Raw genomic sequence first — 288,358 nt, forward strand, 5'->3', positions numbered from 1 at the left:
TTTCCATTCTTTGCTGTGTAGAATAAGCACCTATTACAACGACCTGCTACGTACCAATTTTTATTCGAGATAATTCTGATTCTTCCCAACTTGTTTTAAGGCGTTAGCATTTTTTGACAGTCTGTAAATAAAAGTTTGACAAAAGTTTTGACAATCTGTAAATAGCAAAGAAAAGAAAAAGAAAGCATGACCTTTACAAAATTGCAACTATGCATCAAAAGCAGACATTGCTGTCATGTAATGTGCATCTGTTAAAGCATATTGAGCGGACAAATTTCTTGTACGAATTTACTATTTAAATAAAATTGCGGCATTGTTCACGAGGGTTTTCAGAAAGGCTTACTCAAATGTTAGTGGTGTATTTCAGACGAGTGTATAACGCATAAATTTTGTCAATTTTAGATGTATATTTAGGTGAAATTTATAGAGGGATCTTATTATTCTTTATTCATTTCATTTCATTCCATTTTATTATACTGTCAGCCTCATCTGGGCTATAACAGGGGTGGACAGGAGCATACATACTCAAAAAAAAGGCAGTCCTTATACAAACAACTATAAACATATAACAATGATTGACAAGGGATAGCCAAAGCTCTTTACCCTGACACACAGGGAACAACGCATAAAATACACTATACATCTTTAAACACTAAATCATTTAGTTTTTTAACGAAAGAAGGCACACATTCAGATGAAACAGTCGAAATTGGCAGCATGTTCCACTCATTCATCGCCCGCGGAAAAAAACTGTACCTAAAGCAATCGCTGTGGTGTCTCGGAGGGGGAATGTACATGTACGGTGTCTTGATGTTTCCCCAGTTTTTATTTCTATGTGCTTTGATCTGTCAAGTTTTACTTGATCTTTAATTATTAGAATTATGGCTGAGTTTGAGAGTTGTAAACTAGATACTTGTGTTAATTGAAATTGTGCGAGTTTCTCGAATTTCTTTAAAAGCTAACTAAGATGTGAATTCGCTTCGTGCAGTTACGCGATTTTTCATTTATTCTCTTAAATGCAGCAAACACGATCAATATTGATGTTTGCTTCCGTCGAAACACGATTTACTTGTCCCGAAATATCTAGATTGAAGCTCCTGAGATAACGCTTCTTGCAGGTCAGACTGGACAACAAAATAACCGCCCAAGCATTCGGCAATGGTTAACCGCAGAGAAGCGGAAACGTGCGGCCCCGGTTTTTATCACCGTATTAGTCACGACGGTTCATTAAAGGACGGCTTGATAGGCTGCCGGATCATCGCTATGCAGTTGCTGCTTGCGCTCGGCGGCACGAGCCTGTTCTTGTGCCCGGGCTGCAGCATCAGCACGGCGTAAACGAGCTCGTTCCCCGTTCTGCTCGCGGAATTGCTGATCGAAAGCTGCCTGCTCCTGCCGAGTACATATGACGCGTGGCCTACTCGTTTCAGAGCTGGTCAAAAGCTGCTGCATGCTCGCTCGGCTGCGACGGATAGACAATCGCGAGCCTAAGTCCTTTTTTTTTCGCTCGTGTTCATGGGGTTGCGCCGGAATTTTTCGGCATACAGGTGAGCGACGAAGGGACGAATCAGTAAGCCATATACAGCTTCGTTGTGAAATGCATAATTTGATCCTAGAGACGTCAAAGAATGCTCTTGTGGCAGTAAACTGAGAGCTCGCTCCGCGAAGCTATCTAACGGTGATGACCTGCCCAATAAGACTTGCTTGAGCTCTTCCACGTGAAACCGTTCCGACACAGGAGTGTTTCTCTATTCTGCAACTACCTTCTCAAAAGAATGTGTGCTAGCTTGTATAGATATCATGTGCAATTCAGATGCACCTTCGAAATAGTAATTCAGGGGCTTTTTCCGTGCACAGACTTACAGAACGGTATACACCAGTAAACAATTGCTGGAGAATAAAATGCTCAGCGCTGCGCCACGATCGCTGCTCTTGTGAAGGAGCTATGATTTTCGAAACCATGCTCCTATCTTGAAAGAGCAGTTGATAAGGATGTGAGCTCGACAGTAGATCTTTGCAGTAGCGTTGCTTAAAGGGACCCTGAAATGTTCTGTACAAATTTTGCAGGCGCTTAAGGTGCAGCTAGAGTAAAACATTTGTTTCTCACAATAGGAGACCTACGGGTGGTTGCAAGTTACCCTACTCCCTAGCCGTGCTTTTCTTCGTTCTCAACTCGTTTGCTGAGCGACCGGGGCTAAGCTCAGGCTGCACTGGCTCTGCCGCCTCTGCGTCCTGATGTGATGTCCTGTCGTTTACCTCCGGTGTCTTGTGGGAAGCGTGCGAACCCCTGCACCCTCTCCGCTAGCAGCCCGGACGTCGATCCAGTCCAAGCAACGTGCATTGCGAGAGGTCTGTCGCAGAGCCCAATCGCTGCACAAGTGCAGTATTGCTGTAGCAATCCTCCGGCATCAAGTGACGGCCGCAAATGCGTAGATCCTGGCGCTTATCGTATGCCGACAACTCCAATGGGCTGCAGCCACTTTGCTCTCCTGTTGCCTTGCAGACGGACACGGTGTTGTAGCTTTTCACATCGCCAATTTCTAGATTTGCAGCCGACAACCAACAACGGTGATTCATGGCGCTTGCGATAAGCACCTTCGAGACCAACACTGGCCGGCCAGTTCGCGGCAACACGGAGAACGTTGTAACAGAAGCAGACACTCTCTGCGTGCCGAACGTGCTTGAGTGTAGTGATAATTATTGTTGTGTGTTCTCTTCCTGTCAGTTTTCGTGATCGAAACAAGTTAACCAATATTCCAACTATTACGAGCAACGTTTTAGAGCGCAGCACTCGGACGCCCGTTCCTCCATGGAGTGTCGGCGGCCCTCCGCGTAACCGAGCGAACGAGCACAGCGAAGGATGAAAAAAATTACCGACGATTACGTTACTTCCTAATGCGAAATTTGAGCGCAGCAAATAAGCTGTTTCACCTTTTGTCAACGCAAACGTTCACAACTGGACCCTTAATGCCATATTGGCCTCCGCCGTGCATCAGTCGTCGCACTTGCATGAATGGGATTCGCGGAGATACGAGTCTTACACTCACCGCATTAAGTTGTGGAAGGTGCGCTGGCCTCGAGGGATATTTGTAACCGTTTGTTGTCGAAAAATGAGGAATGTCACCTTTCCGCACAGATTGCATGCATGAAGAACACAGTCTGAATTGACACAAGTCCGAGTTGGGAAACGCACACCGGAGATTCTCACGGCACGTATCCGGAAGCGGTTTCACGTCATTTTGGAACCAGAGCCGATCACACACTGAACACAAACTTCCAAACGGATTGTCTGTAAACTGTCGCCGGAAAGCATTTGTTGCACCCTGACTGTTTGCGAGCCTTTGTTTGCGTTTGGCCTCGGCCTCGGCCGCGCGAACGGTAGAGTCTTCTCTGCGACGGCGATGAGCTTCTGCTTCAGCCTCGCTTACTGCTGGTTGCTCTCGACGGCGGCGATGAGCCTCCGCTTCGGCGGTGCGAACGGCAGGGTCTTCTCGGCGGCGGCGATGAGCTTCTGCTTCAGCCTCGCTTACTGCTGGTTGCTCTCGACGGCGGCGATGAGCCTCCGCTTCGGCGGCGCGAACTGCAGGGTCTTCTCGGCGGCGGCAATGAGCTTCTGCTTCAGCCTCGCTTACTGCTGGTTGCTCTCGACGGCGGCGATGAGCCTCCGCTTCGGCGGCGCGAACGGCAGGGTCTTCTCGGCGGCGGCGCTTAGCCTCTGCTTCGGCGACGCGTACTCCTGGATCATCTCGACGGCGGCGACGGTAAGCTTCTGCTTCGGCGGCACGCACCTCTGGATTCTGACGGCGACGGCGCTGGGCCTCTGCTCTGGCAGCTCGTTTAGCAGCAGCAGCAGCAGCAGCAGACGGAGGACTTCCATCGGTCGTCTCGCTCATGGCTCAGAAAGAACTGGCAGATAATTTCGCAGTGGCGAACGGCAGCGGCAATTTCGGCTCGGGCGGTGCACATATACAGATCCGCCGCCACCGATCTGGCTCTCTGATTGCCACCGCACAGGACGAACGGCAGCGGCAATTTCGGCTCGGGCGGTGCACATATACAGATCCGCCGCCACCGATCTGGCTCTCTGATTGCCACCGCACAGGGGTTGCATTGGAGGAGGAGCGAAGAAAGGAATTAAGTTCGAGCCGGCGCTTTGACAACCGGAGACTCGCAGGAAGAGGGGGGAGGGGGGCGGCGTGTACACCCAGCGGCAAACGATGGGGGCAGAAGCGCGCGCAGCAAGCGGACAACACGATAAAGGGAGGAGGGAAGAGATAGCAGCGACTGACTGATGCCGCTGACGCCGATAGTGAGTCAACCCCAGCTGCGGAGTTGGTTTCAGGGACAACGCCGCCGATGCCGACACAAACAATATGATACCCTCGCTTCCGCAGCGCTAAGAAGCAGGTCTAGCCGTGGGAAGGTGGTCACGTATTCGTCGACGTGCCGGGGCCTACGTGAAATAACCGGCGCGTCGGCAACTGAAGAGCACCCTATCCGCCACACAAGAACAGGGGGGGGGGGACCCTTTCCTCCTCTTTCTGCATGGCGGCGACGGTGTTCTATGCAGTCACGTTATCTTGACTCTCTAGCGGCGTCAGCGGCATCCAGCGGTATCAGTCGGTCGCTGCTAGCGCTGGGGGGATGAAAGGGGGGCGGAGCTGGTTACGAGGCCGACGACAACGCCGACGACGACGCGAAACCCAGGAACGGACGCCAAAGAGCTGCGCTCTAAAAGGGAAGGCTGAGCACACCGGGGGATGAAAGACTGCGATAGCGAAGTGAGCTCGAGGACGAAAGCGGAGGAGGAGGGCATGGCGAAAGGCATGAGAAGAAAAGCTCAGTGCCACGCAAGACGGGCTCTGCGACGACCACCGCTACGAGGCGGCGCCAGAGTAGCTCTCCGTCGTCTGTTCACCGATGACGCCATCTATAAGGTATGCGGCGAGCGCGTCCACCGATACCATATATGGAAGCAAAGCGCTGTATGAGCGGAGGTCTGTCTACGGCGGCTACTGTGAATCGCGCCCACGCGTCACCCACGCACTGGCTCTCGCGTTCTCCCGATTAGCCAGGCAGTCGCGCCGCACTTCGTTCTTTTTGCAACGTGCCGCATGAGACACATTATCCACGCCATCCAATATATCGCGAAATGAAAACACGTATAGAGCTGCGCTCAAATTTTCAATTCGAGATCTAGCAGCCGCCGTCATCTTCCTCAGCGGGATTGGAAGGAAAAGGAAGAATGAAAAAGCTTCTTCGGCTCCTGCCATCTCAGGTCTTTCACTCGCTGACTCACACATTGTTGTAGTGGACCTAACCTCGGTGGGACCCGGATGTGATCGTAGGGAGAGTACGACGTTATGTACGAGGCCACGAACTAGAGACCGACGACCAGCGCAGGGCGTCTCGCCGATGTGCAGATTCACCTGTTGTCCTTTTGGCCATAAAACTCTGCAGCCTGATTTACTCAGGTGGAGGCTGTCTTGGACATTTGGCAACCTCGTAGTGCGCGAGGTTCCTCCACGCTGTCTCGGCACTATCTACAGAGGTGGTCGAGAGTTCCAAGACGTCGTGTACGCACGCCAAATTCGATGCTTAAATAATTCGGTGCCAGTGCACGACAGTGACGTTCCCTTTGAAGCCGGCATTCAAACATGCCGCAGAGTCACTGATGATGGCCGGTGACTCCTGCCGTACGACAAGCTGCTGGTTCTACGTCACTGACAGGATTGTCGGACAACGACTTGTCGTGAACACAGATGCAGAGGTCAGTGCCGTTCGCGCCACGCGAATAGACCGGCAGCTTGCAAACAAAGCACGCCCCTCCAAGCAGCCAACAGCTCTTCTATCAACACAATATGACCCGCGCTCTCTTGCCATCGACTTGGGTGTCTGACGCACCTTCTCAAGGGTGTTCATTGTTGCAGTCGTACTTGTACGGTCATACTGGGTGCAGATTTTGTGACCTACTTCGCTTTTAGTGTTGACTTTCGCGGTCGTCTCCTCGTGGACATGACTATGATGTCTATGCAAGGCATCCTCGCGCCTATGACATTAACCACTAGAACGGTAGCCCAGATACCATCATCTGCGTCCATCTCAATTTTGTCAGACTTGCCAGCCATCACGAAACCTTCCAATTTTAAGCTGCCAATACGTCACACTGTCATGCGTAACGTTGTCACCACCGGCCCCCGAGAGTTCTGCCGATTTGGATGCCACTCTGGTGACCACCTTGCCATCGCCAGGAGAGAATTCGACCACATGCTGCAACTGAGTACTTCCGTACTTCGTCGAGCAGTTAGTCGTCAGGAGAGGTATTCTGTAAGAGTCCACCTACTGGACAGGTCCATTTCGTCTGCTATTTAAGTTCTGATTGGCTGGGCTGCGCGTCCGCAGCAACCAGGCGCCACGGCCAATCAGCAGTTCAGCAGTAGACGAAAGGGACATGTCCACTAAGTGGACTCTTACAGAATGGCTCCCCAGCTCTCCACGTGGTATCAAAGCGTGACCCAGGGAATTGGCGCCCGTGCGGCGACTTCCGTGCGCTACACGCACGCACCGTCCCTGATCGCCTACCTACTTCCTCATATTCACGATTTCGCAGCCAAACTAGCTGTAACTGTAATATTCAGCAAGATAGATTTGGTGAAGGCCTACCATCAAATCCCTGTCGAGCCAGAGAACATCACCAAGAATGCAACTGCAACACCATTCGGGCTTTTCGAGTAGGTCTGCATGCCGTTCGGGCTGGGAAACGCTGCTCAGACGTTCCAGAGGTTTTATGATCAAGGCAACCCGGGGAATCCTCCCCGTCTTTGCATATCTGGATGATCTCTTGTGGCTAGTATTTCCCGTGAGCGGCATAGCAACCATTTGTGCCTGCTATTTTCTCGGCTCCATGAACAAGGCCTTCTCAACAACCGCGTGAAGTGTGTCTTTCGTGTCCACGAAACTGAGTTCCTGGGGTACCGCGTGACCCCGGAAGGAATCAGACCATTGGGAAAGAAAGTTGGAGGCTTGCGCGATTTCCCTAGTTCAACGTCACTGCGAAACCTCCGTGAGTTCCTTGGGCTGCTCAAATTCCACCTCCGTTTCTGCGAGGTTAGCAGGAAATCGCAGAAGAATAAAGAAATAGCTCCTTCGGCTCCTGCCATCGGTCCGCATGGCTCACATGTCTTTCGGTCGCTGACTCACACATTGTTGTAGTGGACCTAACCTCAGTCAATATAGGGCCTGAGTACCAAGTTGGGTAATCGTCGGCGAACTTTTTCGCCATAAAGTTGGAAAAATTATGACGCAACCTCGGTAGCCAATGAGGTAGCTCGCCCAACTCGTAGGTGCTGCAGCTGGTAGCAATGCACATCTTTAAATTAAAAGCTGACAATGAGTTACACGCTTTACACGGAGCGCCTAAATGGGACACTTAATGATCAGACGGACCTACCCTAACGGCTCAGTACGTTTGTGCAATATCGCCAAAACCGTTTCGGGTCCCTTTGAGGCGCCGGCGGGTCGCATTCATGCGGTAGTTAGGGAGCCTTACACGCAAGTCCTGCATTTGCACTCCCTAGCTAAAGTTAATCAAGGGCCTTAGCTATAAAGTAGGGTCTGTGCTCCACTGGCGGCAGCGGCAGGAATCAAGGGGCGCAATTGAAACGTTGGAAAGTGCAGTTAGTGGGCAGGCAGTGTGCCGCATCTCTCCTGCCTCCAAGCCCGACCGTGCCGCAGCGTATAAATCGTTAGACACCTCAAAAAACTAAGTTGCGACTAAGTTGCACGAAGGCACGCACCCTCAGCGGACAAGGTCGGGCCGCTGACTACTTAAACGAGCCACAGAGCTAGAGTACTTACTTTTAAAGTACGTTTTAGCCACCCACTCCAAAATGTGAATTTACTTAGTCGCCGAACATAGGCCAATACGCCAGCCTTTTAGATAAATATGTCACTCACTAATTTATTTTAAGGCCTCCTTTGTTTCGTAACACACCTACGCAACAACTCGCCACCAATGCTGCTGCTCGCGTCACGCCACCCCGTATTTGGATGCGCGTGCATGCTAAAGTGAGGCGTTTCTCAATCTCTCGCGTGGATCGATCTCTCACCGTGTCTGAGGCACCCTGCTGGTAATCTAGATAGGTGACGCAACGCTGCTCGGCGCTGATGACCTCCTCCAAGGTGACGTTGCCCTTGTTGGTGACGTTGACGCTGCCGTTGGCGGCACGCGCGTAGTTGTGGGTCAGTAGAGTGAAGAAGTGGCGGAACCCCTCTTTGTTCCGATGCGAATATCCACGGAACACAATGGCCTTCGTTAGTCGGGACGGTAAGATGGTCACCTGCGGGCGAGCGGTAATTATTAACAATCAAGGGATCGATTACTTTTCGTCAGTTAAACTTTTCCATAGCGTACCATAGCTGAACTGAACTCAGCACAACACTATCCACGGATCGCTGGCATACAAGTAGACCTGACCTGGTAGCTACTAAAAGGCCGGGCCCACAAAGAATTCGTACTCTGAACACTTTGTAAGGGAAAATTCCAGCCAATTCTGATGTAGGATATGTTATGAGAGAGGACGGCCGGTCATTGGCACAGAGCGCAACGAACCAGAAACTTTGTAAATACGGGTTTCGATCCTTCAAGACGACAGTATGAATACGTTGGAAGGCCTCAGAATAGCTATGAGTAATATATGTCTATGCTTTTCTCTGCGAAGTAGTTTCGGTACCTCCGTGCGTGAGGTGTTCCGTGTGGTTGCGCGGCAACGAGCACTTGCTCATAACACCCGCATAGGCCTGCATATTAGGCGCAAATAAACTTTTATGGATGGCAGTGTTTTCATCTCGTCGTCTCAAAATGTTTCCTTATGCGTTCTAAGCTGCAAAAGCAGCGAGAAAATAGTTTTGTATTACTCTCTATAAGACCAGACAAATCGACGTGGAAATCGTCCTCCACCCTAACTTATTTTATCATGCAACGCGAAAGACAGTGCAACCAAAGGATACGACAACGAAAAGGGAACGTCTATTCTGAACGCTGTAGCAAGGCGGGCCGATCGCCGACTGGGTAGTGCACCGACTTGTCACATAATAACCGAACAAGGCTGCTCTTCATCTTGCTCTATCGAAGGGGCAGTCACTTATCGTCCATTTGTCTTAGAGACAAACCATGCATTCAGGGAATGAATGTTATTTTTTTACATAACAGCTATTAATCCACCCATCTCAGCATTCGCATTTTGTCCAAGGAAGCACTGACGAGTGTGGTGGGCAGCATTCAGCAACGGTAACGTGTATACCCTTTTCACCGGCTACATCTCTTCCTGCAAGCTGGTGTCGGCTGCGCCGCGCCGAGCCTATAGTGTCCATTGGGAAACCGGCTGAGCAACTCCTGTCCCCAATTACCGCCTCCTTCGTGGCGGTTCGATTGCCGATAGCGGCGGGTGCGTTCCGAGAGGAGCGGAACGAAAAGACGATCCTGTGCTTCGCTTTAGATACAGGTTCAAGAACACCAGATGGCCGAAATGAATCCGGAGCAACAAACAGCACAACCGCGTCCCTCATAACCCACTGCTCAGTAAAAGAATACGATCCGTATGTCGTGCGCATGCTCTCTTAAGGAAGGCTGCTTCCTCATTAGTTGATCGGCCACTGTTGGCGTTTTGACATGAATTATGACGTCGACGCGGGCTTCTCGGTAGATTTCGAAGCTTTAACAGTGCGAAAGACGAGGACAATTCAGTACCCGTGCGTGGCCTTGCTGTGGCAATGATACCATTTCTCTTGCATTGACGCTGATTCTCTTTCCATTTTGTAGATTTATACATGGAGTGTGTAGTATCAAATAAACTTTAGTTGAAGGCTAGCGCCTTGTCGTTCGTTTTTCGCGCTTTTAGTGAGAAATACGAACGACAAGAAAGCTTCCGTCAGGGATCTTTGGACTAAAAGCATGCTTTAGCACAAACATTGATATTAGTGCAAAGCAGCACCGCGGTAGTGTTTTATGCAACCTTCATACTTTGTGCGCGGTTTCTAGTCTGCCAGAATGAACCTACTGACTCAACTCTCGAAACTTCTAAAAGCTGATCAACCCGCAGTGTATTGTGTTCACCGTGCAGAAGCCTCGAAAATAGAAGATTCACCCTCGTTAACGGCGTTCCGCTAACTGTGCTTTGCTGTAATTACTGTCCTCCCAGGTTTTCTTTGTAGTTGTTTCTGTGCGGCCCAAACTCGGACTAAAATGCCGAATCGCTGTCTAACTCAAACCAAGACTTTGCTGCGGCAAAACAATTTTGCGATTAATATTTTTTCACCAAAGTCATAGTTTCCTGAAGATTACGATGCCCAGTCAGAACCGCAATTCAGTGACACTAAACCGTTTCGTAGACACTTTTTCTGGATGCCAATATCGTCCAGCCTGATTCACTGAAACTCACAGAGACTCGCAGTAAAGTATGAGAAATCAGCGAGCTTACCGAGCAGTATTTCAACGAATGAGCAGCTTGCACACGTGGCGTAAAAATGTTCGAAGCTCAATATTTCGTCATTAGCCACAACGTAAACGAGTTACGAAGGATATTGCGTCTTTCCTGCAGGCTACTACAAAAGTTCTAAATGGGGATGTTTGAAGTTCGGAGCGCAGCATAGAAAAACCTAGCGCAATTGACACATTCACGAGTGATTACGCTGAAATAAATAATGTAGGGACATCGCAACGAAAAAAAAACAGTTAACTAATAACATGACAACCTGTGCTCAAAAGCCATTGGCAATAAATAAATAAAAAGGTACAGAAATTTTGAGAATTGTCTACTAATGCGCAAGAAATGTTTGGTTCAGCTGCTACTTCGTTTTTTGCTTAGTTTTGCTTACTTGCTTTTCCTAGCTTATGCGCGTCTACCCATGGCTTTTCAGGTGGCAAAGAATGCTTAGGCTTTAGTAGACAATTGTAAGATTTTCTCGCAGCATCCGGCGTCTTCAGTGCTATCGTACTACTTGAGCTGAAACGCCGGGCACCAGCGCGCCTCGACGGAAAAGAGTGGTCGAAAGGGAACAGCAGTGGCCGCATCAGGGCGTGAGGAGTTGCCTGAAGGGAGAGTGCATCGCCGCGATGCCGTATCACCCTCGCTGTCGCTCACGCAAGCCTGCATTATGCGCACGTTCCTTGTCCACACAAGCTCTTGCCTGCATTCTGACTGCGCCTTGCTAAGACCCAATGAAAACGCGCTCGCTTGCCCTCCAGGTTTTCATAACTCGAGGGACACTTAGCAGCGTTCAATTGGACATTGGGCCACCCCAAAATCTCAAGTCCGCCCACACCGAGACTTCAAGTTGGCTTACCCTCAGATTTGATTTTGGCCCGACCACAAATTTCAATTTGGTCCACTGCCAAATTTATTTGGCCCACCCTCAGATTTCACATCGGCCCACCCCCAAATTTAGCTTGACCAACCCCCAGATCTGACGTTGGCCCACCTTCAAATTTCCGTTGGCTCTCGTCCGAATTTCGTGTTGGCCCGACCTCAAGTTTTAGTTGGCCAACTCCCACATTAAGTTGGCCAACTCCCACGTTAAGTTGGGCCACCTTCAAATTTCAGGTTGGGCCACCCTCAAATTTCAAATTGAGCCACCCTCAAATTTCAAGTAGAGTCCACTACAAATTTCAAGTTGGCCAACTTGAAATGTCACATCGGCCCACCCCCAAATTTAAGCTGTCCCACCTGACAGTTAAGGTTGGCCTACCCCCAAATTTCAAGTCGGCCCACACCCAAATTTCAAGTTGGCCCACACCCAGATTTCAATTGGCCCACTCCTGCTATAAGCTCCCCCATGCAGTTTTTAAGGAGCCCTCTCTATGGGCATTCGGGTATTCACTTTTACAGCGCAACTATATATGGCTAGGTCATTTCCGTCGTCCGCGAACCGGTGAACAAAAAATTAAATTATGGGGTTTTACGTGCCAAACCACTTTCTGATTATGAAGCACACGCCGTAGCAGAGGACTCCGGAAATATCGACCACCTGTGCACCTAAATATAAGTACACGGGCGTTTTCGCATTTCGCCCCCACCGAAACGCGGCCGCCATGGCCGGGATTTGATCCCGCGCCCTCGTGCTCAGCAGCCCAACCCCATAGCCACTGAGGAGAACCGGCAAACTAGGTCGTTGGCGCGCCTCGGCACAATCGTGTGAACACGCTCGTTAGTCGTCTACTGCAACAGCTGGCTCCCTTGCCACTCATTGCTTAAGGACACGGAGGAAGCAAAGCATAGGAGAGGCCCTGGCCAGCACGGACGTATTGGAGCAAGTGTGGCGGAAGTCACGTACTGTTCTTCGCAAAGGACTACTGGTACTGGTACCCCAAACATCAGCGTTGGTATAGCAAGCACGTTCCTGAAGTTCTCGCTACTGCTCTAGGCCTCTGCAAAGTGAAGCAGATTTATTCAGGCCGTGCCCTTCTCGCAGCAGATTCTGTTCCCGAGACAACCTTACTTTGGAGCGTGGTGCGTAAACTTGAAAGTTGTGTTTTGGGTCTGTGAGTGCGAGTTGTCAGTCAGCAATACACTCAAGTAATCACGGCGTAGGTCTTCGTCGTCGTCTTCAATGTACCATGCAAAAGCACAAGAGCTTGTCTGCTTCACTAAAGCTGTTAGAAAAGTTTCGTATGTTTTGTTCTGACGGCCGCTGGCAGCACACACTACCGGCGGCTCGTCGCAATGCAAGTTCGAAGCCCCCGCCTATCTGCTCCGGTGAGCTGATTGGAGGCGCAATGGGCGATGGCACACCAACATGGCTGCATTTCCGGCTTCAAAAACGTGACATTAAGGCCTCTCATATTTTGTTTCTTTCCTCCATGCTTAAGGGGATATGAGCCATTCATTGGCAAGAGGAAACTATCGTCATCATCATTACCAACTATCATCATGAGCAGTGGCTTGAGCCTCGTCTCTTATTCCACAGCTGGCTCGTTTTCACCCATCGGCGCAACCGCTCGAATGCGCTCGTGCCTCCCTATGCTCGTGTGTCCGTCGTTTTTTTCCACAGCTGGCTCCGTGGCCGCTCATCACTCCAGCGTAGAGTTTTACAGCGAAGCTTTATATGGCCAAGTTTCCGTGCATTTTTGTTGTGACAAAAACCATCGTCATCAATGGCTCATACCCCCGTAAGCACTAGTAGTCGCGTAGGCAAGCATAAAAGCAATAGCTCATAGCCTCGCAAGGCAGAGGCTACAAGCACTCAGCAAAGTGAAGCGAGCAGGGCTTAAATTCTTTCTAATAACGCATACAACATACAGAACAGCACGTCGAAAACTGTCATCATCAAAGGCTCATACCTCTGTGGGCAATGGCTCACGAGCCCGTAAGCAAGCAAAAAATGCAATGACTCATAGTCGCGTAAGGTTCATGGCTACTCACTTTGCGTGAATTAGCTGCGATGACACTACCCTTGTTGTCGTTGTCGGTACCGAAAAGGCAACGGTTTCCGCATTCCGTGTTGCAGGCATATCCGTCGCAATGCCGACCACAGAGCGGCGTACGTGCATCGATTTGACATTATCAAAGAATGTTGATAATGTCACTCGCAGTTTCGAGTGAAATATTGACCACCGATCAAAACAATAAACGAGTGCGCGTACCTTCCGTTACGATGACCACCCATCAAGACAATGAGTTCGTACTTTGTTCAAAATTATGTGTCACCTCCGTGTCGTGTACTAAACAGCTTCGCTGCTCAACCACCTTCACAGAGTGGAATGGCTCATGTTTTTCTCTTCTGTCGTCGTAATGGGGAGATCACGTAAATTCATTTTATTTACGGTGGCATGAACCATTGCTTAATAGGGTATGAGCCATTCATTGTTTTACGTGACGGAAGCACTTAACCACGCAGGAGGTACGAGAATGTGTGTGCATACCTATCGTCACGATGACCACCGATCAGGGCAATAAGTACGTTCTTACCTTTGTTCAAAATTCGATGTCAGCTCTGTTTCGTGTGCTAAACAACTTCGCTGGTCATCCACCTTCATAGTGGAATGGCTCATGGTTTTCTGTTTTATTTTTTGCTTTAAGTTGTTCCTTTTCGCTTAAAGCAACTGATCATCTACATTTACATTACACTCATAAAAAATTTTCACTCTTTGGTACTTATCTTGTCCCACAATGATAATCATCGTCTGTCTTGCTTGCGTTTCCTTTCTTGAAAATTCAGCGCTCACTAACTTTCCTGTCGAGAATGTCGCGTGCCGCTGAAAACCCGCAAGGGCCATTCATAACTTGGAAATATAGTACTGCCAAAGCCACGGAGGAAGGAAAAAGATAGGAGAGAGCATGCCGCAATGCGTTTGAAGCCAAACCTGATGACCCAACACGTGATCGCGCGTAAAAGTGTGCGGTTAGTTTTAGTGTTCTCGCTCTGCAGGCAGAGCCACGGCAGGGTGGCTTAACAAGCGCGCTCCGAATTAAAACTACTTGCATAGCTACTCGGAACCAAACCCACCAAACGCCTCAGCAAATCTCGATTCTTGCTCCGTGATCCCGACACAAGAGGTCATGTGTTGGGCCACGACTGTGGCTTCACAGAGCGTTCGCTTGCCAAGGCTAGCTGCGTGATGTGGCGCTGCCTCCTATATTTGGCCTTCCACCATGGACAAAGCCCATCTAAATAGGTCGCGAAGCTTGAAACGAAACGCACGCCAAAACCAAAGTTGGTGGAGCACAATTGAAGCGCGTCTAGGTGAGGGGGGGGGGGGGGGCAAACACAAACTAGAACACCTACGTGAAAAAAAGAATGTTCAAAAATTTTAAGAATACTGTCATACCAGTAAATATTCCGTTTCAAATATTTTTGGTGTGTTAAAAGAAGAAATATAAATTTTTTTTTCTATTTCACAATGTATTAGTTCGTCCTTGGTGACCCCTAACAACCAGTGATTCTGGAAGAAGACTTGGCAAGACGGTGCAAATCATGTCTTGCGGAATGACGGGGCTCACTTAAACGCGGCGGTTCCTTCAGGTTTTCTTTTTTATTTCCTTGAGTGCTTGGTCAAAGGGTGGCGCGAGTGTTACCTCAAAATTTGCGTGACCTAACGCACGGCATTCATTGGCGAAAGGTGCGAGCCCAGGTTTTTTTGTCTTCGTGGAAGTTCACGCTGCGTCATCCTACACGCTGCATCTAGCCGTGACGATAAATGCGAAACGCTCCGCAAAGAAACGTCGCGCTGTGTTCGTTCTTTCTCCGTCACACAAGTATTGAGCGTCCGACGGGCAGCAAAATTGGTACGTCAAATGTTTTCTCAATGATAATGTGGTGCAATGTTGTCTGATAACTGTTGGACAGGGATACATGGTGTCGCATGGAATTGCGGATGATTCAGTGAAAAGGTTTCTCATATGTTGCCATACAGTATGACTGTGCGCTGGCCATAGTACTTTTCGTCCACTGAAGCATGTTTTGTTTGGCTGAGGCGAGCTTGCGGCTTGCCTAAGCCTCAAAAGAATAACTGCTGGCCTAGGGGTTGAAATGCCGGACGCTAAATAAATTCAGATGCTCGCGCCAAGCTTCATCAGATATGACCTCACTATCACTGCCGGTTGTAACGTCACTTCTTGTTTTTTTTTTTTATTTTCTTGCGACGGAAATTACATCGACATCCAAACGCATTTCTGCCGGCGGCGTCGGCGTCGCCGCGAGGTTCCGTATAAAGTCCAGGCGCGATAACACCGTCGCCTTACGCCTTACGCTGTATTGTGCCACTGAAAACTTGCGAGGGAAGACGACGATCGCGTCTCAACCTCGCCCTTGTGAAAGGAGCGGAAGTGGAAGTAAGCGTACCGTTTTTTTTTTTGGCGCGCGAGGCACCTAATGTTTCGAGGTACCTAAAGTCTCGACGCACCGGGTGGAGGGGAGGGGGCGGCGTTCTGGTCAGGCTGCGACTGCGCATATGGCTGCTGCGCGCGGTCGCGCGGCTGTATTCCGACAGCGATTTGCGTTGAGGGCCGAGTCTAGGTGCGTCGGTAGCTCGTAGCTTTGTGCGTGTTCTCGGCGCTCACTCTGCGTTGCAGCGATAGACATCACCAAGGTCACTTCGCTCACTGCCGCATTTCCTCACGCCAGCGTTTCGGCAGCGAGTGTGCGCTGTCATCGAGTGTGACTTGTTCATGTTTTCTGTGCGCGCTGACACCGTGCTTGTTAATTTAGTTAGCAAGCGAATAGTTACAAGTTGATACGGCCGATAAGAAGTACTACACTATGGCGGTCTGCTAATTTGTTATAGAAATCGATGCTTCGCCTTTCGGGCGAAACTGTGGCTTTTACATCGAAGCTGCCTATGGCTATCCTCCGAAAAAATCGTGGCGGCGAACAGAAAACGCCTTGCGGCAAAGCGAACTTCGCTAATGCTCTGTGGCTCTCAATCTAATGCAGGTATATTGGAAAAGATCGCATTCAAATTGGCCGCTAAGACGACTCTTTCATTACGCCAAGTTTAATTTACTTGTCATAATTAGTTCCCAGTGAAGTTGTAAATATTGTGAAATTGCCGCCTGCTGTCAATACATGGGCTTCTACGGGAGGGAAACGGACAGCTCCATGTTAGTCGGCTAGAATAAAACTCTAGACCTCTAGGTTTCCGCCGACCAGGTTAAGTACCGCCAACCTACCCTCCTCCTGCACGCTCCTCTCCCACTCACCCCCTTGGCTTCCGGCGTCAAGCGGAACTTCCGTAGCTGCAGCTTCCTGTTCCGAGTGGAAGTGACGCTATGTATTTTTTAGCGTTCTTTACTTTCGCTTCGATGGAGAGGCTTTAATTGCACCAGATGCGGTTTAAACTGTGAATGCGATTCCATCCAAGAACCACCGCCTATTGTAATCAGCGATCTGATCGTGTTCGCGAGAGACAACGTACAGTGGAGTGGAGTGCCTGGGCGCTTGGAGACCACTGCCGATTTTCGTGCATTTGGAAAACAGCGACCGCGAACTACTACTTCACCGCAATGCAACATCTTGTACCCTTTCCATTCTTCTCATGGGTCATGACTGCCACAGCTCTGCTAAGCACGCGCGGGCGTTTCACCATCGGCCGTCAAAGCGGAAATTCCCGCAGCGCAACTCCAGGAAGCGGAAACGCCGGAACCGGAAACTTCGAAACCGGAAATGCCGGAACCAGAAATGCCGGAACCGGATTTGGTGTGAGGCGAAAAGGCGGCGCACAACAAAGGTTGTCGCTACGTAAGAAAGCGGCGGTGGCGCGTGGATGGAGGGGCTTTAGGTATAACGGCCACCCGCGTCTAAACTGTGGTCCATCACAGCTGCGTCGACAAGAGCTGCGTCTTTAGAGCGACGTCGTGAATACCCTTTGGTGGTAGCTCTGTGTATGTATGACATAGTGCGCGATGTAGTGCGCGCCTGATATTTCTTTGTATTTCGCATAAATGACGTATGCATATATAATTATATGTATAGTTACATACCAACAAAACTCTATACCAACATAATCTATACCACCATAGCAGTTTCACTGGTCAACCATCTTCACAGGGTGGAATGGCTCCTCAATTTCTTTTGTTTGCTGTTAGTTGTCCCCCCGATACGTAGTTGGTAACGTTTGCAACGAGCCGCCATTTCCTTCACATGCGGGCTTCTATGGAAGCTTTGCTACCAGTTTACATATGTACATTGGTACTGCTACTAATGCTAAAGGCTGTGCTAGTTGGTCGCTCGTTGGTTGCTATACTGTAACCGTGAAACATGGTTATAGCGCCAAGGAAGAGGAAAACAAACAGGAACTGCGCAAGATGGCTGCTGGTCAGAATTGCACAGGACCAGGGTCTGTCCTGCGCGCTTCTTGTTTATGTCGCCGTCTTCCTCGGCGCTCTAACCATGTTTCACAGTGCCAAAGGCGTGCATACCTGCGAGGCATACGTGGTACCATGCTCGATAGCGTAGTCCAAGAGGCTCGGCCAGCCCAGGTACTCCGAAAAGAGCACCGTGGCTTTCAGCAGCGTGTCAGCGTCGGCGCCTTGCAGAGAGGGCCAGCCGATACCGGCGTCGCCCAGACCGGACCGCACCGTGTCCGTGTTGTCGATGTCTTTATTCTCGACGACATCTAAGCAGGACTTTAAGAAGCGCAGCGTCTTCTGCAGCTCGTTCTGTCCCGTGGCCGTCAGGCTTGTGTTGCGCGCCGCCATCCCTATTTCCTTTCGGAACTGGTACTGGGCTTCCTGAAATTAGTTTCCGCCTTGAGAGAAAGCTTAAGCCTGAAAGTATCTGCTTACATATAAGTATACCTAAAAGACAGCACTGTTTTCCTTGGCAACCAGAGCACAGAATTTGATTAGGTTTGTTGCACTTAACATGAACTGCCAATATCAATTAACTCTAAGAAGCAGTATTTTAGCTATGCCGTCAATTGTTCTAGGAAACTTCTTAAAAAACAGAAAATTGAAAAAAAAAAACGAACGGTGAGCAATACAGGTAAAAGCGGGAGCCAACGTTTCGACAAGTTAACTCCTCATTTTCAAGGCGACATATGCTTTCCGCAGCACAGTATATATTAGCGGCGAGAATTTGGAGTGGCGCCCTCTCGCGAGTGACGTCACGGCCAGGACGCCGCTCGCTCCGGCTCGCTCGGCTGCCGCGCGCGCTCGTTCCCTTCGTGTATGCCTGGCGTATGGGTGGCTCGAGCCGTGCTTTTTGAGCGGTATGTCGGCTTCTTTCTGCTGCTATACCTGAACCGCAGTTTCTTCTTTAAAAGCGCGTGAGTCGAGAAAATTTACGGCTTGGATATCGCGAGCTTCGTAGCGTTGAAGGGGTCTACTGGTTTACAATGCCTATATGCGCCGTGTCTGTCCATAAATTTTGTGTAAGAAGAATGTCTGCAAATTCAACACGCGAATTTGTGCATGATGCTTCGCTAAACACTTAACACTCCCTTAGTATTTAGCTATGTGAGTCATTGCATTTTACGTGGCAGAAAAATCTAGGTAATTGGCGTCAACATGTTATCCGTGTTAGAAAGACACTGCCCAGCGAAGCTGTCATCATGATTCTTATTACTCTGGTGAGTCGTTCTAGTCATGTATGGCCATTTATTAATGCGTAAAAGGAGGAGTTAGGCGCGCATTAAGGCGCGCCTAACTCCTTTTTTTACGCATTAATAAATGGCCATACTTGGCTATTTCTTATGAAAAAGTTTGCTGCTACTTTCACGAACCCTCTCTGAGACAGGCCTCCAAAAAACGAATTGCTCATGGCTGCTAACACGACGGCGCGTAATGTAGAGCATTTACATAGTTAATTCACAAATACCATATTAGCAATCACTTGAGAGAAAAGTTTCGAGGTTAAGATCGAGAACCAATCAACTGCAAGCGATGAAATGTTTCATGGTGGCCCCCAGCAGCCTTTCTCGACAGTATGGCACACCCCTCACACAACGGTAGTTAGTGCCCGACTGTCGGTATGGCGAGGCACCCATTGTTCGCGAAACCCATCAGTTCACTACAACTTCAAATTGAAATCATAAAGCATTTACAGCGCCAATTGGAATGCCTAAAGTATTCTCGAGGTACTACGGCGCAGCTTAGATTGCCTAGAAAATGAAAATTCAAGCACCTTCCGCCTTACCATGTCTCGGTCCAGCGTTGTTTAATTATACAAACGGATAACTATTCACTTCGTTGGTACATAAAAGAAAACCTCGCAAACCTTCATAAAGAAACCACCACAAGCCTTACATATTTCACTTGATTTTTGACCCTCCACCGGGGAATTATATTTTCAGTATGTCCCATACTCTGCATGATTGACGCTTCGACTTCTTTCTGGCTGCAACCATACGGTCCAAAAGGCATATATCACTAAAAAATTTGGACCGAGCAGACTGTGTCAGTTCGCCAAACAGATTCGTCATGTATATTCCTCAAGGAACAAGGACTAGTAAATTTCTCAAGTGATCGAATGCGGTTGTCGATCCGCGCATGAAAAACCCGCAATGGGCTGGTCTGCGCTCCTTCGGCTGGCACTGTAGCGTTGCCTTTGAGAGCTGCATTGTCATCCAAGAAATGAGCTCTTTAAATAAATTATCGCGAATAAAGACGTTGTAAAAATATATTTGAGACGACCGCCATAATTATACAAGCAGAGAGAACGACGGCGAATGAACGAAAACACCGCAGAAAGCGCCCAGACACCGCCCGAACTGTAGCAGACGACAGGCGCGAGTCCTTGCCCTGACGTCACGCGAGCGGCGCTCGCAGCGCCCCTGTAGTTCGTTCTCGGGGCTAATAGGTAGGGTTCTTTTAAAGGGGAGAGGGGGTAAGGTGGGTTGGCGAGGCAACGACCGAGTGTGTGTTAGCGGCGAGGGTGCGGAATTGAAAAGAAAGGTGCGCTAATTAACGTCGGTGGAGGAATGTGAGGTAGTGCCGTGTGTCAGCCGGTTGACGTCAAAACGCAAGCTCCCGCCTGCGTTTTAACTGCGCCTCGGTGAGGCCAAACGAAAATGCGCCAAGCGTCTCAAAGCGATCGCTTGCCCACGAGGAGTTCATAATTCGAAGGTATGCTCAGTGGCATTAACTGGACATTAATGTTTTTTTTATTTTGTACACTCATGAGATGATGCCACCTCCTACCCATTGGCTGCGCGGGCACGTGCACAGTGACGCGCGCACTAGGCACACATTTATACCCCTGTCAAGCGGGCAAGTTAAGTGCACTTACGGGGAGTGCACTTCGGTACCTTGAGTCACACTTTAGGCAACGCGCTTCTTAACGGGAAAAAAGAGTGCACTCGCAGTAAAAACAAAATGGTGACAGAGTAAGAGCGCGTTTTTTAAAGATGTAAATTAACAAAAGAAAGCTGCTAAAAAGCGATTGTTTTAAGAAGAATTATATATAAAAACAAACTTCATCTATTTGTCTCAACAAAAAACGAAGAAGTTTTATTATAAGTGTGTTGCAAGTCAATGCTGGCCAAGACGAATGCCTAGCCAATCCAAAACAACATGGCGGTGTGCGGCAGTTGATCCTGCTCATAATCCTGCTAGAACAGAATATGAGCGAGTATATATGAGCAAAGACGGCAAGTTCGATATTTAGCTATACTGCAAAATGCCACGCACACGGTTCAAAGCACGACCGGCGTGGTCAGCACGCTTTCACACCAAAATAAACACGAACTGAATGAGCATGGCGGTACCGCAATGCCGCATCATTCTGGCGCCGTTAGTTGCGTACATGCTAAATTCGTTTCTTTATTGTGCTGTTTCGCTTCTCGCTAAACACAAATTATATTGTTAAAAGCTGCTCAATAACTGAAATGAACATTTGTGTCCTTTTTCTATGCATTACATTTTGCGTCGTTGAAAGCGTTGGTGGAGAGGCTAGGCACTCCTTCAAACCGTTGGCGGCGAGGCTACGCACTCGGCCAGCAAAGTGCGTTCCGTGAACGTACTCCGACTTGAGTGCTCTCATATGAGAGTACACTCCGCTGCGACGTTAAGATTTGGGAAAGTGCACTTAAAAACCGAGTGCACTCGCCGTAAGTGCACTTAACTTGCCCGCTTGACAGGGGTATTAGTCAAGCGGAGGCGTGGAGCCGCCATAGCGTCGGGGAAGAGTGCTCGTCTTGCACCCCGAGGGCCCGGGTTCGACTCCCACCCAGACGGAAATTTGCCTAACATTCTCCTCAAAAACAATTTACTTTGTGGCGATGGCCCGAATTTATCAGCGATGGCCGCAAGCACTGCAGCGCTGTTAAAACGTTTTTTCAGGTTCGGGCACGTCTTGTCGTGTGATCCGACATGACTTAACGCTGAGAAAACAGGAAAAACACTGGCGCTTGCGCTGCAACGTCCACTATGAAGTCTGACGGGCGCGTTCGATACTGAAATCCGTGGCGAGTCTGTCGTCGCAACGTGCCATTTTGACCTGCCGTCTCACAAAAGCTGCAATTTCAACAACTTCCGCTGTGCGTGGGATCTGCGTATTAAAAAAAAGTCAATGGCTAAGCCATTTGGATGTACGTTGCCGTATTAGTTGTCCACTTGACAATCGCGAACATTATTACAAGGTCTATTACGGGATACGTAAGTCAGCTCTGTTTGCGCAGCGATTACTACGTTTCATAAAAGAACAAGCGTGTAGAGGATTGCAGTCGGACTCTCCATGTTCCGGCAATGACAGAGTGTCGCATCGTTCTTGAAAATATTCTCACAGATGGTGGCAAGAATTAGCGTTACATCATCGTGCGAAGTTCGATGGACCCTGGCGTGAGACGCAAGTGGTGGACCCTGGATTGGTTTGTCGACTATTAACTATAGACTACCGTCAGCCTCAATAGAGAAACGTAGCGCCAAGGAGAAATGCACTAAGACCAGTAAAAAATACAAAAAAGTGATATTTCGAGAAAAACGCACTGTTATGTTTCCACATATAGTACAAGAGCTTAAACGCTCCAATAAAATAAACACAATTTTGTTTGCCCTCTTTGAATTGTCCCGCAGGACTATCAGGAGGATTATTTTCCTTCTTCCCGATTCATTGCTCTCTGTGGAGCTGCAGAACTCTGCTTGGCCAAACCGTTCCTACCAAGGCAAGTGAGAGAAATCTCTCACAAGTCAAAACGGAATCCATTAGATCATTCAAAGCGGACAAATTCGATGTGTCCATTTATATCTTACGTGAATTTTTTACGTTGTGTACAAGGGTTCTGCAAAAGCTGTATTTACATAGTTTCTTTTTTTTTGGATTCATGTGTAACACATAAATTTTGTCCGCTTTAGATGTGCTATTAGATACAATTCACAGAATTGTGATATTTTTCTTTGCTGAGTTAGAGAGTTGTAAACTTGATAGCTTCGTTTTCGGAAGATTTTAGGTATTTGCCAATTTTTTAATAAAAATATTGACAACCTAAATAAAAAATTCGAAACCAACAGTCACTAGATTTAATGTTTGTCTTTTAAATGCAACAAACCTCGTTAAATTTGGTGCAGTGGTTGCCGAGAAAGACGAATTCTCCTTTTAGATGTATGAGCACCCGAGCTAAAGCTTCCTCTTAAAGTACCAGAAAGCGCGGCTTTGGCGCCATATTTAAGTGGCTTGGATTGCTACACCACATTCGCCATTGCACCACCATGTCGCTCGGGTTCTCCGTAATATTCTGACGCTAAAATCTTAACAGAATGTTTATTACTCGGTTTGCTATAACGCGCTCTAATCCTTTCAAGTAAATTCTATGCAAATATACACAATTATGTATGCATTTGCATGTTACTCCTACCTTATGTTTGTTTACGCATTTTGCTTAAATGCTAATAGAAGCTCACAAGGCCTCATGATATGCGATGTGGACGTTGCGATGACTTGCAGGCTAATGCGACGTCTTGCTATTTCTCAAAAAAAATAAATTCTATGGTTTTACGTGCCAGAAGCACGATGTGATTATGCGGCACGTCGTCGTGGGGAACTCATAGTTTTGAACACCTGGGGTTCTTTAACGTGCTTGCGATCCTTGTGGAATTGTGAACGGAGGTGTTACGTGCACCGAAGTGTGGAATAGCGACGCATGCACAACGCTTCGACACTTTTGAGCATTTTGCCAATCATTCCCCGACGCCACGCGACTCACACGATCACGGCGACCTCTTGCTGAGTCAGTTCAGCAAAACGTCTTTTCTCCCTTCTGCACCTCACCTGTGTGAGAGATCTTGCTCGACAAGACGCCGAAGGCAGAACAAGAGGCAGTGAACATGTGTCCACATGATACGCGAGTGAGTGTAATGCGATATATTATCATGATTATTAGGATTCCAGCACCCGCAGGATCGAATCGTGTCACGAACAACATTACGACGAAATAACGTATGAAGTCCGTTCGATCTGCTTTCACCACTGTGCAACAATTCGCAGTGGGGCATGAGTTCAGAAATTGTGCAGCTTTACCTCATTGCTGCCGGCACAACGCGACACTCCGAACGAATGCCGTGATGCAGAGATGGTACAGGGATTATGCATTATCCGCCTAATGCGCGCTCGTCCACGTAGGTTGTGGAATCCCCGAATGCGAAGTGCGAAGTGCGAACCCACCCTTAGGTTGCGTCGACAACGCGGACGGTTTTAGCAGTGCTTCCCTGCGCAGCATCGTCTGCAGCGCTCCTGTTTCTTGCCTGTCTGCAACAATTCGGCACCATCAACACGGGAGGTGCAGAAAAATCTTAAACCAGCCCTGCGCCTTTTTTCACCTTTTGAAACGAATGGCGTGGTTCAGAGAGAGTCATTGCTGCATCACTGAAACGAATGGCAAGGTGCAGCTACTAGTGAACTGGTTGCAAACCGTCGAGGGCTACCGGTCTGACTATCCCTGGCAGAAGGGCACGTCACAGTTACGTGATCCAGTTGTCGGGAACTAAAAGAATTATGGGGTCTTACTTGCCAAAATGACGGTATGATTATGAGGCACGCCGTAGGCGGGACCGTGGAAATTTGGACCACCTGGTGTTGTTTTTTAACGCGCACTTAAATATAAGTACGGGGTTTTCACATTTCGCTCCCCATCGAAATGAGTCCTCTGTGGCCGGTATTCAATCCCGCGATAAGGTATACTGCGATGAGGTATCACAGGGAGAGCACACAAGGACAGGTTCAGTTTACTACGACAAGGTCTCCGGGATCGGCCCAATTTATTATTACACTGCCTCCAGGATCGGCCCAGTTTACTACTGCACTAGGCTTCCTCCATTACGCAGTCCCGAACGGTCCGCAAAACATCCGTGGCTTCCAGTCTGACTAGCCCTGACTGTGGGACACGCCACCGTCACTTGATCCAGCTGTCGGTGACTGTCCAAGGTTTCACTCAAAAGCACCAAACCGGAAGTCACTCTCCTGGCTGCCGTCGTTTGCACCGTCGTCTGCTTGTTGCTGCTCCTATCCCTCTACACAGCGAATTCATAGAGTGGATTCCGAGATGGTACAGCTTCGGAGGCCATGTCGCAGACACAACCATAACGCTTGTACAGTGCAATCGCAGCCTTAGCGCATAAAGCGTGTTCGAAAACCGCAGTTTACGTCACGCTCTTGCTCTTCGTTCCACTTGGCGGCTGTAATTAAGCCAGGTCATTACCTGCGAAGCGGAATTCCCTGCACGAATGTGAGGATATTGCGATCGTACCACGTCGCTATTCACGCAGAATGCGCGCGCCGATAAGCTGTCTACGAAAGGCCTGATAGGCATTTCGGACAGAGCGAATGTGCACTGTCCACTAATCGTGCAAGAAGGAAATGCTCGAACTTGCAAGCAAAATTGGATCAACATATGTGAGGAGCAGTCGGGGAAACTCCGATTGCATGCCACCCCAGCTAACGGCGAAATACTGCCACGTGCAATATTATATGCTATGGCAGACATGAATGTCACTCACCCGAAAGGCAATATCCGCGTGTTTGCTAGAAATATAGAAATGAGCATTGACAGCTTTCGCAAGACACATCAAGAAAAGCAAGCATGCGCAACTGATGTCTCTTAAAATAACGCCAAGACTAAAGCTGCAGAAATTACACGGCTCTTGAAAGGCTCGCATGATGGCGCACGCTCAACACTGATGTAACACACGCAATAGCTGAGTGCACAGTACTTGCCGTCTGGAACGTGCAAAGTACGCAGAACCACACGGAATCTTTCACAACATGGCGGCAAACACCGCGCGCTGCGTAAGGATTCTTTGGCGAGTACCCGAGCCCCTCAGGCAAAGTGTAATGCCATGTATTCGCAGAAAAATGAGTAATTTGCGAAATGACATGTAATCGTTTTAATAGTGTAAATGCGGATGATGGGAACTTATGGATGATACGGAAGAATGGAAACCAACTAAAATATTATCAGAGAGAATGCTCAATGGGATGCAAAGGGCTCCATAGAAATCCACGGGGAAGCATATATATAGTAGGCGTGGGTTAAGTGAAATTTGGGAGTGGGCCAACTAAAATTTGGGTGTGGGCCAGCTTGAAATTTGGGAATGGGCGAACTTAAATGCGGGGGTGGGCCAACTTAAAATTACGAGTGGGCCAACCTAATTTGGGGGTGGGCCGACTTGCAATCTGTGGGTTGCCAACTTAAATTTGGGAGTGGAGCAACTTGACATTGGGCATAGGCGAACTTAAATGTGGGGGTGGGCCAACTTGAAATTTCAGGGTGGGCGTACCTGAATTTGGGAGTAGCCCAACCTAAACTTTGGGGTGGGCCAACTTGAAATTTATGTTTGGCCCAACTGCAGTCTGGAGAGGACCAACTTGAAATTTAAATTTGGCCCAACTGCAAATGGGGGGTGGGCCAACATGAATTTTGGTGTGGTGCAAGCCAAATTTGGGAGTGGGCCAACTGAAATTGCGGGGTGTGCTTATGCATACTTAGACAGCTCCAGTGGAGTTTTTGCATGCTTCTTTAGATAGCCGTCATCTGCTGTTTGTACTGGTCGGACCAGAAATTTGCTGGCAGCTCCAAGACTCCGCGGACAGTCCGCAACTTCACGTCCGTGAAAAAGTCAGCTTAGCCCGTTCGCCCGACAGGCTCAGCGTTCTTTGCTAAAGCAAATTATTAGACAGCTATGCGAAGTAAGGTTAGTCGTTTAATCAGCTACATAAGCTGCTGTAAACATTCGCTTAGCTACTAAATTAACAAGCACGTTGTCACGCGCGCATAGGCAAACCCGAATACATCTCAGTCAATAAGCGCGGACACTCGCTGTCAAAACGCTTGCGTGATGAAGAGCGGCAGCAGCAGCGAGTGAATTTCCCTTCGTGCTGCCTCTCGCTTAAACGCGAACTAGGCGCACGAGGACCAGGTGAACACGAAGCCGTCAGCTATATGTGGCCGGCTAGCTTTCGACCCCAGCGCAAATCGCCTCCAAAGTTGTACGCTCTCGGCGGCTCTCTGCCGCCGCAGCTGGAGTAGAAAAGGACATGCGCACTATCCTGCCTCCGCTCCTCCTTTCTAGCGCGCACATCCCGCCACTCTCCCCTTGCGTGCTTGAGAAAACGGCGCGCACCGTCCCTGCTTTCCTCCCTTGCGAGCGCCAGAAGAAACCGCCGCATCAAGCCACCATAGTTCTCGGCTCACCCTCGCAAGCTTTCGCTCGCACCTCAAGCATACGGCGCGTGGCCGCGATGCTATCGCACTTGCACTTAATATAGAACATCAAGGGCGACGCCGATGCCGATAACGATGACGGAAATTCGCCTTGAGTGTCCGTATAATTGCTATCCCCAAAAACGAACATGATTCCGACATTTCTCGGACTGGTTGGCGGAGCTTCCGAAGTTCTCCGAGGAAATCGAATACGGAGCAGCAATCCCAACCAATCAGGGACTGTCACCAACTGATAGTAGAAGAGGCACATTGGTTCCGGAATCAGCCCAGTTTACGACTACACGGCCTCAAGGATCGGTGTAGTTTACTACGGCACTTCCTCCGGAATTGGCCCAGTTAACTATTACACTGGCTCAAGGATCAGCACAGTTTACTACTACACTTCCTCCGGGATGGGCCCAGCTTACTACTGAACTATTTGTGTGGTGGGCCCAGCTTTGATAACAGCATTTCGCAAACTGCTAAATTACGGCGAGAAATCGACGGACAGAAAAAACTTGGAGGACGCTTAAGCATCGCCTTCAAGAATGGAACGCGATAACGTAATTGCACCCCGTTCGCACCGCCCACTCATTCGCTCGGCATGCTCTTGAGTCACACAAAGACGAAACGTGCGCCTGAGCAAGCGGAACGAACCAAAGAACTCGGTGTCTCGGAGGGAGAAACGATCTACGCGAGCCAAACGTCGTGATCGGCACGGACAGCCGGGCCGCGACGCGCCATATAGGCGGACGCGATCATGGGGCTGACGGCTCGATGGGATCGTCCTCTATCTCGCTTGGGATCACCATGCAGATTCATGGCTCCTCGCAAGCAGCACGGCACGCATTGCAGGGGACGCTTTCCCACCGGACGCATTGCGGCGCAGCGATCACGTCAGAGGCGTCCCGCATCGGACGCTGCACCTAGGAATCGCGCTGTGTGCGGAAAGAGGAGCCGCGTCGCCTAAACACGAGGGTTCGAATGACGCACGCTGGAAGTTGGAAGGGGAGAGATCGAGAAAACTTATTAAACGCAAGGGTATTGGGGCATCCTCGCACCGGTTCCCGCACGGCCCCAATGCGCTCAAACGAGACGAAGCGGAGAAGCGGGCGAGTAGCGCGCCACCTGTCGGGGCAGCGCCGTACATTGCGAGGAGGGGGTCTCCTGTGTTTGCCGCAAGATGGCTCTGCGTGTGCGCCAAACGCACAATAAATGTAGCGGAAACGTACTTCGGTACGCGTTTAACTGCGACTTCTGTAATTTACATGCTCATAATTACCGATATACACCGCAGTATAACTTTCTACGGCACGTTTCTAAGGCAACACCGCATTCACTAGAGGCGCTTTTGTCCCGCCTTGAAGCATCGAACTCATGGCTGAGTAGTAGCGTTCCGGAGACCCTGGTTCGATTCCCACCGAGCCCGTCTTGCAAGTTGTTATTATTTATGAATTGCCTCCCGCCCTTTTTCGCTCACGGCCAATGCCGCCGACGCCGACGACACCGGTTTTCTGCGACACGAGCTCCTTAACGCTGTCGCGTTAAAAGCCACGGAGGGAAGGCAAGAAACCTTCGCTTTAAAAAAATGAGCGGGCTCAACTGCAGTTAACACCTACGCAATGCGAAGCATTAGTGGTTTGGTAGAGAATGGTTCTTATGAATCAGAACTGTTCTGCAGCGAACAGCTAATGCTTTTGCAACGTGTTGCGATCTCATTCGGAGTAGAGAGCATGGTGTTTGTTGCTGGTGTGGCATCCGGTAACTAAAATTAGTGTCGAAGAGGTTATTGAAGAGCGACACACGCCCACGCTCGGAGAGCATGAGAGTGGCGATGTCACGCCTCACGCACTTGGCACCCCTGCCCAGCATCAAGTGCGACCTCAAGACTACAGCAAGGGTGCCCGGCCTTTCATGCGAAATAGCTCGCCTAGAGGCGCATTGATGTCATGCGTAATTATAAACTTCTAGCCGCTTTCTTTCGGGGTACAAGGCGTTTGCCTTAATTTGCACGGAAGTCCATGTGCAATGACTTCTACGATGGTTTCTTTATTGGTCCAGGCTGCTTCGCTTACTGACCGCTTCGCGAAAGAGACCAAAAAGTTGATAAAAGATGAAAACTGAGTTGTTTCGGATAAGAAAGCTTTGGCTTTAAAGGACAGCAGAAGCAATCGGAGCGTGATTGGTAAAGTAAAGCGGGGATGATTGTCAGCTTGTTGTTCCTACCGTGAACCACTTGCCATTTCGTGGAGCGGAGGGCTATCACCTGATTTATGCAGGTCCACTACCACGCTTCGAGTTCTCGCGGATCAAGTCACACACTCGCAAGCCGCTTCATCTTGACACACTCTATAGGAGCGTGTCGTTGACGAGACAGCGAAATTCCTCATTCTGTTCGGAGAGAACTGCCACGCCTTACTTTCAGCTTAGAGGAATGTTGAAACAAACACTTTCTGTCCCAGTTCTTAATGCAATACAATTATTTGGGTAATTCACGCACTTTCCGGAGTATACCTTTGTTTGTATGCATGTTCGTATCAAGCCGTATTCCCGCCTACCTAGGTCACTGGGCTGATCGGGGTCGAATTGGTAGTGCTGAGGTAACGTAGCTTGAAGCCAACCATGGAACCAACTTGGGTCAATGACTATGTGACAATTTGTACACACGTGCCGCTCTTCAACGAACCTCTTTCACGCCGACATGGACCACTGCAGACGCGAGACCGGGTAAGCACAGCTGTCCGAAGAAACCCTTTTGCATAGACTTGGACCAGTATGTATGTGCCATTCGGTTGGTGCTGGTCTCCAACGAAGCTCTTCGACGGCAACTTGGGCGAACTAGGTATGCGCTACTGGGAATGTGCCGGCCGACAATGACGAAAGAGATCTCTTATTCAATTTCTACGATGGTGAGGGGAATCAAGCCCCTCTCACAAGGGTCCCTCAAGCACAGAAACCCGACGCATTTGCAAGCTGCGCCACAAATGCCCTGGGTATGTGTCGCTCTTCAATTAATGCCTTTCACGTCAACGCTATAGCGAGCTGCGCCATGGATACTGGGTATGTGCTGCTCTTCAATGAATGTCTCGCCTACTTGAGTCACTGAGTATGTGTCAATAGCACGCCTCAGGCGAGGGAACAAATCTCAACGTCGGCAGGCAACGGCGAGCCACGCTTCTCCTCGCGGAGGCCATGCGCGGACTTCTCGGTGGCACCGCAAGATGGCGCAGCGTGTCCAGAAAGAAGCGCGAGAGGGAAAGAAGTGCGTCGTGGCACAGTTGTCGCATTAGGCGCTTCTCAGCGTTCCCACCGACGGCGCGCCATGCATTTCGGAGGCCATGTGCGGGCTTCGCCGCTAAGTGGCGCCGAATGTTCTTGGGCAATGGTGGAAGAGGGGTCCCACAGCAGTACACGCCCCGTGCCTAACTCGTTTCTACTGCGGCAATACCTTGCGTTGATCGATTAAATGCTAACGCATTACCGTCGACAGTCATCGTGAGATGGGTTCTGGTGGAAGTTTATTTTTCTGCTTTATGAGATAGCTGCCGAGCCCGTAACTACGGTGTTGGGCCGTAATTATTTAACACGCAAGAAAATTGTCAAGGACACCCTCGTTTAGGGTTACCGTTTCAAAAAGCGCGCCAGATTGAGCGCGGCTGCTTTCTTTTTTTTTCAGAAGTAGTAGTGGTTTTATTTATCTTATGAACATCTTCGCATGGCAGAATTGTGTACCGAAAGAAGTCGTATATTAGAGTACTGAAATAGCACCTCTTGTTAGTACTTAAATAATACTTCATGGCATAGGAGGTGTTTACACATTATCGCAGTACGTCGCGAAAACCGCAGGCGGTGGTCGCAGACCGCTGGCGCACTCACCCGTCAGTCTAAATTTCCAGTGTGACCAAGTTACAAAATGAACTTGTATTGCCGAAAACAGGACGCATTCCACATTAGCTAAAAGGACCGAACCTCATGACAGCGATCTTGTGCGCGACGGCGACGATCCACAGCTTTCAGCGACTAAACAGGTCATCGAGCGAACAATGGCTAGTTCTTGTCGCTCGTTCGCTTGGTTCGGGATATCTAGAATTCGTCGCTCGTAGCCCAGAACTGCTATGAGCGACTAGCCAATGGCGCGAAGCCGCAACTGCACGTACACAGACCAGTCACGCACTACCGATTGTCACACGCAATGAGCAAACGACTAAATTTTGATACTGCTGCAAGGCCTTCAGAAATATTTTACGCTGCTCCTTACAGTGAACCACATCAACCTAAATTAGTAATGCACGCGTCACGCCAGTTTCGACGCGTATTTTCTGCCCTCATACCGGCAACACTGGAGAGACGTCGCTCAATGTCGTCGCTCGCATGGGGTACCCCTTGCAGGCGACGAGCGGACGGGACAGCCATCTCCATGGCGTCGCTTGTCGCTATAGCACGCAAGGCCGCTTGTAGGGGGTTTCTACTTTATTCTTTCCTCTGCGCTTTTTCGCTTTCCAAACGGGATATTCAGTCTAGCCCGGTTATAACGAATTCAGCGGGAATAGAAAATCACTTCGCTATATCCGCTATTTCGTAATATGTGGACTATGAAAGAAAAATGCAAACATGGGCATACCGATTTATTGCCGCTGAAAGAAGTGGTCCAGCGTCCCCTGAACACGTTTCGCGAGTGCGGACTTCAGGATTGCGGCTTCCATACCATACAACTGCGAACCAAAGATCTGGTCGAACTCCGGACTCCCGAGGTACATCCGTAGCGTGTCAACAGCTGCGATGGCCGCTGCGGTGGTGACCGGCTTAGGGGCACAACTAGCATCGTCGCATTCGCTGTCGGAGGCGCTGTCCGCCAAGGTCTCTTCCATGACACTCCCGGCAACTTCTTCAGTCGGGAAGTCCTCGGTGGCAACAAGGTCTTCGTCGGCGAAAACGAAGTCCATGTGGCTTAGACCCGCAGGCACAAGGTTCAAGTCGCTAGCGGAATCCCAAAGCTGCTCCAAGCAGGCCGTCGCGGCGGTAGCATCAGCGGTTGCAGCGACGTCAATCGCGGTAGCTTTGTCCCCAGCAGGCACAGCCTCCGCGCTGCTGCTTCGGGAGAAGCCGGCTTTCTCGAAGCAGTGAGCGATGGTCAGGTGCTTCACATCCCTCCAGGCTTCGCTTGCGAAGAAAATCGCCTTTACCAAAGGCACCTTCATGCCGGCCACGTTGTCGGCAGTGTGAACATCAATCAGGAGGCGCTCGATCACTCGGCGCCGGTAGTGGACCTTAAAGTGGGCAATAACCCCCTGGTCCATGGGCTGCAGCTTGGCGGTAGTGTTTGGGGGCAGGAACAAAACCTCTACAGCGCTCAAGTGTGCGTTGACGTGATGCGTACTGCAGTTTTCAAGCAACGTCAGCACCTTGCGCTTCTTTCGGGCCATCTCCTTGTCGAAGTCGGCGAGCCACTTGCCAAAAATGTCTCGCGTCATGCATGCCTTCTTATTGTTCACATACGTCACTGGCATAGACAGCACCTTGGCGAAACCGCGTGGTTTCTTGGCCTTTCCTATGAACAACAGGTACCGCTTGTCCGAACCATCTATGTTCGCGCAGATTAGCACGGTGACACGGTTTTTGCTGTCTTTTCCTCCCACGCACTTGTCTGTCTTGGCCGCGAGAGTACTCGATGGCAGCAGTTGGAAAAATAGTCCAGTTTCATCTGCATTGTAGATGTCCTTGTCGGAATACGCAAGGATACGATAGCGGTGCTTGGCCATCCACTGCTGGAGCGATCGCTGGTCAACGGACGCGGCCTCCCCGACGATGTTTTTAGATGTGATGTTGTGCCTGTCCTTGAATCTCTGGAGCCACCCAATTCCTGGCTGGAAGTCCTCGTGGCCGAGAGCGAAGCCCAAGTCCTTGGCCTTCGCCAGAATGATGGGTCCACTGAGCGGGATGTTCTTCGATCGCGCGTCCACGAACCACTTGTAAAGCGCGGCTTCTACGTCGCCGTAAGTGGCGCATCGGATCCTCTTTCGGTCCCTGCTGCCAACGTCGGCGTCGAGAACGGCGTCGATCTTGCTACCATTCTTGATTATTGTTGAAAGCGTGGACTGTGCAATGTCAAACTTCCGTGAAATAGCACTCTTCTTGACGTTTCGACGCACGTCGTCCAAAATGGCGCGCTTCGTCTTCAAAGACAGCACCTTTCTCTTCCCCGTCGAAGTGCTGCGGCTCGTGAGGCTCGACTTTGCAGAGAAATGAGGTCAGTTCCGAGAAAGGGGACAGCTAAGTAGGTCCGTTGAGGCGAAGCGGTCACGAAATATAAAAAGAAGCGGAACAAGACAGGAAACCGCGATGGCGTCAATGCGGGCGTCAATGCGGGCAGAAAACAAGTGACAATGGCGGAACGCGCGATCTCAGTATAGCGTTCGCCGTCCTCCCAACCTGGAACAGTGCGACACTGCGCTCAGTTGCCCGTTGACCAGCTAGATCAAGTCGAATAACTCTGTCTTAGTAAACAACATACAACGATCCGCGAAAACGATGAAAATGAGCCGCGCTTCCAACATGCACAATGCTGCCGCGCTTTCTCCCTGCCTTGCGCACCGCGGCACCGACGTAAAACAAAGCGCGCTCTGCCACACCTCCTGCAGACTGCAGTCCAGCCGTGGCGCCGACTGCCCGGGAGAAACAGAACCGCGATTGGCCAAGACGGCCGCTCTCCGCGACGTCATCAAAAAAAAAAAAAAAGATCGTCTTTTTTCTTTTTTTACATTTTCCCCCTGCGCGGCGTGCTCTACCGCTCTACGCCGTGACGCCGTTCAAGGACGGCGCAACACGAGACCGGCGTGCCATGCGATGCAGTGAAGCAACCTTTCGCTCCGCGGGAGAGCACACGACGCCACGCAAGGACGCCGTCAGCCGAATTTTGCTCTTATTTTCGCGGAAAAATTTGCCTCAAGGACGCAAAAATGTATTCATTGACAGATTATTTTTCGGTTGGTATAAAATCTCTTCGTTATATCCGCTGGCGCGCTCTTATTTACTTCGTTAAAACCGGACCCAAAATGTATTGAAAATGCAAAAATGGGAATGGGAAATTGAAATCCCTTCGTTATAACCGCTATTTCGCTATAAGTGGCTTCGTTATAACCGGGCTAGACTAATAACAGTCACTGTGCGGGATAAGCTGTCGCTTGTGTTAGAACGAGCGGCGCCGTTCAACCTTCTCCTCTTCGCTCCCTTTTATTGCGCCGTGAAAAGCTTTTGACAAGGTGAGCACGATGCGAGTTCGACTACATGCACCGACCCACGGATTCGTGGGGTCGGTGCAGCGTGAGCCCGAACTCTCAATTTTTGTGACGTACATAGATGACCTTTACACAAACTCTAGCCATGAAATTTGGCGCGCCTTTTGAATTTGTTGCAATAAAAAGATGTTATAATACACAATATGCTGCATGGTTGAGGAAGAGAGCAAAAAAGAAAGGCGAGACAAAAGGTTTGTCACTTCTTTTCATGAAAATTGGGGCCGAGGGTACGATGGGGCCGTCACGTGATATCACGGATCTGTGGGTGGGAGCTGTGTTGGAAGCCGCATTGCGGCCACCTTGTCGAAGGCTTCAGATGACTGCATCACCGTCATTTATATGCCATCACACTTCGCCATAGTTTCAATTTGAGCCTGGTCTGGAAGCCGCCCGACCGTCCCCTAACGGCTGGGCGCGCTCTATCTCAGCACCTCAGCTCATGTCGCCTTTGCTCCCCCATTGATAATGTCACAGGGCAATGTTTATATGTAGGCACTAGCGGCCAGGTGGTGCTACTAACCAAATGGCGGTATCGCACATGCATTCCTATCTACTAATTCAAAGGCGCGAACGGAACAAAAACGAATCCGTCACCTTTCGACAGCTGTCAGTCAGGCCGAATGTGGTCTTGCAAAGGCTGTCCCTATTTTGGTTCTGCCGTTATATTGGGCCGAATATCCTGCAAACCACGTTCTACTTGATGACGTGTGCTGTAATAGCGTTGTGTCGTAAATATGCTACTACTGTCCTTCCAAGGCATCGTTTCACCTGTTACAACAGCTGTAGCGCCTTCTTGCTTACCAGTTGCCGACATACCTGACGCGGCCTTTCTAAGATTGTTCCTCTACACAAGCACATCATAGAAAAAAAAAATTAAAAAGGAAAAAGGAAACTACCTCTCACGGCTTACGCCATCATAGGCTACAGGTAAACTGTCTTGTTATGGCCGCGTGAAGTCACCAAAGACGAGCTCGCTGTAAAATGCGCGTTGTTTGAGTGTCGGTTGCGTATGGACGAGGTGCGCCGATTCATATTTATGCGCGCCGCATTGTAATAAAATCTTCCTTGCAAGTCTTCTCGCTGATACCTCATCTCACTTTTTTCAGAATGTGACGTGGCTTACTGTGAGTGCGCATTAACTGGCCAGTGTTCAACCTTTCAGCCTCACCAAGCTTGATTTGTATACAATATTTATTTCTTTATAATTTTTATTTCTATACAATTTTTCGTGAGCAAAAAAAAAAATGAAATCGAGGAACCATTGAAACCTACTATAGTCAGGGTCGCTCACGGTCGAATAAAGCAGCCGAAGAAATAAAAGATTCATATTTTAGTCTTTGTGCTACCAGCGACAACTTGCTCGACGTTTGTATTTCACGAATCAGAACGCTTCGAAACGAATTGGGCGCGAGCCCCAAAAAACCGGCCAGAGGCGTCGGTTCGTGCGACGCTGTACCTCCTGGACGCTGTAGTTCCTGGGGTTCCAATACCGGCCGCACACGTATCGGGAGAAGTTGTGGCACGGGTTCGTCGACGTGTCCATGCTTTCGAGCAGGGCTTTGCTGTACCGGAGACACCCTTCGGTCAGGCACGTGTTGTTCTTCCCGCGAGCCACTCTGATGCCCACAAAGACGCCCGTGACGGTCACCAGGAGCAGGACCGTGGCTGCGATGACGGCCGCCACCAGCAGCGTATGGTGGGTGCACTGCACACCTCCCGACTTGGTCCCCTTCCGGGTGGTCGTTGACGCTGCTCGGGAGCCCTTCGACCTGCGCACGTTGAGCGTTGTGGCTGTGTCAAGCGAGCGGGTTTTACGCTAAAGGCACAGGGAAGGGTTCCGCGCACGGCGTTCCGCGGCCCGTCTGGTCCTTCCGTTGCGCCACGTCCATCGCCATGGACAATAGCCATCCTGCTCTTCGGGATTGGATCAGAAGCAGGCGCGTCGCCAGGATGTTTTCTCGGGGGGGGGGGGGGGGGTGCTAAGGTTCTATTATTATGTGTTAAATTTTCCATGGTTTGTGCTTAATAATACACCTATTACATTGAGCAGGCACTTGGTCTGCCCAAAGGCGTGTACCATCCTGTACTTGTCTGGCGCGTCTGCTCGACGTATATGCCCCTTTACTCATAGGCGGCGTGCCAGGCATAAAAGGAGAAGGTGCCGACTTGCAAAAAAAAAAATTCGGGGGAAGGGGGGGGGGGGAGGCTGAAGCTCATACAACGCCCCTCACCCTGACTGCGCCACTGATCAGAAGTGATAACAAAAAGGAAAAAAAAAATCAGCTCCAACTGGAAGGCTCATGCCGTAATTATCCTCTTGTTGCCAACCCCTTTTAAAGAAAATGGATACTATTACGTGTGTGTAAGACCACTGTACCGTCACATACGACGAGAAACGCCTGTGAAGTGCCTTGATATCGCGCTATTATCCAGGACGGAGAGTCAGCACAACGAGCTGCTATACGATCGCTGCTACGTTATTACATAAGCGAAAAATCAATTTCGAGGTGAAGCAACTTCAGAGGTGGGCACATTGTCCAAGTACATAGATATATGTCGGCGTGCGCATTTAGCCGTGTCATTTGATCAAATTGTCTTTTTGGGCTCTAAAGACCGCTTACGCGATGGGGTGGCGCTTTGCGCTGTTAAGTGCGAGATCACGTGTTTGAGAGCGCGCCGCGGCGGCCGCATTTAGACGGGGGCGAAATGCTAAAACGCTCGTGTACCGAGCATTGGGTGCACGTTACCAAACCCCAGGTGGTCAAAATTAGTTGTCCACTAGTTGTGTGCGATGATGTGATTATTTTTTACAAGCATGTGTTTCCCGCTTTCGTTTCACCGATGATGTTCGACCGCCCCATAGGTGTACAAGGGATGTTTCTTACTCCGTGAACGTTCAGGTATGACAATTTTGGACAAATGGCTATCCATGCTGTTGTATGTCATGGTGCGATATATTATTTACATACGCAAGCAAAAAAAAAAAAAACACGCTGTTTATGTGCTCACTATTTCACTTTTGCATCTGCGTCTAGTTCACGCTATGGTTTACAGAAAAAAAGAATATCGTTCAAAGAAAGACATGTTCTCCAGAGACCTCCTACTTTCGTCCAATGGAAGCGGGCAATCAGACGACGCAAATTAACACTTAACTGAGCTCAAGTGGAGGTGATGTTTTCTGTAATTCTAACCGTTAACTGACTCGTGTTACCAGGACTGATAATTTGCCGTTGGACATAGTGGTCATTTCGTAGTCATTGCAACTCATTTCAGTCATTAGTTCGTACTGCTCATTACTAAGCATTTTTAGTAATTTGTAATCAGTTGTAGTCGTTACAAGTTGTCGTTAGACATATTGCTCATTTCGTCGTCATTACTATTCATTACAAGTCATTTCACTCATTATTAGTAATTACTGCTCGCTACTAAGCAGCTTTAGTCAATTATAATCAGTTGTAGCCCTTACAATTTGTCGTTAGACATGTTGGTCATATCATAGTCAATAGTAGTCATTACACGTCATTTCAGTCATTATTAGTCATTACCAAGCATATTTAGTCATTGGTATTAAATTGTAGTCGTTACAAGTTGCCGTTAGACATATTGGTCATTTTGTAGTTATTACTAGTCATTACAAGTCATTTAAGTCATGATTAGTCATTACTGGTCATTACCAAGCATCTTTAGTCATTTGTAATCAATTGTAGTCGTTACAATTTATTGTTAGACATGTTGGTCATATCATAGTCAATAGTAGTCATTCAACGTCATTTCAGTCATTATTAGTCATTAATAGTCATTATTAACCTCTACCAATCTATATTATAACGTTATAATTTACTAACTGTCACTATCAATCATTCTTTCATTGTTTGTCTTAAATCTGTCTGCATATGAAGTGATGACGCTTCGGCGGACACTCCGGCGGACACTCTGGCGGTCAGGCCTGCTGACAAAAACTTCACCATGAGCCTAGAATGGCTTTCGCCTTAATAAAAACACAGAGCGACCTTCAGCAGGGGTGCGACACAAATACTTATATAAACGTCGAAGACTGTAGAGGCACCGAACACGTGTCGGTCACCATGAAAAGGAACAAAAGTTATTTCAGAGAAACTGCAACTGACGGCGAGCTGACGCAATTACCATCCTTAAAACGTCGCATGACCACTGCCTCTATAATCTCTTTCCACATGACCATTTTTCCTGCCGATAATCTGAGTGTTTGATAACAAAGGAGATCAGCCCAAGCAGGTACGACAATGAATAGGCAAATTCGACCCTCCAGCAGCCCCCAGGGAGCGCTCACGCTCACGCAAGCGAATGTTAATGCACCTACCGGTTTGAGGAATCTTATAAATGACACGTGTCGTGCAAGGCGCATTCGAATTTGTATGCTTCATTTCAAAGGAGTTCGAGCCCGTGGTTCCCCTTGCCACCATGCTGCACAACGTCGATAGTTTACAAGGTGCTGAAAAAACATCAGCCCCAAATTTACCACAGATCTTTTTATGAATGTGATAAAGCTTATGTATGCAGGGAAGTACTGTAAAATTCTTTTCACTAGCCCGTTCATTAGGAATTTATGGTTCTTTGTCCTTTTTCCGAAGCTTGACAAGCAATGATTCGGCAACAGAAAGCAAAAGAGCTCGAAAAAGTCGCCTTTTTTTAGACGCCCCAATTGAAGTTGAAAACTAGAAAACTGCTTGTGGTGACATGATTTTGAAAGCGCTGATCTCAAAAACACGAGGGAGACATACCCCGATTTGTACGCTTTGAATGAGATGAATCGAAAGGCAGAAATGTTTTGGAGCTGGGCTCAAAGTCCCAGCAAGCATGGTCAGCAGATGAAAAATATAACTTAAAATTTAAAAATGGGATTGACTCATTATGCAGAAGCTCCTGAGTGAAGTTCAACTGGCTTAAGCTACTGGAAAGGACTCAAAAATCTCAAGAGCCGCTTCTGCAAGGTCGTCGTCTGCTGGAACATTTAGTATGATTAAAAAAATGTCTACGTAGCTAAAGATTCTCAAACCGGAAGGATGAGTCAGCCTAACCATCAGTGCACGGTCAAAAGTAGCAAGGAAAATTTCACAAAGCCTTGGCGCAACACTAGACCCAATCCATATGCCTTACTTCTGTACCTACAATTTATCAGCAAAGGACACAATTGTCGAATTAAGGTAAAAACTCGGCATCTTCTACAAAGGTACCTGAGGACACATCACAAGAGTTCTGGAAATCGACAGCACCTTTCACAGGCCCTGTCAGGAGCGCATTTCGCCTACAACGCCAGCAACAATAAATCGCTGTGCTTCATAGAGAACCCAGAGCCGGGTATCGCAGCATTGTGTAACCTCAGTGTTTTGAGCAAGGTGTTCGTACGTTAATACAAAGCCTTTCTCTCCAGCCCGTACAATGAGTGAGTCTTTAGTGTCGCTACCAGATGTATTCACAAGCAAAGGAGGAAAGAGTACCGAATAAAGTCTTGAAAGCAATTCTTAGGGAACATAAACAACTTGTGAAGGGCTGCACAGGACGCACAGGAAGAGCCAGTTCAGCTCGTCCCACTTACTGAACTTGTGCAATGTTATCAAAGTGGGGAGGAAAGTAAAGTAATCGACTACATTCCACTAATTACTCAGTTACTTTCATGGGGCAGTAATTGGTAACCGCAATCACTTAATTTTTTTTAACGTCATTGTAACTCGTTACTATTTTTCTGTGACGTATAGAAGTCTGAGAAGGTGTTGCGGGTCAAAAACAACCTCCCTGCGTAGCACACAGAGCGATATATTTATGACCGCAGTACTTGCGTAACATCCGTAACATTGTCTGTTATAAGTACGAATGGAATGGAGTACAACTTGCACAGCTTTCTCTCATTCTAGCAAGCTCATTGCACGTGGTCGTTTCTACTACAGGTCGTAAAAATAGTGGCTAACCTTGCGGCAAGTTGCCCAACCGAACGCGTCTAACAAGTTTTCGACAGACTTGTAATGTTTCCAACAGATTCCCTCAACACTTCAACTGGTTCTGAGAGTCGGAGCAGTCATCTTTCGGGTGCATTCGATGTCCTAGTCGTATCGGACGTCTCACGGAATTTCATGGAACCTGATAACGTCTGTCAGAAACTTGCAGGATGCGGTTGTTGGTACTCGACAGAGGGTGCGAAAGATAGCACGCGCAATCGTGCCATGTTGGAATGCTTATAGCGCGTTTCTTCGACACAGTTCGCGACAATTCAAAAATGCCGGAGAGGCTTCTCCCAGGCGCGTCGTTGCTCGTATCGGACGCCGCGTCCGTCGAGGAAGGAAAAGCTTTAGGTGGGAGCGTGACGTGGCACAACTGAAGCCACGTAAAGTCGTCCCAACACGTGATCATGTCCCAGTAAGCTTTACCTCCTCCCACCGCCTCTTTCAGCAGGCTCTGCCGAAAAGAACATCTGCGAAAGCAACGTGCGGCTGGCGTGCACCCGCACATTGCAACGAATAAGTGCGTACGTTACAATAAGCGACCAAAGTAACCGAAAAGGTGCGCGTCAAATAGAACGGCTCCAAATACACTGGGACGAGTACGCCAAGCGCACGGTGACGTGTTGGACCGAGTTTTGCAGAAAAGGGGAGAGTAATGAAGCCGAGGAAGAGGATTCCACACACCGTCAATGACGGACAACGATGCATATATATATATATATGAGTCGAATGCTCATTGGAATAGCAACGAAATAAAATGTTACATTGCGCTCGCCTTGCCTTGCGAAGGCTGACTGCGTGAAGCAATAATGCTCGCACTCTACAATTTGTTTCCTTCCTCCGTCGGCCGCGACGTACCAGAGCCCAATGCGACGCGCTGGTTGCGCTCGCACTCTCCGTACCCTTGTGGTGATATCTTAGACGGCGCCGGTGCGGTGTGTGCGCCTTGCATGTGCCACTGCTCCACCAGCGCTTGGCCCGCGCACATCGCCGAGCTGATCGGCTGCTGCTGCTGCTGCTGCAGCAGCGTCTGCTGCGTCGGCTGCTGCGGCTGCTGCTGTACGGCAGCGGTCTCAGCGGGCAACTCCTGCTTCAGGACGGGCATCTTGGAGGCCCTCCTGTCGCGCAGTGCCTTCGGCCGCTTCTTGGGCTGCTTTCGAGCCTTGGCCTGTGCTTGACGCTTGATATCTTCCGCAAGGCCGGCGTACTCGTGCTGCGTCAGAAACGCGGGCGCGGGCGGAATTTTCGCACGATCATTCTGGGAAGCAGTATGACAAACAACTATGGCTAAAGGGTGTCACTAATGGCGACAGTGATCTCCGTCGTGTAAAGTAGGGGAAACGCCGTATGACGTGGCGTCCGACACTGCGTATCGACAATAGGCGGGCAACTAGCTGTAACTTGGATCTTCTCAATTGATACTTTAAACATGGAATTATGGGGCTTTACGTGACGAAACCACGATTTTATTATGGGGCACGACGTAGTGGGGGACCCCGGAAGTTAATTTTGGCCACCAGGAAATCTTTAACGTGCTCTCTATGCTCGGGGCACTGGCGCTCTTGCATTTCGCCCTCATCGAAATGCGGCCGCCGCGGCCGGGATAACATTAAACGCATTACATGCGAAAATGAATCTCACTGGAAACTTTCACCTTGCATGTAAACGCCTTTACTTGTACAATATGCCCCAACTCCTGCTCAGTTAAATAATGCTCGTTTTTTTAACTATGCGTGCACTTGGTGAGCCCACCTTACCGCCCCCCACTTGTGTACACCTATAAGCTATAATAATTGCCAACCTACACGTAATTTTCTTTACTGGCCCATTTGCTACTGGCATTGACTATCGTATAAGTATTGCTTTTTTTTTAGTTCCTCAAGTAGGGCACAAAGTGATTTCTTCACGTGCGACGTGGCACAAAGATGTGTCTTCCTCCGACGGCTGAAAGCTGATGGAATTGCTGGTGAAATGTGCCAGAGAGTTTGAAATATGGCTGCTTGTTGCGGCAGAAGCGGCCTTGTTGTGACGACAGGCCGTCAGGACACACTACAGAAATTTTGATAACTATGCGACTGAAATTTACCGTGGCAACCACTTTACGTCACCAAATATGACAAATTTCTGCCGATACACGCCTTCTCCGTTGAGTTCAGGGACTGTTCCTATGTATTCAGTTATGGAGCTTTAAAGTCCAGAACTTGCACAATGGGTTATGAAGGATGTCGTAGTGGGAGGCATCTTTAAGCCATATAAGGGCACTTGAAATACCAATTTTCTTCAAAAAAATAACAACAATAACATGGTTAAATTTTTGTCTTTCCAGGCAACACGCATTATTCTACCTATCGAAAAAGGAATCATGGCTTTACGTTGGGCCGTTCAAGAATTAGAGGATAATTAGCAGCGTACATCGTACTTGGAGAAACCGAAAATAGCAGAATTCGATCTTATTTTTTTTGTTAGGTTGTTTTCTTTGAATAATATTATGTAAGTTAAGTATTATTTTTGTTTACATCAATTATAGGACGTGGAAAACGTAATATTTTACAACGTTTTGTTTAACACTTACATAATGGGGGCGTTTAATGGGCTAATTTGTCAATACCAGCCGGAATTGAACTGATCCGGATCAAGTTTAACCACCTGGGGTTCTTTAACGTGAACTAAAAGCATGGTACACAGGAATTCCTTCCATTTTTGTCCCCATCGAAACGCGGTCGCCGTGGCCGGGATTCGGCCCTGCGCCCTCAAGCTTTGCAGCGAAATGCCTAAGTCACTACACGACTACAGAGGGTGGTACCCGTAGGAATCGTCCGAGTTCCAGAAACGCTGGGAATCAAAGCGGTCGGCAGTCGAGATAAGCAAAAGGTGGTTATATTATTGATAAAAAAATTAGTGGAGGGAAGCGATTGATAGAACCGGAGTCGTTACTGGCAGACGTAAATGTACAATATGCCAGTAAAGTTTTTTTTTTTTAGCTGCATCAAATAAAAAAAAAAGAATTCCCTGTAGCAGATAGCACTCTTTTAACCCTTGATCTAAATTACTCGATGAGGCGAGCGTAGTTTCTACGAGAAATCAGAATGCTTAATTGAATTATTACCATTGTTACACTAATTAACGGCTTAATCGTAAAGTAATTAATTACTTTACTGCACATATTCAGATGCGCTAATAGGAACAAGAAAAAAAGAATAAATGCTTCTGAGAAAGCTGATTCCACGGTATTGACAACGCCTGTTTCTGCGTGAAGATTTTTAACAGGTTGCGTGTAAGGCTTGGTAATTCTTGGTCATGTATGCGAAGCTGCGCAGCGCAGTTATTACAAGGCACTCACGAAGAAAGCACAAATATGCACCATCTTGTGGGCGTGATCCTGCTTTAATTCTTCGTGTCGGTTCTGATTCTTAGAGCTATGCAACTTAGCATGCACGCATATTAATTGCAGATTTTCTCAACTGAAGCACTAACTGAAATTTGCTTTGTTTTTCCACAGAACTGGGAATAACAAGATGCTTTTGGCTGTTTACCAATGCGTATAGAAAGACTAAAAAGATGAGAAGGAAGAGTTTAAAGAAGTTGAATTAAATCAAGAGGAGCCGGCTGGTTAGAAATGAAAAAGAACAAATAGGAAATTAAGTCAATCAATAAGCATGCACTAAGGGAATAGATATGAGAGAGAAAAAAAAAACAGAATAAGAAACGCCTGAATAAATATATAGAGCTGCACAATAAATTTTAGCGTTAGTGGATAATAATTCTGTTATTAAATATGAATAAGACGCCTTGGCAGCAAAATAATAATCGAGGCCCGGGGTAGGGTGAATCTTGTAATTTTACAGCAATGTCTCTATCACTATTTGTTCTATTTTGCAACAGCCAAAGGCCTACCTCATGCTCATTCCTGCTTTCTGGAAAAACTGAGCGCACTGTGTTGCCAGCGCCTGCGCCCATGCTAACATTGCTTCCCGATTCGGTGAATTCAACTTATTAAGAGAACGGGCAGGTCACACGCATTTGTTACTGAGGCACCAAACAGTTCTGAGTGAAAAGTTTAGCTGTACAGTGCGGAGTCCAGCCGCTGCTGCCGGCAGTCGGGCTTGACGTTCCGTGTTAAACTACGTCTGCATGCCCAGTTAACAAAGCTCCACGTAATTAATATCGTCTAAACTAACAACATGAGCTTCTCTATTGAATCCTGACAGTGCAAGAGGCGGCGCAAGACATTGCTTTCTGGCTTGCGTCAAGCCACGCCCCCGAAACACATGCCTTGTTGATCACTGCTATTGCGGCGGCAGAGGCAATTTCGCCGACTACGCGCTTTCCCGTACGAGTGGCACTGGGCAACGCCAACTTGATAGCACAAGGCCTTTTCACTCCAATCCATGACGTCATGTTACTTGGCCCGATTGCCATAGAATATAATGGGGATGCTCCCGAGTAGGCAACAGTGATTTTGACGTCACCGCTTCCAACACGCCAGCCTTGTCAATGGAAATTTCGGGCCAGGTATCGTGACGTCATGGATCGGAGTGAACAGGCCTTGTGCTATCTATGTGGCGTGGAACTGGGGCCGAATCTTATAACGGTTCGGAATACGAACCGTTCGCTTCGCCGCTTACGTCACTGAATGTGCCACTCCCAAGCCGATGGTGGAAGAAGGGGAGAACGCGACCAATAGCTGAGAGGGTGCCACCTCTGAAGCGTGCGTCACTATATGACGAGCTAATCGAGGAACTGCTGAATGTTTCTGCTTGCTAAATAGAGATAAAATATAAATTAAATATTATACGGCAAGTTTTGAAGTATAAACGCGTGGTACCGGCCGTTTACGCAATGCAGAAGTAATTTATTAATGCCATTCTTTTTCATTCTCAGCCGACAGGCGGTATCGCAAGAGTAAATGAGTTGGACCAGTGGCGCAGTCACGTCTGCTTAATAAATATAATAGTGTCACGTGGTGGTGACGTTGAAGAACACAGTAGCAATACTGTGACAGACAAAACTAACTTTTGTTGGGCGAACCTGTGCCCACAAGAACAGGCTACACTTATAGCACAACGATAGCGGCGAACACGGTCGGCGATCGTCGAAAATCCGATCAACGGGTCAAGCGCCTCGGCTTTTATACATCAATCGTCGAATGTACCAGACTAATCGCTGGGACCCGCGTGTCTTCCACAAAGTTCTACACTATTCGCGTCGCGCATACATGCTATCAGATTACACAAGGTACGGTGACAGACAGCGGACAGAACCATCGATAACATTCCAGAAACTTCCTATAGATGCAGGTGCGTCCTGCGCGGCGTGATAACATTTAAGCGGTGAAACCTGGTCACCCGAGAAAGATAAACATGTACACGTGTCAATAGTGCTGGTACTGATTTCGAGATACTGGTCCCTGAAATGTTCTCAAAATACTATAGATGTTCCAGTTAAGATCACGCCGAATCGCTGGCGGAACGCTTTTGGGAAACTGTTCACTCGAACGCCAGTGCATTTTGTAGCGCAATCAGGCTTACAGACAGACATCTCGAAACTGGTGATAGGATTTCTGTTTAGCAAATATGATTTCACAAGTGGTTGGTTTTAATTTCGGAATTCTCACACACGTCCTAAAGTTAATAATTAACAATTGTGTATTGAAATTTGACGTGGACATTGCCGTATGTCGCGCGAGTATAATATTGACCTCTTCAGGTAATCAACACAATTTGGCCGAATGGAGCTATCTGCTCTATGAGGTTAAAAAATGAAAAAGTAGAGACTGCGTCCGAAACACAAAGAGTATAGGCAAGTCAAAGCAAAATACCGGGACGAAATTTGCAGTACATACTAGAATACTAGAAAACGATAACAGTGCTTTTACAAAAACATTCTTTTACGCACGTTTCGAGTGAACGCATCGCTGTATACTTTCTTTTGCTGAAGCCAAAATATCTCAACAACGGACGACGCTTTCCAAATCTCGCAAATTGTTCGACAGACTCCTGTGACACCACCCTGCAATACGGCCGTCGTACCATGGACCTTGAACGTAGCAGCGATACGTTGCAATTAACTATTATTAGCTACCGACGAGGCTGCAATGGCTAATCACCTACCTATTTCACGTTCTTCTGATTGTACGATAGCTGTATTTACATGATGCGACGGAAGCGTATAGTACCGACTTTCAAGCGTATATCGCATCTCATGTAAACGAGATAATTCGCTAGGAAGGTTTATGGCCCCAAATGCGCCAAACAGGGGTGTGCTTAATGCAGAATGCGCACTTCAGCGGCGCATCTGAACAGACGCGTATCGTATCAGGAATTATGGGAAAGCATTCGCTGCGGGATGAGAACAGGCCAACCAACCAACCAACCAACCACCGACGGCCGCTGCCACACTGCGGGACATAAAAAACAAAACAAAACAAAAAATTGGCGCGTTACGACGCAAGCTGCACGTAATTTCTTTTCGCTCGTGAATACATTATGCGCGTGACAACAGTGCCTACTTTGACAATAATAAATTCCATTAACATCGGTGAGTTCCTTAATTCGCTGTGCTAACGCTGCCAGGTCCGCTTTGAGGAGAGAAAAAGCCGAAACGGCCACGTTCGATTACCTCTGGACATGGCAACAGTTGCGGACCCACTGAGAAATTTTAATATCCTGATGCAATACGGTAAGTTTCCGCAAAATAAACGTTGCGTAAATTTGTCCACGATGACAAACGAAGGAGAACGTCACAGAATGTAGCCTGCGCCCTGCAAGTAATTTCGGGGCATGTTACAACGAGGCAGCAAAAGGAGCAGGGTGCCATGTTGGGCTAGTTGGCGCATAGCTTAAGAATTACATGTGGCGTAAGGTTAAAATTACCGGATGAAATAGAAGCAAACAGCACGCTCTTTCTGTCTTCTCCTATTTCTTTCGGTAATTTTAACCTTGCGCCACATATCATTTTTAAGCCAGCAAACGCAGTTTTACGGGAAGTGAGAACACTAATTTTCATATATGACACTAGGTGGTGTTAGTTTCCTGTATCGAAAAAGGCTCATTCATTTAAATGGAGTGCTATGGTCATGCGCCATACCATAAGTTAATGCGGTGCGCTTTTACCAGATCTATGTAAACGCGGCTAATGAGCTTCGCCAAGAAATAAGCCTGGGAGTATCTAGGAAGTGATTTTTCACATATCTTAACATTGCGAAACTGTTAAGCTCGACTAAAAATTAGGACGCCAAGACTATTGAGTTCCATCCATCACCATCGCTTACGGCCCATTCAGACATTCTGCCTGCGTGCAGCAGCAATCATTCGTTTTAACCTTGTCTGAGGGCACTCACGTCGCGGCGAGCAGGCGCCTAGTCACGTGACATTTTTATATCCTTCGCACGTTCTCTTTCGTGTTCGGAAGACGTGTCATTACGTAAATAAAGCTTTGGGATGTATGCTCTTCAACTATTGCATTGGATGTATGGAGCCAAGTCGGTAATGAGTTAGCTAATACATGTCTTTAATTAGTAAATTGGGCTTACTGCGAGAAATAGCCTCAGTTGCTCGAGAGGAAAATGAGTAGTACTGAATTGGTTTTGTTGGCCTAGCGCAGAACTGCTCTCTTTAATGCTTGGCGGCACAAGTTAGGTGAAACAATTTATAAACATCCGCTGTAAGTCTAGTTACGCACGTCTGCATTTTAAAGGCCTCTTTTACCAGGTTTGGAGGCTGGAAACCAGGTTTGGCAAGCGGAACCTGCTGGACGCTGTAACAATTGCGTCTTCGCGAAAAAAAAAAAAAAAAAAAAACTGGTGGATGCTTAAGCTTTGCTTTTTAAGGGTAGAACGCGATAGCATTCAAAGATCCCTGACTGCTTCTCACGCTTTCTGCCAACCGCAGCTATGTAACCGTAGCGTTATCCAGGAAACGCTGGCGGCGAGCGCTATGCACGAAAGCAAGCTTTCTGGTAGAAACGTGGCCTGTTGTGTAGGCCGCGAATTCGCGGAAGCAAGCGACATCTGTATGCTGTATCAAGGAACCAGGCGCGCTGCGCTATGAATGGCAGAAACGCTGGAAAACGGGTTTGTGTTTGAGTTTCGATGAAGTCCTCTCAAAATTTCATAAGTGTTCCAGTTAAGATCACCTCGAACTGCTAGCCGAATGCTTTTGGGAAACTGTGCACTCGAACGCCAGAGCGTTTCGTAGAGCAATTAGGCTTACAGACGGATGGTACGGGAGGCTGCAGCGGTTACTCACCTACCTATTGCACGTTGTGCTGATTGTACGATAGCTGTATTTACATTAATGCGATGGAAGCGTTTTCTCGTATATTGAAATTGCAATCCGACGTTATCATGTTTGCAGGTTGTGCGTAAGTTGCACTTGACGATTTTTCCTGACGCATTTTACTTTGAGAAATTCACTTACTTCAGTAATAGCTCTGCGCTACACGGTGGGCCTGCGTGGTTGGGTATGTGTGGTTGGCAATAATTCTTGCGCTCACGAGACGGTGGACGCCGACGCCGGATCTTTTGCGACACGGGGTACTTAACGCTATCACGTAAAAAAATAAAAAAATAAATAAATAAAGACCCATTTGGGCGCCATCGCTCCACCAGGTTCGCGCGTATAGTGGATGCTGGAGCTTGGGGCCAGCAAAATGTACAATGGACGAGCTCAACCCACTGGTGAATTCTCTTTGCCAATAGATGTCTTTAAAATTGGTGGATGAGCCTGGAGTTTCGTGGACCGAAGCTTCGAAACCGCACGCCACCACTAGCCATGTCAGACGACAGCGGTCGGCGAGCTCCATAGGCATGAGCCGTCAACTGCACCGGTGTGTCCCGCCAGCCAGATCCTTCCGCGTTCGGTGTGACCGATAACACCGACGTAGAAGAATGGTTTGCATCCCATGATCGGCCGAGTCTCAACAACTGACGCAAAAATGCACCAAACTAAAGAAATGGATTTCTCGCACGGTTTTTAAGACGTGGCACAAAACCCACACAGCCGACGTTCACACACGGTCTGAATATAAATCTGTGTGAAAACAGCTCAAAATTCAAAACGAAAGCCAGCCCGACACCTCGGGATAGCCATGCTGTGTCCCGCCAGCAGCCGATTTATCTCATCTTTTGACTGTACCGCCTCACAAATCCTGCCTGCACCATACGAACGGCTAACGGCCGCTCGAAATGCTCGGGGTTCCCAGTGAAATGCAGACCACAGCAAAGAGAGAGAGAGGGAGAACAAAGCAGGAGCCGGGGTCGTGACGCGAGCGGTACTGGTATAGGCGAGTAAAGATGAGGAATGTTGTGGACGCTGGTCTGACGCAATGCGAAGGCGTCCCCTCGGCGGCGAAGGATAATAGCTTGCTTCTTCGCACAACCGCTCCGCCGCATTTCAAAACCTCTTTTATGTCTAAACTCTTTCCAAAAATTATTTGGGTACAACGTTCTTTAGACGGTGCTGAACAACTTCCAGCGTACAGCCGCAAAATCATACGGGGTCTCAATCCTTTAATGGACATTCATAGCATAGCTTTCATGTACTTATTAATCAAACCTCAGCGGTCACAGCGCGTGCTACCGCTAAGCTTCGTTAAGTTAAGCTCGTTAATTAGGTGTTTAGTTCGTGCCTAAGAAACAGTTCGCCTCGGAGGAAACTAGGACAATGCATTCACTCAAAGCACCCATGAGAAGCGCTCTTGTAAAGGCACCTTTAGGTATATTCCTGTATTTATGTGTTTACATACGCCGGTCACTCACGTCTGACTTCTTTTTCGACGGCTTTGCTTGCGACATCTCGGTGTCCAAAAGATGTACTTCGCGAGGAATCCCGTCGCGTCCGTTGAGATCGGCGGGCGCTGAAAATGAACGGCGGCACTTAGTGCTACAGGAATACTTCGCGTTAGGCACATACAATTGTGGAAACACGTCTGCTTTAAAAAGGTACTCTTATTTGCACAGCTTGAGGTGTGGGTACAGAAAGGTTGGCGAACCTGGCTGGGCGTCGTGTGCCAATGCTAACAGCACAGCATGAAAGTGTGTACAACGTAGCAGTGGCCAGATCAGGAATGTGCGTGCACTGTTGATTGGTCATATGTAGCTGTGACTATTTCCTGCTTCTATATAGGTACCTATTGGTACAAGAAACAGCCAGTGAACAATGGAAGGAGCCACAGTCAACAATTCGAGAAGGGTATTGGTCTCAACGGTGGCTTAAATTAAAAAAAAAATCCGTGTTGATCACTTCAAGCATCTATCTTCCTGTGAACTCTTCGTTTTGCTCCGATAGGTGCAGTAGTAAGTACCTACCGCATTAGGTCTAACGTTCAGTAGGTACGTACACCAGATGCCAAATACTGAGCGAGTAGTGGTGGTAAACGTTGAACAAGTCTAACTGAAGCAGAAAAATGCAAAGCATAAAATTTACGCACATGGTATATATTATAGCATGAGCTTGTATAGAAAACGTGATGTACTAACAAATACAAGGTCCCAAATAAACACTCAAACTACACGATACATTGTAATGAAACTTTTAAAAATAATGTCCTCATTCAACTTGGCTCTAAACAAACCACGCGGACAATTTAGCTTCCCGCTCCTCAGCAATGCGGCCGGATTCTGCGGCCTGCAACGTAAATAAAATGGCGACCTCGTGCTGCAATGCTTGTCCTGTCGTCTTTCTAGGTTCTTGCCTGTTCGCGCGCTGCTCACAATAGATCACAACGCTGCCGCCACTCGGCAACAACAATTGGTAAGCAAACGATATAATATTCAGCCATAAATGTGTGGAAGACCCAGGCCGTAAACTATGCAGTTCTGTATAACTTGCTTTCCCGAGGTAATCGAGAAGGGCTGACGTTAATAACATTGTTTGTTCTAGTATCCACAGCACAAGTTTCATAGTTTGTACCGCCCAGGAGGTTAACGTACCGAAACGGAATGAAATGACTAATGCTAAGACGAGATATGCTAGGTACTGTGGGAAATACTGTAATCTGGCCATGCTGAGCGACTGTTTCGATCGTGACCAACGCTTATCAGAAAGCAAAGTTTCCTCATACGAAAAAAACTTTGGTCTCCTTTAGAAATGAAACGAGCGACACTGCTATTAGGAGAAGCGGCACACGACATCGTCGAGCACCATTTCAACGACGATCCCGCTTTTTGAGTGAATGGCAGCAAACGGCGCCGTAGAACACGGAGGTCAAGCAATGAAACCGAGACGAACCCAAGACGCATTAAGAGTTGTTAGTGTGCCTTGTGATCGTCGCGGTCTCTACCTCGTCCCTCGTGTTCACTGGATGCAGTTTTATGCCATAATCAACCAAGTAGCCGAAGTATAAGTTTTGACTAGTGTCTGCATGCCTATGAATTTACCATGCGTTTCAGTCATGATGGTTTGCAGTGAAGAAAAAGAAAGATTTCAGTGAAGGTAATCCTTGTTGGCCGTAAATCACTGCACTGAGGAGATCAGAAACTGTGTGAAAATCGCCAATAAGCGCTTCAGTTACTGAATTCGATTGATACTACCATGCAGAACGTTCAGGCAGAAATGACTGTGTGTGAAGTGCTGCAGCGACAACGGCCTCCACCCGCCGTGGTTGCTCAGTGGCTATGGTGTTGGGCTGCTGAGCACGAGGTCGCGGGATCGAATCGCGGCCGCGGCGGCCGCATTTCGATGGGGGCAAAATGCGAAAACACCCGTGTACTTAGATTTATGTGCACGTTAAAGAACCCCAGGTGGTCAAAATTTCCGGAGTCCTCCACGACGGCGTGCCTCATCAGAAAGTGGTTTTGGCATGTAAAACCCCATAATTAAATTTTTTTTTAACAACGGCCTCCAAATGTTAAATTTAAGGGCTTCGGGGCCAAGTGATAATTTTTCTGTAGAATAATTATGCTAGAAGCGGACGTCACAACTCGCGCGATAATCAATAAGAAGCTCAGTAATAGAAAAAATTGCGCGCGTATTATAATCGTGATCATTAAGACCATCAGTGCTGAAGAAATGTCTGCTGAGCGAGAACCATGACGCTAACACCACTTTCGAAATAGCAATCTTTAAACAGTGCTGTTAACTGCATTGAGTTCCTTGTCGCGTTTTCCCTCAAGGACGTTACTTTGGCCGGCTTCACGACTAAACCAGCTGGAACACCAATATATTTCGTCGCTGATTTTAGGCACGAGATATCTAGACTGGAGGAAAACTATCGGAAATTCAATATGTATCGATTCCTTGCAATGATTGACCTGCAATGCACAATTGCAGCATGCGTACTAAAGTAAGTATTCATAAAGATTATTTGTGAATTTTCGGCAAACAGCGAGCTTACTGGCAGTCATCTCACAATTTTCGTTGTCTGTCACTGTCATAAATTTTGGCCAGTGATGGACTGCGGCTGAATTCACAAAGCTTTTGGTTCCTAAGCCAGCTGCTTTCACTAATATATGTGAGATTTTGTGAATACGGGCCAAAATTCACTAAATCTCACACATATTCACAAGTACTATCACATATACACAAAATCTCTCGCATATTAGCGAAGGCATGTTCCGAAGTGAAAATGTGGCTAATCATGTTGCTTGACGTATCGGTAAGCATATTAGCAATGGCCGCCGAAAGATACTAAAGCGCCTTTACTAATGACAATCTTTAATTTCGGCCCCTCGGCTGAAATCACAAAAAAAAAATGATTTTTTGCCAGAATTCTTCACAAGAGGAAATTTCAGCCATTGCTGAGGTTGGAAATATTAGCGGGGATGGCCGGCCAATGGCAAAGATCCCTTACACGAAAGGAGATGCTTGGTGAATACGACCACTGGTATTTACTTCTCGAATTCCTTAGTATTTTTTTTTAAACAGATTGTCCCTGAAACAGACTGTACAGACAAGTTGCCATGCTATTGGCTGAAAAATGTGGCGAGACACTATAGCTCAGTCCATCGTGCTTGAATATTGCCGCAAGTGCACTGAAACCATGAAGAAAAGCGGCATCCTGTACTTACCGGTGCGTTCCGAAGTGGCCGGGCAGCTGGCTTCTGGACGCCTGGCGTCGCAAGGTGCAGCTCAACGTCCGACCTGGGCGAGTTCCCAGGTCGCTGCTCTGACCACCTCGTCAGTGCGCCAACGAGGATGCCGAAAGGCTCGCCCACACCGCCTGGACAACACGGCACGTTGGGCTTGTCTTAACCTCGTCGGGGTAGACTTCTGAGAGAGCGGGAACGCGGAGAACCAACGCCCGTCACGAACGGATCTCTTCTTCTTTGACTTCTCTCGCGTGAGCACGCGGCCACAATGATCATCACGGTTCGGTTAGTGCTCGATAATGATGATGATCCGAGACACTGGCGCCCACTCAAATGGAGGATTGGCCATAAAGCGGGCGCTAGAAGGAAAGGTGGGAGTAAATAGTCGTGTTATCGATAAGATTAATCCGAATAATAATCCTCTAAGAAGCATTAGAAGTGAACTAAGAACAGACTAGAGTAAGAAATAAATGTATCACTGATTGAACTCACTTTTGGAAGGCTTACAGATTCGTTTCAATTAAAAGCTACTCAAAGCGACTCCTGATGCGCTCAGTTGTATCTTATTTCCAAGTTATATGTAATATTATATATAGCTTACCCGCGCCTCAGCTGTGAGGGAGATCTCCCCTTAGTGTCTACTCTATGGCTACTCCTTGGCTACTTCGTTGTGCAGGCCACCCAGCACACCTCTGCACGTCACGTGGCTTACCGGACAGGAGATTGGGGCGTAATAACGTTACGATATTCCAATATGTTTCTGTTCCGCTTCCTTCGTTAGCCCTCCACGATTGGTCAAGTATTTTTGGAGCCATTCCCTGTTCACCTGTTGGTCACAAGACGTCAGGAAAACCGCGAAAACTTCCCTCCTCAAGATAATACGTGGACACTGATTATGCAGGATTAGTCCGAACGAAAGAAAACATTTCTTTCTGATTCTACTCCTTTGTCGCCATTAGTCTTCCACGATAGGCGAAAACGTTTTCGGGCTTCGCCTATATGCCCACTGTGTCACGCGACGTCACAAAGCCGCGAAAACGATCCACGTGAGTGACGTGTACGCACTAAAGATGCATTAATATGACGAAATAAACGGAACAATTTCTATAATAGCCGGAAAATGGAGGGCGGCGAGCGAGTTCTGAAAGTAATAAAAGATGACTGCCCGGCGATCGCCACGGCGCTGCGTACTCGATGCTGAGGGCGAGACTTGATTTATGCGTACGTTAAACATTTTACGTGGCAGTATAGCGTTACGACATTGCTGTGCCAAATCTTGTTCACTGAGAATCCATCTTGGCAGCATTTTAGCGGCAAACTGAGAAACGGAAAGCGGACCCAATGGAGACACCGGCACCACTCTCCTCACCCGGTTATCTACTCTCACTGCGCTAGTTCGACCCCGGCGAAACCCTTTACTCTTATGGGTGCTCCTCATCCCCGTCATTCAATTAGAAAAGGAAAGCATGTTCCTTTAGGCAATGCTATTCGCTTTGAAATCAAGGAAAAGTCGCCTATAAACGAAGAGAGCGTTTTATCGGGCTGTTGAAACAACTTTGCGGGTAACCGCACGTACTTCAAATCAAAATCACTTTATTTCAGGGAATTTGCTGCGGAGACAGGGACTAAAGGCTGAAATAGCCTGACTGGGCCCCTGCCCCCGTTCAGTTCATACAGCATTTACGCGTACAATAACATATACAGTAAGGTGCACATTATATTAAAATTACAGTTCATTCATACAAGTATTTAGGAGTAACACTTTCAAGCGATCTTTCCTGGAATACTCATGTTACTAACCTAATATCATCCGCGAACAGGACGTTAGGATTTCTAAAACGCCATCTGCATCATGCTCCTCAACACGTAAAATTGTTAGCCTACAAATCATTTGTCAGGTCAAAACTAGAATTTGCATCGCCTATTTGGAATCCTCATCAGGCATACCTAATTAATAATCTTGAATCTGTACAAAATCGCGCCGCTCGTTTCATCCACTCGTCATATTCCTTTGACATCAGCGTTTCCTCCTTAAAAACTGCATCCGCATTATCCCCCTTATCGCTCCGTCGTCGCATTGCCAGCCTATCTTTATTTCACAAATTCTTTCATAGCCCTATGCGCATCGCACCTTATATCCTTCCTCCTACACGCATATCTCACCGCACCAGCCATCAGCTACAGGTTGCCCGTCCACGCTCACGCACTGTCACGTTTTTAAATTCTTTTTTTCTTCGCACAGCTGCAGACTGGAACGGCCTTCCTAACGACGTTGCTGTCATTATGTGCCCATCCAAGTTCATCGAAAATGTAAAAAACTTCCTGTTATTGTGACTATGTATTTTTATTCTTGCCACCCCTTATGTAACGCTCCATTTATTGGAGCCTTTAAGGTAATAAAATGAAATGAAATGAAATGAAAAAAAGTGACTTCTAATACATCAGAAAAGAAGTATGAGATGCATACACGTGCACACAGATCACGCAGATTGATATACATATAGAAAAAGTCACACAGGATTCATGTGTTAGATAGCTAGTAGACCGTTTATCATTATACAGATATGTAGAGTACAATTATGTACCAGTACATTGTACTTACAAAACAGAAAATAAAGAAAATCAGGAATGTTATGGGCATAGTAGAAAGTAATGTAAGACAGTCTACAATGCACATGCTGTTCTGACAAGGAACGTTTTGTACATTTTTTTAAGTTTACCATGACTGTCTGTCCAATTTATTATGTCTTTCTGTTTATTTAGAATCTGTATAGCTTGATACGTTACCGATTGTTCCCCGTAATTTGTCCTAATCTTCGGAAGCCTCCTCCTATGCTGCCTAAACCCGTACTTATATTCAACTACCATATCACTGTCTTTGTATATGTTTGTGGTGTGTATATGTTGCACTAAATTATACGGATAAATTTGATTGGCCATAAGCATGTTGTGTTTCAGAAATAACTCCCTGGTACGTAAGTCACGGATATCTCCTGCATAATTTTCAAAAATACGTAGCACGCGCTTTTGTAGTACCGTTAATCTACTATAGTTGCCTTGAGTGGTGGTTCCCCATACTAGCGAACAGTAGGCAATCTTAGAATATACTAGAGTGTAATAAAGAGTTTTTTTTAGCCGAAGAGTTATTAATGTAGAAATCTTTCTAATACATCCTATTGATCGAGCTATATCGACTACCAAATGGTCGACGTGACATGACCATACCAAAGACTCTTGGAACCAAACGCCTAGGAATTTTTGCTCAGGTATTTGCTGAATAATCTCGGTTCCATACGTAATATGCATGTCATGTTGGTCGCGTTTATTTGGAGGAGAAAAAATGATGTATTCAGTTTTAAAGGCATTTAATTGTAGACAATTATCATTTAGCCATTTGGATATGTTTTGTAGATAATGATTAGTCTTTTCTTGAAATTCACGTTTCGTCCGTGAAGTTCACGTTTCGTCCGCAAACATTAGGGTCAAGGGTGTTGTCAATCTGAGTTATGTTATTAATGTATAACAAAAACAGGGTAGGACCCAATACTGATCCTTGGGCTACTCCATTTTTTACATTTAACGATGTCGAGGAAGAATTATTAACATGTGTAAATTGGAAGCGTTTCTCAAAATAGCTGGTTATTAATTTCAATGACATGGCACGTATTCCATAACATTGCAGTTTTAGAAGTAGAATATCATGATTCACCGAATCAAATGCTTTCCGCAAATCTAGAAAGAGATCTAAAGTAAAATCCTTATTTTCAATACCTTGAATAATTTTCTCCTTTGCACGAGGTAGTGCCTGTTCAGTTGACTTGTGTTTTTGAAATCCAAATTGCGAACTAGATATGATATTATACTTCTCTAAGAACTTTGTTATGCGATCATTAATTGCCCACTCAAAGACTTTTGATAAAACAGGTAATACCGATATTGGCCGATAATTTGTAAGGGCGTTCTTGTCTCCGGATTTGTGTATCGGAACAACCCTTGCTATTTTCAGTTGGTCAGGGAAGATACTAGTATCGAACATTAAGTTAATAATATACGTGAGAACGTTCTTTAGTAACTTGGAAACATACTTTACTGGCTCAGCCCTAAATTCGTCATAACCAGCGGCGACATTTTTTTATTCTATTAAGTAACTCTTCAGTCTCTTGCGGGGAGACGTGATACAAAACAAACGAATTTGGTAAAGAACTGATGTGTCTTGCTGGTTGTTGGCTGCCTATAACTGCGCTATCTGACTTCCCCGATTGTATGAAATACTCATTGAAGGTGTTAGCCAAACACTGCCCTGCTATCGCATTTCCATTTATCTCAATCTCTTGTACGCTGGTTATTGCATTGTTTCTGCTTGTCAATCTGCTTACTGTTTCCCATATACTTTTTACATTAGTTTGATGGCGAAGAAACAAACTTTCATAATAATTTTCTTTTGCTTTCTTTAGATTTGAAGTTAGTTTATTTCGAAGCTTCTTGAACTCCTTAAATTAGTTTACATCGCGTGTACTAATAAAAGTGTGATAAATCTTGTTTTTTTCTCTTATTCTTCTGTATAGTGCAGGGTTAATCCAAGGTTTTCTTATTGCTTTCTTATTCTTTCGGCCACATTGTAAAGGAAACGCATCATCATAACTTACTTTTAACTTCTTGTAGAATTCCTCGTAAGCATCATTAGGATCACTGCAGTCATACACGCTAGTCCAATTTATGGCCTCCACTAACGAAAAAAATTTTCAAGCGATTTGTCATTTATCACTCGGTATTTGCTTACTTCAAGATGTCTGCGTGTGAAGTGATCAGTAACACAAAACGCGGGTAGATGATCACTTATGTCGCTAACTATCACTCCACCTATTAGTTCTGATACACTGATATTCGTAACACAGATGTCTATGGTTGTAGCTGTTTTAGGGCGAATGCATGTGGGAACCGAAATCAAATTTTCACATCCGTATGAAATAATCAGGCTCTTGTAATTCATCGCTTACTGGTCATTACTAACTGTATTTATATTTAAATCACCAACAACAAAAAAAGTTAATTTGTTTTTCTGAAAAACCTGCATCAATTGCTCAAGAAAATCTAAGAACTCGCGTTTAGAACCAGCTGGTTGCCTATATATGGCAGCAAGCTGAAATTGAGATGTTTTTATAACTAAGCATTCAACATTTGCATTTGTAATTGTGTATTCCTCAATAATGGTGTAAGCACAGCTATGACTGATATATACCGCCCCACCCCCTCCTCTTTTCCCTACGCGGTCCAAGCGTATGCAGGTGTAATTATTAATGACGGGTGTATCATCGGTAATCGTCAGCCAAGTCTCCGTGAAAAGAATGACTTCAAATCTCAGAACGAGAGACTCCAAGAAAATTTGTAGGCTGTCAAGCTTGTTTTTTATGCTTCTAATGTTGAAATGAATCAAAGAGAAGTTACATTCCTTGGTCCTAAATGCGGTGTTAAATACTTCTGCTGTGTAGACATCACACGTGCTCATATACAGTAGAGAGAAAGCAAGCTTATAATTAGCTGATACAGTCTATAGTTCATTTTGGCAAGGTCATCGGAAGAAGTGATTCGCAGGACAGGACTATCTTCGTGTTTCCTTTCAAGGATCTTGCCACCTGCTGTCCACACAAATTTCCATTTGAGCTCTTTCTTCTTTGCCACTGTTGCTCCAAGCAACTGCTTGTTGTGGCGTGTCAAATGTTCATTGACAAAAATTGCACTGTTAACACCAACCAGGCCAAGGTCTTTTGTGCCAATTGTCATTTTCTTAGCCTTGGCTAATATCGAGTCTCTCTTAGCACGCCTCACAAAACGAACAACAATGTACTTGGTTGTTGAGTTCGCAGTTGGAACTCTATGGCATATATCAATGTCCCTCTCGTCAACTGCCTCTCTGACTATTTCACAGATTTTTCGAACGGCTACTAAAGAGTCGCACTCATCCGGAACACCTTTTATCTCAAGGTTGTTACTTCTTTGATATTGTTCCAACTCTTGTAATTTCAGAGTTAACTGCTTGTTTTCAGTTTTTAGTTTCTGATTCTCAGACACCAAGCTTTTTTAATTCATCTCTTAGTGCCTTTCGATCCCGAGTCCCGTCTTTGACATCGTCACACGTGTCGCTGCAGTGCTGAACAGACTTTCTCAGGTCCCTGAGTTCAGCACGCATTTCCCGCTTAATTCTGCAAACAAGGCTGCTACATCACTTTCCCCCTCTTTCCCTTTCCCCGGCGTCATTGTACGATAGCACAGGTATCAATCAACTCACGTTCATACAAAAAAAAAAAAAGACAACAACAGGCGTGTTCGGCAGCAGCGCAGAGTTGCCAAGACGATTTCAAAGCAAATCGATACTATTTCTCACCTGCAAAGGATGCAGATTTGTCTTTAGCGTGTGCACACTTCAATGCGCTGCCGCCGAACTGGACGCCTGGGCTCAGGAGGACCGTATTTAAGCCGTCGGCCGTCAGGAAGGTACATCGACGCCCCCAGCTATCTTCGTCACGTGGTAGAGCCTTGACGGGCGCAGATCTTGCCTGTAGCGCTGATTATCTGGGCCGCTTCTTGCGCCGGTGGTTACGTAAAGCTGACGTCATGAGAATGGAATGAAGTGCAAATGAAATACGTTTACGTTATCGGCACCATTGGGCACACATTCACAGAATCTATTGCACTAGAGTTGTTCTTTGGAGAAAATGTGAGCCATTCCTAGTGCTGGTTATCCAAGGTGGCCTGCCTATGTAAAAGAGTACTACCATACAACATGCTGTTTTCACAAAGTGTTCTTACTCTTAAGCTGTTTATGAAGCGAGACGCCGACCAATCGTGTGCCTAAGTGCGCTTCGTGCATAATACAGAGTCTACCACATTGATTAAACAATTCCGGAAGTTTTTCGCAACTTGTGGGCTCCCCTAGAAGCTTCTGACTGATAATGGATCATCTTTAGTTTCAATAGAAGTTGAGACAGTTTCCTCAAGAAGAATTATTCCCTCGCTTTCCGCGCATCCAGTGCACGGCAGCGAAGGAACGATTCTGAGCGTTTGGACGCACAGGTGCGTAACGCTCCTCGTCTCGGAGGCCACGCGACGACTTCTCGGCAATCCTACGAGATGACGCAGCGTGTCCCAAAAGAAGCGTGATAGGCGAGCCCAGCTGCCGTATGACCCATTCCTCAGCGTTGACACGCACCGGCGCGCCATACATTTTGGAGGCGACACGCAGGCTTCTCAGCGGTGGCGCTAGATGGCGCCGTGTGTTATTTGGGAATTATCTGCACCTGAAAGGCGTGGACACAAAATGGCAGAAGAGGTCAAGGAAATTGGCAACCAAGCACAGGGTAATTGAAAGTGTAAGAAAGCGACCAAGAGTCAACGAAAAGAAAGTATGAGAAATAGAGACAGCGAATCGAATGCAAAGAATGGGAACAAAAAAGACCATGCAGATATACAAAAACGGGAGTATAGAAATTAGGAGAGAAAATCTGTACGACATCAGAAAGGGCAGTGCCTTGCTATTTGAGGCTCGAGCTGGTTGCCTAAAGACAAAAACATACCGGAGCAAATATTCGCAACAAGACAAGGCCATGTGCCTGCTGCAGCGAAATTTCAGAGACCACTCAGCACATCCCAATGGAATGCGACGGGCATCACCCAGTAACACAAGTAGGTAAAGTACACTTGTAGTGCACGAAATCACAAACCAATCGGCAGTCGACATTCGCAAGAGACCTTTAGACTATTGGAAGAAAAAGCAAAACACGGGAAGAGATTGATACGACTGGTACCGTTACAGGCATAGGTAACGTTAAAAAGTAGATAGAGAAGTTTCGAGGAAGGAGAGAAACTATTAAAGAGATGTATACAAGAATGCTAGTTGAAAAAGTGTTTATAGCATACCTGACGAACTCAAGCAGGCTAGGTGACTACCTGTCACCGCCCTGTTTCAAAGGGGATGCCAATAAATGATGATTATGATCCTCAAAGCGAGGAAGAGGAGTCCCGCTGCAGCACACGCTTACCACATAACTCTTTTCGACGGTGCCAATACGTTGTGTCGTTACATTGATTCATTGCTAGACGCATAACTGCCGACAGTCATCGTGAGATTGGTTGTGCCATATTTTTATGTTAATTTACCTTATGGCATATTTGTTATAAATGATACTTAAACCTGTCCAGCAGAAAAGTCGAATAAAGAACGATGACGTGGATCATGAATCGAGCTGTGCAAGTTCGTCAGTTATTGCACAAGACGCAGACAATGCGAGGCCATCAACTTCAACTCAGCAGACCGACAACGGATGCTTCTCTGGATCAATGTCGGAAAACAACCAGGATGTAGAAATGGACCTCCTGACTCTTAAACGCACAAGATCACCTAACGATAACTCATCGATCTCTGTCCCGCACTCAAAAACCAAAAAGTTTGTGAAAGATAGTCTTTGCAAGTCAGATTCTAATCCTAACTCTTCCAGCTCCGACCCTCAATCAAAACCAACAAAGTTCGGTAAAGACAGTATTTCGAAGAAAGATTTCTTAAAAGACAGTATTTCAGAGCAAGCGGTTTCTAAAGTAGGCATTAATTCATCATAGGTTATTTAAAGGTATTACAGTGGAACTACCGTTCCATTATTTCTGCAGCTGCCGATTTAACAGATTTTTGCTCACAACTTTCTCCCGACATTATTTATTTGCAGGAAACTTGGCTCTCAAATGGCCAAGATTTTCATATAAAAAATTATCGTTTATTTTGATTGGACCATCCATCGAGAGACGGAGGACTTGTTTTCTTGATAACAACTAAAATACGCCGCAAAGTAAAAATTTCCTACCAGTATATGTCTGCCGAGTGTGAGATACTAGCAATAGCTGTAACTATTCCTGGTTGTTCCCCATTTTCCTTAGTTAATACATATTTTCCCACAGGCGTGCATGATACTCGTTTCCTCGATACCATTGTCAAATCTTGTAGGAAAGAAATTGTGATAGCCGGAGACATTAATTCGCATCATGTGTCTTGGAGTTCCAAAACGGACTCATGTGGAAAGCAATTGTCGGACTGGGCAATTAATCAAAATTTTTGCTGCTTAAACACGAAGTCAGCTACCTTCATTCAGGGTCTTTCTGAATCGGCATTGGATTTAACATTAGCCAGTTCAGGAATTACCGTAACTTTCTGGTCTACTGTCGACTCAGTCTCAAATAGTGACCATCTACCTGTTAGGTTTGATATTGTATGCCCTGTTATTCCCCTAGAGTCTCCGACGCGTACTTTTTTCAATTATCAGAAATTTCAGAATATCTTGAAAACTGTCCTCAATTCCCAGAAAACGGTACCCAATGACATCAAAGCCATGAGGCTTTGCGCTGTAGTAAAAAGTTCCTTTAAAAAGTCCCAATTTAATGTTAACATAAACAAAAGTACTACTTCTCCTTGGTGGAATTCGGACTGCACGCGGGATTATAGGAGAAGAAAAGCCGCGTGGAAGAAATTACTTTACAATGAGTGTCCGAGTAACTGGAGTGATTATAAATTCGCAACTGCTGCGTTCAAGAGAACAGTATCAAATGCCAAACACGAGTATGACGAAAAACATCATGAATTCCTCTCTAAGCCCAGCAACAAAAAAGCTCTGTTCAGATTCCTTCGCTATAGAAAATTCATACCAACACCAGCGAATACTGAATCGATAATACTTTCACCACGCGAGTTATCTGCTTCTTTAGAATTCATAGGAAAGGGCTTAGCGCAGCGCTTAACATCACGTTTGCCGAATGGGCCACTAAGGCCTCCCATCGCCGATGACTTTGTGGAAGTCACAGTGCCAGAGCTCTCTAATGTCCTTAGATCTCTGCCTGCCTCAACACCAGGTCCTGACGGCATTTCCAATGCCATGCTAAAAATGTTGTTTGAAATGTCTTCTGATGACATTTTGAACACGGTGAATTATTCTCTAAAAAATGCTTGGATTCCACCAGAATGGAGATCAGCCAAAATTATTCCGCTGCTTAAAAAACAAGGAGCGGGCTACAACCTTGACAACATTAGGCCTATCTCCCTTACGTCAAATATGGTAAAACTAATTGAAAGAGTTTTATATGATCTATGATGGATCATATATCGGAAAATTCGTTACTGAGCCCAAGTCAAATAGGTTTCCGGCCCGGTCTCTCCATTTGGTGTGCGCATGTAGATTTGGAAAGCCGCATCCAACTTGCTCAGCATAGAAAAGAAGTTAGCGCTTTAGTGACACTTCACATAGCAAAAGCTTATGACAGTGTTGAGTACTCTCTACTGCTGGACAGATTACAGTACTACAATTTTCCGAGATATATAACGGCGTGGATTTTTGAATTTCTAAGAAACAGAAAATTTCCTTGTTTTCAAGACGGCCTTTCTTCAAGAATGTTCGATCAGACAAAAGGGGTGCCTCAGGGGGCTGTTCTGTCTCCTATACTATTTAACCTGTTGATGAGTTCAGTACCACTGCACCAGGATGTAAATCTGTATATCTATGCAGATGATATTGCATTTTTCGCGATAGCTACAGACATCAATTCCCTTCACCTGTCTTTGCAAACGTACCTCTCTACTCTACAGACGCGGCTTCACAACCTGCACCTGTCGCTAAACGTGCAGTCCTTGTTTTTCCGCTCTCCGGGCCGTTACAGTTATCATTAGTATATTAACAAAGAACCATTCCTCAGGCCATTCATCATTCATTCATCATTATCAGCCTAGTTACGCCCACTGCAGGGCAAAGGCCTCTCCCATACTCCTCCAACTACCCCGGTCATGTACTAATTGTGGCCATGTTGTCCCTGCAAACGTCTTAATGTCATCCGCCCACCTAACTTTCTGCCGCCCCCTACTACGCTTCCCTTCCCTTGGAATCCAGTCCGTAACCCTTAATGACCATCGGTTATCTTCCATCCTCATTACATGTCCGGCCCATGCCCATTTCTTTTTCTTGATTTCAACTAAGATGTCATTTACCCGCGTTTGTTCCCTCACCCAATCTGCTCTTTTCTTATACCTTAACGTTACACCTATCATTCTTCTTTTCATAGATCGTTGCGTCGTCCTCAATTTCAGCAGAACCCTTTTCGTAAGACTCCAGGTTTCTGCCCCGTAGGTTAGTACTGGTAAGACACAGCTGTTATACACTTTCCTCTTGAGGGATAGTGGCAACCTGCAGTTCATGAATTGAGAATGCCTGCCAAACGCACCCCAGCCCATTCTTATTCTTCTGGTTATTTCAGTCTCATGTTCCGGATCCGTGGTCACTACCTGCCCTAAGTAGATGTATTCCCTTACCACTTCAAGTGCCTCGCTACCTATCGTAAACTGCTGTTCTCTTCCGAGACTGTTAAACATTACTTTAGTTTTCTGTAGATTAATTTTCAGACCCACCCTTCTGCTTTGCCTCTCCAGGTCAGTGAGCATGCATTGCAATTGGTCTCCTGAGTTACTAAGCAAGGCAATATCATCAGCGAATCGCAAGTTCCTAAGGTATTCTCCATCATCTTTTATCCCCAATTCTTCCCACTCCAGGTCTCTGAATACCTCCTGTAAACATGCTGTGAATAGCATTGGAGATATCGTATCTCCCTGTCTGACGCCTTTCTTTATTGGAATTTTGTTGCTTTCTTTGTGGAGGATTACGGTGGCTGTGGAACCGCTATAGATATCTTCCAGTATCTTTACATATGGCTCATCTACACCCTGATTCCGTAGTGCCTTCATGACTGCTGAGGTTTCGACTGAATCAAATGCTTTTTCGTAATCAATGAAGGCTATATATAAGGGTTGGTTATATTCCGCACATTTCTCTATCACCTGATTGATAGTGTGAATATGGTCTATTGTTGAGTAGCCTTTACGGAATCCTGCCTTGTCCTTTGGTTGACAGAAGTGTAAGGTATTCCTGATTCTATTTGCGATTACCTTAGTAAATACTTTGTAGGCAATGGACAGTAAGCTGATCGGTCTATAATTTTTCAAGTCTTTGGCGTCCCCTTTCTTATGGATTAGGATTATGTTAGCGTTCTTCCAAGATTCCGGTACGTTCGAGGTCATGAGGCATTGTGTATATAGGGCGGCCAATCTTTCTAGGACAGTGTTCCCACCATCCTTCAACAAATATGCTGTTACCGTATCCTCCCCAGCTGCCTTCCCCCTTTGCATAGCTCCCAAGGCGTTCTTTACCTCTTCCAGTGTTACTTGTGGGATTTCAAGTTCCTCTAGACTATTCTCTCTCACCTTATCGTCGTGGGTGTTACTGGTACTGTATAAATCTCTATAAAACTCTTCAGCCACTTGAACTATCTCATCCATATTAGTAACGATATTGCCGGCTTTGTCTTTTAACGCACACATCTGATTCTTGCCTATTCCTAGTTTCTTCTTCACTGCTTTTAGGCTTCCTCCGTTCCTGAGAGCCTGTTCAATTCTATCCATATTAAAGTTCCTTATGTCCGCTATCTTACGCTTGTTGATTAACTTAGAAAGTTCTGCCAGTTCTATTCTAGCTGTAGGGTCAGATCTTTCGTCTCCTGCGATAGGTACAAAATGAAGGTTGTACAGGTCTACGCCCCTACATCTAGTCATGATGACCAGGAAGTCGAAAGCTTCTATGAAGACATGCAATCGGCGATGGGTAAAGTCAAAACAAGATACAGTATACTGATGGGCGATTTCAATGCCAGGGTAGGCAAGAAGCAGGCCGGAGACAAGTCAGTGGGGGAATATGGCATAGGCTCTAGGAATAACAGAGGAGAGTTATTAGTAGAGTTTGCAGAGCAGAATAATATGCCGATAGTGAATACCTTTTTCCGCAAGCGGGTTAGCCGAAAGTGGACGTGGAGGAGCCCGAATGGTGAGACTAGAAATGAAATCGACTTCATACTCTGAGCGAACCCTGGCATCATACAAGATGTACACGTGCTCGGCAAGGTGCGCTGCAGTGACCATAGGATGGTAAGAACTCGAATTAGCCTCGACTTGAGGAGGGAACGGAAGAAACTGGTACATAAGAAGCCAATCAATGAGTTAGCGCTAAGAGGGAAACTAGAGGAATTCCGGATTAAGCTACAGAACAGGTATTCGGCTTTAACCCAGGAAGAGGACCATAGTGTTGAAGCAATCAACGACAATCTTATGGGCATCATTAAGGAGTGCGCAATAGAAGTCGGTGGTAACGCCGTTAAACAGGAAACCAGTAAGCTATTCCTCAGGTAGAGTCGCTTAAATACTTGGGTATCGTATATGACGGAAAACTTAACTGGCGTTCTCACATAGAAAATATTGGAACGAAGGGGACACGAGCCGTAGGTTTACTACGTAGAATCAGTAACTGACGTTCTGGTATGCGAAGTGACACATTAATTATGATTTATCGTATGTATGTACGACTGATTCGAGAATTTGGTTGTGTTTTGTTCTCCGGAAGTGCAAAATATAAATTAAGACCCCTTGTTCTGTTAGAAAGAGAAGCTCTTCGAATATGTTTAGGTTTTCCTAAATTCGTTGCTAATAATGTGTTATACCAGGAAGCGCGCCTACCTACTCTGCAAACACGATTTCGCATGCTTACGGTTCAAACCTACTTAAGAGCTTATGATTCTTCGCTACGACGTGGACAATATGCATTTATTAGTGAACCAAGTCCATTTTTTGAGACCACGTGGTCACGGTTCCATACCCCACAAGTTGTATTTGTGTAAGCACAATTAGCACCTTTATATGCTCGCCTTAGAGAAATAATTCCGCTTCATGGGTCTGCGGGGTCGCTGAAAATAGAATTTGCAGACATTTTTCCACACAACGCGAAATTTCTGCCCACAACATATTTGAATGACCGTTTAGAATATTGTTTGGCCCGTTTCAAAATCAACGTTATAGCGACGGATGCTTCTTCGTGTGAAGAGAAGGCAGGTGTGGGTATCTACTCACCATCCCTCGATTGGTCTTTTTCACTTCGCCTACCAGATTACACACCAGTCTTTCATGCCGAACTTCTGGCAATAGTTCTTGCCTTGCGGAAATTACCCATTCATATTACAAGAGTTATTATAGTCACAGATTCTCTATCTGCATGCAGCGCACTTACTGCGTCTACAAAGTCGACAACAGGAAACACGTTTTATTCATTATCTCCGCGTCACTTAAGTTTAGTGCATATGGTATGGGTCCCTGGCCACCGAGACATTCATATTAATGAAATAGCCGATTCCTTAGCACAAGCTTCTTTAGCAGGTCCTGTGCTATGTCTGCTGCCGGCAACTGCACACGTTACTGCTGCCAGATATAGGCAATTTTCTTTGAGCGAGGACAAAAAAGCTCTGTAATTAGCAAAATTAGCAATTTTTTACACCTAAATTATTTTTGGAACGGGCAATGGTGTCCTAACCGGAAATTCGAAGTTTCATTTACTAGGCTGCGTTGCCGTTTTCCAACACTTAATCTTTATTTCAGGGGGTATCCCCTCTATGCTACCTCTGCAATGAACCGGAAACTATAGATCATTTTCTATTATCATGTCGGCGGTTTTCTACGCATCCCAAACTATGTCTAGAAATTCCACTTCAAAATTTAGGATTACCTTTAAGCAGTACTGTTATACTCTCCCTTGGAGCAACAGTTTTGGGATATAGCCACAGGAACGTTTGCCTAGCCATTTATAATTTTCTATGTGGCACAAAAAGAATGCCTTGTTAATAGTTTTTAGTTTCAAGAATTGATTTATTTTTACTTCAGTTTAGAAAATTCAAAAGTAAAAACACAAATTCACAGTTTAGATCTTACTATTATTATTCATAATTTACCTTACTTTTTTTTTCTTGCTTTTTTTTCTTTTCTTTTTAACAATCCTATCAACGCAAGGCTCACTATATTATTGATGAATACTTTATCTCATGTATTCACACTTTATTTTGCATTTGGGTTATTTGTTTTCCTTTTTTTCGTGTGTTATTTATTTACTAACAAATTTATTTTATTTTACTTATTGAATCATATTACCACCCGATTCGTGGCCTATCCCGCACAGTGGGTTTGTGCCATCAACTGAGGCTTCATCATCATCATCATCAAGTTTGGCATACATTTTGTTACATTTACTAGAGGAACTGTAGCACTAGAGAGTTCGGGAGCTGCAAGCAGGGCGGTTCAGCCTAGAGCACTGCATGGGTACGGCCGGGCCAGTGGGCCAGGCCGGATCGTCCGAAACGTTTTTCGGGGGACCCGGGCTGGGCTGGGGCATGAGGCTGGGCATCCGTTGGGCACTCGGCCTCCATATATATATATATATATATATATATATATATATATATATATATATATATATATATATATATATATATATATGTGACGGGGCTTTCTGCAGCTCGAAATGAATCGAAAGCGGCTGAAATAAGCTGTGTAAGAGCTAGGCTATCTTTGCTTCTTGTAGCATAAGAGAGAAACTGATAAGTTAAACATAGGAGGTAAAACATTTTCAGAGACAGTTGGCCACTGTTTCCAGCACGAAAATATGGCATTTCCCTACAGAATAATGATTCTACATTGAATCTCCCCGTTTCCTGCTGACCGGCAGAAGTTTTCAGGGGCAAGAGAGAGAGAGAGAGAGGACCAAATAGTATGATCAAGGTAAATGCACGCTCACCAGCGGAAATATAAGAGCACAGGCAATGGGCCACATCACTGACGTTCTTATAAAAGAAACGAGGATTTCGGTCTTTCATTGCTTATGCACTAGCTGATGAGACCCCTAAAAGGTGAGGCTGACTCATGCGGTGAATACAATCTGTAAGTAGCAAGCGCAATTTCATTGCAGCTGAGTACGTGCGCCAAAACAGGAAGACCTGCTTGAAGCCGGAGAGCCTGGACATACCGCTGTTCTGCACGTGAACATGTAGATTTTTACCTTGCGCCGGCTTTCGCACATACTATTCTCGTGGCATCGTTTTCTGGTGCAGTCTTTTTGTATCACTGCGTGATATTTTCAGCATATTTCCTATCATATGTAAAGGAGGACGCTTCTATCTGCGATAGCGTGAAGTATAGTTTGTGACAGCTTCATTATATAACTTATATCGTACATCGTTATCATGTTTCGTGTAGAAGTCAGAATATGAACGATTAGCATCCCATCTGATTTTCCTCGCTGTTCACCATATGTAACTTTAAGCTTTTTTTCTCTTCTCAAAAAAAAAATAATTAATCAAGAGCGTCTTTTAGTAATTTGTTCTCATTATTGTTTTCTTGGGTTTGCATCTATGCAATTTTTCTATGGTAGTTGTACACATTGTTTTAAGAATCCTTTTACTATGTTTTATTGTCGCTATACTATTATTGTAATGAATTTTCCTATACCGCATCAGCAACATTTCATTTAAATTCTGGCGCATAACGTGCCAAAAGCACGCTATGATTGCGACGCACGCAGTATTGAGGAGCGGATTAATTTCGAACACCTGGAGTTCTTTAACGTGCACCTAAAGCGAAGTACCCTGGTGTTATCGCATTTCGCCTCCATCGAAATGCGGCCGCCGTGGCTGGGAATGGAACCCACAGAGCTTAGCTTAACCTCTAAGCTTGCACTACTAGTAAAGCAATATTTCAATGCAGGTACACACCAGATAGTCCGTCTGATCCCCGCTGCAAAGCCCAAGGCACCAATAATAATAATCATCAACGAATTTCCTCCAACGCCCCCGGGCCGGGCCTAGTCATGCGCACGCGGGCCCAGGCTGAGCTTAGAAATGGACAACCGAGTCGGGGCCAGGCACGGGCTGCGCTCGGGCTTAATAAAGCGGGTCCGGGCCGGGCCCGTGCTGAAGAAAAGACGTCTCTATGAATGATTAAGTATACTATATTGAAATTGGATTCGAACAGAGGACGTCTTGCAAAGAAGCCCGATATTTAAACCGTTACTCCACAGAAGCATGGGCAAGCGGAACGGCTGCTAATATGCCTTACACGCTTTACATGCGTTCTGCGTTAAATAAAGTACAGATTGCTTTGAAGTTGATGCCAATAAAGGAAAACAAAGCGTAATAAACGAAACACAATAACGTCGAAGTGAAATGCATGAAGGTCAGACAAATCCGTGCACTAACGATCATTCCCATGGTGGCGGAATGATCGCATCGCCAGAGTTCCCTCCAGTAATATTGTAGGAAAGTCTATGAAGCCTGGTGATCTCACGGCGCAGATGATGTTTACGAACTGTCTGCTGCCCCAACACATCCATCGAAAGTGGTACAGAACAGTTGCGTTCCGAAGTCTCGCGCGGCCATTTCAACCACGCTCCACAAAAGGAGAGTTGTTCGACCTATCTCAGGTCCCTGTCATGCTTACAGATTTCAAATCGATGCTTCAGCAACAATATTTGAGGTTGCCCTTCAACCAGTGTTGTCAGGAGTCGGTGGTATTACTTAATGAACAGGGAGGAGTTTATTTAAATTAAATTTTAGTGCTTTCCATGTTGGTGCTTGCGTCAATGAAACGTTTGCTTCAAGCTGAGGCTTTTCTTGTTCGAGCACATTGTATCAGATTGCGGCCACGTTTCCTTTACCCGTTTGTCTTAATATTATGCTTCTTGAACACTTTTGCTTGCCTCTAGATGTTCTTCATCATTTAGGCAGTTAGCACCCTTTGCAAACTTCACCAAGTTTGCGGCATGTCTGTCTGTCCATATCTGACACTTTTCACACAAACTTGAGTCACTGGGTTGTCCATGCTCTAATTGATAGAGCATCAGTCAGGCTGCTGTTCTGAGAGAACCAGGTCGCCATCGGACCAACTTGGGTGATTGGGTATGTGAAACCGGCCGGGTTAGTGCCCCTCTTCAATGAACCTCTTTCAGGCCAGCTTGGGTGACTGAGTATGGACCGCTTTGTATGCGCCATAGAGTTTCGCACTATATTACCTAGAGGGAAACCTGTCGCTGCTGCGCTGTGGTATGCATGGAAATGTCGGTATATTGTGACTTCGGATTGGCATCGTTCTCGAAGAGCCAGGCAAGCACCGTTCCCGCTGTCACAATGACTAATTTTCTACTAAAACTGCACTTAAAAAGCTGTTTTAGCTTTATTATTACACAAAGACATGTTTTGTTGAACTATGATAACTTGTTGCATGTACAATTATATGAAACGTAAAAAGTATCAGCGGGCCGCTAATGTTGGAGGGCAGACGACAAGATTCGCGATCGCTTTGAAACAGTTGGTCGTCTGTTCTTGCTTTCCTTCCCTACGTCATGCATTGTAGGTGAGTAAAGATGTAATTTGCGTGAATGGAAACATTTTATGAAGATTTTACTTTAAGAACGCGTTATTCGTGTAGCCATATTCACGTTGTAAACGAAGGCTCTTACAACACCAGCCAACAAAAGCCTCGCAGACACATATACTGTCATTCCCAGGACGGCACGGCGCCCCTTAAGAAACTCCCATAGACGGGGATGCCAGATTTCCCTCTAGGTGTTGTAGTGAGAAACTCTATGGCATGCGCCGATCTTCAATGAACATTTTTTACGCCAGCTTTGGTTACAAGGTCTGTGCCAATGAATAAGTGTCCTTCTTCAATAAATGTCTTTGACGCCAACATAGCCACTTGGTATGGCCCACTTCGTATGTGTCCCTCTTCAATGAACCTCTTCGATGCCAATTTGGGTCACTGTGCACGTGCCATTGTTCAATGACAAAAAAAAATTTCTAGTGGGTGTTGCTGAGCTCTCTGCAGCTCGAAATAAATCGACAGCAGCCGAAATAAGCTGTGTAAGAGCTAGCTGTCTTTTCATCTTGTAGCATAAGTGATATGGTAAATGTAGGGGGAAAACCTTTTAAGAGACTTTGTTGCCCTCTGTTTCCAGCACCAAAACAGGGTATTTCCGGACAAAATAATGACTCTACATTCAATTTCCCTGTTTCCTGCTGACCGACAGAAGCTTTCAGGGGCAAGAGAGAGAGAGACAGTCTAGAAGCTGACACATACACCCATAAACTTACTTTATTGGGCACACAAGACATTCAAGACAACGCGAAAATATTTGTGAATGATGCTGTGTTTTGCGGTAGTTGACAAACGACGCACCTATGCTTAGAATATGTTTTTAACTGCTCTCGTATCAACGGTAGCTCTCAGTCAATCTCAGCCCTCATATGCAACAGCCGAAAAGAAAATGTGTTTAGGCGCAAGTTAGGTATATTTTTTTTCATACATGCGTTGGTGCCCACAGACAGCAGGGCATGCAGGAGTTCTACCAAAAGTTTTTTTCGCGTGCATTTCATTGTCGTCATTCATCAGCTCCAACTTTGACTTCATCGCAACTTTATACGTCACGCTGAAACAGTGTTGGGTGGCTTGTTTGATTTTAAATATATCCTCTGGCGTGGCGCACATGACGCACCAAGGAATGAAGCGTCATGTGCAACACTTGCGCATACCCTTCTTGCCGCTTACCCTTCAGCGTTTTACAGCTGTTTTTGCTATAGTTACTGCTACTGATAAGCTCAGAGATGAATAGTGCCTCAATTTCAATGGATTGATTCAGTAATTGTATTGCCGTTGGGCTCACAGCCTGATGAATTTTTTTTCAGCATGAGACGGCGCCATTTCGCTTTTGTGGTCCTGCTATCTAGCTTCACCAATAACTTACTTGAACGTAGATGCAACGTTACCCTGGGCTGCACATACGATACATCGGTAATATCAATAGCGTGGAAAAGTTGAACCATTGAACAGTGTCGAGCAGTCTCAGTTGCTACATAGGCAATCTCTCAATGTATTCGGGCTCTTTTCAATGAAGCGACGTTGTCGGTCATTTTTGTCTTCATGTACAAGTTTTCGACAATTTAAAGCTGAAGGCAGGATATTTTCAAAACAGCCTGAAGAAACCAGAGAGCTCGTGATTGCGGAAGACTACAGAGAAGCAGGCTCTTTGTTATAACTCTTAAAAACATTTTTTTACTTTATTGCACCTCTACAACTGTACAGATCTGTTGAAAAAGAATGCGAGGCATAGCCCGCCAAGGTAAAGTGGCATACAACTGGTCTGTACAAGGCAGGGTTTAATCACATGGTAAAATATTATATAGGGCCGGTATAATGCAGGGATTTTTTTCGCTCTGCGGTATTCCTTTACTATCATACCCCGTTCACGAACATACGATTGCAGTGATAACGCTGGCATAGCATCACACAGTCCATTGACGAAGCGAGAAAAGGAATAGCCGTTGGAATAGAATCGCAACATTATTCCGGCCTAACACTCTCAATGCGACAAAAGACATCACAGGTTAAATCATACGCAAAAGCTCAAAAATGAAAGTGTATATCGTCCCACGCCATGGCCAGGACTCTGCTGACGTAAAGCTCAGGGTCAAAGTGCATGACGTGGTGGTGCTGAGGGTGAAAGTGATGATGGTGCTGCGTCATGGCCAGATGCGTGACGGGCTCCTTGGTCGGCCTAGCATCCGGGTCGCACAGCCGGATCACCCACGTCACCACGGTGAATATGGCGGCATTGGTGGGGAATGCTCGCAGGAGGGTGGAGTTGAGGCCGCGGGTAAAGACGGCCAGACCTTCCTGGCGGTAGCTTTGAACGGCGCAGTCCAAGAGACCTTTGTACCTGTAGCGCGGAAAAAGAACAGCGCAGCGTTAACATTTTCCGTCAACAGAAAGGGAAAGAAAGATATGTTGAAAACAAGAAGAAAAAGCGCGAAACAATACAAACGCATGCAGGACACATGATGCCCGGCCTAACATCTTCTGTCTTTTGTAGTCCCTGTATATGTTTCTTTTTTGCACTACGATCTAAATGTGTTCCTGCAACGAGAAGCAGTTATTGCAGTTTAAATAAATGAACAAATACTGGGTCTCCGAAAAGTACCTGTGCAGGGAGAAAATGAACAAAAACATGGCAATTGTGAACGTCGTCGCAGTTTCACTCGATATAATGGAGCAAAACTTGCACGTCGTCTGATAACTTCCACGCGGTGCACTCAAAGGATAGGCGTACGAGACCAATCCTCACACACTGCAGGAGCTACAGATAGGCATTGACTGGGACGTTGCACAGATAACTCCTGCAACCATGCACTGATTGTGTAAGCATATGCAACGTCGTGTGCAGATATGTCTTCAAGCCGGTGGTGGACGTTTTCAGTATCTCCTGCAGTGATCACTGCACTGCCATAACTAAATCTACAATCATTGTTCACTCCACAGTTACATTTCACAACCCAGTAAATAAATAAATAAGCTACGTATATTGTTCTATGGCAACGAACGTTTTTGACTGTTCCCAAATGGCCGCTTCCTCCTAAATGAATGATTTGAGTATACTTCCAAGGATGCTTCAAGACCTTTTCAGCATACATGGCTCTAATATGAGCTTTTAACTCACTTTACTCTCGCCAAGTGATTCCAAGCCTACTAGCGGTCGGTTGCGTTCTAGCGCAAGGTGAGAAAGCAACAGCGGAGGTCCAAAGCGCTACAAAGTCGCAGTTGGTTTCTCCTTACATCTTTTAAATACAATACCGTCAAGAATTGAGACGATACTTCTGTTTACTCTATTTCTGCACTTGACAAGCTACGCGTATAGCCAGGCAAGACGTACGCTTCGCTTCTACTGACCATATGACAGCTAACATTCCTGACCAGGGCAAGGAAGCGGTAACACGAGCTAGCTTACATTCGTTGTGGTCGTATGTGAAGAAAACTGCAGCTTGAGATGAGAAATAGCAAGGAATTTCAGCGAGATAGTGAAGTCAGCTTGATCTAGTGAACTCTCGTTTGCTATACTGTGCAACGGGGAAGGGCGAAGGGGAAAATACATAGTGTTATGCCCATAGACTATGACAGAGAAGGTACAAGTGCGAATATATGCGCGCGTGCCCAACCATTACGACAGTGATGCGATGAAATTCCCTTACTGTGTACCACTGAGAGCTTATTGGCCCTTACCAATGTTGCTGAGTACTTATGGTAGTTCGTAGCACCGAAGGTAATATCCTTATAGTTATTCGGAAGATCGCACACAGCGGACGCCATCAGGTTTGCTAGCTGCTTCATATAAGATTATATACCGTCCGCGACCTGCACGTACGTAAGTCAGTCGCAATATGTTTGCTACACTTCCCCAACTGAAGAGCTAAACATTGTTCTTAGTGCGCCAAACTATTTGGAACCATAGCTATAACAGCGTGACCACGTCCATTTCACAAAAGTTCGCGCTACTGCGCTTGTGGCATAAGTTTACTTATAACTTATTGGGCCCGCAGTTTGATGCAGCTGTGAAATGCACTGAAAAAATGGGGATGTCCCTCGCCCTTGCTTCCTATGATCCCTGTCATGCTGGACTAACAAACTGGCTATCACTTTTCGTCAACCCATTGTCAGCGGCCCGATTGGACTGAACCAACGATAATTGTTAGGACATATGCTGTTTATGTCATGTATAATAATAAGTCTCGCAGAATAATAGATAATTTAGCTTCGAGAGTATAGTCACCTAACCAAGGAATCACGTAATACTTGTTTGCTGCTTGCAGAATATTCCAGGCAATATTTGCCAACATTGTGGTCTAATACGACAGGGTTCTAAAGGCTTGCAAGGGCCGCGTCAGAAATTATGCCGTGGTTTCAACACATAATAGAACATCCAGTCAGCCGTAAATGATCACGGAAAACTTTTAAAAGAAGTTGTAAGTTCAAACAAATCGCGAATAAGAACCTCGCCGACCAACTTGCTATATTCATGCTCTTTGCGTTTGCACAAGGGCTCAACGGAATGCGGAAATCACGGACGCCGATTTTTTTCGCGGCTTGCTTGGAGTGGTGATCGTCGGATCGTCAAAATCGAAGCTGCTTCTCTTGATTCGTAACTGCCCGCTCTGCCGATATACGCTGTAATATTCCACTCTCTCATGTGTCTCTTCCCTAAAATATCAATTTTCTTCGGGCAAAAGTCGTCGGTTTCTCCGTGATGCCCTTTCAGTAAACAAAGGGCAGTTCCTGCTTATATTATACTGTCTAGGGGAGTGCGAATAGTGTTTTTGAGATGAGATGCGAATCAAATACCACCAGAAGCGAATCAAATCGAATACGAATCAATTCGAGGACCGAATAGAATTAGCATTCCACTCGTTATTCGAAAGTTTCAAATATTCGCACGTCCTTAGAACAGCCCAATCACCCATTGTGTGCAATAGACCCACACGTGAAACAAGAATTCTGCAGGCCTTCATGTCTGGTTCCATAAGTAATCAGTATAGGTACACCATAGACGCTACCCATCGGGACACCAGCCGCGGTGGCTTAGCATCTGTAGTGTTGCGCCGCTAAGCATGAGGTCGCGGGATCGAATCGCGACCGCTGCGGCCGTATCTCGATGGGGGTGAAATGCAACAAAACTCCCGTCCCTATGCATTGCGGGGTACGTTAAAGATGCCCTGGTGTTAAAAATTATTCCGGATTCCCCCCTACGACGTGCCTCATAACCGAATCTTGGGTTTGGCGCGTAAAACCCCCGTATTCAATCCAATTCAATTCAGCCCATCAGGAGGCCCATGCCGCATAGGAGTTTCTCTATTTAATATCTCGCAACTTCGCACCTACGGTAGTGGCTTAGTAGTTACTGTGCCACGCTGCTGATAATGAAATTGTGGGTTATATTTCGAGGCTGTAGCTGTCGCATCTCGGTGGTGGTAGAATGAAATCACGTTCATGAATCGAGCCTTGCAGGCACGCTAAATAAATTTGCTCGAAAGAAAAAGAAAAGGTGAGGTCCTCAGCTACGCCGCCTCGGATAAACCCTGCGATGCGGGGGGACGTTATAGACTTTCACCAACCAACCAATCTAGCGTACCTCCGCGGTCCTCTCATGCCGTCCACCTGGAGCCTGGACTTGAGCACGTCCATCGGGTAGCAGGCCATCCAGGAGAAGACGCCCGCGAGCCCGCCGGCGGCCATCAAGCTGGCGGGTCCGCTGGCGCCTGCGCGCACCATCTGCTCGTAGCTGGCGAAGTAGACGCCGAATCCCGGCGCGTCTCGGAGCACGGTCGAGCCGAGGCCTCGGAAGGCGCCGCGCAAGCCCTCCGTCCTGAGCAACTGCCGCAGGCAGTCCACGGGGCCCTTGTACAGTGCGCGGCCGCCGCTCTCGCCTTGGATCTGCGCTCGCGCGAGGGTCGGCCACTTTTTAGAGAGTGGTGTCACGGAGATGCGCCAACGCTTTCACCAAGTGTGCGCGAGCCCAAAAAAAAAAAAAAAAAAATACAAATAAAAATAAGAATATAAAAAGTACAATATCTTTATACACAATCTACGGTGGTGAATTTTCTCGGAGGGCAAGATTATTATCGCCGCCAAGATTCTAAGATTTGAATTTGGCAGTGATTATTGTAGCAAATGGTGAAAGTGAAGAGCAACAAGTCATCGTACAGTTGTCTTTTTTTCTGTCGGCACTTTGACACTTCGCCTAGAAACATGCAGATTTTAATAAACATAGCCGGAGAAGACACATAAGCAAGCATACGCAGCTCTCGACAACTGAGCGGCTTTCGTACGCGCACACGCTACTTTTCAGTGCACTTAAAGTGTTAGCGGATTGCGAGTTTCGACGTGCAGGTCGCTTTCCTTCGGGTTCTGGAGCTGTTTGGCAATTTCACTTTTGCGCCACGATGAAGCTTCCTACCGCAACGCGCCAGCGTCACAGCTTGTGTTTCGCGTGTAACGTTCACAAGACGGTTCCCCGAACAGGTGATCGTGATCAGCTTCTATAAACCTGAAGCTAAGCTTCTGATATACAGAGGACATGCGCAGAAGCCTACATACGTCGCCGAGCGGAACGCAACACACCGCTCCACTGCTTGAACAAAGGGTGCCATGTCTTTGTATACTTTTTTTGTTTTTTCACCCATGAAGGCTAGACATGAAGATAGCGCTCGCTGCAGCAAATGTTCGAGCAGTCGTGGCATCATATGTGCTTTACGTACTTGTAACCTCGTCTTGGCCAACTCTATCGGACTGCTGATGATGCTCTGCACGGCACCGGCCAGGGCACCGGAGGCTCCGTGTGCCCAGATATCGTTACCGAGGCGCTTCTGGGAGTAGCCGTACACGCCGAACACCACAGCGTTCACCAGTGCCACGCCAGCCATCGGCGACGACATTCCTCGGTAGAGGCCCGCCACCTGCAGAACAGACACCGAGCGCGGGTGGATGAAACAGCAGCTGAGGAGACATTCGTGAACCTCTTGATTCACTTGTGGATGAGCCACACGCCACGCGTTAGTGCTACCGCTTATACTTTTAATGCTCAAGTCAGCTTCCCGTACGCCAGATAATCCGAGCAGAGCATGCGCCTGACGAACCAGGAGAATTCACTATAGATCTGACCCGTAGTAGGGTTGCTAGCAGTAACAGTAAGCGGTAGGTAGCCCTATGCTAGACCTGCAATGATTTTTGTTAACACTACTATACTTAGTTTCGCTATCATATTCGTATGCGGCGACCAGTCGCGCCTAATCAGGGTGGTAACAATGGAACATCAGTATTGATCGTTCAGGAAGTGAACCTGCCGTAGAGCCGTTACACGTAACAGGCATTACCTTTACTGTTTGCTTATTCTACAATGTCTTCACAGATTCAAGTTGGTAGGGTCAGAGCAAAGACCTTTGAATTAGGAGTACGCACTACAGCGTGCGATAGATTAAAGCTAAATAAATATATTCCGCGGTTAAAACAACTATCTAATTAGGGGACTCTGAATTTGATTTTAATCTTCATCTAAATCCAAGCACATGAGCATATTGTTTTCTTTTCGACTCTCTTGAAATGCGGCCCGCGACTTTGAGCACAGCAGTGGAACGCCATAGACACTATAAGCTACGGCGGCGGGTGAGTGATAGGTAATACGTCTGAATACTTTCCCCCCTGACAACGTACGGGCTATCGTCGGTGGCACTATATCGTAAACAGTGGCGCACCTCCTACTTGACACGCTGTGACCTGCGGTGTCATTGACCCTTTCAACAGATGACTCGTTCCAACGGCTCTGGGTAAACAAGTGGCGACCACTCACGCTGAGCGATCAGCATTAAGTGACAAGCAAATTCGACCCTGCCGACTCTGTGCATAAACAGCAATGGAATAATGAAACAGCAGGCGGAAGTTGTTACCTCGGAGGCTGTTCGTTGTCAAAGCGAGAAGCAACACCTGTGATTATGTAGCTTCCGCAAGGTATTTAAAAGCAGAATGAAGACTGCAGGAAAAGCTATAATATTTCAGGAAAATTATTTGCGGCAATTTTTTACGCTTCATCTATGCTTTTGTGAAGATTTCGCTGCTTTATATGGCTGCTGTTACATTATCTCGGCCACAGAGACGCACTCTTATATCTACATTTCTGTGAATTCTATCCACCCGAAATGCGAAAAAGCGCGTAGGGTCCAATTAAAGGGCACGCTAAGCAACCTTATGTGGTCAACAACATTTTGGTACCCTGCACTATGGTTATCCAGGTAGCTTTAGTACAAAGTTTAGATGCGAGAATCATTGCTACTTTCACAACACATTCCAGCCGGCGTGACCAATAAGCGTTAAGTATTCTCGGGTGAGGCAAGCCAACAATATATTTTTGTAGGCAGGCGACAACGGGTTGGCTCTTGTTGACAGTCAACAATGTCTCTCACAACAGCGTTTTGCTGGCCTACATTGATGGCTCCTGTGTTGACAGATAACGGCGTTGGGTGTCAACAGGGCCATCAATGTGGGAAAGCAGGCGACGCCCGTTAACGGTGTTGTTATCAGGCTTATTTCGCTTCCCTCAGTGAAGATGACTGTTGTCACAGCTTGCTTGGCGCGTAGAAGCAGTGCTCCTTCGTTTTAGTCAGATTACGTACATTCAAATTTTGTAAAAAAAAAAAAAAAGCGATGTCACTGAGAGTATGACCGCACCTGGCTCCGGCACGTCTAATCAGTTTCCGGATCCATCCTACCTTCTAAGAAGCTAGGGAAAGGGAGACACAAGCTCTTATCTGCACCCCGCAGAGATATCTAGCAACAGAAGCTCTACGAGCGCAGCACAAATGGGACTCTGCAATACACGTGCACAAAATGACTTACAAAAACTGTTCAGCCTACGGACTTATACATGAAATCGTTTTGAGAAGGCTGCCCTATACTGCTTATCTGTGTACAGGGTTTACTTGCTCTTCTTCCCTCTTTCTTTTTATGCCCTCCCCCCGTGTAGTGTTGCCAACCAGAGCTCCCTCTTGCTAACGTCCCTGCCTTTACAAAGCCCCCTGCCCTATCTCTCTTTAATGCTGTGCTCCCGTTGGTGGTTTGTATTCACAACGTCTGTCGTGATTCGCGATAGCCAAAGAATGACAGAAGAATGACTTCTAAGGTGGAAGTCAACGTAGCGTTACGCGACCAGCCAGCATCAGTGAAACGCAACGCTTGGGGACAAGCTGTGGTGCTGGCAGTGGGAGTGGGGGCTGTCTTCTGCCATCGCTTCGCTAAAGACGCCTTACGCTGAGCTCTACATGATCTATTAAAGGAATTCTTTGCAGAAATCATGTCAGGGAGGCGCAATTGCATGAAAGGCGACTTCTTGCGTGCTCGCACACAATAACGAGAACCTAGAGGCATCCTTTAGCTGATAACTATAGTGCTTCGTTTTGATTATACTCTTTAAATGTAAGTATGTTCCGGTGAAGACACCTTTCATGATATCACACAGCTGCATCAGCTTCGCGTTTTGCGTCCGCGGCGGAGTTGTCTGATTTTTGGCTTAGTTGCTTTTGCTTAGTCTAAGCGTTGAACAAGGTACTGTTAAAAAATTTTGATCTCTCTTTTGCTGCGGAGCCGCTATGTTGAAAGCCGTATTTTCTCAAAACATTTCAACGTTCCTTTATTTAGGCTTGCTTTAAGTTCTTTTTTCTTTCACAGAGGCAATAAAATAATACGTTTTCTTTCAGTCAATGATTAGGAAATTTTAATTAAATAGATCAACATCTTGCCTAAATAGAACATTTCTGCATTCCGGATATTTCGGAACAAGTAAGCAGGTGTCAGGTGCAAGCTAAAGCTGCTTCATGCGACCCATGTGGACGTTTCCCTAAAGAACAAAAAAAGAAAACAAAGTCACATTACGAGGCTACTGCAGTCAGAGGACGCAGGGTTCTTAAAACTTACACAAGACCCAGTTTTTCTTCAGTATTTGCTTAGTGCTACTTGTTCAAAATAGAGTTTTCACACCCTGAACCGACCCCTGCAAATCAGATTGATGTGCTGAGATACAGTACGACCAAACCTGATGAATTAATAGGGCCAGCAATCATAAACAATGGTACCTTGCCCTGTAACAGTGCATGCATCCACGGCTCTTGAAAGCTAACTTGGCATAGACACTATCATCTGCTGGCGAGTTCGGATACAGTTGTGTCATACAGTCTGCGGAGCAGAAGTTCGAAATAATTCATATGCAGCTGGCATGTCCACAGCATCGCACGCTGAAAGCTGCGAAGTGTGCAAGGACTCACCTTCTCTGTTCTCAGTAAACTCTTGAAGCAATCGATGCTTCCTTTGTACCTATGAGATAAACCATCTTGGGTCTGTAAGCGGACCTGCGGTGAAAGAGTAGGAAAAAAAACATTTAAGAAAGAAAGCATGTAATTAACATCGCGATAACAGACCATCTGTCATCCATAACATCCCTAACAAAGCGCCTTTCCTGTCCAAGTCTCCTTTTTCCGCAACGCTTCTGCGCTCCCCTTTGCAAAAATCATGTTAACCCAACTAGCCCAACCACTTACTATTCTAACGCTTATTACAAACTGTCCTCCCGCTCACCTTGCCCTTGCCATTCTGTCTTCTGAATTAGCGTACATGAAAAACCAGTAAGATTTGATCAAAGCATCGACGTACGAACATTAGAGGAAGACAACAGAAGGTCAATTTCAGAAGCACAAATACCGGAATGTGCGCAGGAAGTTTCAAAACGAACACCACAAGTCATATATATGTTACATCGCGTACATAGTCGACAAATTTCTAATCAATATTTCTGCAGAAATGTCGCGTAGTCCTGAAAATAATTCGCCGTCTGGAATTGTAGTCATAGGACTGTTGACTAGCCAGAACTTTCATCACGTTAGAAAACTTTCACCTCAGTCTCGACACAACAGCGTTTCTAGGTTTCTTAATAGTCAGTAAAAGGCGATGTCTGGCACATATGAAAACTATTCAGCGGTTGGAGGAAGATTTGTTGGGTCAGGTAACACGAAGAAGAAAAGTCTGTTTTTCATCTTGACTTAGTCATGTGAGTGCAACTTCTTCGCATATCAAACCGTGATCTTTTATTTATTTATTTATTTAGTTATTTATTTATTTATTTATTTATTTATTTATTTATTTATTTATTCATTCATGCATCAAGGGTCCCAATAGGCCTTTACACGAGGGGTGGGCCCGTAAAAGGCGGGAATGAGGATGATGACATTACAAAGATGAGTGAAAACGCTCAGCAGCAGATGTAAAGTGCGCTGTATCGCGGATGAGCGCAGCTGGTCTCAGAAGGTCATTAATTCCAGTCTCGGGCAGTTCGGACAAAGAATGACTGTAGGAACGCAGTGCTGCAGGCTTGTGGCAGGATTACCGAGTTCGGATGCATCTCAAGATTGGCAGGCCTGTTAGGAAGCTCCGAACGATTTTGTTCAAGCAGGTATAGCAAGGCCATGTGTGCCTTAATACAATCGCAAAAAAATGAAGTCCGCGCTCAGTTTTACAGAAGACTATCCCAAGTACATTTCACATGCAAAAAAACCTATACGACAAGAAAAAAAATTTTTTTAGACACCGTCGCTTGAATTGCTCCGATTAAAATTACAGCATCTCTATCACGTGGTTGACGTATCTTTCAACTTGCGTCGCTGCGACATCAGTGAGGTCACAACGAGAACGTCTAAATTTGGTTAGCTTATTTCCTTTATTTGCAAGACAGTGTGGGGCGAACACAAAATTGGTTGTAAAAAAGACAATGTATGATAAAGAATCCATAACTCAATCGATATATTGAAGAGCAGGCAAGGATAGTAAGTTCATATGCACGACACCCACGTGCGCCGCAGTAATAGAAACGCCTATCGCGCATTTATCAGTTAGACATGGAAATTTGAAGGCGTTGCATTAAATTGCAGATTGTTCGGTACAAGACACTGTACGTATGTACCATGTGTAAGTTAGCTCGTCTTCCCGCCTACCAAGTTTGTCAACATCAAGATGAGCAATGCCAAGTGAATAAAAAAAAAACTCCATGTGACAATGTATTCGACTGGTTGACGACTCGCAGAAAGAAGGTGGCACAAGTTAAAATACGATGCGCTCGTGCGAATGAATGCGATGCAGCCACGCTACTGATTATTTCATTGACTCAAGGCCATTTTTAGTCTACGATAGGCGTCGTATCGGAGACCTCCGGACGGAACTTGACCAATTGAGGTTTCGTAAAGTTATCTTGGCACACGGGCGCTTTCGTAGTCCGGCCCGATCGGAATGCGGCTGCCGCGGCGTGGAGTCGAACGCGCTACCTCGAACTTAGCAGCAGCACAGTCATAGTCATTGAGCCACCGTGGACCATTGCCATTGAGCCATTGAGCCCCGAGGACGATGTGGCCTTTGTTTGGTCAACGATGTGGTGGCGTGAGCACGAGCCGACCTGATGGATGCGAACGTCTTCAGTGTCGCACTGAAGGACGCAACCGGCGAACTAGCGCCATGAAAAGTGTCGTAAAATGATTCTGCTGTCACGTTCGCAGCGTAAATCGCGTCACTGCTCGGGCGATAAGCGCGGTCGTCGCAAGAAAGGATAGACCTCCACCAGCCGTAACAGAAGTAATTGCTGAACGCTGCCACCCTCCTTTTTGCCTTTTTTTTTATCTGCGAGGGCATGGCCACCAAGCCTCTATCGCGAGCGGAATGCGATTAGCAGATAAAGGGCACCTGGACAACAAAGGACACGAGATGTGTTGCGAGTCAGCTGAACAGCGGTCGCCATCACCGTCGGCTCACGTTATTGCCGCCTGGGGCAAGAGATAGTAGCTTGTAAAGGGGAAGCTTACAAATACTGCGTTGGATTTTTCAGAAATACGCCGACCTGCAGTGCGGATAACGACGTGCGGGAAAAAAACTGGAGTATTACGGACATCTGCGAACGCGAAGCACATAGTAATTCGGTAGATGTGCTGCCACCTTTTGCTTGACTCAAATTCGATGCAAGGGCTGCGGCAAATGCCAGTTCTGAAACGAAGGAAGATAGGTCTTAATCAGCGCTCGAGAGAAGCCGGCAGCAGAGTGATTCGACGCTCGTGGACTACAAGTGCGATCACGTGACTGCGCACAGTAAGCCTCCTGTGAACGTCGATTTTCACGTGCAATGTCGAGCCACGTAACCCGAACCTATAAGCTGTAAAAAACGTGAAATACAACATTACGAACCTAATAATCCATCTGATTCTCAATACACTCGTGCTTCGTCAGTGATAAAAATCAAACATCTAACAAATATTGTCAATAATTGGGTTGAAGGACTACTCGTCGGCGAGGGATACATCAGCACACTGGAAAATGGTGATCATCAGTGCATAAGACGAATCTTTATTTTAGCAAGTCCTACCTAAATATATTGAATAGAAAATCCGAGTTGCTTAGTATCCGCTGCACAAAACTTGATGAGGCTTGCTGTGTTTAAAATGAAAGCAGACTCAACTCCACTTGACATCGACGTGATGCGAAGCAGTCTTGGTTCGGTTATCAATGTTTTATTAATCATATGTGTACTGCAGCGAATGGTTATTGCTCTTGCAACGTGTGTACTCTATGGGTCTGCCCGTCTTTGTATATACATACATATATCTGTATGGAACAGTGCACGGATAGACCATGGCTGGAATTGGAGGAAGACGAAGCATAGCAATTACGGCATAACTCGTCTCACCTACTGCTGCCTGATTCTTGGCCTATCCCCTTAGTGGGTGCGAGCTATGATAGAGGATCATCATCATCATCATCATCATCATCATCATCATCATCTTATGATGACTTTCGAATGGCAGTGAGAATAGCAATGGAGCAATCGAACGACAGAGAACATTCCTGAAGTTACGTTTATTCAACAGATGTAGTGGTAATGCTGAGGCTTCCGTTGCTTCGGCTGTATGCCGCGTACCCCAATCTTGCCCCACTTTGCTGTGGCATTCGCTTGCCAATGTCTCTCATGAGCATGGCGGCCTGACGACGACTGCGTGATACCTGCGCTGTGACGATGGGATGGCGAAGAAGGAATGATTGCGACGGAATGACTAAAGGGTATAACAAGTCGGCACGATTCTCACACTATGACGATGGTATAACTACGACAGTGTGACGACGACAACATCGGGACAACGACATGATGAAGATTGTGTGACGATGACTGCGTGAAGACGGCGGCACGACAGTGTCGACGACGATGGCACGACCAACACATGACAACGAACGCACGACAACGCCGTGTGACGACGACGAAATGACTACGATGGCATGACAACGGCGACATAACGACGATTGAATGACGACAGGATGGTTACGATACAATAACGACAAACACGGAATGACGTCGATGGCATCGCTGCATGGACGTCTCACACTGTGCATCCGCCGTATTTGAAGTTTGCATGTAGGCATAGCTTCTGAACAGTGTAGTTCATAAACAAACAAAAAAATGCAGAAGATTAGGCGTGCTACGTTTTCGGTTCGTGAACATAAACACTAAAAGAGGTTACGTGTGGCACGGTACGAAAACAATTATGTTGCATGCGCGTCTATGTTAAGTGTATTTCATTTAATTACCCACCGCCGTAATGCTTCGCTTGACGTTAATTGCAACCGTCTGCGTTGAATCTGCATATTTTACAGCGAAGCTGTTAGACTCTAGATGTTTGGTTTTTTTTCGTAGCGTGCTCACCCAAAACGGCATCTGGAAAAGGGGTTTGTGTTTACGTCTCGGCTTAACAGAATTATGTTTTCTCGTAAATCCGCATTACAATGCGGAGGTATCATGTCTGTAGCTTGTGTGTAAGTGGTACTTAGCGCATTTTATGACGCAATTTACTTTTGAACGTTAAGTTGGTTCAAGAAGGCCCCTACTCTTGGCAGAGGGCCTGGAAGAATGAGGATGTTGGTTGCACTTCCGCACACGCGCGTGCGCGCGTGACGTACTTCGCTTGTGGTGCTTGTGTGACGTCGTCTGAAGTGCGCAGCAGCTTCGCTGCACATCGGCTCACCGGCTACAGTTTGTAAATTGCATTAGGTAATGTTAAGCAGTATGCAATATGTAATTAATTAAGAAGTTGATTAGTGCTTTTTTGGTAATTAGCTGAATGCGTGTTTCGATTTCTCATGTTAGTGCCGTTGCCGTCTCCTTCAATAATCCAGTTCGGGAACAAGAGTTAAGCTATCTGCCACAGGATATCATTAAAGATTGCGCAAAACTTAAAAATTATCACCCAGTATATTCCTAGGCACGAGCGTATTATCACGTGTATATTATTTCGCTTTTTTGACGCTGACCTTCTTTCACCGGATGCGTCACTGTTATCGATTTCTCGCTCGGCGCACCAGGCCTCTATTGCATCCGGAAATGTTTGAATGTTGTCGCGGGTTCACCTAATTGTTAGATTAGTGACTCGCAGATACGACGGTATATGGTTTGTCGCCAGCGCTACGATGTGACAGTAATATTTTAGACCATCTAGAGATTTTGTTTTTTATCTGAATGCTCCTTATTCTAAGTGCACACGGGTGTTTTGTGTCCCGCTGCCATCGCAAAGGGGCCGCTTCGGCAGGGATTGGATTCCACGATATCGTGCTAACTAGAGGAAGGACATAGCCACTGACCCGATTTGGTGGGTCGTCTTGGAAAAATATGAAAGTGCCCAGAACGTAGTCATGTTTAGGCTGCCGCAATGCCAACACCTGACACGGTGAGCTAAAGCTCTGTACTGAAAATTACACTCCGGGACGTAGGTGATATATATAAAAAAGTGCTCCGCGCATGCGGAGGCAATAACTGCGTCACATTCCTCTGCGCTGCGAGGCGAGATTATCTGCCAGGCCATCACTCTCACGGGTTGCGGCAGAAGCGCGGGCGGGCGCTTCCTCTCTCTTTGCTCCTGCCCTTTCCAACGTGGTTGCAACGAATTGCAGCATGCTCCCTCTTATCGCATCACCGCTCAATATCAAGACGCTGGGAACAGTTTATCCGCAGTAGCGATCGATAAGGACTCTCGCGTATTACTCGTACCTTTGGTGCTTTCGCCACGTTGCGTCTGGGAAGAAGCACAAAGCAGCTCGCTCGCGGAAATTCTCTCAGCAGGATTTTCGAAAATTGATCTGGTGTTCCTGTGCTGCAGCATCTCCCGTATCGCCCCCGGTAGCTTCTGGATATACATTAAAGTGTCTGGGCACGCACGACACGAAATGAGAGAGAGAGAGAGAGAGAGAGAGAGAGAGAGAGAGAGAGAGACGATTTGTAGTGATATGCTGGAGGGAAAGGAGAGAAGATTCATTGACGAACGGTTGATAAGGCGGACAAGTTCGCACTGCAGCTCAAAGCACCAAGGAATAGAAAATAGAGGGAATGAAAGACGTGGAGCGGTGCAATACGCAAATGACGTCACTGCATGGACACTATTTGTAGTCAGACACAGCCTATCGCGGATGCTGGCGTGCACAAGCTCTGGCTTACATGTACAATATACGCTCGCCTCCAAGAGGCATCTCAGACGATGTATCTTCCATTTTTGATGATGTCTGACGTTTATGTGTAACATCTCAAAACTTTGAATTCTGTGACATCTGGCTATCGCCACTCTTTTCTTTCTTCCTTCCTTTCTTTCTTTCTTTCTTTCTTTCTTTCTTTCTTTCTTTCTTTCTTTCTTTCTCCCTTTCTTTCTTCTTTGTTTCGCAAATCTCCGTCTAACCAAGCATCGTGACTTAAGAATGATTCTCATAAGGGTGATGTCGATTGCGATTAACCGTGCTTCCTTGCGATTTGTGTTCACCCCCCCCCCCCATTTTTATGGATGCACGCGTACACTTTCAATCAGGTTTCACGTTAATTTCAGCTAGAACTTCACACGCAAGTTGTAGCTATACTCTATACTCATCACTCGTAACTCATCGCACAACGACGCACGCTGGAGTCGGTAGTTTTGCGAATTAAATGTATGAATAAATAAATAAATAAATAAATAAATAAATAAATAAATAAATAAATAAATAAATAACACGTTTTCAACAAATATTACATTAAACGAGTTTAGTGCTCTTTCTTTTAGGAACATATAAATTTCCGAGTGAATATCCGTTTGAGCATTCTGCAGCCACATGCCAAACGGTCCACCGTGGTGCGAAGAAACCTGGTTGAACAGCCAAGGCACCTTGCGGTCGATCACCTTCTCTTTGTCCTCGTCTTCAGCCCTGAACAGAAGCGGCCGGCTGTGCTTTTTTCCCGAAATTTTGTTTTATGCGTCTCGTCTGGGCGCTGTTCTATGTGTACTACTAGGGCAATGAACTCAGTCTACAGATTATATGTCACTACTCTTCCTGGAGTCTTAAGCCTCAACGAAGAAAAAATATTGCGCACTATTCTGGGTGACCGCCGCCTTTGTCAAACGAGCGACATTGACCTTCGGCTTTGACTTGTCTGTATATGGTGGGTTCCCGCGACCCCACTCCTGCATCATGTGAGGCACTCTTCATTAATATGGATCCAATATGAGAGCATTTGTTGCGAGTAGCGGCGTTGTTCCTTTCACCTCTATTATTGTACGTTGTCTTTTTTTTTTAGCGTCGTAGATTCAAGTAAGGACCTTGAATGGCTTAGAGTGCAAGGCAGCAGGCGACAAGCTCGTTAATGTGAAGAGCAGCCATGGCGAAAAGCTTCACGTGCTTTTAATGTATTTACATATTGTACCAAAGGGCTACAATCCACGTCATAAAGTAAATATTTCACTGACTGCAAAGGCCTTGACAAGCATGTGTACAGAAGTCAACTTCCTAGGGGCTCGGCGTATCGACATGTTGACATGAAGCCGAGTTGTGGTAACTATTGGGAAAACAGCCAGAGAAAGCAAACTAGAGGATAACGCGCAAACAAATTCTGACTCAACGAGCGGTTTGTTATCCGGTCTCTTCAGTGATAATAGTTTTGCTAAAGATTGCGCTTAGCTGCGATACAAAAGCAGGTCTGACCAAGGCTATGGTCTTGGCTGACTCGCCCAAATGCTATCTCCTTGCTTTTTTGCATCTCCTCGCTTTTTTGCGCCAGCAGCTGCGGTGGGAACGACCATGTGATGTGGGCATATATAGTGACCTTCGGCGTAACCTCAAGACGACCACAGCACTTAGGGTTGGATCAGTTAGTATAACTCCATATTGTAACAGCAGCGCAAAAAATAATAATAATAAAAGACACACAGACAAAGTGTTTGCACTGGCTTGCCATTATTTGCCGACATGCGTGTACAGTTTCGACACGGGGATCAGGACACAATAGTGAGTCGAAGCAGCTCACATCGCACGCAAGGGTGCTGACTGCTTTACAGGCAACGATATCGCTATAGCCAACAGAACCTTGATAGCTCATTGTACATAGGGAGTGTGCTACATATGGGTGATGACACGTGTTATTGCTTGTGCCCATGCAACGTGTGCACATGTTATGCTTGAGCACCATATATAGGCTCTAGCCACTGCAGTTCGATCACGCGTGCCTCCAAAGAGAATCGGGCAGCCGTGCCCTTGCCACGATACTGCGCCTACATACGCATCTTGTTGTGTGTGAATAAAACTTAGTTGCGAGTCAGCGCTTGTCCCGTGGCCTTCTCCAACCTTGCGTCTTGTCTTTTTGCGCTGTGACGAAATGCGCATGACAGCTGATGAACTGTAGGGCCAGAATAAATAATAAGCGCACGCATTGGCGCATTTTGTGGAGTCGCGTATTATGCCATTACTAGAAGGTATTCGGTTCAACTATTCTACTTCTGTTTTGAACGACGTGTGACCCAATTGTAAAGAAGGAAGGAAGGAAGACAAGAGGTGAAAGGCAAAGACGTTAACCTAATTAAGTGCCCGGTTGGCTACTCTGCACATGGGGATGGGGCAAAGAAACGGTCCAATAAAAGGTACGCTAAAGAAAAAAATGGAGTGGCTTAGCTCGGCTATGCCAGGATATACGTAGCTAAAGATAAGGCATAGCATGGTTAGCCTTGGTTGATCTTGATTGCAAGTCCAGGTTAGTCTGGTTGTCTAGCCATGTTGCGGCGTTTAGCCAGTCCTTCGGCGCGCTGTTCGTCTGTTTGCTGGGTGATTCGTTTCCTCTTCATCTCGTTCCGATTCCAGGCCTCCTCCTGCTTATCAGAATTGTCGCCCTCCATACTGCCGCCTCAACTGTGGTTGCGGCGCACGCGAGCTCTCCTTTTCAATCCTCCGACATGTTATCAGGCATGCGACGCAGCTGGCGAAGCGAGCGGAGGCGAGCGCAACGACGAGGAACGCGGTGTGACGTCATGTGCTTCCTCGGAGATTGGGACGTCATGTGCTTCCTCGGAGCCACCGCCGCGTTCGAACGCAGCAGCAACGCAGCTTACGGCCTTCCCACTGACCGCCTTCCCATGCGTTTGATCCCGCTGCCTGATTCCTGCCGCTTGGTGCGCGCAGACCCTACTTCAGTAACCAGTAGAGATAAGAAAGATACGTTTAGCGTATAGGTGAAAAAAAAAAAAACAGAGTAGTAATTGGTAGGACTTTATCTGTTACAGCGTTGTTACAGACAAATATCTGTTATCTGTTACAGACAAATATAGATGTCCTAAGGAAGAGAGAAAATATTAGGAAGGTGGAAAAAATTCTAGAGTGATAAATATCAATATATTGCTTGATGACGGTTGGGATGCCAATAAATCATCGTGGGCTTGAACGTGTCTCACCGTCGTCTGAAGCGACGTTCCTGCCAAGCTTGGAGTGCTGGCGCATGGCCGCTGTCATAAGAGACGCTATAAAGAAAGTGTTAATGGTATTGAAGTAATAGTTCTGCGGAAACCCGCATGGTGTTCATGGTATTTTTGGTGCATTTCTATGACGACTCTTTCAAGAACAGCTATCCAGCGTAGATGGGTCTGAGGAACCGAAGCCTTGCAAACTCCAGGAAAAAGAAAAGAAAAACAAGAAAACAAGAGGGAAAAGAAAAACCACTCCATTAATTTTTACACACGAACAGTAGGATATGACGGCGTTGGACAGACAACTGTATGACGACCATGAAATAACAACCCTTGAATGAAGAGCACTGTATGACGATGGTGGCGTGAACACAATGGCGTGGCTACAATCGTTTGACGAAGCTAGAATGACGAAGATTGTGCGACCATGATGATATCAAGGAAACCGCGAATGCATGCAGACGACTGTATGTCCCCGCATTGACGATGACCGCATGACGACACAAGATCACGACGACGGTATGATGATGAGGTAAGACGACTGCGGCATAGCGGCGAGTGCATGACTATGATGCCGTGACAACGACAGAACGATGGCTACGGATTGATGAAGAAATGTTGATGAAGACGATATGACAACGCAGTGACGTCTACAGAGTGAAGGCGGCGTAACATTGACCCCGGCATGACAACAAAGAAATGATCGCAATGGAATGAAGGTGATGACATGAAGAGGACGCAATGACGAGGACGGCGTGTTTGTGTTAAAACTGTACATCACTAGCCTCCACCCACTTCCCCTTTTTTTCGGTCTCCTTTGTTTGAACTATATATAGTGCTTGTTTTTATCATGTCCAGTACTGGCCAACTGGCAGGATAGCAGCCAGCAGCAGCAGCAGCGGGAACGTCAAAGGAAGAGGCAAAGAAAGTTTCCCTATAGGAACTATAATTTTTATTGTATTTACATACCGATGTCTAAGTTTAGCATTCACGCTAAATGAATGAATCGTAGAACGCAGGCAGTGATGGCTCAACAAACGTGGACCCGTTTCCATAAAGCAAAAATTTCAAGACATCTATCAAAAGTACCTCTCATTCGACATTTGCGCCTTGTGTTCACTTAGCCTCTCATCGAACGCTTTCGAACGAGTCATACAGCTTCTTCTACGTTGACGCATCAATGTAATTAACAAGTCCTGTAAATTAAATTGATCTTATAATGGCCGCAACCGAGCACTCGAGATCACACAGCAGCCCTACGCGAATGCACCTCTCAGGGTGAATTCTCAAGTAGGGCCACAACGTCGGATGCTGTGAAAGAGCGCAAGCCGGTTGAGTAGGAAGGGCGTATGCTGAGTTGCTGCTGCGTTTGAGCACGACCATGCTTGACTCTCCGTATAATTGCTTTCCCAAAAAGACGTTCGCGTAACCAGCTTTGAGCGCAAGAGGTTAACGTGGCACAAAAATTATATGTGGGCATGGAGGCCCGTATAGAGCTGATACTGATGCAGCAACCTCCGTCCGTCTGTCCGTCCATCTGTCCGTCCATCCATCCATCCATCCATCCATCCATCCATCCATCCATCCATCCATCCATCCATCCATCCATCCATCCATCCATCCATCCATACATCCATCCATCCATCCATCCATCCATTCCATCCATCCATTGCATCCATCCATCTGTAGTCGTCATTCCAGCTCCGTCATTCCACTAAAGTCGTCCTTGTAACACAGTCGTCGTCAACTCAATGTGACCATGCCGTCGTCGTCACGCGGTCGTCGTAATTAGCCGTCTTCGTCGTTTTATTCATTAGTTCCACGTCATTCTATCGTAATAAGGCTGTTGTCCTTCAAATTGGATTGTGCCGTCGTTGTCATACCGTCGTCATGCAATCGTCGTCAATGCGTCGTCGTCATACTGTCGTCATGCATTCGTTGCCATGCGATCGTCTTGACGCCATCAGGGCCATTTAATTGTGATCAGAGCTTCGTCATGTGATTCTCGTCATAGCGTCGTCATCATGCCACTGTCATCACACAGTGATTGTCCTGCAGTCGTCAAGTTGTCTTCATACCATCGCCATCATTTCACAAGCTCCATCCCGTTATCGTCTTGCCGTCGTCGTCATACCAGCTTCGTTGCATCATCGACGTCATTACTTGTTCATCATTTCAATTTAGTCATGCTGCTATGATTCAGTCATGATTATGCCGTCATTCTCATGCCAACATCTTGATACTTTCATTGTCATACCCTCGTGGCGATGCCGTGGTAGTCATTTCATCGTGGTCATTCCAGCTTGGTCATCCGATTCTCGTCATACCATCGTGGTCACGGCGCCACCGTCAACTCCATCGTCGTTGTACACTGGCCGTCATTCCATTGTCTACATGGTGTCGTTGTCAGGCTGTCGTGTCGGCGTTACACCACCGTCACCATTTCAGAATCGTCATACCACTGCCGTCATGCCGCCGTCGTCATACCATCTCGATCGTTCCATCGACTTCGTTCCTTTCTCATCATTCCATCATAGTCACTGCGTGGTCATCCTACACTAGTCATTATACCGTCATGGTGATGGCCCACCTTGGCGAGCGAGTGCTATAGAAAAGTGGGCCGATTCCGGAGACAGTGTAAGTCGCATATAGCGAAAGCAACAAAATCTCCGAATGACCGCTAAGAATCTAAACAGAGGTGTCTCAAGCAATACGCTGTGTCGCTTGAGAGATCGGTTCTTCCAGAACGCTTTTTGGCGTCACATCTCTTGAGGCATTTTCGCCGACTGTCTTTGCCTCGGAAAATGTCCAGCTTAGATGACGGGCCCCAGTTTCAGACATAGGAGTACATTGGAGATTGGATGGTTTCTTCATGCGGTTGTGATGGCGGTCCCCAATGCACTTCCTCCATCAGTATAGTGAGTGAGTGAGTGAAAAACTTTATCAGCTCTAGATTCGCTGCTCTTCTGCGGTCTTCAGATGGAATCGTCCATCTTTTAGCACAACGGTCGGTTGCCCTTAGTCCAGGGCTCCGCTGGATGCTGCTGCCAGTTGTGCTCGCCGAATCAGACCTTCTTGGTCGACCTGGCGATCGCTGGAGAGCACTCCCTCCCATTGCTCCGCACTCGGGTTTGGTATAACGGGTACCACGTCTATCTTCTGGCATGCCCACGTTATGTGGTACAGCGTGGGTGTTTCGTGGCACCAGGGGCATGTGTCATTGTATAGTGTGGGATAAATCTTGCTGAGTACGTGTAGGTTCGGGTACGAGCCCGTTTGTAGCTGCCTCCACGCGACAGAGTCCTCTCTGCTAAGGGAGTTGTGCGGTGGTGGATACCGCTTTCTGCAGCCCTTGTAGTAATTTGTTATTGCCGAATAGTCTTGGGGTACAGGTTCGGTCTCCTCGAGGTCGCCTACGTTGGATGCTCGGTAATAAGTGTACCCTCGAGCTATCCTGTCCGCCTCTTGGTTCCCTGCCACTCCCGTGTGTCCCGGCGTCCATACTATCGTATGCCTAATTGGTTCTTCTTTTGTTTGTCGTTCTGTTATGTGGTCTCCGGATCGGAGTATGCGGAGTGCTCCGTGCCCTATTCTGCCGCGTAGGTAGTTGCGGCACGCTGTTTGCGAGTCTGTAAGGATTGTTAAAGACCGTTTAGACCGTTAGCCCTCCGCTGCCGCTAGAGCGACGGCCGCTTCTTCAGCCTCGACTATCGTACAGCCTTGTAGTGATGCGCTGGTGATCTCGCGTAGGTTCGAATCGATCACCGTTGCTACCGCGTTGCTGTCGCTCTGACGCGCTGCTCTGGCGTATGTGGCTGCGTCCACATATACCGTCGTTTCTTGGGGTGCTAGGGTCTTTTGTAGGTATTCAGCCCTCGCTTCTCTGCGTGCTTTGTGTAGGTTGGGATCCATGTTCCGGGGTATGGGTGCTACTTTTAGTGTGTTGCGATACTCATCCGGAATTGTTTCGGTCCTCTGTATCTCTTGAAGTTGATCGGCGCAGCCTAGTTTCTTCAGGAGCTCCCTGCCAGATGGGGTCTGCTGTAGTCTGCGTTGTTGGGAGACTAGTTGCGCCTCTTTCAATTCGTCGAAGGTGTTGTGTAGTCCTAAGGCTAAGAGCTTCTCGGTTGAGGTGTTGTGGGGAAGGTGGAGTGCGGTTTTGTAGGCTTTGCGTAGAATCGCGTCCGCCTGTTGTACCTCACTCTTGATGGGATTGTAGAATGGGAGGCTGTATGCCACTCGGCTGACGACCAAGCTTGTGACCAGCTTGAGTGTGTCCTCCTCTCGCATGCCGTGGCGTCTGTGTGAGATGCGCGTGATCATGCGGGCCACTTGTAGGGTGGATGCCTTGAGTAGGGCGAGGGTGTGGGTGCAGCGTTGGTTTGACTGTATCCACATCCCCAGGACTCTGATGAGCGTCTTTTCCGGTATCGGCTTCCCCTGGAGGTAGACGTTGAGCTTTAACTCGTCGCTGGTGGGGACTGTGCGGTTTTGCTTTCCTCTCCAAACTCTCAGGAGCTCGGACTTCTCAGTGAAGCAGGCTAGCCCTCTTGCTCTGACGTAGTCCTCTACGCAGGTGGCTGCTTCTTGTAACTTCTCTTCTTTCTGTCTGAGCGAGCCTGTGTTAACCCAGATGGTGATGTCGTCGGCATACATGGCATGGTGTATGTCGTCGATTTCATTTAATTGTTTTGCCAAGCCAATCATTGCTATGTTGAAAAGCATGGGGGAGATGACCGACCCTTGAGGCGTCCCTTTGTTTGGAGTAAGGAACTTCTCTGATCGGAGTCCTCCGAGGCCAATCGTTGCCGTTCTGTTTGAAAGGAAGGCATTGACGTAGCCGTAGACTCTCCTCCCGCAGTTCAGGTCGTTCAAGCCCGTGAGGATAGCCTCGTGGCTTACATTGTCAAAAGCCCCCTTGATATCCAATGCCATTATTATATTCTCCCCGCTCCTGGGGACGTTCCCGAGTACTTCTTCTTTGATTTGAAGCAGTACGTCTTGGGTGGATAATTTTGCTCTGAATCCAAACATGTTGTGGGGATACAGTTCGTTGTCCTCCATGTAATGTTGTAGTCTCAGCGTCACCACTCGCTCGTACAGTTTACCCAGGCACGATGTGAGCGAGATCGGTCTGAGGTTCTCAATTTGCAGTTTCTTGCCCGGTTTAGGAATCATCACTACCTCTGCATGCTTCCACTCCTCGGGGACGGTCTCAGCTTCCCAGTGTTTGTTGAGAAACTCGGTTAATTCTGCGACTAACTCTTCACTGAGGTTGCGGATGAGTGCGTTATTTATCTTGTCTGCACCCACGGCCGTGTTTCTGGTTGTGCTTCGAATCGCTGCGTAGACCTCTTCTCGCGTGATGGGTCTGTCCAGGTTATCGTTTTCTCTTCCTCGGTAGCGCTCTGCGTAAGCTGCTGGGTTTGTGTCCCCGAAGCATTTAACGCGTACCTTATCCAGGAGTTCCGAGTCTTGTCCCTCGAACTGGTGGATGAACCGGTAGATGGTTTTGTTGTTTTCTGTCTTGGTCTTGGTCGGATCTATGAGAGCCTTGAGGATATGCCACGTCCTCGCTGTGTTCAAAGTTCCGTTGAGGGAGTCGCTGAATTGCTGCCAATTTTGCCTTGCCAATTGCGCCGCGTACTCCTCTGCTTTCGCTGTGACTTCTGCGATCTTTATCTTTAGCTTCCTGTTGTGTTTTTGTTTCTTCCACCTCTTCGTGAGCCCGCGTCTAGCTTCCCACAGCTTGAGCAGTCTGGCGTCTACCTCGGGCGTCTGCTTCGTTCGCGCGATTTCTTTGGTGTACTTGCGCTGTTTTTCAATAAGCATTTTCCCCCACTCTTCTATCGATTGGATCCCGTTCTCGGCGAGATTCCTATCGCATGCGTCTCGAAAAGCGCTCCAGTCCGTAATTTTTGCCGATCCCAGCTGACGCCTTAGCCTGTCCGAAGTTACTTGCGTCTTGAGTATGTAGTGGTCACTACCTAGGTTCTCTAACAGGTTCTCCCACACTGCTTGTTCCGCTCCTCGTATGAACGTGAGGTCGGGGCAGGTGTCGGTACTAACGCTGTTTCCGATTCTGGTTGGAGTGTCTGGGTCTGTGAGGAGGTTGCAGTCGGTGTTCTCTGCTGCCTCCGCTAGCGTTTTGCCTTTTGGGTTTGCTGTTTGGTATCCCCAGCTTTTGTCCATGGCGTTAAAGTCTCCTAGGATTTAGCGTGCTGTCTTTCGCTAGTTTGCGTGCGCCATGGAAAAGCTCGTGGAATTTTGCCTTCCTCTGTTTCGGGGGCTGTATGCATTTACAATAAATATACTGCCCCTCTTTCTTTTCTTCTTTGGTATAATTTCTACAATCACGTGCTCTACGTCGGTGTCGGCTATCCTGTCGTGGCTTATGGCGATGAGTGCCTTGCTGACTAGGGTCGCCGTTCTTCCTTTCTCTTGAGTCTCGTAACACGTGTATCCTGCGAGTGTTGGTGTCGTGCCCGTCTCTTGAAGCGATATGATGTCGGGCGGTGTTTGTTGTGTATGAATGTATTGTTGGAGGAGGCCCTGCTTCTTACGGTAGCCTCTGCAGTTCCATTGCCATATATATAAGGTTTCTTGCTTGCTTAAAGTTGTACTGGCCATGTTTAAGCCTCGGTGTTGTTTGCGGATGTGTCGGCGAGGGATGCCAGCGCGGGGCGGTGGTAGGCCTTCTCTCTAATGTTCTCGGTAAACTTCTGCTTGCGGATGCTGCTTCGGAGCTCTGTGACTTGTAATTGCACTTGCTGCATTTGTTGCTGCTGTTGCTGCATCATCTGCTGCATCATTTGCTGAATCTCTGCTTTAAACATGGCGAAATCCTCGTTGCCTGCTTGCCACGGGGCTTGGGTTTGTACGGTCTGTGGCTGCGGAGGGTTGTTCGACCTAAGGTCTCGCACTGCCTTCGTTAACTCTGCTATTTGGCGTTCCAGATCTTTCTGCCTAGCGCGTGACAGCTCTAATTCGCGTCTAAGCGCTATTTTCTCCGCGTCCTCCTGTCTAGGCTGTTCGCGGTTGCTGTATGTGTTGTTCTTTTCGTTAGCTACCCCACCCGAGTGCGGAGCAAACCAAGGGTTTTCGGCTCCCCAGCTCACCTTGACGCCGCCGCTCTTTCGGGTAGGCTCCTTCTTCGTCTTCTTCCTCTGCTGCTGCTGCTGCAGCTGGCTCCCTCCCTTAATGGCCAGGGGCGGCAGGGGCGGGAAGGACCGTGACCGGCTCCGTGAACGGCTCCGCGACGCCCGGGATCTCGAACGGCTCCGCGAAGTCTCCCCCTCCGAGCTGAACCATCTCGGCTTCTTGCCGCGGTCGTCCCGGCTGCGACGTCTGCTCTCGCGTCCGCCGCCGTTGTTGCCGCCGTTGGCCTTGCCTCGCACGTCCCTGGCTTTCTTAATCGGTCTTGGCACTCCCTCGATCCGGTGGCGTGGTTGCCTCCGCAGATCAGGCACCTCGGGGTACACTGGTGATTCTTTGGCGGGTTCTGCATCCCGCACTGTTTGCAAGCCTTGGCGTCCGGTGTGGGGCACACGTCGGAGCGGTGACCTTGTTGGCAGCAAGCGTAGCAGATTTGTCTTGTGGGCCGGTACGGGTAGCACTTGTACTCGGCTCCGCAATAGATGACGTGTTTCGGTGTGATGGGTCCGTCAAAGGTGATGACGGCCGTCTTGGTCTTGCCTAGTCTTCGGGCGCTGTGGATGGTGACACCCTGTGTGCGCGTCCACAAGTCGGTTTTCAGTTCCTCCGGTGTCGCTCTGGGGTCCACTCCGTGTATCACGCCACGCCGGGTGTTTCCCGGTGCGGCCACGTAAGCGTTCACGTCATATGAGCGTCCCTCGATCGTGAGGCTAGTGATGCGCCTTGCGAGCTGGGCGGCCTCCTCGTTCGGCGTGCTCACGATTATTATGTTGGACCCTGTGCGGAGCCTCGTGATTAGGTCTCTTCCCTCGAACTTGTTGCTGCATGCCGCGGCTACGGCCCGGGCCACTTGAAATTGCTGGAGCGACTTGACTACGAGTCCCTTCGGTCGCAAGATAATCTTAAAATCGTCTCTGGGGAGCGGGGGCAGCCTCTGCCTAGGCTGCCGCTGCGCTGCTTTCCCGTCATTTTTCACCGCGCCATCAGTATAAAATTATTTCAAAGCCCTCGAGTTCACCATGTCTCACAGCTACGGTGCTGTCTAAGAACGGTAGAATAAATAAATAAATAAATAAATAAATAAATAAACGAATAAATAAATAAATAAATAAATAAATAAATAAATAAATATGACATATGAGTATGCCATGAAGCTCAGTGAGGAAGTAGGCATCAAAATCAATAAATATTGAAAACACTATTGAAGGAACTATAATAATAAATGTAAACCCTGAAATTGTTCGCACTCTCAATGTGCCAAAACATGTGGCTGTATACGTAAATTACTTAGAAAGCAGACGATGCGAATTATTATTATTATTATTATTATTATTATTATTATTATTATTATTATTATTATTATTATTATTATTATTACTATTATTATTATTATTACTTGTTTCCTAAACATATATACACTTGACAGGAAAGGGCAAGCGAGGAGCAGGCTGACAACTGCCACCGGAAGGGGTACAACGTCTGCCCACTCTTCAGAAAGGAGGTGACATAAACACAAATGGAAGATAGGAAGGAGGGGAGGAAAGAAAGAGCAACAGGGCAAATCTGAAAGCAACAGGAAGCAGGTGGCCTCAATATATGTACACACATGCGATGCTTCAAAAATAAGTAACAGCACGTCTTGACGATTTGTTCCCTAGAGTGGCCGTTTGCCACGAAGTATTATCACTGGCTATCTTTTGAATAGCCGTTTATTTGTTTACTTTTTCCCCCGTTCTGAACTGAACGAAATAAAGTCAACTCGTATATCTTATATGGTATAGGTGCACGCTTTTCAAATCTTTCACTCTTGAAATGTTTGCACCCTTTGGGGCTTATCTTGTCCCACAACGATAATTGTCATCTGCCTTGCTTGCGTTTCCTTTCTTAAAACTCGGCACTCGATAATTTCCTGTCGAGAATGCTGTGTCAAGCTGATAACGTACAAGCCGTTCGTGACCTGGAAGCACCGGGCTCACAGCGTTGAAGAAAGGAAACGCGGTCAAGACAGATGATTATCGTTGTGGGACAAGATAAGCCCCAAAGGGTGTAAAATGTTTTAAGAGTGTAAGAACGCACGTTCTAGCGGGAGCAATATTACGGAAAGAAACAACAGGTAGTTGTTCTCTGAAACAAAAACAGAAACACGTTTCTTTTATTTATATATGAACAGAATACATGCATACATTACAACTTCTGTGCTTTCTTCCTGTGTAAATGGATTCAGAAATATGAACACATAGCGTAAATTGCTTTAATAAGAGCAGCCAGAGTTTTCACAGAAGATGCTACGCACCACTTTCCTCGAGTTCTCCCTGCAAAATGTCACGTAGTTAGTGCCTTTGCTTTGATTATTTGCCCAATGGAACGTACATAATAGAACAGGCAGCCTCGGCGGTCTCTTCACTGACCAGCTATTCATGAAGTTGCTGGGCTTGTGAAAATCTCCTCTTTTTCCTTTTATATTTGAACTTAATATAAAGGGCGCCTACGGATCTCACTCACCTTTATGGTGTCGAAAGGATGTCCAACTATAACACCAGCACACCCTGCAAAAAAACAAAGATAAGAAAAGACACGTTTGAGTCATGAACAGCCCGTGCCAACGCTACGGACGAATGAAGCTGAAAAATATTTCACTGCCGCATAAATAAAAGCAGCTGCCGGCAAGCACAGAATACCAGAACATCACAGTTACGCAGTCCAAAGTCGTACTGGGTCTCCAGCGATAGTGACAATGTTTATACTGCACGCCTATATAACGTGGGACGTGACCTCGCAATGATGGCTCGGCCAAGATGTTGCTGGCCTGAAACACAGTCGGTGCGGCGCACAAGATGCCACTGAGGCGCTGTGAAATGTACTGTGGGTAGACAGCACGACGCATTACTGCGAGGTCACATCGATATCCAGGGTGCTGGCCTGTGTCCACTATTCCTTCTTTCGTGCAATGCATAGCAGTGTCCGCGGGACAATGACAACAAGAGCTGCACAACCGTACGCTTTCTGAATGAAAAATTCAACCCAGCTCCCCTGTCAGAGCAGGCTTTATAATTATCCGGCTCCGTTTCTCAAAGACGACGGACCTATGCGACAGACTGTGATCGCTCGCCGGCAACACTCTTTCCTTTCCTGCTTTCTTCGTCATGTCACCGCCGTTCCGCCTTGCCACCCCCCCCCCCCCTCCCCCCAGGGTAGAAAAGTACATTCGTTCTCTGGTTCGTTCGAGACAAACTTGAAACATGAACCAATGTCCCCTCTACGTCCCCACGATACGAAGGCTATTTCAATCTTTCTGTGAACCACAGAAAGGGAGAGGTTCTTTAATGGAAACTGGAGAGGTTTGCTTGCTGCGAGGAAGATAAAAAGCAATTTTTTTTAAAACCTGCTTCGCTTGCTGTTACACATACCTCTCAAAATATTTTTATGGTTAGTTTTGGATCTTTCCTTCCATTTAGGGCGGTATGACTGTGGTTGTGTTCTGTGTCTGTCTTTCCATAAGCATTTCGTTCATCAGGAGTAGCAGGCTAGCCTTACTGCCGGGCAATGCCCTCCTGGTTTCATTTAAGGGCCTCTCTTTCTCTCCAATTTATTTTTTTCTTTCTCTAAGACGCATAGGTAACAAGCGTTTCTCCGAAAACTGCCGTGATTGATGCTGCTTAAAGGTGCATGAAAACGCTAAGATACTTGTTGTGCACTGTGAAGAAAAGCAAGCGGCAGTTTGCAGATTATGTAGATATTATGTAGATGTGCGCACTTCGCACATTTTTAGTCGTCCTTATTAACATACACCGATGTCACATGCCACATAAGAGTGTGGATGTTTCTAGAACTAGATAGAGCAACACACTGTCAAGCACTTTACATTGTTTTCTCTCGTGTTGACAACGCGACAAGGTATCAGGTTGTTTTGCACCAAGGCACGCAGTGCTTTATCGATTCCCACCTTACTGTCGTCATCCGCTGCTTCATAGGACGGCCACAACGAATTGCGATGTGCCTTAGCGACTGTCGGAGGTATCACGAAATTGTGTTGCACCTCGATGAATCGAAACTGCCGCGCCATTATGCAGCCTTACCTTTGGTCGATCGAATGTTACCCGTGTACTACACTGTACATGTAACCATCTGCCAGCATTACTATTGATAGACATTGAGGAAATAAATTCAAGTGTGCTTTGGTAACGGTACCATACAAAACCTGGGGCGGCTTGCACGAACATTTAATAATGAAATTATCAACAAATTTAAGAACGCGTTCTTGTGCGGACTAGGCGTTATCTATGCAATATTTCAGAATGCGTTCTTAAATTCGTTCTTATTTTCGTTATTAAATGTTCGTACAAGCCGGCCTTGGTGTCGTATATGTGTGGTCTACCAGTTGTTGTACACGTTCAGTTTGGTATTCTGCGTCATAAGCTTGTCGCAAATACTACTGTTCACTGTCATATATTTTACGAATACAATTACAGAAAATGATACGAAAAGACGAAAACAGCCACGCGGAATGCATTGAGAAAACGATCGTGACAACCCTCCATAATTCTAGCAAGCCGTTACTGGGAAAACCTTTTGCAAGGAATAAGCGGGAAAATGTGATTACAATAATTTCAACAATAAAGTACAGTCATTTAGTTGTATACTGTCTTTCAAATAAAGATATGTGAAAGTGTTCACTCAAGAATGCATATATTCTGGCACCACCAACCCGTCAAAACTTCAATCAAAAGTACTTTTTCTCTCACGTTTTTTTTTGATGGTTACTTGATGCAACATCATCAACATGACATGACAACATGGCACCGTGGGTGACTCGTTGCCTTGCCTGATGTTCTAGATGACGGAAAACTCTTGCCGAATAGAAATGCCATATGATAGGCACTCCAATGTCTTCACCAGCGGCTTACGAGTACCAATCTCATTGAAGAGATACGCACTCAAAGCAATAATGTCGATATACGAAATGTCGATATACTAAACGATATCAGACTCGTCACATTTTGTAGCATGGACTAGCGAGAACACATGTGCGCGCCGACTACCTTGACGCCAAAGGCAATGAAACAGAAATGGACAGGTTTATAGCATTATATTAACCGCTCCTTCACAACTTCGCTTCACCTAGATTCCAACATGTGCGTTTGATATGCGTAAATCTTCAAACGGAAAGATGAAACACCGTTGCTGATCAGAACATTAGTATAATAAACACGAGGAAAGCAAGGTATATCACCGAAAGCATATATCTCTAAGTTTACTATCGGCAGGAAAACAGTGCTTGTGTATGAGCGAGTACATAGCGGTATACGAAATTCCATTTCAGATTAATAGTTGGAGAAGGATTTGGGCAATCCACTAATGCGCCGATTAATTAACCGGGAGCCTATTAAAGTAATAGAATGGTTTTAAAATGCATAGGGAAGTGTAGTAAAGGACGGCGGAGAACTAGGTGATGCGAAGACGAAATTTTCAGGCATGAGACTGTCTCAGCTGCCGCATGACAGGTGTCAGTAGATCACTGGAAGAGGCCTTCGTCCCTCAGTAGACGAAAATGTGCTGCTGATGATGATGACAATAATAATGATGCTTTGTGACACGACTGAAATTCTCGAAATATTTGTTTTCTCCACAATATAGATGCAGTAAACTGATTTGGTTAGAAAAGTGAATGTTTTAAGGAACGTCAAACGCCAATTAGCGTTCTTAAAGAAAAATATTGATGCAACTCCTTACACTGCTCGATACGCTGACTACTTGAAGATGTAAGGAACATTGTCTTCAGTGTCACCATTGTATTCAATGAAACTTCCAAATGTGGCTTGTTTCGAACTTCACCTGCACCTAGTGGTCTTGAACGGAATATTCTAATGTCAGCCAAAGATTTTTTTTTTAAATTTACTATCCTCTAGGTCCTTAGGGGCTGTTGCAGGGTGGGAACTATACAAACAAGTCATAAACGACATACGAAAGTGTAATTCAAGCTAGATTACTTTCAAATGGTGTTTATAAGGGTGTCAGAATCATTGAGTACTTCCATTGATAAATCGCGCCGCTCGCTCGCTCCGTGGCTCCCAGAGCCGTTCACTTGAGATTTCCTATCCTGAACTGTTGTCCACGGATAAGTTTATCCGCACGCCTATACACCCCTATGTACGTATGACATATGATTCTTCATTCGAGCGTCATATTTGAGGCGAGAGATGGGGGAAGTAATCTGTACAATGCAATCTTCATCGTCTGTAACATCGCGCAAGATCACTGTCACTGATTTTCTTGCGTTGCTCTCGTCGCAGAGAACCGAAAGGATCATTCGCTATCGGGCCGGCTGGTTTACGCCCTCGGCGCCCGGTTTGCCGCCAATAAACGTAGCTGCGAACGTGACGGGTTCACAGCGCGCTTATTGATCATGTCGTCCCTGATAAATACTGCACACTGCACACGTATGAGTACTGTACAGCGCTCAGGGAACGAATCGCGACAGGGAGCATTCAGTAGAACCCTGCATATGTGCAAAGTACTGGAGAGTACCATTTCATGTTGCTCAAAATCTGTTCATAAAAGGTGGCGCGGACTCCGATCTAAGTGTACGCGCCAAAATTACGTCGATGTGACACGAACCGCAGCCAGTGGAAACGAAAGTACGCGCATTAGTTCGCCTTAAATTGACGCGTTTCATTCCGCGAGCACTCTACACTTATCAGTTTGATCTCCAGCGCAAAAAGGTTAAGAAATCTGCAATTCAGCTTACAGTGATAAGTAGGGTAGCAGGGCTGGTGGACTCAAGCCGAGGCTTGAGTCCACTTAGAGCAGGCAAAAAAAAAAAAAAACGCCGTGTCCGAGGATCGCTGTCACAGATCTGACACTGACCACGTGGTAATAAACGTTATGTGACAGAAGCGTTCATAGCCTATCACAGAAACAAAAGCATGAACGTGTGCTACTGGGAAACACTGAAACGATTCCTATATGGTGCAAGGTAGCAGGCGCGTAACTTCTTTGTCATTATTATTAATGAAATGCCATGCAAAAAATAAAGTAAACAGAAACCTTTCATTGAACATACTTTCCCACTGATATGGTTCTTCTGCAGAGTACACCGCGAGCATCATCTGTTCTATTTTGTTGTCTTATAAGGGCGTTAGTTTCTTATTTGCTTGCTGAATGGCAATATTAACTGATCTAATAGTGCACGGCTGAGATTGGCGTCTCTTCAACACAGGTGTAGAGCTAAACGGCACAGGGCCTCCACATTGCGATAAGTATCTTATATCCTGAACGCGATAAGACGAGCTGTCGCGACATCCAGGCAGATACAGAGACGGGCCTCTTTTGTGAACAGTCAACACAGAAAGACAAAGGGCTATATCGACCGCTATCAGTAATGGCCCCGATAAATTGTGCGATTGAAAAAGCGCTTTTGTGGTCATGCACGTGGAACACTTACAGCGGCGGAGAGACCGTCGTGTTTAAACTTCAGAACCCCAATGACGGTCCAATTCGAACACGTGCGTTTGGCGTACGTCGCAGAGCATTATTGCGGGCTCGTAAGTGATGAGTTCACATGTAAATTATAAGCTGCGCGCAATAAGCTGACGAACACTTAAGCTTCCTTAGTACGGCTTGTTTTAAGGCGTCCGATTATCCGCTAGGCCTATAATAGCGCTGACAGTCCTGTTGTTTTAAACTGTACTAATTAGGTAATTTTGCGGACTAGAACAAGTAGTGTGAGCTTCTCCACATATATAGTCGCGAGCAGTACGCCTTTGGGCTCGTCTCTGGAGGTTCACCGTATATATATATATATATATATATATATATATATATATATATATATATATATATATATATTACTTCCAGTCCTTGGCCAAATTAGATGGGCCACCTCAAGCTAAGTAAGGTTTTGGCCGACGCCCAAGCAATGGTGTCAAACTAAACTACGCAAGTACAGCCTGTCTCACCACAACGCCGATTAAACGTCAATGCGTGTATGAGAAAAAAAAAAAAAGAAGGAAAGGTAGGGTGGTCCATCGAGATCGCATCCAGTTTGCTATCCTACAAGGGAGGCGGAAAAAGAGGGTATGTGATGTTAGGGAAATGGGCGAGAAAGAAGGGGTGGGTATACGCGCCCGCGCACACACGTCATGTAGTCAACACGTTCCCATTGAGGTGCAGTCGCCAAGTACACTTTCATATAAAGAAGCGCCGTAGCGCTCTCGTACGTCTACACAAAAAATTATGGCTCTGAACAGCTGTCTCTGCATTGTAACGACGGTCATTTAAAATGACCGTTTTCGTATCGTTTGTTAAGGCAAACGGCACTCGTTTCCGCAAATAACGTTGACAGCCCTATTTAAGGTAAAAAGTGCCGTTACTATCACTGTAGGTTTCGCCGTTGTGGTTTGTTTGGCCTGGCAATGAAATCGGTGGTACAGTCAATCTCGTTAATGTGGACGCTTCCGTTTCACATGAAGACCGTCCAAAATGTGAGTTGTCCATAACAACGAATAAAGGTAAAAAAAAAGGAGACACGACAAACAACGCGTGAGCAACTCGAAGCGCATGTTCAGCATGTCCCTGTGCATGGGCTATCAACACATACGTGTACCTTTCCCTTCTTGGCTTTTCTGGCCCACACTGCGATCTTCACTAACTCTTTGTTGTTGTTGTTGGGTAGGTGAAGCCGGTTTATGTGTCACGCCTACCAACATACCATAATTTTTTAATGCCTTAGCATTAGGAATGTCAAAGTGGGAAAAAGTGTATTTGTGCGAGAAGTGTGGAAACTCGGTTACGTGGAAGATGTAGAGGGGTGGCAAAGTTTGGTATAGTGATATATATATATATATATATATATATATATATATATGAGAAAGAGAGAGAGAGAGAGACGCGACGTAATGTTAACGCATTTCGTTCGCACTTACCGCTAAATCCTTGCTGAAAGTTTTACACGTCCGAACAAGTCAAAAATAATCCAACGTTGCCTTTCAGATCGACACAACGGAGGGGAAAAGGTGGGGGGAGGGGGGCGAAATGGGGGTGGACGGGTTTTGTAATCACTCTTCTCTCTGGTAATGCTGCTACTATCAGCGGACACGTATTACGTGCCCTGTTCGGCTTTCCTGACTTAGCATCTGTTACGTCCCTTCTTTCCTTCACCTATCGGCTGCGTCGATCACAATGTCAAGCGGTACCCAAAATACGGACACAAAAATGCATGCATTTTTCAATTTCGTCCCTGAAAAGCCGTCCATAATCAGGTCCGTGAGTGTCTGTATTAATGGAGCAGAAATGTATGGCGAACGACCGGTCCCTGAAATTTTCGTCGATATTACAGGTTGTCCATATTAACGGGGCCCACATTAACTAAGCATTGACTGTATTGGAATTTACAACAACAATATATACTTGTATACTTAACGTCAGTGCAAGGCGTGATGTTATGCAAGCTGTAACATGACACATGGCGCAGCTAGCAGTCACATACTGTTGGATCCTGTAAATTTTACTTCCATTTTTATAACATACACGCCACATATTAACATTGTGTAGACCGAATTACCAATTTTAAGGCGTATAACCGTTATCTCAAGGAAGTAGTGACGGTTACAGATAAAGATGCGATAATATGCACCTTCGTAAAAGTTGCCATTTCTGCCATGTATGATAGGTCGGTTGGCGAACCGACTTGGGCTAGCACGCAGATAGTCGAGGAAGGGGAACTAACAGCGTAATTGCTTCATAGTTTCATTACAACCTCTTCAATGTGCATTCACGCGCTAAATTTACTTATTAAGCTATAGTACAGCGCTTTAAAAGATACCTGTCTTGTCAGCATACAAGTTGCTAGGAGTATAATTCACTGACCAAGTTAAATATGAATACATTTAGAGGCCCCCACAGGTTCCTTTATAAAGTGGAGTCAGCAGGACTCCATTATGCTTTGTATACTGCAGGACACGTTGAGCTATCCCCACAAAGCAAAACGTATCTTTTGTGGTACGCTTTCATAACTGAAGATTCTGACTTAAGCGCGGGAAACTATGGAAAAAGTCACACAAACGTCTATCATTCGCGGTAGCGTGTTTTCATTTGCCACTTGTTAAGCAAACTAATTACTAATTGATTCGTTAATTACTATGTACCCTTCAGGAACGCTAACAGGGGCAAGACGTTCTGATTTTCCTTCCAGTAGAACTACGTAGATTGAAGGTTTAACTTCAGTAACACGACGACGGGGGAAAGCAACCTCAGAGGTGTTTTCGTCTCTATGTACGCGTTCTTCGGCCCCAATTGCGTTTGGTACAGTGAGCATCACACGCAGCCTCCTTACGGTTATCTTCGCGTCGACCGTCACTGCAGAGCCGGATGCCTTTATTGGCAGTCGTTATTCTGTGAGGCGCCTGCGCTTATATGAACGCGTCCTTGTTTTCCCGCAGTGTCGTATTTCTTCTTGTTTTGGCGCAATGTATGTACCTTTCGGTTCCTTCGCGTCCCATTGCGGTGTCACACGAACAGTGTCAGTGCCTCACTGCATCGCTTCGCGCCTCCAGCAGCTCTCTTATCTCGGACTTTGCTAACCGTGGCTTCTACTGCTGCTTTTTTTTTTGTCGAAAAGCTCACACACTGGGCAACATTCCTAAAACGAATCGCCCTATATGTATAGCCCCATTCGGACTACTCCTGTACGGGTGAACCTGTGTGACCAACCGGCTCTGTTTTCGATGGAATCAGGCAATCAAGCAACAATCGGTACACAAGTATCTTCACATCAAGAAATGTATGCAATCAAGCGCGCAATTACTTTTTTTTTCAAGCGCAGATTTCCACGTCGTCTTTCTCTGGGTTCGGCGCGTGCGTATTGTCCGCTCCAAGCAAGCTGGGCTGGTCCAGGAGATGGTGTAACGAAAACTGCGCAATGCCAGATATAGTGTAATCTCCTGTCACGTGAGTCACGTGAGTCACGTAACAGGAGGGGTGGGGAGCTCTGCACCTTTTCGTGATCGCGACGATGCGATACGCGGTGCAGAAGATGAACAGCTTTGTAGCACTTGACTGCCCCGCCTTTCTCTGGGCTTTTTGCAAAGATTACGTGGTGTGTTAGTTGTCACATTATTTGTCTTACGGATTTGTTACTTGCTGTGACGCGCTTGCTCGTATAATGATTCGCGAATGCAGGACAATTAGAGGAAACAAGAAAAAGCAATATTGCGTGCAAGTGGATGCTTCGGACGAGAATGCAAAAGAAACGCAATGCTAAAGGGGTCAAGTGCGCGGGCGACAATAGAGGTTGCTTTTCCGCGACGAAATTCCATCTCAGAATGTGTAACATTACTTTATCGTGCCTATTGTGAGGCGCTCAGCAGATAGGACTCCGTGCTACGTTTTGAGTTCGATGATATTCTCAATTTTATGCCCCATCGCAAATGTTACGCAACACGTACTGCGCCTTTGTCTTTTAATTATCTTACACCGGGTTTTTCAAGAATTCCGTTCAGTATTTCCTGAAATTACCGTAGCCGAGACAAATAAATTATTTCCTTTGAATTACGCTTACCATGGAGGTACACGTTTAGAAATGATTCGAAGTAATAATTAGAGAAATAATTATGCACATTATAGTAATGAACTTTCTGCACGACACAGCCAGTGCGATTGATCTCAATGGAAGAATTTAAGCGCGCCCTACGAGGAGCTCATAACCGTTTCCAAGAAGTGAAAAAAAAAAAAAGTAGACGCTGCTAATTTTTACGGCGCAATTAATTCCCGCCGCTTTCGCACAGAAAAGTGCTACTGAACACCCCAAGAGCGCAACTGTGACGCCCTTAGTAGGTGCCCATCCATGAGTGACGTCGCCGCTTGCGCCTCACCCTCGGGCGAGCATCAAGCGACCGCCCTTGCCGGGATCGCCCTAACTTCATCAATTTGCCCAACCTGTCCCACCGCCTTCCCTTGTTTTTCGTGTTTACCGCTGGTTATTCCTTTATCTAGCTAACATGTTTAGTAATCGGTCTAGCTCAAAACATCGCCATTTAAATTTTCTTTTTCTGTTTTACGTCGAGGCGCTCTGTTCCGAAACAGAATTTTATTAGTTAGAAATGCTCAATCGGAGTGCGCGTTTCGAATTACCATTGGTTGCGTTATTTTAAATTTGATAGAAAGCCGTCTGGATGTTCTCACTTCTAGAGCAGTGGACCAGGGTCCACGGTGTTGCGCAGCGGAGCACGTGGTCGCGGTTCGGATACCTGGCGGCGGCGGTCGCATTGAGATGGGAGTTGTATGCAAGAACGCTCGTTTGCTTAAATTTAAGTGCGCGATAGAGAACCCTGCACGGCCATAGTTATTCCGGACCTCACTGCGGTCAATCCCGCTACAGCGTTCTTCATATAGTACACTGTGAAGCTTCGGGGGCGTTACTTCTCACAATTTCTTCAATTAAGGCTTCTTCCTACAAGTGAATGTTGTACTACTTGCGATGCATGACGTATTTATGCATTTAAACGACGTCTTATTGAGGCACAGAGTGTGCAGCTAGACAGGCTTTCTTTCAAATAAACGCATAAGCAAACATGACTGATACGGAAACGCTGGTAATTATGTTTTCTCCTTTTTATCAGTCAAAGCCTCTCAGTCAAAGCTTTTCAGCTAGCGAAGAATCACGCGATATAAGGCTAATCGGCAGGCTTGATTGTATCATACGTGTTGTGGACGTCTCTGAGTGCGTAGTACGATGCACTTTAACTCAACGTAGCACAGTTCGCTGATGACAGTTGACCAAACCCGAGCAAATGATCGCCGGGCGCTGGGTATAGTATCACCACGTGTTGTTCTTCGCGAACCCGAGATACGGACTTCAGCACAACAGACCTTCTCGAGCACCTTTTGAAGAGTTCATGCAAAAGTCCGCAGTGCAGGGCGTTTTCCTCCTCTCAAGTACGTACCTGGTCTCAGAGCGAAAGGGCTGTCGTGTTTTCCCAGAGGAGAATGGCTTTCGAATTTGTTGAGGGCGGTGGCTGGAACCGTTTGCGCACACTCACAGAGAACGTGCGCGTTCGTCTCTTTGCGTCGCAATCTATGGCGATAAACTCGGCAAACACTTTTTTTAACTGCGCTCTGTGCGCGCAGAGATACCTGCGTTGAATTTAAGCCATTAAGGCGAATGTTTGCGGAGTAAACGAGATGCCCCATTGTAACGTTGGTAAAACTCGCGAATAAGCACTGTTCAATGCTAAGTCAATAACAATAAGACACTGGTAACACCATAACCGTCTTCCTTCCAGCTCGTCTGTTTAGTCTGTATGTCGCTGCCTAAATTTGTGCTCAACATATTGTGCTTGCATCCCCTAAATTTGCGGATGTAAGAATCTTCGAAGTGGCCAAACATTGCGTGCACTTTCAACAAGCTATCTGCCCTTTCGTAAGTAATACATTACTGCCTCCTTGTCTTAATATAACTGAAGAAAAAAAGGCGTGACGTGAGTACGCATGGAATTGAATGAGCAAGGACTTCACATATTTTTGAGCCTTCAAATTCTCGCTTTTCATGACATCTTGTATGACGGCTGTTTAAAGGCAAGTGCTGTGTATTCTTATATCAGGTCTTCCCTTGTCGCTCTTAGAGCTGATATCGGTGCCCTACATATTTAATTGGCCGATTGAAACACCGCCAGAAGCCAGCAGCTTTTTCAGTGCATGCACGTCTGTCCAGTCCGGTTACATCACTTTGGACGTTCGTGCATGTGGCCATGACACGTGGGTCTGCAGTTTATGGCCACGTGACACGTGAACCCGGTATATTTAAAATGGGTTACCGCAAGCAAAACCACAGTGGTTGGAAGTAGTGTGCTTCTGGCTTCTACATTTCGCTGCACGTGATACGCGCTCATGGCAGGGTCAGCTGACAAAGGTACTGACAACTGGTGGAATCGTGTCCTGAGATTGGGGAGCACAATAATGATAGCTGTGGGTTTTATATCGAAATAATCAAAGTACGATCTCAGCAGTATCGAGAGGAATTGCAATTTTAAATCAGGAACGAATGTAATGTCTTTGCTGCTATGCTCTATTGTAAAACCTTGGTGCACTATTCTTTTCTTTTTGAGAAGAAGAAAGCACGTGAATGAAGGACAAGGCGACAAGAAAATTATAAAAATGCTCCTGGGAACGTGCTTGGTAAATTTGCGAAGCGCCGTAATGAATTGCCCAATTCCCAATAAACTATGGTGAGCCTGCTGCAGATATCAAAACAATCACGAGAAGATGAAAAGATGTATCGAGATGGGAGTTTGCAAGAAACGAGTGACGCATATGTTCATCCTGATTAAAGACCTAAAGCACGTCATGTAAAATAATGACAGTATATAATCACTAAATATGTATTTAGATTTGGTACATATAGTGGGCTCGTGTATTTAAAGAGCCCGGGTATCATAAATAAAACCGGAGTACTTGCCCCCTCCTTCCCTTTGCCCCCATACGGCTTTTCTAATAGAGCCTGCGTTATATAGAAGTTAAATATCAATCAATCAATCGATGAATCAGTCATTTAGCAGAGTGCCCTCCTCACCACTTATACTGATGCTATACCTGCCCTTATCCGTCTCGATTTCGTATCCCATGGTCCCATAAGTTTTCTTGCACAACAGCATCCTGCTATCGCGGGCGTTCCAACTCCCGCTATTCGTGATGGCAACCGACGTCATCCCGACACGATCCCATCGGCTACGACCATTCGCCGGCGGCACTCACGTGAGATGAGTCTCGTGAACGCGATCGCACGTTCTCGTCTTATCGGCAAGTAAACGAAAGTGAAAACTGCACGCGCTCGGCGTGAACTGCACCACCGCTGCCTTCCCTGCATCTGCTTTCAGTCGCAATCCGTCTCATTTGGCGCAGGGCCGTGCACTGCAGCGCAAACGCACCGCTGTACCGAGGCACGCATGCGCAAGTACGGTTGTAAGTCATTGCAGAGGCGACTGCGCAGCGGTTGCTGCAGTCGCAAGAACTGAGCTTTACGAGGAACGTAGCTGAGCCACGAGAACATGGTTGGCGGCTTTCCCGAAGGGCCCATGGATAATGTCTCTCTGTCGAAGAAAGATGTACAGCTGAATTATTACCAGAGTCCTCCGTGTCGGTTCCTTTCGGGGCGTCTGCTTAACCTCAACTTACTTCCGTCGTCGTCTTTCTTTTTCGTAGCTCAGTACTTCAAAGAAGCGACCGACAGGTGGTGCAAAACTTACTCCTTTCAAACCAGAGAAGCGCAGAGCGAAATTCGCTTTGAGGAAAGACATTCGAACATCAACAATGAGTAAGGGACGGCTAGAGAACATTTCTAAAACAAAAAAGCGTTGAAACGGAATAGAGGGAGAGATGAAAGTTTGCAAGTAGATGTTAATTGGAAGTACACACAGACAACACGGAGTCACCAAAAAAATATAAATGATATAAGCAGGGGCGGTGAACGGGATGCAAAGTACCGAAATAAGGAATTCGACGTACACGAACGGGAAACATCAGACCAGAAAAGAAAATTTGCAAGACAACACAAAGGCTTACGCCTGGCTTTTTGAGGCCCGCGGCTGGCTGCCTGAGGGCAAAGAGGAAAAGGAGCAAAAGCTGTCAAGCGAGTAAAACCGGCGTCCACCGCAGCAAACAGAAAAAAGTAAGGAATCTAGAGATGGCTCGTCACATTGCAATGAATACGCTAATATTTGCAACCAGCAAGAACCGCAGGAAAGGTCCACCTTCCAGCAGGGCTCTGGTTCAAAACTGATGGGAGCGTCAAGCGGTCAGCGGTCGAGAAAAGCGAGGTGACGTTTAGTGCACTGGCGGGAAAAAAGAAAAATCGGGGAAGAGATGGAGTCGGGGTCGTCACAGGCGTAGGTAAGTTCAGAATATAAATAAACAGACTGCGAGATTTTCATATGTCTGTAGTAAAACCTAATTTACTGGCGCAGGCTATGTGACTATATGTCTTCACCCCTATTGAAAGAGGATATACCATTATAAATCAATCAATCAAACAAACGAATCTTCATTATAGAGGCCATGAAAAGCTATGGAGCCTTCGTACTGGGCACTTAAACAAGGATAGGCGAGACAAAATGCAGAGAGAAGACAAATGCGGTAGACCAAACGATGTGTGGTAGAGAAACAAATGTGGAACCAGAAAACGAGGAGATGGCAGTAAAATGGAGTTAATCATGTAAAGTGATTATCTACATTTATACAAAATACACCGAATGAACTCTGAAATCGGTGAATACAAGCCAGAATGCTTATTAGATGCTTTTTTGGCGTCTAGCCATAGAACAGTCTTTAATGCAACAAGGCCGGGGCAATGTTTTGGGCAATGTACAATGCCATAGACCAGCTCATCGAGGAACAAAAGGCCTGATTTAATACGTCTTGATTTTAGAGGTGTGAGTTGAGGTACATCGGAAAGGGTTGGACTATGGTCGCGAGAACGGCATAAACGGTGCTTGAAAGTAGATGTGAGTTTATTTTGGACGCGTTCAGTGAGGTCAGAATTGGATTTTCACGTTCCGCCTCAAACTACCGAGGCATACTCTAGTAGTGGAAGGCACACGGCAGAATACAACTTCAGAAAGGCAACGGGAAAGGGGAAGTTATGCGATAACTGAAAAACAATACCAAGAGCGCGAAGAGCACGTTGTTTCGCATATTTAGCGTTTTGTGTTTTGTCGTAGTGCACAACAGGATATTTTATTTCATCGACCCTGGGCAGTAGAGCATCGCGAAGGGTATATAAAAATTGCGCGTGGTGTACTTTCCGCGCATAACTTAATACCATGGTTTTGGAAACAGATAATAGTACCTTACTGCTTCTGTACCAGTTTGACACGGCGAAAATGTCTTATTGTAGGTGAATGCGGCCGTGAATAGTGTTGACAGACTTAAATAGCTTGAAATCCTCAGCACAAATAAGGAATGTAGAGTCTTGAATTACTGATGAAATGTTGTTTATGAACAGTCGGAAGAGAAGAGGGGCAAGAACAGATCCTTGAGGAACTCCGCTAGTGACCGCATAACTAAGAGTGATCTGTCTATTAATGCCAACGAAGCACGATCTATTGCTTAGATAATTGTACACCAGGGCAATGATGAAAGAAGGTATGTTCATTTGCATCAGCTTTGTAATGATGAACTCACAGGCAAACTACATCAAATACTATACTTAGGTGAAAGTAAAGAATGTCTAATTGATTCCTACGATGTATCCCACTGAAAGCATGTGTCATAAATGTGACTAAATTCGTTATTCTGGAGCGGCCTGATGCAATGTCATGCTGTTTATTTTTAAAAATCTCCTTAGCACTAACAGAAAGCTGTGAATCCAACACAGATTCAGACACTTCTGACGCAGTACATAGGATAAATATAAGCAGGTACTTAGTAACTGAACTTCTAGCTCCCGATTTGTGTACAGGTACTATCCGTGCTGCCTTCCAAGCGTTATGGAACGTACTAGACATTAGAGAACTGTTGAAGATGCTTGTGAGAAAAGGGACAACTATGCTTCCATACGTATTGAACAGTACAGGAGGGTTACCATCAGTGCCACAAGGGAAGGTTTGAGGCACTTCATGAACTTGAAAAAAAGGTCTTCATGGACTGATAGCGTACACGCCATATCAGTCTGAGAAGGAAGGTTACTTGAGGTAGAAGCATCTTTTACACCATATATTGAATATAAATGTTCAATTAGGGCATCAGTATTGTTCGACACAAAATCGCCATTTTCATCAACAAGGGATACATCTTCGGCACTTTAGAAGAGTAAGAGCGCACGTAGCTACAAAAAGTGCGTGTCACGCTGAAGGGCTTCAACACGCTTATTGGGGTTGTAGTGATCATTACCATAACAAAGTCTGCGAAGACAACGACATAGCTTAAACTCAAGGTTCCACTTATCTAAGCCTGTTTGCCGATAATAATAATAATAATAATAATAATAATAATAATAATAATAATAATAATAATAATAATAATAATAATAATAATAATAATAATAATAATAATGGTGATGATGAATATGATATTGATGATAATGATAATTACCATCTTGAGTTTGTACATTGAAATATCGGGTCTGTCAAAGGCACAGAGAGGCTTGCGCAAATGGACCCCACAATATCGGCCACCGGAATATTGTAAAAGACACTGAACAGGATTGAAAAAGGTGAGTATATTGTCTGGGAGTTCATTGAAAATTTGGGGAACATGAACACACGTTCTAGCTTTGCCACATCTTGTAGCGCGACGGTCCACAATAAAACGAGGAATTTTTCGAGTGATCGAGGCGCAGTGTAGGCAAGTCTGAAATTGAAGCTCCAAAAACCTCGCGAGACAGATAATTGCATCAACAGTGAATTAAAAGAAGGCAAACAAAGATACGAAAACAGATATGCACTGTTCGCCACAGGAGAATTGTAAGCGATGCTTTTAAGAACGCTCTTTCAAATTGCACAGGTTCTGCCCTGCCAACAAACAGAAGGAAATGCAAGCACGGTTGTGCCGTACCTCAAAACACTGTACGCGAGCGAGTGTATGACCATTACATTAATCGACATCTGAAGAGAGGATCTTATTTTCAATCATAAACACGCAACCCCCCTGAGTCTAGTGCAGATGTATGTCAAATGGCTGTGCTAGGAAAGGTCATTATCAATAATTAACCGGAGGGATTTTATAGAATCAACATAAATTTTTTTTGTGTGAGTGAAAGAGAAGTGGTATTGTATTAACTGTTGCTTTAGCGGGTTTTGGAAACACACAACTTTTCTTTTCATTGAATTGACTGTAAGACCGTTATTTTCAAACTATGTCATTGCATCGCAGGCATTCTCCTGTAGCAAACAAATCACCTTCACGTGAGATATACGTTTCTTTAGTAGCACCCTGTGATCTGCTCATTGAAAAAAAGTATACGATTAGGTGAAGATGAAGTGAAATCATTTATAAGCACATAAATAATTCAGTGCCCTTCTACTCTGTGAAGAAGGATGGCCATGAGCTGTGTGTGGTCCACTTAATGGAGAATTGCACCTGCGCCGCACTGTCTTCGGGATCGGCTCACGTATAGGGAGTGCTTAACGCCTGTTTCACCGCCGTCACGGGTCGGCCCGGCATTGCACTATTTTCGGGAACGACTCGTGTATGGGGAGTGCTTAACGACTGTGTCACCTCCGCCACAGGTCGGCCCGGCATTGCACTATCTTCAGGAACGGCCCACGTATGGGGAGTGCTTACCGCCTGTGTCACCTCCGCTGCGGGTCGGTCCGGCATTGCACTATTTTCGGAATCGGCCCACGTATAGGGAGTGCTTAACGCATGCTTCACCGCCGCCACGGGTCGGCCCGGCATTGCACTATCTTCAGGAACGGCCCACGTATGGGGAGCACTTAACGCCTGTGTCACCTCCGCCGCGGGTCGGCCCGGCATTGCACTGTCTTCGAGATCGGCCCAGGTATGGGGAGTGCTTAACGCCTGTATTACCTCCACCATGGGTCGGCCCGGCATTGCACTATCTCAGGAATCGTCCCACGTATGGTCAGTTCTTAGCGCCTGTTTCACGTCTGCCGCGGGTCAGCCCGTCATTGAACTGTGTTCGGGATCGGCCCACGCATGGGGAGTGCTCAACGCCTGGCTCACCTGCGCCGTGAGTGAATTTTCAATAAATGCCTTGAAATAGAAATGGCTGGAGTGGTGCACCACTTCAGCAGGCGGATAATTGCAGTCTTTCGCTGTTTGAACGAAGAAAGGTTCTAGATGAGCGGTGGTGCGAACTGGAGGGTGATTTATCTGTCTTCGGGATCGGCCCACGCATGTAGTACTTAACGCCTACTTCACCTCAGCCGTGGGTCGACCCACCATTGCACCATCTTCGGGAGCGGTGCACGTATGGGGAGTGCTAATCGTCTGCTTCCCCACTGCTGGGGGTCGGCCCGGCTTTGCATTACAGCTTCGCTGTAAAACATTCACCGATGATTACGATACTGCCTAACGCTATATTTAAGTGCAGCTCTATACGTGTTTTCATTTCGCGATATATTGGCTGGCGCGGGCAATCTGTCTCGTGCGGCAGTTTGCAAACGGAGTGAAGTGTGGCATGATTGCCTCGCTAATCTGGAGATCGCAAGATGCAGTGCGTGGTTTCACGGCAGTCGCCACAGAGAGACCTCGCAGACGACGCGCGCTACTCTGATGCCATGTCATAGCCATCGTCGCCGCACTATGCCTTTCTTCTCACGCTTTCGCCATACCCTCATCCTCCGCTTTCCACCTCGCGTCCTTCATCTTCCGCTGCGCTCCGCGTTCTCTCTTTCATCTTTCGTTGTGTTCGTTCGCTCGGTCACGCCGAACGCGACGCAATGCTCGCCGCAGAACGGGTGCCTAAGCGCTACACTTTAAAAGCAAAGCCAACAAATTTGACCCTTGTGAAACACCAGTTTTCAATCCGAGCTTGCGGCTGGCTGGTGTTCGATTGTCCAAGGCAATAACTTGTGAGCGATCACCAACACATTTTTTTTTTTAGAAATCAAAGAACGGTCCTCTGAAACCCAGCAGACGCAGCTTCTCAAGTAGAATATTGTGGATGACCGTGTCGAAAACATCCGATATATTCAGAAATAGAGCACACGCAAACATATCGTGTTCGAAAGCTGAATGCAGCTCATCACAAGATTGCTCCAAAAAAGAAGTGCGATTGCTCGTCCCGATATATAAAGTCAAACTGGCGATCTGCGATAACTGAAAACTTCTCTAGAAACGAGGTCATGCATTCCAACACAAACTTTAATCTTTGTGATCGTGCTGGCAGTATCGACATAGGTCTATAGATTTTCAACGCTAACTCTCTTTCGCCATTATGTAGTGGCACGACAATCGAAGTTTTCAGTTCAGATGGCAAAGACGCAGTTTCTCGAAATCCATTAAACATAAAAAGAAGAATAGTGGAAACATAGCTAAAATTACGTTGAAGAAAATGAAGTGAGATTCCATCTATGCCACCTGGTTTCTTCCGTATGAAACAACATTATTCCAGCAAGCTCAGACATCGTCATCAGAGCGGGCACCTAAATCGCTTTGTTGAGTGTACATCGGCCTACCGGTATCGGCTAGTGTCCAGCATCTACATGGGCGAAGTACTGATTAAACGCATCTCGCATATGCTCCGAATCAGACGGAAAATTATCGGCCACGAAAGAGGCTGGACCTTTTTTTTTTTTCACGAAAGGAACTTATCAACGACAACGTTTTAGCTGGGCTTTTAGTACACAACTTGAACTGCTGTCGAAAGTCTCGCCATGTTGCTCTTCGCATAATATCGATCACCCTCTTTCTGGAAACTGTGTATTAGCTCGAAGTGTAGAATTATTTTCTCTACGCCTCAACCGCTTCCAAAGTTTGTATCGAACAGCCGATGCCTGTAGGACCTCAGGGGACAACCAGTTGTGAATCTTTCTGCGCTTGCATACAACTTTCGTACTAGATTATTTTTGGAACTATTTACCTCATCTCCGAACATTATGTAAGTTGCCCTTGGACAACCAAAGATTATAATCGGTGACCAATCACACTGTTCATATAATTTGCCCAGTTGGCGCTTATCCCCTCTTTGATCCGCGACTTCTTAGCTGCAATATCTTGTGTGCTATTGCTAGATTCACAAAGTCTGGTGCTCTGAGATAAACGGCATGCTGTGAAATAGTGGTCAGCTAGACGTTGTACAATCGCACATGAAGCTAAATTGCAATTTGCCGCCCGTACAGCAATGTGGTCCAAACAAGCATGCGTCATTCTACGTTTAACGGTTTCATCGTGCGAAGGGGGTGGATATCGTGCTTCACAAACCACACACGGAAAGAGCAGAAAAGTAGTATGACGCCAGGACCCGGCTTGGACAAAAAGTATTAATATTCAGGTCACCCGCAATGCACATGTGGTCTTCACCAATAAATTCGTGCAAATTCTTTTTCCAATTGTAGTACGGAACGGCATACGCTGTGGGACGGTGGGCGGTAGATGAGCAGCAAATTAGGAGAAAATTCCGAAGGATTTATTCTTAAAGTTAAGCATTAAGCATGTGTAAAACATATGAAGTTTAGATGCGGAATAGCGGTCGTTTAGAAAACCAGCGATTCCACCACTCCGGCTTCGTGAACGCGTCATGAAACTAGCACTATAACTATTCAACACACACACGCACACGCACACACACACACACACACACACACACACACACACACACACACACACACACACACACCCGCGCGCGCATACGCACACAAATATATATATATATATATATATATATATATATATATATATATATACCCACACACGCACACACGCACGCACATACACACACAAAACAAGTCAACACTAGAACAAGAAATATTAATTTGAGTGACTACTTAGACATCCACGAATCCTATCACATCGTCTTCACAGGTTTCCTCTTTTTTGGCGATTTCGCCACGTGTCACCCAAACTCGTAATTCTTGCCTTTGGCAGCCGAATGTGCAAGCTAATAATAATAATAATAATAATTATTATTATTATTATTATTATTATTATTATTATTATTATTATTGTTGCCATCTTACAATAATCGTACATCAGAAGGCAGGCCCGTCAAAGCCAAGGAAGTGGCTTGTGTGACTTGGCCCGGCATGTCGGCAAACAAAGTCAAAATGGCAACATGTACAGAAATGAAAAGCTCGTGAAATTTATTATCAAAAATGAAACAGAAACTCAGTTGAAATCAGTGACAAAAGAAATACAAGAAACAAGAAAAGAGAAATGTAGTATTATACATATCTTACAGTGCCTTCAACATTTTTTTCAAGTTTCGTTACGAAGTTGCAGTAAATATATGATCAGGTAGGTCGTTGAATATTCTTGGGACATAAGCATACCTACTAGCTTTACCAAATCTTGTGTTGCAGTGCGTTACTATAAAATGCAATGTTTTCCGCCATAATAATAATAATAATAATAATAATAATAATAATAATAATAATAATAATCGCTGCGGAGGAACTTGATTCAAGGATGAAAGGTTCGTAAATAGTGGATGGAGCAATGCCAGGGTTCGCCGGAAATAGCACGCGGCAAGTTAACCTTCCAAAACGTAAAGACAGTGAAGACAAGCATAGATATTACAAAACGGTGCCTTGCAATGATAATGTATAATTGAGTACAGCCTTCATTTGTTTCACATGTTTACTTCCTCTTACAGTCTGGTTTACATGAATGCAAGAGTAGCGCGTCGCATTTCTTACTTCACCAAGGTAATACTACGCGACAGTGTTATAATGTGGGCCCGCCGTGGTTGCCTAGAGGCTATGGTGTTCGGCTGCCGAGCACGAAGTCGCACGATCGAGTCCCGGCCACGGAGGCCGCATTTCGATGGGGGCGAAATGTGAAAACACCCGTGTGCTTACATTTAGGTGCACGTTAAAGAACCCCAGGTGGTCGAAATTTCCGGAGTGCCCCACTACGGCGTGCCTCATAATCAGAGAGGGGGGTTTTGGCACGTTAAACCCCCAAAATTTTTTTAGCGTTATAACGTGGCGCAGCCCCTCCGCCTTCGTCCGAAACAAGCTGCAACGTTTTTTTTTTTTTTTTTTTTTTGAGCGGGTGCGCTTCGCCGGTGAGTGGAGGAAACTCAGGGGAGCACACGCTGGCTGCCGCCTGATTGTTGCCGTCTCTCTCGAAGCGACACGCCAGTGCTTAGAAGCACCACGTAAGTCGAGTTACCCGTCTCGATCTACTCTCTCCTGACGCACTAATGCTATTCGCTTTCATAGCGCGTTACCGCCGTCGTAAGCAATACGAAATAATTAACCACGAAAATCCCTTACCACGACCGCAACACTTGAACAGAGGGGGAATAAGCGAACGTAAGTGACAACCTATATTAAATTTTATATTGTTTTGTAGGCTACATTTGGTAAGATTCCGATTCACGCATCCAATTGGTTTCCTACTTTTCAATTTTTCTCAACCATGCTGCGCGCTCTATATTTAAATATTGTTCGGGTAGCTGTCCACAAGTATGTTGACATTGACGCACCGATCCGCGCTTCCACAGCTGCGACGACGCTGTGGAATCTTGGCGCAATCTTGGCATTCTTGGCGCAGTAATCTTGGCGCCGCGGTTCCTGTCCCCGGAAATGCTTCGATGCAAATATTTCCAAGGATAGGCAAACGAATGGCAAAGCACTTCGCGACGCGCGATACGTGGTGACACTGAACGCCCCCGTACCCGCGATAGCGCGCCGGACATCTGGCACTGCGGACTCACCTCCTAAGCATCCTGCCGCAAAGTCCACAGCCATGAGTCCTGGGGTTCTGGAACTGTCCAGAGGGCGACGTTTTGACGAGAACCCCGATGCGGGGGGCCGGCGTTGCGACAGAAACCACTTGCTGTCTCAGAAGTAGGCGGTGGCTGAAAGGTTACTCTTCAAGTCCGGGCCCCTAATAGGTCGAGCAGCTCATAGCGGACGGTGCAAACAAACGAAACGGACGAACGCTTCTGTTTAAAAAAAAAAGTCCGCACAGCGAAGACGGATAATTGCACTCGCAAACGGATACAAGACGAACTGATTCTAGAACGAGGTTCGCAGAACCTCCGCGCGCCTCCTCCCCAAAAACACAATTGCGCGAGGAGGAACTAAACTGAGATAGCGCAACGCATTCGCCGCTCGATAACTCACTAATCTCTTTTGTTTCCTTTGCGGGACAGCCCGCCTTCGCCGCCTGACAAAAATCGGCGGCTGTCTAGAGCGCTCGCGCTGCAGACGAGCGAGAAGGCAGGCCGCAGAAACAACGGAGGACGATCGCGCGCGTCGTCTGCTAACGAGGACGGAGCCGCTTGCAGCGCTCTCAAATCGACGTTATCGCGCCGTGAACCTTATCCGCACATAAAAGGCTCTTATCTCGCCTCGTGCGGGCGTATTTATTCTTCTGCCTCGCTTAATTCGGGCGACCGCCTGCCGCTCGGCTTCACCTCTTTTTATGGCCGCCCCAAGCGACAGGGCTGAACGCCTCGCTGCGAAAATATTCCGAAACAGCCGCCTCGGCCAATGGGAAGCAGAAGTCGCCGGTAGGTGGGGAAGTGGGGAGGTGTGGTGGGGCTAGCCGCGGCTCCTTTATCAGATAAAAAAGGCAGCGTTTACGGCTCCCCGGAGTTCCCACAACAGCGAAAGCGCGCCGTAATCACCTGTTTGTTAGAGCTCTGCAGAGGATAGCGTTCGCGACGCCGAAATCACGCCCTATAGCCGCAGATGTAGCTGCACTTGCAGTCCGACGCCATGGCCTGTTGCTGAGCGTCCTAGTGGCAGGTCCCTGAAACATTTCGACTCTCTCCCAGTCAGTAGCTCGCAGCGTCTGATAACGTGTACTTCTGGGGCGCCCTAAACAACATTTATGGGGTAATACCTGCGCGATGTGGCTATGGAATGCGACAACACTCGAAAGTGACAGCCGCTGTGCTTAACCGGAGGATGATTTCTTTGACTCAGTGAGGAGAAGCGCGAGTTGTCTTCTTCGGGACCTCGAGAGCTCACCCGCATCACGATGCGTATCGCGCTAAAACAGAAAACCGGGTGAGTCGTTAGGCGTTCATGACAAAGAAATAGCGCGAAGCAACATGACAGAGAGGTATTGAAAGTCGGAGTGCTAATTACAGGGCTATGAAGAAAGCCACGAAAGACGGAAGCACATATTTGATGTGTGAAAGGTGTCTTGAGCGGCTACTTTAAAAGTCTGTTAGCTGTCTTCATCAAGGCACTCCTTTAGCAATGGACGTTTAACGACACTTTTGTAAGTCCTGCACACGTCACACTAAGTGTTGGCTAACGGACGCCTTGGCAAGAAATACTGAATAGTATTTTTAGACATTCCCACAAATCTTGTGGCAGCGTTTACGGTAACGCGAGGGGTATCCACAGTTACAATTCATTAATAAATGAGGCAGGGATATGAGAAAAGCAACATGTTTATATTGTCGGATAGAACGATGCACAAGCAGTTTCTCCAGATGCGCACTATCCTTTCTTTAGGAATAAGTTGTAGCGTAGCTTGATTGGTCTAGAAGTGCATTTTGCTTACACGCTCCCTGTCACAATTCTTTTTCAAATAAGCACGATATCTGTTTCGTATGCCGATTTCTGCCAATGCGGCTTTCATTTACCGAAAAAAAAAGGTCGTCACCGCTGCATGAAACATCGTTACTGACAAAACATTGTCCTGCTGGGTTTCTTGAGAACTGAAGCAGTTTCTAGCAGTGAAACATTTTTGTCCCTGACGATACAGTTCAGGCAGAAATGACATCCTGGTTTCAGTTGCGGGCGGCGGATTAGCATGACGATAGTATACAAAAGAGAATGCTGTTGTACAATGAATTCCTGAAAAAAATTTGGAATGGATCACATCTGGAACAACACCTTTGTGCCGCTGCTTTTGCCAAAAAAAAAATCTTTTTTTTTTCTGATGTCCTTGCCTAATTTAAAAGAGAATTGTAACCTACGTACTGTGTGGGGCCCCTCGCAAAATATCAGGGACTCACTCGGGGACCATCAGGTTTCACCTGATGGTCCCCGAGTGGGCCTAGCCAGGTGACGTGGAGTTCGCTTACGTCTATAGTGGACCAAATAAAGTTCTTTCACTCACTCAATCACTATGTTTGCGTAGCAGCGCGCCGAAAAATTGGCGAGTTCTTTGGTATGTCAGCCATGTTGGCATGTAATCCATGTTAGAGGACAAACCTGGGGTACTCCCGTCTTACTCTTGGCCCTATTTCGGCGATAAAACTTACAGCAATCGATAGAACTATTAAAGGCACCGCGCGTAAATGGTTGGCACTGTGGCATGATGTGCCCATCGGACTCTTCTAAGCGTCCATTGAACAAGGGGGCTTGGGAATCAGATGCCTGAGGACAACAATTCCTGCCTTGCGCTTAAAACGCTTCTCGAAGATGATGCACTCATCCTATTCAGCCTGTACATTTGCAGCAACCAAAAATACAGTAACCGATGCAATACACCGGGCAGAACGACTATGTCTCTTCTAAGGAAGAACGATCCCAACTCCGAAGGAGTCGATTCGCTTCTGGACCTCACAGTTGTACTTGTCAAGCGACGGAAGGTCTCTGGAGGGTTGCAAGAATGCAAAACGTTCTACCCATTGGCTTAGGGAGGGCACATCGTTCCTGAAGGGCAAGGAATTAATTGATCTGACAAAATTCCACATTGGAGCCATGCCTAATCTGACCCGATTAAAACGGGGAGAGATATGTCGAAAAGATGTTGGGTAGGCTGTGAGGCACACGAGTCCATGGGTCGCATACAGCAGCGGTGTCGAAGGACAGATCACACGAGAATCGAAAGGCATAACGACATTGTTAGATACCTTTCCTAGAGGTTGAAGGGCTTAGGTTGGCAAGTCAAAGTTGAGCCGCACTATTCCACGTCGCAGGGCACGAAAATTCCAGACCTGGTTATCCAAAGGGATTGCCAGGCTCTTATTCTCAATGTTCAGGTGCTAGGAACTGGGGAGACTCTGTCCCAGGCCCATCAAATAAAATAAAATAACAAAATCGCGGACTTGCTACTTTCGATGGATTCTTAGGCCGATAGTGTCTTCTGTGACTTTAACTTACAGAGGAGTCTTGGCTACGCATTCTGTGAGGAGTACTTAAAGATATTGGAATGGGTACAAATGACTTCAAGATAATGGCAATTCGATGCTTGCAGGGGGGCTTCATTCACTTATGACGCACCAACACATGACTTCCGTAAGAAGGGAATGACGCTTGAGGGGGGTGTGGACGTTCCACTGCATTTCTAGCCGCAAGTCGTGGCTTTGTTGGTCCATCTACCTTATTAGATGATTATGCTCCTCACCTGGACTCTTGCCTGCATCCGAGGGACAGGAAGTCTTCGTGTAACGGAACACGCCCAAAGGACGTACCTCGGTCAGTCAAGACCCAGGTTGGAAAAAGAAAAGCTGCATCCCCACAGTACATGTGGTAATGCAACTGTAGAAGACGTTGTTTCTCGAGTATCTGAGGTACAGCTTGGCAGTGCTGAACAATACCTGCAGAACGAACATCCGTGCAATCGAAAGTGCTGAGGCCCAGGCGCTTAGGGTTTGTCCAGGGTTGCCATGATGTACGTCAACATTAGCAACCATTGCAACTGCGCTTGGCTACTGTTACGTCTCAACAAGGCCAAGGACATTAATTAGACGTTTACCACGAGGCAACCCCACCCATTCAGCAGCGTCTATCCAGAAGCCAGCGCAGCGTTGACGCCGACTGTTGAGGGGTCAACAAAAGACCCCTCTCCCTGAACCTGACACCCTAAACTAATTGATGAAAGGGGGCAACATCAATGCTACCGTGAGAACGGCTTCACTCTTGGATTTCCAGGTTGCTGGATATGCGGGGGCGTAGATGCAACATCGGAGGCGGACTTTGAAGGAATGTTGCGATATCATGGGCGGGATATTACGACCGATTCGACGCCTATGATTGGCCGCGATACAGCATCAGATTCCCTGGTCTAGTCACCTAGGGAACACGACGGTATTAAAAGCGAAGACCTTTCGTGCAGTGTAGTAGTGCTGACGTGTGCTGATGTGAATTCAGACGTTTAATATGCTCCTGCATGTAGTGGGCTTCCGTTCTGAAGCCAGTGTCGATAATGTAAAATAAACCCTCTTCTTTCATTCCAACTACCGGACGCATTCATCTATAGGCTTGGTGGATTCCTGGCCCAAATGCCACCTCGAGACGCAACAAATTGGTTGGCAAAGGTGAAATACAGAAGGCAGTCCTCACGATCTGGGATCGGCGGACCTAGGAAGCTTCGCAAGCTCGAAGTAAACTGCGGACGAAAGAGCGACTGCTGTGGATCCGGTATCGGCAGAGCTCCTCTTTGTGGCTCACGGAGGCACAACCGTCGCAGTAACGGCGTGGAGTCTTGCGCGACTCGAGAAAACTTCAAGGAAGAGCAGCAGAAGGCAGTTCTCACGATCTGGGATCGGCGTACCTGAGAACGTGGCTTCAGGAGACACGAACTTCACAAGTTCAATGCTGAATGAGTGCAAGAGCGACTACGTTTTGCCGGACGATAAGCACAGGGTGCTCCCGGGCAGTTAGCTGTGATTGATCGCCATCGGGTGTGCGGTCAATACAGGGGAAGTTGTAGTCGGCTCACGGAAAAGCATGGATATCACAGTGTTACAAAAATAGGAGCTTCTGTTGTTGTAAGCAGCGCGCGGTATGGAGATTAATCATAAGTTGAGGAAGCCCGGAATTCGTACTGCGATTGACGAAGTCGGTTTCGTGGACGGCGAGCTCACGGATGCCTGCGAAAAGATATGTCGTGAAAGGAAATAAAGCGAGGAAGAGAAGGGAAAGCAGGAAAAGAGGGAACAAAGGCAGGCAGAAAGTGAGCTCGCGAAAATAAAACTGGAGCAAGGGAGATTAGCGCGCAGGGTGGATGCGGCGCCGCCAGAAACAGAAAGCGTGAAAATAACGAGTTTGCTTCAGTCGTGCAAAACAGGCGATGACATCGGTCTCTACATGATTAATATTGAATGGATTTGCGAGAAGCGGGCATTTCACCAAGACGCATGACTGCAGCGGTTGCTTGCGTTCCTGCAGGGAGAAGCCTCGCAAGTCCTAGCCCGTCTGTGCGCAGCCGAGGCAGGCGTTTACAGTTCGGTGAAATCGAGTTCGCTCACAAAATGCAAATTTTACACAAGGATTTCGGAGGAGATTTCGACAGGCAAGAAAGAAATCTAATGAAAGCTTTGTTGAACTTGCGTGTAGCCTGAAGGATAATTTTTCAGAGTGGGTAAAAGGAATAGGGGCGGATAACGTCAGTAAGTTGCCATATTTATTCTGCTTAAAGCAGTTTTACGAGACCCTGACGTATAAAGTGCGCCTTTGGGTTCAGGATAGACAGGAAGTTGTGCCTGTAAAGAGTGCAGCACAGCTGGCCTATGAGTATGTGGAAAGCCGTGGCTTCAGGCCACAGGGCAGTAGCGCACAGTACTATCAAAGATCTTCCCCGTGGCCAAATTTTACCCTGGAGGGCAGCAAACCACGAAGAAAGAACGAGAGGACACTAGTCGCACTTCGGAGCGCACGGACGGCATATCGAAATCATCAGAAAGCTGTAGAAAGAAAACCGGAAATCATTCGGAATACGAATCGAGAGTTCAACTGGCATGTTATAGCCGTAAGCAAACGGGTTACATCGTCTGAAACTGCACAAACGAAGGGCCTTTATTGAATTGAATTGATTTATTCATAATATAGGATATAAAGAACAATAATATACAGAAGGAGGTCCCATAGTCGATGATTCGCTTGCATAACCAATCATTCTAGCAACGTTGATCTTCTAAAGCCATACATGATGAGTCTAATCCTAAATGGCAAATAGTGTAGGGTACAGGGACTGCGGCCACCATGGACGTCGTCCATCCGCGAAGTATGTGAAAAATGAAGACTACGTGCCCGAATGCGCGTGGATAAGGCAGGCCGTCAGCGAAGACTCAGTGTGCCTACATATGGCAAAGGTACAGACTGATTAACTTTTAGGGGAAATCGAGACAGTAGCAGCGGTCTCCAATGGGCTACCGAAAGGATGCCCTTACCTGTTCTCGAACAGCTCAAAGTCGCTCCCGAATAAAAGTGGGTGCACGTTTGCTGAAGCCCAGGTCATGGCTTTGACGAGGTCCAAAGAATGCGAACTAGCTCAACAGATAAGTCATGACGATGAACACAGTGCAAAGAAAGGGGACGAAAGAGTTAACTCCGGAGATGTAGTTAAGTCGGAGGAGGAACTCTTTCCGATTTCTGCGACAGAAATCCAGGAAGAGGGTCAGGCTGAGGAGCCGACAACGGGAAGAAAAAAAAAAGGCATTCGGAAATGAGCCCCAGAAAGAGTGCTAAGACAAAGAGGCGTCGCAGAGTCAGGAATGCGGCAGAGAAGGCAAAGCGGCCGAATAAACCGAAAGCCACTAAATCCTGTGGGGAACGCCGGGAAAGTGTTGGAAAGTACCATTTGTCGTTTGGAATGTTCCAAGTCAGAGCGCGTCCGAGCTTCCGAACGAGGAAGAAAATAAAGACGTTCGGCGTGATGGGGGACAAAAGCCAAAGGGCAATTAATGTTTCCCCTCGTTGAGTTCTTTTCGAGGTGCAACCTGTATGACACGGCAGAGAGCGCCGGTGAGGCGACGCGAAGTGGTCATACTAGGTAGTGAATTCATAAATGCCAAGAAGACATGTTGCCATTACGTAAAGTGTCAGGGGGTCTGCAGCGAGGGGAATGGCCTACGTGCTCTTTGTATTCTTCAGTTGACAGTGTTGACAAGAGTTTTCTCACCACGCCCGCCTCGAGTATGGCTTAGAGAGAGGGCGCAACCATTGGCTACTCAGAATGAAAATTGGTATACGTGTTTTGTGGAAACCTTATGGTTTTTTTTTAAATTTTAGTGTTAGGTTAGACGTTCTGGGATCGATAGATCGTTGCCATAAGCAAGTTTTTGAGCTCTGTTTAGATTTTTTGTTTTGGAAGCTCACTGGTATTCCGGAAGAGATAGTCTGCACGCTCATAAATTTTTTAAACGTTGTTTTCTGGATATGTCGTTGTTTCTTTAAAGCAGATAAGATCGTTTCTTTTGTGTGTAAGATACGCTTGTGCCGCAAGTCTAAGTTATTTGTTGGAAACCTGTAGAGGCGCGCTTGAGTATCATTTCACTTTCCGCATGTGGTCGCGAGATTTTTCTTTGAAAGTAAGACGCTTTATTTGGCGCAGCCGTTGTTCAAACGAAGAATTTTAGAAAGTGTTTGTACCGTTCCTTTAGGGGCATGTCTTGCTCGCACACAGAGAAGTAAAGCGGTGGTGCGTGTTTCCTTCGTGTATTCATGAGACGTCAGCGTTTTCAGTATCGCTTAGAGTTTGCGTGAAAGTATTTATAAGCAAGCTCGAGTCTTCGGACTTATTACTTCGTGCTTATTACGAGAAGAAAGGGGGTTAGCCGAGGGGCCCGATTTTTATTAGTCATATCATAAGAAGCCAACAAACACTGACACCAAGGATAACATAGGAGAAATTAGTTGTGCCTAATAAATCAAATAACGAAACGATAAATTATTGGAAATCAAATTTATCGTTTCTTTACTTAATTTATTAAGCACAAGTAATTTCCCCTATGTTGTCCTTGTTGTCAGTGTTTGTTGGATTCTTATGATATGACTAATAAAAATCGGTCCCCTCGGGTAACGCCCTTTCTTGTCGTTATTAAACAACGACTGCCTCGAATCCGGCAACATTGATGCCTTCAGGTAGCATGTGTGGGTTTAATGACCAGTTACCTTCACCGAAAGAGATCACGATCTCTTGACGCCTGTGGCAGAAAGGATGTTCCGCATCCGCCGCCAAGGTCTGCGAGTGGTGGCGCTGGCTACCACTCCCAGGTTTCTACTAGGAAACATGAATACCCAAGAAAGCGGATGGGGAAACGGCGCCGCGGTAGCTCAATTGGTAGAGCATCGCACGCAAAATGTGAAGGTTGTGGGATCGTGCCCCTCCTGCGACAAGTTGTTTTTTCAACATCGTTTTATTCTTGAATTTCAATAAAGATATGCGTATTGTGTGTAATGGGAGATCGGCCCTGAAATGCAATTAATGTTTGTTAATGACGCAGCCAACGGAAAAGGAAAAGGGTGCCGCATGTTTCTGCGCAAGGCACCTTCTTTCACAATAATATTGGCCGTATTCTTTTACTGTTTTACTTGAGGCGCGGTAATGAATTCATGTATTAGTGCTCAAGCGCTCTTGTTGATTTTGGTATTATACTGTTTAGTTAGCGGGAAGATGAAGTCATTGAGCGTTGTTTCCGTGGGGACAGATGAATTAACGTGTAATCGTTAGAGATGCGTCAGAAAACTGCGTTATCAGGGTCCGCTTCCAATAACCTTAATAAGTAAAACGAAGAAAAGAGGGTAACAGCATGATAATAAGTAATGAGTATGATAATAATTGTTGTTGCCTGATTAAATGATACGTGTGCCAGTAGAAACAGAGGAAAACTTCAAATATTACAGCGTGGATGAGAAAAAACAATGGTGAACTAAGAATAAAGTTGGATTCTGAGATAAAATAATTTAAAATAAATAAAACGAGACAGTCAAAACCTAATTTTGGAAACATGGCCAAATCAATTTGTGGCTCTAATAAAGTTGTAAATTGCAGTAGAAGCGTCTCGGTCGCTGAATCTCGGTAAAGGTTCATCAAGGGTAAGAATGGCTAACGAAGTTAGTGATAGCCGTGTAGTGATAGTTAGTGATAAAACGTGTAAAAGTTTTTCTCGTCCTGAAACTCGGTGGCAGGATCGAAAAAGAAATGCTTAATGAATTGATGTATATTGCAAAGATTTCACTAGGATACTGCAGGTAGACGCTATTTATTGCCACATTTCTCCGGCTAACCTCCTCCTCTTCGTCTTTCTCGCATTACCCCCTTGGCGATGTGGATCGCCACACACTCCCAATCGGCTGTCCTGGCCCTCGCGATGACAATGCGGTAGCACATTCCCAACTGAAGCCTTTTCAACTTTTTCACTGGGTCCTTGGTAGTACATTGTCTTCCGTAGTCCTTGCTGTCTAGCTGTCTTTACGACGTAGTAAGGTCCTGTAAACAGCGTTTTCGAATCAAGTCTCTTTCGCACTAGAATCCACGAATCTGGTTCAATCTCCGGCATCTTTGAGCAGTATCGGCGGTCAAACCTATTTTTCATTGTCGCTCGATATTTTTGTCGCTAATGAGAAGTTTTGGGCCGTCCCTTTAGATCAATATGTTTTACTATGCCGAATTCGTAGACGCTGGTATGCATGAGCTCGTGCCAAATGCCGCTATATGTGGGCTGCATCCCAGGCCTGCTGTATATGATCTGTCATGTGCGACGGTGGCTTCCAAGGCGCATTTCCAGCCGACTTTGCGTTCAGGGTATAATCGTATGTACATCTTTAGGTCCGTTATCATTCGCTCTGCAAGGGAATTAGCTTCCGGATGGTAAGGTGCTGGGAAGCGAAGGGTGATGTTTATTTTCTCAGGCCAAAGTTGCAGTTTTTCGCTTTTAAAGGCTGGGCCATTGTCTGCGACGACAACTTTGATGTACTTGAAGAATTCTCGTTCCAGCAATGATATCACGCAGCTTGCATCCTCTCTTCCAGCTTTAGCGGCGACAAAACGCGTACACTCATCCACGGCCACAAGGAATGCTTGCGTCCTCCTAACTCCCTCCCCCTTCCTTTTTATTTCAGCGAAATCAAGATGCACAACCTCGAAGGTGATATCGCAATACTCTGGCAATACCATCCTCTTGCCTCTACGCTTGTAGATCTGACATTGAGGACAATTGTTCACATAATTTGTGATGTCTTCTTCATGCTTTCCGAATTGAAACGCTGGGATATTTTGTGGTATGTATTCCAGAGTCCGTCGTGTCCTCCTGACTATGGACTAGTGTGGTAAAGCTTTAGGACTGTTGGAACTTTGTTCTCCGGCATGTGTAATTTGCCATTATTTACTTACCTCTCCTGTGTACCTTCCCAAAGCTGTAACAGGCTTATATTTCTAGTTGGAGTTTAATGCGGCACATGGAGTCGAGATAGGGCATCGACATTTTGGTGTTTTTGTCCCGGGCGATGTATGACGTCAAAGCTTGATTGTTGTGCTTCGCTAACCGTTCGAGCTATTCTGCCCTTCGGCTGCGAGAGCTCTAACAGGTACGTCAACGTCTGGTTGTCTGTGAACAGTCCGAAGTGGTTGCCTTCGAGGTAGCTTCTGAAGTATCTCAAGGCTAACACCCACCGCCATTGCTTTCTTCTCCGTAGTTGCGTAGTTTTCTTGTGTCTTCGTAAAAGTGAAAGAGTAGTAAGTAACCTACGACCCTCAGCTCCTTTCCTTAGTGCTTTGTAGCATCACGCTGCTAGAGTATGGCGCTTACTCCATAGTAAGATGCGTCGGTATAGAGCTCAAAGGGCAGCTTGAAGTCGGGGAGCATTAATACAGTGTCTGATGAAATGATGCGGGCAAGCTCAGTGTAGCTATTCTCACATTTTTCTGACCACATGAATGGCACGCCCTTTTGGGTCAGTGTGGGAAGACATTTGGTTTTTCTGGCATAGTCTCTTATGAATGCACGGAAATGGCCCGCCAGTCCCCAAAACACTCGGAGGAAATGAACATCATACGGTTTCACCATTTTCTTTATGCGGTGAACACTCTCTTCCTTGGTGCTTTTCGTTTCACCGTCAAACACTCTTCCACGGAAAACCACCTTATTGCAAAAAAAGAAAGTTCACTTTTTTCATGTTAATCTTAAGTCGTGCGGTGCTTAGTGCCTCAAATGCTTTATACAAATGCTCCTCGTGGTTTTCCCTTGCCCTGGAGTAGGCAATGATATCATCCACATATACATTGAAAAAACTTCTAATGAATTTACTCAGCGCTTTATTCATCATCTTCAGGAACCACGACCCAGAATTGTTCCAGCCAAATGGTAACCGAATATACTCGTAGATGGCGAATGGTGTGACAAATGCCCTAAACTTTTTAGTCTCTTGTTTCAATGGCACTTGCCAGTACCCCTTGCATGAGTCTATACGTGAAAACCATTCGCATCCTCCAGTCTCGTCAATGATGTCATCTATCCTAGGCATCGGTTATGGAAAAAGATCGGTCTGCTTGTTTATCATTCGGTAATCAGTGCACAGACGAAATGATCAATCTTCCTTCGGTACAATGGTAATAGGGGAAGCAAAACAGGATATCAATGGCCTGATGATACCTGCCTCTAACATGCCTTGAAGGTCTTGCCGTAGCCATACTTTTTTTTCGTGGCTCAGGCTATACAGCTTTCTTCTGACGACTGTGCTGTCGCGCAACAATAACGGCAACTCAATCGTGGTTGTGGCTTCGGGATATGGCCCCATGCAGATTAGCTTTGGCAACTTCAGCGGCACGTCTTCCGCGCGTGATGGCTTTCGTTAGTCGGGTTTTTCCGTCAAACACATATCTTGCTCAATTTGTTTAATAGTCACCTCGTCATTCCATAGTATGTTGATCTTCATGTTCTTCTTATCAGGTCGTGACAAAAGAAAGGCGAAGTCCACCGCTAACACGAAATGTGCTTCCACCTTGAACTTCTGCCCTTCAAACTCAAGAACTGCTGTTGTTCATTTATGGTAATCCCGAGAAAAACCGTCGTAGCTAAACACGCGAATAGGCTTTCTGGATATGTTGCTGGTTGACTCCACTACAGTTTCCTTAATTAGGCTCACGGAAGCACCAGTGTCAATTAATGCGGACATGTTTCGGTTGTTTACAAGCATCGGCACTGCAGAACGCCTGATTTAACAAGGAACAACGCTTCTTCAGCATATTGATGGGATTCTCTGGTGCTTGGACTTTTGGAGGTATGGCTGGTTATGAAGTACCGAGCCTCACGTGGATTTGTAGCTTTGTCTAGAGTCGTGACTCTTGTCTCTTTTGATGGCACATTAATATCTCTCGTCATAACGTACGCCAGTGACTGACGCAGTTGGCCCATTGTGCTTGGGGACTTAGCTAGAGCTAGTTTGTGGCACTCTCTTGTCATACCGTGTATAACGAGGGCGATAGCTGACGATTCTGGAAGTTTCGGCTCGGCTGTACAAATTAAATGCCACTTTTCCAACACATACTTTCTGATGTTTATTGCTTTCTTTCTTTATATTATGGCGTTATTCCAAAGTTCCACGGGACTATCTTTGGATGCTCGAGAGAAACTCTCCTTCCACTCATTCCATGATTCATTCAACTGTGAACTTAACCGAAGATCGTACGATTTTCATGCGTTGCCACACACAAATGCCCGCATGTCCTGTATGCGATCGTCGTCGGTCAACCATTGGTTCCAGGAGCAAGCATACTGATAAAAATGAAGTCAGGTATGTACACCCCACGAATTTCCATCAAATATGTCTGTTTTTAAGGAAGGCTGTCCTCTCTTGCTTCCAGATCTTCACAGCGTAACAAGTTCTACCAGCTGCTGCTGTTGCGTCATCTGGCATTTCTGAAGGTCAAGCAGTGCGTTCAGAACAGTTATATCACTGTATGGCAGCGTTACAGCTGGCTGAGCTTAATGGGTTAAGATGGGTCCTTTAAAACGAGTTTCAGAGTGAGTGAGTGAAATAAGTTTATTTGGGTATATTTGGGTTATTTGGGAGCATTTGTATAAAGTATTTGAGACAGAGTCGTCTTGTTTATTGTAGGCAGGAACGGTACCTTTAGTGAGGAACAATACCCTTTAGCAGGATGCCGTTGCACAAAGAGAGATCACCTCGATGGCTCCAGTACTTCTTGAGGTGCTCCTGAAGCCTGTCCGGACCAGGCCAGCCTTGAGTGCAGTATTTGACGAGCTGGTTGCATTCCCAGTCCAGTTCTTGGTGCCTCCAAACCTCATCTACAGTAACCAGCTTCGTGTCTGTGACAGTAGCAACTTGAAATTCAACAAACTCCTCTACCACATCCACCATACTGATCGACGGCTTCTCATCCGGAGCCCTTGAAAGAGTATCCGCAGTGGCTAGCTGTTTGCCAGGAACGTAGACCACGCTAAACTGGTAGCGCATAAGTTTGATGCGAAACCTTTGAATACGTGGGGGCATCGTGTCCAAGGCAGCTTTTCCAAGTAGTGTTACCAGCGGCTGGTGATCGGTTTCTACCGTGAAGTTTAGGCCACGCACATATTGGTCAAAACGGTACACTGCCCATGCTACCGCCAGCGCTTCTTCCTCTGTTTGGCTGTAGCGCTGTTCCACAAGTCGCTTGTCGTGCTCTTCTCAATCTTTTCCAAAGACCAGAATGTCATCTATCATGTTGACGACGTTCGGCTGTCCCTCCAGAATTCGAGCCATTCCTCTCTGAAAATATTCCGGTGCTGAAGTCAAGCCAAAAGGTAGACGACAGTAGCAGTAGCGTCCAAATGGTGTGATGAATGTGGTATACTCTTGGCATTGTCGGGACAATCGCACTTGGTGAAATCCTGCTGTCGCGTCGAGCTTTGAGAACACTTTGGCGTCGCCCAGTTGCCCGAGTACTCATTCGACCGTTGGAAGCACATGCTTTTCACGGAGAACTTCTTTGTTGAGCTTCGTTAAGTCCACACATATTCGGATTCCACCTGATGCCTTCGGTACTGCGACCAGACCGGCACACCATGGCGTCGGCTCCGTAATGCACCTGATGACACCTTGTTTTTCTATCTGGTCCAGCTCCTCCTTTACCTGGTTGTACAGAGGAATGGGAATTCTGCGAGGTACACTGAGAGCAAATGGCCTGGCATTTGGCTTGAGTCGAATAGTGTACTCCTCCCCTACACTACCAAGCCCTTCGAAGATGTCCTGGCCAGGGGTTGAGTCGCTTGCAGAGCTAGCTTGCTTTTCAGGTCGCTGTGCGGCGTCGATGAACTTCACGACTCCCAATGCGAGGATAGCAGGGTAGCCTAGTAGAGGTGTAGACTGCGAAGGCATGGCGTATACTGACTGTACACAGGTGCGGCTCTTCCACTCCAACGTAGCTGTGAATTGGCCTGTTACTTTCAAAGGGCAATTTCCTGGACCGGTGAGAAGACCCTCCGGTTTTTAGAGTCGCGACGGTCTTCCGGGCGTGGGTTCGAATCCCACTTCTGACACCATGTACGATGTGGGATGCTGACAGACGCTAGCTGCGTCTACCCAAGTGACTCGGAGCCGCCTTGACCGAACGAATGCTTGCACCTTTATTCCACAAACACATATATAGAACGCATGGCACGTAGCGCCCTCTACACTTGCAACGCTCCATAGAACATCAATCGTGGTTACATCCTCGAGTGGCCCGGCATGTTCGTCCCTTGCTTTGTAGCCCTCGATGGTAGTTCGTCCCTTGTTGAACACGACGTTCATCTTCTTCTCCACAGGTTCCTGTTTTCGACTGCGCCAATGTAAATGTGTGACGATCCACATCGCCAAGGGGGTAATCAGAGAGAAAAGAAGAGGACGACGAGGTTAGCCGGAAAACGTAGCAATAAATGGGGTCTACCTGCAGTACCCTAGTGAAATCTTTACACACATTGCAAAAGTATCATAGAGAGGAAAAAGCTAGACTATATCGCACGTCAGTCGATCTCCGCTGGTGGTATGAGGTAAGAGGTAACGCCTTCTATGTCGTCAAGGCTATCGTCATTATCATCAACATAACTTTGCCTCCTCTGCAAATAGCTCAAGCCCGCTGAACCGAAACTGCATATCTAGGATAAACTAAATGTATAAACAGCGGTTTTAATCTTTCGGAATGCGTGTCTTGTAGGCATAAATTATAAGGACCTATAGACACTGTATGGGTATCTTTGGAAAGTCTAAAAACGTCAGCAGCAGCAAGAAATCGACAGCAACGTCCCATCTCGCGAGCGCGTGAGAACGCGGTAGGTCAAAGAAGAAGAACTTCGCAAGGTGTTGCCTCCCGTCGTTCGTGTTCTGCTCCCTAAAGAAGCCGTGACGAGCAACTCTTGGCAAGGAAAAGCAATTGCCCGGGGTCTACCTCGAAGGATCAGTGCTCTCGTTAACGCGGATTCCGTGAGTGCGTCAGTTTGTGACTTGTATGATTTTTCTTTCCTTGTTGCAAGGTTTGATTGACCGAACGGGTGTCGGTGTTCATTCCTTGTCAGATCAAGGTGTCAATAATCTCAAGGTGCGTGAATGGACTGCCCGAAGGCTATTCCTTTATCCTGTAAACATATTTAATTCCTTGTAAATAGTCCTACTTTGTAAGCCTGGTCCCGCGCTGATTTTGTTCCACGACTCTAGTTGCGTAGTTCGACTATTTATCTTGTCGCCTTATTGCCTCCTTGAAGTGGTGTTGAGGGGACACCGAAGACGCTTAAAGGAATTGACAGGTGTAGGACATGAACAGGAATCTTGAATTTATCCGTGGTTTGGCCATTGCGTCCATGGAATGGCTTCTTCTTGCATTCCATACTTGTCATTTCCTTATTGTTGTGACCAGGGTAGAGAGACGAGGCTCTGCACCTGACCGCCGCTAGCGGCGACACCAATGAGTGGTGAACAGTGCATGAATCGGATTTGTTCACGAAAGCGTTCTTCGTGCACTGCGCTACTTAATGACAGTTTTATGGCGACGGTGGCTTACAGAGACTTTGCGGACAAAGTAAAGCGGAAAATCGCTCAGTGGAGGGATTTTCGTCAATGACGTCTACTTCGAGGGATCTCATGCCATACTGCAGTGGTTGCCTACTTTTCTTTTCAAGGCAGATTTATTTTATTTAGTTATTTATTTTCACGATACTGCGGACATCTGTCCATGCAGGAGGGGACTACGTGAGCAAATAGAAAAAAAAAAGAAAACATACAAATATATACAAGGGATACAGTCAACAAGATTCATCAAGTGGGTGGTTGTAACCAGTGGGAATTTCCAGGTAGGGCATTCCAATCATTGAATGTTTTCGGAAAAAACGAGTTTTCGAAAAGGTTTGTTCGTGCATAGATCGGTTTTAAATACTGGCTGTATTACATAAATGACAGAGCGGGCGATTTTAATAGTATCTCAGCCACAGAGCTGCACTAAAGTCTTATTTGCTCAGGCAATTCTCCAGGAAGGACGAGAACGTTCACATATACGCATAACATACACAGGAGCACAGGCTTCTGTGCTTTAATGGTAGGTGGTATAGATACTGAGGACATCCCAGTGCAAAGACTTGACTAGTTCGAACAGTGCCGGCATTTCCACAACGACGCCATTTTAACCTTGTCGATAAACGGTGGCTTTCGCAGAGCCCGTCAAGACTCTCAGGACGGCTTGAGCATCATGGCTAGCAAGGCTAAGCCAACCGCAGGAAAGTCGTCCCGCAAGGCAAAGACTTCGAGAGGTATGTACATTGCATTCGCAGTAAAGTTCTTGTAATGTGCCGCTGCTAACAAAATATACGTGTATTCGTGACTCAAACTTTCTTCGACGGCCTTTCGTGGGGCGGTAGACATGTTCGATACAACATGGAATTCTGAGTTCTACTCCTAGGCGCATGTTAGAAAAGAGAAAAATTGAACAGCCATCATCGGTGATTGTCAATGTAAGCGAAAAGCCGAACGCTTCCAAAAGCCCATTTGCTTTAATAAAGAATTGTGCGCTTGACGTTGAGCATTTAGTGTAGTTAGGATATTCAGTTAGTATTCGTTGTTTATTCGGGAATTCCGTAGATTGCATGTAGAGTTGTTAACCAGCACGTCTTTAGTAGCTCAAATTGATTTTTTAACCCAGAAATTGGAGGGATCGTGATATTACGCAAGCGTTCCACGCGGGGAAAAACAGACAATTGCGAATTATTTCCGTCTCTTCCTTTTTCAAACGTGAAATAGACTGGAGAGTGTATTAATAAAATGTAGGTTGTTCTCTTTCTCTACGCTTATATGTCTCTGTAAGCCTGCAAACAAAATAAATGTCAAACAACTGGGCCGAATGGCCACCTTGTTACAGACCAAGATAACGCGCAGGCATTTACAGACGTTGTCCTAGCTCATCAACTGCAAAGTTTAATATTAAGGAAAGGAAAGACAGAGCCCCAACCGAAGTGGTTTGGTCTTAAGGGTTAGAAAGAGGACTTTCCGAGTAAAAACACGGATGCTCTGTTCATTAAGTACGCCGACCAAAGTAATGTGGTCTCAAAAAGACGAACAGCATCAACAACAAAATGTTTGTCAGGCCCGATTCCGGCTGCACAAGCAATGCGTCAGCGCTTCAAAAACGAAATACAGGCTGCAGAGATTAACTTCATATAATCGTGCCATGAAAGCAAATGAGTGTTGGCAATGACTTTTTTCAAGTATAACTGCTTGTACGACGTGTAAAAATCTGTATACGTACACATATTGAAAATTTCGCCGCGCTTGTTTCATTTAATGCGATTAGCTTTCTTAACCTGCTTCCTCAACTTTGGTGAGCTGTTGCTCTCTGATATCTAGCCCCTAAATGGTGGGTCTCGCTTACGAAACGAAAAATGAAATTTGATCATTTTACTGATGAAAGTGAGAACCCGCGCTTTTCTATATGTCAATGACAATTAAACGTAACGCTTGAAAAAGGCCCCTGCGGAATAACGCCGTAGTTAGTTAGAAATCAGATATGCTTAAACCCATTTCCACAGCGCAAGTAGGACATAACTTGCTGCGGTTGGGAGGCCGTGTTTAGTGAATCTTTTTGTGGCGTTCCAAGGTGTAGTGACGCTGTAGACTATAGCGGCGCTGAGGCCAGCGCGTTTGTCAGTGCGATTAACATTTAGGCGAAAGATTCCCCACTACAAAGTGTAAGAGTAACTTCAGCATTACGGTGGGTCGTCAAATTGTTTAAACAGTAATAGAAATAACGTCAACAGTATTCGTGAGATGGGTTCTGCAGGAAATTATTTTTTGCTGATCTGCTCCTTGTCGCGCCCATTCGGCGACATTATGCCTGTTGTCAGGGTAATACATAATTGCCAACCTAGAAGCGCAATTTACCAATCTAGCACATCTTTTTATTTATTTGCGCCTTTTTTAGCTACCGTTGCAGTAACATAAATTAACTACGCAACACAAACCTGTAAGTGCCTCCGGGTTTGGGGCGAGCTAAGCAGTTTCTTCTTTCAAGCGTAGCGCGCCTGTTCGTGCTTGACTGGGGAGAAACTTGTAGCACCCATCGCGGTGAATCAGTAGCTGTGCTGCTCCGCTGTTGAGCACGAGGTCGCAGGTTCGCCACCCGGCCGTGGCGGCTCCATTTCGAAGGGAGCAGTTGCAAAAAAAACACAGTAATAAGAAATTCCTGTAGCATGATTTTTGAGCACGTTAAAGAATCACAAGTAAACAAAGTTCAATAGTAGCCCTCCATAGGGCGTCTCTTGTAGCGGCAGTGTCACTTTCAGACGTTAAACTCGTTGAATAGTTCAAAAACAAGTCAAGGGCATTTAGGTATCCCCGCGTGTATGAATGCGAAAGCATTGTGACATCTTCCCGATTACGACTCCTTTTACGAAACGTAATGATACCGTTTTCCCGTTGTCTTGTATCATTTCTTGCATCCCGTGCCTCGGCCTCGTTCGCGTACTTGTGTGGACGTCCGAACGCGCCGGGTGCAGCTACTGACTCTGAAGTCGAACTCGAAGGTTCGTCAATCGGAGCGTACGACAGAACTTACCGAAGTCACGGCGCCTATTGAAAGCGACGCCATGCGCGGCGCCATATATAAACCAGTCCATATATAGACCATTCTATATATCGACCGGTCGTATATAAGACAGGTCTATATATAAGACCGGTCCATATAAGACCGATCCATATATAGACCGGTCTTATATTTATATCGGTCTTATATAGACCGGTCTTATATATACCGGTCCATATATAGACCTATCTCCCGCCTTGTGATTGAGGGCGAACTCCTCTGATGAACGCGCTGCAATAAATGTTTTCAATTTCGCAAGGTAATTTTCAATGTTCTGAATAGCTCGTATGGGGGGCTTAACTATACGTGCACGAACGTTTAAATTCAAAGCTCTCGTTTCCAAGCTTCACCACATTTCTAAACTATAGTTGCACTCTTTTTCTGGGTGTTTTAGCGGGTACCGAAAAGCCCATGTTAACTCTCTAATGCTGCAACAACCCTTCTGCACCAGGAAAAATTAGGACAACCTATTTACCTTTCTTTCGGTCCATTAATTTAGAGTACAAATGTACAAAAAATAAAGAATGAAATAATATTTTTGTAAACTACTATATTAGTGTAGTAATTTTTTATTAATAATTGGTACTCTGAATAATCTACAACAAAATCTAAGCCACAAGCAATGAGATTGGGCAAATAAGCCTACTAACCATCATTGCCGTGGTAACTGAACGACGGCATTGTCAGAATTCCCTCTCGTAAGATTTTCGCACGAAACTCGACGACCCGCTCGCGTTTTCTGCGCAGGTATGGAGTCTTATTTATTGGGCGTGTGCCTTTTCCTGATGCGAAATGTGGTTCTAACTGTAGGATTGCTGTTAAACCGCACAGGCCGTGGCACAGAGGGCAAGGCTGGCGGCGCTGGAGGACTCGGTGCCAAAGCAGGCACCAGTTCTGGCCGCAATGGGGATGGCGTCAGCTCGAACGGCCCAGGCACACGGCCTACCCCAGGGCAGAGAAGGAACGTCACGGAAGACCTCACCCAGCAGGAGACGGCCCCCAAGAGCCCTATTAGCGTACGCTTACAACGTTTATTTTCTCGTCTCCTTTAACCCACCGCGGTAGCATATTGTTACGTAAGAAGACGCAAGAGAAAGTCCCCGACGTCAGTGGAGCAACTGGTAGGGAGAGCCCACGTAATAGCGTATCGGGTGGCGTAATCAGTTGCGACGGCTACCCATTTGTTCCCAGAGGATGACGTGGGAAAGGGACTGAGGAGGTCTAATTCAATACGAAAGAACAGTTCCACAGGGATGGTGGTTGGCTGGAGATGACCGGGAGGTAGCATCTGAGGTGTTTTCCGACGCTGGCAGGGATCACAGGCAGCAACATAGGATCGGACGGAGCGAGCGAGACCAGGCCAATAGAAGCGGCGGCGGACGCGGTCGTACGTGCGGTTTAGCCCAAGATGTCCTACAGTGGGTGCGTCATGCATCTCAAAGAGCACAGTCTGTCGTAGCTGTTTTGGCACGACAAGAAGAAGATCAGATCCGTCAGGGAGGAAGTTCCTTAGGTACAGAATGCCGCCCTGGAGGACATATCGGCGAACGGATGCGTCGGTAGGTGTAGAGCGCAGACGCTCGATGAGTGCTCGCAGCGATAGGTCTCGGTACTGCTCATCGGCGATGTTAGCAGGGAGACACAGAGAAAGTGCCGTTGGCGCTGCTCCTGTCGGCGTCGTCAGGCTCGTCTACCGGATAGCGAGACAGGCAGTCAGCGTCCTTGTGTAGTCGGCCAGATTTATAGGCGACAGTATACGAATATTCTTGGAGGCGTAAGGCCCAGTGACCAAGTCTTCCTGTAGGACCTTTCAGTGAGCATAACGATCGAAAAGCTTGATGGTCTGTGACAACGGAAAAGGGTCGGCCATATAAGTATGGGCGGAATTTCGCCACCGCCCAAACTAGGGCTACACACTCACGCTCAGTGATGGAATAGCTGCGCTCGGAGGGTGAGAGGAGCCTGCTGGCGTAAGCGATAACACGGTCGTTGCCACGCTGGCGTTGTGCCAGTACTGCGCCAATTCCGTGACCGCTGGCATCAGTGCGGACTTCGGTAGGCGCAGAAGCATCCAAATGGGCCAGAACGGGAGGCGTTGTGAGACAGTCGATTAGATGCGAGAATGCAGACGCCTCGTTATCGCCCCACTGGAAAGGGGCGTCTTCCTTCAAAAGCTCGGTTAGTGGTCGTGCTATGGCCGCGAAGTTTTTCACGAAACGGCGGAAGTACGAACAAAGGCCGATGAAGCTGCGCATATCCTTGACACAATTCGGAACAGGGAAGTGCGTAACACCATGGATCTTGCCTGGGTCCGGTTGCACTCCGTTCGCGCCAACGAGATGCCTAAGGACGGTAATCTGGCGACGGCCGAATTGGCACTTCGATGCGTTCGGTTGCAGACCGGCTCGATGAAAAACGTCCAGGACTGCCGAGAGGCGCTCGAGGTGCCTAGCGAACGTTGGGGAGAATACTATAACGTCGTCCAAGTCGCACAGGCACGTGGACCATTTGAAACCATGAAGAAGGGAGTCCATCATGCGTTCAAAAGTGGCAGGAGCGTTACATAGACCGAACGGCATCACTTTGAATTGACGAAGGCTGTCGGGTGCTACAAAAGCCGTCTTCTCGCGGTCGAGATCGTCCACGGCAATCTGCCAGTAGCCGGAGTGAAGGTCAATAGAGGAGAAGTAGCAAGCATCGTGGAGGCAGTGAAGGGCGTCATCAATCCGAGGTAGGGGATACACGTCCTTTTTCGTAACCCTGTTAAGGTGCCCATAATCCACGCAAAAAGCGCCATGAGCCATCCTTCTTTTTTACCAGTACAACAGGTGACGCCCATGGACTACATGACGGTTCTGTGATGTTCTTGACAAGCATTTTGCGAACTTCTGCGTGAATAACTTGACGCTCAGCCGGTGACACTCGATACGGGCGGTGATGAACAGGAGGGACATCGCCGGTATTAATGCGATGTTTAACAGCTGTAGTTTGGGCCAAAGGACGATCGTTAAAGTAAAAAATATCATGGTAGGAAAACAGAACGCGGTCGAGCTCACGAGCGTGCTCGGACGGCATGTCGGGCGCAATCATTTTCTGTAAGTCGGCGATGGTACAAGTTGCCGACTGCGCTGGTAGAGGAGGATCCGCTGAATTGTCGTCTACTGCAATAGATGCTGCTGAGTTACCCTCGAATGAGCAAAGCTGGGCCAGAGACATCCCGCGTGGCAGTACTTGTGTCGTCAAGCCAAAATTGACCACTGGCGGGCAGACGCTATTCGCCGTAATAGATAAAAGGGTATGAGGTACTGTGATCCCATGTGTAAGTAGGACGTCTTGCATAGGAGCCGCGATGTACTGACCATCGGGCACTGGTGGGGATGACACTTAGTCAACGTAAGTCAGTGCCGATGGTGGCAAGCGAACGAAGTCGACGGAACTGAGGCGACTGGGGTGTGGTTCAGCGGGATCCAGAACAGGCAGGTCAAGGCGGAGAGTGCTGACGGAACAATCGATGAGAGCAGAATGTGCGGAGAGGAAGTTAAGCCGAGGATGACGTCGTGGAGACAGTGGGCGATGACTGTGAATAGCACGATTGTGGAGCGATCGGCGAAGGAGCGGCACACATACCAATAACGGGGGCTGTTCCACCATCGGCGACACGGACAACAGGTGTCGTGGCGGGCGTGATTTTCTTGAGCCGGTTACGAAGGTCAGCGCTCATTACCGACAAATGCGCCCCAGTATCGATAAGATCAGACACAGAAACACCGTCAACTTGGACGTCAAGAAGGTTCAGATGAGTGGGCAACGTCAGTAGAGGATTTGGCGGCGTAGAAAGCAATGCAGCGTCACCTCGAGGCGCTGCATCGTCTAGTTTTCCGGCTGGGAGCGGCGTCCGAAGGGAGTCGGCCAAAAGGAGCGACGGGGCATGAGAGAGCGAGATTGTAGTCGTTGGGGCGAAGGTGAACGAGAATAGGGTGGGTTCGGCGCAGGAGAATCAGTGGCGGCATTATCGGAGCGTGCGGCATAGGGACGAGAAGGGCCACCTGAGTGGCGAGAGTCGGCAGTATAAGGAGACTGGGTCGGGGAAGTCCAGCGACTGCGACAGTGCCGAGAAATGTGCCCGATTCGACGGCAGTGAAAACAGATGGGCTTGTCGTCAGCAGTGCGCCATTCAGTTGGGTTGCAGAAACGTGGTGGGTAAGAATGTGCGGGACGGGGCGGAATTAAAGAAGCCGGGTGAGTATCAGGGCGATGGGCCGAGCAGAGGGTGTGAAGACCCATGTTTTCGAACTCCTGGCGGACAACTGCCTGGATAAGGGAAACCGTGACTACAGATGCGTTAGTGAGGTTGGAGTCGAAGGCAGCCGGATAGGCGGCCTTCAATGTCACGCCGGACGATCCTGGTAATATCGCCAGTGTTGTTAGGACGAGGAGCGCCGGCACAGGAAGATATCGCTAGGGTGTCGGGCAAACGATAAGCTGCTGGTCGATACGTCGGCTTTTAGCGAGTTCCAGGCGGCGGCACTCTTTTATAACTGCATCCACCGTCGCGACGTTGTTGAATACGAGCAAGTTGAAGGCGTCATCGGCAATGCCTTTGAGGATGTGGCATACCTTGTCTGACTCAGTCATGTGTGCATCAACTTTGCGGCACAGAGCCAAGACGTCCTGAATGTACGTGACATAGGGCTCTGTTGACGTCCGCACACGGCCGGAAAGCGCCTTCTGCGCGGCAAGTTGGTGACCGTAGGGGTTGCCGAACAAGTCTCGAAGCTTTTGCTTAAGCGAATCGCAACTGGTGAGCTCATCTTCGTGCGTCCGAAACCAAACTCGAGGTGTGCCACCGGGGTAAAAGTCTACGTTGGCGAGCATGATAGTAGGGTCCCACCGGTTGTTGCGGCTGACGTGTTCGTAAAGGTTGATCCAGTCATCGACGTCTTCCCCATCTTTGCCAGAGAATACGCCAGGATCACGGGGAGCGGGGAGAGTGATGTAGGTCGTCGAAGTGGCAGCAGCTGTCGGAGTCGGCGGAGTCGAGTTGTCCTCGCCGAGAGCCATGAAGGAAGGCTCAATGTAGCGTCCACTGCGAAGCTCCGTGACGAGGTACAAGGAACGTCCACCTCCACCAGATATGTTACGTGAGAAGACGCAGATGAAAAGCTATATACAAGTATATTTACAACGTAATGTGCCGCACTTGGCCAAGAGGCAACAGCCCGCGCTAGCCTCCAATCGTCGTCGTCGTCTTCTCACTGCTCGCCTCTTCGTCATTGTAAATACTGTTCCGTAGCAATATAGTGGCTATGGCATTGCCCTGCTGAGCTATAGGTCGCAGGTTCGATCCCCGGTCGCTGCGGCTGCATTTGGATGGCGTCGAATTTTAAATAAAACGAAAAAGAAACCGCTCATGTTCTTTCATTTAGCTGCACATTACAGAACACAAGGTGGTAAAAATTTACCTTGACTATACACCACTGCGGCGTGTCTCATGAAATCAGATAGAGGTTGTGGCACTTAAAATTTAATTTATATTTTAAAATTCATGTTTTGTTAGCTTTTGAGGTTCCCCGTACCATAAATCTGGACAATAGACAGTTAAAGCATGGCGGGGAAGATTAATCCTAGGGACATGTAGACTGCTATAAGCCAATACTTAGATGCGAGGCTCAGCGCTGCTAGTGACGTTTCGCGACGCTGTTTTGGATGAAAGAAGCCATGGTTGCAGCAAGCTTGAACTTAACACATACGCAGAAACAAACAAGCACCTAGTAACCTAAGAGATTGGGCTAGTTTTTGTATCAGCCAAAATCTTGCAGTGCAACTTTGGGCGAGTACATAAACCGAAGAACAGACTAGGTAGTATAGGTCACAGGAAGTCTTGTTTTCGTTGGTATTTGATCTGCGCTGCTAACCCTTACTTATTCTTCTTTTGTTCTTTGTTTCCATTTCGCAACGTCTATTTCTAGTTTGTAATGAAGATCGCCACTTGAACTTCAACGCTTGCCCCTGTCTCTCTGTTCTCTCTATTCGGCTTCTGTTCTCGTCCGAGTCGCGCTATTACATTTTCAAAGATTTACGTCGTGTTTAATCCTATCCCGATCACATTGTCAGCAAAGGAGCGCAGAAATTTATCACTAATGAACCTCCATTCCGCTTATCTGCTAGTGTTACCGAGTTTTGGCGATGACATAATCAGCATGACTGTATTCGCGCGTATTTTCTTCTTCAAACAGAGGAGCCGTGTAGCACAATAAGGCACGTATTTCGAGGAAGGTGTGGCGTTGCTTACAGTGTCTTACGATGGTGTCCCGAGCTGTTCTTGCTTCAGGTTCCTAGATGAGTTTCAAAGTAGCGTCATTTTCCCTTTCCTGCCACCCATGTCTTCTCACTCTCATCAGACAGCGTGCCACTAGCGCGTCCAAAAGGTTCCTAACCTCTCGACACGTGTGCAAAAACAAACACGTTCTAGCTTGTGCCGTACTACATTTATTATCTGTAGTTGTTTGAAACTCGTATTCCGTGCCGTGAATCTTTATTCATGCGTCCTCATCAACCTAATCCCCAGCCTATTCTTATGTTCACCGGAGCATGAAGGTCTCACCCAGCAATCTCAAACTGCCCGCGCCTTGCGCTAGCTGATTCCTATCAGTTTGCACCTGCAAACTTCGTGATTTCATCACCCCACCTAATTTTCTGCCGTCCTCGACTGCACTTACCTTCCCTTGGCATCTATTCTGTAACTCTAATGGTCTGCCAGTTATCTATCCTACTCATAAAATGGCCTGTCCAGCTCAATTTTTTTTCTCTCTTAATGCCGACTAGAATATCAGCTATCCCCTCTCTCTTCCTGTCTCTTAAGCTACGGTTAAAAGTTATTTCATCGCTCATAGCGCGCTCCTTCACATGTTCTGGGGCTTCTTTGTCAGCGTACAAGTTCCTGTCCCATATGTTAACACCGGTAGAATGCAATACGATTGTACACTTTTCATTGAAAATGGTAAGCCGCCAGTCAGGATTTGGTAATGCCTGCCGTACACACTCAAAGCCATTTTTATTCTTCTGTAAATTTCCTTCTCACGCTCAGGGTCTCCTGTGAGTAATCGACGTATATAGACGCAGTTCTGTAGTGACTCCAGAGGCTGACTGGCCGGCCTGAATTGTCGTTCCTTTGCCAGGCTATTGAACATTATGTTTAGCTTCTGCATATTAATATTCAACCCTAGTCTTGCACTTTCTAGGTTAAGATCCCCGATCATTGGCTGCAATTGGTCCGCTGCGGTATTGCTGAACACCGCAATGTCATCTGCTAACCGAAGGTTGTTTCAATATTCGCCGTTGTTCCTGACTCACAATCCTTCCCAGTCTAATATCTCGAATCTCGCTTCTAAGCATGCAGTGAATAGCACTGGAAAGATTGTGCCCTCTTGGCTTATACCCTTTCTCGATAGGTAATTTTCTCCTTTTCTTGTGGAGAAGCAAGGTAGGTGTGGAATCTTGTTAAATGTTTGCCGAGATATTTACGTCTTGATTTCGCAATTTCTCCATGACTGCTGGCATCTCTACTCAAAGAAGTGCCTTTTAACAATGTAGCAAAGCCATATGGAGAGGTTGATAGTACTCCGCAAATTGCTAAATTGCCTGAATGAGGACATATAGGTGAGCCATTGTAGAATATCCCTTCTTGAAGCCAGCATGTTTTCTTGTTTAATTGACGTCATGTGTTACCTTGATTTATTGGAAATTATATTGGTGAATATTTTCTATAATACTGAAAGCAATCTAATGGGCCTATAAGTCTTTGACGTCTCACTTCTTATGGATTAGTATAATGTTGGCATTCTTCCGGTACTCTGGTATACTTGAAGTCTTGGGGCATTGGTATAAAGAGCTGCAATTTTTAAAGCGTAATATACCCCCGTATTTGATTAAACTGACTGTTATTCCATCTTCTCCAGCCACTTTTCTTCGGGACAGGTCTTGTAAGGCATGTCTTGCAAAGCCCTTGTAACTTCGTCACTACTTATACAAGGAGCGTCTGTATCCCGTTCATCACTACTTACAACGAAGGTCGCTCGGCTGGCTACTGTACAGTTCATTACAGAAGTCTTCTACTGCGTTACTATATCTTCAAAATTACTGATGATATTGCCCTGCTTATCTTCCACTGCATACATCTTGCCCTGTTCTATGTGTATGTTGGCGCAAGCCATACTACGCGCAAAAGAACTTTGGAACCTTTTGCATGTCACGAAACCACCATAAGCCAATCGCACATTGACAATGGCGGAGAGAGCGAGGATGAGGAGGGAACATGTCTAGGGACCGTACTTTCGCTTATACTCCCTTGATATAAGCCCATGCTCAATTTCGCGCTGTTTTAGAACGGTGACAACTCCGTAATTTCGCCGCTGTTCGCCACCATCCTAGGTAGAGAGGCATTTCCATTCCCAATTGGCCTACGGAAGGCGCGTCGCATTACTATCACTATTCTTAACCGCGGACAGGTGCTGCAAAAGGCTGGCGATCACTGCAATTACTTTATTTAGTTATGTGGCAGTGCCGCGCAGGGAACCTGCATACGCCTTCAATATACCGATGTGTTGCCTCTTTCTTTCATTTGAAAACACTAAGTTTCTTTCTTTACAGTTGCACAGTTGCATGTTACACGAGACACGGAGAGCAACAAATTCCGGAGCATATGGCTCACGTGTGGCAGCATCATCCCGTGTCGAGAACGTGAATTAGGTCTTGTTACTCCTGCCGCGCTCGCTTGTAAGAAATTTATGAGAAACCAAACACCGGTGGTTACTGTCCAAGAATAAGTTTAGACCGCTCTGGAATGTGACTAGTTGTAGTACTACGTCGAACTATGTTGTATGGGTAAGGCTCTTACCACCAGGCCGTACCCGTACCGGTACAAGAGGAGTCACTTCCTCAAGGCACAGTTCCGTATCCAGTGCACCGTCTGCGACCGCCCTCTGGAGGCGCGGCGTCTTAAAGGATGTCTCAAAATGTTAGCTGTTGAGAGGAAAGAATGCCGCACTGCGCCACCTTACCTTTGTGCGATACTGTACCACCTTGCGGTTCCTGCCGCTCTGTTAAACGTCACTTTCTTCGGTGTCGACCCACGAAAACGATTAGAGACGAAAAACCGCGGTTGGTTGCCCAAGAAAGATAACCGTTCTTGATCTGTTTAACAACACGGTAAATGTGTAACGTGAAGCACTTACATATACATTTTTTGTGCGTGTGCGGCTGTGTGCAATGGCTATTCAAGAAATGGGATTATACTTGCATGACGCCAATGATCGCGGGCACTGTAGCCTATCTCGGCCATTGTTTATTCTACACTCCAGTTATAGTCATCGCAGCTTCTTGGCAAACCACCATTTTAATTCTAAAGATAGTCAAACTTGGAGGAAAGGTTCGCCCAGCATTGAGCGGTAAGTGGCATGTGCTTTTTCAAAGGCTGACCCCACCCTAAAAACGAAAAGTATGCTTGAGTATGAAGGCTGCTTGCTCTCGATTTATAGCTGGACCCCACAACAGTCCATGCTGAATATGGCGGCGTTCACGTGGATATCTTTCTAACCGGAATTTGAATCTTATAAATGTTTAAGCACGTCAGGGTGCCTTGCCACGAGCCACCATCGAGGCGTACATTCGTGGACAAATGAAACGCCAACGGAAAACGATGAAGTGGCAGACGGCGAAATCATCAATCGAGGGTTCAGTTCCACACCGCTACACGTCTCCGGTCCGCAAATAAGACGTCAGATCCAATAAGCCTAATAACGCGTGCTTTAATCAACCAACCACTGTGACTCAGTAGCTATGACATCACGCCGCTGAACACGAGGTCGCTTGTTCGACTGCCGGGCGTGGCTGCCGCATTGTCGTGGGGTCGAAATGCGAAAAACTCGTCAAATGACGGAAGCGGGAACAACTGAACGTGATAAATTTAGCGCTGACCTGTTCATGTTTCATTTTTACCGACTTTCATGCAGTACTTTTTTTTCGGCTGTGACACAAGTGTTCGGGAACCTCATGGATCTTCAGTGAGTTTATTTACTTTATGTGGGAAATGCCATCTGCAGTTCAGCGTAGAACATGGTGGCACCAGGTGCGCTCCTTATCAATATGTCCAATCAAACCTGATTACAGCGAAATGTACCGAAGGTTCGTTCTGTCAAGTAATTCGATAAGTCCGAAGACGTATACAACGAACCGTTATGACGAGAAGCTTCGCGCCTTTGCTGAAATGCTGCTTTCGCTATTGCGTTATGCGCCGTATTGCACACTACACTTGGTTACACTCGAACATGCTGCCGAGCATCCTGGCCCGCATGATAAAAAAAAAGAAGTTCGAAAAGCATATGCAAAAAAAAAAAGAATATTGACTGCGGTTAAATATACTAGGTAGGGGATGTTAAAATTTCGATTGATCGAATGTGTTTTAATATATGTCGCTAGTTAAGGGTCGCGTACTATGTAACCGTATGTAACCGGGTTTCAAGTGCATATAACAAATCTGCCACGCTCCCATCCATGTTTTATCTAACTCATGCCGTGGAAGCCTTAACAGATCGACGTGTGCGCTAGGGAAATTGGAGCAGCTTAGCAGTTTTCGCTTTCCTCTTGTGCAACTCAGGGTATACTTTACTATGAACTAAGGTAATTAGTTACCGAAAATGAATTACCAAAGTTTTACAGTATTGCTTTAAACGCAAAATTTTCAGTGGAGAAGTTGTTAGAGCCCCTTTTGAGAAATATCCAAATGATTATTTTCCGTGAGGACAGCTGCTGTGGATTTAATTTTTTTCTTGGCTGCAAATAAAGTGCGCAAGATTCGAAGATGGTACCACGTGACTACGCGATTGCGCGCAGCGACATTGGGGCTCTCAAACAGGCTGCCAACGAATGTTCGAAGCAGCACGCAGACCGAAGGCACGAATAGGCTGCAAAAAAAAGCAAACAAACAACGATAGTCGATGGCCACCACTGACATCCTCGATACGTCGCCATCCACAGCCAGAACTACCTCGTCCGTTACGCTGTCTGTCAACAACAGCAAAAAAAAAAAAAAAATTGAGGTCCCTTAGGCTTCGTCTTTAAGAGTTGCACGCGAGAGTATTCAAAGATCCCTGACTGCTTCTCACGGCTCCCGGCAACTGCAGCGCATGTAACCATAATGCTTACTGGGAAACGCTCGCGGCGAACGCTGTTCACGCAGGCGAGCTTTGTGGTCATTCTTTTTTTTTTTTTTTGATAGTGTGCAAATAACCGACCCACCCCCCGCCCCCCCACCTCTGCTCCTACTAAGACAGGCTTCAAATGGCAGCTGGAGAACACTATCGCTTTAAATGCGGTGTGTATTTGAGTTTCCGCGTAACAGAATTATCATTTCTCATATATTCAAATTACAGGCCGAGGCTATCATGTCTGCTGCTTGTGTGTAAGTCGTACTTTACGATTTTTCTAGCGCATTTTACTTTGCGAAAGCCGATTAGTTGAGTAACTTGTTTGCGCTACACGGAGAGCTTGCGTGGTCCGGTATGAGTGGGTCGCAATGATTATTTCTCGAGACGACGGTCGACGCTGGGCGCGGGACGCCAACGCCATACTTTCTGCGAGACAGGGCTCTTAACGCTTTCGCGTTCAAATGCTGAGAGAGATTCAGGAATTTCCATGCCTTATAAATCTCATATCCCTTGACTCCAGTCCCTTCATTATTTAGCGAAAGCCAATACCAATGTATTCGATTATTCTCTGCTGCTCAAGGCCTGTTCATGTCTTCGGTCTGCGTGCAGCATCGATCATTCGTTGGCAGCCTGCTTGAGGCCTCTGATGTGCATTTTCTAATCTCCAGAACTTGATTTGCAGCCTAGAAAAATGACAACAGCAGCAGCCATCATCACTTAAACCAATTACGTAACAAAGGGCTCCGGAAGTCCTGTTTTGAAAATTTTGCGTTTAAAACAATACTGCAAAAATGTGTTACTTTTCTACAAATAATTAAACCTGATAGCAAAATGTACTCTGAGTTGCTGAAGAGGACAGTGAACTATACAAAGTAGGTTGCGTTTCCGCAACGCCCTCATGGAACTTTTATTGCTTGGCACGAGTTTGCCAAAATGAGTTTGCTGAGGGTAAAATAAATAAATAGAATAAACGGATGCATCGGGGCCTCTAGGAGTCAACGTTTCCCGCTCGTGTGCGTGCATGGCGATGCAGGAATACCGGTTCGATGCTTTTGAAAGCGCTGCCAGTGACGCTCTGCCGAAGGCCGCGGCTTCGTCGAGCTCCCTCCAACAACCCAAAGTCGGCACTTCTAGCAAGCCGAAGTTGGACGCCGGGAGCACGGGGGTCGCGGTTGTGAACCTGAAGGGTGGTAGGCCTAAGCCTAAGCCTAAGGACCGCGTCGCCAGCCCTAAACCAGACGCCGGTGCCGCCAGAGGAAGGGCCACCGCTGTGAGACCGAAACCCACCAAAGCCGGCGGCACTGAGCCTGACCGTTCACCAATGTCCAGCCCGAGGCCCGCCGTCGTGAAGTCCGCCATGCCAAACTCGAAGCCAGAGCCCATCGGAACGCCGCAGGGGACCGTGAATCTGAGCAGCGGCGCGCCAAGTCCGAACAGCCCTGTCGCGAGTGCCAAGGACCGTGGCGTCGTCAGTCCCAGGAAGGGCGTCATGAGTCCCAAGAAAGGCGTCGCGAGTCCCAGCAAGGGGGTCACGAGTCCCAGCAAGGGCGTCACAAGTCCAAAGACGACGGGACCGAGCACTGCCGTTATTGGCGGGACCAGTCCTCGCACGGCTGGCTCCCTCCCGACGTCGGAGAAGCGCGGCAAGAGCAAGGCGCATGGTCGCGTGCCTATCTCGGCCGCCGCCGACGGCGTCGAAGGAGGGAAAAACGACGAGGAGGCGGCCGCCAGCAAGCGCCATCACAGCAGGCGCAGATCGAGGGTGGTGGCGGCCCTGGCCAAGTTCCGCAAGTCTCTGAAGCCTCAAAAGGGTGAGTGGTCTTGCAGACCATTTTCTAGACGGAGTCCACCTCTTCGGCTTTTCTAGTCTTGTTTTGGAACGTCACAAATGCGTATTTGGTGCATGAGAATAATAAAATGAAGAAATGCCGCTGTAGATTATATCGAACTGTGCATATTGTAGAATGCTTGTGAGATGACAAATTATTTATTTTTCATATATTGAAGTGTGGAAATTGCGATGGCAGATTATTTGAATGCTCTTTGCACGCCCCCCAAGCCATGTAGGCAGCCTTGGAATGCACAGTCTACAGAGGTATGAACAAGGACCTAGCCGTGGTGCGCCACAATGTGTGGACATTTCCGGAACCTTAGGAAAAGCCAGTGCTCTGCGGCAACAATCCTAGATATATTGTCGGAGCAGAATCACTGGAATTGTTATTTCCCACATTAGTTTTCTTTGTGGTTCCTACAGGAATTAAAGTACACACTAGGGAAAAATACACCCTCGAGGGTGCATTAGATGTCGAAACCTCCTTTTGTCGCCCTTATTTTCTCTGAAGATATTAAAAATAGATGCCTTCCTTAGCGGAACACCCTTACTGCACCATTTCATTAATGTCAGGGTGCTAAAAGTGTCTTTCTGTGAAACATACACCTTGCAGAATATAAGAGTGCTCGGGCTTGTAAAGAGTTCAAGAAAAAGTATAAAGCCGTAAGTGCATATTTCCCAGGTGTTCGCTCCAAAGCCATTTCTTGAACACGTCATATGGTCACGGTCGGCTATGAATGCCGACATGCTACTCCACGTATACATAGTGGCGGTGAAGTGGAAAGGCAAACTTTTTCATTCATTTGCTACCCCGCCTTACGCTTTTTTACGACTACCTTCGTTTACGTTGTTTCAGCTCGGTGCTGTGTTATAGGCCATCTGCCAATCGTCAGCGAGTCATAGCGTGTCAGCCAACCATAGTTCTTCAGGCGCATGTTTTCGGCTGGTGTTTCACTGGGGCCGACGCTTTATTATGCGCAGTAAGATTGCACTATTTATTGCAGTTATCGTTTGCGATAAACATTCGTGCGTGCACGCAGAGCAGTCTTCTGCCGATAAGAACAGAACACTCATTGTGGAATTGGCGCACCCCGGTCGTAAAGGAGAAATACACTGCTTCTTTTTCTCGTCTCTCCTTCCCGCCTTTCACACTTTCCTGCTAGCTTTGCTTAAATTGTTTCACCTTGGTGCCGATTTATAGACAAACTGAACCACTTAACAGCGTGGCGTCAGCCTATCAGAGCAGCGAGAGGAGCTACTGCACCCTTAAGGTGCTGTATTGAAGTCCCCTGGTGATGTGGATGGTTTGGTTAGAGGTAACCCTTTTGGCTAGCAATCTGTAGGCACGCAGTTCGAATCCAGGATGCGCAGCTTTTGCTATTTTAAACGTCTCGGAAAACACTTTGGAATTACCTCAGAGGATGTTGTTACGAATGAATGTTACGAAGAGGAAGCCCGATGCACAAATGAGTGTACAACTATTTACATGGGGCAGGTAAGTGCTAAGCGCGCAGGCTGGTACACGTCTCAGAGCTCCAGGAGACGGTCTACCACTTCCTCTTTGTCTCCCTCTGGCGCGCACGGTCCTGCCCAAGTGCACCGTAACACTATGTTAAGATGAGGTCCTAAGTGCATAAGCACCCAATCTCTGAAACTTTTCTATAAGGAACTTATATTTCTTAGGAGGTAATCATCTGCGCATTCGTGGTGGTCGGCTCTGTATGAGCGCACATAATTGTGCTCTGGAAAAATAAACCTTTCTTGGTAGTTTGCGCTTTGTGTATCGTCTTGTCCTTCTCTTTGTGGCCGTTTCGGCCTCTGCGGTATGCAACCCGAAGATCACGAACAAACAAGCCCAAATTTCCACTATCTTGATTGGTCTGAATATGTATTCATGGCGTTCTAAATCTCATCATTTGCTTGATTGCAATTAGTTTTGGTAAATTAACGCAATTAAACGGTACGAACATTCACCAATCTAACATTTCTAATGAAACTGTAGAACCCGCATCGTTGAGACCCATTCAATTTGATTTTATGAAAAAAAAAAAAATAGGGGCAGCTTCTCACTAGTGGCGTGAAGACTGGGCAAACAGCGAAGCTGGCGGCCCCGCCTAGGTTATTCTTGGTTCGGGTACGTTTATGCGTGGTTATGCTTGGAGACTCGACCAAGCTTTCTGCATGGTTATGCTTCCAGCCACGGTCAAGTTTTCTGCTTGGTGTCGTTGTTAGCCCTCCAAAGAGCAATGAACACTCGGTCACTAAAGTATGTATAATGTCTTGTTCTCTTATTTTAACTATCATTAATTTCTTTCGTCGTCGTCGTCCGATGGCACAACTACACAGGGCAAATTTTCGTCCAGCGCGTCTTCACCTCTGTAAACCTCGACCTCGACGCGTCTGGTTGCACGCACGCTTTTGCTCGGTAACGCGAGCTCGTAACTCCTGATCTTCTGCAACTCGTTGACGCTTCTCCGCCGCTTCACCGGTGCGATATTCGGGATTGGACCGAAGTCGTCGCATCCGTTCTCGCAAAGCACAAGCTTTCGTTAAAAAATGCCAGTGCCTCAAACTTGCCGCTTCATTGCAAGGCCTGCGGGAATGAGAATAAGCAAGTACGTGAAGCAACGCTTCATTATACAACAATCATGTTTAAAAGAAAAGATACTGTGACGCATGGACTATTGGAGGCCAACCAAACTATTGGAGGCCAACCAGATTGGGATAAGAGGGAACGCCTGGGTCAGCACCCCGTCTCTGAACATTTACAGAAATGAAAGCGCGTTTTTAGATAGGTATTAGATTTTGGTTAATCTTGTGATTCCATTCCTATACATCTTCTGTGTTCTCGCGTGTGCGCATTCACATGGTCAGTGCTCCCTCTTTTTCTTCCCCCTCTCCCCATGGCTATATATTTAGCCGCTTTCGACCTCAATAAACAGTTGCAAGTAGCACCTTGTCATGTCATTGTTCTTTCTTCATTGGTGTACTGTCTCTGTGGGCCTTCATCTTTTGAAAACTATACTTAGTTCGAGGTGCTTTGAAACTTCTCGGGTAACGGCGGTACAACGCTTTCTAGCAGCTGCCTATATGTGAATGGTAACGATATCCCGGGTCGCATACCGACTCTAGTTGCTGACAGTGTAGCTCTAGAGCAGCCTCCATGCAAGATTCCCCGCTTGGAAAACCGTTGAATGCGTCACGGAAGGCTCGCAAAAGCAGACGTTTTTCATACTGAAGCTGAACAAAAAAACCGTTACCGCACGTTGGAAGTCACGCATTACTCAGAACGTGCAGCTCCTGGGCCAGGTCTCGTAACCCTATGGGTTGCCCTTTTGAAGACTATGGAGTGAGGAAACAAAGTAGGAAAGAGCGTTACGCAACGCAGAGAGCCTTGGCAAGCCGCATCCTTCACGTTTTCCCTCGCAGTATCTGCGCGACAACTTAACCTCGTAAACTCATCGTATGGGCCGGGAACGTTTGGTTAAAGGTATTTTTTAATCGATGCGCACTTGCTCGGCCGCACTGCCGTATAGCTTTGCCTGCAGAGTTGAAAACACTAGAACATACCGCGCATTCTGACGGCCGATCTCTTATTTTGTCCATACGTGTGGCTTCAGCCGTGTTGGGCGGTGTTCCATGCTAATTCTTTGGATCTATCCTCCCGGCTGCACACGCTCAAATCCTGCCATATTGTCGAGTTCATTATCTTGCCATCTTCGATTGGCTCATGTTCCAGCTGCCGCTTTTCCGATGGGCTCAGGACGCCAACATGGCAGAATTCCAGAACATGGCGCAAGTTTAGCCGATTCGACATAGCTTTGCCCTTGCAGCCGCCAATGAAAGATAACAGCAAGGCCATTTCGACAAAATGAGAAAATATGAACTAATCAGAGAAAGCTTGGCAACACCATAAGCCAACCAAAATGACAGGATTGCCCATTCGACAAGACGGCGCGATTTGAGCAAAGGAAGCTTATAGGCCCCACCAGGAGCCAAACAGAGATGACAGAATGATCTATTAGACAACATGGCGGCATTTGACAGTGTCAGGCATAGCCTAACCCTGTTCATTCTCGTCTTACCATATGCTAGGCTCCCTGTTAGCACCCCCGCAGGGGGTTCTGCGTGAGCAGGCGTTTGATGTGTTGCGACACCACGTACCCGAGCACACGAGGGTTGGACCCTCCCGCGTGTAGCCGTACGCGGCTTAGCCGTGTATAGGGAAAAAGGAATCCTGGGGTTTGAGCCAGTGCTGGGTGTTTGGATCTTCATGGCCCCTCGGCGGAGACAACACACCTCTTCGGCCTCTGCTTCACATAGACGGCACCTCTAGACTGACCCATATATAGGAAATCGGCTGTCACATTTTCCTGTCTCTCTCTCCTTAAGTCATCGTCTCTGTCTGTCACTTTTTGGCCTTTCCTGTCCTCTTCTCTTTTCCATTTACTTCCTTTCTCTTTGGCGGCAAGGGTTAACCCTGTGTGGCTACCCTACCTTGGGTACACCATATTTGTTTATAGGGATGGGGTGCGACTGGTGTCGGGCAGAATTGTATGCAAGCTCTGCCGCGTCCCTTCGTTAGGCTCCGTGGTGGGCGGTCGGCGTTGTTGCTGAATTTTTGTGTTTTCATGGAAACTTCTTTCCCCCACTTCCTCATCGCCCCAGAAACGAGGGCGCACCGAAAATGTCTAAGCTTTTCGGCAATCGTACACAGACCTTTCCCCGCTTTCACGTAATCCACTCTGACAAACCTGGAAAGACAGTGAGAATGATCTCACTCTTCGTCGTCTCGAAATATCTGACGGAAATTTTCGGTCTCGGTTACAAAGCATCGAAAATGGCAAGTGATGATCTCCTTCTAGAGCTCCGAGATAAGAAATATGAAAAACTGCCCAAACTTGTATCTTTTGGGGGTGTCCCAGTAACACTGACCCCAAACCGCACCAGGAATACTTCCCGCGGCGTTGTCTCCAATGCTGATCTGTTAGAATTGTCTGAAGCCGAACATCTAGAGGGTTGGAATGATCAGAACGTGATCAATGTCAAAAGAATTAAAATGAGGTGTGACTAAAAAGAAATTGATACCAAGCACCTAATACTGACGTTTGGCTCAAGCAACCTGCCCGACACTATCGAGACAGGTTATGTGAAAATCCGAGTCAGACCGTACATCCCGAATCTTCTACGATGCTTTAAGAGCCAGTGATTCGGCCACAGTTCACAGAACTGCCGAGCCCGTCAGACTTGTTCGAAATGCGGTGCTAACGAACACCTCTCTCAATCATGTCAATACTCTGTGCACTGTGTAAACTGTGATGGGGAGCACGCCGCGTACACGCGGTCATGCCCGTCGTGGAAGAAAGAAAAAGAAATAGTAACACTAAAAGTAAAAGAGAATATATTATTAAAGGAGGCACGCAAGCGGGTTTCATACCTGCCCGGGAACAACTTTGCCAATGTGGCGCCGCCCCAACAGAAGGGACCATCGACCTCCTGTCTCAAAGGTCTCGTCAACCGAGACGAGGCCTTCACGTCAAACACAGCGCTCGAGCGCGTGTCCGACGCCTCGCAAGAGGCAATGGACACAACAACCAGCCAGACGGCGCCACCAGCGCCCAAGGAGCGGCGAGCCTCTCTCGATCGTTCCAAAAAAGACGAAACTCGCGTCGCGGCGCCTGGGAAGGGCTCGTGAGCTAATCTTCGTCTTTTAAACACACAGCACACAACACATTTATCACAACGGAGACACAGATGCAACAGTGGAATGCCAGAGGACTCCTTCGTAACTTCGACGACATTACAGAGCTACTATACAAACACAATCCAAAGCTTCCGTGTGTTCAAGAGACACATCTGAATCCTACGAACACTAATTTTCTTCGTACATACACCATCTTCCGGAAACACCGCGACGAGGCTGACGCGTCTGGCAGTGTAGCAATAATAGCTGACAAGCCTATCGCTTGTCGACCCGTTGCCCTTCAGACGCTCCTTGAGGCAGTATCAGTTCGGGCCATTCTTTTTTATGAATTAGTAAGTGTGTGTTCCATTTATATACCCTCTAACCATCATCTCGAGAAAGCAGTCCTCTGAAACCTCACTGATCAGCTTCCCGAGCCTTACATGCTCGTGGGAGATTTTAACGCACATTAGACTATGTGGGGAGACTCCCGATGAGACGCGAGAGGACGGCTTATTCAAACTTCGTTTTAAACTCCGGTGTGTGTCTCTTCAATAAGAAGGAACCAATGTACTACAATCCTCACCATGATTCATACTCGTCAATAGACCTGTCGATTGGCTCTTCAACTATCTTCCATGATCTAGAATGGTGTGTAATTAAACTCCATTCGGAAGTGGTCACTTTCCAGTAGTTGTAAACTTAGCAATACAACATGACTTCCATCCGCATGTACTTCGCTGGAAGCTGGCCTCAGCTGACTGGGAAGCTTTTAAGGAATGCACCTACTTGTCACGAGATTTTATAAATAATTTTACAATAGATCATGTCATATCATATTTTACCGGCTTTATCACTGACGCATCAGAAAAGTTAATCCCTCAAACAAAAGGTCGTTCACGTCGAAGAGGATTTCCTTGGTGGAACGATAACTGCAGACAAGCGCGGAAAAAGCAAAAGAAAGCATGGGACATCCTGCGCCGATACCCAACTGCAGAAAACCTTGTCCAATCGCAGGGAAGGCGCACGCGACGACAGGCTAAGAGAGAAAGCTGGGATAAGTTTCTTTCGGGAATCACTTCGTATACCCAGGAGACAAAAGTATGTAATGAGCTCAAAAAGCTAAAAGGGCAGCAAATTCACCCGTTTCCTCTGGTGAACGACCAAGGGAACACCTTGCAGGATCAAGCAGACTTTCTTGGGGAGCACTTTGAGCGTGTGTCGAGCTCAATCCATTATTCTCAATCCTTCCTAAAACACAAACAAATAGAAGAACGTAAACCGGTCGTACGTAAATGCAGACAGAATGAACCGTATAACCGGCATTTCAGTATTGCCGAGTTGAGAGGTGCCTTGAACGCATGCAAGCGCTCTGCACCGGGACCTGACAGTCATGTGTGACATGATCAAAAACTTGCACCTTGACACACAGGTTACACTACTCGCACTTTTCAACACTATTTGGGCTGCGGGATACCTTCCATCCACAGGGAAAGAAGCGATTGTGGTCCCTGTTTTGAAGCAAGGTAAAGACCCTTACTCGGCGGTAAGTTATCGCCCCATAGCACTTACAAGTTGCCTGTGTAAGCTTTTTGAAAAAATGATTAATCGTTGACTCATACATTTCTTTGAACTCAACAATATGCTCGATCCTTATCGGTGTGGCTTCAGAGAAGGACGGTCGACAACCGATCATCTTGTGCGCATTGGAGGATATTCCTCGCTATGGAGAAGGCTTGCGACACAGCGTGGTGCTACGGGATCCTGCGAGACTTGTCGGGAATGGGCATCCGTGGAAATATGTTGAACGTAATAGAAAGCTATTTGTCGAATCATATCTTCCGCGTGAAAATCTGCAACGAATTATCGCCACCTTTTAAACAAGAAACTGGTGTACTCCTGGGAGGCGTACTCAGCTGCACACTCTTTATCGTTAAGATGAACACACTTCGTGCTTCACTACTACCGGCCAAATTTTATTCTGTCTACGCGGACGACATTCATATAGGCTTCAAATCCTGTAACCTAGCTGTATACGAGAGACAGGCACAGCAGGGCTTGAACAAGGTGTCCCAGTGGGCAGACAAAAACGGTTTTAAGAGCAACCCCCACAAAATCACTTGTATTCTATTTACAAGAAAGAGAGGACTGGTTCCAGATTCTTGTGCTGAACTGTGTGGACAACAAATGCCTGTCAACAAATAGCATAAATTCCTAGGTATTATACTTGACTGTAGGCTTACTTTCATTTCACTCATTAAAGAAAAATCTCTAAAAACAATGAACTTACTGAAACTTCTATCCTATACTACATGAGGTAGCGACAGGAAGTTGTTTGATGAATCTTTACAAGAGCCTAATTCGATCACGATTGGACTATGGTGCCGTAGTGTATAAGTCTGCCGCTCCCAGCGCGCTAGAGATGCTAGATCCTGTCCACCATCTAGGTATCCGCTTAACCACTGGCGCTTTCAGGACAAGCCCTATTGAAAGCTTATATGCAGAATCAAATGAAGGGTCACTCCATTTTAAGAGAACTTACATCAGCCTAACATATTTTCTCAAAATGCACTCCAATCATGAACATCCATGTTGTTATACCGTTAACGATGTGGCGTGTGCTACACTTTACCGTAGTCGCCCTTCTGTAAGACAGCCTTTCTCGCTGCGTGTGAGGGAGCTTAGTGATGAAATGCATGTCCCGCTCCTCGAGCATTGCTTAATGCATCCAACCAAGCTGTTCCCTCCTTGGGAGTGGCAGGTGGTAGAATGTGACATATCCTTTCTATAAGTTACAAAGCACGCTCCAGAGGTCGAAACCCGAATGCACTTTCGAGAGCTATAGTACAAGCACTCCTGCGCAAAGTTCTACACAGACGCTGCGAAGCAGCCGACGGTCCAGTCTTCGCGGAATCCGATGTACTGCATCCGGAAACAAGTATATTTACGGTCGAGGCCTACGCACTATTGTCGGCTGTGAAGCATATAAGGCAATCAAAACTCCAAAAAACAGTTATATATACAGACTCCCTAAGTGTCGTGAAGGCCTTGATGCCATTCTGTAAGTACAAAAATTCAGTACTCAATGAACTCTATTCCATCCTGTGTATAGCTTATATATCCAACCAGCATGTCATTATACGCTGGGTGCCTGGGCATAGGGCATCGAGGGTAATGTTCTGGCGGACGAGATGGCAAGGTCAATTGCATCGGAAGCTATTAAACCTACAGTTGCTGTCCTAGCTGTCACAGATATGAGGCCTTTCTTACGAAGGAAACTGCGAAGGCACTGGCAACGCTTGTGGGACGCGGAAACAAATACTAAGCTGCAGGTGATAAAGCCAAAGTTAGGTTTCTCGCTCTCCGTAACAAAATCACGGCGAACAGATGCCCTATTCTGTCATCTCACAATAGGACGCAAATTTGGGACTCATAATTTTCTACTTTCTCGAAATGAACCTCCAACTGTGGTAGATGCGAGGAGAGGCTGACCGTCCTCCACGTCCTGCTGGAGTGTCGCGAAGCCGAAGCTGAGAGAAAGAAACATTTTCCTCTGGCATACCGCTATTGCACCCCACTTCATTCGGCTATGTTTCTTGGCAAAGAACCGCTTTTTAACGCGAAAGCAGTCGTGGTTTCTTGAATGATGTTGTCCTACATATTATTAGGCGCATACATTCGTAGCGCTCCGTCTCTCCACAGGATGCCGCTGCGACAGCAGCATTTTATAGCACATGCCTCCAGGCCCTTGTGTCTCAAGGGCTCTGGTGAGGTCGTAGTGCTGTGGCCAATCTTTACCTCTGACATGTTGTGTATATCATATCATTTAACGCAATGTACATTAAGGCTTAAAGTACACGTCATTAGTCATCGCCATAATGATATTACACGTAGATTTTACGCACTTTACAGCGACTATTTTAGGCCCCTTTACAGCCATCTCACATCAACTTCATACATTCCATCACTCCACTGCGAAGTATGGCGCTCTTTGGCCATACCTGGCCCTTGCGCCAATAAAAACCACACATTCATTCATTCCCTGTTAGCATGAGGTAGGCCAACTGCATCGGAAATGCGGCGATGGCAGGTCCCTTCCTCGGACGATGATCCGTAGTTCAACTGTGAAACTTCCTTTCCACTGGACCCGTATAGGTTTCTTTTGTAGTGGCGTGCTAGGCCGCGGATTTTTAAAGATGCTTTCCGCTCGGTCCTATGGCATAGTTATTATATACGGTTTGCGGCCGGCTAAGTTTACTGCAAACTTGGGCGGAGTGTTGCTCTGCAGTTGACTGACGAAGTGCGAAATGTGCGAAAAGAAATGGAATCGGAAAAAAAACATCGCTACAAGATCCCGACCCTCCTTTGAGATGCGGACCTTTTAGGCCCCCCGGCGGAGGCAACACACCTCTTTGGCCTCTGCTTCACGTAGACGGCACCCCCGGACTGACCCACCCTGGGGAAATCGGTAGTTGCCTTTTCCTGTCTCTCTCTCCCTCCAGCCTTCGTCTTTCTCTCACTTTCCACCTTTCCTGTCTTCTCCTGGCTTCTTCTTACTTCCAATTTTCCAGGCAGCAAGGGTTAACCTTGTGTGAATAGCCAACCTAGGTTATTTCATGTTTGGTTATAGTGGTAACGTACAGCTGGCGTTTGCAGGCCCTGTTTTTCAGGCCCTGCAGCGTCCCTTTGTAGGACTCCACGGTGGGTGGCTGGCGTTACTGCCGAAATTTCACATCTATTTATGTATAGCTCCTTTCCTCCACTCCCTGATCGCCCTCAGAAAAGAGGGCACACCGATGAAGTTTTTCAGTTTTTCGGACGCCAAGTCCACAACTTCCCACGCTTCCATGTAGTTCACTCTGAAAAACCCGGCAAACCAGTGCGCACTACTTCACCGTTCCTTGTATCAAAGACTTTGACTGATGTTTTTGGAGCCGGTTATAAGGCGACCAGGATGGCAAGCGGTGATCTCTTTCTGGAGGTCCGCGATAAGGAACAATACGAGAAACTGCCTAAGCTTGTGTCATTTGGGGATAACCAACTAACAGTAACCCCGCACCGTACAATGAACACCACCCGCGGCGTTGTCTCGGACGATGATTTGCTGGAGCTCACTGAGGCTGAGCTCTTGGAGGGCTTCAGTGAACAGAACGTTATAAATGTCAAAAGAATTAAGATGAGGCGAGACGGAAAAGAAATCCAAGCGAAACACTTGATAATCACCTTCGGTTCGAGCGTCCTGCCCGAGTCAATCGAGCAGGGTATATTAAGCTCCATGTTAGGCCATACGTGCCAAACCCCCTGAGATGTTTCAAATGCCAACGGTTCGGCCACAGCTCGCAGAGCTGCCGAGGCCGCCATACCTGTGCGAAGTGCAGTGCCCACGAACACACCTCTGAAGCTTGTGAGAACTCTCTCCACTGCGTGAACTGTGATGGGGAACACGCTGCGTACTTGCGGTCCTGTCCATCATGGAAAAAAGAAAAAGAAATAGTTACAATCAAAGTTAAAGAAAACATATCTTTCAAAGAGGCACGCAGGCGGGTAGCTTACCTGCCAAAGAAAAGCTTTGCCGAAGTGGCGCGTCAGGGGGCAGCGTCACAACGGCCTGCGGCGGCTGTCCGACCCACAAACAGTGAGTCGGCAATTACGCCATCTGCCCCCGCGGCGGTTGCAGCTAGAGCTGCTCCGTCAACCGAGGAGAAGGGACCATCAACCCCGAAGGTGGACGCAGCCGAGGCTGCCTCAACTTCCCAGGTCCCTTCCTGCGCTGGCAACGGCCGGCGCAGCCAAATCCCCGAGGGAGCCCCATCGACCTCCGGGCTGGTGGGCGCAGGGGTCTTGCCCTCCAAGGCGGTACCCTCGGTGGTAACTTCCCGCTCGCAAGAGCACGTGTCCGGCGCTTCACAAGAGGCAATGGACACTACACCCATCCTCAAGGCGCACCAAGCGCCTAAGGAGCGGCGAGGCTCCCTCGAACGCTCCAGAAAGGGCAAAACCCCGATTACAGGGCCTCGAAAGGGCTCTGTAGTCTAAAGCATAACTTCCGTTTCTGTACACGCAGCACTAATTTACTTTAAATGTGGATACACAAATTATTCAATGGAACATCATAGGTCTCCTTAGAAACATTGATGATTTCCAAGAACTCATTCACAAACACAATCCAAAAGTGCTGTGTTTACAGGAAACACACTTAAAACCAAAACACACAAACTTTATTCGACAGCACGTTACTTTTCGCAAAGATCGCAATGATGCTGTTGCATCATCGGGCGGTGCCGCCATTGTAATTCAAAAAAGCATAGCGTGTCAACGTTTGCAGCTACGAACGGCCCTCGAAGCAGTGGCGGTTCGAGTTGTCCTGCAAAACGAACTCATCACTATTTGTTCGCTTTACATACCCCCACTATTCAAATTAAACAAACCTGAATTTCAGTCCTTCATAGATGAATTTGCAGAACCGTGTGTTGTTCTTGGCGATTTCAATGCACACAGCAGCTTGTGGGGAGACTCTCGCATCGATGCGCGAGGTCGTCTCATTGAACAGTTCCTTTTTTTCTTCTGGAGCGTGCCTTCTCAATAAGAAAGAACCCACATATATTGCTGTCTTGCAAACAGATCCTTTTCATGAATAGATCTTAGTATAGTTTCCGCGTCTATACTGCCCGAACTGAAATGGGAAGTTACGAGCAATCCTTACGGGAGCGATCACTTCCCCGTACTGCTAAGAACATCTAAAGAAAATGAATTTCCCCCACAAGCTCCTAGGTGGAAGATAGATACAGCCCACTGGGAGAAATTTCGAACTCCATCTAGAATCTCATGGGCTGATATGTCTTCTTTAGAAATTGATGTGGCTGGGGAGTATTTTACAGCGTTCATAATAGATGCCGCATCAAAATGCATATCTGAAGGAAGTGGCTTGGCACGCAGACGGAGTGTCCCGTGGTGGAACGATGAATGTAGGATAGCTCGTAAAAAACAGAATAAAGCGTGGGGGTTGCTACGCGCTTCCCCCACTGCAGAGAATCTTATCAACTTTAAGAAAGTAAAATCTCAAGGCAGGAGAACCCGCAGGCAGGCCAGAAAAAAAAGTTTGCAGAACTTTTTATCGAGTACTAACTCGTTTACAGATGAGGCTAAAGTCAGGAACAGGGCAAATAGAATTAGAGGTCGACAAACGTACTCACTCCCTCTGGTAAATACACAGGGCGATACACTGCAAGATCAGGCAGACTCACTTAAGGAGCACTTTGAGAGCGTGTCAAGTCCAACAAATTATTCAGAATCCTTTCTCAAATACAAGCAAATAGAAGAATGTAAGCCACTCATAAGAAAATGTCGAAAGAATGAACCATACAACATTCCTTTTAGTACTGCCGAGTTCAGAGCTGCCTTGAGATTATGCAAGAGCTCCGCACCGGGTTCTGACAGAATCATGTATGAAATGATCAAAAATCTACACAATGACATTCAAGTTACACTACTCACAATTTTCAACACTATTGGGGCTGCAGGATACTTTTCCAACTGCATGGAAAGAAGCAATTGTGGTCCCTGTTTTGAAGCAGGGGAAAGACCCATCCATGGCGGCAAGCTATCGTCCCATAGCTCTTACAAGCTGCCTGTGTAAGGTTTTTGAAAAAATGATTAATCGCAGACTCATACATTTCCTTGAACTCAACAATATACTTGATCCCTATCAGTGTGGCTTCAGAGAAGGCCGGTCGACAACAGATCACCTTGTACGCATTGAAGGATATATTCGGGACGCATTTGTACATAAGCAGTTTTTCATGTCAATATTCCTTGACATGGAGAAGGCATATGACACAACATGGCGCTACGGCATCTTGCGAGACTTGTCGGAAATGGGCATCTGTGGCAATATGCTGAAAATAATTGAAAGCTATTTGTTGAATGGCATCTTCCGAGTGAAAATCGGCAACGTATTGTCGCGACCTTTCTTTCACACAAGAAACAGGTGTACCACAGGGAGGCGTGCTGAGCTGCACGCTCTTCATCGTGAAGATGAACACGCTTCGTGCTTCGATACCACCTGCCATTCTTTATTCTGCCTACGTTGACGACATTCAAATTGGCTTCAAATCCTGTAACCTCTCAGTATGCGAGAGACAGGTGCTGCAGGGCTTGAACAAGATTTCCAAGTGGGCAGACAACAACGGATTTAAAATCAACCCCCACAAAAGCTCTTGTGTTCTTTTACAAGAAAGAGAGGCCTGTTTCCGGATCCTTCCTTAGAACTGTGTGGACACTAAATACCTGTCAACAAAGAGCACAAATTCCTGGGTATTATACTTGACTACAGACTCACTTTCATTCCACACATTAAATATCTGAAAGAAAAATATCTAAAAACAATGAACTTAATGAAACTTCTATCCAAGACTACATGGGGTAGTGACAGGAAGCGTTTAATGAACCTATACAAAAGCCTAATTCGGTCTCGATTGGATTATGGTGCTGTAGTATATACCTCTGCCGCCCCGAGCGCGCTAAAGGTGCTAGACCCTGTTCACCATCTAGGTATCCGCTTAGCCACTGGCGCTTTCAGAACAAGCCCGATTGAAAGCTTATACGCGGAATCAAGTGGATGGTCCCCCCATCTACAGTGAACTTTTACATCAGCCTACATATTTCCTAAAAATATATTCCAGTCATCAACATCCATGTTTTAACACTGTTAACGATATGACATGTACTACACTTTTCCATAACCGTCCCTCTGTAAGACAGCCTTTCTCGCTTCGTGTGAGGGAGCTTAGTGATGAAATGCGTGTCCCACTCCTCGAGCTTCGCCTAATGCATCCAACCAAGGTGTTACCGCCTTGGGAGTGGCAGGTCATAGAATGTGACATATCCTTTTTAGAAGTAACAAAACACGCACCAGAGATCGAAATACGAACTCATTTCCTAGAACTCCTGCACAAGCACTCCTGCGCAGAGTTCTACACAGACGCTTCGAAGTCTAATGCCGGGGTGTCGTATGCTGCCGTCGGTCCATCCTTCTGAAAATCCGATGTACTACATCCGGAAACAAGTATATTTACGGCCGAGGCCTACGCACTACTGTCTGCTGTGAAGCATATAAGAAAATCAAAACTCCAAAAGTCAGCAATATATACAGACTCCCTAAGTGCCGTGAAGGCCCTGATGTCACTCTATGCACACAAAAATCCAGTACTTAATGAACTATATTCCGTCTTGTGTATAGCGTACAGATCTAACCAGCATATCATTATATGTTGGGTGCCTGGCCATAGGAGCATCGAGGGTAACGTTCTGGCGGACGAGATGGCCCCGTCAACCGCATCGCAAGCTGTTAATCCTACCGCTGCGGTGCCTGTCACAGATCTGAGGCCTTTCTTGCGAAGGAGATTGCGAAACCACTGGCAACGCATGTGGGACGCGGAAACGGATAATAAGCTCCACCTGATAAAACCACAGCTAGGATTCTGGCCCTCTACTACAAAATCACGCCGAACAGATGTCCTATTCTCTCGTCTGAGAATAGGACACACGTTTGGCACCCATAATTTTCTACTCACCGGAAGTGAGCCTCCAACCTGTGGTAGATGCGGGGAGAGGCTGACCGTGCTCCACGTCCTCCTAGAGTGTCGGGAAGCCGAATCTGAGAGAAAGAGACATTTTTCATTAGCATACCGACAGCACATTCCTCTTCATCCTGCAGTGCTTCTTGGTCCAGAACCGCTTTTTAATACAGACACAGAGCTAGGTTTTCTTAGAGATGTGGTCTTACATGTTATTAGTCCCATGAATTCGTAGCGCCTCCTCTCTCCAGAGGATGTCACTGCGATAAATGTTTTGCATAGCACATGCCTCCAGGCCCTTATGTTTCAAGGGCTCTAAGGAGGCAGTAGTGCTCTGGCATTTCTCATAATCTGATATATTTTACCTATCGTATCATTCTTTTTATATGCATCTAAATGTTCATAGTACAAGTCATACGTCATCGCCATAATTTTACTACACAGATTTCACGCACTTTAGAGCGTATATTTTAAGGCCACTTTACAGCCACGTCACACCAACTTCATAGTAATCATAATTACACTGCAAACTCATTAGCACAGACATGGCGCTCTTTGGCCATACTTGGCCCTTGCGCCATAAAACCCCACACATCATCATCATCATCCTTTGAGATGATGTCAACGTTACCTTTTACCATACATTTTACGCATGGACAAATATTCATGCTTACGTCGTTCGACAAATCGCCAAAGAGAAGGCGCACAGAAAGTTTAGCACAACTGCTGCTATTAATGGGAACTCTGGCGCTGCGGTCGTTAAGCTAGCATGGTTAATACCTCAATTTGTCTTGTCTTGGTTCTTGTGGCTTCAAACCTTTTTGTAACACCGTTTCCTACGCTTGATCTTTCTAAATTACTAGGCACTTATAATGTTCTAAACACAGCAGGACAACTGGCATCTGTGTACATGCGTATTCATTGCAGATTGTTGCATTTATACAGCCATATATTGTACAGTATGATCACATCACACAAGTCACAATGTCACTTGAAACCGCAAGGGCCAAGTTTAGGTCAATCCATGTACTGCCTTCGATGAACCTCACGCTGGCGCACCCGATGCTCGGTGAACCGCCACGCATGCTGCTCCTGTATATAACGTACGAGTTCTCTATAGCATTTATTGTAGAAGGCTCTTATATGCGCGAAACAGCCTGGTGCCATTGGCATGACGTTTGAAAACAGCGCTTGCACACATTACAGAAGGAACCGGCGGCTCTAAAAGCAGCTCGGAGACCACGCTGAGCAGCAAGGACCAGATGTCTCTGTTCGTGGTGTTGACTGTGACCGGGTTCCTCGCAGCCTTCGTGGCCATCCTAATCTTCGTTTTCTTCGTCGGCGGCACCAGCATACCCGAGACCATCGCATGCGTCACCGATGGTGCGGCCACGGGAATAAGCTTTAAGCTTCTTGGTACCCGATTAACTCTAACGTAATGTCTGCGATAGTGAGCAGGCCTGTTAACCATTTGTATCCTTTTCGATTAGCAGCCTTAGCCTACATCGACCACTTGTTGTCTGTCTACTTACGCCGCGGTTCAATCATATCTAATCCTTTAAATTCCTCTGGCGCTGGGTGGAAACCAACCCGCGTCGCACGGGTTTCTCAAGCACAAAAGTTTGACGGCAAAGCACGCTGCGCCACGAACGCCTGGGATTAGCGATGGATTAGAGAATTTTAGTTTAGGGGACGCAAGCGGCTTGCGCACGCAAGAACTAGGGGGGCCGGTACTACGCATGCGCAGACCCTGGCGTAGGGGCCTGCGCATGCGCAGTACCGTCGCCCCTAGTTGTTGCGTGCGCAAGCCGCTTGTGCCCCCTAAATTAAACTCTCTATTAATATCCGACTTAAGCGCGCACCGGCACGCCGCAGGGGCAGTCTCGGATACACGTAAAATGAAGGACATCGCGCGGTAGATTGCTCGCGTGCCGCTAGATAGCGCCGCGTGTCCACAGCTAAGCGCGAGATAAGAGTCCGACTGCAGTGGACGTCTTTTACATAGAGCGTTGCGGCGGTGGTTATAGGTGTGTCGCTACATTGCTTGAGTGCTAATCGCATCAACGTCGACAGTCATTGTCATCCGATGGGTCATGCCGGAATTTTCATCAATGCGAGGCATTCTTTGCCTCTTTCCAAACACTCTGCGGTAATCCAGCGCCCCCAACTACGGCGTGCATTTCAGGTCATACACTCTCAGACAAAGGTATCTGCCACACAACGGTAATCATCATCTGCCTTGCTTGCGTTGCCTTTCTTGAAAACGCCGCGCCCGCTAGTTTCCTGTCGGGAATGCTTGTCATGCTGGTAGCGCGCATGCCGTTCATTGCTGGGAAGTACCGGGCTCACAGCGTCTATGAAAGGAAATGCGGGCAAGATAGATGACGTTTATTGTTGTGCGGCAAGATACAGCCCAAAGGGTGCAATGTTGTTTTAGAGTGTAGTACTGATACGTAAAACTACAGAATTTAAACTTAATTTCTAACTAGTTTCAGAAGTTATTATAAATAGAACTCTGGCACTGATAATAGCTATCGTTGGAAAGAGGGGTAAGAAATGAATTACATACTTTATTTCATCCTTCAGGTTATATTACGGCGTTCTTTAATTTACCTTGCTGAATTTCTGAGAAATAACAGTTCAGTAAACGCAGGAAGGAAATACATTTCGGCCCACGTGCATAGTCACTACCAACTTTTGCGTACGTATATAGCCCTATATTCTTGAGTATACTGAATTTGTGGTCAGAAAAATCGCAACACCGTCTGTAACCAAAAGGACCAAGTTTAGGCAAAGCCAAGTCTCAGTAGCCATACTTGCAACTCCTGTGGACACTGACGTCATAATTCCCGCTTATAATTTTTGTGGGAAACTCTATGTATTGCGGTAGGTAGCTTACTGTGTGGCTTGTATGGGGCCTCTTCAGCAAGAAAAAACTGTGGAGGACGCTTAAGCTTCGCCTTTAAGAGTGGAACACAATAGCATTTCAAAGATCCCTGACTGCTTCTCACGCTTCGGCAACTGTAGCTTAGGTAAGCGTAATGTTTAGCGGGAAACGCTGGCAGCTAACACTATGCACGAAGGCGAGCTTTCTGATAGAAACGCGGCCTCTTGCGTTGGCCGCACATGCGCGGAGGCAAGCGCCATCTGGATGGTGTTGGAAGGAACCGGGCGCGCGCAGCTCTGTGAAAGGTAGAAACGCTGCAAAGGGGTTTGTGTTTGAGTTTCGGCGTGACAGGAATATGTTTTCTCTTATATTGAAACTGCAACCCGACGCGATCATGTCTGTAGGCTGTGTGTAAGTCATGCTTTACAATTTTTTGAAGCATTTCACTTTGACAAATTCACTTAGTAACGTCTTTGCGCTACACAGAGGGTCTGCGTGGCTGGGTATGCGTGGTATGTTCAGCGTCGTCAAGACGTTCGACGCTGGACTTGGGACGCCGACGTCGGAGTTTCTGCGACAGTAGGCCCTTAACGTTATCGCGGTAAAAAAAGTCCAGTGGTGGGTGGGATTCGAACCAAGGTGCACTCGTCGTGGTTGCTTAGTGGCTATGGTGTTGGGCTGCTAAGCACGATGTCACGGGTCGAATCCCTGCCACGGCGGCCGCATTTCTATAAGGGCGAAATGTGGAAACACCCGCGTACTTAGATTTAGGTGCACGTTAAAGAACCCCAGGTGGTCCAAATTTCCAGGGTCTCCCGTTACGGCGTGCCTTATAAGTAGACTGTGGTTTCGGGACGTAACACCCAATAATTTGGGCGCAGATGCAGGCACCGAGCGAGCGAATAACTGGTAACGTTACTTTCCTTCGATCTCTCGTGGTAGAGAACGCTTTTAGACGACTGGCTGTACGTCACGTTGCATAGCAACGATTTATTTGTAAAAGCGGGAGCATCTGTACGCGTTCCAGTTTCATCCGTGGCTACGAGGCGGCAAGTCTCGACAACTAAGGAGGAGGAACGAAGAAACTCCGCACCGAGTAAGTGAGGAACAAGTGCAGTGGCCCTCAAATTTAATCGGAACAATGAAATACCGTATTTAATGGGTGCCCGAAAAGTAATTGGACCGCAAGAAAATAAGCAAAGGATAACATGCTGATCGTGATTAACATCGCAGTTTTGCGCGCAATGTCATACCGCGAAACCTGTATTTGACCTGAATACACTGATGGACTGCTCTCAAACTATGGATGTACGAGAACAGCAAGCAGCGGCACGACTTGACAAAGCAGGATGTGCTCCTTGCAGGTTGAAAACGGCTGCGCAGAAAAATGCAGCGCCAACTATATAGCTTGCCAATCTACTCTGCGGCACTTTTTGCCAGACCTGTGTGTCACAGTTGAGCCAGGACTTTATGATATCGACGAGGAATAGTCAAACTTTCGCAAAATCAAAACATACTCGAACGCATCGGTTAAATCGCCAATTTATTAGCGAACGTGTCTTATTTTGGCCTGCCTATGGCTTTTCAGTGAGAAAGTTGCGCAGGTCTCGTAGCTCGCGAGACTGGATCGTGCCTGTTCGCAGGAACCCGAAAGCTGCCTGTTCTACCTGCTGGTCGGGGCTCGCTATATATGACCTAGCTTCGTCGTGGAACATTCCTAAAACGCATGCTTACAGCCATCTACGATTATGGAGTGCTTTGCTTCGCCCCTGGTTGCATGTCACCATATAAGCACAGATATTTTAGGAATTCCACTTAACTGCCGCTTTTCTTCAGTCATTCGTAAAATCGGGAGTGATGGTCAACTTACCTTTGTAAGATTGAATTAATGGATACACTAAACGCATTCTAAGACATTTTGGGAGCTCGAATTTGCTCGTAAAGTAAAGAAAAAAGACCGCGAATCGAGGCTTTGAAAAACCAGGGTTCAACTCTATCGCTTCCTGATACAGAAAAATCGTGTCCAGGAAAAGAGGATGACCGCAGCTGCTAAAAGTGCAGAACGACCTATTTCTACATATATATATATATATATATATATATATATATATATATAATATAAAAATAGATCGACCTGCAAGCGTAAGCCACTCCACCCCTTAAGCGATCCGGCCACGGCTCGCGCTTTGGAAGTCCTTGCGGATTTGGCAGCACAAAACAGCGGGGTTTACGCACTAGCAGCATCTTCAAGGAGGTTTCTTAAGAGGAACTCAACCTTTCTATTCTTACGAATGGCACGCAACGAACTACTCGCGTAACGGGTGAGTTTCTACTGCGTTTGCTAGAGCAAAAATAAGTGCCACTGCAAGACGTGATAAACCTCTAGATAGTGTATAATACATTATTTTGAGCATACGGGTGGTTTCCTTGGAAGCTACGCTCAAAAGAAGTTCTTTGAAACAATGTAAGACGCGAGTGCAGGCGCCCAGTCGTCGTTCCATACCTGTCCTCTTGAGGCTTCTTGTAGGATTCTGGTAGACTTAGGTTTGTTTAAATTAGGCGAAAAGGCTTTCCGGGTGGCGGGCGGTGCTTACGCAGAGTGCTCGGACGCCATGGAGTACCTGAACAACCTGCTCAACTACACCAGGGACCCGTGCACCGACTTTTACGGCCACGTGTGCGGTTCGTGGCAGAGGAAAGGAGGCAGCTTCTACGGCGACGCAAAGCTGGACGCGCTCTTCAGGCTCAACGCGACGCTCCTTCAGGCGCGGCAGATCAAGCGCGCTGAGGAAATACGTCACGGCATGCACCTCCTGAGACCCATATACAGGCGAGCACTACTCTCCCGAGAAACGACGCGAAGCAGTCACTCATCAAACGCTGCACTTGGGAAGCCGTGAGACATGCGATTTTGCCTGCGCATCAGAAACGCGATCTTGCGCTTACGTCTGTCCTGTTGCACAAATTTCGCAGAAAGGTCGCACTTTATGGTCCGCGGCTGTTCAATATAACACTCGACACTGTTTATTGCCAGGTTCTGAAAAAAAAATGCTAGATCTCCCTTTGTATAGGCGGCTATCCATACCTGGTACCCAATGCATGGCGGCTGTGACGTCATCGGGTTGCTTCCGTCGTGTGCTTTAAGGCAGAGCGTGTCTTTAGAGATTGCTTTCTATTTCTCGCTGCATGGAGAGGACGGTGTGGGCTTCACGAGAGGCGCAGAGGAAGGAAAAAGTCGCGCGTGAGCTTTGTGGCGTGTTAAGGTCTTGTGCTCCGCAATAATCGAGACAAGCTCAAGTTTCCGTGGCAGTGCAAAGTGCCGTTTTATCCCCCTAGCGACCAGATACGAAAGCTTGCGGTCGCGTCCGGCCCCTCACATCGGAGCACGTGCGCGCCCGTTCGCCCACGCACGCGTGCTGCTGGTGCGTGGCTTGTGTTTCCGCGATGGAAAGTGTGACCTCAATATCGCGCAAGCCTGGAAGGCAGTACTACTGCGTAGTGCAGCGCCACGACAGCCTTGAAAACACTTGAGACCAGCCCGCGAAACTGCATATTTCAGGGAAATTCGCAGAGGAGATAAACGCCGCACTGTGCGGGGTGAAATCGCGCATTTTTCTGTTCGCACGTTTTCTTCTGATGTACGTCCAGTAATATGTAAGTCGACTGGCCGTGACGTACAAGGCAACATATTCGGACACGTTCACTCAATGCGGCTCCTTTCCAGGAGGAAGAGCGCTGCAGGACCAACTGATGAGAAACATTGTCGCAGTTAATCGCGCTCTCTGGAAACGCAGTAGTTGCAATATGATGTTTTGGTAGCAATGAAAAGGGCAAATATCATGAGTATTTTTAGGAAATTATGCCTCATGGTTTGCGAGGCCTGTGAGGTGGCCGCGTGACAGAACGATATAGCTGTAACAGTTTGCACAAATGGAAATTGCGCACTGTTAAGTTCAGTTCATTGTTCAAAGTCCCCCGGAGCGGGTATTACATAATGGAGTGGATTTTACATAAGTTCCACATTATGTGAGCATCATTAGCTATTTGCAAAAGGGATCCGTCACACGCTGTTGGAATAAAGACAGGCAAGTGATGTCAACAATGCCAGCAGAAAGACCGTTCCAGTTCTAAAGAGCGATAACGGCTTATTATGATCGGAACGTCATCATCGCACCTGGCGCCGCCACCTGTAGTAGTTTACTTGCACCTTGCGCCGCCGTCAGCAACAGTTTGTGTCACCGCAGCGCTGTCGTTTACAGTGGTCAGATCAAGTTTCATTATAGTGATAACGACACCGGGCTATGTAGAGATGAGCAAGCAGCACTATCTTTACGTATGCTTTGACAACTCCCAGAGGAGTTTCTGCGTGAATATTTTTCAACGCGTACCGACGTTATGATCGCACAATAGAAACTTCTGTGATATAGTTTCCCTCCTCAAGTGAATATGCCTGGTGAGACATGTGAGTGTTGTGTACAAAGTCATTGAAATCGGGTGTACCATACATCCACCCATGTTACTCAGGCGGACTAGCGCAAAAGAATATTTTGCGCACAGATGCAAGTTCCAAGTAATATGAATGGCACTCAGCACCCCAGCAACCTTATTAGCGTGCTTGACATCAGAAAGAAACAAGCAAACAGTACTCGTTTTTCTATCGCACATTTCTAAGCACTGTGGCTTATTTTGCATTGAACTGGCATATACTTCAAGCTTGATGTTACAGAAGATGTTGCTCATGTGCGTAACATACTTGGCGTTTGTAATTACGCTTTACGTCCACATTTTATTTGACGCGCTAAATCTACAGGCCCAGCAGACGCTCGCCTTTCTTTGACCCCGTCGCGAAAAAGGTATTCTGCGTTGGACGCTTTCAGGAAAACAGCGCTGTAGTTTACGCACTGCCGTTTCGCAACCAGTGCTCTCGCTCCTCTTCAACATTCAGCGCCAGCGCCGCGAGCGATGGGAAAGCAAGGGCAGCACGACTGACTACCGCGTGCCACGACAGGAGCATGCGCGCTGCCGTAGAGACAAGACTGGTGGGCTAGTTGGTACTGCATAACTTGAGGCAAAGTGCAAAATAGCACGAAGGATAACAGAAGAAAACAAACACAGCGTTTCTAACAACCGAATTTTTGTTGCACATAGTTACCCCATATGTATACCATAGTATACAATGATTTTGGCGAAGAGAAATCTATGTTGCGAAGGTGGCTTTTTTTCTTCCTGTTACACTATGGTATATACGGGGTAACCATGTGCAACGAAAATTCGTGTGCTATTTGGCACTTTGCCTCAAGTTGCGTAAAAACAACACACTGTGGTGCGGCGACGCGACCGCAAGAAGAAGCTTTTTAAGAAGAAACGACACTAGCACAAGCGCTGTGTTGTGCTTTTTCTTCTGTCCTCGTCTTTTGCACTGTTTACGCACGTCGGTATAGAGCATCGGGCTGCTGCTGCATCGGCGGGCTGAAGTTCGAATCCCGCCGCCGGACGGGCTTCTTTTTCTTTTTCGTGCGAAAGCGTCAAATGGACAATATTTTGAGCAAGAAAGCCGGCGTCCGTCGTCTGTAGCAGAGAAACGGTTCCTAAATTGCCATTGGCTCCGACTCCACGGCACGAGCGCGCCTTACGGAGCAGAGCAGTTGGAAGGGAACACCTGCTCGGGCCGCGGTATTGCTTGAGGGGAGAGGGAATCGCCGCGACGCCACGTCACCGTCGCTTTCGCGCTAGGAAGCCTGTGTTACCTGGGCGTACCTTGTCCATGCAAATTCTCGGCGGCGTTCTAACTGCGCATCGGTAAGGCCAAATGAAAACGAATCAAGCGTCTCAACGCGCTCGCTAACCTACGAGCTCATAACTCGAAGGAACGCTCAGCGGCTTTCAGTTGGAAATTCATGCTTTCGCATTCACAACTCATAAAAAGTGCTTAGGTGTCCTCCGATTTTTTTTTTTTTTTCACAGTGAGGTTAAATTGATTCGGAGAGAACCCGACCTGCGACCTACAGACCGAACTCAGGCAAAGTTATGGAGCTTACCACGAGCTTACCATTATAGGCACTGTGTATAAAGCCGAATGTACCCAGGGCCTTACACAAACCCCGGAACACGAACAACTTGCCACCACAGCCACCAAAGTGCTCAACATTAGGGGTTCCAAAATGACATCTCTATTGCCGGTAAGGGCAGAACCGTACACCAAAAAAGATGGCTGAAACTATTAAGATTATACAATGGAATTGCAGATCCTTTAAGCAAAAGTGTGCAGCACTGCAGTTCCAACTCGCTAGCTTTGATCCCAAGGTAGATCTTGTAGCCTTACTGGGAACAGGCACGTAAGTCAAAATTACTGGGTATACCACATTCAATGAATTAACTGAAGCCGACAACAGACCTACGGCAGTTGCGATACAACGCAACCTTACGGCAAAGCAAATTGATCTGGATCAAAACAAAATTCCTTACACGTTTGTACAGCTACTGCCTAGAAAAAAGGAACAGAGATCTGTATTCATCTTTAACTTGCACAGCTCCCCGAAAGATAAAAGCAACAAAGTTATTGCCCTCCTGAAAAAAGCATGCAAAGCCGCAGAGAAGGAACAACTCGTTGTTGTAGGAGATTTTAACTCTCCGCACACAGTCTGGGGATACCAAAACTGCACTAGGAAAGGCAATGCGCTATATTCAGTGACAACTGAATTAGAACTTACACTCATCACTGACCCAGATAAGCCCACGCGTCTCGGCAACAGTGTAAGCAGAAATACCACACCCGACTTATGCTTCGTAAAAAATGCCAATGGGGCTGTTTGGGATAACACCGAAACTACTCTTGGGAGCGATCACTATCTCGTTGTTATCGCTATCCCTTCCAGAGGGCATAAAAGTAAAATGAAGCTAACTCCACATAATAAATGGGATGTATTCCGATACGTAAGAAACCGCAAACAGCTCACCGATATAGCAGACCTCAGTGCGTGGATGAATGAGCTTATCCAGGATGTGGACAATGCCACAACCATGACACCGATAGAAGAGGAAGGCCCCGTGACGGACTCAAAACTCCTAGGTCAATGGGAAAAACATGACGACCTTCAGCAGAGATGGCTAAAGAATAAGATCAACCGCACGCTGCGCTGCGCCAGGAACTCGCCGCCTTAGAGAAAGGGATTCAGGACTACTCTAGCGAGCCCAGCACTATGCAATGGAACCAATTATGCGACAGTATGAATGGCCAGTCGAGCAAAAAGAACCCGTAGACCCTGCTTAAGCACATGCTAGATCCACAACACTCTAAAAGTGCTGCTCATAAAAGGATTCAGAAAATCGTACACAGTTTCCCGGGAACAGACTCTGATCTCGTCGGCCTCTTGACCGGGCAATATCTTATTACAGAACGGAAGCCGGGTGCACATATAGAGTACAAAGGAAACGAAAACACAACGTTAGACGAAGACATCACCGACGCACATCTGCCTAACGCACAGCATCATCAGCCGGTAAATATAAGATCACCAACAAAATGCTCAAGAATCTAGATGACCTTACCATAACAATGATCACCAAGCTTTTTAATCAGCACTGGCAAAACGGTACCCTCCCGCAAGAGTGGACGCACGCTAGCGTGGTCTTCATTCCTAAACCATGCAAGTCACTCAGTCTAGAGAAGCTCAGGCCCATATCCCTTACCCCTTGTCTTGGTAAGGCTATGTAGCATGTGGTTCTCAATAGGCTGGTTGACTATGCCGAAACCAACCACCTCTTCCCAGAGACAATGATCAGCTTTCGACCCAAACTGTGCAACCAAGACATACTGTGGCCGGTACAGAATGATATCCTTAACCCAGCGCCTATACGCACAACTCGAACAGTGTTAGCATTAGACATACACAAAGCGTTTGATAATGTCTCACATCGAGCCATTCTAGAAAACGTATCCAACATGAGCGTAGGTAGGAGAACATCTACCTATACTACCACATTCCTCAAGGGGCGTACTGCCACCGTAGATATAGGTGATATTGAAAGCAAAACCATACCGCTCGGAACTAGAGGTACACCATAGGGAGCAGTAATTTGTCCTTGCCTCTTTAATACCACCATGAGTGGCTTATCACGACGGCTCAAAGAGATTCCTCATATCAGGCACGCCATCTACGCCGATGACGTAACGACCTGGACGCAAACTGGGTCGGATGGAGAAATTTCAGAATCACTGCAGGCAGCGGCTGACGCAGTGCAGAAACACGCTCGCAACAATGACCTCAGCTGTTCGCCGAAAATATCAGAACTGCTTATAGTCCGGTACGAAAATCCCGCAAACTCGGCAGCCAATATGTCCGCACACATTCAGGTGCAGGTAGCTGGACAGCCGGTCCCACCCGTTCCTAAAATCAGTGTTAGGATTGCGGATCCAGCAAAACACGCACAACCAAGAAGCCGCAACACGACTCCAAACTACAGCTGGGCAATTACGGAACCTTGTCAGGAGGGTCTCCAACCGACGGTACGGAATTAAGGAGAAGGATGCCTGCAGACTAATTCAGGCTTTTATCTTCTTTTTTTTTAGCCGAGTGGCGTATGTCTGCCCTTACTTGCATCTCAGGAAGAGGGACTTGGAACGGATTAACGGTATAATCCGAACGTTATTCAAGAGGCTCTTGGGCTACCAAAATGGACTAATACGAATTCACTCTTGGGTCTTGGGGTGCATAACAACGTTGAGGAAATCATAGAGGCCCACAAATGGGCTCAAACAGTTCGATTGTCCGGCACACACGCGGGACAACGGGTCCTGGACACCTTGGGGTATCGCCCAGCCTTAGACATCCCGCAACGACAGCGGATACCTAACACTATCCGGACCAAGATCATTATCCCCCCCGCTTCCGAAAACATGAGCACTGAAAACAGCGGTAGACGCAAAGCTCGGGCGGCGGTACTCTGACAATGCTACAAAAACCAACCCGCCATATACGTGGATGCTGCTCACACCAGTGATAGTCGACACACCATAGCCGTCCCTACTGGCGACGGACACACCATAAGCTGTGTGACGGTAAACACATCTTCCATTGTGGAGGCGGAAGAGGCCGCCATCGCCATGGGCACCTTCATCCCGGGCACCAAGATTATTATATCCGACTCGAAAACAGCGATCCGTAACTACACCTCGGGTTTCATCGCCCCTCGAGCATTCAGAATCATTACCAAAGAACTCAATCAATTGAAGTTGGTGTGGGTACCCGCTCATGCGGGCAACCCTGGCAATGAGGCCACCCACCCAGCCGCCCGAGCACCAAGTAACCGGGAGGTGGGCTTGCCCGACGGGGTTTACCGACATGTAGGTATCCACACCTTCAACGAAATGACTGTTTATTACCGCGAATAGAGGCGATATATCCATCCCCGCACGAGACACTCACAAGAATACAAGCCACTAACTTCAGGAGAGTACAGACTAGGTCTGTACTTAGTCCAAAAAGACTAGCTGCAATGACCGGTAGTGAATATCCACCAAACTGCAAACATTGTAACTGCCCCCTGACGGACCAAGATAACATCTTGCGGGGATGCCATAAGAACCCTCCCCCGAGAGAACTCTTTAGGCGAGCTCCTTCACACGAAGAGTGGGAGATGAAGACGAAAACTTCCTACCCGAAAGATCAGATACCGTTGGCGGAATGGGCTGATAGCGTCGCGGCGAAGCAGACGCCACGCTAGCCCACACCGCTGGGAAAGAAAACTCCAATCAACCTTGACAATAAAAGTTTTTTCTCTCTCTCTCTCTCTATGGAATGGTAGGCAACGAAAGCTTCGCTTGAAAACATAATTCGAACTTACCTTCGGCTGAGCTCCTCCTCATAAGCGGTGTCCAAAACTTGACGGCTATAAAGTCACAGCCGCTTCTGGTATCTGCAGTAAGGAAAATCATGGTGTTACAAACGGGCTTCCACTAGTCGCTAAATGCCGACGAATGCAAATAATTTTTTTCTTGACAAACCAAAACAGTTAAAGCGCCAAGTGTTATTGAAGAATCACGACGATAAAATACGATCCTGACCCTAAATTTTAATAAGTAACAGGAGCAGTAAGCGCCTAATTGTTCACAAAATAAGAAACGCCGGGTTATTGTATGTCCGCAATTTTCCCGCCGTGGCGACGATTCCGGGAAATGGAGCTTGGCTGTTGGCTTGGCGAATGGGCGTGTCCGCACGTGGGAACTGGAAATGACCTGCGAAAAGCGTCCTCAACCGTCAGAACTTATATATCGCTTCCGGCAGTTAACCATATTAAAATTAACATTTGCTAAGCGCGCTATTCAAGAGAGTTGAGGTAAACTACCAATTTTTATGGCGACGTTACTATACGTTGTCACGTAGCGGGGTCGCTTCTTTCTTTTGACAGTAATCATTTGCGCAAGGCAGATCTGTAAAGTATGTTGTGATGTGCAGTACAGTTCATGTCCAGTAATTGGTAATTACTCCGCACTTCGTATTGAGGCGCGGAATCCATATGCGCAGATCCAGAAAGACTCGCTTGAAAACTTGGGATTACAAATCTGCGCTGGTATTCGCGCCCAAAAAAAAGATATACACACTTGCACACCAAAGATTTCTGCCAGAGCCTGTGAAAACCAATCGGAATGAGGGACATATTTGCGAAGGAAGCTGGCCTATAGAAAATAGTACTTACGAACGAAAAGCTTTGTGAATTCGGCCCCTGTTTTGCTCTTGTGTGTATTTGACGATTGTGAAAATGGAATGACTCTACTCAAGCTGTGTTCCTAGCAAACATAAGTAACTGGCGGCATTACGGGGTTTTAATTATCTCTATCCTAAGTGAATTATCAAACATCCGTTCACTCTTCTAACTAACTGAACCCTTTCCTTACCCACTCGCAGCGCCTGCTACAAGTTCATGTCAGAGCCAGTGATACTGGAGGACGCGCTGAACGATGCGCTGAAGTACCTCGACATCGCGCAGCTGATGAAGGCAGCGCGGTTCTTCGATGTGGTGCGCTACCTCGTGCGACAATCTATGCAGGTGCGTATATCAGGCTGCTGGGTGCTGATCTCTTTTTTTTTTTAATATACCTTACAGGCTCGAAGAATGGGCATTCGGTAAGGGAAAAAAAATTTACACAGTATAAAGAGCAAACAATTATACAAAATTATACAAATATACAATGCTTTGTTAATAATAATAATACAACGAAGAGTCAAGCTTACACAAACTCTAGAATTGTAAAATAAGAAGAAAAAGCATACAAGAAGCTACAAGAAATGAATGTTTATGTCATGATGAAATTTTTCTTCGTTAGCTTCAGCTACCAGGATATGGGGGGTCGTTCCACAAGCGGATGACACGTGGAAGCGCAGATGAGTTAAAAGCGTCTGTTTTGGATGCGCGTGAAAGAAAGATGATTATGCAATCTTCGTGAGCTGAATGGAGAAACTTGCAATGCTATTGGTGATGGCCTCGCTCCATGAACGTACTTGTGAAACAGCAATATAAGTGCTACATCACGAGTCTTCCAAGAAGGAATTGATAGATTGCTTTTAATTTGCGGTATACTTTCGTTCCAGGTGTAATCTTGTGAAATGAATCGAGCGGCTCTATTCGGAACTGATTCTAGCATAGTAGTTAAATAAATGTAATGAGGGGACCATATTGAAGAAGCAAATTTAATTTTAGGGCGAACAAATGTAAAATAGGCTAATTTACGGACATTTGTCGGCGTCTTACGGAGGTTCCGGCCTAAATATCCCAAGGATCGGGAGGCACTTCCGCGGATGTTGTTGATATGTGTAGTCCAGGAAAGGTTCGTTGTCAGGATTACGCCTAGGTATTTGAAAGAAGTAACTACGGGCACAGGATTGTTATTAATATAGTATGAGAAGTCGGAAAGTAAATGTTTGCGAGTGAAAGACATTGCTTTACATTTAACTGGGTTAAGCGACATTAGCCAAGTACTACACCAACTGCTAATAAGGTCAAGATAACTTTGAATTTTTACGTGGTCATCAGTACTAGCAATTTCTCGGTAAATTATACAATCGTCAGCAAAGATCCGCACATGAGAAGAAATGTTATTCGGTAAGTCGTTAATATATATCAGGAAATGTAGTGGACCGAGGACACTGCCTTGTGGCACACCAGAGGAAACGTAAGAGAACGGGGAGGAAAAATTATTAACCACGGTGAACTGCTGCCGATTGGTAAGAAAGTTCGGAATCCAAGATAGCGTTAGTGAATCTAAGGGCAACAAAGACAGTTTAGAAATTAGTCGGGAGTGAGCTACGCGGTCAAAGGCTTTTGAAAAACCTAAAAACATGCAGTCAGTTTGCAGGTTTTTGTCCAGATTAAAATGTAATTCAGTCGTGAACTCAAATAGTTGCATGTCGCACGATAAACCTTTCCTAAATCCATGTTGGTTCGCGAAGAAAATGTTATTATTCTCTAAATGATTGTAAATATGGGAGGTGATTATATGCTCTAGCATCTTACAGCAGATGGAAGTGAAATGGGTCTCTAGTTTAGTGGTGAATTTCTATTGCCAGATTTAAAGATGGGAATGACCTTCGCGATTTTCCAGTCTTGGGGAAGCATTTCTGTCGATAGCGATTGCCGGAATATATGAGATAATATTTTATTCGAGACTGATATCGTGTTTTTTAGTATCTTTGAGTTTATTTCGTCAACGCCTGCTGGTGTGGATAATTTCAGATTATTTATAATGGATGGGATGCCGTCGACAGTAATGTCGATGGGCTGTAAAAAAGGGTAGTCAAGATCAGCTACCTCAGGCATGTTTTAATCGTCTTCTATGGTGTATACTGATGAAAAGAATGAATTGAACGCGTTTGGACAGTCATGGTCTGTAATGGGAATGTGGTCGTTATGATGCAAAATGATGTTGCTGTCCTGTCGCTCCGGACACACTGATTCCCGAAATTTCTTTGTGTTAGTTCTGAGCAGGGATGGCAAATCGTGCGAAAAGTACTTATCTCGGGCAACGCGTACTCTAGAGCAGTAGCTTTTTAAGAAGTCGCTGTATTTTTTCACAGATATTGGAGTGGACGCGCGTTTTGCGTCCGCTTACCATCGTTTCTTTTTATTTCTCAGTTTGTTAAGTGACTGTTGTAAACCACGGGTCGCGTTTATCATTTGTAATTTTAATTAACGGAACATCTTGACTAACCAGTGTTATTAGCTTGTTTTTGAACAAATCCCACTTATCTTGAACTGTTCGGTTACTGAAACAAGGAAGTAGTACACTGACAAGAAATGTTTCAAGTTCACCTTTAATAACACTGTAATTTCCTCTGTTATATGGTGCCTGCTTGAGACCACGTAAGTCCCGCATTTCTAAATGCATCTTAACTCGAAGCCCATACTTCACTTGATTGCAAATAACGCCTGTCGTGAACGCGCCGAAGAAAACACGAGCCTCTTGGGCACGCCCATGCCAGGTGTCACTTATACCAAGTCATGCATGGGCTTGAAGTTAAGTCGCATTTCAGAATACGTTGCACTTCCCTCCTCTAAGAGACAAAACGTGTCGAGTGAGTTCTTGAGCAACACTTTGCAATTTGGTTTAAATCATGCAACCGTGACCTAAAAGAGGTGCGACATAATCCTGCCGCATTTCTCTCGCATTTGCTGCTTAACCGCCCCTGAATTATTTTTCGGTGTTTTACCACAAGGCCCGGCACGGAAAGTTCCTGCCGCAGGCAAATAAAGAACGAAATGTTGTTTCCGCCAATTCTTTTTGTGTGGTAGCATGTATCCATATAGAAGCTGCACAGAGGGTCATATTCATGTAGTGTACGCTGACTAGTCCTTTCTACAACCTCCTCGAAAGCGGCTGCATGCAGCATTTGAATCGAGCTGCTGCCGCACTTTGAATTGACCACGGAGTGTTTCGTTTATATATAGGTGGTGTCCACGTCTAGCGCCCAGCGAACGCTTCCTTGGAGTAACATAAACAAATGTCGAAGCCAATGCTTTCGAGGGCTGCATGCGCCGGAAGGTAGTGTAGAGCCGGAAACATTTCATCGTCTTTTGAATGTACTCGATCCTCTTGAACCTCGGTGTTACTGGCTCTTCCAGACGAAAGGCTAGTTCGTTGCGATTGAAATTCTCGCTCAAGGGTGGCATTTCGGGGTTCGTTTTGCCTAATAACATACTTATATATGCGGTATGTGTTGTCCAAAACACATCTGAGGTGTACGTAGTACAGGGGAATGAAATGGGTATATTCTGGACGCTGTCGAATACAGCCGTATCGTGATCTCTAATTGGCCTCATGTGCTACTGGGCAGACTATGGGGCGGCCGTTTGTTATTTTTTCTCTTCCTTTTTTTCTGTCACGGTATAACTTTTACGCCTGAGTAAACCCCCAGTTCCACGAAGCGGCTTTGGATCCCTACGATGCCTTTCCATGAAACCCGCCAGGATGCTTTATCGCAAAACACCAACAAGTATCATATCCAATACTAATATATTATTACGCGAACGAAGATGAAACACTGAATACTATTTACAATGCATATTTACAAAAATAACTGCAGCCCTGGCCAGCTCAGCCGACAGCTCGAGACCCCGGAGCAGTTCGCCTTCTTTGTAGGGGCACCCATCCGGATGGTCCAAAAGAAGCACGCAATATGCACGTGGCATTATCCCCAGCGGCAGAAGCACTGTCCCGGTGCCTCTACATGTCAGTGTCAACCGCAGAGAAATAAGGTTTCAGGCGTGCGACATGCAAAACGTCAATGGAATGTGAAGTGAATGACGCACTGGCATTGACTTGGGCAATTTCATATCTAACTGGGGTCACGGCACGCAGCGCTTGGTATGGGCCTATGTACTGAGACAGTAGCTTTTCGGACAGCCCAACTTGACAGGTCGGAGACCACAGGAGTACCAGGGATCCAAGCAAAAAGTGCACGTCTCTGTGTCGTCGATCGTACAAGTACCTTTGGTTCTCTTGGGAGGTCAGGAGGCTAGCGTGGGCAATTTGGCGTGCTTGGGCTGCCCTGGTGATGGATTCAAGTGCACATTCGCTGGCCTCTGCTGCGGCGGATGGAAGGGATGCGTCCAGTGGCAATGTAAGTCCTCAGTCGAACAAGAGAAAGAACGGGAAATAACTGTCAGTGTCGTGGCGCGAATAATTATAGGCAAATGTGACATATATGGTGGCGCAAGGTCGCAATCGGACGACTGGACGAGGCGTATTTTGCAAGCATGTCTCTCGGGGTTCAATTCAGACGCTAAGTGAGACTACTAGTTTGTAGACGGTAAGACGTAGTCAGCTTACGCATGATTAAGCAGGACTGCAGGATGTCGGCGATGACTTTAGAAAGGAATGTCCGGCCATGGTCTGTGAGTGTGGAGATCCGTGTTGTAAAATGACACCGTGTAAAAGAAGATCAGGGACATCTGTAGCGCAGCTTGTTGGGAGCTCTCTGGCGATTGTGTAGCACGTGGCGTAATCTGTCGCCACAGTGACTCACTTGTTGCCAAACTTGGATAGAGGAATAGGGCCAAGTAAGTCTAAGCCAACGCGAAAGAACGGCTCCAATGGGACGTCGAGCAGTTCAAGACGCCAGGTAGGGAGAGTGCATGGTGCTTTTCGGCGCTGGCATTTCTCACACGCCGCGGCGTATTTCCTAACGGAGCGGGCGAGGCCTGGCCAAAAATAGCGTCGGCGAATCCGTTCGTAACTGCAGGAGGCACCGAGGTGACCGGTGCTTGGTAAGGCGTGAAGTTAATCGAAAACAGTGTACCGGAGGTGCTTAGGAATGACGAGGAGAAGGGCAGGACCGTCGGGATGAAAGTCATGGCGGTAATACACCATCCCGGAGGACAAACGAGTGAAGGGACGAATCGGAAGGCGAAGATTCCAAGCGATCAATGATCAGGCCCAAGATGGCATCACCGCGTTGCTCGTCGACGACATGGATCAGTTGAGAAACGGAGAAAACGCAAGTGTCGGTATCGGTGTCAGGGATGGCGGGTGGTTCATCGACTGGGGATAATGTGATAGTCTGCGTCTTGATGCAGGCGGCCCTACTTGTACACTACTGTATAGGAATATTCTTGTAGCCACACTGCTGAGCGACCAAGTTGGTTGGTAGGATCCTTGAGTGACGAAAGCGAGAAGAGCGCGTGATGGCCCCTGATTAGAGAGAAGTGCGTGAGGCACAAGTACGGGCGGAATTTGGAAACCGCCCAGACGAGAGCAAGGCATTCACGCTATGTAATCGAGTAGTTGCGATGCACTGCTGTAAGGCGCAACTTGCGTAGGCGATAACACTATCTTGTCCCCGTTGCTGTAAGGCTAAGACGGCTCCGATCCCGTGACCGCTGGCATCGGTTTGAACTTCTGTACAGCAGGACGGTTCATATTGGGTCAGTATAGATGGCGTGGTGGGAATGGTGGTGAGGTGGGCAAAAGTGGCAGGAGCCGGATCCCACGTAAACGGCACACACTTCTTCAGAAGATCAGTAAGTGGTTGGACAATCGCTGCGAAATATTTCACGAATCGTGGGAAGTAGGGACGTAATCCTACGAAACTTCGGACGTCTTTGACAGACGGAGGTAAAGGAAAACACTGACAGCAAGAATTTTCTCCGGTTCTGGCTGAATACCGGAAGCGTGGACGAGGTGGCCCAGCACTGTAATCTGCCGCCGACCGAAATGACACTTCCATGAATTCAGTTGAGCCCAGCCGTGCGGAATACTTATGAATAGCTGATAAGCGCTCAAGATGTGTCTCAAATGTAGGGGAAAATACGAAAACGTCGTCTAGGCAGCAAAGGCATGTTGACCATTTGAACCCTTGAATAGTCCATCATGTTGTTGCGGGAGAATAAAAGAAGAGGAAGAAAGAAGATCGCGAAACACTGGCTGCTGCGTGTTGTTGCTGGCCAGCCATCTTTAACTACACTGACTTCGCTTGTGTATATATCGTAAACACAATTTTTCTATACTCTCAACACCGCCGTAACATATTCCCCGACACAAAGTCGTTCCCCGACACAACGTGTTCCCCGACACAAAGTCGATTTAGTCACGCTGTTGCTAGAGGATGGCGGCGATGCTCCCGAGATGTTGCTTCCACAGTCGCAACGGGTTGGCAAAACTTTGCACTGCAGCTGGCCGTTCTTAACAGCGCCTCCATGGCCCGGAAAATCTCGACTGTCTAGCGCTGACAACCGCTGGGCAGGAAGAGAACAGCTGGTGGCCAGGGGGTGATGCCTTGGCTCGCAGCGACCACTTGTGTAATGTCACCGCCCCAAAACATCCAACAAGGACAGACAACTGCAAAATGAACCTCACAACACGGCTCTGCACTGAGATGACGTACATTGGCCCCCACTTTAGACCCGCTAGGCTTCAAAAAAAAATAAGTGCACAAACAAAAAAAAGGCTGCATTTCGCTATGCCAATTTCTGAAGCAATTTCATGCTGACAAATTCAGCAATCATGGAGGGAATCCTGTTAAATGAGAGGGGGTCTTCTTGGCTTAATAAAATTAACATTAGTAACCCTAAAATTTAGGTGGGACCCTCAAACGCAGAGTTCAAATTAGCCTGCTCAAACCATCCGCATTGCTATGCAACTTTCCCTTTTTATATCTAACGGAGAAGTTGTACTCTTGGAGAGTGAGGCTCCATCGGAGCAAGCGGCCATTTTTGTGTGACATTTGATTGAGCCACGTCAGAGTACAGTGGTCGGTCTCCAAGATGAACTTCGCTCCGTACAAGTAACACGACAACTTCTGGGCCGCCCAAACTAAACAAGCGCATTCCTTCTCTGAAGCGCTGTAGGCTTCCTCTCTTACATTTAGTTTACGGCTGGCATAGAGGATAGGATGCTCCTCGTTATCGTCGCCGACCTGACTAAGTACCACGCCCATGCCTCTGTCGCTTGCGTCGCATTTAACTATAAATTCCTTTGTGTAGTCTGGCGCGCGAAGCACAGGACGAGAAACCAATAGCGCTTTCAAACTTTGGAAAGCGTTCTCTTTGTCTTTATCCCAGTGTACGCTACTCGGTGCTCCCTTTCGGAGGGCGTCCGTTAATGGACTTGCCATTTGCGAGTAATTCGGAATGTACCGTTAATAGTACCCCAGAAGTCCCAAAAATGAACGAAGGTCTGTTTTCGTGCGCGGCTGAGAAAATCGTCCAATCGTAGCTATTTTCAGCTCGGCCGGCCGTCTCGTGCCTTGGCCGACAGCATGGCCCAGATAAGTAACCTGTGAACAACCAAATCTACACTTTTCCGCTTTCATCGTTAAGCCGGCTTCCCTCAACCGTGAGAACACCTGTTTGAGGTGCGATACGGGTTGTTGCCAGCTGTACGAAAAAATTGCTACATCATCCAGATATGGCAAGGCAAACTCCTGCAAGTCTTTTAGGACAATATCCATAACTTAGAGAAGCTAAACGGGGCGTTCTTCAGCCCGAAGCTGAGTGCGAGAGGGCGAAAAGTGCCTACAGGTGAGATGAAGGCGGCATAGCGGCTGGCACTTTCTGAAAGGCGAACTGGTCAGTTCTATAGTGGAAATGTTTTGAGCAGCGCTAACTCTTTCAATTCGTTCCTCAATGTTGGGTATCGGGTACAGCTGATCCCTAGTGATGGCATTTAACTTCCTGTAGTCAACACACGGACGAGGGTCCTTGTTGGGGGTTTCTACCAGTATTAGCGGTGACGTGTAGTCACTCTCAGCGGGCTCGATAACTCCCAACTCTAGCATGCGCTTTATCTCTGCCTCCATAATCTCTCTCTGTCTTGGAGACACCCTGTAAGGCTTTGATCTTACTGGTTCGGTTGATGTCAGCTCTATTTCATGCGTTATTAGTTCGGTTCTACCCGGCCGATCGCTGAACCTGTCGATATATTCCCCTAACACCCCTTTTAGCTCACCTAGCTGCTCGGGTCTTAGAGCGTGCGAGCTTACCGAGTGTTCTACTACTTCTCCTAGGCCGATTTCAGAGTTGGAGGTCGCCCTATACTCCTTAAACTTTGTACTAGTGCCATCCTGCTCTTTGATGGTATAGTTAACGACTCCACTCCGCTCTATTTACGGCTTCATCAAATTGCAGTGATATATCCTAACCTCCTTCCTGCGACCGGGCATTTTCAGAGCATAGTTAGTATCTGAAAGTTTGTGCAACACTTTAACGGACCCGTCCCAGTGAACTTCAAGCTTGTTCTTTGTTGAAGGTTTGAGGATCATTACCTGGGCTCCGGCGTTAAACGTACGAAGCCTCGCATTCTTGTCGTAATAGAATTTGGCGTTCTTTTGAGCTACTTCCATGTTCTTTTCGAGTAGTCTTGGGTTGCACTTAGCCGTTCCAGCAAATTTAGCACGTACTGAATCACTGTTGGACTCTCTCCTCTTTCTTCCCACATCTCTCTTAACATTCTCAGTGGAGAACGGAGTGTCCTCCCATACACTAGTTCTGCTGGCGAGGACCCTGTCGCTTCATGTGGAACAGTTCGCAAAGCGAACAAAGTGGCCGGCAGACAGTTCTCCCAGTCCTCCTTGTGCTCGTAACAGAGCGCACGCAAAACTCGCTTAAGCACCGAATGCCACCTCTCTACACTGTTTGACGGAGGGTGATAGACAGAACTGTGCGTTAACTTTACCCCGCACTTTTGCAAGAATGTGGAAGTCAGTGCGCTCGTGAATACTGACCCTTGTTCTGCCTCAATTTCGGCTGGAAACCCAACTCGTGCAAACACTGTCAAAAGCGCGTCTACTACTTCGGTGGAGCTGAGCTCTTTCAGAGGGATTGCTTCTGGAAACTTTGTAGCCGGACACAGCATGGTGAACAAGTACCTGTAGCCCGATATTGTTTTGGGGAGAGGCCCTACCGTGTCTATTACAAGTCATCTGAAAGGTTCTGTTATAAAGGGCACTACCTTCAGTGGAGCTTTCTATGTCTCACCTGGTTTACCAGAGCGCTGGCAAGCGTCGCATGATCTTACAAAGTTCTCTACGTCTTTGAAACAGCCAGGCCAGTAGTATTCCATAAGCGATCTTTCCTTTAATTTGTTTATGCCTAGGTGGCCGGACCACCCATTTCCATGACAGAGACTCAAGAGGTCCTCCCTATACTTAGTAGGTACGACTAACTGATCTAAAATCCTACCCTTTCGGTCTCTGTAGTGCCGATAGAACAATCCTCCTCTCTCATGTATCGTCACGTTGCGCCTAGCAATGCCTTCTTTGGCTGTGTGATGTAATTTAGCTAAGCTCTCATTATTCTTTTGCTCGGTTGCCAATGACTCTCTATCCACACGTAAGAGCTTATCAAAGTTCTTAGAGGCCAGTGATAATAACGACCCTGTCTCGCTTGTGAGTGCGTCAGCTTGCTCTTCCTGCAGGCTTGAACTTGGACACTCTAGTGATACGCTCTCAATGAGCTGGTCAGCTGGCAGGCTCTCCTCGAATGATTTTTCATCCCTCGAGCCTAGCTCGGATTCGGGTATGGAAGTTATCCCCTTTTCTGCTTCCGCTGGAGCAGCTTGTGCATCTTCAGCCGAAAGCGACGCGATATTACGGGCTTGGCCTCGCGTCAATGCCTGTACTATGCCCTCTCCCAGTTTAAGCCCTTTGTCACGCAGTAACTGATTCGAACGAGTCGAAAAGATGTAAGGGTACTGCAGTGACAAAAATTTGAAAACTGCAGCCTCAGTCTCTAGCTCCCCGAATGGTCCACTGATTTTGACTTTGGCCATGGGCAGACATACGCTGTGTTCTTCTACAACCTGTTTGATCCATGCTACTTCTCCGGTGAAGTCATCTACCGTCACGTAAGACGGATGGACAATGTCCATCGTGGCGGCACTGTCTCTTAGCACTCGGCATGGTTTGCCATTAACTTGCAGGTCGTGAAGATAGGGGCTTAAAAGTTCCATATTCTCGTCTTTTTCCTCTGCGTAGGAAAAAACTACGCTACGCTTCCCGCAGTTTACAGCTATATGTCCCAGTTTGTGGCATTTATAACATCGGATCGGCCTAATGATTCGAATTTTCTTGTCTGTTCCTTTTGTGCGGTTTCCCCGTTAAGTTTCTCCTCGCTCATTTCTGCGGGCTTTTCCTCCACGTCTACAGGCTCCGATCATCTAGTTTGCGAACCCTTTTTGAACGGTAATGGTTTCGACCGTCCCAATTTCCGTCCTCGGCGTTCAAGTTTCTACGGGTTGCGTACTCATCGGCTAATTCAGCCGCCCTTTCCACAGTGTTTACATTCCCTCTGTATTGCACCCACAGTTTCACAGCTTGGGGGATGGTTTTGTAAAACTGCTCTAGACACATGCATTCTATGTTCATGTCTCTGCTGTGGACCGCTTCCGCGCTTTTCAGCCACTCGACTAGGTTAGCCTTTAAGCTATATGCAAACTCCGGATACCCCTCGCTATCTTTCTTGCCTGTGCTTCTAAACCTTTGCCGAAAAGCTACGGCTGAAAGGCGGTATTTCTTCAGGAGACTAGCCTTAACTTTTGCATAATCATATGCATCCTGTGCACTCAGTCTGGCGATTACTTCCACCGCCTCACACGGCAACATACCCAGCAACCGCTGTGGCCATGTACTCGGGCCGAAGTTCATCTTCTCGCAAGTCCTTTCAAAATTGCTTAGGAACAAGCCTATGTCGGTCCTGACCTCAAATGGCTTTAATAGCCTGTCCATGCGGTATGATTCTGCCTCACTTGATCGTCCCAGAGCCCCTTCATTTCCTTGAGACAACTCCAAACGTTTGCTTTCAACTTCAAGTTGCATTTTTCTTAACTCGCGATCTTTATCGCGTTCCTCCCTTTCTTTTCTCTCTCGTTCTTCTCTCTTTTTCAGAAGTTCAAACCTCATTTCAATTTCTTCCTAACGGGCCTGTTCGGAAATTAGGTGCAATAATTCCGATTTTAGCATTTTCTTGCGTACATCTAGACCCAGTTCCTCACCAACAATCAACAACTCGTCTCTCAGCAGTGTCCTTAACTCCATGATTGCTGCTTTACTGCCTTGATCCGGCTCTCTAAATCTAGCTAGGAAAACACAACCTAGCTAACACTCAACAATCTAGCTTCCGTACTGTTCTAAACAGAACAACCACAAAATGAAGCCTACAGAGTCAAAGCAAGAACCAAGCACTCACCGCAGTCACAGCACCACGTCGCAAAGTGTCCCTCTCACCGCTGTCAGCCAGTTGTTATGATTGGTTGTTCAATTCCATCGCTCGTGATCCGTTGTCAAGATTGGAGTCGGGCATGAATTAGAAGGTAGCTGGCCCATGCCGTCGTCCAACTTATCCACGCTGAGGACGTTGATGAAGGGAAGGACTGCTTCTCATTGAGAACGAGGAATAAGAGTTTATTTACAGTATTTATATCAGTCTAACATGACTGCTTGAGAGAGAGTGACCTGAGCAGCTGCACAACAGCGGTTTTTAAACACTCGGTCCTCTCCCGATACAAGGTGACGCGAATGTTCGTTCAGTCATTTTAAACAGGCCGCCTCTCTCCGGGACAGGTTACACACACACACGCAAACACGCATACACACAGGTGCGATGGTCCGGAGCCGACGTCAGAGGGGCTTCGTAGAACTCGGAGCCGTCCCAGGTAGCGCGTTGTCTTGCGTCTTGGTCGGTGCGTGGGAAGGAGCCTGCGTCGGCGTTCCCGCGTCAACTCCCCCACCCGTAGCAGATCAGGTCAGCGTTGTGCTGTTGCGCACAAAGCCTGCTTCGTCGAACTCCTTCAGTCACAACGGCGACGAGGCTAGAGCACAACGGTGACGGTTTCAGCACAAAGCCTGCTTCGTCAAACGCATCCTAGGTGAAGCGACGGAGAGTGGAGGATGCGCTTATTGTTCATGACACAAAGTCGACTTAGTCACGCCGTGGCTAGAGGTTGGCGGCGGAATTCCAAGATGAGGTTGCCACCACTGGCGTAAATGGCTGGCAAACTTGCACTGCAGCTGGCCGTTCTTAACAATACCCAGTGCTCTGTGTCGTCGTTGAAGTTAATTCCTTCGAACAACGGTACCTACCTAGCTCCTCATCTGCAGTGATCCATGCGGGACTGGGTATGTGGCATGAGTATGTACAGCACTTCAATTAATTGCTTCCACGCTGACTTGGAGCGCTTTGTATGTGTCGCTCGGTATGTGTTGCTCTTCAGTGAACGTATTGGACGCCAACTTCAGCAACTAGGTAATTGTCACTGCGAATGTGCCATTCTATGATGAGAAGAAATATTTATTTTATTGCGGTAGCACTTATATGGACAATCCAAGCGCATTTTTGCCTTCATCATCGCCGTGGTGTTCCTTATGAACTCCAAGGGCGATAGCACTCTCGCCGCGCGTTGTATGCTCTATGTGCGAGAGAAAGCACGCGAGGGAAGCCGACGATCGTGGCTCAATCTGGGGCGCGCGAAGAAAGAAAGGTGAGAGCAAAATCGCAAGCTTCCCTATCGCGAAAGGCCGTTGGGGATTAGAGGGAGGGCTGGGGAGGGGGCGGCGTTTTGCTGCTGCAGCAACAGCACATTTCGCGACCGGGCGCAAGGGTAACTGATTAGAGACCTTTAGCTTGTACGCTATTCCGGTAAACGGGAGCGGTTTGGGCGGATTACCGGATGGTCGGGGCGTAAACGTGAGCGGTGAAGCCGCCTGGTGTTGTAGAGCTCAACCAGACAAACGCATAGCTAAAACTGCAGTAACTCGCCATATCCTGCTTCGCCACTCGTGCAAATTTTTGGCAGCGGCGTAATTGTGAACACGATTACGCCACTGTCGAAAATTTACGCCAGCAGCTAAGCAGAATATCGTAATTAGCTCTGTGTTTGTGTGGTTGAGCTTTGCGCCACCAGCTGGCGCCACCAATCTGGCCGCTCACGTTCACGCCCCCGCTAAACCGGAAAACCGCCCGCGCTTGCCCGAATACCGGACACGCTAAAAGTCTCTATTATCGCGGCTCAATCTCGCCTTCCGTATATGGAAGCAAGCGGAGAGGCAACGAGGGAGGGAGGAGGGTCCACTTCGAGTCGGCCAACAAGTCTGTACGGTCGCTTTGTGGGCTCGCCGCTCTTGCGTTGAAATGGTAGACAGCGCGGTCACTTCGCTCGCTCGCTGCTGCTGTTACGTTGCTCACATCAGCGTTTTGACAACGAGTGTCCGCGCTTATCGAGTGTGATGTATTGATTTTCGCTCGTGCGCGCTGTCGCCACATGCTTGTTAATTCAGTTAGTAAGCGACTGTTTCCAAGTTTATACAGCCGATAAAACTATTATCCTTCGTATGGCTGTTCACTAATTTACTATCGCAATCGATGCTTCGCCTTGCGGGCGAAACTTCCACTGTTTATTTTTATTTTTACGGTGCCCGGTAGAGTCGAACCAGCACCGAACGTGGACTTTATGGCGGCGACTGTAGACGGATCAGCATCTGCAGTGGAAAGTATCTGTTCAGCGGGAGAGGAGCCAGACTACACAATCTCGCGGCGATTTCGACCAGCCGAATCTACTGTTGCAAAACATATGCAATTTACTACACAATCTCGCGGCGATTTCGACCAGCCGAATCTACTGTTGCAAAACATATGCAATTTCTTACGTGCAGGGCACAATCGAGCACTCTTCGCATGGGTACCTCGAGGACAACAGCCCGATGCTTTAGCAAGCTACGCCACAAATACACTGGGAATTCGCCTCTTTTCGTGAAAGCCTTTCACGCCAACGCCTAAGCAAGCTGCGCAATGAATGCACTGGGTATGTGCCCGGTGGTTGCGTTTCTTAGCGCATGTATACATGACGCGCCATGTATTTCGGAGACCACGTGTACACGCAGGATTCGCGGCGGCAGCGCTAGATGGCACAGCGTTCATAGGGACGCCCGAGGTTCATGCCGCTACACTACACGCCTCATACACAAAGCGTTTCGACGGTGGCCATATGTTGGGTCGCTGTATTCAAGGCTAAGCACGTTATCGTCGGCACTCATCGTGAGATGGGTTCTGCCATTCGTTTTTCCAATAGGGGAGTACAGTACGTTCAGCATTCAGAATTGGCTGTCTCGATTACCCTCGATATACGTATACTCACAGGCACCCTTTAGGTCAACGCTTTTCGTCATGCCACCGCAGGTTGGCATTTCCACGCTGTTCAACGTCCGGTTAATCTCCGAGGCTGGCCGCCCCATGCTGTACATAACCGAGGGCTACAGTCTGTCGAACAAGCTCGGACAGCCGTTCAACGCGACTCGCGAGAGCTTCGATAGAATCCTCAAGGTAAGCTGCACTAGCGAGCTCGAGAAGTACTCTCATGAGCAGCGAGACAGAAAAAAAGGGGGAGGCAGGAAGGTTAACCACGTCAGTGTTCCCGGTTTGCTACCCTGCGGAGCCATGCCGGAAGCCGGTGTTAGAAATAGAGGAGAAAGAGCGTGATGAAAAATTCATCGACGACCACGATACTCCCTAATGCGAATTTTGAGCGCAGTTATTTAGGTGTTTTCAATTCGCGATGTATGAGGCAAAGAAATTGATTCTGAACGTCAGGATCCTCTCGGCGGCGGTGCTGGGCCTCTGCATGGGCAGCTCGTTCAGCAGCCGCGGCCGACGAAGCATTTCCACTGTTTGCGTCGCTCACTGTTCAGAAAGAAAGCGTAGCGTAGAGAAATGAAGGACTTTTAAATAGGACAATCCCATAGAACCCAGCGGCTCATTGACTGTAGCACACAAAGGGGCTAGACGGAAGACTAACCCCTAACTTCCGATTTCGGTTTCCTGGATACTGATATATAGGAGCGGGCAGTTTCAGTACTGGAATGCGTTGCTCGCGACGATGGCCGTCCGCACGGTATTCCGATGCTTTTATACATTTGTTAGAGCGTCTATATTTGATATATTGTTCTCAGCTAATTGACTGCATGCTTCATAGGGCAAAAAATTTAATTCCTTGAAATGTTACATTGCACTTACCAGTAACGTTACAGGCAAGGTAATACAAGCGGTTCTGTTGTCTGTTCAACTGCTTGTGGAGCCACATAGAACAGACACCTCATAAATGAAGGAATATTTATTGTACGGCACTACTAAATGGAGCAACAATTTCAAAGTGACGCCATCCCTTGCAGGTTACAAGCATATTAATGAACACTGAGAGATATGAGACTACAGGGAAACAATAGAATACAGAATAGTCAGAGGAAAAGCACATGTTGCCAGGCATAAAAAGCGTCCAACAAGTAAACCTACCACAACCACGCGACTAATTTATTCTCCATGGTAAACGAAAAGGGAAGTTAGCTCTTGAGCTACTTAATTAAATAACTAATTTGTTATCTCTTTAGGTCTTGAGCAAACGGAGCAACCTCCCTAACATAGTATATTGTTTGGCTAAGAAAAAGTGGTACCTTCTGCATTTTCTAAGCTGTTAACCTAAAGACGAAAGTCAAGCTATGTCTAAGTTCATTCAAGTTCGCAGCGCGCGTAGGCTTTGAAGTACAAGAAAAGGTAACGAAAAAATTGGCCGACGATTACGCTTCTAGATAATGCGATCTTTGAGCGCAGCTGCAGCCTTATTTCAACAACACGCAACCGCATACAGAACATGCAGTGCCGAACGGATGCGGTTCTGCGTTTCGGATTGGGCAGCGCACACTGCGATCCGCTGCTATCAAGCCGGCGCTCCGACGACGCGCCATCACGCCATCCTACAGTGGGTCACCGCCGCTGAGAGGGGAGGGAGTTTAGCAATTATTATTTATTGCTTCTTCTGAGGTGGCATGAAGAAACGGGTGGAGAATAGGGGTATTGAGGTGCCACACTCGTTCACTCACAGACAGGCCTCAATGGGGCCGCACGAGGTTGGGGTGGGAAGTAGAACCAAGGGGATGAAACGCTATAACTGTCTTTCGAGTCACCGCAATGACACTGCGGTAAGGTGAAGTATAGGGCAAGAGTGGAGGCGGGAGAAGGGCAGCCAGGCGCAAGCACTACCAGATGCGACAAATACCACTGAGGAACGCGCCCCGCACACGGGGAAGCGAGAGACACGGCTGACAGCCGTACAGCCACGCGACGGGGAGACAGAGGAGAGGAGAGCTGTGGATCACGCTCGAGGCTGCAAGGAGCGCCCGCCGCCGGCACCGCGGCAGTGCCGCCATAGAATAAAGAACAAACTTAGAGAAGGGAAACTGTACCTTCCGCCGTGGTTCGAAAATAAGCAGCGGCAGCGCATGGAACTTACTTTGGGGGACGCCAGATGACGTTGCTCAAACCGGAAGCGGAAGTGCACATTTTTTTTTTCAGAGCAAAATTCAATATGGCCGTTTTTTGCCGGTCGCGTACGCTGGTAAGCGCCGTGCTTGCCCTGCAGGCTATGCGGCATGCCTCAATGCCTTCGCTGCCGCGTAGGTGGTGCGTTCTAATTGCCAAGAGCCTCTACTGACGCCCATACAAACAAGCCACAAGTGAGTGAACAGAACGCGCGACTTTATTGGCAGAAGACAAGCAGTGTACATTCTCGTGCAATAGCAGAAATAAAGTTTGCATGTCGAGATACGCTGGAATCATTGACGCGAGCTCGTAAACGGCTCACCGTCGTCGTCGCACGTGGTGGTCAGGTTAACGAGCAACAACCAGCAGCGGAAACATATTGGACAGAGTGTGCCACTTGTTTGCAGCGACAGTCGCCGTTAAAAATGCCCAAATTGCATTGCGAAGCAATCTGGAGACGCAGGCATCTGCTACCGCAGCCTACACAGCGACATGGGCTACCCCAGATTTTAGCCATTCACTCCTTTCCAACCTGCACGTTTCTTTTCTTTCGGGGGCCGCTAATGTGTGGCTCACACTTGCTGTCTCACATTGTCTCACTATGGACAAGTCGCTTTCGTGGGCATCGCCTCCATCAGCTACTTTTGCGGGCCTTTCCAACCATCTGGCTATCAACTTCATACGCATCGGACTATGTAAGCACGTATGCTGGTCTCCGTTCATGCCTAATCGCGGCCGAGAAAGGCCAGAGGCACAATATGCCCATTGCTGCAGCAGGAAAGCGCAAACGGGGAGCACGAATCACGGTGCACGAAAATTGGGAGTCTATGTCGCTGTGCAGGCTGCAGGAGCGAATGCTTACTTCGAGAGACTGCTTCCCAGTGCAACCGACCAGGCCGCAATATTCTAAAAACATAACACTGCGACCATAACCAAGTGACATAACAGCAAAATTAAACAGCAATCAGTCACCGCATGAGGTTCAGACAATACATTATACATTGGCGACGAACCATATGGCAACAGTGAGCATTCACATACACGGGTCTCTTAGGGTACATTGAGCTGCCTACCTACAGGCGTAGTGCCTGCCTTCGTCGCACATGGTGGTCTACTAACGAGCAACAACCAGCAGCAGAAACAGATTGGACAGAGTGTCCCACCTGTTTGCGGCGACAGTCGCTGTTAAAGATGAGCAACTTGCAGTGCAAAGCAATCAAGTGACGCAGGCATCTGCTGCCGCAGCCTACACAGCGACATGGACTACCCATCATTTTAGCATTGACTCCTTTCCAGCCTGCATGTTTCTTTTCTTTTGGAGGCCGCTAATGTGTGGCTCACACTTGGTGTCCCACATTGTCTCAATATGGACAAGTCGCTTTCGTGGGCATCACCTTCATCAGCCACTTTTACGGGCCTTTCCACCCAACTTCATACACGTCCGACCATGTAAGCACTTATGCTGGTCTCCGTTCATGCCTAATCGTGGCCGAGAAAGGCCAGAGGCACAATTTGCCCATGGCTGCAGCAGGAAAGGGTGAACGGGGAGCACTAATCACGGTGTGCGTAAATTGGGAGTCTATGTCGCTGTGCAGACTGCAGGATCAAATGCTTACTACGAGAGGCTGCTTCCCAGTGCAACCGACCAGGCCGCAATATTCGAAAAACATAAAACTGCGACCGTAACCAAGTGGCATAACAGCAAGATTAAACAGCAATCAGTCACCGCATGAGGTTCAGACAATACATTATACATTGGCTACGAACCATCTTACGGCATAATGCTTGCCTTTGTCACATGTGGTGGTCTGGTAACGAGCGACAACCTGCGGTACAAACAGATTGGACAGTCTCGCACCTGTTTGAACCAACAGTTGCCGTTGAAGATGAGCAACTTCCATTGCGAAGCAATCAGGTGACGCAGGCATCTGCTGCCGCAACCAACACAGCGACATGGACTACCCGGCATTTTAGCGTTAACTCCTTTCCAACGTGCACATTTATTTTCTTTCGGGGGCTGCTATGTGGCTCACACTTTGTCGCAATGTGGACAAGTCGCTTTTGTGGGCATCACCTTCGGCAGCCATTCTTGCGGGCCTTTCCACCCATACGGCTATCAACTTCATACACTTCGAACCATGTGAGCACATATGCTGGTCTCCGTTTTGAGCAAATCATGGCCGAGGTAAGCCACAAGCACAATTTGCCCATTACTGCAGCAGGCCAGAACGAACGGGGCGCACCAGTTACGGTGTGTGTATACTGGGAGTCCATGTCGCTTTGCGGACTGCAGGAGCAAATGCTTACCTCGAGGGACTGCTTACCAATGCAACTGACCAGGCCCCCACATCTGAGAACCGTAACACAGTTACCACAGCCAAGTGTGGCAGCAAAACCAGATTCTGCAATCAATCACTTCACTGTAGCTTGCACAAAGACCCAGGCTATCAAGGAAGAGGAGCAATCATCAACGAGACTAGGAATATGGAAAATGAGAAAGCTTGCATTCAAGAGAGAAGCCAGTCTGCTCTGCAAGCATTGAAGGCTAAAAACATCAAGAAAAGTAAAATGGTGCATAGCACATGTGCATAGGTTAATGCAAGACGCATGCCGATGCTGCATCAGCTATTTCAGGAGAGGAATTGCGCATGACAACATACACTAGAAGATACTGCTACAGATATGTTAGGCTGCTAGACAGTGACTGGTATTAAGTATCAGCGAAGAATCGGTTGACCTTTATATTTGGATGAGGATGAATGACCTCTAACAAAAATGGGCAATGAGAAAGCCTGCATTTATAGAAGAAAAATTACACTTGGCACAAACGGAATTAACATGGCTAGGAAGCTGATTAAAGGCAAACTGATGGAACTCAATCTTTTGGCCAGCGTCGTCCGTGCTTGGTCAGATGTTGCAGGTGCACCTGAAGACGAAGAATTTCTAGAAAGTCCTTTTTGAGTTACCTGGATGACTCAACCAAATGTCCGTGCTGGTGGAATGGTGGCTGAAGCTCTTTTCAGTCTTGACACAGTCCTCTGCAGACTTGATATCTCATTCATATTCTTCTGCATGTGCTTCTTTGTTCTTGGTGTAAAAGCCTTGCAAATTCGGCTCCAGCCCCTTCCTGTTGGCGCAGATAGGAGCTCCTGTGATGACCAAGATGTGCTTGGCATAGACTCTGTTGAGGCAAAACGGTGACACATGAGATACAGCACAGATTAGCCAAATTTATGTGTGTTTTATATGTTCGAACCAATTATACTGAACCATAAATATGAACAAACATTCATATCTGCTGCAAACAGCAAGCCAATACAGCATATATCAAACATATTTATTTCTGAACCATGTGTTGTTTACCTTGTAGTAGTAGCCAATGTCCACACAATGACCTTGTTGTAGCAGGCAGCAGCTTCTGTTTAGTGCGTGGAGTGTGTTGCTTTATACTGGTGCCGTCTTCATTACTGCATGTCTGGAACAGAAATTTTGACTGAATCAGAAATTGAAAAAGCAAAGTTTTAAAATGCAAAAAGGTGTGACATATATGTTGTAATGATTTGCGACTACAGAACACATGCAAATGTACACTGTCTGTTCTAGGGTGCTTAAGCAGCATGTTAAATAAATATTGCTATTGTCCATAAAATTGATGTCTGCCTGACTACAATGCATGGCAACAGCGCAAGTACTATTAAGATCACAAATGAGAACATTCGTGTGTTCATTTATACACTAGAAGTGATCACACTGCTAGTTCCACAAGCAAATGCATGAAAGTCATGAAGCTATTAGAACTGATGCATTATTTTTCTGCACGAACGTGATGCACCGCTTCACTACTGCAAAAATAAATGCCCTACGGTAAACCAATCTGAGCAGCAAGAACATTTGGAACCAACAAGTACGAAATATGGGTGAATTATCATGCTTGCAACTGTTTAACACATTAAATTCTGTACTTTCACTTTATTTTACCAAAGGATTATTCGGTTTTGTGGACGAAAGACGTTGCCGGCCGACTCGAAAAAAATGTTTAATATGTATATTGATAAGGCTACTCAGTCACCTACAACCACGGCTACAATAACATGAAAAATGAGACGCGCGTTCCGATATCGCTCTTTCTTTCCTGGTTGTGTGTGTAAACCAAACGACAGCCTCGCAAGTAAAGGTTTATTTAGGAAACAGCAACTGAGATACTGACTGCCCATATGTAATGCAGGATCTAGTTCGTTAACTTGTGCCCGCCTGGAAGGTAATGACACGGATATTATATAACGATTCAAGCAGCGGTGTTAAACGACTCACCGTTATTGCCGTTGTCAGCCGCAGCAAAATCCAGCTCCCGTTTCGATGCAGACCTGTTCCGAATGGCTCACGACCGAAACCCAACTGCCGGGCTTACATGTCCGCTTGCAAACACGTAACTTCACCCCAAGTTAAATAACGCGAGACATCGAAGCGCAAGAAACTAGTTTTAGAAACAAAGCAGTCTTGAGTGTACGAACGAATGAATCCGTGCCGCCGTGCACTCGGAAATACCGGTAAAAATTTTAAATCCAGGCCAGAGGTCACGTGAAAGATCGATGATGCTGAACGCTATCTGCGTTTATAATGGCGAAGAAACAATAAACTTACTAACAAAGAGCAAAATATCTAATTATCAATGATAATTTTGCCCTGTTTTTATGTAAAAGAAAATGCTTCGGTAATTGTAAGAGAAAGTTTGTAAGATAAAATTGCGCTTATTACGACGCCTCTACCGGGAAATGTTGGAACTAACGAACGAATCCCGAAAGTGATGCTACTACGTCGGCTTTGTTAGCAGCGGCGCGTGGTCGATTTTTTCGCCCTCTGTGGCCATTTGTTGAACTTGAGAGTGTGCTACCCCTGGTGCCGCGACAGCGGGAGAAGAGACAGCGAGGGCGGAGTGGACGGTAGTCGCGAGAGCCACCGCATCGGCACTGCGCGGACGAAGGGGGCGAGAGGATAGGCAAGAAGACGTGATCCGACTTTGGAGGACAATGGGAGAGCAAGGCTCGCGCCATGCGCGAGAGATGGCGCAAGGAGCACGCGCAGCTAGAGCAGCGCGCTAACCCCGGCTACTCCGGTGGCGGCTGCTGGCCGCGCGGGCCCAGTATTGAAAGTGATCTGCGATTTGTACACAGTCTAGGTGCCTTGAGGGCTCATAGCTTCCTGTGCGCTGTGTCCTCGCCGCTTAGTTCGCGTTGAAGCGACAGGCACCACGAAGATCGATTCGCTCACTACTGCTGCCGCTCTACCTCAAACCAGCGTTTTGACAGCGAGTGTCTGCAGTCATCGAGTGCGATGTGTTCACGTTTCCTTGAGCGCGCGTGACACCATGCTTGTTAATTTGGTTATTATGCCTATGTTTACAATATTATATGGCTGATAAAACTACTATCTCTACTTCGTTTAGCCGTCGAATAATTGCTACGAAATCGATGTTTCGCCTTTGTGAAACTACGTCTTTTTTAGAGCATGCCTCTTAAGCGCCCGTTCCTGCGTCGACGTCGGAGTTGTCCTTCATAACCAAGTGAACGGGCACAGCTAAGGAGTAGAGCGAACGGGGAGCGCAGCGGTAAACGAAAGACGGGGATATCGAAGACAGCGCGAGGAGGAAAGCGCAGAATGGTGCAGCGCGGAACTATGAGGCGGAAGCCTCATAGTTCCGCTGCACCTGAGGAGAGTATGGCGAAAGTGTGAGAAGAAAGCATGGTGCTGCTGAAGAGGGGTTTGGCGGCGACGATTGCTACGAGACGGCGCCAGAGTAGTGCGTGTTGTCTGTACGGAAACAAAGCGCTGCATGAACGCAGGTCTGTCTGCGGCGGATGCTGTGAATCACGCCCAATCGCTGCCCGCGTACCGCCTTTCGCAATCTTCTGATTATTGAGGCAGTTGCACCACACTTCGGTCCCTTTGAACGTGCCGCACGAAAGATCGTCCGCGCCACCCAACATAGCGCGAAATGAAAACACATATAGAGCTGCGCCCAAATGTCGCATTAGGGAGTATAGCGTAATCATCGGTGAACTTTTTCTCTCTTTTTAAGATCGCATACATATACAAACTTCATTTATTTAACTCAAGATTAGCAATATTTTGTTACTGAGTGCTCTCACGATCACAATGTCAGCCAATAGCGTAAGTGGTTCCAGTTACTTTTGATGACGCTGCATTGAGGAAGTGAGAACAAGCGATTTCTTGCTTTTTCTGACACGGTATTGCAAATTCCCTGCTGCATGCAGTAATATTTGGCTCACAGGTTCAGTGACAGGTCGACAGATCGGAAACGTCTTCTTAATATGTTCAAAAAGCGTTTCAGGGCCACTTTAAAGGGGCCCTGAACCCCTTTCAAGGGAAGTCGAGAAATGCATATGAAGGTAAATTAGGGTATCGCAGAAAACAGTTTTCCCCAAAAAGTTCTTCAAAGCGTTCAGCAGAAGCGGAGTTATTGGCAAGCAAACATACCGTTCGCGGTGCTCCCGCTCCTTCTTCAATGATTTGCTCTGTGATGGCTACGGGGTGCCCACAACGCTCCGCCTACTGAACGTCACCGTGGCCCACAGTTCAAATTTGATTTTGGATGTTCACGTAGACGACATTATTTCCAATTTTGGCGCCTATAGGACGCGCCAAACCTGCCAATCGCGGTTTATCCTCGGTACTAGTAACGAGCCGCAGTGAGCTCAGCCAGTGGACTCGTCGCGGCAACCCGCGGTGGCCGTGTTATCTACGCTACGTAACAGATTGTAGCTACATTGCAACTGCAGCGTTTGCTTTGTGCACGACAGGGCTAGAAAGCGCTCTCGCGTCCATATGCTCCTGTCTGGCTGTGCGACGTGGTGCGCACCAGGTTTGTCCTTCACCAGCTGCACCAACGGATATTAGCCACATCCAACTTGCGCATGGCAGACGAAGCTAAGTCTGGCAAGGCCTCTGACCAGATGGGGTCCATGTTGCCTGACTTTAAGTTTCGCGTGGTTCCAGGCTAGTCGAGTGTTCGAAACTACACGAGATTAGAGCGACCCGACGACTACGACACCGATAACCAGGGTGGCCACAGTTCAATTCCTACGCTGGCAGTCGCGACCGAGCGTGAGGAGACGATAGTCGGCTTCTTCAGGAAGTACGTAATTATTATCAAAGTTGAAAATCAGATTTTCGCTTACTTCAACCTGTTTATTAAACTGCGTCAACAAATATATGCGCAGTCAGAGTAGGAACAAGCGCACCGATCAAAAAACCCTTCTTGATTGATATAAGCTATTGGCCGGTAGCAGCCACGTATGGTAATTACGAAATAAAGCGTGCATAAAAGAGTGAGGAGCAGGCTTCAGTTGAAAAGAAAGCGTTTGAGAGAAAGGTGACTTCACGCTCCGCTCGCGAGATCCATGCCCGCTCACGACTGCATAATTTGGCTGAGATGTTCACCGCGGCGTATGCTATCCGCGGACTGTTTTTTGACCAAGCCCGACGGGTAGTTCAGGGCCCCTTTAAGGAGCTTGAGTGCGCTTTAGTCGGCAGATGTGGCTCTAAATGAACTTAACGGCCGAAAGAGACTTCCGGTGCTCGATGAGGGAGCGTGCTCTAAGTGCTCCAGCCTGGGAGACGGTACGCGGGAGCTTGCGTTTGCTAGGGCTTCCGGCAAGATGACGTATTGCCGCCGCCCTCACACTTTCATCCTTTCAAGGCGCAATTGACGCGTGAGAGGCGTTGCTTAGTTTCACATAAGCACTCTTGCTTTGGGCAAAACCTGGCAATGACTGCACGATTTGTGCCTGTCAAACGCGCTGGTACGTAGGCATTTCTTGGTTGGCCACATAATTCGTTGACCGCAAAAATCTGAATTCCTTGAATCATAAGGCTCTCCATCGCCCTGCGATCTGCAATGAACTGCATACGTTAAAGTGTGGCAAAGATAAAGGAAATATAGAAGAATTATATAAATAAAAAGTTACTACCATCGGCATATCGCGCAGCAGAAACAATTCGTGTGGTGCAGTACCTCTGACAACAGACGGAACAGCGTGCATCAAAATCTTAAACCACTGCCTCCATCGCCCCACGTCCAGTTCCTCGAGCTCGTCATCGTCGATCAAGAACTGCAGCAGCTTTTCCGTGGTGCCATGTTCACAAAGCGCGTGAAATGCGATAGCGGATGCGCAAGCGACCAACCCTCGTCAGATGACGCGTTTATTAAATTATGGGGTTTTACGTGCCAAAACCACTTTCTGATTATGAGGCACGCCGTAGTGGAGGACTCCGGAAATTTCGACCACCTGGGGTTCTTTAACGTGCACCTAAATCTAAGTACGCGGGTGTTTTCGCATTTCGCCCCCATCGAAATGCGGCCGCCGTGGCCGGGATTCGATCCCGCGACCTCGTGCTCAGCAGCCCAACACCATAGCCACTGAGCAACCACGGCGGGTACGCGTTCGTGTTCCCGGGCACAGTCACCTAAAATCGCCATTAAGCTATACGCTACAAAGGAAACGTATACGCACGCCTGAACGCGCTCGTGTGCGTGGCTTTGGACGGTAACTTGACGTGCCCATTGCTGCCACATGAGCTCGACTCGAGCGACCCAGAAAAGCCAATGGCTGTGCTACAATCTCATTGGTCCGCGCTCTCCGCCGCGCGCCACCACTTCAGGTGGCAGCGTTCGCTGGGCGGCGTCCATCCAGAAAGAGCCGATCGGCAGCGAAGAGTCGGTTTCTGGACGCTGGACGGCATGTGGTCGTCGCCGCGAGGCGGATGCCAAAAGTTTGTGGCTCATTTCACTCCATGGAAGTCGGCCTTTAGTGGCACTAAAACTGTCTTATGTCAACGCGAATGGTTCTTGTCCCTGTCTGTATCGTTGCTCTGCCTATAGAGCCATAATACTGTATCTCTATTGGTGCTCTACTGCCGAAAGTGATGGGCGCGGCAATACATTACCTTCTTGCTTCGTGTTTCTTTTCAACCAGGCTTGGCTGAACCTAACCAACGCCGATGCCCACATACAGCTCCTCGCGGACATGGATGCCAAAGTTGGGAAAATCTTCGATTTGAGGAAGAGTGCGGAGCAGCAGTTGCCGCTGCGCGATGTGGTTGCTGACATGGTCACTGGAGTCTCGGTCGAAGAGTGGGCGACATCTGTGCGCGACTCACAGCGCGACAAAATTGTGATCGTGCCCACGGACAACATAAAAACCCACGGCTTGAACGTTTACAAGCCCGCTATGCAGGTGACCGAAACGCTGACGCCGTAATCTGTACATCGTCGAATTAACTAGTCAATCATCTAAATACAACGGCCGATGAAGCCGAGTAAAGTCAGACACCATACAACATTTTCTCTTTTGAAACGTTTACCATAATTGTTGATCAAGGTGAATCTCAACTCACAGCTTGCGTTTTATGTTCGCAATTGACCGGTGGTTAATTTTTAAATCCTGTTACGATATGGTGCGGCATGCTGTACGGCGCACAGCATCACCTTTCACATGCACTGAGGATGAGGATACCGTAGGTGCTGCACTGGAGTATGAGTTAGCATTATGTCTTAAAATAAAGTCCCCTGCAGGCAAGTGTCATTTCAGCAGATCAGATTAGTTGTTATCTAGCTACCCAAACAATTCTCTCGACGCATAAGGACAACTTCAGAGACAAATATTTGAAGAGGACACCAAGTCCAACATTTTCAAACCATTTCCACCATCCCTTGAGGTATCCAGCTTAACTGTCAAACGCTGGTGCTTATCAGTTGCAGAGTTCCGCGAAGATCGGCGCCTTGCCCAGAGGCTGAGTGGACCGCAGAACGCAAGTACCGCTCGCTACGTGGCTTTTGGGTCTGTCTCAAAACAGTACTTGGACTACGCAATCGAAGGCACTGCCAAGTACTACTGTCTTGGTTACCGACGTAGTCAATCATACCACCAGTCACGAGTTTCCGTGGCACAAAGTGGTAATCTTATTCCGTGTGCACTAGCAAAACAAAGAACATGAAGACTGCTCCTTTCTATTTCTTTTTTCTTTTCTTATTGCTTTCTATTCCTCCTCAAGACATTTTTTGAACAAGCCCACATTGCAACCCTCGTGAATTTTTTAAAGGCCTTGATGCGGTTGAGGCATTAACTTTGCCCTACCTGATGTTTTCTGCAGTGCGTGGTGGACACGGCGTTGAAAAGAGGTAGCCTCGGAGCAAAGCCATTATGTTCGGAGTTGTTTACCTACGAAATGACTTGGTACTTCGGGCGAATGGTAACGAAGTACGGTCGTTCGCTCTTATTTTCCGCAGTAACGTGCATGTAGGCGCACTCCTCGTCTGTGGAGAAGGTGGTTTTGCGGAGCCCCGAAGCGTTGCTTCAAGCACTCTGCAAAATAACCGTTTCTGCTGGAGGTCCTGATTCGGCCATTAGGTCAGCTTGGTACAATTACTAGATAAGTCGTAAAGTGTACACGCCAGAATATAGAGAGACAGAAAAAAAGACGGTGTCCTAGAGAAGGAAAAATTGGCAAGCCAAGCAGTTCATGTAACAATACGGTGCTTGTAGCAATAACACTGCGATGGCTAATGAATGCCGCCATCTCTTCTCAAAGAATGGCAAGGAAGGCTGTAAACGGTAAAATGAATCTAGTTGTGTTGCGTACCATTGTTCATCGTACATTGCGCTTCTCCAAGCAGACTACGACGCTGTTCGATATTTACGGATTATTCCCAATGCACAAAATGCGTGATTCTGACTTTTCGTCCGCGCAAAGTAAGCGCAAGGCTGCGTCACGTGCATGTGCTTGGGAAACACTGCCGCGGTGTTTAGCACAAACTGACATTGTTCATTATTCAGAAGCATCAGTGTCCTCCCCCCCCCTTTTTTTTTTGAAAGGCAGACAACTGAACGAAATCTTAATTGCTGGTTTCTGTCCTTGCTACGAACTATAAGTTTGTAGTTGTAAGTTATCTAGTAATATAATGTGAATTCTCCTTGCCACCGACGTGCACAGATTATACAGGGTGTCCCAGCTGTCATGCACCAAGTTTTTTATTTTTTTAAGCGCGGATCATTCTACACGAATAAGACCAAGTGCGTGTTCTTTAGACTCTTCTTGAGCTAGCGGCAGTAATCTTTTTTTAGTCATGGACATACAAATGGGTAATAAAATCAGCAAGATAGCTTTTCAATTGTTCTAATTGCCAAGATGTCAATTAGGAGGTCGTAAAAAATTGGAAAATGCCTAACAATTAAATGTTTCCTGCAAGGTATTCGTGGCGTGTTACTTTTTCCGGCAAATAGAAATAGCCTTTCACGACGCGCTAGCAGCTACGAGCAATTAGTGCGTACCAAGGTCAAGGCAATGCACCGCCCGGAACGGCGAGCCTACGATTAACAGCTTGTTATTCCACTGAAAGTGTTTGATGGCGCTGATATTCAGTGCACGGGCACAGGGAATATTTTTTTTTTCAGATTTCGTGGGCTTTCTTTATTTTCCGGAAAAAGTACGCGCGTGATGGCGTACATTGCTAGAAACAAGTCAGTTTGACGTGTTTTACAATTATCAACAACCGCCTAAATGAAATATTGACAATTAGAACAATTAAAAAGTATGTTATCTAGTTTTAAAGAAATAAGTTAATTTCAGGGAGTAAACAATTTGTTGCGGTTTCTCAACAAGACACCAAATTACATGCACTTGGATAACCACGTAGAATGATCAGAGTTTTATTTACCTATGTGCATTTTATAACTGGAACACCCGGTATATTTCACTCCAAGCTCACCGCAAATCCAGTAGCAATGCCTTGAAGCAAAAAAAAAAAAAAAGTTCGCAGCCGTCAAGCAGTGGAGGCTAAGCCCATCGCATGTTGACACAGGCGCTCTAACTAAATAAATGTTGCTGAGATTTACATGAAAATCTCTCCGTATCTGTGCAGTTCATTGTAGAGAGAAAGAACATGCTTTTACTTTTTCTAATCAAGGTGCCTCGGCTGTTTTCAAACATCTCAATTTCTACAAAGTCAACGGTATAACCGCGGTCATGGTGGCAACGCAAAATATTTATTAGTCATCGTGCTTAGAACGGTATACTACAAAAAAATAGGGAGGAGGATCCAGCACGAAACCGCGTGAGCGCTTTTCGCGTTGTCGACATCTCAAAGCCTGGATCGACGCTGTGTCCTTAAAATCATTGCAATTCCTTTCTCTTCTCTCCCAAGCCCACACGTTGGCTTTACGTACATCCCTGTTGAGTTAGCTCGAAGCACCAAATCCGTCGCAGTGTCGGCAGCACAAGTAGCCCCTGCTTTATCTAAACCTAGGCCATAATGCAGGCCGCATCACGCTGGCCCTCTTCCCTCCCTCCCCGTTCTTGTTTCCCTAGTGCTTGTCGTTTTCGAAACTGCTTGTCTTCGCGCGTCCGCCGGACCCTGCAGCACAGTGAAGAAGCTTTGGGGGGGGGGGGGGAAAGGAAGGGGTGGGGAACTGCGGGGCTCTCACAATAAATTACCTGGTTCCCTCACTCTAGTCTCACCCCCAACTCGCTCAAGATGACGTTGCCTTTCATTGACTTCAATTGGACGTTGGTTCGCCCAAGATTTTTATTACCTTCCTTCATCTGGCACCAAATGTGATCACACTGCATCACCTCTGGTGTACGGGTATCAAATAGTGCAAATAATCATTTTGCTGCCCAGCAGACTGCAAGAAATTCATCGTTTCACTTGGAATTGGGAATATTCAATATCCGATTCGATATTCGACGGTCACTTTCCTCAAGCATTTCTATTCGATCCGAAAGTTTCGCGATTCGAACACCCGTGTGAATTTCTGCTGTTTGGCCTGTACTCGGCATGGATCACAATAAAAGAAAACGCATGAAGAAGCGAGCTCAGGGATGGATGCGTGGAGGGCGCTGCACCGCGTGCCGCACTCTTCTTGCGACGTCCCTGCCGAACATGGCCGCCTTTATGTGCGGTGCCTGCTGTAGCTGTATCGCATTGAGCTTCATGATACTGATGCAAAGAAATCGGGCACCTGCCTTCTATCGTGCACCAGTGAGCCCATCTCTGCCGCCTCCTGAGAGAGCTTGCGCATCTGCCGGGCTCACAAGTTGATAGCACTGTCCAGCTTGTCGCCATAAGGCAAGAAACAAGTTTACTACGCTGAACCGGTTCTCGAAGCGGTTCATAGCTCAAAACGGATTGGCGAACCCGGAACCAAATCAGAGCCCGTAGAACCTGAACACAAACCGAAGCGGCAGTTTTTTTTTTGGCTCGACACCCTGCTTCGATTCAGGCTAGCCTCTCGCAAGAAGGCATCCCCTTGCAACGCACTGGCGTCCGCTTACTTGAGACAATTAATGCGGCACTTATGAGAGAAGCCACCGTTGAAGATGCCGGATTTCGGTACGAATCATCTCTCGGTTGCACGCTAGCATTCAAAGACGCCGATGCGCTCCTCGTAAGGCCCAGATAGCGACAGACACTTTCACGTCAGGTGGGACTCGCACTGCCACGAACCGGTACCTTTAACATTTACTGTAATCAACGCACCTGATAAATGTATCTGCATGTTTCGTTTAAAAATTTTGCAAGGAGCCTAGTTTTGTAGTTGTAAATCCTCGCAAAAGTAGTGTCCCTTCAATTTAACTCAGTTACTGATGTGTGCTTAGTAAATGTCGGCGTGTCTGCCAAAGTATTTTGTTTCGGTGGTTAGGCGCAACAGAAAATCCGGAGGACGAGTTCAGAAACTTAAACAAATTGGCACCAGAAGCGCGCCCATTTTCACGGTGAGCACTTCCCTCTACAAACACACGCACACACCATGCAGGTGGTGGTGAAGCATGGCCTGCGCAATGCCACCTTTTACCTGGCCACCATCCTCGAGGCCGACGTGGTTTACGTGCTGTCCAAGCACGGCAAGATTTCGAAGGACGACGTGAGCAAGGGATTCTACTGCCTCCATTTTACCCACAAGTGCCTGGGCCTCACCTGGGCCTACCTGGCCGCACGGCTGCTCGCGCCGGTCGGCAGCACGGGCGCCATCTTCAACATTTTCAAGTTCGCGAAGGAAATCATCGAGGAGAAGAATCAAGTGTTCAGTTGGATGAATGTACGCAATCAGCGCGTTGACGGCCGCTCGGCGCGATAAACGTTTCACTGCGTCTGCATTTCAAAGCTGTACCGGTCCTATAGGGTCTTTGTTTACCGGACCTCGAAAGCCCTAGCCAGCCGTAGAGCAAGCATCATAGCGCCAAGTGTTATTAACATCTTTCATGGCCAACATTTCGGAGAAACATTCTACACAAGGTATATTTGCTTTATAGAACGCAATCAACAATTTCCAATTTGTACGGCTGGATTATGGGAAAGAATGTGCGCCCAAAACAACGTCTTAGGTTTGTTGAGCCTCGTCGAGTGCTTCGTAGATGACGGTCTTTCGAAACGTCTCTTTTTTCAGGACATTACGAAAGCGTCTTATTGCTTTCTTCAAGGCGCTATCGTCAAGCAGCTATGATGCTAATTTAGGAAGACATCTGCATGTGTAGTCTGGGTACCAACGTGATCGGCTAGCTCACGTAGCGCAGGGGCAGTTTCCTCTCTTCAAGCCCACTTATCGATACTGGGCCTCTCATCATAAGCTGAGTTGTCATTATTTTACTACTTACACTACGCGCCATCGTTATCATTAATTTTATATAGAGGAAGCGGAGTGATCAGCCTTGGTTGCTGCTATAGGACAATAATTGTGATCTCAGCATCTCCGGGTTATCCTCCAAGCACATCACATCTTCTTCAGAGGCACGCTCTTCAGTACTTGAATACCTAGGCACAAGTTATCAAGATTACCTGCATGTACACGGACGGGCCAGCCAACGAGGCTGAAGGCACCTGCGCTGCTGCATTTTGGATACCATTTTTTGTGGTCACATGGCAGGGCCGGTTAAATTGTCTGGCCTTATTTATCTCCAATCACAAAGATTGCTGCTTTGAAGCGGAGCTACGCAGGATCGAATGGTGCCCTGCGTATGGAACACTGTTGTTTATGTGGACCCGAGATCCTCACTTTAACAAATCTTCCGCGGTGATCGTCTCAACATATTTTGTCACGAATCACTGACTTTCATTAGGAACTTGAGAAGCAACGCATGCAGTGTTGTCTTGCCGTAAATACCTTTCTGTGTTGATATTCCTGGGAATGAAAGGGCGTATGCAATCGCTGAAGAGGCGCTCTCAAGCCCATCAACAGTCAGAGCGCCGATCAACCACCTTTTCTCAAAGCACGTAATTAGCAGTTACTTTTGGTCGCTTTGAACCCCGCCACATGAGCCGTTTGTATTCAAGGGGCTTAACCGATAGGGAGCCACTCTAATTTATGAAATAATAAGCTCATCGGCTTGCACTCCAGCATGGGCGTACAGAACTTGGTGAGGTACCCCTCCGCTTCGAGCACAAGGTCACGAAATTGGTGACATGCAAAATCTCATTTTGTCCGGCCGTCGATTCAGAATAGAAAGTAACATTTCACATGAAAACCTGCAAACAAGAGCCTTTACAAACGTGTGTGTAGAACAGATAATGTTCCTCGAATGCCAGATTATAGTTCCTAAAGGATCTCGTGCCTTTCACTCAAATATCTACGCGACAATGAACTCATAAACAGCGAGATGAACAGGCGGAGCCAGTGCCAACCCAGACTACCAGGCTAACACCACCTGCAATAAACACCGTAACCAACCAACGAAACAATCCTAAATGATATATTTTCTACAAACAACGGCCCGTATCCACGTAAAAGCACATACGCTCAACCTGTTTGCAAGAGCAGATGCCACGTCGCCGTGATGACAGACGTATTAACGAAGACAGCCTTACCACTTCATTTACGAATAACATCACTTAGCAACGAAAAACTGTGAATTCTAATTCGTAGGAGCAGAACATGTACGCACGTATGAATTCACGTGGGAGCAGACCATCGGGACATTTTGGCATTCACTACGTCTGACTCGGTCGTCCGTTATGCTGCTACATTGCGCAGCTAATATAGTAAGTTATTTAGAGTGCTCTGGGGCATATAGTATTACTTACTAGGGCTTCAAGGCCTAGGGCCATGACGAAGTCCTCTGAGAGCTCCTCCATATTTTTCAGCGTCCGTTCATCCAGAATTTGCTGTGTGCAACGGCAATTTTCGTGAAATAATTACAGGCTGGAGAACACGGGCAGCTGGTAGAAGCATTTAATTAGTATACCTATGTATTCACACGTATACCTATGTATTCATGCGTATTTTATGTAGCAGACCTGTGTGAGTGGTCCGGCTCCGAACGTTCTTACTGGGACACCAGCAGCGTTTACTCGTCAGCCACAACGGTATAGCCACTATGATACACGTTGTGTTGGCTGTGTATACATATTTAGCTCTGTATACTTGACAACATATCGATTGTTCATCAAGTTGATTCTTACGTCCCTAGTTGTAGCCCTTTGCTCGGTTGCAAACGTCGATCACATGGGCATTTCAAAGGACAAATTCGGTGGTAAACAAACATCGTTCAATTTCAGCTATGCTTATTTCTGAACTACCTTGAGGCCTTGCAAATCTTTTTTTTTTTTTTTACTCTTCTTCTGCCAGATGTTACTTCGCAGCAACTTCTTCAGCTTGCAAATGAGAAAAATCACAGCGTATGTTTAGCACAACGCTTCGAAGTGACATAAAAATTCTCAGATTCGGTTTTGTAGGTTAGTTCTGGTTAACGCCACAAAATGAAAAACATGTAGAGCCTGTTCTCGATGAGATTGACAGCATCTGACTGTTAGTTTGTATTAGGAATACGGCTCGGCCTTTTAATGACTTTCACTTTTTTTTATGAATTAGGGATGTTCGAGTAGCAAGATTTTCTAATTGAATAGAATATGAATATTCGAGAAAGACGACCCTCGATGATCCGATGAAATATTCAATACTTTCTTTTATTGGTGCTAGTATGCCCTACGGCATAAATTGTAATATCAAAATTGAGGTACCCAGGAGTATCTTTGGCAACAAAAGCTTCCATAAGTTGTTTGACACGTCTAATGCCGTTTGAAACGGGATGTAAGCTTGCAAGTACGAAACAAAGGATAGCCGCCGGGTCGACGCAGTGGCTTTGGCGCTTTTGACCTACACCGTTGGCTAAGGTGGAGGTTGCGGGATTGAATCCTGACCGCGATGGCCACATTGTGATGGCGACGAAAAGCAAAAACGCCCGAATACTGTGCATTGGGAACACGTTAAAGAACGCCAGGTGGTCGAAAGATTAATCCGGTGCCCTCCACTACGACCTGCCTCATAATCAGATCGTGGTGTTGTCAAGTGAAGCCCCTGAATTTAATTTTTAGCAAAAGATTTTTAGGGCAAGCCTATACTATTTTATACACACAATTTATTGTCGATTGCATCTAGCCCCTCGATGACCAAAACGTTGCGATGGTCACCTTGTTTCTCTGCAGCACACTATTGCTGTCAAGGCCAGGGAATTGGTATCCAACACGTCGTTGGACGTGGTCGCGGGCGAAGGCTTCAAGATCTCGCACGTCAACTATGAGGGTCCCTCGCCAAGCCTGGACGAGTCTGACCCATTCCTGAAGACACTGGTAGTGGCCCTGAGGCACCATTACACGGTGATGGCCGCCAACCCACCCACCCGCCTTGAGCTGGACCTATCGGATTTAGAGTTCAAAAACAGCTTGACGTACGTGAGCGACAAAAAGTCCATCCTTGTGCCGACCCTGTACCAGGTTTGTACAGTCACAATGCTCACTGTTAGCCTATCGAAAGGGACACTAAATTATTTTTAAAATATTCTGGAATTCGACGTACCAAAACTGCGCGATGTATTGTGAGGGAATCCATAGGGAAGCGCTCTGGAATAATTTTGACCAGGTGAGAGAGAGAGAAAAAAAAGACATTCATTTGTAATGAGAATGGGTGACTTCATCCTAGGGTGGAGACCTTGGTTAAGGGCCCCATAGGCTCGCGCCACTCCGCGCGGCCACCGGATCAGCTGTCACTGCTCTTACGGGTCTGAGCAGGTCAGCGCAGTCTCCCAGGAGCAAGGTGAAGGTGAACGAATAGGGGAGTAACCCGGAGGGTGCGGGCACTCTCAGGTGCAATGGTATACTGTGGGATTTGCTCCACGATAGGGACAGTATGAGATATATTGTGTGGGGTGGTAGAGGTGAAGATAAAGGAGGCAGGGAAATTAATTAGTTTGAAGCTGTCGCCACGCGACGGCATCTTCTCGGTTAAGGGAATTATGTGGTGGAGGGAAGTGTCTCCTGGTATCTCTGTAATATTGTAGAGTTTCAGTGTAGTTCAGTGGTTCTGTCAGTACGTCGTTTGGGTTGGACAGCTCTTCCAATGGCACCCGGTCAGCAAGCTCTCGGGCTACCGCATTTTTGCGTTCATTACCATGAAGAGAGGCGTGTCCAGGTGTCCAGATGATACGGACCCTGTGTAACGCTGTGGGGTGAAATGATGTAAGGATGCGGTGTTTGTAGGGTGTCACCCTCCCTCGTGCCAAAGTCCTGCAGGCGGTTTGTAAAACAGTGACCGCTGTGATGGGTCCATCCGGTGCCAACATGGTTGAAGCGTGTACGATGGCTAGGGCGATAGCAGCCTCTTCCGCCGTGCCGCTCTCCACAGTGTTGAGCGCGGCCGAAGCCCTCAGAATGTCTGTACTATCTAGTACGACTAGACATAGGGCACGTTTCTGTGGGTAGCAGACCACGTCGGTGTATAGGACCGGTGTGTTCGATGTGTCATCGCCAAAGAATCGAGCCAGGGCTTTTGCTCTTGCCTTTCTTCGGCCTTTATGACGGTCAGGGTGCATATTCCTTAGAATTGGGCCCACGTGAATTTTGTTGCGAATGCTAAGCGAAAGAAGTGTGCGGTTTTCCTGTTGTGGTTTTCTTTGTGTTTGGTATCCTAGCCGGTATAGAATGTGGCACCCTTGCATTGTTTGTTGCAGACGCTGCAATTGGCTGTTAAGATGACCTTCGACTAGTTTGCGGATGGTGTTATGCACCCCCAGTTGTAGTAGGAGCGGCGTAGATGGGTGTTGGAGTAGTCCCAGCGCTGTCTTTAGTGCCGTACGGAGGAGGGTGTCTATTTGGTGCATCTCAATCTGAGTCAGATTTTGATATGGGAAGGTGTAGGTTAATCGGCTGATTATGAGTGCTTGCACAATTCGGAGTGCGTCTTTTTTTTGGAATCCTTGTCGGCGCTTTGTAATGCGCTTTATCATATGTGTTTCTTGGGTAAGTTGTTGGCAGAACATCTGTAGGGTATGTGTGGCCTACCCGTTGTGTTGTATGTGAAGGCCTAGTGCACTTAGTCTGTCTACCCTTGGAATAACGTTGCCATTGAGATGCGATGTGATGGCTGGTGGAACATCGGCCTTATTGCGTTTTTTTTTAATACAAGCAGGAGCTCCGACTTCTCAGCTGCGCTGTTGAGTCCTCTGGCTGGTGCATATTGTTGTACTATATTTACTGCTTCCTCTAGTGCGTGTTGAATGGCGCCGTCTGACCCTGTGGTCACCTAGGTTGTAACATCATCGGCGTACAGGGCGTGCTGCACGTTCGGAAGTTTGTCGAGGAGTGGTGGTAGCTTTGCTATCGCCACGTTGAACAGGTTGGGTGAGAGAACCGAACCCTGAGGAGTCCCTCTGCCGGAAATTTCTATGATATCCGACCGAATATCGCCTAGGCCGACGGTGGCTGTGCGGTCAGATAAAAAGGCTCGGACATAATCACAGATGCATTTTCCGCATCGGGAGAATGCAAGATTGTCTAGAATGAGGTCATTTGAGACGTTATCGAAGGCCCCTTTGAGGTCCAACGCCAGAATGGCTCTTGTTTGAGCTTTACTTGGACTATCCACAACATCCTCAAGTTGTAGGAGTATGTCCTGCGCAGACATACGTGGTCGATAGCCGAATAAGGTATTGGGGAAGAATGGGTTCCCTTCGAGGTGAGGCTGGAGGTGCATTAAAACTACGTGCTCGAAGAGTTTGCCAATACACGAAGTCAAGGAAATGGGTCTGAGATTTTGGAGGGACAGCAGTTTCCTTTGTTTCAGAATTAAGGTAATATCGGCGTGTCGCCATTCCTGTAGAAGCATTCTGTTTTTCCAATTGTCGTTGTAGTAGGCAGTGAGTTGCCGTATGGCCTGATCGTCGAGGTTGCGTAGCAGTGCATAATGAATGCTGTCTGCTCCGGGCACCGTGTTACGTCTTATGCCGTGTAGGGCTGCCCTCACTTCTGTCTCTGTAATGTCGCCGTCCAATTTGGTTTCTTCCTCGTGTGGATGGTCTTTGTACTCCGGTCAGTGACCTGTAGCAATGTATCTGTTGCCGTGTTTAGAGGAGAGTATCATCAACAATTTGTTATTTGTGGATGATAGTGCGGACGGTGTTGGTTGTTTGCGTTTTTGTGTGCGTTGGGTTGAGTAGTGCTCTGAGGAGGGACCACGTTTCGGAAGTACTTAGTGTGCCATTAAGGGGGCCGCAGAGGTAGTGCCAATTGTTCCTAGTGAGGCTGGTGGCGTATTCTTCAGCTTCTGCTGTGATACGGGCGACTGTTTGTTTCAGCCTACGGCTGTGCCGCTGCCTTTTCCATCGTTTGGTCAGGCCTCTTCGAGCATCCCACAGATGGAGCAGACGTCTGTCCACATCCGATGTCTCCGTTGTTGCAGTAAGTTGCTTAGTGGCTGCTTTAAAATCTGCTTGTAGCTGTTGTGTCCACTCGTGTAGTGATGGCGCGTCGTGTTGTTGAGATTTGGTTCTGTTGCGCCGGAAAGCGTCCCAGTTCGTTATTTTAATTGGACGTTCTGGGGTGCGTATGTCCACCAGTTGGACTTCTGTGGCTAGAATTCTGTGGTCACTGCTCAGATTCTCCATTAGCTTGTTCCAGGAGCATTGAGTCAACTCTTTGACCATTGTTAGGTCAGGGCAGGTATCCCTGCTTGCGCTGTTGCCCATTCTGCTCGGTGTGTCAGGTTCTGTCAGCAGAGTGAATTGATGAAGGCTCATGGCGTGGGCTGGACCGCAGCGTTTTGGAGATTCTGTTTGGTACCCCCAGGCTGGATGGGACGCATTGAAATCTCCCAGAATAATCAATTTTTGGCTTGTTTAATGGCGGCCGAAAAAAGTTGTTCGATGTCGCCTCGTCGCGATTTAGGTGCACTGTAGACAGTAGGTAAAAACAAGCTTCTTTGATATCGATTCCTAGGTACAATTTCTAAGAGCACATGCGGAATATGGGCGCTGTCGAGCGTGTGCTCGTTCACTGTGATTTGTTTGGACACAAAGATGGAAGCTAGTGGTGCTTTGGTGGTGTCATGCTTGTCGGCACATGCATTGTATCCACTGAGTGTGGGAGTGCAATGTACTTATTGAAGTGCTATAACGTCTTGTGGGTGAGGCTATGTGGCTATAAACTGTGGGAGGGCGCCCCTCTTCCTTTGGTACCCTCTACGATTTCATTGCCACACCCGAAAGGGGGTGGTAGCGCGTTTTTTAGGTTTGCTGGCCATGATTGGTTGATACCGCCTCGCTGGTGAGGGCAGTAGATGTTGTACGAGCCGGACGGGTATAAGGGTGGTACCTTCTTCTTGCTTCTCGAGTGGCGTTAGTGTCATGTGGAATTCAGTCGTTTTGATGGCTGAAAGTTGAGCTGATAGTTGCACTGACGAATTTTTTCATGTCAGAAAGGGAGGAGGAAGAGGGGGAGGAGAAACGGAGGAGGAAAAGGGAGAAACTGCGCTGACAAACTAACCGGAGTCACCTTTCTGGTGTGGTGGTCGGGCGTTTTCATCCATGGCGTTGTATGACCTGTTGGGGCATGTGTTTGACATCAGCCATAATCTCTTCCTTCCTTCATTTTTTTTGCATCTCCGCTCTCAAAACATCGCCATTTCCTCTACCATTTCGCACACTTCTTGTTTGGTGCAAGGATTGTGAGGGAGTTTCTCAGGTGCGAGTGTGTCACTAGGTGAGTGAAAGCGTCGCTGGGGGAGCCTGTTTTGTTTGTTCGTTTGCAGTGCGGACGGAGGTGGAGAAAGGGAGGAGGAAAAGGGGGAAACTGCGCTGACCAACTCAACGCAGTCACCTTTCTGGTGTGGTGGTCGGGCGTTTTCGTCCACGCGGCCTCACGCTCTTTTGGTAGCTGTCTCTGCTGCGTCAGGCTGTGGCTCCCAGATCGGCATCGACCAGATGGTTGATTCTGGTCCTTGAACGGCCTGCGGACCCTGGACATACTGTGACTTTGGGACTGGCTCTGTCCCCAGGGTCAGTAGCGGGGACGACCACGTGTCGCATCAGTAGTCGTAGGTGCCGCAACACTGAATGTCGTCACCTTGCTGGACTTCTTGTCGTGCTGGAGTTGTTGCTCCGCCATATTGTGCTGCTCTCGGAACACGTGGCTCTTGTTAAAGGGTTTTCGTTGCCTTACTGCACATCGTGAGTCAGTGGCGGGGTGCTCACTACCACGTGAGGTTCTTTGACCTGCCCGCACTGCACGATACCACAGCGTTTCTTTTTTTTACTTGCCGCTTCGATCAGGATGTCGCTGCCAGGAATCGAACCAGCGACCTTGTTCTCAACTGTCCAAAGCCATCGACACTGATCCGTTTCGGCATTACGCTAAGAAGCAAAGCAAGTGCAATAACTGTGGGAACAAATACAGAGTTGCTATTCGTTCAGGCATCATACTGAATAACGGGTGGCAATAAATGCGTCGATGGATTAATTCTAATAACATTCTTTTTGAAAGAGAAAGCCATCGACTTAAAAAAGAGAAAATACGCGAGAACAGTTTGTCACGCCTCAAAAGAAAAGTGGCGCGTGCCGCCATCTCATGGTAAGCACCGCAACGCCAAATCCATTGCGCTACCGCGTGGGGTAAAGAGAAAGATTATTAGTGTGAAGCCGTTAAACGGCCGACTGAGCAAAAATGCCGGCTGCATCTGTAGCAGCGAAACAGCATGTACCTTCCCATTGGCTGCGACGCGACGTCAAGAGTGCGCAAGGCGCGCTAGTGACGCTGGCTCGCGCTTGCTGGCTCGGACCTCGACGGAGTAGCAGAGAGGGAGAAAGGGTACACCTGCTGCTGCTGCTGCTGCTGCGATAGTGCGTTAGCTGTTATGTGAATGGAGAGAGCATCACTGCGACGCCCCGTCACCCTCGCGCTCGCTCTCGGGAGTATGTGTTATCCGCGCGTTCCTTCTCCGCGCAACCTCTCGCCTGCGTTCTAACTGAGCCTCGATAAGGCCAAAGCAAAACGCGCCAAGTGTCTCAAAGCATTCGCTTGCGCGCGAGGAGTTCTTAACTCTAAGGAGCGTTCAGCGGTGTTCAATTGGACATTGACGCTTTCGCATCCACATCTCAAACGAAGTACTTAGGTTTCCTCAGATTTGTTAATGCATTTCCGTAAGTTGCCCTACCACATTAACAAGACAAAAAACCCACTCATACGGTGACAAGAGGCTCGGTATGCCATAAATGGTGGTGGTGGTAACAACATTATGGAAAAATCCGGCAAATTCGTGGCCTGGGCATAGGCCGGACCCGAGGAGGTCCGAAGATGCTGTTTCCTTGCCGCCTCACGGGCTTGCTGGATGGCCTATAGTTAATCTTGGAGGTTTGAGCTGCGCAACCCAAAATCACATTCTTTGGGGGCGCAAGGGCTTACCCCCTCCCAGGTCGCTCCTGCCAGCTCCCTCACAACAGACGTGGGAGGAGCTGCTCAGAACGCCGCATCAAAAACTACAAAAAGCCCTCGTTGCCTGGACCGAAAGGGTTGCTCCTCGTGAGGGGCCATCCTAGGACTCGGGCCTGCCAGATCACAACTGAGCAGAATCTCAATAAAGTTGTTCCCACCACCTTGAGCTGCGCAGCCCGGCTGTCCACCGCGCCGCAGCTTCATCTGGGGAGACTGCATTTTCTCTGCCTATCACCTCACGTTCCCAGAGAATGTGTCTAAGAGATGCGTGAGCCCTGCCGCATAGCTTGCAGTTATCGTCTAAATAGATGTTTGGATATATCTTCCTGAGATGAACGGGCTTGGGGAAGGTCTTGGTTTGTAACGGCCTCCACTCTACCGCTTCGGTCCTGTCGTGTTTGGGGTGAGAGGGTGGATAAACACGGCTGCATTTTTGATAAAATTTTGTGATGTCACAGTATCTTGTCATTCTGCCCTCGCTGTTCATCCCTCCGTTGGATACCCGTCCCCCAGAGAGGATCCTTCAACGCGGGCGCGGAATGTGAGAGCTCGCGCTGCGCGGTCGACCTCTTCGCTGAGGTTGGGTACGAGGGATGTCGGGGGACGTGTCAGCCGTGAAGAATATAGTGTGTCGTTCCTCCGTCTGCTCGGAGGTGATATAATTCGCGTTGGCTTTGAGCATAGCCTCGGTCTTCGGCGAAATTCTACTTTGTGCATAGTCAACGTGCACGCACAACGCACACTTCGACGTTGTCCAAGTGTGCGTTGATCCGGCTAAGGAAGGCGTACGCTATCAATTTACAAACGCATAACCTAAGAGATATCGGTAGAAGGTTGGCGAGATTTGGGGATTCCGCGGGTTTGGGGATGAGCACCATTTTTGCTCTTTTCCACTGGTTGTGGATGGATCCTCTGGTCCAGCAATCGTTATTGTACTTGGTCAGCTCAGAGATGGTCTCGTTGTCCAAGTTACGAAGGGTCTTATTGGTTACGCCATCCGGTCTCGGGGCCCACTCGCTGTTGAGCTTTTGCAGAGCGGCCCAGATTTGCCCCCCGTCAAAGTCCCTGTCCAGACAGGAGTTGGGTTTTCCCGTGCATTCCCCGTGTGGAATAGCCGGATTCTGCGGGGTGTGTCTGTCGCAGAGTGGATTTCTTTCTCGTTCTTGGCGTGTGTGGGTGTATTATCTCGCGCATGATTTCCCTATGTATTGCCTTGGTCTTGGTCGGGCCTAGCAGGTCTCGGAGCAGGCGCCACATGTGACCGGTGCCAATCCGTCCGTCCATCTCATCCCATTGCTGTTTACTAAATGTTCTGCAGTGTTCTTCTATTTGTTTGAAGAGAACGCCATGCATTTCCTCAACTTCATATTGCGTCTTTGTTTCTGCCACCTTGCCTATAGCGATCGTTTGGCCTCCCACATGTGCACCAGGTGGCTGTCGATCTTCTCAACAGAGTGTTCGGGCGTCACGGTCTTTGTTACTCCTTTGACGTTAGTCATCAGTTTCTCGGCCCATTATTGAATGTCTGTGATGGGCGCGTGCGTATTCCGGCTTGATTCTAACGGAACTGGTTCCAGTCTGTGCCTTTGAACGTTTTGTTGGGTACCATCTTTAAATTCTCCGATTATTTCGTTTCGAGAATTCTGTAGTCGCTACCGAGGTCTTTCAACGTGTTCTTTTTTTTTTTCAAATGGCTCCTCTCGTGTTCTTGACTAATGTTAGGTTGGGCGTGGTGTTTCTTGTCAGCTGGTTTTCATTTTGGTGGGGAAGAGCTGAGGTCGGTGATGAGAGTCAGGCTAGTCTCCTCTATGTCGGGCCAAAGAGCCTTGCCTTTGGCTCTCGTGTAGGTGTAGCCGCAGGCTCTGTGCGAGGTGTTAAAGTCTCCCCCAATTAATGATGGTGGGAGCCCGCAATGCCGATGGCACTCCTAAATATGGTTAGGAAACGCTGTCGTATGGCGCGGGGTTGCTGTATAGATTGAGGATAAACGTGCTGGTTTGGCTCTCGCGTTTGGGTATGATTTCTACGAATACCTCTTCGATCTGCGCTACCTTAAAGTTATGACGAACGACCAATAAGCCTTTCCTCACCAAAGTAGTTACCGCGCGGTTCTCCCCAGATGGGGGACCGATGGCTTGATAACCGGGTAGTTTTGCTAATTCGTGTGTTTCTTGTAACATTACCACATCAGGGTTAGATTTGCTTTTACCCGCCGTGGTTGATTACTGGCTGTGGTGTTGGGCTGATAAGCACGAGATTGCGGGATCGACTCCCAGCCACAGCGGCCGCATTTCGATGGGGGCGAAATGCGAAAACACCCTTGTGCTTAAATTTAAATGCACGTTAAAGAACCCCAGGTGGTCCAAATTGCAGGAGTCCCCCACTACGGCGTGCCTCATAATCAGGTAGTGCTTATGAGACGTAAAAACCCATAATTTAATTTGTAATTACATTTGCTTTTAAGGTGTTGTTGCAGGACCGCTTTTATCGCGGAGTAATTCCTGCAATTACGCTGCTATATCATCAGCTCGCCTCTTTTACCGTGTTTGCCTATATTTGTCGTGGGGTGGGCCCTGATTGACCGCAGATACTGCTTCGGTGTTTGTAACGGCGTTGTGAAAATGGTTAGATGCGACCTCGATTGGGGAGTCCCCTGCGGTCGTAGCTGGCTGCAGTTTGGCTACCCTAAGACTTAGGTTGGCCACGTTGTTTTCGGATTTGTCAAGTCTAGGCAATATGGTCGAGACCGAGAGCATGAGGCTACCGACGAATTCTGCTTGTTCTTTTTGTACGTTTTGTACAGAATTTCTGCGCTAGGTCGGCCAGTTGCGATCCGGTTTGGCTGCTAATGGCGGGGTGGCGGAGGGTTGTCGTCTTCCTCCATGCAATTATCGGGGGTTACTGCAGCTTCCCCTCCACTACAGGTGCTCGGGCGGGCGGATATCTCTGCACTTCTTCTATTCTTAAGTTCCTGGATTTCTCACGTGAGATCCGAGATTAACTGTCTTAATTGTGCATTTCCCCGTGTCATTTCTGCTATTTCTCTAGAAACTGTAGTCTCCTTATAGAGCCGCCGTGGCACGACGAGCTTTTGACCACGTCTGCCCTGCTCAGTTTGTTGGTCGCCTATTCCACCGCCAGGCCACCTCCACTGCGGTGGCACCGCGATCGCGTACAGCTCCTGAATCTGGTTCGGGCCGGTGTGGGTGTGCACTCCGTGATCTCGACTTCCTGATTCTCGAGCGGGCCTTCCAGCACGAAGGGTGCCTGGTCTCCGGGAAGGGCGGCCAGTTCATTCCCTCGTAGCCTCCGAGGCTAGGAATTCTTCTGCCTGTTGTCGTTGCCTTTGCCATCGTCGTCTCTTGACTATGTATGGCGTCTTGAAACGAGCCTTGCAATTCACATCTCCCGTTAAGTGCTCACCCCCGCAAAGTTGGGAACAGGGTTTGCACTGGTGGCCGAGGCCTGCGTTGGCCGTGCCGCAGCCTGTGCAGATGCGGTCCTGCAGGCTGGGGCACATGTCCGTGCGGTGGTCTAGTTTGCCGCATTGGTGGCACAGCTCGACTTGTTTTCTGTATAACGCGCGCCTGATGAGAGCACCTCCGTAGCGGACGAAAATAGGAACTTTCAGTCGGGGCACGATGACCGTGGTGGTATTGCTGAGTCGTTTCGATCTAGGCGGTGATGTCCCGGGGTGCGTCTTCGAGAGGTATACCCCTGATGACTCCTTTGGAAATTAGGTCGGGTGGCGATTCGTACGCGTTGGTCTCATAGGCCTGGCCGTTGACCATGACGCACTCGACTCTTTGGCATGCTCTTGCGTTGGCTTCACTGGGGGTACTTACCATGATATTGTTCTGTTGGACGTTGAAGCACGCGTTGTCGTCTTCCGTGTGCTCCCCGGGTATGCACACAGCGTGGTAGACGCATGAGGCTACTCTGGGTACTCCTAATTCGCCAATATTGACGCCTCCCTTTGGGCAGATGATGATCTTGAGATCACCCTTCGGTCGATATGGCACGCGGCTGGCCTTCATTAACTGATATTTCAGCTTCTGCTCGCACTGCTGCTTTCTGCCGCCAGTGGGGAGTTGAGCGCCGAAATTGCTGGTACCGGATCTCTCCACGGTTTTCTTTTTCGAGCCGTCGGTACTCCAGCCCGTGCCGGCCTCGAATTATTCTGTGGCAGTGTTCTCTCCTTGCACGAGAACCTCCATTTCTTCCGTCTGCGAGCGAGCGCGGGGGTGCGCCGCATGTATTCTTTTTTCCCTGGTGCGCGTAGGCCTAAAGGCTAGGAGCAGCCACCACCGTGGTTGCCGGTGTGGCACAGATGAAAATTTGGCGTAAAAGTCCGAAAAATGGGATTCCCTCCCTGAAATTGGTATCGAAAAATACCTGGAAAGTAGATGCTTGAGGTGGTAGCAAAATCTTGGCGATTTTCGTTAATTTTCGCTTGGAATTTATTCACGGAAGACGGATCCGACGTAAACTGCATCCGCTCCCTTTGACCACCTATCGGCAGCCCTCCGTGCCATAAATGGCACGAAAACCTAAAATGACTGGTGATCAATGCCACCTGGAGGTTCTCGCACGATTTCGAGTGAATTTTTGATGACGTCATCGCGAGCCTAGTCATTTTCTCTCGGTAAAGTTAGACTACGTTGAATTTTTTTAAAAGAAGCCAAAGATTGAACTTTGCAAGATTTTACATATACATACATACATACATACATGCATGCATGCATACATACATACATACATACATACATACATACATACATACATACATACATACATACATACGTACACACATACATACATACATACACACATACATACATACATACATACATACATACATACATACATACATACATACATACATACATACATACATACATACATACATACACACATACATACATACATACAGAGTGAATGCTATAAATTCAGGAACGCTCCGTACCGTCCACGCATTTTTGACGTGTTTGCCGCTGTTGTTGCATGCCTTGCGCAAACGTGCACGTGCAGAACAACCCGTACATGTACCCGTTCCGGGTGCCGGACTTCTTCAACTACGGCACGCTGGCGACACTTATGGCACACGTACTGGTCACGGAGGTCGTCGGCTCGCTCCAGAGCGCCTGGGACAGCCAAACGCTGGTCAAGCACGCGGAGGTCATCAGCTGCCTGGCGGAGCGGCGCAGGAGTATGGGCTTCGGTGAACTGAACTCTGACGGCGACGTGCGACAGAACGCGCTGGTGCTTTCCCTTACAATGAGCCTCCGGCTCGCCTACTACGCTCTCATGAAGACCTTTCGCTTGCAGGTGCGAACGCTGTATACACCAATTAACGGATCGTAAGGCATACCGCTATAATAGCCGCGTGGTCGAATACCTTTAGCGGCCAACAGTCTGCAAGCCGCCCTTAGATTGAATTCGGAAACGCCCATCGTAGAGACCCTCCGCGTTGACCAAGTGGCTATGGCGTTCAGCCGCAAATCACAAGGCCCCGGGTTCAAGCTATGGGTGCCGTGACCGCATTCAGATGCGCCCGCAATTCAAGAACTCTCGTGTACCGTGCCCTGGGTGCAATGTAAAGAACGCCCGGGGGTCAGAGTTAATCCGGCGCCCTCGACTATCAGGTTCCCCATAATCCGCTATGCAGTTTCGGGACGTTTAGCCTCGTAAAATGACGATCACATAGCAAAACTATTCGCGTGCGAAAAATTTTATTCGGATGGAATGCTGGGCCAGTATAATATAACGATGCATTTCAGTCAACTCCATTTCATTCATTTCTTTTCTATCAGCAGCGTTGGCGACCGGCTGTACCTGGTGATAACTTATCGGTGGGGCACCGCTCGGAATACGGAAGGAGTGCGAGACTTAGGTAGCATTCGAAAAGAAGTTTATCATTATCTATAACAGGATGGATAACTGGGCTAGTTGGTTTATTTGCATCTTGAAACTGTAAAAGCGCACGAAGACGAGAAACGAAGCGCTTCGTCCTGTCCACTCTCTCCGTTTTTCGTCTTTGTGGGCTTTTACAGTTTCAATATGTTTCATTATACTCTACTTGTAGCGAAAAGACATTAGTTCGAAACCTGGTATAAATGCTTCGATATCTTATCTTATACGTAGCTGTACTTGTATAATAAAAAGTGTTTTGCGAAATTACTAGAAAGAACTTATGCGCTTGTGTCTGACGAAGCTGCAAGCATGGCGGTTCAGCTAGCGCGGTAATGACGGTTATTGCATGGATTTGCCTAAACTTCATTTCTCCTTGCTTGAAACGGCTTTATTAAGGTCAGTTCTAACGTAATATTGCTTTAAAGGTGCAAGAATTTGCAGTGATTATGCCATGAGCAGAGTCATATCGCCTTCTGCATATAGAAGAAAGAAGGTCGGCTTCGAAATTTAGGCCAATAAAAGCACCTGAAACTTACTAAACAAAGCCACAATAACGTCTGAAGTAACAAGCACCAGGATAAGAAAAATCCTTATACTAACCACTATTTTCTTGGTAGACGATTTCAGTAAGAAAGCATATCTCTCGAGTTATACAAACGACTAGTTCGTTCTCTAGCTCATAACAGCTGTTCACTGAAAACAATAAGCAACTGAATTCAACCTCAACTCTCGCCGGCGCCGCACTTGTATCGAATTCGTTTCCCCTATGTAATGATGTCATTAGGGTAAACGTGGAGCGTGCTGCATTTAGCGGTGCTGCCTTGCCTGGCCAACGCAGCTTGTGTATAGTTGCGTGGGAAGCGAGGGCGCGCACTAGCGCCGTAGCACCGCCGTGTCCCTTCGTGCCGTTTCACTTCAAGCTCCGTTTTTTCGCAGGCTAAAACGGACAAGGTGTTTGGCGACTACTGGCCCGCGGCGGAGCAGGTGTTCTTCGATCGCTACTGCCTGCTCTGGTGCAGCGCCTCGGAGGTCGCGAACCCGCTCACGCCGCGCGAGAAGTGCATGCTGCCGCTGTACAACATGGAGGAGTTCGTCGACCACTACGGCTGCAAGGATCGCGCCAACTTCACCACGGCCCCCTTCTGCAAAGTGTAGCGCGACGCCTCCGTGCCACACTGCAGCCCATCAGTACAATACACGACGCTACGCTATCGCTGCGTCACCCTACACCAGACTATACATATACTACCATTGCATAGCGTGCACTTGCAGGTCTATAGTTCTTTTGGTCCGGCTGGTCTATTTCGCATCACATTCGGCAACACCAAGCATATTACCTCACACCTCAGTGCATCACGGGGAACTGCATTTCATCTTTTGGCACGTTCCAACCAGACAATCTTGATATTTTTCTTATTTTTTTTGTTAGACGTTTCAGCCGGTTGTTACTTGCTGTTGCTACAGCTAGTACAAACTGTTGGTACAAATTAGTATCACTGACGTTTTAGTTGGCAGATCATTTTGCCACATTCTATTCCTAGCTTTCCTGATATTTGCAGTGATATGGGGCCAGGCAGCGCGTTCATAAGTGTACGTGAGCCTGATGCAAATCGCCACGCGTATTGAGAAGTGAAATGTTGCATGTATTAAACGTATGATAACGTTCTAGGTGAATTGGACTGAACTTAACCAATGCAAAAGCGTGAGGCACCTTGTCTCTGTCTTCTTACTGCTTGTTCTTCGTCGGTGATGCATGCTCTGAACATTGTTAGGATGAGCGTGTGCACATGTTCTCGCCTTTCAACGATAGCTAGGCCAAGACATCATTTCACGTCTTCAGAAATGTCCTGCACGCTGCATATGTTGAGAGCCAGCAGATTTGAGCAACATGACATGGGCAAACATAATTTGTTTAGGACACCAGGCTTCCCTTATTCAGCTACATTAACAGTGGCTCAGTAGAATGCAGGCTGCCCAACGTCATAGCAAATTGACCGTTCTCATTTGAGGAGTCGAATAGGCAGCATGTAGCCGTAGGCTACTGCGTAGGGAGATTGCGCGCTGATGTTTTGCTGTCGCCATTGCTTCTTTCACAGCTTTTAACACAAACTGCACACGCGCGTTTCAAATTAATTATAATTAAAGACAGAATGCGCCCATGCATTTGGGAGCATGCCTTGATTAAACTGTACTTCCTTTTGAAATGCGAAGCATTTCTTGGCGAAGATTTGCCTCTTTGATAGTATCTATCTGTGTATCTAGCCGCCTACGTCTTGGTGCTCTCATGGTCGTTTCGCTAACTTGGTATGTATCGAAATTGGCATTGTGTGACAGTAGTGTATAACGAACATACCTGATAGGTCGTGACATGAACGTCGTGACGTTCGTTTCATCTAAGTCATGAAACAGCCGCCCGCGTCTTGGTGCTGTCATGTTCATTTCGATAACTTGGTATGTACCAAAATTGACATAGTATGACAATAGTAGACGACGAACATAACTGATAGGTCATGATGTGGGTCTCATGTAGGTCATGAAACAGCCAACAACGTCTTGGTGCTCTCATGATCGTTTCGTTAACTTAATAGGCTCTCCACACACTGCTTCGCATAACATCGATTCCCACTGGGCACGGGATCCGTCGGCTTTTCTTCCTCTTTTCACTTACTCACTCTCTCTAACTGCGTTTTTCTTTTCTTTTTTCATTTTTCATATTTATTTTTCATTTCATATTTCATTTCTTTAAGAAAATTTTGCTTGAATTTCGGCATTCGTAGAAGGCGTTATCTTTGTGGTGTTCTTGCGGAGATTTCCTGTTTTATGACTGTTCTACTTAGGGAAATGGAAAGCCTTTTGTGTTTAAGAAATAATCGTTGTTCATTTTTTTTCTTCTCTTATTAGCAGATACCTGTGTGATAACTTTTACGATGAACATGATCATCGCTTTCGCGGTAATGACGTCACTCCTCAGTTTAGTCCCGTTCCTTGATGCCAATAGGGATGGTCAGTCTTTATCGAAGAAACAAATCCAATTCGCGACCGACAAGGTGTATTTCGGGATCGAGAATATTTCCAGGCTTCCAGTGGCACAGCTGGTGGTGGTGGTAACAACTTTATTGAGATTCTGCTCAGTTATGATCTGGCAGGCCCGAGTCCTAGGATGGCCCCTCACGAGAGCGACCCTTTCGGTCCAGGCAACGAGGGCTTTTTGTAGTTTTTGATCCGGCATTCTGAGCAGCTCCTCCCACGCCTGGTGTGAGGCAGCTGGCAGGAGCGGCCTGGGAGGGGTAAGCCCTCGAAACCCCAAAGAAGGTGATTTTGGGTAGCCAATGTTTAATTTGTGCAGTTTTGACATATTGGGTTCCATTGCCCGTTGGTAATTATGGCCAGCCAATGTGGGCTGGGGAAGGACTTAGTTTGGATTCGAAGCAGGATCGAGGCCCAGATGGCGTCAAACGTAACGGTCTTCAAAAATCCAATTTTGAGCCCAATTATTGGCAGGGAGCCTGTACAACAGTAGAAATTTTGTTGGTCCCATATGCTAATGCAACTACAACGTACCATATAGGTGGTGTTCCGAGTTTCAGAAATGTTCAAAGCTTCCTCGGATTCGCCGCAACATTAAACGTCGATTGCACGGCGATAGAAGCGCTGCCATTCGTTATCTGGGCCGCTGTATTCGATGGATATTTAACAGGCGCCCCAATATGACACGTGACCCGAGATTAAAGAACATACCAATTTTAGCAACGTAGTTCTATTGCAGCAGGAGCTCAACGTAGGCCACTCCATCTTCTCGCGAATCAATTCTGAACCTGCGTGAACTGACCCATGACAGGAAATTAACTGCAACGTTTACTCTGCGTCAAGATACATGCAAGGAGAACGTGGTGCAGGTGTGATGGACGTAACGATGGGGCTTGCTCGTCAGCCTCGATTTTCTTGACGATGGAACCTGCCTACATCTTTTCCATTAAACTTGATTGCTTCGGCCAGTGCGTCAGTACAATAACAAATTCACAGGCTTGAAGCGCGTGGTTCCGCTTGAGGTGAGTAGCGCTTTGGTCGCCTTCGGTTGCGGTCGCTTGGACGCAGCTTCGGGCTTTAGTTTAAGCTTGATTGGGCATTGTTCGTACTACTCCCTGGGTCCGTACTGTTTGGCATCTGGTCCTTTTTGTCCAGACCGCTGCACCGCTGCACCCTCTGACAAATGACAAAGATGCTCCCTCGTGCGCCTGCATGTTTGTCCTTCCTCCGTGGCCGCCACGTTGGACTATGTGGAAAATGACGCGGCTCGGGAAGTGCGGGAAGAACCAAATTATTTCTAATTTACTGAACTATTAGAACTTGACTGAACTAATTTACTGGAAAAGTTTAGCGAGGTATTCTTTCGTGTCATCCTATCCGTTGTAGACGACGGCAAAGCAGCGACCCCACAGGGGCCCTCCATCGGGGAATGAGTCGTCCCAGCGTACGTGCTTGGGGTTAAGCGATGAGGACGGCTCTTCTGCTGCCAGGCCCATTATTGCCACAGCAGTACAATTTGAACAATACAACACAGAAGCAGCCGCGCGTGCCTCAACAAACGCAGGCTTCAGCCGGTCCATGAATACGATGGTGTCGCGACCATTGTTGCGGATACCAAATGTGTTATCCTCACACGCGACAAGGTGCGGACCGGTGTACGATGCGTCGAAAACACGGTTGGTGGAGTTGAGTGGTTGTAGGCTACTGGTGGGATTAGCCTTGCAGTAGCTCCCGGCAATTGCTCCACCGTAGCGACACTTAAAATACATAAATCATATAAATCAGACACAGACCTCACAACTACACATAGTCACTCCTAAGGTCACCATGTGGAGGCCAAATCCGTGTCCTGCAGGTAATTTAAAAGTAGGCGAGAAACCTCCTTCCTATCTAACTGGTTCCCGCGCGGGAAAACAATGTCTTGAAGAGAACTGTGGGGAATTCCTGTCTTCCTGAGGGACCCGAATAACACGCTCCTTTCCGCGCACGGTTGGTGGAGTCGACGCACTGGTATGCGGGCTCGGTGTCCCGTAGGAGACGTTGGACGAACGACGGCTTCTGTTGTTGGGCTGGGGTAGGACAAGCGCCTAGGAGCGTGGAAAGGTGTGTTAGTTCACCGACATAAGATGAGCTGGGTGTGCACTCTGATAAGGCCGTGTTTGGAGGGCAGACTAGCTCTGCTGGTAGTGAGTGAGTGAGTGAGTGAGTGAGTGAGTGAGTGAGTGAGTGAGTGAGTGAGTGAGTGAGTGAGTGAGTGAGTGAGTGAGTGAGTGAGTGAGTGAGTGAGTGAGTGAGTGAGTGAGTGAGTGAGTGAGTGAGTGAGTGAGTGAGTGAGTGAGTGAGTGAGTGAGTGAGTGAGTGAGTGAGTGAAAACATTATTGAGCTCTAGTAATCGTGTTTTTCTGCGGCTGGGGAGGATTCTTCTGGAGAGACTTCCTCCTTGTGTCTTCCCCGGAGGTCTTCACCCGCTGCTTCGTCCGTCCTCTATCGCAATGGTCGGCTGCTCTGCTGGTAGTCCTAAGGAGGTGCAATAGACGAGGTGCTAAGGCATGCAACCAAGGTCTTTGGTGGCAGTGCGCAGCGCGATAAGTATGATGAGAAAATATAGGAAAAAGTTGCGGCTTTCATCTGGTGATGGATCCACTCAACCGGGTCACCGGCTTGTGGGTGGTATGCAGTAAATATTAAGTGGGTAGTGCAGAGGAGTCTTGATAGCTGCTGGAACAAGGCCTTCTCGAACTTCCGGCCACTGTCAGTGACGCTCTCGGCCGAAGTCCCGAAACAGGTGATCCATGAGGAGACAAGGCTTATTGCAAGAGTTTGTGCTGTTATTCGGCGGATACTGGCACTGCTTCGAGCCAACGCGTAAAACAGTTGACGATTGTCACTATACCATGTGTCCGATCTAACGTTAGCCAAATCGTTAAAGAATATTTAAACACACGGTGGAAGATAACATCTTGAGACCTACGTTGTTCTGATGATCGAATTTCGTAGGTGTGATGATGTTATCTAGTACCGTGTTTTTCAAATATTTTTGTTTTTGTTGAACAGCTTGACTAAGATTAGCTATGACACCCTATACCTATATAGGAATAACTTATATAGGGTGGAATGGTCGGACTGAGTCAACGTGAATGACGGCAAACCGGAATTCCGGGAGAGCAAATCTTGCTCGTGTCGTATTAAAGTGCCTGTAGACCTTGCACTGTTGCAAAGCAAGGCACACACGCCCAAGCCCTTTGGCCAAGAAAGACAAAACGCTCCGCCTCGAGCTGCTGTGATGCGCGAATCCCTGGATGTGACAGACGATTAAGGTCATCCATAAGTGCACTTCGGGACCTTGAGTGACACTTTAGGCTACGAGGTGCTAAACGGGAAAACAGAGCGCACTCGCAGTAAAAAAAAATGGCGACAGCCTAAAGCGTGTTTTTTGAAGATGTAGATTAAAAAGAAAAGAACTTCTAAAAATTTGTTGTTTTATGTTGTAATACAGATAAAAACAACCATAATGTATATTTCCTCAACAAAAAACGAAAAGGTTTTTATTATAAGAGTGTTGCAAGTCAATACGGGTCAAGACGAATATCTAGCCAATACAGAACAACGTGGTGGCGTGCGACGAGACGGCATTTGAGCCTGCTGAAACAGAATATGATAAAATTTCTGTTCTCGTTATTTTGTTAAAGCCTGTTCATGAACTAAAATATACCTATATGTCCTTTTTTTATTCATTACATCTTGTACCATTCAAACCGCTGGCGGCAAGGCTATGCACTCGGCCAGCAAAGTGCTGTGAGCGCACTCCGACCGGAGTGCACTCTTCGCCAGATACACTCCACTTGCGATGTTTAGGTCTGGCAACGTGCACTAAAACCGAAGGACACTCTCCGTAAGTGTACTTAACTTGCCCGCTTCGGAGGGGGATTAGACTGCAGACCCTTCGGGGTCGGTATACATCTCCCAGTACTTTTCTCATAGCAGCAAACTATACGTACAAACTGTACGACGTTATAGTACCGCCTTTATAATTGACCGAGGTTGATCACATTTTGATTTATTAGCCGGGGTACGAATACCGTCGGCGTATTAACATGAATCACACCCAATAGACATTGATACGAACAATTGTATAACACAGTGCCAGATCACTTCACAATCCGTATATCTTTCGCTTACGCCCGTTGAGTATCTAAGCAGAACTTAAGAATCGGCACGTCGCGTCATAAATTTGCGTCGAACGGCCGCAGTAGGAATACTTGCGTTGCCGCCATACGATCTCCGTCCCTGTCCTCGACAGGGACGGAGAGATGCGTCTTGCTGCTGTCGTCAGATACACAACTACTCGATTTACACAAACCGCAGGATTTATCCTCCACCTCACAGAAAGCTCAGCACTGAAGAGGCAGTAGCTCTCCGACTTATTCAGACCAACACATTTCCAAACCTACACAGATACAGTAAAATGCTCCCACATACATATCGCGGCATCTACCCCTGGTGCGGCGACACACGCCCTACACCCTCACATATCGTAGGGGGGCGGGGGCTAACCTCAACACTTAAAGACGCCTAGCACGTCATTTGAGCGGTGGGAGGTACAGCTGACTGGCGATACCCTGGCAGCACAAGAAGCTCTCGTCCAGAAAGTACGTCGAGCAGCCATGGCCAGTGGAGTCCTGGAATGAGGACGCCACCCATTTGACTACAAGAGCAACCACCTCGATGGTCCGAATAAATGTTTTCTCTCTCTCTCTCTCTCTCTCTGAGCCAACGCGGCCAAAATATGAAAAACAAAAAAAATACTTTAACAACACCTGCATACGGGCTAGATGGTGCATTGCAGATGGACGGAAAATAAGCGCAGTGGAAGACGCACACAACAGCGCCTATCCTGTGTCTTTCTCAGCTGTTGTGTGTGTCTTTCAGTGCGCTTATTTTCTGTCGAAAAAATACTTTGGAATCCTTGAGGTCACGCCATCTTTCATGTTCTCTTCTAACAATGAACCCATTATTGCGAAAGCAACAAAACCAGCGTTCTCAAATGGAACTTCATGATTATGGCTTTGAGGCGTTCTTCTGGCGTTTCTAATGTGAAGCATTCTTTGGCACACCTTAGCTACTTTCTCGTAGGTAGTGTACGTTCTTCTATCGCCACGTTTCGGGTCTCTTCAATAAAATAAAATTCAAGTGCTCCAAGGTAAAGCCTTTAAATAAGTATCAAAAATAGCGCCATGCTTTTAAGATTGCCGCCGTCCTCCTCCCCCTGCGCTTTCTCTCGACCCTCGGCCCTCCGACTGGCCGAATGCCGTCATGTGTTCATTATGCAAAAATAGAGGTGAGGCGTGCAGACAGGACACAAGAGTAGAGAAGTGGACAACACCTCACCTCTTTTTTTGCATAATGAATCCTTACCAACCAGCTCAACTTTCTGTCGTTCTATATATATAAGCCGTCATGTGCTCTCGCGAGCTTTTTTCTTGCTTCACCGTGCGGAACATTGGAAGCAGCGTACGCAATCACCACGTATCGCGCCTCCTTTGTGCTTTTGTACCGCAGTTCCGTGTTCGCGATGACGCGTTGCTGGTCCGTCGGGTTCAGCACAAGTGAAAGAAACGGCAAGCGACTATTCCCTATTAAATTATGGAGTTTTACGTGCCAAAACCACTTTCTGATTATGAGGCACGCCGTAGTGGAGGACTCTGGAAATTTCGACCACCTGGGGTTCTTTAACGCGCACCTAAATCTAAGCACCACGGTTGTTTTCGCATTTCGCCGCCACCGACTTGTGGCCTCGTGACCTTGTGATGACATGTGACCTCGTGCTCAGCAGCCCAACACATAGCCCTTGAGCAACCACGGCGCGTTAATTCCGTATTCCATCTACCAAGCAAGACGTGGCACGGACAAAGGTCTGGCTTCAAAGAACCAGCCGGGCTGATTTCAACCCAACGCAATGGTCCGGGCTCTGTGAGGTGATTCTTCGCTTCTCACTAATCTCATATGCTACCTTGTATGCGGCTTCGTTAGTTTTTCGATCTCCTAAGTGCCGTATGTTCGCGCTGCGTTTATTTGCAACTTTCGTGCCCGATTTTAATCAGGTCATCTTCAAACGCACTTGCTTTTTGCCGACTCAATCATGCATTTCATGGCGTTGTCTTTGTTTGGCCTGAATGTATGCGAACAGCACCTTTTGAGTGCATCGCCGCACGTTACGAAGCGGTGACGGTACGTAGGCAAACACATGCGCTGATGACGTCCCGATCATTATAAGCCGTTATCGCTCTCTGGGGCCTTATCCATCCGCTTCGAACCGTTATGAATCGCGACCAAACGTACTCGGGCGGCGGCACCGCCGCGCGGACCGTACCTTGAAAGCCATCTGCGATGCCGACGAAAGAGTACCGAACGCTGATATAGCTTGTTACGTTTCGCCTACAACGCGCGGTAATGCCGGCGCGGATGCAACGGACGCCGGGGCTTCGTTCAAAGCGGCGGACATTTTGGCCCGTTCGACGCCGCCGCAACGCCTCCCCGCCAAGCGTGTCCAGGCGTGTTTCAGTGCCACGTGTCTTCGTGTGTGCGTGTGTGTGTGTGTGCCCTCGCTTGTCAAAGCGCGGCAGCCGGGGAGCGGAGTTCCCCAAATGAGGAGCCAGGAGGTCTCTCGGCTCGACCGTGCGCGCCGTCGTGTGGGCGGGTTGGCGATGCGTCACTACACTCGGCTCACCATGTCTCTCGGCTCGACCGTGCGCGCCGTCGTGGGCTCATGCTCCGCCGTCGCGTGGGCTCTTCCCGTGACCTTCCCTTTTGGACCGCGACGCCGAGAGTATAAGAGCAGCTGCCCCCGGACGCCAGGAGAGAGGCTCCGATTTGTACTGTTGAGTTACGTGCTCTCCCGTCTCTCCACTTCGGTCGACCTGACCGGCCGCTCTTTTGCTATGTTAGAATAAACAAGTTGTTCTGTTACCAGTCTTCTCTTGCTTTGCCGGGACCTTCGGATGCTTCCAGTGCCCCAGGCCGCCAGGCCAACGCTACCCTTGGGGCTTGCGACCCATTGGCAATAACGGGCGTCAGCACCGAGAACCCAACAACTGATTGCCAGCGGTGAGATCGCGACAACGGAGGCCAGCAGCGAAGAGATGCGGTTGACTGTATGCTGAGCAGCACAACGACCATCCGGGAGCAGTGCAACGAGCCCTGTGTGATGACTGGTTGCCTGCAGCGGAACGACTGCGCTGAAGTCTTGGCTGCGAGGTTTGGTGAGTGCGGGACTTTCTTCTTCTGAGTTTTGCCAGGCTTTTGTTAGTGTTAGAAACAGAGCTGGTAATTGTGGTTGTCGTTGCTGCCGGGTTAGTTTGCGGCAAGACAATAGTGGACAGTAGAGAAAGCAGCATTCAGAGCAGCCATGGATTTGAAGTCGTTGCGCAAACCGAAATTGCTGGAGCTTGCAAGAGAGTTGGGTCTGGATGTCTCAGACAAACTCAGAAAACCAGAACTGCTAAGGGCTATTCTTGAGTTAGAAGCTGAGGATGACGAGCTGTCGGAATGCCTTGAGACCATTGAGGAGAGGGAGACGGCAAAAAGACAGGAGCGTGAACGAAAAGAACAGATAGAACGAGAGCAACAAGAGAAAGAAAGAGAGCGCGACCGTCAACACGCTTTGGAAATGAAGCGTCTCGAGTTAGAGATGGAACGCGCTCGTAATGGAAGTCAGGCACACGGTGCAGGAGAACGAGTATTGTTCAAAATGACTGACCTGATGCGGCCGTTTAAGCTTGGAGAGGACATTGGTTTGTTCCTGGTTAACTTTGAGCGAACGTGCGAGAAGCAGGGGATCTCTCGGGAAACGTGGCCACAGCGCTTGCTCACTTTGCTACCCGGCGAGGCGGCCGACGTAGTCGCTCGCTTGGAGAGAGAGGAGGCAGAGGATTTCGACAAAGTGAAATCGAGTCTGCTAAAAAAGTACCGGCTGTCAGCGGAGGCGTTCCGTCGGAAGTTTCGGGAAAATGAGAAAGGCAAAAGTGAGTCATATACAGAGTTTGCGTACAGGCTTATGTCAAACATGCAGGAGTGGCTCAAAGAAGAGAAAGCGTTTGGTGACCACGAGAAAGTTCTGCAGTGTTTCGGGCTAGAACAGTTTTATAGTCGGTTACCTGAGAACGTGCGGTACTGGGTCTTGGATAGGCCAGACGTTAGTACGGTGGCTAGAGCCGCTGAGTTAGCCGAGGAGTTTGTGACGCGTCGGGCTCGTGGAGCTAAGGACGGTCAAAAGGGTGAATTTGGCTCCAAGTTTGAGAGGCCAAAGTTCACGCCCATGAGAGCAAAGGGGGACACACGTAGTTCGGATGCGAGTGAAAGCAGTCCGACCGAACGTACGGAGACGGCGGCAACCGAAGCCGAACGCAGAAAGCGGTTCGAGACGAGGCAAGCGCGCGTTTGTTATACGTGCCAGAAGCCGGGTCACTTTTCGGCGCAGTGTCCAGAAACAAAAACAAAAGTCGTGTTTTTGTCTATATGCAGCACTGACGAGAACATGAAGCTTCTCGAGCCTTACATGCGAGACCTCCTCGTGAACGGGAAAGAGTGCCGAGTGCTTCGCGATTCCGCAGCTACAATGGATGTAGTTCACCCCTCTTACGTAGAACCCGATATGTTCACGGGCGAGTGCGCATGGATCAAGCAAGCAGTGGAAGCTCATAGCGTGTGTCTGCCGGTAGCAAAAGTGCTTATTGAAGGACCTTTCGGAGCACTTGAGACGGAGGCCGCAGTGTCATCTATGCTGCCCCCCCAGTACCCGTACCTATTTTCGAACAGGTCCGATCACCTCCTGCGCGAGAAGGGGCTTTTGTTTGGTGAGGCTAGCGTTCAGGCCTTAACCAGATCGAAGGTTCGGGAGCTCGCTGCAAAGGCGGTAGCTGCGGGGCCGACGTTGTTGAATGATGAGAAAGGGTCAGAGGCGCAGCAAGCTGGTATTCAGAGCACGCCCGAACGGGAAAAAATTGAGCCTGTAGCGTTAAAGGCACCAGATACTGGAGAGGAAATTCCCGACACGGGAAAGTTAGAAGAGCTGTCTCCAGATTTGCTCATCGCGCCTACGTCAGACGGACTTAACAGGTTGCTAAAAGTCAGCCGGTCGGCTTTGATAGCCGAGCAAAAGAAGGATGGCAGCCTAGAAAACATACGCTGCATTATCAAGGAAGGTATCGCCAAGAAAAATGCTCGCTTTGTGGAAAGAGGTGGGGTCCTGTACCGGAAGTATCTAGACCGCAGGGGAGTGGAGTTCGATCAGCTGATCGTGCCTCAATGCTATCGTCAGGATCTGTTGCGCTTGTCGCATGGGGGTTCGTGGTCCGGACACCTAGGAGTTAAGAAAACTAAGGACCGTCTCTTGCAAGAGTACTATTGGCCAGGGTGTTTTCGGGACGCAGACCACTTTGTGAAGACATGCGACACCTGTCAGCGGGTGGGCAAGCCAGGGGACAAATCGAGGGCGCCGTTGAAGTTGGTACCTATCATTACGGAGCCTTTTAGACGGCTCGTTATTGATACAGTGGGACCTCTCCCGGTAACAGCCACGGGGTACCGACACATTTTGACTGTGATCTGCCCAGCGACAAAGTTCCCTGAAGCAGTGCCGCTTAAAGAACTCAGCTCAGTTGAGATAGTCAATGCACTACTGTCCATATTTGCGCGAGTTGGTTTTCCTGCAGAAATCCAGTCAGATCAGGGCACAGTGTTTACTAGCGCTTTGACGACAGCCTTTCTCGAAAGGTGCGGGGTAAGGCTATTACACAGCTCAGTGCACCACCCCCAGTCGAATTCCGTTGAGAAGCTCCACTCCGTCATGAAGCGCGTGTTGAGAGCATTGTGTTTTGAACATCAAACTGACTGGGAGCTGTGTCTGCCTGGAGTGATGTTTGCATTAAGAACCGCGCCGCATGCGGCTACGGGGTTTTCGCCAGCTGAGCTGGTGTACGGTCGCTCGCTGCGATCTCCGCTTCGCATGCTTCGAGAATCATGGGAAGGCAGGGGCGACGACCCAGTCGTGGTAGAGTACGTGCTTAAGCTCCTCGAACGCTTAAGAAGGGCACAGGAGTTGTCAGGTGAAGCAATGGCAGAGGCCCCCCAGTTGAAAATGACAACAGAGGTTGTGTTCAGTACTACAGAAATTTCTGTTGTACAACAGGATTTTTCTGTAGTAACTACAGATTCCTGATGGAGCGACAGACTTTTCTGGTGTACAACAGACATTTCTTGTTGTGACTACAGAAGTAGACTCTGTCGTATGTATGTTGTTACAACAGAAAGCTGAAGCTCTACAACAGATTTTTGTAGTACTACAGAAAAATTTGTCATCACTACAGGCACCCTGTTGTCCCAACAGAAGTGTTCCTGAAGTAACCCGAAAAACTTCTGTAGTGCTAGAGAGAGCTGTTGAAATACTACAGAAACCTATTGTGGCAACAGGCCCCGAATTGTCACAACAGAAGTGTTCCTGAAGTAATGCGACCAACTTCTGTTGTACTACAGAAAAACGTTGTTGTACGACAGAAACCTATCATTGCAACAGCCCCCAGTTGTCATAACAGAAGTGTTCCTGAAGTAATGGACAAACTTCTGTTGTACTACAGAGAACTCTTCCACAACAGAAACCTATCGTCGCAACATGTACGCAATGATGACAACAGAAGTGCACTGAAATTGTGCGATGCGACAAGCTTCTGTAGTGCCCAGTTGCAAACGACAAGAGGAATTCCTGTCGCAACTACAGAAATTCTGTTGTACGACAGAAGTTCTTGACATTTCTTAATTGAGAGACATTTCTGACGTTGCGACAGAAATTTTGATGTCGCAACAGAAGCATTCTGTCGCGAAGGCCAATGGTTATGAAGTCGCAACAGAAACGTTCTGTCGCGACAGCAAGAGTTCTGTAGTCGGAACAGCTTTATATCCTGACAGCGACTCCAACGTTACGACACCAATTCTGATGTCGCAACAGAAACATTCGTTCGCGACGGCCAAGAGTTCCGATGTCGGAACAGAAGCGCTTTCCGTCGCGGCCCTTTAAAATTGTATGTCAGTTTTGCATCGGTGGTGTACACTGTACTTTTCTCTTGCGCGGTATTCAATCACGCTTCTCTGAAGCCGGCAATGCTGATGGCACCGACACCGGTATTAAAGTCGACGTGGCGAATAGTTATAATTGTGCCGTGACGACGCGGCACCAGCACGCCCTACCGGCCTCCTCAAAATCGGCCGCTGATCAAAATCATACCATCTACGGGAATGGCTGCGTATCCGTCTTTTTTTTTTTGGTAAGATGTGGCACACAGGCCTGTGGACTTACATGTGCTGTTACACTGACACATTAGTTAATTTCCCAGGAATATTTCACAAGCTTATGCGAAGCGGAAAAGAAGATTTGGGTTGTTTCACAAATTTGCGTGAAAAGCTGTCTCGCTCGGATCTCATTAATCTGGTACAGTGCGGCCGTGAGAAGCCAGTATGCTGTCAGAAAGAACTCTCATCCACGAATGTTTATGTAGCTATTTTGCATTGAACACACGAATTATATGCGTGCTCAAAAGTGTAAAGAACGAGAGACAACTGTCGAAACTAGCAGTAATAACGCTAACAGTCAACGTTGTCTATTTCTGAATTTCTTATTTATTATGAATATTGTACATCAAAATCGATGTTCTAGCACTCCATGATGTACCTGTCGATGGTACGAACACTGTTGCTCTTCTAGAGATGCGTCACTTGACGCGGTGGAGTGATAGCTGATCTTGGCTCTTAAAATGCAAATGTAAACATCAGCGCATCAGCACGTCGTACTATTGACATGGCCGAAATGTACACTCGTAAGGCATGGCAGGGGTGGTGCAGTGGTAAGATGTCGGGCTCGGAATCGTGAGGTCGCAAGTTCGAATCCTAGGCGCGGACGGTTTTTGTGAAAAAAATTTTTTTTTTACTTTTATATTTTTCTTTTTTGTACTAACAAATTTGCATAGCCTTAAGGAGGTCTCTGCCAATTTTTAATTAAATATTGATCAGGAACTACAGAACTTTCTACTACAGGACGTCACACTACAGACAACAGAACTACAGGCAACAGAACTACAGGCAACAGAACTACAAGCAACAGAACTACAGGCAACAGAACTACAGGCAACAGAACTACAGAAACAACGTCCCAAAATACGACAGACTGTGAAAATTTCCTGTTGTGTTTTTCAACTGGGCCAGCAGAGGGCCAAGGTTTATTATGATCGGACAGCCAGGGCCCGTCGTTTTGAGGTGGGCGATGAGGTCATGATATTGCGCACATCGCTAAAGAACAAACTCGACGTGCAGTGGGAGGGCCCAGCACGGATTGTTCAAAAACTGTCGGACGTTAACTACGTGGTGAGTCTGCCAGGAAAGCGGAAAGCACAGCAAGTTTACCACTGTAATCTGCTCAAACCCTATAAGCAACGGGAAGCAGTGGTGTGCATGATGGTAAACGTGCCCGAAGAGCTTCCGGTCGAGCTTCCGGGACTAGGCTCAGTGACGAACAGGAAAGAGCTTTTAGCGCCCTAAAGAGCGCCCTAACAAGCCAGCCTGTGCTACGATCGCCCGACTACACAAAAGGGTTCGTTGTTCAGTGTGATGCTAGTGAGCGAGGCATGGGCGTTGTACTGTGCCAACGGGAAAATGGAGAAGTAGAACACCCCGTCCTGTATGCTAGTCGTAAGCTGACGAGTCGTGAGCAGGCGTATAGCGCCACCGAGAAAGAGTGTGCGTGTATCGTGTGGGCCGTTCAGAAATTGTCATGTTACCTAGCTGGCTCGAGGTTTATCATTGAGACGGATCACTGCCCTCTCCAATGGCTGCAGACCATCTCTCCCAAAAATGGCCGCCTCCTGCGCTGGAGCCTCGCTTTGCAACAATATTCCCTTGAGGTGCGTTACAAAAAGGGGAGTCTCAACGGTAACGCCGATGGCTTAAGTCGAAGCCCCTAACGTGGGAATCAGCCTCAAAATTGCTTGTTACTGATGTTTTTCTTCCTGAGGCAGGATTTTTTTTAACTTATTGCTTTTGTGTAGTGTTTCAAAGTGATGATGTGCTTTCTAGTGCAATTTTCCGATTTGTGGACGCGTTCTGAGTGCTGCTAAACTACTGTAAGGAACTAGGCAGCAGTATAAAAGGGGAAAGAGCCTGGCAGGGCTTAGTGAGGGTTGTGCCGTGCTTGCTGACTGAGCGGTTGACTTTCGGCGTAGTTCTAACGCTTGCCGGAAACGAGAACAAAAATGTCAACTCTCCCGAAGTCACTTTGCAGTGTCCTGTGTGCACCTGAACGTGAGAACGAGGCCTTCTCTGTGCGCTGCGCTCAAGAAACGCCAAAGGACGCCCGACTTCGGTTATGAGCATCATCGAGCGACATCCCTCCGGACAGCGGATGCAGTCCCCTGACCATCGGGATCTCCTTCCCCCGGCGGGGCGGTCTGTTACGTTTCGCCTACAACGCGCGGTAATGCCGGCGCGGATGCAACGGACGCCGGGGCTTCGTTCAAAGCGGCGGACATTTCGGCCCGTTCGACGCCGCCGCAACGCCTCCCCGCCAAGCGTGTCCAGGCGTGTTTCAGTGCCACGTGTCTTCGTGTGTGCGTGTGTGTGTGCCCTCGCTTGTCAAAGCGCGGCAGCCGGGGAGCGGAGTTCCCCAAATGAGGAGCCAGGAGGTCTCTCGGCTCGACCGTGCGCGCCGTCGTGTGGGCGGGTTGGCGATGCGTCACTACACTCGGCTCACCATGTCTCTCGGCTCGACCGTGCGCGCCGTCGTGGGCTCATGCTCCGCCGTCGCGTGGGCTCTTCCCGTGACCTTCCCTTTTGGACCGCGACGCCGAGAGTATAAGAGCAGCTGCCCCCGGACGCCAGGAGAGAGGCTCCGATTTGTACTGTTGAGTTACGTGCTCTCCCGTCTCTCCACTTCGGTCGACCTGACCGGCCGCTCTTTTGCTATGTTAGAATAAACAAGTTGTTCTGTTACCAGTCTTCTCTTGCTTTGCCGGGACCTTCGGATGCTTCCAGTGCCCCAGGCCGCCAGGCCAACGCTACCCTTGGGGCTTGCGACCCATTGGCAATAACGGGCGTCAGCACCGAGAACTCAACAAGCTTCACGCTTTGCGTTCTTGTCGCTCAGTAGCGTTGAAGGGAGACGCGCGGCGAGAGTTTTCGGAGAATGTGTGCTAGTTCAGCACCGCCGTGAGGGAACCACGGTCGACAGAAGAGAGAGCGAACGCCGGCGCAAGAGGAGCAGAGAGGAGATGGCGCTACCTTTAGTTCATTGATGGGTTTTATTGCCCGGTGGGATTGAGCGTTTTATTCCAAACGCAGCACGTTTGTACGCCTTGCGGATGAGGCGGTCTAGTTTAGTTCGTTCGGCCACCTGCCACTTGAGGTAGGAGGCGACGTACTTTATGTGACTGGTTACGAACGCCTGTACCAGGCGGGTCGTATTGCTTTCTTTTTTTCCACTATGTCTCTTCGTGATACGTTTCAGTAACCGGATCGTTTCATTGACCGCACGCTCTAGTCTGCGTACGGTTTCGCCGTTGTGGCCGTTGGCCGACAGGTGCAAGCCCAGTACCTTAATTTTGTGAACATGCGGGCCATAGGATTGCCGATCAATACCAGCACGGATAAATTTCTCGAACTGGGTTTACACAATACCCTAGACAAGATAATAGAAGCGCACAACGTCGCGCAGTACGAGCGTTTGTCAAAAAGCAGAACCGGACGACACATCCTCGAGACGCTGGGCATCAGCTACCACACAGAGCAGGGCGAGAAGGTTGCGATACCCAAACCGATTCGCGAGCGCATCGCCGTTTCGCCGTTGCCCAAGAACATGCACCCGACGCATCACGTTGGCCGGCGCAACAGGCGCGCGCGAGATTTGCAAAAGAAATACGGCAGCAACAAAGAAACTGTCTACGTAGATGCGGCCCGTTACGAGCGGCAACGTGGTTTTGCCGTCGCAATCACGGACCACAGCGGAACTTGCGTCGCGAGCGCGACGATACGCACGGGAGAGACGGAGGCGGCCGAGGAAGCAGCGATAGCCCTCGCGGTAGCCACCACGGATGCCGAGGTGATAATAAGCGACTCGCAGGCAGCGATACGCAACTACGCTAGCGGCCGGATCTCCCGGGAGGCGGCCCGCATTCTCCAAATTCAACAGGGCAATATTTGCCGCAAAAACGACCGTTTCCTCGTATGGACCCCCGCCCACACGGACCCTCCGCTCCCGGGAAACGAGACGGCCTACGCCTCGGCTCGAGGACTTACATGCCGAGCCGCGGCGCCCGCCGGCATTCCCGACGTCTCGCCCACCACGAGAGGGATGCGGGAGTGGACGTGGGGGGATCGCATGACCACTTTCAGAGACATCACGCAACACTACAGATTGAACAGATGTAAATACCCACCACCGCACGCCAAACTAAACAAGAAACAGGCGGTTGCGTGGAGGCAATTGCAGACACACACATATCCTAACCCGGCGATCCTTCACCTCTGCTGCCCCGACATTTATCCGTCCGACGACTGTAAAGCGTGCGGAGCCAGAGCGACGCTGCAGCACATACTGTGGGCATGTACCGGTAGCCAGCAGCAGGAGTCCCCGGCTAACGGGATAGAAATGGCAGTCTCGAACCGAGGGGCGCATTGGGAGGCGGCCCTGCTTAGCCACGACCTCGCCGATCAACTGTGGGCCGTCCGGCACGCCGAGGAAGCCGCCCGAGTCCAAGGACTCGAGGCCGTCACCTAGGCTGGGGTGCTTATGGCCCCACCCCGCCCAAATCGCCGGACATTTGCAATAAAGTTTCACTCCTCCTCCAAACGCAGCAGCCCGATGCTCCAACCGATACGCCACCATAGCGCGTATGTTCTTGTCGTGTCAACGGGCTGTGCGAGACGACTTGCGCGTGCACTTTGTCACATATAGCGCAGGCACGTACCCAACCGGGGGCCCGGGATCGTCTTCTGACTAGCGCCACTTGCATCAGTCATAGGAAGATTTGACGTGTAGATATGGAATCTGTCTCGACAGCCATCTTGCTTGTGCATCGGTGTCTCTCTTGTAGATATTGTAAATATATCTTTATATGTGACTTCTGCAACGTAACAAATTGGTGGACATGCCGGGTACTACCTTTGCAAATGTCAATATTGTTGTCAATATTGACAATATATTGTCAATATATTTACAAAATTTACAATATTTACATTCCCCGGACGCTCCACTTGATTAGTGCGACAGTAGCCGTCCTCAACGCAGACACCGTCATATTCTCGAGAGCACATTTTTCTTTGCAATACACATAACGTCATCGACTTCTGCTGCAGTGCTGCCTTCTCTTAACCTCCGAAACACATGCACAGACACCACCTCTCTTGGAGTCTGTGCGGCGTGTAAAACCACATGCAAATAGGTGTGCAATAATTCGAAATTTTAACTAGTCAAACATTGTCTTATTCCATGAGGTCAGAATAGTCAGTATTCACAAACACGAATATTTTTCGAGTGGTTTTCAAATTCATGTCACATCGTCAAGTGTGCAAAATCAAACATGAGTATGCGGTTGCAAACGCGATAAAATATTCGCCATCATAGTGGAGATAAAGACCGAAGAATCGGTAGAACACGCCACGCGTCGCATTTTTCTGGATAAACCACATCAATCATGCGCACAATAATTTCGATAAGACGTGGCATTCGGCAGTGAGTATCGTCGGGGGATTATCAGACTATATATATATATATATATATATATATATATATATATATATATATATATATATATATATATATATATATATATATATATACAGACCATGAGAAGCCAACAAACACTGACACTAAGGACAACATAGGGGAAATTACTTGTGCTTAATAAATGGAATGAAGAAACGATAAGTTAATGGAAATTAAAGTGGATGAAAAAACAAATGCGAAGGTTGTGGCTTCGGTTCCCACCTGCGGCAAGTTGTTCTATGTTGTCCTTGGTGTCAGTGTTTGTTGGCTTCTCATGATATGACTAATAAAAATCGGGCCCCTCGGTTAACCCCCTTTCTTCTCCTTTATATATATATATATATATATTAATGTGGAGTCATAACGCATATTATGGCGTCTGTTGAACGCCCTTTATATACAATGGGCCAGAAAATAAACTGAACCCTGTTTCTCATTCTGCCGACCTCCGTGGCCATTCGCCATTTTATGTGGGCGAGGCGAATAATCTTACAAAGTGCCAAACGTTTCTGAACTTTTGCACGTAGCCTGGGTCTCAGACATTTTACCTGTGCTACCGTATGCGACCAACAAAAATGTGAACCTTTTTACTGGCCGCATGCAAACAAACGGTCTGCAATCCAGATTTTCATTGAACCCGACCCTTTTGATGCGGGCTCTACCAGTCTTGCCACTGGGAGCATTTCAAAATTCTTGATCCTGGTGCACATCTTGTCAAACGCGAAATGGATTGACTAGGCTTGACAATAACTGCGCATCACTTGTTGCATCTAGCAACTGGACTGAACTGAGAAACGAAGCGATTCCTGCGATAGCAACCGTCATGTTCGTTTTCATCGTCATTATCGCGTATTCAACCCTAAAGGGACCTAATGCACGTACCTACCGAGACGGCAGCAGAAAAAAGAACAACAGTCATTTACTATGGACTACACGGAGCGTTTCCAATTCATTGCCGTAAATAGAACATACCGGTCAAATAATAACCGCAACTATTTATAAGAACAGCGCAAAGATTACAACTTCCACACATGCCAAGAGCAATGAAGTTATTCGTAAGTCAATGAAGTGGAACATTTTCGCTGTCAACCACCACCGTTTCAAGAAAAAAAAAGAAATAATGATAAAGAAACACTCGAAAAGAAAAAGGAGAGTAAGCGAAAAAAAAGCGAGCACAATCAAGCAATACTACAAAAAGCCACACCCGTACCTTGCCTTTCACTATACGCGCGTGTGTAGTTTGCGTTTAAGCTGAAACTGCGAAGCAAGCAACGAGACAGCAGAAAACCTCACTCCGTAACGTAACTAAACGAAAGCCTGCGGCTGAACCTCTCAATTTCCGGCTATTCAATCACATTGGTTAAATTGCTGCACCGGCAGGTCATCCCTTTGAGTAGCCTTCATTCTACTCAGCTGCTGTACCGCTGACTAAGTGAAGACCTGCTGGTAGTTAACAAGCTATCTGTGTACATGGCATCGTGCTGAAATTCGCTGGCTCTAAATATAATGCGGTGGGCAGAAGATTTCTGAAGACAGGAAGCTCTGTATTGACGGCACTATCGTCTAAAGGCGAACACATCTGCAAACGCTCGTCCTGACAAAGTTCAAGACACATGTCACCAAGTAAGTAGAAGCAAACAGGAAACTGGGCCAATGTGCTTCAAGCTCACTGGATTAGTTGAGTTCGGGTCAGTCAACCAAGAGCGACGTCACACGCGTAAACGTAAATGGTTTCATTTCCTAATAGGTGTGGTCATTTAACATCAAACATGCGTCGATTTATGAACACGCTGTCGGGCACCGTACCATTGCAAAAATCACGTAAGCCAGAAATATGTTCTGGCAAAAAGATCCGCGCACTGAAGCGTCAATGAGACTAATTCGTACCAGCTGTATGGCAACAGCAAATAATAGCCGGCCGAGACGTCTAACGAAACAGAAGAAAAATATCGACCTCATCTGGTCGGCGCGTGTCACACGATGAAAGATAGTTCTCCGTACTGCAGTTGCCGTGAGGTGTGAAACGATGTGCTTGGTGTTATCGAATGTGATGCGAAATAGGCCAGCCGGACCAAAAGAGCTAGACCGGCAAGTGCATACAATGCAGTGGTACTATACGTAGTCTGGCGTGGAGTGATGCAGCGATAGTGTATAGCGTCGTGTATCGCACTAATGTGCAGAGGCGTCTAGTGCGGCACGGAGGCGTCACGCTACACTTTGCAGAAGGGCGCCGTGGTGAAGTTGGCGCGATCCTTGCAGCCGTAGTGGTCGACGAACTCCTCCATGTTGTACAGCGGCAGCATGCACTTCTCGCGCGGCGTGAGCGGGTTCGCGACCTCCGAGGCGCTGCACCAGAGCAAGCAGTAGCGAGCGAAGAACACTTGCTCCGCCGCGGGCCAGTACTCGTTGAACATCTTGCCCGTTCCAGCCTGCGAGAACCCACACGCGAAGATGAAAGTGAAAGAACACTCGAGGCCAGGGTGGTCCTACAATGTTACTGGGCTCTAACGCTTACCATGCGACTTTGCCACTTGCGTGGCCAGGCAATTGCCACCGTCGCTAAATATATTACCCTCGCTATTCGCCACTATGACATCATGAATAGGGAAAACAAAATCGGTTCAAGGAACGTACGGAGCAGACAGAATCCAGGTCGATTCAAGTTCCTTATTTTAATGCTATTAGAAATAGTTTTTGGTATGCCTTTATAGCGGCATATTACAACAGGCATATAGTACCAGCGAATAGCAGTTACAACCAAGATATGCTCGTTTGCCGCATTGTAACCTAAGTCAAAGGGTTGCCTAGCGATAACTATGCATATGTGTATCTATTTCTATATGTCCGCTTCTAACCTGGTACCCGCCAACTTGGGTCACTAGGTAGTGCATGGTAAAATGTGTAGGCCACCGGGCTGCTGTGCTCGGGGAACTGCTTCAAAACAAACCATAAGACCAACTTCGTGTGCATTGAGCATGTAAGTGGTGCCCTTCAGTGTACATTGACGTCAACTTGGGCCACTGGGTACGTGTTGCTCTTCAATGCAGCATCCCTTCGACGCAAACATTGGTCACAGGATATTGGAGACAGGATATGTTCCGGCTTTCATTATAATCATTATATAAAGTATAAACAAGAAATACAAAATATAAAGAATTGTTGTAAAAAGTATCAACAATTACCCGCGAACAAACCGACGGATTGGCAATAGCATTGAAGTCGCTGTCAGGATCACTCAGAAGTGAAATAAGAAGAGAAAAGCTCGCCACCGAGAAGCGCACTTTCTTCACTTGCACCCGTCGCACTGCCGTAGGTGGCAACGCGACCGGTGCAAGCAGACGGGCTAGAGAACTGAAGAGGGATGGACGCTTCAGCGCTGTTTCCGGCAACTTCGACAATGTCTTTGCGCGCTGATTTGCGTCCCGCCTCAGCACATGGCATCACCAGGTCGGCCCGCCTCAGCTCATGTCTCGGTGAGGCGCCGCCGGCGCCAGCCTGACCAGTGTTCGACTCCCCATATGGCCGTCCGTCCGCGTCAGACGAAGCATCGAGAACACGTAGTTCGCAGGCCGCATAAGTGAACGTGTAACGACCAACATCGCGCACTTTACTCGGTCTCTGCTGCTGACTGTTCAATCTACCGAGTGAGGAGGTGCATCAGGTTTTGTGTGACAGTCGCCGAAATCTCTAAAGAATGGATGCCCTTCCGATTCATTTTTTAAGGAGAATAGCAGTTGCGACCAAGGAAACTGGCCGATCTGTTCGTTTGTCGCATTGTAACTCAACTGATCGGCTTTCCTGACGACCCGCCGTGGTGCCTTAGCCGCTATGGTGCTGTGCTGTATTAAGAACGGCCAGCTGCAGTGCAAGTTTTGCCGGCCAGTTGCGACAGTGGCGGCAACTTTCCTGGAGCGTCGCCGCAAACTTCTAGCCACGGCGTGACTAAAAGTCTACTGTGTGTGAACGACAATACGTGCGTCCTCCACTTTCCGTCGCTGGAGCCGAGTTTGACGAAGTCGCCATTGTGACTAAACGGGCTCGGCGGACCAACTATTGTTACTGAGCCCGCGGGAACGTCTACTGAGACCCCTTCCCACGTGCCGACCAAGACGCCAGACAATGGGCAGCCGGCAGGCGCACTGCAGCTCGGGGAATAAATGCCCCTACGGTGCCGGGTTGTCTCCCCTACGGTGCCTGGTCAACTCGCCTACGGTGCTTGGACGGCCGTTTCAGTCACCTGGGTATCGGGGGAGGACCGAGTGTTTATAAACCGTTGTTGTGCGGCTGCTCAGGACACTCTCTCTCAAGCAGTCATGTTAGACTGATATAAATACTGTAAATAAACCCATATTCCTCGTTCTCGATGAGAAGCAGTCCTTCCCTTCATCAACGTCCTCAGCGTGGATAAGTTGGACAACGTCATGGGCCAGCTACCTTCTAATTCATGCCCGACTCTAATCTTGACAACGGATCACGAGCGATGGGATTGAACCCCCAATCATAACAGCTGCTAAGGACAATGTCACGGAACCAAATCCCGCGACCTCGAGGCCGCATTTCGATGGGTGCGAAATGGCAAAGCGCCCGTGTCCAGCTCATTAGGGGCACGTTAAAGATCCTTCGGTGGTGGTCAAAATTAATACGGAGTCCCTCGCTACGGCGTGCCGCATAACGAAATCGTCGTTTTGGCACGTACAGCCCCCAAATTCAAGGGTTTCCTGCTGAAATTACTATAGAGAACTCTAACGCTGCGATTCTTCAGCTATCGAGTGAATAATGCTTAGAACATTTATTTGCCTGGTCTTCGTGCGTGTGGCTTCAGACGTTCTTGTAGCTTTGTTTAGTTTGCTTTATGTTCCTTTAGTGGCCTAAATTTCGAAGCCATTCTATCTCACTCTAAAACAGGAGCCAACAGCACTCTGCGCACATGGATAATCGTTTCGAATTAATTTGTTGCACTTATAAAACAATATTTTGTCGGGGATGATTTTTTCCAACGCCGTTACAAGCAAGAAGAACGAACTGTAGACAGATCCATGCACTAACGATCATTCCCATGGTGGCTGAACTGCCATGCTTGCAACTCGGTCCGTAGACACCAGCGCAGAAGCTCCCTCTAGTAATATTGTAGAAAACTATTATTCCTGTAAAGCAAAGGTAAAGATCTGACATCCTGGCAGATATACCACGTCCTCATGAACGATCTCATAGCTTGAAGCCCTGAATATTGAAACGGTTCTATTCCAATGTTTGTTCTTGTCGCACAGCTTCAGTAATCCGAGCGGTGCCCTACCTGCACGTTATCACTAGAGTCATCATCAGCATCATCATCAGCATCAGCATCTCCAATTACCCCTGCCCTGCGCCAACCGATTCCAACTAGCAGCAGCGAATTTCCTAATTTCGTCGCACCACCTAGTTTTCTGCCGTCCTCTACTGCGTTTCCCTTCTCTTGGTATCCATTCTGTCACCCTAATTGTCCAACGGTTATCTAATCTGCGCATTACATGACCTGCCGAACGCCATTTTTTTCTCTTGATGTCTATTAGAATATCATCTATACCCGTTTGCGCTCTGACCCAAACCGCTCTCTGTCTGTCTCTTAAATGCTGGGCACTAGAGTCAGCCGGTCGCCAACGGTGCTCCTCATACCAAAGCAATAGAACTGACCGAAAGGAATCGTTACATTTAAAAAACAAGCACGCCCGTATTTAAACAAGAGAACATGTCCTAGTGTCATTTTATCACCAGGTAACCATACTCCCATTTTATTGTGATAGCAATTAGGCACTCCAGCCGCATTCTTGCCGTCGGCGTCGCCGTGGTGGGCCGTATAAAGTCCAAGGGCGATAACAGCGTCGCCGCGCGCGGTGCCCTGCGTGTGCGAGTGAAGCACGGGAGGTAAGTTGACGATCGCGGCTCATTCTGAGGCGCGACAAGGATGAAAGAGGTAAAAAAGCGGAGAGCAAAGGCTCCGTCTTTCGTCGCGCGAAAGGCCGTGGGGGGTTGGCAGAGAGGGAGGGGGGGTCGGCGTTGTGCTCCGGCAGCAAGTGCACATTCAGCGACCGGGCGGAAGGGGAACTGATGATCGCGGCTCAATATCGCGCACCATATATGGAGGAAAGCGTAGAGGCAGCGTGGGAGGGACGGGGGCTGCTTTGACTCCACCAACAACTGGGTACACTTTGCACGGCCGCGCATCTCGAAAGCGATCTGTAGACGGCTCATACCTCTGTGCGCGCTACGTTCTCGCCGCTGTTGCGTTGGAGTGATAGACCACCCCAAGGTCATTTCGCTCGCTGCTGCTGCCGCGCTTGCTCCCACCAGCATTTGGACAGCGTGTCCGCGCTCAAGTGCGATGTGTTTATGTTTACTTGTGCACGCTGGCACCATGCTGCTAATTCAATTCGCAAGCGAATGTTTCCAAGGTTATACAGAAGATAAAACTAATATCTTCACTTTGTATAGCTGCCTACTAATCTGCTATCGCAATCGATGCTTCTCCTTTCGGGCGATACTGCGTCATTTTTTTATTAGAGTAATCGAGAAGCCAATCGGTAATCGCCTAATAATCTACACAACAAAATTTTACCTTTTGACACATAAGGAATTTGGTCTTCACGCTAACAGAATTAGCACTCATAAAATTTACTGATTGTATAAAACATTTCACTGGTAATGAAGCTATGGGCAGGAGCTGTTTCCAGTGATGCAACTAAAGCCTTCGACACCATTAACCAGATCATTCAACATGCTAAACTTGAATCGCTAGGAATCTTGAGTCAGTTCATAATCTCGGCCTACGACTGGCGAGCGGTGCCTATAGAACACCGCCTGTCCGAAGTTTATACGCTGACTGCAATGAGCCTTCCTTACAGCACCGCGGAGCCCTACTTACACTTTCCTATGTACTGAAAATTCGGTCATCACCACAACGTATATGCTACAACATGGTAACACAGTGCAAATCACGGTTACACTACACAAATAAACCCAGCATGATTCGGCCACTTATCTTACGGCACGAGGAACACTGTCAGACGTATGATGTTCCTCATGAAGTCCTGCAGGTTGCTGAAAGGCCACCAAGATTCCCCCGTGGTGCAATCTTACACAGCTATGTGACTGAACACTAACACATCTAAAGAATAAAGACATTCCACAAGAACACATGATAAAGAGTTCCGAGCTATTCAAGAAAAATATAGACCACGGAATTTTACACTGACGGCTCTAACACACAAAAATACGTAGGTGTCGGGATCATAACGAAAAATTGGAAAAATAGCATTCGGATAAATAACTTTTCTTCAGTCTTTACCGCCCAAGCTTATGCAATATGGATGGCAGTTAAGATAATTACTACCGACAAGCAAAATAGTGCTATTGTTTACACCAAGTCATTATTTGCCCTGACAGCTATAAACTTAAGCTCCGCGTCTGAACCCCTACTTGGCGATATCTTAAATATGTTCTTTTTGAATGAGAAATACGGAGGAACCATGCGATTCTGCTGGGTCCCAAGCTATGTTGGGATACCAGGAAATGAAGCAGCAGATAGAAGCGCATCCATGGCAGCGCGCAAAAGCACAACTCACGTAACACTTCCATACAAAGATAGTATCCGAGTGATTCATAAGGCCCTAACATCAAAATGGCAACAAGAATGGAACTCGTGCATAAATAACAAGTTACATATGACTAAACCCCTGCTTGGCGAGTGGAAATCATGCAGTCACCAAGAACGGTTCTATGAGGTGATGTTATGTCGACTTCGAATTGGACACATGCATCTAGCACACAATTTTCTATTCCGAAAAGAAAACCCACCAACTGGTGTGAAATGTCATGAATCGCTTACAATAAACCACATTATTATGTCATATCCACAAACTGAAACACAGGGGCCTAAACATTTTAACAATTTGTATCACTTGCATATACCTTTACACCCTGCCTTAATATTGGACGATGAGCCGCTAGTGCCATTCACTAACTTGTACGAGTTTTGAGAAGAAACTGGATATTTACATCGACTTTAAGGTAACGCAGCTATTGCTGCCTTAACATTGGATCTTGTACTGTCCTGTGACTGGCGCAGCATGGCCTTAGTCGCTTTTGCGCTATTAAACTTGAATTAACCTACTAAGTCTAAATACACCGGTATTGGTAATAAACAAGTGCTTCCAGCGAACGTCGGTACTGCTCGTTTTTGCCTCGCCCCAATCTACGCTACAGCGACATTCGCAATGAAATACGTACCCGAACGAATACCATGCGGTTTTCATAACATAACATTTTACTAGCGAAAGTAAACCCAAATTATGGTAGAATGACAGCACTATTTTGAGCCATTTCCCTTTGCAATTCTCTGTGATCGAACATTAGATCATCCCGGTCACAATGTGGTTTCAGACGGCTTTAAAAAAAGTTCTTGCTGACAACTTACATCACATAATGTGTAGCTCTGTTTCACTATTATTATCAAATTACTGTTCATGAATAGTCATCGTATAAAATTAGTTGCTGTGTTTTTATCTACTCGTGCATTTGTGTAATTTTTATGTTATTAATTAAAGTTGATTGTACTCACACGCCTACTAATCCACAGCCGATATCTTTCTTGCTCATTCCTGTGCAATGTTGAACTACCTCATCTGTTCAATTACTTATAATATGTTGATTTGTACATTTCTCCTATTTTAAATCTAATTTTTAATCTCAATCGTGTTATATTTTACACAATATTCTTTACCAGGAAGGTCCCCAAGACAGTTTTAAGCATAAAATACTTTTAGCTCCTGTTGTCGGCAACCTTCAAGTAACCTTGAACCAAAAGCCAGAGCTGTTATCGGGGCAAGTCGCGAGAACAAAACGAGATCACTCGGGCAACCAGTCAAAACATAAGAAAATGCGACCTCTGGCCCTAAACCGTTTACGCAGACCGCATTATATACGCTAGTTACTGCCCAAACAAATTACAAAAAAATATTGCATCTGAGTTCTTCCTAATCTTTGTTCACAATATCACTCAAGCTGAAACTTCTAGTACGCTGAAGTTTTATTTGTCATTTCCAATAGGCGATGTTCAAAAGGCAGATACAGGGCAGTATACATTTCCTTGTCATCTTTTGGCACTGAGCTCTGAACGCCAGCGGCCCGCGAGCTCGGCGGCGCCGGTTTTCCGTCACCTCGAGAGATGGCGCCACTCCGCGTAGCGTCTCCTTCAGGTGCTTCTAAACGCCGAGGCCGCGGGATCAAGTTCCGGCCGTGGTGACCGCATTTCGATGGAGGGGGAAATTCAAAAACTCCGGTGTTCCGTGCATTCGGGGGCACGTTAAAGATACCCTGGTGGTAAAAAAATCCTGAGTAACCCACTACGGCGCGCCTCATAACAAAATCGTCGTTTTCGAACGTAAAACCCCAGAATTCAATTCATTCTTCTCGCTAAGCAGTGCGCTCTGTCTTCCTGGCGGCTTTCGCTGCCTGTCGTGCGACGTTCGTACCGTTGCGAACATGCACTACGCCCATTATAAGATTGTGGCTAGTATCATATCCAAATAATCTGCTTTGCTGGTTGCCATTTCATGCTTACATACACTCTCGATTACGGGAGAGCCAACGGTTTCTTACTTTGGGACCTCCTTCTGTGTCAAATCTTTTTCTAACAAAAAAAATTAAAGCATCATATGAGTAAACTTGCAGCAAGAAACGTGAAAACAATGTACTGGCCCAGTATTCTATCCCACTGATGCGTCTCGCGGGCGATCAGTTTAACTATGTTATTACTATTTTGTGGGGGGTTAACGTGCTGAAAGTGCTCAGTGAGATATGAGCGACGCGGAAGTCGAGGGCTTCTGGATTCATTGTGGCTCCCCGGGGTCATTGAACGTGCACCCAAGGGATGGCGCACGAGCATCCTTGCATTTCGGCCCCATCGGAATGCGGCCGCCTCATGCAGGCCTCGAACCCGCGACCTAGAACTCAGCTTCGTAACGTCGTAGCCGCGGATCCCCCGTGGAGATTCGTTATCTAGAGCGCTTCCGAGACCGATGGTCGTTCGATGTGTTTGACCACGTGGCTACATTACAGGTATGCCTTAGGATTCGTTCATTCATGCATGCATAGCGTTCGCACCTGGATGCGGAAGCTCTTCATGAGAGCGTAGTAGGCGATCCGGACGCTTATTGTGAGAGTCAGAACCAGCTCCTCCTTCCTCTCGCCGCCATCAGGGCTCAGTCCACCAAAGCCCAAACTTTTGCGCCGCTCCGCCAGGCAGCGAAGGACCTGAGCGTGCTGGGCCCGCGTCTCGTCGTTCCAGTCATTCTGGAGCGAGCCGACGGCCCCCGTGACCAGTTCTCTTGCGAGAAGCGCCGCCAGCGTGCCGTAGTTGAAGAAGTCCGGCACACGGAACAGGTAAACGTACGGGTTGTTCTGCACGTAGAGTTTCGCGAGACATGCAAGAAAAGCGGTAAGGACGTTAAAGAGTGCGTAAACAAAACGGGGGGTTTCTAAAAATCAGTCGCGTATGTACACTTACGAGGGCGAATCAAAGTATTTGCCCCTATTTCCTCGTTATCCAAATTACGGCTGTAAATGCGAAGTCAGCGTACGCATTACCAGCGGTGGACTTTTCTTGGACCGGTCCGGCCTTATCTGCCGCTAGCTCCGCGGCACGGCCCTGCTGTCAGTTGTTGTCGATGGCGGTTGTGCTTCACACGTTCGCGGCGTACAAGCAATGATGTGTGATTCGTTTTGTAGGGAGCAAGAGAAAAACGCACATCTAAATCCACAGGAAGCTGCAGCCCACGTAGGGGGAATGGTATCTTGCTTTGACAAGTGTGAAGTGGTGGTGTTCCGAGTTGGCAAAAGGGACGTGAAGACTTCCATGACAATGAGCGCTGGGGAAGGCTCCGTGCGTCGCTGACTGACGACAGCGGCGTCTGGAATGTGCTGCTGCGATGGGACTTATTTTCTAACCAGTGCGGGGAATATGTAGATACATAGTTAAAGGTACATCGAACAGTGCGTATATTTGTAATTACCTGTATTTATCATATTTTCGCTAATAATAAATTGGGCGAAGGACGTGTGTGTGTGCGTGCGTGCACTCATGTACGTTAATGTTTGCGTGGTCAATGCGTTAACGCCAGTAAATGTCTGCCACACCGAGAGTTGAATGGCACAATTTTTAAAGTGCCCCTGAAACGATCTGGACAACTTTTGTAGGCGCGTAGGGCACAGCTACAGTAAAACATTAGCGTCACAATATAAGTGAAACGTCTGATGTTTTAAGGAAGCTACGGACGATTTCAAGTTACCCTCCTTCCTATATAGCCATGCTTTTTCTCCTCAACTCGTACGCCGAGTGATCAGAGCTCAGCTCCGCCTTCACTGGCTCTACGTAATGACGTGACGTCTTGTTATCTACTTCCGGCTGTCTCGGAGCCAGCGCACGAAGCCTCTCCGCTTGCCGCCTGGCCGTCGATCACCCGCGAGAGCTATCCAAGCAGTGTGCGATGAGGACGTTCTGTCCCGGCGCCGAGCGTGTCCGGTATTCCGGTAACCGCAGACGAGCTGCATTTTGACGGATGGGCGGAGGCATAAATTAAAGACCTTCCATATACTACAACCACTGTGATAAAGGGTCCTTAGCGTAAACGTGAGCGGCCTGGGCGACCTGAGAGTCTGTGTGACTGTCGAACACAATGTCACGGGTCTGAATACAGACGGCGGTGGCCGCATTCCGATGACGCAAGCATGCAAAAATTTGTTGTGTCGTGCACTGGGCCCAGCTAAAGAAAAAAAAAAGTGGACAAAATTAACCAAGAGATCTATCCTCTATGTTGTCCCACGTGACCAACCGAGCCATTTCAGTGCATTAAAACCCGCACTTCTTAAATAAAAACGTCTGGCTGCCGTAGCAATTACACGGACACTCCAGGCGATTTTTCAGCGTCGGCGTGATGTTACCGGTATATATAAGCATATGTATATTTAAATAAGCAAAACAAAGATGAACACAATCGTCCGACGACCACATTCGAGTGAAGTAGCTCTAGCACACAAGCCCGACAGTCCAACCATTAGGCCACGGACGCTTTCCTGTATTTTTTTCTTTCTTTATTGACGGATTTTGCACAGGATAGTCATCAGCATTAACCTTGGTGGGTATTTGGCAGGAAGGCCGCGACGCTTGCCTCAGCAGGAAGCATAGGAGACGTTTTGAAATTTCTCGCGCTCAAGAGACATTTTGCAGCTGCCAGGGCGTTGTTTCCTCTGCTCAGCAGAAGTTGCGTGCCAGCGTGTCACACCAATAGGTAGCACCCGCGCACAGTTTAAACACATTTTGTTGCACACCCAACGAGTGCTTCAAGCCCACTACGAGTGATTGGCCACGAAATGGATAATGGGAGGAGTCTCTGTTGTCCTTCCAAGTCAGAGGGACTGTCCGAGAAATAGGTGGATTACTCCAAGTTATAACCACAAATAAACTTTCAGGACGGCTGTAGAGCAAGTTCCGTTGAAAAGTAACATTACTTGTTAAGATGAAAGCATAATAGTACGAAGAATCATATTCAATTAAAAAGGGCACGAAGAGGGACGATATAATCTTAACCGGGCATCGGGTTGTACTCTACAGGGTGTATTTATTTGGAACATACAAATTTTATATAAAAAGGTAATGAGCGTAGCGAACGTGGCGTTTTTTCAGACGACTTTCTTGGAGGGGCGGACATACTCTACTGTTAATACCATAAGCTTCAGAAGGCTAATTAACAAAAATTTATTAACTCTATATTAGTGCCTTGGGGGCAGTTGTCTAAGTAGCAAATCTGGACGCAGTCATACTTTTATGCACACCCACCTTTTAAAAATCTTGACAATCGCACCTAATTCGGGATATTCATCATCACATTCCAAAGCCACGTTCGCTCTGCCTTATCGCCTTTTTGTTAAATAAAAGATGTGTGCTGTAAGAAAATGTTAATTGCTGGGCTCCAGAGCAAACATACCCGTGACTGAATCTCGGAGTTGGGGCTCCAAAGGAAAAAGCCGAAGCGCTACCCTAAGCCTTGAAATCGCTGTCAATGCTTCGTCCCTCGGGCGAAACTGCCACCTTTTCTTTAGTATTACTTTAAATCCACTGATAGTGAGCATGGTGCAGACCTGGTATAGGGTCGGCACAAGGATCGCCTTCTTTTCCCGCACGTACGTCAAGCTGCTTGAGAACTCATAATCCGACAGTCTCAGCTCGAGGAGTGTGGGCGGGTTGGCGGCCATCACTGTGTGATGGTGCCTCAAGGCTATTAACAGGTTCTTCAGGAACGAGTCCTCCTCGTCCAGCGCTGGCGTCGGACCCGCGTAGTCGACGCGCGAGATGTTGAAGCCTTCGCCCGCGACCACTTGTAGCGACGTCTTGGACACCTCGTCCATGGCCTTGACGGCGGTGGCGTTCTGCAGCGAGAAAAGGTGGTAGTCGCAGCATTTTGTACATTGGAGGTCTCGATGCCAAATACCGTAAAGGCGCGCATACAACATCGTAGGCATGCGTAATCTTGCTCATGCATGCTTATGCTTGAAAAATACCGGTTCGCGAGTATACGAACTTCAGCACGAACTGGAGAGTCGTTGCGGTTTATTCGTACTTCATTCGAGAATTGACTATTCGAAGTTCCCGAATGTTTGTTCTGTTCGAACACTGTAACAAGAGTTCTTGCCGATTACGAGGAAAAAGAATGATGTCGCAGGCAGCATTAAACAACCGCAGCGGTAGTGAATTGCTAGAGCATTCGGCTCGTATGTGGGGGAGGCATTTGGTTGGAAACCCACCGGCGTTTTTCCAATTGGTACAGATGCCTCCCCGCCATGTGCTTGGCTACTTGTGATGGTTCGCATCTCGAAAGGGGCAAAGCGGGCCCTCCAGAGATTTCCAGGCGTGGTCTGTCAGGCGCCCCTTGTCCAACGACAGAGGAACTTATTGTAGAGCATCCGCCGCGGGCTATGGGAGACCGACTATAGCTGCCGCTGGGCACCTACCTTTAAATTAAAAACGGGCGCGCTCACCGATGGGTGCTCGGCCATTGTGTCACCTCAACGCTTGGAAAGGGGCGTTTCTCCTCAACCCGAGGGCATCCCTACCTCACAGGCGCATCGGGACGCCGCATGGTAAATGGCCTCCATGGAGGCGGCCCAGACTCAAATGATTCTGCTACAGGCGAGTCAATCTTGTCGCGCTGACGAACCAGTTTTTTGAGCGAATGCTAGCACGGGAAGACTTCTGCCCAATGGTTTCCCCTCGTGAAACGTATCTTGCCTTAGGCAGCCTATACGTTTTCCTACTCAATTTGGAAAAAACATCCATTTGTATAAAATTATTTAGCCAATCTCGCCATGTTCGGATTAAATTAAAGCAGTGTACGATGCTATACTAGTCTTGATGCACTTAGCTTCTTCAGCTATAGCACTACTTTTCGTTATTGTCATTGTCATGGCGTATCAGGTGCGATCACGTTTGTGTCGCATTTGCAGGCTTCTCGCTTGACCTGACATCCAGTTGTTAACGCCATAAGAAGCATTTCACAAGGCAAAGAGGTCCTTTGTTGCCAAACAGACCCTAAATCACCGGTATTTTATTACTGCAAGTATTTATTATTCAATTTGATAATCTAGGGTCATCTTTCTTGAATATTCGTGTTTTATTCGACCATAGATCGACAAACTCACTCATGAGTCGACTCTCTCAGATTAGCGAAGATTCAGACCGGCCTGTGAGTACGAGCTCGATGTAGTAGAACTCTGGTGTGCCTGAGTAGCAGTGATCCCGGCTGTGTAGATTTTGTCGAAGTGGTGTACAGGGGCGGGAACCTTGCTGAACAGAATTTTGGTGAATCTGAGACCCAAATTCAGAAATTTACCTTACCTCCATCCTCCACAATGGAGGCTTCCTTTGTAATGAAACCTTGATGGCGGCTAGGCCGCCTTATGACAATTCTGAAAGCTTCCTTACTAAGGCGCCCTTAATGAAGCCTTTCTTGGTGCTCCCTTACTGTAAGGCAGCCTGCTCTAAGCACGGCTCAGTAATGAAGCTTTCAGAATTCGTACAGTTATAGGCTAGACCCTTGTAAGATGTTTTGGGCCTTTAGTAGGCGTTAGATCTGTCTTTTGTTTATTTATTATTTTGTTGCCTATTTATCATGTAACCGTGTTTGCTTATGATGTTAACATCGATGCGGGGGATACAGTAATTACAGCAGAGAACACCACAAATTGATTTTTTAGCCTATCCTCAAGGCAGCCGTACATGGACGTCTTGGGGAAGGAGCGTGACCGACCAACAGAACAACATTAGGTTGGTGCAAAAACCCGCCGGTGTACACTTCCCCTACGTTCAAATGCACTAATATCTGCTGTGGTGAAAGGGGCACAAACGACCCCAATATTCTCAACCTAACCTCCACTTCGAATCAGATTTCATCACCTCGCTCAACCTCAACCTTATTCAATGAGGCTGAGGGGCTTTCAGGAGACCTCATCTCATATTTCAGCGCCCGCCAGTGGCCTCACCTCAACATCATTATTGAAGTCCAGTCCTAAACCTAAATCTATAGTTCAAAGTCAGGTTCTTTATGTTAATGTACTTATGTGCGTTTCCAGCACATGAGATTGTCGAAACATGTTGCTATACCTATTATACAGATTTCTCAAAGCCATGAATGATGGTGGTGCAAAAAAATTTACCCTAAATGAAAACGCTTTTTCAGTAGGAAGCTTCAACTGACGAAACATAAGTTGTATGATCGGGTGTCATGCCTTAGGTAATAGGTGCCTAAGTGTAAACATTTTTTTAGTACGTAATAATTTACATCGAAAGAAAGTCAACTCTTCAACGGGAAAGCAGCAATCGACAGTCACATAAAGCATTGCCATAAACAAGTAGTTTACTTGCTTTTCACTTCACATCGCTGGTACCTGCCTATTTCTTTCACCAAACGAATTCGGGTGCCCTTCAGTCTGTACCTTAGGACATCATCGATGCTGTCCATTCTTATTCACCCTCGCCTAACCCTTTGCTGTGCACCAGCTGTCGAAAACGTTCTTTCCACATGGCCAGAGATGATGCTGATAAGGAGATAAACATTTTGAACATCTTGAATAGTGGTGATACCAAGGAGCCTGGTGTTGCGGCTAGGGCGGCGTTCAGGGCATGGAGTCCACCAAGCCCGTCGACTACAACATCAGGTTGTAGAAAATGAAGGGAACATGGTTTAGTTAGCTTGGTTACACGGCTCCAGTTACGGAAGCCCACTTCATGGAGGAGCAAGTGAAACGTCCAATTTCACATCGGGACCCTGTCTCTCACTTTCGAAAAGTCTCTGCTTTTAATACCGTCGTCTTTCCTGGGTGAGTCAACTAGGAAATCTGAAGATTGCCCAGCAGCAAATCACCATCGTCTACTCCGTTGCGATGCCACACCCATGCTCGTAATAGCCCACAGTAACTCCGCCTCCGAAGAGAATGGTTTGGAATCTGTGGCAAGAAATCAACCGGCGACGCCTAGCTCGTTCGTCGTTGACCCCCCCCCCCCCCTTTCGTCTTAGTTCAGGCTGCCAGGTAAAGGGTGGGGTGAGGGTCTTTCGTTAAACCCTGCAACAGCCGGATTAGACGCTGTCTTGACGGCTAGATAAGTGCCAAGGGTGGTGATTTGACTCGTCTAATTAACTGCGCTTCTCATTTCGTTGTCGTGGTTCTCTCCTTTTCATCCTTTGCTCAAGTTTCCAGGTAATGTTGGGGTTAGCGCCCTTCAACTGTCAGTGTTCCCGCTGCGTTGTCGTCTGGATAGGAGGTGCTGTGGTTTGACACGCGGCAAACGTTCAGTTAACACCCTTGTGGTGCTGAGAACACTGGGTAGCTTGCCGGGTGCAGCCTTGGTTAACCTTCCTGCCTTTCCCTTATGTCTTCTCTCTCTTTCTCTCTCCCTAGGCAAATTTCGCCTCCAGCATTTTCCAACAATCGACGGTGATATAAAGCGCTGCCACACACAAGTACATTATGTTGTTTTAGATATAATTCATATCACTTCTTCTTGCTGTGCGCGTACTCCAAGGCTACGCTGTGATTTGTTTCTTTCGCGTGACCAGTCTAGTGAAAATGGTCAAACATTTCTTTCTGTGCTATGGAGAGGAGCAGAATGGGTCACACCTTTCTTAAGGGTAAGTATGACCGAGACGGACGCCATTGCCTGATCAGTACCGAGAAAAAGCGCTTATAAAGGCGTGATTCCAGCTGCGTGGCTGGCCAGTGCATCAGACCTCATCCTCTCCCTCTGGCTCGCGAGCTTTAGGAGCAGTATGTAAAAATTCGTCTGCAGAATGTCATGGTAAGGGGTAGCTACCGGAAGTAGTACTCAACATGATGCTTAAAGTAACACTTAAAGACGTTTCAATCCATGATAGACAACATTTCCAATCTGTAGGAAATGCTGCCACGAGCATTGAGCGCCAAATATACAGCTACATGCAGCAGGAAACGGACAATTTTCCGTAATTTATCTTTTGCTCCTTACTGCGTTTTTTGAGCTATTACCTGATTCTTTATAACCATTTGTTGCTCGTCAGGAAAACAGCTTGCTAGCACACGAATACAGGACTCTAGATATTCTAGTAAGCGTGGAAGAGGCGGTTGTCAACATGTCCCACCCCTCCTCTCAGTGTTTCTTTGCTGCTCTCGGGAACCCTTTCCCAGGTGTCAAACTTGAACACTTACGATTAGCACACCGCGGAAAGATGAAAAAGAAAGGAACCGCAGGTAAAGCATTGCGGTCGGCACCACCCAAGTTCGAGGAAGCGATTAATTGAAGAGGAACAAAGAAAGTATGCACTGTATTCATCTCATCATATGTGTCTCCTGAAAATTTTATTTGTGAATCTATTCTTTGAAAGGCATCGCGATTGCGTAAGGTTCCGATATGGAGAAAACGTATTTCAGGACCCTTTAACAAATGTGAAAAATAATACAAATAAGAGGCCACATTCCGAAATTCAGTGAATTTTATTGTAGTGCATAAAAAACAAATATTCCCGCGTCGGCTACTTAGCTCAAGGTGGTGAACACCTTGAGCTGGGTTTATCCTGTCTGTTTTTTGTTTGTTCGTCCCGTTCCACCATCTTGAGTTCGACGGAATACCGTCTGGCCAGGAAAAACCTTGTTAAAAATTAAGTAGGTCACTGGCCAAGGCTAAAATAAAAATAAATTGACGTTTCAGGATCCCTACAGATCCCTTGTTCACAATGGAATGTCGGCTAAGCAGAAGGTTCTTAAGGAGCATTGAGCATATGACGCGAAGTTCGAGAGTACACGTGTTTTAAAGTATTAGATGATCTATTGATTGTTTTATATGTGCATGATTATATTGCGCTTAGTGTTACACTGACGATATTAAGTGAAGTACAGGACGTGGACGTAGGTAGCGCAAACTACCAACTGTTTGATACTGTTAAAGAACGCGCTCATATACAAGGAGATATGGCGCATGGGGGGCGATATAAAAAGATATTACAAGGTGACAGCATGTGATCATACTTTGGGCCAAGCATACATCGTTCACTTGCACCCGTTCGCCCTGACAAACTCGACCTCAGCTTCGATAAGCGCGATGGACGGAGTGCTTCCGCACATCTCTTTTTCTTTAGCTATCGCAAGCGCCTCCCATATTTCTCGCTCCGTTTTTGTTTTGGATGTGCCAATGAGTGTGGTGCTTTCTAGTAGCGGAGAGCATTTGCATTGTTCGGGCACATTTTCCTTCGGGCACATTCTTCCGGCGTGGTATACAAGTTTCCGTGCGCCAACTGCGAATTGGTGTATAATGGTTAAAGCGTAAAATTATGCAGGCATTTCAAGCAGCACAAGAATGGTGTTGCCAAAAGCCACACAGCGACAATTGCCCTCGGAGAGCATACTGAAAAGACAGGTCGCGAAATAAGCTGCGATAACGCGCGTATCGTGGCCACAGAGAAGAGCTTGACAAAGAGGCTGAATCTCGAATCATTAATAGTTCAAACGACGAATACCAAAATCAGTAGATCATCTGGCACTTTAAACCATGTGTACTCCCAAACTTTGCGTCATGCGCTCAACGCTACTTAAGTACCTTCTGCTTATACCACATTCCACTGTGAACAAGGGATCCGTAAGGATCTTGAAACGTCATCTTATTTTTATTTTGACCTTGGTCAGTGATCTGCTTCAGTTTTAACAATGCCCTAGGCTATAGTTGGAACAAAAGACCAGCCAGCCCAACAATCAGCCCAAAAAAATTTTTAAATAAAATCTGAGACGAAGCGACAAGGTCACTTCGACACATGCAAGAACAGTGGAGTGAGACGCTAGAGAGATGGTCCAGAAAAATTGTAGAAGGCAGCAATCTTGTGTATGGCAAGGTTTCAGATAAAAGAGCAGGCAACTTCAGAAGTGCAGAAGGCCCCGGAATATTGGAGAAAGAGTTTTGGTAGCTTTTCATGAACACCCTCAGTTTCCCGCAATTCTTAAGGGACGTGTAGCACGATAGTGGCAGCCTTCCATGCTAAGCACGGTAGTTCTTTTTCCGAAATTTATAGAGCACAAGATTGCGCTTATGCTGCACCGCTGTACCTACAGAAAATTTTGACCCCACAACTGGACCTCTCCAAAAATTCGACCTAACGCCTACATCAAGCTCTCGCATAAGATTGAGGTCAAAATCTTTGATCTAACTCACGGTATATTCCGGACTACCCGACCTCCTCTGAACCCCACCTCACTTTGTGAGGTTGAGGTTAAAGTGAGGTTGATGCCGACCTCATAAGGTGTCCCACCATTGGCTTGGTCCCCTTGCATTCGAAAAGTACTGGGGTAATGGGGTATACTGGGGTCCTTGTTGCAGGAAACTTATCCCTAGCCTAAATGCCTGGAAACTGTCATCCTGGTAAGGATTACAGAAGGGGACGGAACAAGGAAATTCAAGGAAATTCAAGGCAGGCAAAGTTGGAGGTTTCCGGTTTTCACCTATTCAAAAAGTTTTAAGAAAATCCAAGGGCACCTAAGCACTGATGTGTTGTGAATCATTAGTGTCCAGTTGAATAACGCTGAGCTGTCGTTCGAGTTTTAGGCTGCGACTAATGCACCATAGCGGCGCGTGCTCCCCAAGCCAGCTAGCAGTAGCAGCCTGCGGTGACAACGCCGCATGCCACCGACGTCCTTCGCGACGGGCGACACCGGAAGCAGCAGCGGCCACCAAGGTCTGCAGGCCCGCGCAGCAGCCAAGCGGGGCGAGAGAAATATACGGACCGCGTGCCGGCTTCCGAGAGCCAAACGACGGCACACTGCCTCGCGCGTCACGTGACTACCTCGCCGACGACAACCCGTCTCGCCCTCCGGCTTCGCATCGCCATGTCTGCTCCGTCGAAAGCGCGGCTGTCTTTGCTGATAATGTGTCATCACAACCGGCTGGCATCTGTTTTCTCACGAACATTTCTAGCATGGGTGCGGTTTTGACAATATGGGACCTGGTTTCATCATCATCAGCCTAGTTACGCCCACTGCAGGGCAAAGGCCTCTCCCATACTTCTCCAACTACCCCGGTCATGTACTAATTGTGGCCATGTTGTCCCTGCAAACGTCTTAATGTCATCCGCCCACCTAACTTTCTGCCGCCCCCTGCTACGCTTCCCTTCCCTTGGAATCCAGTCCGTAACCCTTAATGACCATCAGTTATCTTCCCTCCTCATTACATGTCCGGCCCATGCCCATTTCTTTTTCTTGATTTCAACTAAGATGTCATTTACCCGCGTTTGTTCCCTCACCCAATCTGCTCTTTTCTTATCCCTTAACGTTACACCTATCATTCTTCTTTCCATGGCTCGTTGCGTCGTCCTCAATTTCAGCAGAACCATTTTCGTAAGCCTCCAGGTTTCTGCCCCGTAGGTGAGTACTGGTAAGACACAGCTGTTATACACTTTGCTCTTGAGGGATAGTGGCAACCTGCTGTTCATGATTTGAGAATGCCTGCCAAACGCACCCCAGCCCATTCTTATTCTTCTGGTTATTTCAGTCTCATGATCCGGATCCGTGGTCACTACCTGCCCTAAGTAGATGTATTCCCTTACCACTTCCAGTGCCTCGCTACCTATCGTAAACTGCTGTTCTCTTCCGAGACTGTTAAACATTACTTTAGTTTCCTGTAGATTAATTTTCAGACCCACCCTTCTGCTTTGCCTCTCCAGGTCAGTGAGCATGCATTGCAATTGGTCTCCTGAGTTACTAAGCAAGGCAATATCATCAGCGAATCGCAAGTTGCTAAGGTATTCTCCATCAACTTTTATCCCCAATTCTTCCCACTCCAGGTCTCTGAATACCTCCTGTAAACACGCTGTGAATAGCATTGGAGATATCGTACCTCCCTGTCTGACGTCTTTCTTTATTGGGATTTTGTTGCTTTCTTTGTGGAGGATTACGGTGGCTGTGGAACCGCTATAGATAGCTTCCAGTATCTTTACATATGGCTCATCTACACCCTGATTCCGTAGTGCCTCCATGACTGCTGAGGTTTCGACTGAATCAAATGCTTTTTCGTAATCAATGAAGGCTATATATAAGGGTTGGTTATATTCCGCACATTTCTCTATCACCTGATTGATAGTGTGAATATGGTCTATTGTTGAGTAGCCTTTACGGAATCCTGCCTGGTCCTTCGGTTGACAGAAGTCTAAGGTATTCCTGATTCTATTTGCGATTACCTTAGTAAATACTTTGTAGGCAACGGACAGTAAGCTGATCGGTCTATAATTTTTCAAGTCTTTGGCGTCCCCTTTCTTATGGATTAGGATTATGTTAGCGTTCTTCCAAGATTCCGGTACGTTCGAGGTCATGAGGCATTGTGTATATAGGGCGGCCAACCTTTCTAGGACAGTGTTCCCACCATCCTTCAACAAATCTGCTGTTACCTGATCCTCCCCAGCTGCCTTCCCCCTTTGCATAGCTCCCAAGGCGTTCTTTACCTCTTCCGGTGTTACTTGTGGGATTTCAAGTTCCTCTAGACTATTCTCTCTCACCTTATCGTCGTGGGTGTTACTGGTACTGTATAAATCTCTATAAAACTCTTCAGCCACTTGAACTATCTCATCCATATTAGTAACGATATTGCCGGCTTTGTCTCTTAACGCACACATCTGATTCTTGCCTATTCCTAGTTTCTTCTTTACTGCTTTTAGGCTTCCTCCATTCCTGAGAGCCTGTTCAATTCTATCCATATTATAGTTCCTCATGTCCACTGTCTTACGCTTGTTGATTAACTTAGAAAGTTCTGCCAGTTCTATTCTAGCTGTAGGGTTAGAGGCTTTCATACATTGGCGTTTCTTGATCAGATCTTTCGTCTCCTGCGATAGCTTACTGGTTTCCTGTTTAACGGCGTTACCACCGACTTCTATTGCGCACTCCTTAATGATGCCCATAAGATTGTCGTTCATTGCTTCAACACTATGGTCCTCTTCCTGGGTTAAAGCCGAATACCTGTTCTGTAGCTTGATCCGGAATTCCTCTAGTTTCCCTCTTACCGCTAACTCATTGATTGGTTTCTTATGTACCAGTTTCTTCCGTTCCCTCCTCAAGTCAAGGCTAATTCGAGTTCTTACCATCCTATGGTCACTGCAGCGCACCTTGCCGAGCACGTCTACATCTTGTATGATACCAGGGTTCGCGCAGAGTATAAAGTCGATTTCATTTCTAGTCTCACCATTCGGGCTCCTCCACGTCCACTTTCGGCTAACCCGCTTGCGGAAAAAGGTATTCATTATCCGCATATTATTCTGTTCTGCAAACTCTACTAATAACTCTCCTCTGCTATTCCTAGAGCCTATGCCATATTCCCCCACTGACTTGTCTCCGGCCTGCTTCTTGCCTACCCTGGCATTGAAATCGCCCATCAGTATACTGTTTTTTGTTTTGACTTTACCCATCGCCGATTCCACGTCTTCATAGAAGCTTTCGACTTCCTGGTCATCATGACTAGACCTGGTTTATTGGAAGGCTATTATAATTATTTAGGGCCTGGAAGGTTTGTCAGTATTTTTGCTTGGGTTATATGGACCGTTAAAAGCGCGCCCTATCTGGACGTTATTTTATTATGCACGAACTCCTTTGAAAAACTGACACTACTTTAAAAGCGAGTGTACGTATCTTAGCCACGAAACTTTCATTGCCCCAAACACTGGCGACGCGCTGATTGCGTACCTTCATCCAACTGAACGCCTCTTGCGTCTCACTGACGATTTCCTTCATGAACTTGAGCATGTTGTAGATGACACCCGTGCTGCCCACAGGCGCCAGCAGCCGCGCGGCCAGGTAGGCCCAGGTGAGCGCCAGGCACTTATGGGTGAAATAGAGGCAGTAGAAGCCCTTGCTCACGTCGTGCTTGGAGATGATGCTGTGCTGCGACAGCACGTAAAGCATGTCGGCCTCCAGGTTGGTAGCCAGGTAGAAGGTGGCATTGGTCACGCCGTGCTTCGTCACCGCCTGCGTGGTGTGTGCGTCCGCGCGTGTAAAGACCTGACTGTGAAATGGGTGCGCCCCCGAAGTCGATTTGTCGAGGTTTCTAAAATCGGCCTTGCTTCGCTAAATCAACCAAGCAAACAAACATCTTTAGCAGATATGCAAGCACTCACAAAGCGTACATCAATAACAGCATTACCGGAAAGGACACTCTTCTTGCAAGGAGTTGCGCGCACAATTCAACGCTTGTGACATTTTTTTTTTAACTGAAGGCATACGTTAACGTCGATGGGAGTCACCTAATGTGAAAGACTCCATCGCTCTCGGGTTCTTATGAGGAGCGCATCAGCGTGTTCAACTGCTAGCATGCAAGCGACGGATGATTCGTACAGAAAGTGATCGTCGACTACCTCGTCAGCCACTTCTGTGATTACTGCCGCATTGTGTAGAGCATTGTCAGAGGAATGCTAAGAGATTCGAGCGCTCCGCGCAAGATGTTGCACCGCGCACTAGGATACGCGTACACGTGAGCGCTGGTACCTCATTAAGACCAAAAGCTTCCTTAGCACCTATATTAGACATGGTGCTTAAGGACTTCAGCGACTCACATCAGTTGCGTTGCACCGTGAACTCTCCCCTTAGTCATCGTCGCCTATCGTAGAGAGACATCCCTCCAACAATCTTAGTTGTGAAAGGATTAGTTTAGCAAACTGAACTTCGCGGGAGACAACAAACTTGTGAAGTTACAAGGTATTCGAAGTTCGCTTCAAATATATGCAAGTCGAAGTCACAAGCAGAGCAAAGTGCGCACATCTTCATTGTCAACAACGAGGTCCACCTTGCACTCCTCAAGCAACGGCTCTCTCGGAGCAATTAAACCTAACGGGACTTAGCACCAAATGGATAGTAAATGTAAACAAGGTTTTGCAATGGACTTATGTGGTTCCTTCACGGCAGTGAGACAGGACGTGAATGCATATGCGATCGCCATGTGCTTTTATTAGGTGGTGCTTTGCAAGCTCATAAGACTGCGACAAATTTCCGAATGCGCATCAGCTTTCAGAAGAACAGCGAAGTTTGGGTCATTTCGCTGGCACGCCGTAGTGAGGAACTCCGGAAATTTGGTCCACCTGGGGTCCTTTAACGTGCACCTAAATGTAAGCACATGGGTGCTTTCGCGTTTCGCCCCCATCGAAATGCGGCCGCCGTGGCCGAGATTCGATCGCGCGACCTCGTGCTTAGCAGCCCAACACCATAGCCACTAAGCAGCCACGGCGGATTTACCCGTGGAAAGAGGCACTTGGGCAGTTACAGAACAACCAATCCCAGGTGCTGAAAGGACACTTACTTAGAGACTATATTTTCTAGACAGAATTCTCGCTCCCACTCAATTGCAGCACCTATGGATTCTTTACTGCATGAGAAACGTACTGCAGGGCAACGTGCGAGATGCAGCACCAAGTTTAGAAGGACTGAAAAGCAGAACCACCGGTCGAACGGAACCCCTAATAGGGGTTGTGGGTTTGCTTTCACCTCCATTACTAACTATTCTGGTAAAAACAATCCATTAAATAAAATATTGTATGACGATTAAGGCTTTGCTCGACTTCATCGCTTCTGGTATTCGTATGGTCCGCTAGCTAATACCATTTTGTACCGATTGTGACGTCAGCGTTCCGGTCACCTGCATAGCGGGCTTGTAAACCCCCGAGTTGTTGGTTAGTATGTCGTCAGTGACCACGAGGGCAATCTCCTCGCGGTGCGAGGCACGCACAGCGGCCACCCAGTCTTCCGCCGAGACTCCGGTGACCATGCCATGAAGCGCGTCGCGCAGCATCACCTGCGCCATCTTCCTCTCGCCAGTGCTGAAGATTTTCTCAACTTCGGCGTCCATTGTCGTGAGGAGATCCAATTGGTCGTCGACGTCGGTGCGGTTGAACAAAACCTGGTGGAAACGAACAAGAAGCAAGATGACGATGCATTCCCGTCCCGATAACTTCCCGCCATGTATAGCGCCAAACATACGCGCAAGAAACGTCTCGTTAGTTGCGCGATTAGTTGTTCACAAATGACTGCACGCAACAAGCGACTAATTTATAACAGATTCCAACAGACTGAGCAGTGCCACCCTTTCACGGTTGCATGCGACACATCGGACGGTTCCGACGCCGCATTTGTTTCCCGCTTAAACCAGGATGCAGGTACGCGCAAGAACCAATCGTACTGACGTAAGAATACGGTGATGCCACTAACGCGTCCATCTAGTTTATACGTCAAGCTTCCTATAGATTCCCGCATTTCGAGCAGCCATCTTTTCCACCTGTCCTACGCAGGAAAATTGCGAGTTATCTTAGCAAACACACGACTGTCAATTTGACAGCAAATCAAATAATATAAACACTCGGTTGCATAAACGAAGACCCTACTGAAGCATCAACAAAGAAAATCTGAAAATGAAGGGGAAACGTAATGGGGTTCAACCACAGGGTGTCCCAGCTACCATGTACCAAAATTTAAATATATGCTAACGCCACGTAGCTGTACAGAACGAAAGTATTGTTCTTTGCCGTAGATTGGAGATACTAAGATTGTTTTTTGGATTCCGCCTAATTACATAAATTATCTTAATTAATCGTCTCAAATATTGTAATTACATGACAAGCGTCAAAGAAATGTCTTATATAGCAATATGAAATGCTCCTGATACAGCTTTCGGTTGCTCAATACGTACGTGCTACACAAAAGTGTTTTTCCGAGCGTGAAAGAAGCCCGCGAATACACGCAAAGTGTCTCGAGCGGCCATTCGCGCGGTAATTTTGCGTGCATTCGCGGGCTTCTTTCACGCTCGGAAAAACACCTTTATGTAGCATGTATCACACAACAGAATGCTGTATCGGTAGTCTTTCATGTTGCTCCGCAATTTTGTGATTGGCACTTTTCATCTAACTGTAATATTTCGGAAGTTCACTAATTAATTAGGACTAATTATGCAGTTATGTGGAATGCAAAAAATAATCTGAGTATCGCCAAGCGACGGCAAAGAAGATTACCTTGATTCTCACACTTCCGATATTTTTTTTATTTCATATTATCTCGCTTATGTCTGTTAATTTCCGAATGCTCTTTTCTTATTCCTGACTTGTGCGCGTGATTTTGGGCATCAAATGTACCTATACGTGTACTACGCCTTTCTTGCTTGGGCTAGCGACCCCGGTCTGCAGTATATTGAAACGAATTGATAGATAAAAATACAAATAAATAAGGACTGTGAGTATCGAAGTATAGCGATCCAGAAACTTACCAACGAAGGCGAGAAGTTTATTGAAACGCGCAACGGACTGAGTTTCATCGTGATCGAAAGTGCCCGTATTGCATCGGTGTGAAAGAACGAACGAGAGCCAAAGCGATTCTAACCGCCGATCAAATCTTTCACTCGCTATCAAGTATGACAGCTGTTGCACGGTCCAGCAATCAGTACCGAGTTGGTTGCAATCACTCAGCGGGACGGTACATACAGACGATAACCTACGACAGCCATCATTTGTACCACCTGGCGTTCTTTAAGGTGCACCTTTATCTAAATGTATACACGAGCGTTTTCGTATTTCGCCCCGATGGAAATGCGGCCGCCGTGGCCGGGATTTGATCCCGCGACCTCGTTCTTAGCAACCCAACACCATAGCCACTTCGGACAGCATTAGAGGCAGTTAAGTCATTGGGACCCAGCCTCACATTGGGATCCGGAAAAGTTTCCTTTACAAAGAGATCCTGTTCTTCGGCCACATGTTCAGCAAGTCGGTAGCCCACCACGATCCAGGAAATACAGCTGCCATCTCAAAGTTTCAGCAGCCCGTCGACAAGAAAGTGGTGCATGGATTCATTGGCCTGTCTGCCTGTTACAAGCGCATTGTCAAGAACATTTCACGCATCGCCGAGCCCTTCATCCACAGTAAAAAATTAGACATCGAGTTCAAGTGGAAAACGCCGCAAGTCGAAGCATTCCCAGAGCTGAAACAATGCCTGCATTCACCTTCGGTAATCGCCCCCTCTAATGGGAATGTCGATAGCGAAATCCACACCGAACAAGTTGCGTAGGACTCGGCATCGTATTTGACGAGAGAGAACACGGACTCGAAAGAGTCATAGCTTGGGCTAGCCGGTCGCTATAGAAAGCAGAAGCCAATTATTCTAAGATGGTAAAGGGGTGACTGTTTTCATATGGGATACAGCAAACTTTCGATTCTGCCTGTACGGTAGGCCATTCAAAGTCGTAAGCGACCACCAGGCCGTGTGTTTGCTGGTAAATTCAAAGGAGCCTTCACGCCACCTTGCACTGTGATTCGACATCACCTGGACCTACAAGTCAGGATGGAAACACTCTGATACGACTGCTTGTCTCATGCCCCAATTAAGCCGCAGCCGCGCGCTGACTAAGACGAGGACGCCTTCATGGTAACAATAAGCGCGGAGGACTACGCTGAACAGCAATGAAGATATCCGGCACTAGAGAGCCTCGTCGAATACTTAAAAGGAAAGGAACCGACGTCTTACCCATGGTGTTTAGGCGCGGATTGGCTTCCTTTTTCTTACAAAACGGTGTCCTAATAAAAAAACTTTACAGCGTGTGCCAACTATCTTCTGGTTGTGCCCACATCACTGAGGTCAGATGTACTGCATGCCCTGCATGAAGATCCCACTGCAGGTCATCCAGGACTCTCCCGTACGCTCGCGAGGATACAATAGAAGTACTCGCCGCACGCGACTACCGACGTCGGCCATTATATCAAGGCGTGCCGAGAACGTCACCGACGCAAGACACCAACATCAAGGCCAGTGCGGTTGCTACAACCAATCGAGCCTCCTTGCAGACCGTTTCAGCAGATCGGAGTGGAATTGCTTGGACCTTTATCGACGTCAACATACGGAAATATGCGGATCGTCGTAGCGACGGACCACCTTACCCGCTTCGCTAAAAGGAAAGCTCTGCCGAAAAGTAGTGCAGCCGATGTGGTGGAAGTCATCGTCAAGAACATGCTCCGGCGACATGGTGTTCCAGAAGTCCTCATCACCGACAGAGGAACGTCCTTTACAGCAAAGCTCGCCCAAGCGATCCTGTGATTCAGCCAGACAAGTTACCGCACGGCAATTGCCTGCCATTCCCACACAAATGGCCTGAGGGAATAAATAAAACTCTTGCTGATATGTTAGCAATGTACGTCGACGTAGAACACAAGTCGTGGGATGCCGTCCTTCCGTACGCAACGTTCGCCTACAACACGGCAGTGCAGGAAACAATGCAAAAATGACGCTGTTCAAGTTGGTTTACGGAAGGAACCCTGCGACGAGGTTTGACATGATGCCGCACATCACCGACGAAGACAACCTCGACTTCACCGCCTACCTCCAGCGTGAAGAAGAAGCCCGTCAGCTCGCCCGCCTGCACAACAAGAACAAGCGGAAGGCAAACAGCCGGCACTAGAATTTTGACGACGCTAGGAGGAGTATAGCAGCCCTTCGACCGTGTTTGGGTTTGTACCCCAATACACCGACGTGGACTCAGTGAAAAGCTACTGCGACGTTAGTTCGACCCATACCAGACCCTTCGACGTATTGGTCTACTGGACTATGAGGTCACGCTAGATGACATTCCGCAATCACAGCGGCGCCGCGCAATGCCTGAAGTCTCCCACGTGGTGCGTCTCAAGTGATCCTACGCGCGCTAACGAACTTTCGGACTTGATTTCCTTGTTGCTTTGTTATCTTTCTGTACAGCGTGTGCATCGAGACGATGCTTTTTAAGAGGGTGGCATTTTATTCCGTTTTAGGTGATCGTTGTTCACAAGCCAATCTTTGTTACAATATTATCACTCAGCTCAAGACGCGCCTTTCTGTATCGGAAGTTTCTCTGGTGTTATCGCTGGTTCTACCCGATTTGTTGTCGCCGAACATTGTGTAATTAAATTATATGCGCGACACAAATTGTGCAGTACTTTCTAGAATGCACGCGGGTACCAGCATTTACGCTGGAACCTTCTACGAGTCACCCATGAATGGCTGACACGTCTGATCCGGAGATCAGATTTTCGACGATGGACGATTGCGCTCATCGCAGTCGTTGTACTGAGTGTTATTTGTTTTGGAGTCCTGGAATGAGGACACCACCCACTCCACTTCAAGAGCAACGACCTCGATTCTCCCAATAACTGTTTTTTTTTTTCTCTCGCTTGCTGGGCACAGGTTCGCCCTATAAGCAGCTAAGTTCATTGCTTGCGTTGTGCCACTGTGGTTCTTCACCGTCACTACGACGTGACAGGATAACATAGTGCGTATTGTTGAAAATGAATTAGAGTAACTACCAGTAATATTTTGCTGATGCCAATCAATTTGTTATTTAATTGCAACTAGCTATTCTTTAGTTAATGCTCTGAATGGCGTGCTGTCAATGAATAATGTGCAACGAATTGAAAGAAGCTTAGGCCTGGCGTGTTTGCAGTCAAGCACTTTTTGCCTGCTTATATTTTGTAGCTGATAACGAAAGCCAGTGAAAAAAAAAATATCACGTTACTAACCATCCGGCCGCATCAATAAACAGCGCCCTCAAACACGCTCAGTTGGAGCTATAGTGAGCGTACTCTTCCCGTGACGCATCAACCACCAGTTATCGGCACTCTTTCCTTATTGACACCAACGTAGAGTTTCATACACTAATTACTAGAGGGAACCTTGGCACTGCAATCATTAAGCCACAATGGGAATGATGAGAAGCTTACATGGATTTGTCTGATCTTCGTGCTTGTGGATTCAGACGTTCTTGTGGATTCGTTTACTGCGCTTTGCATGCCTTCATTATCGCAAATTTCAGAGCAACCTATACTTTCTTTGAGTGAAGAAGACGCTGCGAACACGCACAATCGCTACTAATTGCAACGGTTCAGCTTGTCGAGGTGGCCGAATCGAAACGCGCCAAGCGTCTCAAGGCACTGGCTTGCTTGTGACAAAATAATAAAAGGCATTATACGTATGCCGCTTGTAGATGCATCCGTCCGTGCCGTGATGGTTTCAGTATCGGGCGTCTGCGCTAGAGGCCGTGTGTTCGAATGCCGCCGTCGGACAATTTTTAATCATGCCTATTTAACTATTTATTACCCAGTACGTTGTTGAAAATGACGAATTTACGAAGCCTCTGAAGCCTGAAGGACTAAGTTTAGGCAAATCCTCTATGTACTTCCCATAATTCCCACGCTGGCTCAACCGCTCCACTTACAGGCTCCCGTCGACACTAGCGCCAGAGTTCCCTCTAGTAATTATTGTATGAAACTCTATGGGCACCAAGACGCCACAAGGTCGCAGGCGGGGCGCGCCAAGTGAAGCACCGTCTCTGCCACAAACTGCTACAGTGCTTCTTTGAGGGCGCTGTTTTTGATGCGAGCGAACGGTTAGTCACGCGATATTTCTTTTTTCGCGCGCTTTCTTAGCCGGAAAAAAAATTAACGAGCAAAATGTACCTGGCTGAACAGATGCAAGCTTCAAGTTTCTTTCAATTTCCTACAATTTCTTCATTGACAGAGCGGAATTGAAGCAGTAATTTAAAGAAATTGCTAATTGCAATTGTCCGGTAAATTGAATGACATCAAAGAATATATTAACGGAGGCTTTTCTATTCGACTGTGAAGAATATGCGCTTGTTTATCTTCGCACAGAATGCCCCGTCTTTAAGGATGCGATGCACGATAGCTTGGACTCTCTGTAACAAACACACGTGCGCGCGCTCCTTCTAAGCACTTTCATCCCCTCTCTACCACGTGACCGGCTACCATAGTTCCCACACATACTTTTTTTTTTTTCACTTTGACACTCCCAAGGCTCACGCGTTGAAAACTTCACGGAAATTTACGAAAACGGCGAACAAAGAGGTAAAATGGGAAAACGTGTACTATTGCAAAAAGAAGGCAGTGCCTTCCAATTTGAGATCCAAGCAAGCTGCATGAGAACGAAAAAAAACATAACGAAGCAAATATTCCCAACAGAATGACATATGTGTATACTACAGCAAATGGCCTCGTATGACTCAGCGCATTGTGATGGAATGTCATGATATTCACCCAGCAAGGACCGTAGGGAACGACCGCTTTCCAGAAGCGCTGTGATACAAAGTTAATAGGAGCGTTAACAGGTCAATGATCGAGATTAGCAATAGACATTTCGAGTACTGGTGGGAGAAAATGCACGAAAGATAGTCATTACAGCACGAAAACTACGAAAGCTATTACGGGCATACGAAACTGTACAATATCGCAAATAGACCCACTAAAGCTCACCAAAATTCCCTGCAGCTGGGCGTGGGCAAACTCAAGAGCTGCCAAAATTGTACCCGGCCGGACTCACTCAGACTCAGAATCACGAGTGGGTTTGAGTTTTAGTAGGCCTGAGTATAATTGAACGAATGAGTTTGCCGACCTAATGCTCACACTCCGTCGTGCTCATTCATTCAGTTGGACGACTAACCTCTGTCGAGAGAAAATTTTAAAGCATCGACGGGACTCGTCGTCAAGGTAGAAGGCCGTGCAAGCATTGCTGTATCTTTTTGGGTACTCTACCTATTTTCGTGAGGCTTATAGCGCGTGAAAAAGACAAGGACGAAAGTGAAACGTGACACACACAGGCGCTATTTAATGAAATGCTGTAAATCATTGATTTGGGCTTGTTGGACGTCTCACTTTCGTCCTTGTCTTTTTCACGCGCTATAAGCCTCACGATGTCTTTCCAACAAGCCCAAATCACTGCTTTACCTATTTTCGTCAAGGCATATACATGCTTGGAATATAATCTTGATTTTTTTACTGCCCTCTTTCTCAGCTCTTTCTAACATCCTGTTTCCGCATGAGTGTGCAGGGTAGTAAACCGCGAACTCCCGCTTCGTTAACCTTCTTGTCTTTCTTTTGTTCCGTAGGCGTTGCCGTGACGTTCAGTATAAATTACAAGTGCGGTAACACCGTGACAGCGCGCAATATGCTGTGCGTGCGAGTGAAAGCGAGCGAGGCTAAACCGACCATGGCGGCTTGATCTCGCGCGCGCAGTAGAGGAAGGCGGGAGAGGTGAGCAAGCGCTCCGTCTTCCACCAAAATGGACGCCACGCAAGGCACGCAGGGCGGGGGCCGGGAGCGGGAGGGAGATGCTTTTACTCCGGCGACAGCTGCGTATGCCGCGGCGGAGCGCGGGCACCATCTTCAATGCGATTTGCGATGGGCACATTGTCTACGTGCGCCGAGTGCTGATAGCTTCGTGACGTCCATTCGCTCGCTGCTGCTGCCGCTCTTTCTCACGCCAGCACTTTGACAGCGAGGGTCCACGATCATCGAGCGAGACGTGTTTACGTTTGCCTGTGCGCACGTGACACCATGTTTGCCATTCCCTCTGCCTCACAGCTCCCGTGGGTGCTTCGTGATCTCTCCTCAGCAGCTTACCTGGAGGATTCTAACGAAGATATCGTGAACGTTGCCGAATGGTTGGCCGAGCTTTCCCGATAGGCTGTAGCCCTCGCTTATAAACAGCATGGGACGGCCAGCCTCGTAGATGAACCGCAAGTGGAACAGCGTGTACACGCCCACCTGCGGCGGCACGTCACAGAGAGTCGAGTCACGAGGTTGCCACAAGTATACATCTATTGAAGGCAGTTCCGACAGCCAATTCTAAAAGCTGAGCTAACTGTCCTTCAAAAAAAGAACATGCGCTCTATATCCAATAGTCTCTTAAAAACAAATTGTCACGCGTAGTCCTTTATCTGTATCCGGTCACATTCACCCAGCTAACAAATGTTAAAAGTTGTTACTCAGCGCAAGACATGAATCGGAAGTTTCTCGAATGTTATCGATGGTTCTATCAGTTGCTTATGTTGTCGCCGGGCCTCGTGTAGTCGAATTTTGTGCGCGACGGGAATACTGGTGTGCCTTATGGAACTTACGCGAGTACCAGCGATTACGTTGGAAGGTTCCTTGAGCCATGCAAAAATAGCAGACGCGTCTGATCAGATTTTCGACAATCGCTGACTGTGCTCGCTGCTATCGCTGTGCTTTGAGAGTAGCCTGTTCTTGTGGACAAAGGTTCGCCCGATACAGAGTTAGTTTCGTGATACGTCAACGTTCTTCCCCGTCACTGCAACGTGGCATTTAGTGGAGGTGCGAGGTGGAGGTGCACCACAGCGTCCAGAAGTTCTCCACGCCTTTCGTGATGACCCACTGGCAGGGCATCCCGGTATTTCCCGTATGCTTGCGCGAGGATTCAGGAAATACATCACTGGCCGCAAATGCTTTGTTTAGCGCAAAACAACAGACACAAGAAGCATGACAGGACAAGGCGGAAGCATTCTCCATACAGTCGTTGGGGTCACAGCGCATTAGTGTGGCTTCTTTAACCTTGTACAGTGCTGAATATGTTTTTTTTTTTCTATTCTGTCACATGAGTGCGCCCTTGTGATCGAATGTTGGTGGTTCCTACACATCGTGCTCACTGCGCATGTTCCTCTAGTTTCTGCTAGTTATAAAGGAGTGACGCAATAAAAAGATGTCAGCTGAGGGTAAAAAAATTAAGCGCCTTGCCCTGTTGTCTTTCTTGTGTCTGTTGTTTTGCGCTAAACAAAGTATTTATGGATTCGCACCAACTAGCCCATCACTGGCCACGCCTGAACGCCGACTTTACCAATTGCGTCAAGACGTGCCGAGACGGCCAGCGAAGGAGGGCGCCACCGACAGAGCCAGCGAGATTGCAATATAAAGTCGCTTCCGCCTCCCGCTTGTTTCCATCTTCGTCTAGGATATGTTGCTGTGTTGCAGTTGACTTGCTGCCTAATAATTTTATGTGGTTTCAAGATACTCTAGGTGCGGCCTTCTTTTTCTCACGTATTTCTGACAACCATCGTTCACTTTCACCTTTTAATTTTGCTTGCACCAGTATTTGAACTATAGACTTTTTCTCCCGGTATATTTCCCATTTACTTGTTACTTCATCCTGCGGCAACTGCGCCTTCTTTGCCTGCCTGTGCTCTCGAGATGCTTTCTGTCGTTCGGGGATCGCTTCTCGTATCTCCCTGTTCCACCAGCTTTTCGGTTTCTTTCTTCCTTTCCAACGAACATGTTGTTTCTCTTTCCGTATTTCTGTCGTTATTACACTTAGTAGCTCACCATATTCCCACTGTTTACTTGGCCATTTGAAATGTTCTTCCTCGACTCTATAGTGACTACATTTACTATTTGTTCAGCCTTCAAATTTGGACTGACCATATTGCGCTCCTTGCTCTCTTTCCCAACTACACATCCCATTTTCAAAATGATGCGTTTATGGTCTCTCCCTATGCTGCCATGCCCTTGCTCATCAATGACCATTTCTCTCAACTTATCATGAATTCCTTCTGTCATCAGACAGTAATCAATGGTCGATCGATTGCCGGTTTCCCACTTCCCACGTGATCTGCCCTTCACACTTAGGCCCTGTATTCACGATAACAAGGTTATGTTGCTCACGAAGGTCTAGCATTGACTTCCCGTTGTCGGTATGGTCATCTAAATCCTGTATGTGGGCATTCATGTCACCTAATAGGATAATTCCAACATCATTCCCGAAACGCACGAACAGTGGCACGGGCGTGTTTCTGTGACCACGTGATGTGTGCACCCAGGCACGCCCTAGGCACACCCTTAGGATGGCGCAACAGTGGAGCCGCCGTGGTTTCACGAGACCTCGTCTTGCACCCCGGAGGCTTGGGCTCGATTCCCACGCTGACCAAAATGTACTACGTTTTCTTTTGAAAGCCGCTAATTTATTTTGTTTACAAGAACCTTCCTGAAAGATATGACGTCAATCCGAGCATTTCTTGACGTGATTTTACTCTGTGCTGCGTCGGCCATTTTTTGTTGCGGCGCAGTTTGGCCAAGATCACCGCCAACATGCACACCTAAGGCTTTCGCCGTAATAGTTGAATATATGCTCGACCACTCCGTCAGAGCCCCAAGCGAGTTTCGAAACGAGAATAAGAACCTATAAAATATGTCGACGAAATCACCCAGCCTTCGAAAAGCCAGGGCGCTTCTGTTGTCGTGATAAAGAAGGATGGAAATCTGCGTCTATGCGTCGATAATCGTCGCCTGAACAAATTCGCGAAGAAGGACGTCTACCCCATCCCACGGATAGGCTATAGCACTGGACCGACTCTGTAACGCAAGTATTTTTGGCGATGAATCATACACCGGCTACTGGCAAATCGAAGTCGACGAGAAGGACCGAGAAAAGACTGTCTTTATTATGCCGGACGGCCTCTTCAAATTCAAGATCATATTATTCGGCGTTTTCTTGACAGTTGCAACATTCGAACGCGTATTGGCATGGTGCTGGCAGGCCTAAAGTGGCAGACGTGTCTCGTCTACTTGAATGACATCTTCCTCTTTTCCTCAAACTTCGACGATCACCTGAGCCGACCTGAAGCTATACTAGAAGCGATCAAGTCATCCAGGCTCACCTTGAAGCCATAGAAGTGCCCCTTCTTCTACAAAGAGTTCCTGTTCCGGGGCCACGTCATCAGCATCTCCGGAGTGCGTCCTGCCATCACGAAATTGCCGCATCTCGTCGACAAAAACGTAGTGTGCAGATTTTGACCTCTGTGCTTACTACAGGCGTTTTGTCAAGACCTTTTCACGTATCGCTGAGCCAGTGACTCACTTAACGAAATCTGAGGTCGAAATTCAAGCGGGAAACGCTGCAAGCCGAATCAATTCGAGAACTCAAACGACGCCTTCATTTGCACACTGGTGCTTGCGCACTGCGACGAAGATGCCGATACTGAGATCCATACCGAAGCAAGTAGCGTAGGCCTCGGCGCCGTCCTAGTCCAGAGAAAAGACGCACTTGAACGGGTCATAGCTTCAGCTTTCCGGTCGCTGGTCGTTGCCGAAAGAGGAAGTCACTTATTCCACGATGGAGAAGGAATGCCTCGCCACATTTGGGCTACGCTCTAAGAAGAATTCCGGGGGAAACGGGAGTGACTGCGCAGTTAGTCCCAAAAAGGCCGCTTTCGTCCCTCAAGGGAGTAACTGCATGGATGTGCGTGCCGTGTGCAAATTTTGGAGAGTAAGTGTTTAGTCCCTGGTCGGAAAGAGAGCAACGGGAGGACGAACGGTAACAGTTACTCCCCATGCGCTCCGCTGTTTTCTTTTTGCGTGTCGTGAAGTGATGCGGCAAAAACGGTATTGTCCATAAATCGTGAACAGTTCGAAGTTCGTGCGCTGTCCATTGAACTACATGCAAAGCAGCACTTTGCCTCTTCGAGAGAAAATTGTGTGAAATTTAAAGTTGGAATGTGAAGAGCCATGCCCTTCGTGCGCACCCCATAAGTAAGCGATACACATTAAACGCGCAAGTTATTGATAGACTTCCAGATTTTGCTGGTCAATAGTACCTAAGTTCCTTCCGTTCCAAGGAGATTACGAACTTAACTGAAGCGATGTGTAGCTCAAACGGGACACAGCGAGCTCAAACGGACCCCGTTTGAGCTCGCTACACGTTTACATCGTGTAGTGCCTCAGTTTAAAGCACCCTAAGAATGCTCGGGCAGATTTCATTTCGCACTCGCTTATGGTTGCAAGTACACTCAACGTTCGTTACACTCTCCCCGCACAGCATACACAAAATTCCGAGCGCTTTTACATTGCCGCACCTGTGTTCCGATGCTTAACTTGTCTCAGTTTCCTACCCTGTCAACCAATCTGCCGTTTTGCAGTGGTTAGAGTAGCTGACATGGGAGCGCGAGGACGTGAGTTCGAATCCTGCTTTCGGGCACCTTTTTTTTCATTTTTTTTCAGCTCAGTAATCTATTTTATTAGCGCATAAATGCCTAATTTCATTAATTCCACCTTTGCGGAGCATCGGAAATAATGACCGTTACTCCTCTGAGGAGCATTGGAAAAGAGCAACTGTTAGTCCTCCGAGGAGTAACGGCATGGGGAGTAACAGTTCATCCCCTCGCACTTACCCCCTAAAGGGAGGAATGGTTGTGGCAGATCAGTTGCTCCCCTAAAGGAGTAACCTCAATACCACTTTTCCTCCTTTTCTTCTTAGAGTGTACCACGAAATTTCTCCTTTATATCTATGGCCAGCCTTTAAAGAGTCGTAAGTGACCATCACACCTGTGTTCGTTAGAAAACTTAAAGGACCCTTCAGGACGCCTAGCTCGGTGGAGCCTCAGGCTCCAATATTTATCGTCGCCGTGGTCTACAAAATCGTACGAAAACACTTCGATACCAACTGTCTGTCTAGCGCCCAGCCGACCGCACAAGACGACCAAGCCGAGAACGCTTCCCTAGGAGCAAGAAGCGCAGAAGACTTCGCCGAGCAGTAGCGAACGGAGCCTGAGCTTACTGAATACTTGGAACGCAGGAGTGACATTGTCCCAACGTTATTTAGTTGCGCATTGTATTCTGTCTCCTTGTGAAAGGATGTCCTGGTGAAGAACTTATACCCGGTCAGCACCAACTACCTTCTCGCTGTGCTATGAGCACTGCGGACAGAGGTTCTCCATCACCTGCATGACAATCCAACTGCTGCGCATCTCGGTTTCTCCCGCACGTTCTCCAAGGTACTGGAGAAGTATTAAGGGCCACGCCTCACAGCTGATGTCGATTGCCACGTAAAGATCTGTTGAGATGGCCAGTGACTCAAGACACCACTGACAAGGCCAGCGGGATTGCTACAGTCTGTTCAACCTCCTTTCCGACAGTTCGATCAAATCGAAATCGACTTTTGGGGCCCTTTGCGACGTCAACATCCGGGAAGAAGTGGAAGTGGAAGCCTTGCCCAAGGGAAGCCCGTCGGAAGTGGCGGA

General features: G+C 47.3%; 4 protein-coding genes and 1 long non-coding RNA gene across 5 annotated transcripts in view; 1 reads left to right on the plus strand and 4 right to left on the minus strand.

Moving 5' to 3' along the window:
- Window positions 1–6,885: 6,885 nt before the first annotated feature.
- On the minus strand, window positions 6,886–53,625 carry LOC129385825 (uncharacterized). The gene is made up of 7 exons (XM_055072979.1): window positions 53,398–53,625; window positions 50,149–50,246; window positions 41,294–41,604; window positions 35,873–36,185; window positions 17,910–18,221; window positions 8,106–8,336; window positions 6,886–6,963 (listed from the first exon to the last, which is right to left on the minus strand). The coding sequence occupies exons 2-7, from the start codon at window positions 50,182–50,184 to the stop codon at window positions 6,886–6,888; spliced, it is 1,281 nt and encodes a 426-aa protein (XP_054928954.1). The 5' UTR covers window positions 50,185–50,246; window positions 53,398–53,625.
- A 19,756-nt stretch (window positions 53,626–73,381) lies between these two features.
- LOC126534114 (mitochondrial basic amino acids transporter-like) lies at window positions 73,382–123,544 on the minus strand. Its single transcript, XM_050181329.3, has 6 exons — window positions 122,975–123,544; window positions 101,146–101,189; window positions 81,991–82,074; window positions 78,439–78,636; window positions 77,313–77,614; window positions 73,382–74,072 (listed from the first exon to the last, which is right to left on the minus strand). Exons 1-6 carry the CDS (start codon window positions 123,006–123,008, stop codon window positions 73,760–73,762), a joined length of 975 nt encoding a protein of 324 aa, XP_050037286.1. The 5' UTR covers window positions 123,009–123,544; the 3' UTR covers window positions 73,382–73,759.
- Window positions 123,545–139,580: 16,036 nt separating this feature from the next.
- Window positions 139,581–198,665, plus strand: LOC126534112 (uncharacterized). Its single transcript, XM_055072978.1, has 8 exons — window positions 139,581–139,669; window positions 142,825–143,009; window positions 154,231–155,008; window positions 171,493–171,669; window positions 175,772–176,003; window positions 184,078–184,219; window positions 198,332–198,475; window positions 198,588–198,665. The coding sequence occupies exons 1-8, from the start codon at window positions 139,609–139,611 to the stop codon at window positions 198,663–198,665; spliced, it is 1,797 nt and encodes a 598-aa protein (XP_054928953.1). The 5' UTR covers window positions 139,581–139,608.
- Window positions 198,666–200,663: 1,998 nt separating this feature from the next.
- Window positions 200,664–204,117, minus strand: LOC140219293 (uncharacterized). Its single transcript, XR_011895453.1, has 2 exons — window positions 203,828–204,117; window positions 200,664–203,645 (listed from the first exon to the last, which is right to left on the minus strand). It is a non-coding gene; the product is annotated as an uncharacterized lncRNA (long non-coding RNA).
- A 46,316-nt stretch (window positions 204,118–250,433) lies between these two features.
- LOC126534772 (uncharacterized) overlaps window positions 250,434–288,358 on the minus strand; it is an 83,262-nt gene continuing 45,337 nt past the window's right edge. The window contains exons 7-12 of the mRNA XM_055072977.2: window positions 282,957–283,100; window positions 275,177–275,437; window positions 273,235–273,516; window positions 263,140–263,427; window positions 260,107–260,403; window positions 250,434–252,398 (exon numbers count right to left, since the gene is read on the minus strand). Of these exons, the coding sequence (XP_054928952.1) occupies window positions 252,180–252,398; window positions 260,107–260,403; window positions 263,140–263,427; window positions 273,235–273,516; window positions 275,177–275,437; window positions 282,957–283,100 (1,491 nt within the window). The 3' untranslated portion in view covers window positions 250,434–252,179. The remainder of the gene's footprint in view (window positions 252,399–260,106; window positions 260,404–263,139; window positions 263,428–273,234; window positions 273,517–275,176; window positions 275,438–282,956; window positions 283,101–288,358) is intronic.

This window comes from Dermacentor andersoni, chromosome 7 (genome assembly GCF_023375885.2).
Source record: "Dermacentor andersoni chromosome 7, qqDerAnde1_hic_scaffold, whole genome shotgun sequence".
Lineage (NCBI taxonomy): Eukaryota > Metazoa > Arthropoda > Arachnida > Ixodida > Ixodidae > Dermacentor > Dermacentor andersoni.

What these genes read in the sequence shown, in the direction of transcription:
- LOC126534112 (XM_055072978.1), top strand. Translation starts at nt 139,609, where the DNA reads ATGGCTAGCAAGGCTAAGCCAACCGCAGGAAAGTCGTCCCGCAAGGCA. An exon ending in CAAGGCAAAGACTTCGAGAG is followed by an intron (nt 139,670 to 142,824) that starts GTATGTACATTG and finishes TAAACCGCACAG; the next exon opens with GCCGTGGCACAGAGGGCAAG. An exon ending in GCTTCGATAGAATCCTCAAG is followed by an intron (nt 198,476 to 198,587) that starts GTAAGCTGCACT and finishes TACCCTGCGGAG; the next exon opens with CCATGCCGGAAGCCGGTGTT.
- LOC129385825 (XM_055072979.1), bottom strand. Translation starts at nt 50,184, where the DNA reads ATGTCGCAAGCAAAGCCGTCGAAAAAGAAGTCAGAC. An exon ending in GGAACTACAGCGTCCAGGAG is followed by an intron (nt 18,222 to 35,872) that starts GTACAGCGTCGC and finishes AACTAATTTCAG; the next exon opens with GAAGCCCAGTACCAGTTCCG. An exon ending in GTACCACGTATGCCTCGCAG is followed by an intron (nt 8,337 to 17,909) that starts GTATGCACGCCT and finishes GCTCGCCCGCAG; the next exon opens with GTGACCATCTTACCGTCCCG.
- LOC126534114 (XM_050181329.3), bottom strand. Translation starts at nt 123,008, where the DNA reads ATGGCTGTGGACTTTGCGGCAGGATGCTTAGGAG. An exon ending in ATCCTTTCGACACCATAAAG is followed by an intron (nt 82,075 to 101,145) that starts GTGAGTGAGATC and finishes CTTTCACCGCAG; the next exon opens with GTCCGCTTACAGACCCAAGA. An exon ending in GGCATGAGAGGACCGCGGAG is followed by an intron (nt 74,073 to 77,312) that starts GTACGCTAGATT and finishes TCCGCGCTACAG; the next exon opens with GTACAAAGGTCTCTTGGACT.